The sequence below is a fragment of the Schistocerca piceifrons genome, chromosome 5 (genome assembly GCF_021461385.2).
Source record: "Schistocerca piceifrons isolate TAMUIC-IGC-003096 chromosome 5, iqSchPice1.1, whole genome shotgun sequence".
NCBI lineage: Eukaryota > Metazoa > Arthropoda > Insecta > Orthoptera > Acrididae > Schistocerca > Schistocerca piceifrons.
Genome location: NC_060142.1, coordinates 388,389,828 through 388,598,327, shown reverse-complemented (window position 1 = coordinate 388,598,327; position 208,500 = coordinate 388,389,828). Strand labels below are relative to the sequence as shown.

Genomic DNA, 208,500 nt, shown 5'->3' with positions numbered 1-208,500 from the left:
CTTGATGACAGCTTCTACTCTCGCAGGCATACGTTTAAACAGGTGCTGGAGGGTTTCTTGGGGAATGGCAGCTCATTCTTCACAGAATGCTGCACTGTGGAGAGGTATCGATGTCGGTCGGTGAACCCTAGCACTAAGTCGGCGTTCCAAACCATCCCAAAGGTGTTCCGTAGGATTCAGATCAGGACTCTGCGCAGGCCAGTCCATTACAGGGATGTTGTTGTCTTGTAACCACTCCGCCACAGGCCGTGAATTATGAACAGGTGCTCGATCGTTTTGAAAGATGCAATCGCCATCCCCAAATGACTCTTCATCATTGGGAAGCAAGAAAGCATTTAAAACATCGATGTGGACCTGTGCTGTGATAGTGCCACGCAAAACAACAAGGGGTGCAAGCCCCCTCCATGAGAAACACGACCACACCATAACACCATCGCCTCCGAATTTTACTGTTGGCACTACACACGCTGGCAGTTGACGTTCACCGGGCACTCGCCAAACCCACACCCTGCCATCGGATTGCCACATTGTGTACCGTGATTCGTCACTGCACACAACATTTTTCCACTGTTCAGTCGTCCAATGTTTACTCTCCTTACACCGAGCGAGGTGTCGTTTGGCATTTAACGGCGTTATGTACGGCTTATGAGCAGCAGCCACTCGACCATGAAATCCATGTTTTCTCACCTTCGCCTAACTGTCAAAGTACTTGCAGTGAATACTGATGCAGTTTGGAATTAGTGTGTGATGGTCTGGATAGATGTCTGCCTATTACACATTACGACCCTTTTCAACTGTCGGCGGTCTCCGACAGTCAAAAGACGAGGTCGGTCTGTATGCTTTTGTGCTGCACGTGTCCCTTCACGTTTCCACTTCAATATCACATCGGAAACAGTGGACCTAGGGATGTTTAGGGCTGTGGAAAGCTCGTGTACAGACGTATGACACAAGTGGCATCCGATCGCCTGACCACTTTCGAAGTCTGTGAGTTTCGCGGAGCGCCCCATTCTGCTCTCTCATGATGTCTAATGACTACTGAGGTCGCTGATATGGAGTATCTGGCAGTAGGTGGCAGCACAATATACCTAATATGAAAAATATATGTATTTGGGGGTGTCCAGATACTTTTGATCGCATAGTGTACTTCTGCCCTCTTCCAGTCCACCTCTCTGCCCATCTGCTCTTCCCCTATCTGTCCATCTGCTCCTTCACTCTGTCCATCTCCTCCTCTCCCCTCTCTTTATGTCTGCTTCTCTTCACTTCTCTGTGCATTTTCTCCTCCCCATCATTTCATCTTTTCCCCCCTCTCTCTGCCTATTTCCTTCTCCCCCTGTCTGTGTTATTGATTAAAAAACACAACTATGCATGTCATATTAAATTGTTTGCTTCCAGTTAAAGAGCTAAGGGCTTGAAATGAATATTTACGTTTTTATGACATAAATGACACCTTATAAAACAACTAAAGCCAATAGCATCTCTACTGAGTAACTGCAGTGGGAGTGCAGTGAACATTATTGTGGGTAGTGGGAGCCGTCTTCGTGTGTAACAGGAGGCGCTTGACTCACGCTGAGGCCTTCTGGGTTCGTATGACGGCAAGCGAGGCAGCAATGACTCCGGAGTGTAGCGTAGCAGAAAGGCGAGGGAGACAGGCTACAGACAGATGTGAGTGTAAACAAACACTCTTTATTTTTCTCTTAGGCTTAAAATTATTTGAGCGCGTCCTCTCCCTGGGTGCGGCCTGGCTTTGTAACGTAAAGGCGTAATTTCCCCAAAGCAACACTAGTATTGCCTCCCCAATTTTTTTTTTTTTTACGTAATCTCCCCTGTTTTCGGACAGTAATTTTTGTTCCGCTTTATTTTTCTTTTTGCCGTAAAAGTAGATGAACTCAAGAATTACATAAAAGATAACATTTAAACTGTTGATACTGTCAACCAGCAAATTACAATATTCTGTTTAATACTATTGCGGATTTTATAGCTGAATATCTAAGCTTCTGGAACACAAGAAAATCGTCTCATTTGCAGTATTTGTGATTAAACAGCAGTCGAAAACTGTTAAAATGTGTGATTCTGACGAAAATGAGAATGTTTCAGTTTCACCGTAAATGAAGAAGAAGTGCAAACGAATGATTTTTTTATCAGATATCTTGGGAGGCATCTTAATACTTGGGTGAAGTCGATGCATGGCAGTAAGTTCAAAGCAAAATGTACGGGATACAATACAAATACCGTATATTAGTCTCTAATGGAAGCGAATCAGATTTGAAGCAACATGCTCGGAGTGAACATGCATTGTCAACTCCAATCTAAAGAAATAGTCCTCTTTTTCGCAAACTAAATCGTCTGAAAGTAATCTTATTTCTTGCTTATTCGAGACTTGCTACCACAGCATGGTGCACTATGTGTTCCAAACTATCCGGACACCTCCACATACATACATTTTTCATATTATGTGCATTGTGCTGCCACCTTCTGCCAGGTACTCCATATCAGCGACGTCAGTAGTCATTAGACATCGTGAGAGAGCAGAATGGGGCGCTCCGCGGAACTCACGGACTTCGAAAGTGGTCGGGCCATTGGATGTCACTTGTGTCATATGTCTGTAAGCGAGATTTCCACAGTCCTAAACATCCGTTGGTCCATTGTTTCCGATGTGATATTGAAGTGAAAACGTGAAGGGATACGTACAGCACAAAAGCGTACAGGCTGAGGATCATAATGTGTAATAGGCAGACATCTATCCAGGCCATCACACACGAATTCCAAACTGCATCAGGACCCACTTCAAGTACTTTGACAGTTAGGCGAGAGGTGAGAAAACTTGGATTTCATGGTCGAGCGGCTGCTGCTCATAAGCCACACATCACGCCGGTAAATGCCAAACGACGCCTCGCTTGGTGTAAGGAGCGTAAACATTAGACGACTGAACAGTGGAAAAACGTTGTGTGGATTGACTAATCACGGTACACAATGTGGCGATCCGATGGCGGGGTGTGGGTATGGCGAATGCCCGGGGAATTTCATCTGCCTGCATGTGTAGTGCTAACAGTAAAATTCAAGCTGTGATGTTATGGTGTGGTCGAGTTTCTCATGGAGGGGGCTTGCACCCCTTGTTGTTTTGCGTGGCACTATCACAGCACAGGCCTACACTAATGTTTTAAGCATCTTCTGTCTTCCCACTGTTGAAGAGCAATCTGGGCATGGCTATTGCATCTTTCAACACGATCGAGCACCTGTTCATGATCTGTGGTGGGCAGCACCACATTGAATTTCAGCATTATCGATGGGGGGGGGGGGGGGGGGGGGCACCACTAACTTGTAAGTCACTTGTAAGTCATCTTCAGCCAGGTGTCGGATACTTTTGATCACGTAGTGTAGGTGCGCAGCTGTTCAGTATTGAGGAAATTGGATAATTTTTTTTTATGTCGTGCGTCTCACCTGCACTGATATAAAATTCAACTGTATTGATTACCTGTTTCGGGCTGACACGCCCATTCTCAAACCGCACACCTTGCTATTAACCATTATAATTTATACAGTTCTCTACAGCCAAGTATTTAGCGGGCATCAAGTACCCTCGCTGATCTTAGCCTATGTGGCCGTTGCAACTGACTGACACAACCAAACTGCCTCAGAATTAGCCTTTGTGGTTCACACTGTCGAACAAAATCTGAATTATTTAACAGTGGACTGTAACAATATGTTAATGGATTCTGTCTCTGACGATTCGAAAATTGCAAAATAAGTTTCATGTGGCAGAACGAAAGCAGAAGTCCTGATTATGAATGTGCTAGCCCCAGATACAGTGTGGTTGCAATTAGAATTTCACTACTGAGGTCCACATGAAACACGAGTGATCGTAAGACCATGAAACTTTCTGAGAACATTTTTAAATATATATGGAAGAGAAATAACGAATAAATCATTGAAAGAAACGTACGTATTTTAGTTTCCACATGAGAGAGTTCCATTCTGGTGATCTTGGTGGCCATACAGTTTCATAACAAGAGCGTCGACATCAACATCTAGACAGTCATCAGCACATTCCACTGTATTACGCGTAATATGTGCACAACAGTTATCTGCCAAAATTTTTCTATTTTTAGTGTTAAGAAGCTAAAAGGCAGATGTATGACGGCCTTAATTTACATTAATATTGTCAGTAGAATACGAAGATATATTAGACGTGCTTAAATAAAAAAAAAATGGCTCTGAGCACTATGGGACTTAACTTCTGAGGTCATCAGTCCCCTAGAACTTAGAACTACTTAAACCTAACTAACCTAAGTACATCACACACATCCATGCCCGAGGCAGGATTCGAACCTGCGACCGTAGCGGTCGCGCGGTTCCAGACTGTAGCGCCTAGAACCGCTCGGCCACCCCGACCGGCCGTGCTTAAATTACTCTGGTTCTTATATTATCGGTATTTTCATGATGTAATCAGAAGATTCATTTGTATTTTTGTAAAATTCAGATAATTTGCTTCTTGTCCAATTTTCCATTGAGAAATCTGGTAAACAAAACGGAAATATTTTACGATTACCCTTACCACTGGCATCACTTGCATTCGAAAAGTACAGGTCTTCGTGGTTGAGTACTTCGACAGTACCTTCAATCCAGCGTGATTATAATTAAAATTTCGCTACTTGAGACCCACATGAAAAATGAGTGATCGTGTTACAATAAAACATAGTGGAAACATTTGTAAGGACTTGCAGAAGAGAAATAACTAATAAACCATTGACATAACCACATTTTAATTTCCGCATGAGAGGGTTGCGAATGGTGATCATGGTAGTTCCGCAGTTTGGGACGAAAGGCCAATGATTTGGTTTTCTCCAAATGTATTACGGAGTAACCGAGTGACCTCACGAGCAATATGAGGTGCAACTCCAACTTGCATCAAATCAGCCGACTCCAAAGCACCTCTCACGAATAGAGCAGAGATCACATGTTGGCGAAGCAGATTGCAGTTTCGTATGCTGTTCATGTCGCATGTCCTTGTTCCTTAGGGTTCGAGTGCCTTAAAGAAAAATTGACCAAGCATGAACTCTACCGTGAACCCACACCACGTATGAAACTACCACTAACATAAATAATCAGAGTGATTTAAGCATGTCTACGGTATCTTCGTATTCTGCTGTCACTACTAATGTAAATTATGGTAGTCATACACCTGTCTTTAACCTTTTTAAATCTAAAAATAGAGACATTTTGGCTTCTAAATATTTTTCACACAGTCCGAATAATACAGCGAAACTTGGAAATGGCTGTCTAGATGTTGATGTGGACTCTCTTGTTATGAAAGTGTATGGCCAATTTTTTTTGTATTTGGTAGAGTGAAGAGCTTCGAACTTATGGATGCTGAAAAGAGACAGATTCAAAGGCATGTACCGACTCACTGGCTTTCTTTGGATGCTGCAGTTGACTACTTCATAAACGGCTTTCCATTGCAAATTATTTCAAGTCACTCGTGGAGGATTGCCCTGCAATGATGCAGGAATATTTTGATCTCGAAGATGATACAAAGGATGCGGCACTAGAGGTCTATTTGTTGTTCTTCAGCAATGTTTCAAAAATATATGTAAAATATGACATGAATTTGGAAACAGATTTCACCCCGGTTGTTGAAGCCTATAAGTGCATGTCAGATTATAGCTAAACAGAGAAGACAAATTTTTTGCATTTTCAGTTAGAAATAATTTATAACATTTCATAGAGGCTAATATAAATAGAGGTGAAAAAAGGTTCTTGCAATTTTATGCTAAAGCCATTCTGTGCCTCTTACATGCTTATGATGTTTCTGAAACTAATATTGTCAAACGTCTAAAAATAATGAACCTGGAGAGAAAAATACAATTTGAGTTGGAACAAGTAGTGGAGCAGCTTCATCTCACAAATGACCTGAGTATGGAAGAATTATACGAAGTATTTACCTCTGTAAAAGTAATTTACATGATATTTCTGCATGTGAACAAAGTATAGTAGAAAAATGGACTTATTTTAGAGGAACATGGTACAGCTAACGTAAAACAAGTAAGATATTAGTGTCCTTTATTTTGAGTGTACTGGGTTCCAATGCATTTGCTGAAAGTTTATTTTCTCTCATACTAAATCAGTGGACAAATACAAGAAACAGACGTTCAATTTCTCTGATGAAGAGTGAGCTTCTGATTAGCATAAATAATAAAGTGTGCTGCAACGAATTCTATAACATAGTAAAAAATGACTTTGCGCTCTTGAAAGCAGCTAACTCTGCAGCTAACTCTGACTTCTGGAAATATTTATAAACTGGCGGCTTTCAACTTGAGGAAGGAAACAGACACTTTAAGGTTAATTTTCCACTATTATTTTCTTACTTTATTATTATTAATTATGTAAAACTTCTAACTCTATTGCTGAACATCTAACCTTTATATACTCGGATACATTGTTGACAGCTTTTTAAAATTTAGGAGCATGTTCCTCACTTTTGTTAAATGTGTCTTATTTACAAGCTTGGGTCCTTTATTTCATTGTTGTGAAGGTGGCAACCCTAGGCAACAACAGGCGACATGTTGCCACGAGTCACGTGCTTCATGTTCTCCTGACGTTGCTAATTTTTACTGTGGTTATTAGACCGTGCTAGTGAGCTGCTGTTCTCACAAAATGTGTTGCCTGTTGTGCATGCTACACGCTTCCAGCATTAGTAGCATGCTCCTCAATCAATTAATTCCACAGAGGCAACATCAGAACAATGTACCGTGTCTTTGGAGAAGAAGCAGCAGCTTGCCGTAACCCTGAATAGGAAAGACAAGTCTAATATTTAATTCTGTATTAAAACTGAAATCATACGGAGAGGTACAAACACTCAATACGACTGAATCACCATATGGTTCAGTAATATGAAGTTACCTCAGAGTCCTCCCCTTCGCTCGTTGGTGATATGTTTCCCTTTGGCTCATCAGCGTCTTATAAGAAACTCAGCAGACCATATGCAATCAGTTTTCCTCGTCGTTTTGGTGATATACCACTTTTGCTTGTTGCAGTTTTTTACGTTCATAATGGAATGCGATCTGTAAATTCTTAGTTTCCTCGTTTGCTACGGAAACATCACTACCATATTTATAGCAAGCTTCTCTGGTTTATAGTTTCTTAATCTATTGCCCTTTTACTCACTACTTTTGGTCTTTTTTTTGTAGGTATTTTACTTCTTTAAATAACGTTACTACGAATTTGGTTGTATTTTAAAATAAAACGTTTATGTTTTCTTCTTTGCTGCCAAACTGTGCCTCTTAGTTGGCTAATTAACTAAGTTCATTCTGAATCATGCAATCACGACTAACAAAATATAGAAAACACTTCGCTGCACTTGTGATAATATGAATTTTGCTGCTTGAACTGACCAACAAGGCATTAGTTAAACAAAAAGACATTGATACGTCGTGCGGCTGGCACCGGTACTTCTGTCCCACCAGTGTCATCTTTGCTTTCGATTTTCCTTGGGCTGGCCGCGAGTCAGTCGTTCTTTGCGGGTCTGGCTATTTAAGTCTCCAGCGTCGAGGCACCAACTGACAGTGTGGTCTGTTGGTCGCGAGGTACTACAAAGTTGGGAGGTTGGCCATTACTTGGTGCGCACGCTCATTGCGCGTGTTACAAGTGGGGTGACGTGGCCGGAGACGGCGGGGAAGTTGGGTTCTGGCACGACGCACAGTGTTTGGTTTTGTGCTCACCACGCAGTCAACGTTGAGAAGAAGAGGTTGCCGAAGTGTCACCTGAATTAACCGTCCGCCTGCTCATCTGTGTCAGTTTGGTCCCGAGTGTGCCACGGCAAGTTAAGTCACACATGCTAGGATAACGGGGCTTAGGCATTCAACCTTGGTTTCTTACTACTTGATAAAGGATCTGCAGGTATATGTAAGGAAGACCGGTGAGCTGCTCATAATTGTGTGACTGTACGATTATGGTAGTGCTAACCGTGCTCTCGTACAAGTATCTACACATTAGTGACAAGTGGCGAAATACGATGCTGCCTCGTAAAATCACATCATGTTTAATGAAAATAGTTCTTCTCGGTATTGTCTTTAAAATAAACTCTGCTGTTGCACATGGTGTAAGGTGTTTAAATGAATGCAACTTGCATAGTTAAAAAAGTTTTTAGGCATGCTTTCCTGTTTTCAATGTTATGGTTTTAAGTCTTGTATAGTATGAATGCGTAAATGCAAGTGTGTTGTTGTAGTTGATTTATGTTTGAGTTACGTGGAGCGCAGTGTCATTCTGTCCCGTTCGGTGGGGGGGTGGCATCGGGGCTGTAAAACTTGGCCGTTGCCAGTGGAACTGTGATTTGTTTGACCGGCTCCATGTGGAGGTCCTCTTCCTCGGTCACGTCTTTGAGTATTGTGTCGCTATTTGTTTTTAGCTCTGTCAGGTCGTTATCCTTGGTAGCCCGTTCCTCCACCCCTCTGGCGAATGTGCTTTGGGCTTGAAGTATGACTTTGATCCTGTAAGGTTGAGTGGCACTCTGTCATTAGTGCCCGATCAGATTCATTAAGGCTCTGCTTGGTTAATTGTCCTTTTTTATCATTAAGGATGTTATTTGTACTTTGTGTGTGAGTTGTAAAGGCTTAAATTTTTATAAAGCAAGGTTTTATGTGTGTATGTTACCAACCAATCTTCAAATGCCAAGGGTCTCTTTTATTAATTGTTATTTTAATTAGTGGTTATCTGTACTGCCACCCACTTTTTGGGCAGCGGCAGCGGCTGCCTTCAGTAGGGAGCATTAAGATTTGAGAAGTTGCCTTTTTATTCCTTGGGGTTTGTAATACTTATTTATGTTGTTCCTTTGGTATGAAATGTCATTGTAAAGGAAAGTTATTGTATACCCTAGTCTTTCCGGTTGGAGTTTGACAAGTTGGTTTAATTAATTGTTTGTGCCAGGACCAACTTTAATGTTTTACACATTAGTAAATGTTCATAGGGGTTTGAAAAAAGTTTCATTGTAATTATGGTGAGGTTGTTAAACTTCAAGCTGTCTTGTATTAAATTGTGTAAGGTAAATATAATTGTTTAACACAAGCTGTGTGAGTTTGATATTATGGCCCTGCTGCTTTTTGTGTAATGCTAAGATGCAAATGCGTGTCCCAGATGTGGAAGACTTGCACTATAATTTTGTGAACTCCTGACTACAACAGCAAGGATGACCTGCTGTAGCCCAAGGTACAACACACATCGTAAACAACCCACAATCGATATAAAACGAGCGCTTAGAATGAAAAAAACCTCACTGATCGTTGTGAAACATATTTGGAAGCAAAAAGTGTCCGCTGTATGTAGGCGTGGCTCATTACACAGCTTTACTGCAATGATTCCCAACTTTTCTTAAAGCATTACCCCTGAGCGCAATCAGACATTAGCTAATACCCCCCCCCCCCCCCCCGCTCACCCACATTATCACGGACTTTAGCAGCCGGCTTTGGTAGCCGAGCGGTTCTAGGCGCTTTAGTCCGGAACCGCGCGACTGATACGGTCGCAGGTTCGAATCCTGCCTCGGGCATGGATGTGTGTGGTCTCCTTAGGTTAGTTAGGTTTAAGTAGTTCTAGGGGACTGACGACCTCAGATGTTAAGTCCCATAGTGCTCAGAGCCATTTAAACCATTTTTGATTTTAGCACCTAACTAAACTGTAGAATGAAAGACTTCCTTGGAACAACTTTATTTTTAAAACGAATATGCGCATGTGTGCCTTAGAGTTAATGAAGGAGGAATTCGTCATGCATCACAAGTGCTACACACACCTTCCCAGAAAATAAAGCAAATTATCCACAGTGAGGCTACACACTTGTTACAAAACATACTTCCCCTGAGTTACTCCCCTCCACTGCGGCACTTACTTGACCTGCACAACCCCATTTAAAATCAGATTCAGATGTGTGTACTGTACTCAGTGCACTTCTTAACACCGAGCGAGGTGGCGCAGTGGTTAGCACACTGGACTCGCATTCGGGAGGACGACGGTTCAATCCCGTCTCCAGCCATCCTGATTTAGGTTTTCCGTGATTTCCCTAAATCGTTTCAGGTAAATGCCGGGATGGTTCCGTTGAAAGGGCACGGCCGATTTCCTTCCTAATCCTTGCTTGCGCTCCGTCTCTAATGACCTCGTTGTCGACGGGACGTTAAACACTAACCACCACCACCGCACTTCTTAACTGGCAGAAATTGGACGACTTCAGGCTGTTAATGCTTTGTGTCTAACCACTGTAATAATAATGTACAGTGCTATAGTAGCACTTATGTAGTTACCGCTGTGTCGTGCTAAAATTAGTTTAAAGATCTGTCTCGAAACGATTGATAAAGCAATTTCTGGACTACTGCAATTAACATCTAAATTCTACAACTTGGAGTAGACATTTACTTGAGATATTTAGCATTTGTTACATATATGTATCACTTACGTCATCAGCGATATACAGGACAAAGCACAACGTATGTGTGTAGTGAGTGGACTATTTGAGGAACCTGTAACCTCCACTGCATTAATGCTGCTAATTGAGAAATAGTAATTATTGCAAACTTATATAACCAACACTAGTCTTACAAAATTGTGACAATAGTAATGATTTTTTGAAAATCTCGTTTCGTGACTGACACAGAATCGAATCGTTCGTTTTTACCCCTCACAAAATTTCATTTGACGCCTCAGGGAGTAAGTACCCCGAGGTTGGGAACCACTGCACTACAGGAACACGTTATGAAACCATTTTCAGGCCACCACGAAAGAGGTTCTTGTAGAAGACAGCACAACTAAAGACACTAACGCGCTAGCAGAGCAGTGGAGAACAGTTTTGGATTGTTGGCTTCAGCGTTTCTTGTATTTAAAAAACCACTGTTGCTACCTGTGGAAAATGCAGAAACTGTTACCACAACGTTCTTTTACCTTCATATTTATTTGAGAAAAAGCTCCACTTCACAACCACTGTACTCACCTCAAGGAACATTTGACACTGACACAAAAAAGGGAATCATTATTCGTGGATCATGGAAGTTCGTAACCGAGAATGATATTGCCTTGGAGAATTTACAACACAAACTACAGATGTCAGCTTTAGAAGCAAAATAGCACGGGATTAGTTTATGAGGTCCTTTACGTCACATTAAGGATGTGTGTCTTGGCAAGATCACTACTAACGTGTGCACAGAAACAGGAAATACGGATTATTGCAATGAAACGAAATGAAAACTTAAAGGGAACCACACACACTTACACGTGTGTATCTATCAATTAAAAACATCCTATTCCTGTGAATCATTGAGACTGACATGATCAAGCTGTTATTAAATAAATTCACTAAATTTTGTAGTTTACTTCTAATGTCCCACAACTCAGCCGAATTATGATAGATTGCAAAAAAATAAGTCATTTTGTCGATCATCTAGTCCGTGTCGCATCCAGCAAGCCGTACGGATTCGCGGACTGTCGGATAACTGCGACAGGGGACAAAACGTCGTTTCTTGTTGACAGGCGGCGCATGCGTCTGGCATAAATTTGTCTAGTGAGGCATGTGGCGTGTTGCCATGTGTCGCCCTGGTCGATTTGCTAATTGTAGCATGCGTCATAGCTGCATGCCACCTGTTGCCCAAATGTTGCACCTGTGGAACTGCGCCTTTATATTCCAGAGGACAGTCCTGCAGTGCAAACACGCGACCGGGGGGTGGCATCGTTACTCGGCGTTGCTGACACGCCGGGCGCTGATTCGACGGTGACTTGACAGAATGTATGAGCTCCAATGACGCAGAAAATGTTTCTCCCTCTCACGCACACCTTTTGTCTGTTGTAAAATGAGACAGGTCGTCAGAACGCTACTAACCAGATGATCTCTATTTTCTACCGAGATTTCATACACCAATGACGACATGCGTGCTATAAAAAAATTCCATTGTGGACGAGGCACTAACGACAGCGCACTTCATTGCAAGGTAGCGCCACCAACGTAAGGTAGTCGTTTCTTTTGAAAGGTAAGCTGTTTAGAAGCACAGTCTCACATGCACTGCTTGTACGTAACTGCGTACTGCCTGAAGATTTATGTCACTCAGACCATTGGTTTGTTTTCTCAAAAGACTCAGTTTGGGTTTTTTACTGTGAGTTTAACTTTTAACCTAATGGTTTGAAAATACGCAGCCTGAGAAAAAAAGGGAAGAACCCAGAAGACTTGCTCGAATATCAACGTAACTTCGTTCAAGTACACGCCACTGGCGGAGATGGTAAATGACTAGAGTTGTAATTACCTGTGACAGCTAGAACGTCCAATGGAGTGTATGAATGTTCTTCGTGTTTAGTGTTGTTACAAGAGCTGATAGAGCGTACAGAATGTAACAAAAAGGTATCGCCAAACTTCCACAAAACATTCTTCACATATAGGGGAAGAAAATATGTTTTACGGATGTGTGTCCGTAAACGCGCTATTTCCATGTTACAGCTCAGTTTCTACAATTCTTCAATACATTACTTATGGGAAACACAATCACGAAAAGAACATATCAACACAGAATGAAACACTTTCCTAAACGAAATGTTCAAAATGCTCTCCATTAGCATGGATACACGCCTCAACTCGCCGTCGCAATAGAAAATTTACAATCTGATCACGTTGAAACGAAGCCTCATCCGTGAACAGCACGTTTGCATTGAAGTGAGGATTGACACATTGTTGAATGAACTAATTGCAGAACTGTACACGTGCAGGAAAATCAGCTGCTCATAGCGTCTGCACGCGCTGTACATGGTACGTATAAAGGAAATTCTCACGTAGCACTCTCTGGACAGTCATGTGGTCAACGTTACTTGGTGCAGCTAATTGTCTTACGCCGATACTATGGTTGTCGTCAACTAAACGAAAAATTTCCTCCTCCATTTGAGGTGTTCTCGTCCTTTTAGTCCATCTAGTCCTCCCCCAGTCGGGAGTAGTAGGTTTCAACGTTGCATGCTTCCTAAGACACCGATAACTTGCTTCAGACGTACTGCTACCGTTGTAAAGTCGTTCTGGAAATCTCTCCAGATACCGACGTTGAGCGCCATGGTTATTACCACCTTCTAATCCGTACAGCAATGGGTGTCTGCTAGCTTCGCATTCGAGTACACTTCCATTACACTGTACCGGAACCCGCGTCTGTGATGAACACCAAACAGCTGATTCTTCGTGTTTGCACAGTCCATGATGAACACTGAACAGTTTATGCTAGTAGAGTAACGAGGTTAACCGCATATCAACACGAGCAACGTCACATATTAACATTACCTTCGTTCCCATGGCGTAACAAATACTGCTGGTGGACCTAAGAATGACAACTGACTGTACATTCCAACTGAACGTAATCAAGAGGGTATTTCGAACATTCCATGCAAAAAAAATGTTCTTTTCTGCGTGTTTCCCCCGATTAATGTGATTATTAGGAGAAGTAGAAAATGAGCACCAACATGGAAATAAAGCACTTCCGGACCGATGCACATTTGACACTTTTTATTCCACTAGGCGTGAGAACGTTTCCTGAAAGTTTGGCCAGATCTTTCTGCTGCACCCTGCATAAGGGACGTGAAGTGTCAGATTCTGAGCGATGTAAAGGACACTGAGCCGCCGCATATTCGTGTGAGACAGCTTTATCAGCACCCGAATTAGTTTGGAACGGACCTTACTGTTGGTCTCCATTTGGCCAGCTGCTTGTACCGTGCAATATCCAGATATTTGGGGCTTTCGGATGTGAAAGTGGCGCGATGTTGTACTGCATGAGAATGTGAGAGCATCTCTCATCGTCAAGGTTCCGATCGACCACGACTGACCACAACAAGAGAGGATCGCGGTATTGTGCACCAAGTGCACTGCAGCCCCTTCACATCTGCCCCAACCATTGGATAACAAGTAATGGATCCCGCGCAAACACTCTGTGACAACTCGCACCATCGGTCGGAGACTTGCAGCAGGCGGAGTAGGGAATTACCATCCCGTGCATAGCCTGCCGTTAACACCACAACAAGAAGGCTGCGTTCAGAGTGGTGGCAACACTGGCAATCATGAACTCATGAACGGCGTCGCATTTTCAGTGATAAACGTAGTCCTGCACTGCCCCCGATAGCAATCGTCGGCGCGTATGGCGACGAGATGCGAAGAAATCCCAGTCTTCCAATTTTTTTTAGAGAGGCACAGCGATGTTACTAGCATTACGGTGTGGATAGCCATCGTATATGACTTTAGGTCACGGCTGGTAGTGAATGATGGAACTAAATGGTTCAAGTGGCTCTGAGTACTATAGGACTTAACTTCTGAGGTCATCAGTCCCCTAGAACTTAGAACTACTTAAACCTAACTAACCTAAGGACACCACACACATCCATGCCCGAGGCAGGATTCGAACCTGAGACCGTAGCGGTCGCGCGGTCCCAGACTAACGCGCCTAGAACCGCTCGGCCACACCGGCCGGCGATGGAACTCTGATGGCACAACAGTGCATCACGGATATTTTGCGTCCTCATGTGTTACCTCTCAGGTGACAGTATCGTAGTATAACTTTTCAGTAGGACAACGCTCATGAATACATAACACTCGTTTCTATCACCTGTCTACGTGATATTGAGGTACTTCCGTGTCCAGACACATCACCAAACTGCACTGATAGAACACGTATGGGACCAACATATCCGTCAATTCCGACCATGTCAGTATCCAGGATATAAGATCCTTTTACAGAAGTAGTGGGTCAGGAGGGGAGACAACGGTTTTGTGACACCCTTCCCATACGAATCAGAGCATGCATCCAGGCCACAGGCGACATACCGTCATACTGAAATTTCCAAGTTATTTATAAATCTGACTCGATTTTCTAATCACTAAAATAGTATCACATACTCTCTCGACCTGTGAACTTTCATTTCGTTTCCTCTTCCCCTGTTGGCTGCTCCACGTTTACGTCAGGCAGTGTACAGTACGGATGGACTCTAGGTGTCTTCGTGAACGAATTTTCGTTTATTTGCCTGATTACACTAAGTCCTATACAGGACCCACTGTGGGATAAATGCCATACCCTGTTCAGGGCATACAAAACTACCCGGGCCGTCGACAGCTCCCAGACCAACATCAGTAAATATGCATGTCTTGATACCCGTGGGTATGGCGAAATCTGCTGATCCTCGTTGACATATAAATAAAGTATGTGGAAAGGTGAAAATCAAGCCCATAATGCGGTTATATACAAGTTCAGTGGTCAGCTTGTTCAAATGGTTCAAATGGCTCAAATGGTTCTAAGCACTATGGGACTTAACTTGAACATCAGTCCCCTACACTTAGAACTACTTAAACCTAACTAACCTAAGGACATCACACACATCCATGCCCGAGGCAGGATTTGAACCTGCGATCATAGCAGCTGCGCGGTTCCTGGCTGAAGCGCCTAGAACCACACGGCCACAGCGGCCGGCTGGTCAGCCTGTAAGACGTGTTTGAACTATTGCATCAACTTCGAAAAAGTGCTGCTAGGGTAGTAAAGAATCATACAGCAATTGGGGGGGGGGGGGGGCAGTATGGATTAATCTTTATGTCTGGGAGCGGGGGAGATGGTAATGCACTGGGAAATATTTTATCAGTTAGTGGTTGCTGGGACATGGAAAAGCAAATACGCTGATCTTTAACCTGGTTAGAGCATTGGACCCTTGAGCTAGGGAGGTGATATGGGGATTATGTCTACAGATGGTAATGTAGGTTAAGTAGTAGCATGACGTGCTGAGACTGAAAGGCTTTTGAAGTTCCCTTGGGACAGGATAGGGATGGTAGGGAGCTGGGGGGAGGAGAGACATGTTAATGTTGGGATGGATGCAGCGTAGGAATGAAGTGGGTTGGGCAGACAATGGCATTTTGATCTTAAATTTCGTGTGATGTACAAATGTTGGGAAGATATCAGTGAAAATTAGAACAGGGAGAGATGGTAAAAGGTACATATAGGAGAGGAAGGACAAATACGGTAGGTGAGATGGAGTGCCCGTGAGAGCTTTTAATGAGAGGTAAGCTTTTGGGTATGCATAGATCCAAGCTACGATTGTAAAACGTAAGGGTGAATTGATAAGGCTTCTGTAGTTTTGGGGGATGGCGGTAGCATAAACGCTGGTGAGAACGACACAGAAATGTTGATTCTTACCAGGGAAACTCCCCTTCGCATGCCCCTTCCCCCCCCCCCCCCCCAATATGTAGTTGTAAGATAGCACAGTGGATAGGCCGTCAAAAACTGCACACAGATCTTGCACTTCTGTTGTTTATTAAAAAATAAGTAGTACAGTACTGAATCCACTTGCTATTATTTATGTAGCTAATTAACCTCTATCACTCTCTAATTATTGTTTGATTAGGACCGTTAGTCATATTCATAAATGACGGCCATGTTCCTTCTAACAATTCCGTTGTGTAAATCTTTTTTCATGTACTCGATGTGCATGATTAAATTTCCGGTTTCAGAAGTCTGCAGAAAGAGAACCGTTGCTCAGAATGACGTCAGATTTGAAGAGCGTATTGTTGCCGCAGCGAGAAATGTCAGCCGGCCGTGGTGGCCGAGTGGTTCTAGGCGCTTCAGTCTGGAGCCGCGCGACCGCTACGGTCGCAGGTTCGAATCCTGCCTCGGGCATGGATATGTGTGATGTCCTTAGGTTAGTTAGGTTTAAGTAGTTCTAAGTTCTAGGGCACTGATGACCTTAGAAGTTAAGTCCCATAGTGCTCAGAGTAATTTGAAAAATTTTTGAGAAATGTCATGGAACAAAAAAAATTAACGATAATTTTATCAATAGATGGCACTGAAACCGTCTTAACGTAAATGGGGCGCGTACAGATGACAGGTGAATCGCAGTACAACGGCTATGGTTTGACATGCACATTACACCGGCCGTACTGTTCAGTGTGCATGACAGCACATGTTCGGCAGTCAACAGTTGTGGCCTTGTCAGTTATGCAAGCCCATGGCATGGTCGTACCACATTGGATGGGAAAAATCGGTGTTCAATTGTCCTGAGACCAAACACCGCATAAAAAGCACAATGACATCGGTGTCTAACTGTCGTGAGATTGATGCAAGACATCTTCACTATGCCGCCCACCGTTTTCTGCCGCAATATGTAATCGAGAAACAGCCTGTTCCACGACAGATCGGAGTGTCTCGGGGCTCACGCTCAGAATGCCTTGCGCAATGCGTGCCTTCAGTTCAGCTACGTTCGTAACTAGAGCACTGAACATAACATCTTTCAGATAACCCCACAGCCAGAAGGCACACGGATTAAGATCAGGTGATATGGACGGCCAGGCTGCAGGCTAAATGACGGCTGACAATTGCAGTATTTCTAAAACGTCTGTGCAGCAGCCGCTGGAACGGCTGTGCAACGTGCGGAGGAGCGCCATCTTCCATAAAAATGATGTTATTCTACGTTGGTGCGCAAAAGACACATAGCGTTTACCAGTGATGGAACAGGTAAAGCACCCGCAGGACTTATCTCCTCGAAAAAATACGGCCTTACGGTAATCGATGCCGTCAACATCTACTACAGTCACCTTTGAAGAATTAAGCGGTACCGGTTGATGCGCGTACGGATTTTCCGTTGCACATTTGCTGCAATTCTGCATATTGACATGTCGTAGGAGATGGAAATGGGCTTCGTTTGTCCACAGAATGTTCCACGGCCATTCATTGTCCTCATACATGTAAGCAAGAAACTCGAGAGTGAACGTTTGTCTTGTTGTCAGGTCAGCAGGAAGCAACTACTGAACATGGATGAGTTTGTATGGATAACAGTGCAGGGTGTTTCGTAGGATTTAATGCAACGTGATCCCAGGCATATCCAAAGTGCAGGCAGTTCCCCGCACATTGCATGTTTGCACATCACCGCTCCAGCCATCTTGTAATGCAGAGGCCACATATTCGACAGACGTCGGATCAACTGTTTTCCTTCCTCTGCCACGTTGTCCTTCAAAACAACCTGTCTCTTCAAATTTCCTAATTATTTTCTCCAGACCCTTACCAGACATTGGACCAACGCCTTTTTCATACCCTTTGACGTCGGACCCTCTGCAGGACTACTGTCGCACGTTCTTGTAAAAGAGGTTTATGTTATGTTAACCGGGGACCTAGAAAGGACGGAGAGGCTCCGTCCCCGCCGCAGCCGCAGTGATCCGCAACTCCACGACGACTACCGCAGTTCAGTTCACCCCTCCGCCGCCCCACACCGAACTCAGGGTTATTGTGCGGTTTGGCCCCCGGTTTACCCCCCCCCCCCCCTCCCCCCGGGAACATCGCACACCAGACGAGTGTAACCCCTATGTTTGCGTGGTGGAGTAATGGTGGTGTATGCGTGCGTGGAGAACTTGTTTGCGCAGCAATCGCCGACATAGTGCAGCTGAGGCGGAATAAGGGGAACCAGCCCGCATTCGCCGAGGCAGATGGAAAACCGCCTAAAAACCATCCAGAGACTGGCCGGTTCACCGGACCTCTACACAAATCCGCCGGGCGGATTCGTTCCGGGGACCAGGCGCTCCTTCCCGCCCGGAAAGCCGTGCGTTAGACCGCACAGCCAACCGGGCGGGCTAAAAGAGGTTTACCAGCAGCGAGCGATTCTTCGGAGACACTCAAGCTGGCGTCTCGGACGCAAATTGAGGAATATCCGTGTGCCGCGCGTCTGTTGGTGTGCATATTCTGACGCTTACAGCGCTATTATTGGTCACATTTTCGCTAATTTTTCTTGTTCCATGTCGTTTTCCCCTATGTCAATAATATACTGTTCAAATCTGAAGTCTTTCTGAGCTGTGGTTCTCTTTCTGCAGCGTTTTGAAACTGGAACTTTTATTATACATACCTTCTGTATGAGTAATGGGGAGTACCCTGTCTTCAGGAAAATAGGAACAGCAGGATGATGGGACATGTTTGCATTTGACACCCACTATTTACAGAGAATATATCTTCCGATTGTCGACTCTGCCAGGCTACTTTCCTTTCATACAGCCTTCCAAGCAATAGCACACTTTCAATTGGCTACCCTTTCCCACGACTGCGCAGTTCCCAAGTAGCAGAAAACTTCCAACAGAACATGAATAGATGGCTATCATATATTTAAAAAGTAGCGTTTATTCATTGAATAAAGTAATTCTTTACACACATTACATAATTAACTCACAAATGACAAGAGCATGATACGGCATGACAGGCCTATCATATACAAATAAGAAAAACAAATGAAATGGGTTTCCTACCCACCGACTCATTCAAAGAATCATTTCGCTTGCAGTTGTAACAGAAAGCCCATGAAGTCGTGTTATGCGAGAGTACCTGTCAACCCGTTAATATAGGCAGGACCAAGTGGAGAGGCACCGAATCGTGATTGCACGGACACCTGCGTGTAAGCAAATACTGCAGCTAATAATTTATTTTCGGAGAAGTATTTTTCAGATGATTAGGTCTTAAGAATGCTTCTGTTGTCATTTATTCTGTTTAGCTCTTGCGGTGTAACGCAGCTGAATCCCAGACACCGGGTTCAAGATGAACGAACGTGGATTCATAGTGAGCTCCTTAACCGTGCCGGCTCGAGGCTCGATGTTCAGCTGACTAAGCAAGCTAACCAGGCCGATTTTTGTCTGCATGATGCCGAACCGCATACCTGTAAAATACGGAGATACAGTTAAAAACTTAAAAATACACCAGCTTGCTGGAGTCAGACTAACACACTCTCTCTCTCTCTCTCTCTCTCTCTCTCTCACGCACACACACACACACACACACACACACACACACACACAGGTACTTTTTTTACAAGAACTTTTTATTTTCATTCAGGCTTAGCATTTTCGTAACGCCAGAAAGCATAGAGTAAACTACGTGCAATAAACTTGAGGAAATTAAACACTATCCTAGCTTAAATTGGCTGGCGGTGACATTAGTTTGATACAGCATTGCTCTTTGACCCTTCCACACTTCAACTAACACATTTTTATACTAATATCATTTTTATTTCTTTTTTTAACTAGTTTGTCTATTCTGTCGTAGTGACGTCCTTGCACAGAAGGTTCTCGGAATTCTGAGCATTTGTGAATTAGTATTGGAGGTTTGAAATTATGCTTAATTGGGTTTATATACCAGTGAACGCAGTCACACATCATGTTAACTATTAACTGAACGTTGTCATAGTCATAACACAAATACCTTTAAAAATGGCTGTTTCATGAAGGAAAAGTTCTCGGATGAATGGCCGGCTCGTCATGTTAGACCAATTTCTAATTCAAATGAGCTATCATCTGGTACGCTGATGGATCACCTGATGATTGCTCTGCTATCGATATTTGAGAAACGTCTCACACGACGAACTGCCTGTTCAATCTATAATTTTTCCTTCGTAATATGTGCCGAAAAGACTGAAGAAATTTACGTTCAGTTTGTCCTTGCGCTTCCAAAGCTCTCCGTAGCTTTGAAACGTCCCCTTAGAAAAATTTATGAATGACTGTGCTGATAAACCTCTTACATTATTTGCTTTTCAAACAGCTGAGCAAAACTGAACATACTCAGACATTACTCTCTTTACTTATTCTGATCAATATTAAACTGACACAAAATATTTTTAGAGCAATGCAATCTGACTTTCAATAATCCCTACAAAAGAATGGCCCTGACTAACAATAACCTATACCTTTCATGAATCACTTACCTCACAAAAATCTTCGTTACTCGAACTACTGCAATACAGCGAGCGCTACTACTGCCAGTAAATAAAAGATTCTAACTACTGAAGGCACTAACTACTGATAGGCATAGTTAGCAAATGAAAGATTTTGATAGAGAACAAACAATGTATTTACCTTAATAGTGTTCAAAAGTCATAATATATATATAGCAGTTCATGCCATCCAGTCTTACAAATGTATTGTCTCTGATGGACACACGTCCAGATCATCGGCTCTCAGATTTCCGCCATCTCTCTCCCCACATCCACCACTGCTGGCGGCTCACCTCCAACTGCGCAACGCTACGTGCTGTTAACATCCAGCTGCCCAACACTACAATGGCAGACAACAATGCAAACTAGCCACAGACTGCACACAGCACAGCCAGTGATTTTCATACAGAGCGCTACGTGGCGTCGTTGTTGTTGTGGTCTTCAGTCCTGAGACTGGTTTGATGCAGCTCTCCATGCTACCCTATCCTGTGCAAGCTTCTTCATCTCCCAGTACTTACTGCAACCCACATCCTTCTGAATCTGATAAGTGTATTCATCTCTTGGTCTCCTTCTACGATTTTTACCCTCCACGCTGCCCTCCAATGCTAAATTTGCGATCCCTTGATGCCTCAGAACATGTCCTACAAACCGGTCCCTTCTTTTTGTCAAGTTGTGCCACATACTCCTCTTCTCCCCAATTCTATTCAATACTTCATTAGTTATGTGATCTTCCCATCTAATCTTCAGCATTCTTCTGTAGCACCACATTTCAAAAGCTTCTATTCTCTTCTTTACGTGGCGTTACCAATATAAAAACCTAAACAGCCTACTCACAGCTTCTGAAGAAACTGAATTGCTCTGTTACTGACGTGCCGATAAAGTAGACTTATTCCAAAACGAAATCTCTCCAGCAAATAAATGCAGAACCATTTCAACAAGCGGCTGACGCATCGTAGATATAGAATAACGGCCAAAAACGAATGAAAATATGCTTTCCAGTGACTATAAAAAAGGGAATGAAATGACAGGCATTAGCCTGTCCATCATTAACAGCTTTCTCTAGCAGTGGTGGTCGGTAATGTCCGCACGTGCGTTGGTGCGTGACTCAAAGGTAGACTATTGAAATGCTGCTAGTGAAAGATTTTTTCATCGTTAATGTTAGGCCAATGATGGTAGGAGAGGTGGTGACGTAGAGTTCCTGGTGGCCAGACTCTACGCCAGCGACCTGGGCAGCCTCTCACAGGGTGCTGAATATGTGCCACTGTTGACAGTGATCCGTCCCACGTACGGGACGCCAAGCTTAGTGGGTCCCTTGTTACTGTCAAAGGCAAGTAGCCCCTATTCCGCATCGATTTCCAACCTCTACCTTCCTTTTGTCCATAAAAACTCAAACACCGCTTTGACTTTGCAGTATCAGTAATCAATGTTGCTTCTAAATAAATTCTATCCCATATAATGCGCAATAAAACTATTTGGAAAATAGGACGATTTCTGTAGTGCTTATCAAGCAAATAAGAGAATTTGGGAGTTTTCCCTCCAACAAATACAAGATTCAGACACATCTTTGACTAGAAAGTGCCAGGTACTGCTTTGAGCCGTCACGCTCAGTTGCCCACAAGATGACTGTGTTACACTGCGGTTCTCTCGATAATGAATATAGGTGAACTTATATAATTGTTAAGGTATTGTGCTGGAACTAAGTATCGTTGGAATATGACAATACGTTACAAAACAGAGTCTTATTGGATGTTCATCAGACTTGAAAACCGGCTCAACCAGTCCGTTAAGTTTTCATCCATTAGGGAGTGATCAACACTAAGGAATGGAATACCCGAACCACTGCACAAATTCAGTTTGTCACATACAAAACGCATTGCCAAAGCGAAGTGAGCTGCTAGGAAAAAATCCTAGCGTCAGTCGGTTCTAAGCACGGACCTCGGGCTTTATAATCGACACTGCTCGACAACGGCCCGTTTAAAGGAACTATGACTTGATAAAATACAAGACATGGGACTTGAAAGGGGAAACTTATAGTACGTACGCATACAAAGCAAAATTGTCACATATCTCACTTTCACTGCAAGATTAATTCATGTTAGGCAAATTAAAATTGTGCATAAGCTCCCCAGATAAAATGTTACTCGCCGCACTAAAATAGCATACCTGTTTTGGAGCGCTGCAGATGATGTAGAACTGGTAATATTCTGCCACTGCTACCTTCTATTATACGCACAAACAAAGTTGACACTCGGCGCGGTAGCTGATGGGAGCGACTGTAAAGGCATTTCCCATTTACTGTCGCTCCCATCATCCAGTGCGCCGTGTCAACTTTATTTGCGCGACTAATACCGCTGACGTAAGTTGTGTCAATGATGTAATGCGTGTTTGTCGGGGGAAGCGAGATTGTGAGACTCGGATATGTGGAACCAGCGTAAGAAGATGCATCGACGTGAAAACGCTACATAACGGAATATACGAAGCGTGTGAGAAAAGCAATGAGACTGAAAACACTGTGAGCGATCTGGCACTGCTGTGTTATTCTGCATGTGTAGACCTGTGTTCATCTCTTCCAGATACACAGTTCGAGTTTCAGTTCCGTACAGCTATCACGTGATTTTTGAGACCTCCATCAAAGAACTTGTGTTTTCGTTGTGTGTTACGAAGATGAAACTGCGGAATTTAGAGCAACGTTAGGCCATCAAATTTTGTGTTACACTTGGGGAATCCGCGAGAGTCACCTTCTAAAAGTTGAAATAGGCCTATGGGGACCGTTCCTTAAGAAGATCACAAGTTTTTCGTTGGCACAAATCATTTCTGGAAGGCCGAATACACGTTGAAGATGAACTTCACTCAGGGAGACCTTCAACTTAACATCGAACGTGTGTGTGCTCTTGCAAGATCGGACAGACGTTTAACAATAAGGATGATATGTGACATCTTGAACTTAAACACTTTCACCTTACATCAAATTTTGGCCGACGTTTCGCACATTCGAAAGGTTTATGTCAAAATGGTGCCGAGAGACCTCATAACTGAGCAAAAGGACAATCGAAGAAACATGTGCATTCTTGAGAGGATTGCCAATGACCTCGAAAGGTTCAGGCGCGTGTTCACAAGTGATTAATCCTGGATTTTTGAGTACGATCCTGAGGCAAGCGGCAATGTGAGGGTCGGGACGCTGAGACGTCTCCTCGATCGAAAAAAGCTGGAATAAGCAAATGAAATATCAGAACAATGCTGATTTGTTTTTTTGACAGTATTGGTATCGTGCATAAAGAATTTGTTCCTCCACGATAAACTGTCAACCAAGTCTTTTACGTAGATGTCCTTGAAAGGGTCAGGAAAAGAGTGAATCGCGTGAGACCAGACATTGCAGACAAGTAGATAATGCCATGGCAACGCCCGATTTCACACGGTCACTTCCGTCACGGAATTTTTGACCTCAAAAGACATTGCTGGTCTTCCACATCCCGCTGTTTACCTGAACTGAGTCTTCGTGACTTTCGTATTTTCCTAAAATTGAAAGATGTCTTAAAAGGACGACATTTTGGAACTCTGGAAAACACTGAAAAGAATGTGACCGACATGTAGGCCCTATCAGTTGAAGCCTTTCAGCTGCCAAGACTGTAAAAAACGATTCCTCCGGTGTATAGCTGCCGAAGCTATTGAAGGGGACGATGTTGTTGTTTGAAAAAAAAAAGGGATAAAAACTTTGGAAGATAAACAATCAGTCTCATCACTTCACACACCTCGCAAAACTGCTATCGTGTTTGGACTTGCCGTTGACCACACCAAGAATGAAGCTACCTGATGTGTTAGCGTATTATCGCGGGCTATCTATCGTGTATACAAGGAATAGCGTATCAGTCGCAAGCACGGAACTCAGCGTAGGAACAGAGGTCAGAAATATATGCTAACCGACAGGAAAACGTGTGTCACGCTCTTCCGATGACAATCGATTTCAAACTCATTAGAAATTGCTCCTTTCAGCGAATGCAGGCCTCTCTCAACCAGTTTCCGAGCAATCACTGCGAAGGGAACGGCATGCAGTGAACATTTGGAGACGGGTAACTGACTAAAGCCCATTGCTCATAGCGCCAAATAAAGCTGCACGTCCTCAGTGGGCTAACTGTAGGTGACTGAAGGCGTGTAGTGAGGTTCGAGGGTTCACTATTTTGCCTGTTTTGAAATGACGCAAGGCATCAAACGCAGCGAAGGCCCAGTGAGACGTTTCAACACGCGGTGCGTGTGTGGTGCAATTCAGGTCTGAGGTGGTTTCGTGACGTTTTGAAAATGTTTTTCGTACCATGACTCGTTCACGTTATCGCGAACATGAACCAGGGTGCTTATTTCAACACTCTCAGTCAACAAATGTTACCTTTTTTCCACGTTTTCATGAACAGTGTTCTATGGACACACTCACCTTCCAAGACGACAATAGCCCAGTTCACAGAGCTGCACGCATATGTTCATGGTTTGTAAGACACTCAAGCATCCTACCGCAGCTCGAGTGATTTGCTAAATCACCCAATTTTCGTCGCATAGCAAATGTCTAGGACGGTCTGAAACAGCCGATCAGAAGTATCAGTCAACTGCCTTGCAGTTTGATGACTCTAATGGGATGGGAAAATCCGGACGGTTAAAACCGATACTGGTATTTTAGTTCTGAAAAACTGGTATTTTCGGTATTTGCTTCGTCTCGCTTATAAAATGTGTTCTTTTTGTATTTTTGCTAATAACAGAGTAAAAAAAACCGAAATATCATTTAGCTATAGCAGCATTGCTAATTTTTTTGTTTTTAAAACGAATAACTTGTATTAGTAATATTTGCATTGGTTTAAAATGTTCCATTATTATAGAAAATGGGAAAAGCAATCAGTGCTATTTTAATAACAATGCCGACAGAAACGAGCAACAAACGCAGGGCATGAGAATTGGAACGGCAATGCTGAGACAATAATGTCGCTATTGCCGCGTGGTCTGGCTTAAGGCACGCGTGTACGTGCAGTGATTTCTTCCTGTAAGAGCTCTCCGTTGTTTTGTAGAATGCCACCATCACTATCCTGGAAGTATTTTTACGAAGTGGCGTGGCGATGAAGTACAACGCTTCATTTCCTTGTAAGAGTCTGTCATTTCTATGAAATAATAAAAGAGGAAGGAAACAACGGTGATAGTTGTACATTAAAAACTTAACAGCAGTTCATTTATAGTACACAATAAAAATAGAAAGTAGCTCATTTGCTGCCTGTGTCTACACAATATACCTTTATCAGCTTGTAGCTCTTCAAAACGGAGAAATAAACAAAACAAAACAGAATTCTTCAACCTCATTTTAACCCTTTGGCACTGACTATTCGTAATGGGCAAATGGTGGTATGACACCTGATTAGTACGTGATTTTGGAGCAGAGTTTCGAAATATTACAATCAACAGGAGAACACTTGTGATTTTTTTAATAGTATTCAACCGCTTACCACTTTTCGAGAAAAGCAGCAAATGGTGGACGGAGTAAGTTATCTTTTATTCTCCTATTAAATTTAATATTTTGATTCTATGTATCTTGAAATTCAGAAAGTCAACATTTTTCAATCTCTGTTCGATTTCCACATTTATTGTAGAAAATAAATTATAAAAAACCGATATTTTGAGCGGTTTTAACAATCAGGTTAAACTGGCTGGGAAAAAAACGATACAACCGAAAACCGGTTCTATCAGCGGTAATAGCCTTCCCTGAGCTCTACAGGGTTAAATCACCAGGCGTGAGTGACTTATGCTGAAAGAATATCTATAGAAACTCGTGGACTTCCTCTCTCGCCGAATTGATGCCATTATCAAAGGTAATTGTGCACGATATTAACGTGGCGTCTTCTGATAGTGACTAACTTTTCCGGTGTATTTATTCTACAGACAGTAGACGTTAGGTTGAGAAAATCAGTGAAAAACAGTATATTTCGCTAAAATTATGAACTTACCGATACAAGCTCGTGGTCCATCGCCGAACGGCAGATACACGCAGCTGGGCCTCTTGCTCTTCTCTTCTTCCGAGAAGCGCTCTGGATCAAAGCGTTCCGGGTGCGGGAAGTACTGCGGGTCGTACTGCATTGCCATCACGGGGAAGAAGACGGCGACGCCCTTCTCCAGCGTCCAGTCGGTGCCCGGCACGCTGTACGGCTGCGTCACCTCGCGGTTCAGCAGCGGCACCGGAGGATACTTCCGCAGCGTCTCTGAAAGCCACAGCGGTTGCTTCAGATAACCCAGCGAAGTAGCTCGAATTTGATGTTTTAGTACTACATTGTGCAAGGAGTGTTCAATAAGTATTGCGACACAGTTTTTTCTCGACCAGTTTCGGTTAAAAAAATGCCGAATTTCTGGGACATCGTGGAATATTCCCGTTACAGCCCGCATAATTTCATCAAGTTCCGATAGTTGGCGGCGCTATACGTAGCACTTGGAATGAAGGTACTTTGCAAATAGAGAGCTATCATTGAGTTTCCTTTGGAAGAAAATCATAATAACGCAGATATTCACAGGCGCTTGCAGGTTGTCTACGGAGACCTGGCAGCGAACAAAAGCACGGTGAGTCGTCGGGCGAGGCATCTGTCAGCATCGCAGCAAGATCGCGTAAACCTGTCCGATCTCCTGCATGCCGGCCGTCCGGACAATGTTGTGACTCCTGCGGATACTCTCATTCGAGGTACTCGACGGGTCACAACCAAACACCTCGCCGCTCAACTCGACTACTCCGTTGATAGTGCCGACACGCTCGTCTACCAGTTTGGGTACTCAAAAAGGTTTTGTGACCTCCCCTTCTGTCTTTGCTCCGTTTCTTTCGCCGATCTTTCCCCTTCTTTCTTCCTTCTTCGTACCGCGGCTATCAGAGTTTTCAATGCAGAAATGTAGTGAGAAGGGGGCACACGTGCGTGGTGTTTCAAGATATCGTAGTGCTGTCAGGGAGCGTCAATCGTGCCTCTGGTTTGAGAAGACTGATGACTGGAGTACAATCATTTCTCAAAAGGAAAAAAAGGTATGTGTCCTCTTTTATTTTAAAACTATAAATAGTAGCGTAGCTAGTACTATCTATCGTTCTACTAAACTGAATGAGCGCGACACCACTGATGACGTTTCAACCACGAAATAAGTTTATTAATACCAATTAGCTGAAATAAAAAAACACTGATCTAATCCAGAAGTCAATCACAGTTAGAGTAATTAGTTTCTGATGTGTGTGTAGTGGTCATTGATGTTTAAAAGATCGTTTCAGTAATTCTATCACTGCCCGTTTATGAGTTGCTAAGCAACGTATCAAATGGTTCAAATGGCTCTGAGAACTATGGGACATAACATCTGAGGTCATGAGTCCCCTAGAACTTAGAACTACTTAAACCTAAGTAACCTAGGGACATCACACACATCCATGCCCGAGGCAGGATTCGAACCTGCGACCGTAGCAGTCGCGCGGTTCCGGACTGAAGCGCCTAGAACCGCTCGGCCACCGTGTCGGCCAAGCAACGTATCAACAAGCTGACTATGCAATGTTTGTCGTATCCCGACAGTAAATCGCTTCTCACTTGCTTTAAGCATTAAGACGATTATTATGCCACTCACATAAGTCTTTGACAGTTATTATCAAGCTAATGTCCGTAAATTGCGGTTAATGTTAATGAATCACACACGCGACGATAACGCCCGATATCCAGCCGCGTATTTTAAACTCCGCACCGATATTTGAGAATTCGCGCCCGATTTGTTTGCACCAAAGTCGGGCCGTGGTTCCCTAGAATAACATCTGAGGCCATGAGTCCCCTAGAACTTAGAACTACTTAAACCTAACTAACCTAGGGACATCACACACATCCATGCCCGAGGCAGGATTCGAACCTGCGACCGTAGCAGTCGCGCGGTTCCGGACTGAAGCGCCTAGAACCGCTCGGCCACCGTGGTCGGCCAAGCAACGTATCAACAAGCTGACTATGCAATGTTTGTCGTATCCCGACAGTAAATCGCTTCTCACTTGCTTTAAGCATTAAGGGGATACGGAATCACCTATCCCCGCAATGTTAATATATGCCTACTATAGGGAACATTTTCTCACAAACTACTGGAGACAGAGAGGTAAAAATTTTACTGTATGTGCATTCATATGTTACAACAATACTGAAACAACAGTTTATTGTCAAAGTATTTTCTTACAGAGATATTGTACATTTATTTTTAAGTAAATTTTTTCCATCGCTTTTTACTAGACTATCACCCCTAAGTCTTTTGTAAATCAAGTAATTAAAAAATCGTTGTTTCAGTATGTAATAGGGACCTATGTCACTACGTCATAAAAATTTCAGACTTCTAGGTTGACCAGTACCTGAGATAATGTTCCTAGATGAAGTAAAAAGTAAACTTACGGGAAACGGAGAAAGAAGATTAAAACATTCCTGATCCGTAGCTAATACCCCCTTCACAGTCTTCATAATCATCTTCAAGTCTTCTTTTGGCACCCCTCTGCACCTGTCTTGCTTTTTTCACTAATGTCTTGATTATATTATCAGCATGCCTTAGTCTGTGCTGATCTAAAAAGAACATAGCACGTACCGTACGGGAACCAACACACATACCCAACTTTTGAAGGACCTGGCATTTAGTTATATTTCCAAGATTGAAGGTTGCCACAGCATCATACACACCAAAATGTAGTGTATTAATTCCGACAAACACTGTTTTTGGGAGACGATGCCATATCACACTATTCAAGCACTCGTTGGGGTTCTGCGTTTTTCCGTGAAGACATTTCATCAGAAGACTTCTGTCAGCCAGATCTCTGAAAATGGGCTTTATTTCTGCCATGATGGCTGATGGTAGACTGTGGTGGTGAATGTATTTCTCTCCTGTTGTTAGTCCCCTATTGTATTTACACCAGCTGTTTTCACCTTTGGGGCACAAACCATGTTGTGGATGCTCATCCGTGGATGCGGTGTGGAAATATAAAGCCCATATAGCTCTCCTCATTTCTTCAAGATTGCCTGTATTTTGCCTGATTGCAAGGCCATAGCAGTTCTGAATGTGGTCTATTATGGAATCAGTCAATCTTCCTCTGCCATCCAAGGTTTTCCCATCATCTAGTTTTTTCCCTTTCATAACTGATTTTAACCTTCTCAGCCTGGCACCCATTCTCTTCTGCACATGTCCTATACATTCAAGTTTGCTTATATTTACACTGTTCCCATATGGTTTGCTTTCCAAAACTTCTTTGAATGCTTTAGAGTCACCATCTCCCAGATATTTGACATAGCGAACATTATACCACTGTGAAGAGCGATGAAAAATTTTCTTCACCCCAGCAACCTCCATGCCACCACTACTACCATAATAATTAGCAATACAGTCATCACTGTGTTCATTTTTCAGCCTGCCTGTGCACCTACAGTATTTAGACATTATTGCAACATCAATAACCTTGCCAGTATCAACACTAGTTGCTGTTACAACACCATTGTTGGAGGTGTGGCCCCTTTTCTGCCACGTGCCATCAAACGCCACTGTGAGGTCACGACTGCCGTCATTTTCTTCCACTGCTCTTCCACAGCAACCTGCATTGACTTCTGTGCTACATCTTCAACTGCAGATCCTAGTACATAATTGTAAGCTTCAAACTTTGAAGGTGCACTTGGAAGATTTAGAACACCACATAGCATATCACCAGCTGCTTTGCCCTTACCAATTGCTCGCAATCCATAAACTAACCTAATATTTACACTATAAAGTTCAGTTTTCTTGTATCCATTATTTACAGTTACTGAAACCGAACTTGGAAACTTACAGCTGTATTTACAAACACTGCATATTAAATTAAACTGGGCAGCCAGGCCAACATGGGATTCTACTTTCAGAGAAACGTTTCCATGACATTTTTTGCAGCACAAACTGTTTTCAAGAGCTTCACACAATATATTCGTATCAATGAGTTCAAAAACTTCATTCCCTCTATCAAGTAAATTATATTTCTCTTCCAAATCTCTTAGTTTTTTATGAGAAGCACTGTTTTCATTTGGTGTAAGTTCGTTCGGCAAATCAGTAATAAGTGGATTCACATTTTCCAACAGTGATGATGATGAACTGCTTTGCTTTGCTAATGAATCATTATTTCTTTTCTTTTGCCAGTTCACACGCTTTTTAAATACTTTTGCTTTAGCTCTAGGCATTTTCACTGCGAAAAATGAAGCACTAAATACGAAATAACTCAACAACAACTACTTTCTTATATCACACTGTTTACAAAACAGTCCCGCCACAAAGTCAAAGAGTAACTTGAGGAAACCAGAGAGAAACATTTTCGGGCAACTAGTGTATAAATAGTCGCTGGAAACCGGGATATTTGAATTCATGTCACTTTAAAGGTACTGCCAAAAAGTTCATGGTCAGCCACGAGAGACGTGTATGACTAAAGCGCAATACCCGATCTCACAAATATATAAAAATAAAATAGTTATAATTGTAGTAGAGCTATGTATGATACGTCATTTTAAAGAGGAAACATGGCAGAATATAATACGCCAATAAAAAAAAAATTCGATTTTTTAACCCAAAATCCGATTCCGTATCCCCTTAAGACGATTATTATGCCACTCACATAAGTCTTTGACAGTTATTATCAAGCTAATGTCCGTAAATTGCGGTTAATGTTAATGAATCACACACGCGACGATAACGCCCGATATCCAGCCGCGTATTTTAAACTCCGCACCGATATTTGAGAATTCGCGCCCGATTTGTTTGCACCAAAGTCGGGCCGTGGTTCCCTAGAATAACTTTTAAATCAACTCCGGGTTATGAATTGACAATTCTATGCCCATTCATGAAAGTTACAGCAGATCCGCACTCGACGACTACTTGATCGCGCACTTGAGCAACACGGAAGTTTTTGTTCTTACAAAGAGAAAACATATGCATAATGCAACAAGGTGATTTGCTATGTCAAAACATATTTATATCTGTCTCATTAAAACTCATTACCTATTAAATGTTGTACATAATTAAATTCATTACTCTGTAAATAATCAATAAAATTTAGAAATGAATGACATGTATAAAATAAATCTCAAGTTGATATGACGTCATGGGTCACTACTGGTTTCGACTCCCCTACATGCACGTGACGCAAAGTAGATCCGACTATATAGGACATACTCGCGTAATGTTACAGTGTGTGCCAACTGGGCTGTTCGCCGCCTAACAGATAGACCATAAAGAGCAACGAGGGACCAGCCGCAAGGAACTGCTTGAATAACACCGTCACAGGCTACGAAACATGATTTCATCACTTCGAACCGGAAACAAAATGGCAATCCATGGTGTGGCGCCACACCACCTCTCCACTGAAGCAAAAGTTCAGTGCTGCACCCCCACTCGGTAAAGTCGTGGCGACGGTCTGCTGGGAGTCTGGAGGGCTCATTCTGTTTGTCCTCCCTCCTTGGAGCAACAGTCAGCTCTGAAGCGTATTGTGCTAACCTCAGGAAATTGAAGAACCGACTTCAGCGTGTAAATGGTCCCAAAAATGCAAACGAACTTCTCCTTCTCCATGACAATGCAACGACGCACACAAGTCTGTGCGCCCGAGAGGAGGTCACAAAAGTTCATTGGACTACTCTTCCTCATCCATCATATGGCCCTGATCTCGCACCTTCCGACTTCCATCTGTTTGGCCCTATCAAAAAAAGCACTCTGAGAAAAGCAGTACGTGGATAATGAGGAGATTATTGATCCTTCAAGACGTTCGCTCCGACGTCAACCAGAAAGGTGGCGTAAGGCTGCCGCATTGAACGGAGATTATGTTGAGAAATATGGTTTTGTAGCCATAAGAGTAGGGAATAATATGGTGTATCTGAATGCTGAACAAAACCAACCTGATTTCAGAAAAAATGCGTTGCTTTATTAATGGAACGCCCCTCATAATAGCCACTCTACGCCATTCTGTTTTTCCGTATCACCTCTACCAATACCCCGCACCACCTCCTTCCCCCCTCCTACCAGGCATACAAAGTCAGCTGATATGTGCTCTGCAGATCATACTATTGGCATTCCGCCCTGTGTACAAGTAAGCACCAACAATGTGCATGTGATACGCAACACGAAGTCAGGAAAAATATGAAAAACAGCTTGGGTAATTCATAAACGATACCTTTCAGTCAGTTAATTTCCGAATGATGTTCGACACCTTGCCAAATTGTCGAGTAATAAACATGGTGCTCCAGTTCACTGCCCTCTTTGGCGCAGAGCTAAAACATTGGTGCAGACAGAACATGCCCATTTGAAGGTGTGTTGTTAAGCATGATTTCAGTCACAGAAACGTAAACTGTCAAAAAACTTTCATCTTCAAGCTTGTATATCTCCAGTGGAACGCATTTCTCGCCATATGTCCATATCACCTCCTTAGCATTTTATGTTATCAGGGGTGTTTTCCTACAGTTTGTTCCCATTTAGCAAAATCTCTCTGGATACTCCGCAAGCCACTTTTCATTGAGTGGTGAAGGGTAATTTCCACCAATATTAGCGATTCTCTGTCTTTCCGGTTCTCTAAATGTACCCTACAGGTTGTTGCGAGAATAACGTCACCTCTTTTCCAGACTTTCCCTTCCCTGTATCTCTCAGTTGTCGCCGTTTCTCGCTTCCAGTTTTTCATTGCTTCTTGTCCATCCAGTCTCCATATTGCAGATTTTACCTTGCATTGTTTCATCTACAAAGTATGTCCATGTTCTTGCTGCACTACCACTTTTTCTTCCACCAGAATTATCCACTGCCATACGCGTTTCGGCTATCTTCTGCCATCCATCCTTTCTAGACGCCCATACGAAAGTTGCCTTTTTGTTTCAATTGTGTCTATAATAGTCTTGTCAACTTCCGTTTTCCTTCGCATTTCTACTTTTCTTACGTGATCGAATCTTGATACTCCGCTACTCCTCTTCCAGTCGTCCATTTCTATCGCAAGAGCCCTCTGCTTATCTCTTTCATTCATACGTCACAATACTTGCTGCAACTGTATGATATATTACTTTTTTGGTTTTGATTGTTACTTTTTTCCATAAGGCAGAATTTAACTGTGGGATTGTCTTCTTGCCTTGTCCATCTTAACTTTTTTTAATTTTTTCTGTACTTTTTTCACTAACAGACAATGATACCCCAAGGTATTCAAAAACTTTACACTCTTTTATCTTTAAATCTCTTTCCAAATTCTCTGTCTTATACTCTACCACTGCAAGATATTCAGTTTAGAGCTTTGGGAACGTATGTTCCAAATCTTCAACATCTGTTGCAACAACCACCTGGTCGTCCGCAGAAAGTGATGTACACAACGTTTCTGTTCCACCTGAAATTCTCATGCCGAAGCACTTACGTTTCCATTCTTGTAATGCCTGTTCCATATGGATTTTGAACAGAGTAGGGGCTAAAGTACATTCTTGTTGGAGTCCTTTGAAATTGTAAATTCAGCGGATACCTGGTTATCCATCTTTATACAACTGATGCATTCTGTATAAAACTCTTTCACAGGTAACACATTAGTCTTACAGATACCACTAACATTCTCTCCCACAAGTTACTTAGCGGGATCATGTTGTATGCCTGGTGTAGATCCACTAATACCAAGTGGATATTCTGATTTCCAGCCAATCTCTTCTCTATTAAATTTAGTAAAGGAAGTATTCCATCAGTGCAGGAGAGTTCAGATCGAAACCCCAGTTTGCTCTTCTGTTTCTACTACTTGCCCCTCTACCCGTTTCTTTAAGTATCTGCCATGCAGTGTGCTTACTAAAGGCACCACACTAATACGTTTAATTTTTAGATTCTCTTCGATCATTTTTTCATATATTTGAAGTAAAATGAGTTTCTTTTTTTTTAATTCATGACTAATGTGATCGCCTTTTAAACATTTATCAAAGCCCCTTGCCAGAATCTAACAAAAAACTGTAAGTGCAACTTTTATAATTTAGTATATGCACTGCCTGCCCCCGGGGCTTTACCAATCTGAAGTTTGACTGCATGGCCTGCCACTCATGTTTATTTTGTTTACTTTTCGATGGACGCTATTTTTTCTTTTTCTGGTAGGTTTGTGACAGGTCAAAAAGTATTGGTAAAGTTTTAATTGTCGTCACGAATGATAATTCGGCTTATCTTGTTGTATTAGCAACTTGGTCAGTTCATAGAGATACGTTGGAGAACTGAAATACATGTCAGTATAAGGTTTTCTTACATGTGTTTGTTTTTAAAAAATGTTTTAGCCTGGGTGCTGAGATTTTCCGCCAGTACCAGCAGGCGAGCGACCAAAGACGGTGCGATTCAGCTCGTCGCCAGCAGTAACAGTCTGTGGCAAAGATTACATCTAACAGGCGATGGCCACAGAAGCAAGAGCCGACGGCTGTAGAATTTAATGAACTGATTGTTGAAAGTAATGGTAGCGCTGTACGTTTTTTTGCTGAATGATTCCCAGTTGGTTTTAAGATGGAGCTATGGCCAGTGGGGCACTGGATCTTGAGCGGTTCGGTTGAATATAAGAGCTTGTACAAGGTGGCGTTACGGCTGAAGGACTACCGGGTGAGCTGTCGTATCGATAGTCACAGATTAAGTACTCGATTCATAAGAATAGCTTTTGAGTAAGTTTACAGTTGTGTTTCGAGGATTTTAGTATGTCGAACGTTAATACTATCAGTGGTTGTTCTACGGTGCACTGAATTCTGATCGTTGTTATTAAGTCAAGATCAACGGAAAGTCTCTGTAAGTGAATGTAAGTTTAATGGGTTGTAGGAAGTGATTGACAGTTTACTACGATGTGCAGTAAATGCTCTATCTAGACCAGACATTGATAATTGGTGTTTAAGTTGCTCTACAATAAGTCGTCCTACTGGCTGGTTCTCTGCACGTTAACTAGTGCCTGTTTGTGCACTCCAAAGAATTTGGGTTTTCCTGACATGCGGATATATATGTAATTCGGTGATCAGCACACTCCGAAGGTGAGTGATTGCGATTTTGTCGGATTTATTGGCATACAATGAGGTAACAGTGTTATTGCCGTAATTGTGAATAGACAGATTATTGAATTCTCACTGAGCAGAGGGCTCAAACTCACTGAATTAATTTACAGACACTAGTATTTTTATAGTGAATTCCAGAATGGTGTTATTACAGCGGAAGCTGCCCGTTAATTGTTGTGACTTTCCCAGTAATCCGAAAGCCGTACCAAACTGGGACCATTGGAGTAAACACGTGACAACGCTACTATTACCGCTAACTTTAAATGACGAGTTGCAATTAAAATAGGACATAATAGTGGGCCCACACAGAGCCAACAACTAAAGAGGCTAAATTTCGTTTTCCTTATATAATATAAGGCCAAAAATGTCGGTGGCACATAGGCTTTTTGTACTCTTTTTTTTATTACTATCGTTTCATATAGGGTTTACTTTTGCTGGCTCTCGTTCACACGAATCGTCGTTGTGCTGCTGAAATAGAGAACTCAATAAAGCCTAGATGATCAAAAATAAATTTGGAGTCCACGCTCTTTGATTGGAATCAGTGTAACTTCCCCTTAACGTTAACTGAAGCACCCAAGAGAAGAAAAGACATAGCTTAAAATTTGAAAGAAACAGAAAGAGAATAGCAGAAATTGTAAAATAATAAAACATAAGGAAATAATATTTTATTAAATACACTAGTAGTTATCGAATGTTACGATTTTTGCGAAAAATATCATGTATATTCTTTGTTCGAGAAATTTCAATTATCACGAATTAATTGTATTACACTCCTGGAAATGGAAAAAAGAACACATTGACACCGGTGTGTCAGACCCACCATACTTGCTCCGGACACTGCGAGAGAGCTGTACAAGCAATGATCACACGCACGGCACAGCGGACACACCAGGAACCGCGGTGTTGGCCGTCGAATGGCGCTAGCTGCGCAGCATTTGTGCACCGCCGCCGTCAGTGTCAGCCAGTTTGCCGTGGCATACGGAGCTCCATCGCAGTCTTTAACACTGGTAGCATGCCGCTACAGCGTGAACGTGAACCGTATGTGCAGTGGACGGACTTTGAGCGAGGGCGTATAGTGGGCATGCGGGGGGCCGGGTGGACGTACCGCCGAATTGCTCAACACGTGGGGCGTGAGGTCTCCACAGTACATCGATGTTGTCGCCAGTGGTCGGCGGAAGGTGCACGTGCCCGTCGACCTGGGACCGGACCGCAGCGACGCACGGATGCACGCCAAGACCGTAGGATCCAACGCAGTGCCGTAGGGGACCGCACCGCCACTTCCCAGCAAATTAGGGACACTGTTGCTCCTGGGGTATCGGCGAGGACCATTCGCAACCGTCTCCATGAAGCTGGGCTACGGTCCCGCACACCGTTAGGCCGTCTTCCGCTCACGCCCCAACATCGTGCAGCCCGCCTCCAGTGGTGTCGCGACAGGCGTGAATGGAGGGACGAATGGAGACGTGTCGTCTTCAGCGATGAGAGTCGCTTCTGCCTTGGTGCCAATGATGGTCGCATGCGTGTTGGGCGCCGTGCAGGTGAGCGCCACAATCAGGACTGCATACGACCGAGGCACACAGGGCCAACACCCGGCATCATGGTGTGGGGAGCGATCTCCTACACTGGCCGTACACCACTGGTGATCGTCGAGGGGACACTGAATAGTGCACGGTACATCCAAACCGTCATCGAACCCATCGTTCTACCATTCCTAGACCGGCAAGGGAACTTGCTGTTCCAACAGGACAATGCACGTCCGCATGTATCCCGTGCCACCCAACGTGCTCTAGAAGGTGTAAGTCAACTACCCTGGCCAGCAAGATCTCCGGATCTGTCCCCCATTGAGCATGTTTGGGACTGGATGAAGCGTCGTCTCACGCGGTCTGCACGTCCAGCACGAACGCTGGTCCAACTGAGGCGCCAGGTGGAAATGGCATGGCAAGCCGTTCCACAGGACTACATCCAGCATCTCTACGATCGTCTCCATGGGAGAATAGCAGCCTGCATTGCTGCGAAAGGTGGATATACACTGTACTAGTGCCGACATTGTGCATGCTCTGTTGCCTGTGTCTATGTGCCTGTGGTTCTGTCAGTGTGATCATGTGATGTATCTGACCCCAGGAATGTGTCAATAAAGTTTCCCCTTCCTGGGACAATGAATTCACGGTGTTCTTATTTCAATTTCCAGGAGTGTATTTTACATCTACCATTAATAAAAGGAAGTTATGATATTATTGTTATAGGTAAAGCGACTGATGATAGTAATCTTTATAACACTTCTGCTTTATAAAGGAAAGTGAATAGGAATTTACGTAAATTAATAACAAACAAATACAGAAATAAAGTCAGTCTATGGGCATATCACAGCAAAATATATCTCTGAGTATTGACGCCGTCGGTCACCGAGGAACGGGAGAACCTTTACCTTACGTGCATCGTAAGTAAAAATAAATACATAATCGATACGTTGTTATTTGCTGATTAGCGGCTTGTGTGCGTTTTGGGAACAGAAATCCAAGGACAGAGAATTTCCAGCTATTAGCAGAATTGTTTCGCCTAGTCATTGACGTGTACAGTCTCTTGTGGCTTCGGAATGTGTTAGTAAAACAAACTTATGATTTAACAGTCTAAGAAAGATGAGTTAGTGGTGAACATTAGGATTTTGATAATATAACCAGTTTGAATTAATCTGTGTTACGTGGTAAGCTGAAGTCTATACCTTATAGTATAGAGACAGAAAGAGATAGATTAATATGTTATTTTCTGGTTTACTTCGCTGAATGGTTTAGTACGTTTAATAAAACATTAGTCTGTTAGAGATAAGTCAACCTAACGCCAAACATTGCTTACATTTTATCGCTCCCTACATACTGACAACGTAATACGTTATCTGAGAATCTTTTAGAGTTATCTAATAATCTTTCGATGGTCAGGTACGTTGGCGCGTTATGATTGTTAGCGTGTTATTTGATTAGAAAATTGTACTGGAAAGGCATAATATCGTGTCGTATCTACAGAGCACACCATCAGCAACTACGTACTCGTTTCATAAGCAAGGTGATTTTGATAACTTTGCCCGAAGAACACGTAGTGACTGTCTCTGATTTCAGAAAACATTAGTAACATAACAACAATCGTATATTATCCCTGCACAGTACATGTTCTAAGGGCCTCATTCAATTTCGTGCTCAGGCATTTCGATATGCTCGCATTGTTTCCTCCACGATTTACTGGATCGTATCGTCCCACCAGAGTTCAACTTTGTCTCGTACATTGTTGCTGTTTTTCTCCTAAGGCCTCCTTAGCGGCCTAGTGAATTGCTTCTTTACTTTGCCCATACTTACTACATGCAGAGTCGTCCTGTTTATTGCACAACTTACTTGCGAGTCTGATTTGATAAAGGAACCTGATACATCATCTCGTAGGCGGTCCAAAGTATATTGTGTTTGACTTAACTACTATTCTGTAGATAGTGATCCGATCCGCATTCTGCACCTATCTTAACTCTTACATCACTTACTTTTTGTCAAGTATTTTGTTTTATGATAATATTATCAATTACTGATTTTAATCCACATATTGGTTGCGTCCATGTATCTTTAAGGATGCTTTTATGTTTAAATCATCCGTTTCCTATTCTGAATCTGTGTCTCTGGCATAACCCAGTTAACATAACCCCATTGTCAGTAATTACGTGTTCACAGAATCGTCCAATGAAATCGTTTGTTTTGGAACCTATACGAGGATTTAGGTCACCAGTCATTGTAATTTTCTTACGATTATGGATAGTTTCTACAGTCTTTGTAAACTCATCAGCTGGGAGTTTACCCTGTCTATATATTAAATATTTATCTGCGATGTTCAGTGACTTGCTCAATAGCAATCACAGTGTAAACAACGCAAAACAAGAATCTGCATGCACATGCATACAAACGCGCGTGAGACTTATGATGAAAGGGAACAAATCTTATCGAGTTGTGAAATCCTCGCAAAACTCATCTTGGAGTAATAAAATACTATAAAAAATGTATTGCTTTCTGTGTTTATTGCGCTGTTGTCATCGAGCAAGAGGAATTCCAGAATGCGCTTTAGCATCTCATTAAAACGTTGGCGAAGTAATTATACGTTGCTTTATTGCTTTGATAATCACTTAAGAAAATTCTTAGCTCTTACCTTCGCAAATGGTAGACTACATGTAAATATTTATACCTGATGGTCCGAAACGTATAATTCGTAATATGAGCTAAAGGCAGTCAAGGTTCAATTTAAAGGACGATCCATTGAAACTATTTGACTTAGTAACATGGTATACAGCCATTCCTGGGTGCAGTAATATATTTTATGGGTGTATCAAGCATCGAAGAAACAAACAGCTATAATGTCACAGTAAAAGTAGCTATAAATGTGATGAGTAATTATTGTTCAAGAAAAAGCACTAATTCAGTTGTTCTTACATAGTGAATGGAGTATGTTTTTACTGCCACTCAAGAAAATACAGTTTTGCTGCGAGGAATTCAAGGACGGCTGTAACTTGAAAAAAGAAGACTGGTTAATTGCTCAAGAGAATGACTAAAATAGCTAGACGGAGTAACGCGAAGTTACGAGACTGTCGACCATCAACTTCTGGAAGGTCGGCCGTAAAACTTCAGTAATGGTTCAAATGGCTCTGAGCACTATGGGACTCAACTTCCGTGGTCATGAGTCCCCTAGAACTTAGAACTACTTAAACCTAACCAACCTAAGGACATCACACACCTTCTTGCCCGAGGCAGGATTCGAACCTGCGACCGTAGCGGTCGTGCTGTTCCAGACTGTAGCGCCTTTAACCGCTCGGCCACTCCGGCCGGCAAACTTAAGTAATAATTCATATTCTTGTAGATGAATTCTTCCACCACTATTATCTGAATTACACGATCCATAGACGAACATTAACAGTATGAAAGTTTTTGCGCAAGTAGTACAAGTCAGCAACAGATGAGCATATCTTTAATAGCAAAAATGTATACTTGTAACATTGGTTAACAGACACACACTTCTTCGTTTGCTTGTATCGTTTACTGCATAATGTTCCCCGCTATGTTCTCTAACGGACTTGAGCATATTTGCCCACCTGCACCAATTTATTGTCACAGTTTCGTGATCACAATCAATACAGTGACACACAGTTCGCATATCCATCGCAGCTTCAACGTTCTCGAAAAAAAAGTGTAAGAGTTCGAACACAGGATTCTTGTCCAAGAAAAGCTAGTTTCAGTGCCAAGCGATTTATGTTTGACTTCGCATTGTTCGTATACGTAGGCAAAGAACGATTTATTTTATCATACAGAGCTGGTGGCCCGTCTCTTACGTCAGCTTTACGATTACGTCCTATAATCCCAGTTAATGTTTATGGAGCACAATTCAGAGAAGCGTTCACATTTCAGTTTTTCTCATTACATGTTGTTCCAAAGTCTGAAAAATGGACAAATGAACTACCAAAGTGGCCAGAGTGAGGTGCAGTTTCGCAAAAAAAGTTTTAAATGGTTGAAAGTAACCAAGATAATTAACGTATTACTGATCTACGGGAAAAAAAAATTTCCGAGCTCTCATAGCCGAATGAAGAGTGGAATGTGGACAAATGGAGTATTAGGCTGACCAGCGTGAGACTAGCTTCGCTTGCAAAAAAAAATGGTTCAAATGGCTCTGAGCACTATAGGACTTAACATCTGTGGTCATCAGTCCCCTAGAACTTAGAACTACTTAAACCTAACTAACCTAAGGACATCACACACATCCATGCCCGAGGCAGGATTCGAACCTGCGACCGTAGCGATCACGCGGTTCCAGACTGTAGCGCCTAGAACCGCACGATCACACCGGCCGGCCTTCGCTTACACACACACACACACACACACACACACACACACACACACAAACAAGAAAATAAAATCTTGCAAGTAATCAGAGTGATTAAGGAAACCTTAATTGAGAGAAAACTGAAATATTTCATAAAAAGCTGCTGTGTAAATGAAGTGTCAAAAAGTTCATCTCTTCAAGACTTAACTATTTTGTACATAAAAAGTTATGTTGATGGGATATTTAGCTGTCAATAACCAAAATTTCAAAAAAAAAAATTATGAAAAAGTCGACCAGATGTTTAGTGTAATGCTTTGTACAAAAGTAAGACGTGGCTTTGAATGAAGCTCGAAATCATGCACAGCGAATGAAGTGGAGATTGAGAATTTAAAACTCAATGTTTAATTTACAATCATATAATTTTACAGAGAACTAGAAGATATTTGTCTGGTGGATTATGTAAACCATGCAGTCTCACTTTCGACACAAGATTTCGAACATCGTTCAAAGGTGCATCAAATGCTTTTCTGATCTATTTTATTTCTTACTTTTAGGTAATTGATTTGACCTATCTTTTGTCAATTTTTTTTTATTCGTGATAAATGGTTACTGATGACGTATAGCGGCAACCCTCTTTCTCAAGTTGCCCTGTCATGAGGCTGCTTTGCGGGAGGACTGTATTTCAAGTACTACGATTACGTACAGAAACCTGTGTCTTCGAGTAGTCCCTAAAGACAGTGGTTGTTTTTGTAACTTCCGTTTAACGAAGACCGCTCGCTCTCAGGCCGTTGACTCGGTTCTGCTTGCTGCTACTACATTTGAATAATCAATTTGGCGAAGGTGATAGTCTTTCCTCAGTTCATAATGAATTTCAGTTTTCTGCTAAATCCTTCAAATCTGAGCAGTTACTCCGAACGCTTTCCTAGATTCTGGCCTGTGTACTGATGCTACTAATTTTATTATTTAATCAGTTCCTTTGGCACCTTAATATAATCAGTTATAAACGATCACTACGTTATTTTTATTTTTCATACTAGCTGACGAACACGGCATTTTCCAGATATTCATTTCGCCAATTTTATATTAGATAAGAAAACAAAAAATGAACTGTGTTTGTAGTGTAATAGCAAAAAATTTTTCGTTTCCATTTATTCGCGAAAAGATCTTTGAAATTATGACACAGTCGTACAAATGAATGTGCATAATATACGGATGTATGAGTACAGTGTCCTGGACAGTCTCTGTACACTAGACGCAGCTGTTTCGCGTGTCTACAACGTGGTTTTGTAGACGTCTCTACGGTGACGGCTCTTCATAGCTGTAGAGACGGCTATTGTTTTCGCCTGCAGCCGTTTGTACTTCGCAGCTGAACGCTGTTAAAACGCTGCCAGGTGTTAGGTATTCACTCGACTCTAGGAGTGTCTTTAATAGTAAAGACTAAATGTATTAAAACTCCATGCATGATACGGCATTTTTTTACGTATCTCATTGTTTATGACGCCATATCTCCTGAACTATGACAGGCATGTGGTTCTTACCAATACAAAATTGTAGCTGACAGTAAGGGATATGTGTACCAAGTTTGACTGCAATCGGTCCAGTTATTTAGGAGGAGATGTGGAATATTTTTATAATTTGTTTGGATATCACAACTCTCTTCGAGCATAGACTTATCTCCCGACGTTCATTCCGAAACGTTCACTAAACACCGCCGTGCAAATAGTTGTTGTTGTTGTTGTTGTTGTTGTGGTCTTCAGTCCTGAGACTGGTTTGATGCAGCTCTCCATGCTACTCTATCCTGTGCAAGCTTCTTCATCTCCCAGTACCTACTGCAGCCTAAAGCCTTCTGAATCTGCTTAGTGTATTCATCTCTAGGTCTCCCTCTACGATTTTTCCCCTCCACGCTGCCCTCCAATACTAAATTGGTGATCCCTCGATGTCTCAGAACATGTCCTACCAACCGATCCCTTCTTCTAGTCAAGTTGTGCCACAAGCTCCTCTTCTCCCCAATTCTATTAATACCTCCTCGTCCACGTTTCATTTCCATACATGGCTACACTCCATACAAATACTTTCAGAAACGACTTCCTGACATTTAAATCTATACTCGATGTTAACAAATTTTTCTTCTTCAGAAACACTCTCCTCGCCATTGCCATTCTACATTTTATATCCTCTCTACTTCGACCATCATCAGTTATTTTGCTCCCCAAATAGCAAAACTCCTTTACTACGTTAAGCGTCTCATTTCCTAATCGAACTCCCTCAGCATCACCCGACTTCATTCGACTACATTCCATTATCCTCATTTTGCTTTTGTTGATGTTCATCTTATACCCTCCTTTCAAGACTCTGTCATTTCCTTTCAACTGCTCTTCGAAGTCCTTTGCTGTCTCTGAGAGAATTACAATGTCATCGGCAAACCTCAAAGTTTTTATTTCTTCTCCGTGGATTTTAATACCTACTCCGAACTTTTATTTTGTTTCCTTTATTGCTTGCTCAATAAACAGACTGAATCATCGGGGATAGGCTACAACCCTGTCTCACTCCCTTCCCAACCACTGCCTCCCTTTCATACCCCTCGACTCTTGTAACTGCCATCTGCTTTCTGTTCAAATTATAAATAGCCTTTCGCTCCCTGTATTTTACCGTGCCACCTTCAGAATTTGAAAGAGAGTATTCCAATCAACATTGTCAAAAGCTTTCTCTAAGTCTACAAATGCTAGAAACGTAGGTTTGCCTTTCCTTAATCTTTGTTCTAAGATAAGTAGTAGGGTCAGTATTGCCTCACGTGTTCCAACATTTCTACGGAATCCAAACTGATCTTCCCTGAGGGCGGCTTCTATCAGTTTTTCCCTTCGTCTGTAAATAATTCGCGTTAGTATTTTGCAGCTGTGACTTATTAAATTGATAGTTCGGTAATTTTCACATCTGTCAACACCTGCTTTCTTTGGGATTGGAATTATTATATTCTTCTTGAAGTCTGAGGGTATTTCGCCTGTCTCATACATCTTGCTCAACAGATGGTAGAGTTTTGTCAGGACTGGCTCTCCCAAGGCTGTCAGTAGTTCTAATGGAATGTTGTCTACTCCGGGGGCCTTGTTTCGACTCAGGTCTTTCAGTGCAAATAGTAAGAGGATTTAAAGTAAGTCACCCAAACCTTAAAATTAAGAACTATACTTAAGAAGAACTGACGAATCTCTGCTATCTGAGACGCCATTTTATACAGAGAAAAGGAAAAAAAACGTTGTTACATAAGTCTTGTGGATATCTTTATGTATGGCGCCTTCCTAGTGGAAATTTTCCCTGTACAGAAATTTATTTCTGTTTAATGGCTTGCGGTCTCAGAGTACAATGAGAAATCTGCACACCAACTTTTGATGTTACTTTATTCTCTTTTGGTATATTTTCAAACTCAGTAGCGCCATTTGAAACCTTATATCTATTTTATACACAGCTTGTTTTGAGCGGACACAAGGAGAGTTGGCTGCTGTCCATAAACAACTGGAAGCTGCGTTGACTGCCGTCGACAAGCTTCTAGCTAATGCTCGAAGTTGCGGTGACGTCGGGGCGTCAGTGACGAGATCTGCGACTCCTTTGGTGCCACTGGAGTCCCCTGGTGACCGGAACTTCGCTGCGGCTTCCCATACCCAACATCTGACAGGTCCGTCCTCACTTCAGAGTGGATGGCAGACAGTGGTGGGTTAGCGTGTCACTGGGCGGAAGGCGAAAGAGGGAGCAGGCCGTGCTGCTGGCCCCCTTGTCTTAGCAACAGGTACGAGGTGCTACCCGGTGTTGATGATAACTCTGAGCCAGCACGGGATGCCTCTCCTGTTAGGCTAGAGGTCGATTTTCCTGCCCAGTCCGGACAAATACAGAGTGTGGGTATGCTAGTCATTGGGAGTTCCAATGTTATGCGGGTGATGGAGCCCCTCAGGGAGATAGCAGGCAAGAATATGCTGGAGATGGTATACTACTAAAAAATCTAAGTACCGAATGGATAGCTAAGATAGGAAAGGAAAATACTTTCGGCAAAACAGGCACAAAAGTGGCGCTACTACTTACTCGAGGAATTCTATCAGTGTAGATCTCAGTGTCTTATCCAGTTGTTTATGCACACAATCTTCATGTGTCACATTAGGGGTCACAGTATGGGTGGGGTGTTCATAAATACTTCCTGCAGAGAATGTAGTGTTATCCTCTATACCATAGTTAATGCAGATAACATAGAAACTACCTGACTGTCAATTGACTGTATTGATTTGAGTTCCCTCCTGTCAAGTGATCGGCCTGCGAGTTGAAAAATTTGACCCTGAGCTCTGATATTTTTGATCACTGAGACTGCTCTGAACATAGCTCAGCTCAGATTTAGCAATGATCACGGGTCGACGAACTTTTGGGCCCCAGTAAGATAGTGAAACGATAGGTAGTTTCGTCGATAGCTCTCCAAACACGTGACCCCCTAGAACGTGTGTAATCTGGCCACAGTTCAAGCGGACCAAGAGGACTCCACGATAACTCCAGGCTACGTAAACTAACCCTGAGCTAGCACTTAGCTACACGGAGAGTGATTAAGTAAACTATAGCTTGAACCACTTCTAGTACTTTTCGTTCAGTGGTAGTAATTGTAGAACTTCACAACCCAAAGATTGGTTAGTGAAGTTACAAATCAGCCTTACAGGAGAAAAAATTAAATACTTAAATACGGTGAAAAAACGAAGAACAAATAAAATAAAATTCATGGCATGAATTTTACTTGTTTACGTTGTGTAATTTAAATGTGATATATGTTAACTGATAGTCTTACGAGGAATCACTCTCTATATGAATAGTCAGTCACGAAATCTTTGCTTACTCTGCATGACCTGGGTTTGAATCCATATGCAGAACGAGACGGTTCGTCGTGTCATTTGAAGTTCATACATATTCTCAAGTAGCTGCTCATGAATAACTTAAATTTTTTATGTCATTTTGTGTTAAATAATAAGTACGGTATGTTACTTTGAAGAGGAAATCATGAATACGACGAACTTACTACGTGCATTGCCTATCTGACGTAATAATGAGAGTGGTAACATTTCAGGTATGTCATTTATTGTAATAAATGTGAGCTTACAAGCCTTAAGGACAGTCTTATCTGTGACCTTGCACCACAGCACAATCTGGGCAGGAAAACCAATTTCGAATTTGATTTACATAACACAAAGGTAAAATTTCGCATGCTTACTTACATTATTCATTGACAAGGCTCCGTACATAATTGAAAACCGTCACCTCACATGTAAGTGGAATCTCGAGAGGCAGAAAGTGGGCTGTTTAGAAACATATCGTCTTACCTGAAATAACTTTGTCAAGATACGTCATGCTCATGACGCCGTCGTACGTCAGCTGTCCGCCAGACTCCTTCAGTGTGTCGTCCACCTCCTGCTGCAATTTCCTCTGGATGTCCTGGTTCCAGGCCAGTTCGTGCAGCGCAAATCCCATGGTTGTTGCCGATGTCTCAAAGCCCGCCACGAAAAACACGACGCATTGCGCTGCAAGCTGTCCCAGGCCCAGTTTCACGTCCTCTGCAAATACGAACAGATAAAGTGGCATAACATGAGAAAAGATACTCACTGACAGAGTGAAAGTATATTAGGCGAAAGCACAAACCACTTAGCATTGAATATTAAAGACTGTTAGCGTTATTAACTCGTTATCATTAGCTTCTTATTCATCGATGCAGCTTAAATGCTGTAATTTTCTGCACTTTTTTCAGCCCAGTACTTCACATAACAGGACTTCTTAACTTCTTGAAAACCTGTACGTACAAGCTTAAAAAGAAGTAGGAACAACGCAGATGATATTTAGCCCGTAATGACTGTCACAATAAATCAACTTCTCTACTTTGCGTTCCATAGCAGCCATGTATTTATTAAACGCAGAATCCATGGTTGCTGCAAGACTGTTGCAGCACCGCCGGAACTAAGGCTTTAACTTACACAGTATCATCACTGGCAAAACAGACGAGTCCCATAGGATCTGCACAAAAACTGAAACTATTTTGTCACTTCAATAGATTATTAATGAATAGAAAATGCGTTTTCCTTTCGTTTATATGTGATTGCTCAAGGTAGTTCGTTTCGGTGTAGTAATACTGAACAAGCGCTGATTTGGACGCTCTTGTGAAACCTAACTCCTTGATCTCTACCTTTCCTCCTTTCACACGTATTTCCTATACACATGCTTGAACCACCGATTTGAACTTAGACTTCAGGCAACGGTACCACCTACATATGGACGGCTACTATGACTAAATCTCACCGATGCATTCGAGAAATCTTATAAAGCCCGATTAAGTAAGAGTTTTCTAAGAGTGGGAATGCCAACGATGTGATAGAGTATGGCACAAAGTTAGTTACAAATATACATATTTCTGTCAGTGGATATCGAGCAATGGGTCATCGAATGTGTAAGACTACGATAAATTCCAGGAACCTAAGTATTGCACTTATTACGTATGATCTTGGTGGGCATCTAGCCACAGAACTAAATGCAGTCTTTATTATTTTTCTTTTATAATATCTTATTATTTATATATTGCCTACATGTTCATACGTTTGTCCTTTTTCATTTAATAAATGATATCCGTTGTTGTTACGTAGAACCGCCACTTCGACGTAAAAATAACCCAGCGTTGTTTCGACCTCCGTTATGATTCGTATTGTTGCATATGAGTGAAGCTCCTTAAGTCATGATCTGTCATCAAGACATACATTGTAATATGTTTTTAAAAATGCCGTTCTTTCATTGTGTCCATTGCACAATTTTATATCAGTCTAGTAACTGTATGACCTGTTATCTCCACAATGATGAAAAAAACTGCTTATCATTAGTTCGACCTCAATTTTGGCCCATAGAGTTGCGAGTTGGTGATGTTCCTTATAATTTCGTTCGTTGTGCAGACACGTATTAAAAATAAAAATATTTTGAGACAATGGCTAAGGCCAGCAACCCCGTAAACGTATTAACCCGATAAAGTACTGCACAAAACGGCATCACTTGGTTTTTATAACGTCAGCAGATTCCTATCATGCCAGTTATTATAGGTCTGTTGGTTTTACTATAAGACGAGCTGTATTGATGTCAACTACTTAATTTTCATTACATTTAAATCCTGTACCTTAAATTATTAAAACATGTAGATTTTATGTAAGTTGTATAGCCAGCTGCTAACACCATCTGTCGATCTTCGCTTCAAGCAACCTGTCAAAACCTAGTGGCTGTCAGTCCTCATTTCGCCACAGTACTAAATGGCTCAAATGGCTCTGAGCACTATGGGACTCAACTGCTGAGGTCATTAGTCCCCTAGAACTGAGAACTAGTTAAACCTAACTAACCTAAGGACATCACAAACATCCATGCCCGAGGCAGGATTCGAACCTGCGCCCGGAGCGGTCTTGCGGTTCCAGACTGCAGCACCTTTAACCGCACGGGCCACAGTACTGACCACACATATGTATACTATGTATATGCCTAATGTTGGGTTTCTTGAACGTTGTAATGATCGTCAAATGCCATAGTATTCACATGTACCACGTTACAGAAACACATATATGATGATCTATGTTACGAAATGATGTAAATACTGATTGTGGCGGGTACGAAGTTGTAACGGCATAACGCCTTCCATAAAACGATGTCTTTTACATTTAGTAATTTTAATGGATAGAACCTTATGCAAATATTGTTTTATTTTCTATATTAATGTATATTTTCAATTTTATGACCATCGTACAATTACACTGACCCCGAGGAAAAGCTATTTTTAATTATGTCATGTATGGATGTTGTCGTTTTTAAAAAAAGTTATAACGATGTGTGAAGCCGTAAAGGCACCAATAATAATCAAGACTGGTTCATGGTATGTATTCTTAAACTAATTCGTGTTTATATCTTGAACGCTGCGACAATATTATATGCTTTTCTGTAAGCTGTTGAACGTTGCTAACGTAAGAGAAAATCTGTTTTACATCTTAGATCTGAAAATGGCTAGATTGTTAGCCGAAACTAGTAACCAATCCAAATAAAGAACATTTCATGGGTGATCTTGACTTCATGGGTTTTCAATCCGTAACATAAAAAAGTTCCTCTTTTTCAGAAATCCTTTCTTGTATAGACAGTCCGCATTTTCTATCCTCTCTACTTCGACCATAATCAGTTATCTTGCTGCCCAAATAGTAAAACTGTGCTCCTGTTTTTAATGTCATTTCAATCATCTATTTCCCCCAGCACTGCCTGATTTAATTCGACTATATTCCAGTCTCTTATCAAGACGCTGTCCATTCCCTTCAACTTGCATTCAAAGTTCTTTACTGTCTCTGATAAAGTTACAACGTCGTCGGAAAACCTGAAGTTTTTATTTCTTCTCTCTGAGTTTTAATTTCTTTCCAAATTTCGCCTTCGTTTCCTTTACTGCTTGCTCAATGTACAGACTGCCTTGTCAACTATGGCTTAATTTCCATGTACATCGACTCTTCGTTACCATCTCAGTATGTTCGTTGGATTGACGATTTTCTCTTTGCTATGATTGCGTCCCATTTTCGTCACGAGCTAGACAGCATTATTTTTTAAACCTTGAACGCCACACCCATTTTCCTTTTGCTATCCTATCTATAACATTATTTGACCGATAGACTTTGTAGAGAACAATTTCTGTTGTTATGGGGCAATTTCCTTGCAACCCGTCTATGAGCTATGAGCATGAGTCGTCCACAAGATCAAGAAAGACTAAAAGTAACTGCTCAGAAATTGCACTCATGTTCAGAAAAAAACGTAATACCTTGAACGACTAGAGATAGGACATTCATATTCACAGGACATGAACATTAGAATGTTCTGCAAAAATGATTAGCATTTCAGTCACCTCGGTTCAGCATGTGTCCTGTTGCCCAGTAGACACAGGGTCTGCCATGGACCCTAATAATTTGTTCCATGCGTGAAGGCATCGATGCCTAAAAAGGCGCGAATGGTGTCCAATGGTATAGCTATACATGCCGCATTCACCTGGTTTCAAAGTTCATCTGTGGTAGTTGGATCTGGGTCACAGTGTTGAGCCCGTTCTTTCACCATATCCCACACATTTTCGTTTGGCAACAAGTATTGTGATCTGGCGGGAGAGGGCAAAAGGCTGACATCCTGTGATACCAAGAAGGTACGTGTTCGTGTATCAAGACGTTGTGGTGCATTGTCTTGCTGAAAAAAGGCGTCTCGGGTGTTCTGCGTAAAGGGTATGGCTATGGGTCGCAGGATGTTGTTCACGTAGGTCACATTGGTCACAATACCCTACACACGCACTGGCTGTGATTTTTGGTTGTACCCAATAGCACGCCGCATCATAAGGCCTTGAGCTCGCGCTGTATGTCCCGTGAAACTGTAGTCACTGTGATGTCGCTAACCCTTTCCTTGGTGAACCAAGATGCGGCTACCATTTTCAAACAAACAGGACCTGGATTCGTTTGAAAACACCATCTTATACCATTCTTGTCCCCAGTGACGTCGTTCCATACACAACTGCCGTCTAGCATGTTTCTGCTCATTCGTCAAAGGTAGGCGGAAAAGTGGACGACGCGCACGTAACCCATGCCGTAATAAATGGCAGCAGACTGTCGTCTCTGAGAGTGTACGTGTGTTACACTGCTCCACTGTTGCGCCAGAGACGAGGAGGACGCATGTCTGTCCTGCAATCTGCAATACCATTCGGATGAGGTGTCGATCTTCTCCAGGAGTGGTCTGGGTGGTGCGACCTGACCCATCTCGACGTGTTCTACGGCCTTCCGTGAACCATTCTGCACACACTCTTTGCACTGCCGAAACACTTTGTCCCACACGAGCAGCTATTTCCAGGATGGATGCATCACATTCTCTCATGCAAATAATGCGCCCTCTCTCAAACTCACTGATTTGACGGTAAGGTTCGCGCATACGTCTACGAGGCGTCGAGCACGTCTGCTCAAGTCACTCTGATCCATTACCTTCGATTTATAGTGACGCAACATCGATGTTGATCTTGAACCCGAGGGCTGACATTGTTCAAATACCAATAATTTCTGCAGATCATACTAATGTACATGTCCTGTGATCATAAAGGTCTTATCTCTAGTCGTTCAAGGTGTTCTATTTTCTTTTCTGAACATGAGTCTGCATTTTCTGAAAGGTGTATCGCAAAAAATTTACAATAAGTATCTAGCATACCCTGAACCTCATGATAAACTTAATACTATCGCAGCAATGGTCATCCACCACCGTCAAGAAACGCATGCTTGTTACACTCGTAAAGTACATGTTGATTCGGGCAATGAATTCACCTGCGATGGCAATTCGACTAATGTACACCACATTCTTAAGACCTACCTCATAAGAACACAAAATCGAGGGGCGTTTAATCAGGCGAAGGCATTAAGCCTGCATAATAATAGCAGGAACTGCTGTCAAAGCCAAATGTTGAAAGAACGCTTTGATCGCAAACCACAGGAACACTAACTACGACTAGACTGGTTAACCGCAATGATCTCATCGACAGGGATGCGAGGGGCACAGATTTTGACGTCCGCGTGTTGCGCTACAATGATGGCATTGACATGTGAGCCATGAAACTTCTTCTCGGGTGAATCACATATAAAAGCGATCAACTATCAGCTTATAATTTGGAGAAATGATTCTGAGGCCATTATTGATTCCGGACCTGAAACTAATCTCAACCGCCCTGTCCAGACATATTTCTGAGTGTAACGAGGTGCCAACGTTGCCCGTTAATGCATGCAGAGTCCCCGGTGCCGAAAGTATGCATAATAAAGCTGTTCAGCTCATGCCCATTTTGAAGCGGAACTGGAGGAACAGGTTGTGTTTTATGAGTTCCTTACTGTCGATAGTCTTATGAACGATTGCGTCATTGGCGTCGACGTCCTTGTGAAGAATCGACCTCTCTGTCGGAAGTATCGTTTTACAAAACATAAATTTGCTAGCTTCACCCGTAGGCCGTGGCCGGTTCTGTCCGCGGGTACACGCGCAGTCCGTCGGAACCAAATGTGGGTCCACATTGTACCACCTTAAGCCCCTGCAGTTCCAGAGACGCAATGACAGCCACTGAACTGAACCACATTGTTGTCCATCAACGGGCCAATCTGCAACGTGCCATGACTGAATACAGTGGTAGTTTGGAGGAAAAGCCTGGAATAATCAACTGTTACAGGTGCAAGCTTAATGTCATGCCTCATGCAACTTTTCATCACTCGTCCTACTCCATCATCTAGGCATAACGACCAGCCGTCTCCAAAGAGATAAAGCAGATGTTACACTGTAGAATTATTGACCCATCAAGTATGCAAACCGTTCTACAAATGAACAGACAAGCAGGACGCGAGTCTCATCTTACATAGTTTTCTAACAAACTTATGTGGCTCATTTTTTAGCATAGCTTTACTATTTACGTGCGTCTTAGGAAGTGACAATCATGTTAGATTAAGAGTGTTTCATGCGTGTAGATAGGAATCACACTCGTTATTTAGGTATAATATGCACTTCATGGGTAATCTGTGCTGTAGAATTAGGATGTAGGGGGGTAAAGTACTTCCATTACGTAGATTTATTACGTGCATGCAATGCTGATCAGCTGCATTTGTGGTCTCTTTGTCCCGATGGGATGTGATTGTGCTCTGTACTTCTTCGAATTTTTTTGAGAGTTAACTCACTGCAGTGTTTGGTTTGGCGGTGAAGGAGCCATAGCGTTACCGCTAAGATAGCCATGATTTTCCAGGTCCAACATGCAAACTTGTTACAAAATAGTCGGCGTAGTGCGTATTTTTATCCACAAAAAATGCTCCGTGTGCCAAGAGGTACCCTATAAGTTATAGTTTAGTTTTGTATTATTCATCATTTCAGGTTAATGTGGGTTGCTGTGTCCAGGTTTAGTTAGGTAAATGCGTAACTCGTTATGCTTGCGCTAAGACCGGGACGTTTTTATCGACAAACGTTATGCCGCGGACCGTGACTTTACAAGTATTCGTTCCGTCTCGAGTCAAGCGGGCGTGCATCTGTTAATTGTACTGCCAGTTTAAAGCGAATGAAGCTTACCTTATTTGGAGGACTTGGATCGTCGTGCGAAGTTCGTGTATTGAAGACTTTCTGGCAAAACACTTGGCCGTGAACTAGCAAACGCTCTTAATGGCAACGTTTTGAACCAATTGTATTTGGTAGATTGGGTGGGTTTAATCTTATTCTCTGTGTTATAATCTATTTTTTAATTATTATTAGTTGGTTGGTTTTGGGGAATATGCACAACCCTGACATTTGTCTTATGGCTGAGGGAAACCTCATAAAACCTCAGCCAAGGTTGGGTGTCTTTCCTGTTTGCGCATTGGTCGCACTGTGTTTACCCAGCAGCTGTTTAAATTAGCGGAAAATGACTACGAGAGTCAAGCGGTTAACACACGTCCATATGACGTCAAAGGAAGTGAAATGGAAGACTTTTCAACTGTATGTGTTCCTCGCAGCAGTCACACCTCCACATAACATTCATGTTTAAGAAGCAATCTACCAATAATTTTGTTAATAAAATAGACACGCCTTGTCGAAACGTATCCATCCCACAGACTCATATTCACGTTTGCAATATAAACTGCACCTTTAAGCTACTCATGTTTCCTGCAGCTATTTTACTTGCATTGCCACCGCCTGTGCCTTTGTTTTTCATGCAGCTACAGTAGACAAATGTGGGTCCGGTAGAGGATTTTGAAATTAGTGCAACTGTAATTACTGAAGTGCTGATGTTTGGTGTGGACCTCAAAGTTCTTCTTAAATTGTGATGGGTTATTTACGATGAATTTCATTAGAGAATATATGTATTGTGATAGTGGAGTTAAACTACCTATTGTAATATTAGTAATTTTCGCCTCACAAACATTAATATACGCTCAATAGTAAACGCCTGATGGCCTAAATTTATCGAACAATTGTAAAGTAAAAGAAATGAACCATCGCATAGCAGCGACAGAATCTATTATTCTTTATCTTTGCCGTTCTTGCGCGGTGCCAGTAAAATCTCTATGTACATGTATCGATTAATTGTGTAAAAAAGAATTCTGTTGTTTCAAGACAAATGAGGCTTTTGGCGCCTCACCCTTTTACTGTTTGTATTCCATGAGAGGCGGACGCGGACTTGCTGCGTTCCACAACTGTATATTATATTTGATGTGAAAATATTGAGTGAATATGCTAATTGTTATTTTTTTCCAATCAGAAAAGATGTAGTTTCTTGTAACTGATATCGAACAGACAGCATCCAGAGGACATTTTGACTGTTATGTATAAAATATTTAACCACAATGGTCATCTATTGTAATTTAATATGAAAAGGTACGTAGCATTAAAAAAAAAACGTGTGTTAAAGATAAGTGTGCTTATTTTCGTAAGTTAACCTTGATGATTCCATCTCCTGATTTAACTGAATGATAATTATTTTTGTGTTACTTCATCAGAAATTACGATCACGCTGATGGGCCGAACGCAGCATGAGGCAGAAGGAACATTATCGTTTTCCTATTATTTCTGAACCAATTTTTTCGTGTAGTGTTGCATTTCTTTTAAAGTCTATAAATCTTCTGGTCCCTTAGTGTTGATCCGGGTATGACTACATCGCGACTATAAAAATGCACAGAAATGATAATGTTTCTTCCGAGCAATCTCAAATATATATATATATATATATATATATATCAATATGCTGCTCTTATTCAGGTATTTAATTGGTCAACGTATGTTACTATAATAGCGTAATAAATCCCTGATTCTGTTGCCAAGTGGCCCACCAAAATATTCACTTTTTCGACATTAAAAAACAAAGTAACAGTTCTTTTTATTTTTTGTCCCCCAAGAGCAACGCTACACTTGGCGCCCGAACAGGGACTTGATCAAAAAATCATTTCATGTATTGTGTTTAAAAAATTTTCAGTTCTTGTTCTAATAATTGTTTCATTTTTTCATGTGGATGCAATTCAACCGAGAAAGAGAAGTGGGAAAACCTTTTAATTAATTCAGAAGAACGATTGATGAAATTACCAAAAAACGCGAGTATCCAGCTGTATCAAGACAGCCATAGTAAGTCAAATTTTTATACGCAGTAGCCAAGCTTTCGTAGTGACGTAGCATCTTTCGAGTTGATCAGAACTTAAACCTGTCTTTCCTTGCCTTGAAACAGCTTTATTTCAATTTGTCCATAGTCCATTCTTATGTAGTTAAATTCAGTGAAAGTGTACCATTGTTGTCAGTGCATAAAAAAAATTACGATATGGCGGATAACTACGCTCAAAACTGGTAAAACGTGTGATATTTCATTTGTTTGTAATTAGTAGGAACCATCTTGTCTTCTTGGCGTAAATGAACGTCAGTTGCTACCGAGAGTTAAAATTTTATCTTAGGTCCCAGTAAGCCATAGCACTACGTCACAGACAAACGACTGACGGCAGTGACAAACAATATCTGTAGCATTTTGACGTTTGACAAATAATTCATGAACATGGCTGACGGTAAACAGCGGACACAAACAAAACCAGACGACAGCGGTGATGCGAATGGACCTCACTATCCATTACGATCACGCGCGATAGGTACACGAGCGGAGGCAGAAGCAGCCTCGACCGAAGTTTTAGAAGCTGGTCCTAGTGTGCAAACTATTCCCGCTTTTGAAAAAAAATGACTTGGCTGCAATGATCGAAGCAATAATGGAACGCAAGTTCGAAAGCCAAAAACAGGAAAGATTAGATGAAAAGGCCCGCGAGGAAAAAGAGAAGGCCGAAAGACGGCATAATAAAAATCAGGTCCTTACAAATTTGTGCAATTCAGTAAAAGCAGACATAAATTCAGTAAAAACAGATCTGCAAACGGAGATAAATGACCTAAATACACGGTTAAATTCGGTAAAGGCCGAACTAAAGGCAGACATAACAGCTGATTTAAATACCATGTTGGGTAATGTCCAAAGCCAAATCAGTAGTCAGATCACGACCATGAGGCTAGAAATTAACACACAAGTAGAGTCAAAAATAGAGGATATTTCAAAACGGTTAGATGAAAAAATCGAAGCAGCCAAGGGAGAAATAAATTCAAAAGTGATGGAATATCAAAAACAAGCTGCGACCTTAAAAGAAGATTATACTGCAATCTCTGATGAGGTCAAAGGAGTTAAAACCGCAGTAGACACGATCGAGAATGTTGTTGATGATCTTTCCAAACAGATTGAGACTCTTAATGTAGAGGATCAAATAAAGAATACTGTTAAGGCACATGCTGAAGCATTGTCCGACCACTACCAACAGTGGATTAGAAACAAAGACGGATTCATAGAAGACAAGGTCAAGAACGAACTCAGGGAAACTGTCAAAAACGTGACCTTTGAAATATTGGCAGCCCCTGGAAAAACAGGAGACACGGTGATGTCAGAATTAGGCCAGATAAGACGAACGTTAGCTCAAGATTTACCTGAATGGCGTCAACAGATAGTTGATGAAGTTCGTACACTAAAATGTCAAGTTGAAAATTCCCTGCCACCCGTGTCAGGAGACTGGAATAATTCACCACGAAGTAATGAACAACAGCAGGTACATTACCGTTCACCATTTGTTAACGCTCAAACTCATAGTTCTATAGAAGCACAAGTTAACCAGAGTACCAGCCCACCCACTTTTGTCAGTTTGATGCAGGAGGAAAGCGTGATCAAACATCGTATTTTTCCGACCTTTCACCCACAGAAAAGAGAAATTCATCCTATCGTGTTCCTCCGAAATTTTTCAGGAATTTTCCCGAATAGCTGGAGTGACCGCCAGCGAATTCAGTTCGTTAGTGGATTTATCGTAGGCGATGCTGCCTTATGGGGAACCGAAATGGTCGACTCTTGTAAGAGTTACAAAGAGTTTGAACAGATGTTTTTAGCTAAATTCTGGAGTTCTGGTGTGCAGCAGCGCCTGAGAAAAGAGGTTTACAACGCCGAAGTGTTTAACAGTAAGCGCGGTAGTTTGAGAAAATATTTTGAAAAGTATTTAGCGAAAATCAAGTTCTGGGATTCGCCGATCACCGCCAAAGACGTTATTATGATTCTAAAAACTAAGCTCCCGATTGCGATCAGAGAAAAGTTAGTAAACGTGTCTGAGGACGATACAGACACTTTCCTATCTGTGTTAGACTCGTTAGATCTGATTTACGAGGACGCTAGAGTTGATGTTGGCAACGCCCACTTCAGTGCAGGCGGCCAGCACAATACAGAATACGCAGGCAACAATGGTGGCCGAGCGAAAGCGCGTCACAGCGACAGCCAGTACCAACCCCACAACGGTTTCAAAAATAAACACACTACGTACTCCAACAGCAAATACAAAAATAAGTACAATAACGGCCAGAGATACAATCCAATATATAATTCGTCACCACCTCAGTACGAAAATGCACATTATAGCACACAGCCCCAGCAATATGGAAACACGCAACCGATCAACGGTAATTATCAAAACGATCAGTCTTACGATTCAAATCGTCAGTGGAAAAGAAATAAATGGCATAATCAAGGTGGAGACCAATGTACACCTTTCAGTAACGGTTACAATCAACACAAGCCACAGCAAAATACCTTTCAGCCACAAAATATACACTTCACGCAACAAGCGAACGGACCTTCGGGAACTCTGAAGCCTAAACGCCCGCATAATACGCAAATTTATTATGCGCAAGCGAATACGCCAGGACAACAAGATCCGTTTGCAACCGAGTTCGTACCACAAAACCAACACCATTTCCAGACGGAAGAAACATTAAGAAATATAAATCAGCAGGAAAGTAAGCGTCGAGCGGAAAATTAAAAGCAGCACCTTTGAGCCTCCTAGAGGATGCTGCAGGTTTGAATGGGGGCACCCTGTCCCTTAGTCCACACGAAATTAAAGCAATTAGGTATGACAAAGAGACAAACTTACGGGATGATCTAGTAGCAGACACTGAGACGAAAGACAATGATGACGTATGGGACGAACAAGTTCAAGCTTCCATAAGAGTATCAATTGCCAATATAGCAGTAACAGCCATTGTAGATACAGGAGCTAATATAAATGTCTTATCTTTATGTTTATTTAAGCAAATATCCTCTGTATGCAAAGTTTTATCACTTCCAATTCAAGGTTGCACCGTATCGGGAGCAATTGGTCCACTAACACAACGTGTAAATCTTCAGACTCAGCTTCAAATCCAGATAGACTCTATTTCAGTAACGTGCATTTTTCTTATTGTTAAAAACCTATCAGTGTCATGTATCCTGAGTATGGAATTCTTGAGGCAGACGAAAGCTAAAATTGACATCGAGTGTGGAATCTGTACTCTAGTAGCGAGCCAGCAACAAGTATCTACATCTACGTCCATACTCCGCAAGCCACCTGACGGTGTGTGGCGGAGGGTATCTTCAGTACCTCTATCGGTTCTCCCTTCTATTCCAGTCTCGTATTGTTCGTGGAAAGAAGGACTGTCGGTATGCCTCTGTGTGGGCTCTAATCTCTCTGGTTTTATCCTCATGGTCTCTTCGCGAGATATACGTAGGAGGGAGCAATATACTGCTTGACTCTTCGGTGAAGGTATGTTCTCGAAACTTCAATAAAAGCCCGTACCGAGCTACTGAGCGTCTCTCCTGCAGAGTCTTCCACTGGAGTTTATCTATCATCTCCGTAACGCTTTCGCGATTACTAAATGATCCTGTAACGAAGCGCGCTGCTCTCCGTTGGATCTTCTCTATCTCTTCTATCAACCCTATCTGGTACGGATCCCACACTGCTGAGCAGTATTCAAGCAGTGGGCGAACAAGCGTACTGTAACCTACTTCCTTTGTTTTCGGATTGCATTTCCTTAGGATTCTTCCAATGAATCTCAGTCTGGCATCTGCTTTACCGACGATCAACATTATATGATCATTCCATTTTAAATCACTCCTAATGCGTACTCCCAGATAATTTATGGTATTAACTGCTTCCAGTTGCTGACCTGCTATTTTGTAGCTAAATGATAAAGGATCTATCTTTCTGTATATTCGCAGCACATTACACTTGTCTACATTGAGATTCAATTGCCATTCCCTGCACCATGCGTCAATTCGCTGCAGATCCTCCTGCATTTCAATACAATTTTCCATTGTTACAACCTCTCGGTACACCACAGCATCATCTGCAAAAAGCCTCAGTGAACTTCCGATGTCATCCACCAGGTCATTTATGTATATTGTGAATAGCAACGGTCCTATGACACTCCCCTGCGGCACACCTGAAATCACTCTTACTTCGGAAGACTTCTCTCCATTGAGAATAACATGCTGCGTCCTGTTATCTAGGAACTCCTCAATCCAATCACACAATTGGTCTGATAGTCCATATGCTCTTACTTTGTTCATTAAACGACTGTGGGGAACTGTATCGAACGCCTTGCGGAAGTCGATAAACACGGCATCTACCTGTGAACCCGTGTCTATGGCCCTCTGAGTCTCGTGGACGAATAGCGCGAGCTGGGTTTCACATGACCGTCTTTTTCGAAACCCATGCTGATTCCTACAGAGTAGATTTCTAGTCTCCAGAAAAGTCATTATACTCGAACACAATACGTGTTCCAAAATTCTGCAACTGATCGACGTTAGAGATATAGGTCTATAGTAACTGTAAATTTGTTAAGAAGTAAGGTGAAGACAAACTTTGGGGTGCTTCAAATAGCAGTACGGCCATGGACTAAAAGACAACAGTACAGTCAGACAGAAGACATGACAGATCTTGAAAGTGTTAATGACGATGAGTATAAAGACCTAATTCCCGGTCAGAATGAATTATACGGTAAAGCTAGTGAGTCCATTGAATTATCCAAACAACAGAAGAATGAGCTTTACAATTTGTTAACAGATTACGTTCAAGTATTTTCTAAGAAACCTGGACTAATAAAAGGCTTTGAATATCGAATGGATGTCCTGCCCCATTCAACCTACTGTAGAACAAGCTATTCCATTCCATATGCGAGACGCGAAGCTGTCAAGTGCGAGATCAAGAAAATGTTACGCTGGAATGTGATAGAAGTATCTCATTCACCTTATTCGAGTCCTTTATTGTCTGTGCTAAAATCAGATGGTAGCGTAAGGCTAGTCCTAGATGCAAGATTAATCAATAGAATTATAGTACCCATAAGAACGAGACCAGAGGCTCTTGAAGAGCATCTGCAGAAGTTTCATGGAGTTAAGTATTTGAGTACCCTTGATTTGAAAAGCAGTTACTGGCAAGTAAAACTTGCGCAGGAGTCAAGGAAGTACACTGCGTTTATATTTGCAGGTAGATCTTACCATTTCAAAGTTGTACCGTTTGGACTAAATGTGAGTTCCGGAATTTTTATTTCTGCCCTTGACTATGTACTAGGTCCTGAACTTTTAGATGAGGTAACAGTCTATGTGGATGACGTTCTTGTAGCATCGAAAAATTGGGAAGATCATGTGGCCCTTCTGCAAAAGATATTTCAACGATTCAGAGAGTATGGTGTTACAGCAAATCTTAAGAAATCCAAGTTTGGAAAAAGTGAAATTAAATTTTTAGGACACATCATCACCCCTGAAGGAATTAAACCCGACCCGGAAAAATTGTCTGCTATAAAAAACTTCCCAACCCCTGTTACAAAAAGGCAACTGAGAGGATTTATCAGTCTTACGTCATTTTTCAGACGTTTTGTTCCCAATCAGGTATTGAACAATCCCGCTCTTCACAACCTTTTAAAAAAGAATTCACATTGGAATTGGACGCCGGAATGCCAAGACGGATTTAAGAAAATTAAAGACAGTCTGGTTAACAGTAACATTCTCCATCATCCTCAGATGGATAAGGAATTTTGTATTACTGCAGACGCTTCCTTTGTGGGTATCGACGCTTGTCTTTTCCAGATTCAATTAGTAAATGGACACGAGCAAATCCAAGTGATTAGCTTTGCGAGTCGAGTGTTATCAGAGTGTGAGAAGTCTTATTCGGTTACGGAGTTGGAGGCACTTGCCGTAATATGGGCTTTTAGGCGATTTAACTATTATATCTATGGAAGAAAAATTAAAGTCTATTCAGACCATCAAGCCTTATCATTCCTCCTTACATGCAAGTTGCAACACCCTCGTCTTACTCGATGGTGCTTATTCCTGCAGGAATATGACTTTGACATTGTATATATAAAAGGTAAAGATAATGTTATAGCAGACGCACTTTCTCGCTCACTTGAGGGCTTACTAGAAACCAGCGAACTGGTGGAACAAATGTCTAATTATAAAGTTTTGTTAATGAAAGATCCAATTCACAGAAAGTATTTTCTTCAGTTATGTAGGCAGATTCAGATTTTTCAAAATACAGATCCAAAATGGAAAAAGGTTAGACAAATTCTTCACGAAAATCCAGCCCACAAGTTGTCCAAGTTTTATAAAGTTCATAACCAAGTGCTATTTCATAAGATGTCTGAGTCATCTGAGAGGTGGTGTGTTTGCATCCCTCGAAATTTCATTGAACATCTTCTGTGGTACACTCACATTTCATGGGGTCACTACGGACCAGAAAAATGTAAAAGGAAAATCTCGACTTACTGTTATGTTCCGAATCTACACCAGAGAATTCATAAATTATTGAGAAACTGTGTCATCTGTCAAAAGGCAAAGTCCTTAAACATTTCCACTTCAATTCCACTAAATCCAATAGTTGCTGAAAGGCCGAACCAGCTTCTTAGTATTGATTTAGCAGGTCCACTACCCACCGGTAGGGGAGGCGCTAAATACTTAGTAGCAATCCTGGACAATTTTTCTAAGCACATAAGACTGTACGCAGTAAAATCTTCTTGTGCAAATCCAATAATTCGTCGCATTGAAAATGATTATTTCCCACGATTTGGGGTTCCCGAATCAATCTTGTCTGATAATTCTTCAAATTTCACATCACGCCCGTGGCGTGCATTTCTTGCTCGCCATGGAATCAAACAAATTTTGATATCCCTGTTTCGACCGCAATCGAATCCGACAGAAAGAATCTTCAAAGAATTTAACAGATTTATAAGGACGTACATTCCGAATAAGCAATCTAAGTGGGTAGACTTCGTAACACCATTCGAACAGATTGTAAACCACCTTCCTCATCTGTCGACCGGATTCACGCCACATGAGTTAATGTCAAGATCAAAAGAGAGGAATGAATGGATAGACCCCCTTCCAAAGTTACAAGACAACGAATTGGACCTAGACGCAAAAATCAGGCAAGCTCTCATATCATTGACAACGTATGCTAACCTCCGAAAAAAGGCATTTGATAAGAAGGTAAACAGAGTTATAGATTTCAAAGAAGGAGAAAAGGTATTAGTCAGGACTCACTTTAAACCATCCCTGTTGTTAAAGAAGAATCGTAAGTGGCAACACATTTATGAAGGTCCCTTTGTGATAATGAGGAAACCACACATTGGTAGCTATTTGTTATCTGACCCTGCCACGAATAAAATCAAAGGATTGTTCCACCATCAGGATTTAAGAAAATTTTATAACGCCAGGAATTAAGTTAATTTAAGCTGTAAGAAAATTCTAAGGTATTGGAGATCAGGATTAACCAATGAGTAACAAGAACGGAACTGAACTGACTACGGACGTTAGCCGGTGCTAAAAGGAAACCTTATGTATCAAAACAACGTGTCTGGAAAATAAAATACAGAATAAGTTGTAGACAAGTATTTACATGAATAATATTTATGTAAACAGGAGGACATGTCCTAGAGGCGATTTTCAATTTTAGTTATAAGTTAGTATGTAAGGAAAATGATGTACTCGAGAGGTATTAATTAGCCCCGAGGTACTAAAATGAGGAAAGAGGAAGGAGCGAATAATGCACTTCTCTCGCTAAATAGTAATTTGAGAATGAGCAGGAAGGAGCGAATAATGCACTTCTCTCACTAAATAGTAATATGAAAATTATGATTATATGTGCTTAGTATTAGTAAGTGAAATTTAATCTAGGACAAATTAATGACCTGTTTTAAAAGGAAATACTTAAACGTCCAGACAAAAGAGGTTATTCCCTATTTTCAAAGGTGACGTAAATAAGGCACCACCTGTTAGCGTAAAACAGTCGGTAGATTTAACTTGTAAATTCCAGCACAGTGCTGTGCCAGCGATAAAATAACATCTCTTTGAAGTGAACAGATACCTAGGATTAAGCAGGAACAGATTGATAACGCAGTGCAATTGTTCTAAAAAGGCCTGACGTTAACCTTAAGTAAAAGCGTGATGGAATAAAAAGGAAGTTTATTATATAACGCAAAGTAAGATGAGTCCAGACTATAAACAAGCTGAGTAAAAAAACATATGAGTAACATGGTTTATTATGCCAACTTCACGGTACTATTGAGCATTAGCGATACTGCAAATTCACAAGCTAGCAGCACATAGAATAAGGATCTCGCCCAAGCTTCACAGGTAGCGACAGCAGCAAACAACAACACTCTAGTGAGAGGCTTATATATACAAATGATAATTAATACCCAAATGCGTAATGCATAAACTTGACTTAGTCTAAGAAATGAGCAAAGAGTAGTAAGCAAGCTGCAGCAAGATACATATTAGATATACATGCTTGAAGTGATAGATTTCATTTTAAGTGTGCACTGCAATATTTATTGTTTTCTCTGTGATTATGTGCTTATTGAATCCCTTTCCTAAGTGCAAATCTTTTAAGATCCTTGATCCTATCCACTCCTCAGGATCAACTTGTAAAGATGCACGTGTGCTTAGGAAGTGAGGCACTACACATAAAAATGAGTAGGTTCGCGACGCGCATATTGCTTTTGTAATGCGCAAGGTAAATTAAATTTTCGACCTGGTTGAGGAGTAATTTAAATTCTGTCGACGATCAGCGAGTAGGCCCGCTTTTCCCATTTTTTTTCGACTGTTTGTATTTCTACACGAAACTCAGAGGCGGAATTGCTATTTTCAAATCTGTCCTCGAACTTTCTTTAAGTACAACCACATACGAGAAAAACTTTTGACATAAATGAAGTTCCCCTCACAAGTCACTAAATAAGACGAGCACTAAAAAAAAATGTATTGGTCCTACAAAATGAATAAGCAAGCGTGATAAAGATTACTATGAATGAAATTAATTTGTAAAGGAGATTGGAATGAATTTGGTCAAAGAAAAAGGACTCATAATAGCCTACCTGTGACCGTAGGCTTAAATAAAAAAAAAGACTAATTGAGAAACAATTGTTTTGATTCAAAGTGGTCAATTAGATTATTTCTCGATTTAAATGAACTCTTGTAAATATTAGTACGTAAATCAACTTGTAAACACCGTGTGATGTTATGACGCGAGAATTTCTTTTAATACACCGTTCACGCAGACGCTCACCGCAGTGCAAGTGAAGTTTTAAAGTTCGACGATTGTCAGTGGCAGTATTCTACTGCACCATATGTGTGAAAATTTCGTTGATGTGTGCAGTGTGTAATAATCAGTGTCATTCCACACGTGCAGTTGCAGCGGTAGCTACCACTTACCTGTGAATCCGTAACTGAATAGTGGACAGGAAGTGATGTGAGGCAGTTTCGGTGGCAGAAGCTCCCTCCAGCAATCTAAAAAGCACAAAGCCACGATCCGCCGAACAAAAGCGACGCACGGCACCTCAAGCGCGAAATCAACGCTCTGCAAGAAAGCTCCGGTCACGTGCGCGCGCACAGACTGAATTTCAAGATTGCTCGCAACAGTGGAGGCGGACAGCCACCACGTGACGAAATAATGTAAACGTTCAACCGACAACACAGTTGCTGTGCGCTACATTCTGTAGCAAAAACATTCACACCCAGTACTGAAAACATTTTGTATGTATCATAAACCTTCCGAGAGACTCTAAGATAGAGAAGTTAACGTAATTATTATAATGACTGATTGTACACAGAGACAAGTCACAAGGTCACCTCTGAACACTGTTGAAATGTAAACTTTGACGAGAGGTCACGATACGAATGAAAATAAGCACACGAAAATACGTCAAAGGATCCGATCCTTCCTATATCCCATCCCACATGTATATAAAATTAGTTTTGTAAGCTATTCTAATATAAGATATTTTATCTGTTTCATATGGGAAATAATTCGGAGAGCCACACTCGAGCCCTGAAAGTGAAAGATATGGACTTCCTTGTCGAAGCCATCACCAGTGGCCGCTCTACAATCAAAGTCTATCATAAATAGTGTATGTGCGACGAAAATAAATGTATAATTAAGTGCGACGACGGACAAGGCAATCAATCGACAAGACGATGACAATGCAATGAATACTGTCAAAACAGAAAGTTGTGTACCAGTTGTGATAGCCAAATTACTTTTGCAACGATGAAAAATGAAGTGTGACTCTATTTCCTTATAAATTTAGTAAATATGTGTACTTATAGCCTTAATTTTAAGAATCATCAAGATAGACTGAATCCATACAAACACTGGTAGAAACACAGAACAAATTCACAATGATCCACCGTCAGTAATTACAAATTGAAACGTTAATTCTTTTGTTATGGAATGAATATGAAATGAAACTTCTAATAACCTGTAGGTTACATCCGAAAATTACAAATATTCCAATGGGCATGAGGATGAAAGTAATACCTTCGGTATTCCTTCCCTCCTCATGGGAGGCAGTGTAATATTAGTAATTTTCGCCTCACAAACATTAATATACGCTCAATAGTAAACGCCTGATGGCCTAAAGTTATCGAACAATTGTAAAGTAAAAGAAATGAACCATCGCATAGCAGCGACAGAATCTATTATTCTTTATCTTTGCCGTTCTTGCGCGGTGCCAGTAAAATCTCTATGTACATATATCGATTAATTGTGTAAAAAAGAATTCTGTTGTTTCAAGACAAATGAGGCTTTTGGCGCCTCACCCTTTTACTGTTTGTATTCCATGAGAGGCGGACGCGGACTTGCTGCGTTCCACAACTGTATATTATATTTGATGTGAAAATATTGAGTGAATATGCTAATTGTTATTTTTTTCCAATCAGAAAAGATGTAGTTTCTTGTAACTGATATCGAACAGACAGCATCCAGAGGACATTTTGACTGTTATGTATAAAATATTTAACCACAATGGTCATCTATTGTAATTTAATATGAAAAGGTACGTAGCATTAAAAAAAACATGTGTTAAAGATAAGTGTGCTTATTTTCGTAAGTTAACCTTGATGATTCCATCTCCTGATTTAACTGAATGATAATTATTTTTGTGTTACTTCATCAGAAATTACGATCACGCTGATGGGCCGAACGCAGCATGAGGCAGAAGGAACATTATCGTTTTCCTATTATTTCTGAACCAATTTTTTCGTGTAGTGTTGCATTTCTTTTAAAGTCTATAAATCTTCTGGTCCCTTAGTGTTGATCCGGGTATGACTACATCGCGACTATAAAAATGCACAGAAACGATAATGTTTCTTCCGAGCAATCTCAAATATATATATATATATATATATATATCAATATGCTGCTCTTATTCAGGTATTTAATTGGTCAACGTATGTTACTATAATAGCGTAATAAATCCCTGATTCTGTTGCCAAGTGGCCCACCAAAATATTCACTTTTTCGACATTAAAAAACAAAGTAACAGTTCTTTTTATTTTTTGTCCCCCAAGAGCAACGCTACACTATCTTCTTTAAGAGGTGCCTACGGTGATGTCCGTGGATGGACCCCACATATTATTCTTACTGCTCGCTTTTGTGCAGTCAGTACTTTCTTTCTAAGTAATGAATTACCCCAGAAAATTATTCCATAAGATACTATTGAGTGGAAATATGATAAATACGTCATACGGTTAATTCGTCTGTTTTTGAGATTAGCAATTATACGAAGGGTAAGAGTAGCTGAACTTAATTCTTTGAGAAGCTTAGTAATATGTTTCTTCCAGTTCAAGTTTTCCTCAATATGTACGCCCAAAAATTTTGAGCATTCTGCCCTATTTACTCACTCCTGTTGATGTGCTACATCAGTTATTCGTACGATTCTATTTGTTGTTCAGAACTGAATATAGTGTGGTTTCTCAAAATTTAGGGAGAGTCTATTCTCAGAAAATCTTCAATAATTTTTGAAAAAATTCCCTAACAATATCTTATGTTTCTTTCTCTCTAATGAGATTTATTATAACACTAGTATAGTCTGCAAAAAATACCAATTTTGTTTTTTTCGATATTAAGTAATTGTCATTCATTGATAGGACCCAAAATTGAACTATGTGGGACTCCCTTTGTAATTTCTACCTAACCAGTAAAATTTTCCACCCCTCCAACATCGTCTGAATTATTCGGCAGAACTATTTGATGTCTGTTTGTTAAGCATGATTTCAGCCAGTTAAGTGTTCAGTCATAAGTTCCACAAAACTTAAGTTTTTCTAATAGTGTCACATGATCTACACAACACCTTGGAAAAAATCATAAAATTACCAAATGGAGATATTTAATTATTTAAGGATTGTAATATTTGGTGAGTGAATGTATAAATAGCGTTATCAGTCAAGCAACCCTTATGGAATCCGAACAGTGATACGTTAAGTAAATTGTTTCTATTAAATGTGAAACTGCTCTTGAGTATTTTACTTTTTGGAATATTTTGGACAAATGTGTCGGTAAGAAAACTGGACAATAATCATTGAAGTCTTTTTTCTCACCTTTCTTATGAAGTGGATGAGTTACGCATCTGAATTGCATATTTCAACTCATCCAGAATAAATTCCCTATGCCAGGACTAAGGACGTTACTTATTAAGTTGGAACAACTTTTCAGAATCCTATTTAAAATTTGATCAACACCACATGAGCTTCTGTTTTTTTTTTAAATTTTCATAATTCTATTAACTTCAGAGAAGGTTGTTCATGCTACCTCTAGCTGCTTAGAGTTGTGTAGAATGACATTTTTCATATATTCTCTACCCTCTTCAACTGAACCACTTAATCTTCTTTCTGCCGCTACATCTAGAAACAGATTTTTACAAGCACTCGCAGCGTGTGAATTATCAGTCACAGCAAAGTCGTATAGTTTAATTGTTACAGTGTTTTGTACACTAACTGGCTGTTCTGTCTCCTGTTTGACAGAATCCTATATAGTGTTAATATTAGTATCTGCATTATTAATTTCTGTCAGGACATATATATTTCTTGACATTTTAATGATTTTTCTTAAAATAATACAGTATTTTTTGTAGTATGCGGTACAAGTAGTGTCAGATCTTGACTGATTTTGGCCTTTATACAGAGTGTTCGGAAATTCCCGTTATAAACTTCTAGGACTTGTAGCGGGGAGTGAGTACATAATATTTTGAATTTCCGGAAACGAACCGTTTTCGTTCTACGGCGGTTTCAATTCAGATGCATATCGCGTCTACGTCTGGTGAGGGAAAAAGTGAAGTCTCAGAGTTGTTAGCCCTAGTATGCAACAGGCAGCATGACATGTGCTACGTCAGACGGTCATCTGATATCAGTTTACGTCTACCTCGCTGCTTTAGTACTATTCTGTACACACAGTATGCTCGGTTCTTTTTTGTTTTGGAGCAATGCAAATTCATAATGTTTCCCTTTTAATACAAACAAATGCCCTTAAATGCTGAATGGATGTTTCGTCATGTTTCCTTTCGAACTATTACATAATAATTGTACTGCGCCGCAGCTAATTCAGTCCCTTAAAGAAAACTGAATCAGTTAAACATCTGATTTGAAACCGTCTTAGAACGGTAACGGTACGTTTCTGGACGTGAGTTTCTGTTCAAAATATTATTTACTCACTCCCCTTTACAAGTCCTGGAAGTTTGTAATGGGAATTTCCGAATACCCTGTATAGACTTGCCTCTTCCTCTTACATGAGAGTTTAATTCCCTTAGTTATCAACAACTTACTTGTTTTTTTTTCTACTAACTTTCTACGAAAAGCAGCTTTCAAATACTGACACAAATATACTGTGGAATAAATCGAATTTGACATTAGCATCTCTTTCCGTATGTACCACATCTCAGACCACCTCTTTTAACTTACTCTCAAAAAACTGTGCCCTGTTCTCATTAACAAGCCTCACTTGTTTGTAGGAAACTGCCTCAGGGGGGTAAAGTGCCATATTCCGTATTTCCATTAATTGTGCATCATGATCAGACACTCCATTGACAGTTGGGTATCCATTAATTATAAGCGTCGTAAGTATCTGCATGGAAAAAATGGAATTCGGTAACTGCATAATACTGCGAAAAAGGACTCCGAAGTCAAACTTATTTAGTATTGCGGACGAATGCATGGCTGGGACTCTTAACCTGTTGTTGTTGTTGTTGTGGTCCCCAGTCCAGAGACTGGTTTGATGCAGCTCTCCATGCTACTCTATCCTGTGCAAGCTTGTTCATCTCCAAGCACCTACTGCAACCTACATCCTTCTGAATCTGCTTAGTGTACTCATCTCCTGGTCTCCCTCTACGATTTTTACCCTCCACGCTGCCCTCCAATACTAAATTGTGATCCCTTGATGCCTCAGAACATGTCCTACCAACCGATCCCTTCTTCTAGTCAAGTTGTGCCACAAATTTCTCTTCTCCCCAAATCTCTTCAATATCTCCTCATTAGATATGTGATCTACCCATCTAATCTTCAACATTCTTCTGTAGCACCACATTTCGAAAGCTTCTATTCTCTTCTTGTCCAAACTATTTATCGTCCATGTTTCACTTCCATACATGGATACACTCCATACAAATACTTTCAGTAACGACTTCCTGACACTTAAATCAATACTCGATGTTAACAAATTTCTCTTCTTCAGAAACGCTTTCCTTGCCATTGCCAGTCAACATTTTATATCCTCTCTACTTTGATCAACATCAGTCATTTTGCTACCCAAATAACAAAACTCATCTACTACTTTGTGTCTCATTCCCTAATCTAATTCCATCAGCATCACCCGACGTAATTCAGCTACAATCCATTATCCTCGTTTTGCTTTTGTTGATGTCCATCTTACATCCTCCTTTCAAGACACTGTCCATTCCGTTCAGCTTCTCTTCCAAGTCCTTTGCTGTCTCTGACAGAATTACAGTGTCATCGGCGAACCTCAATGTTTTTATTTCTTCTCCATGGATTTTAGTTCCTACTCTGAATTTTTCTTTTGTTTCCTTCACTGTTTGTTCAATATACAGATTGAACAACATCGGGGATAGGTTACAATTCGGCTCCCCCCGTCGGAAGTTAGAGTCCTCCCTCGGGAATGGGTGTGTGTGTGTCGTCTTTAGCGCAAGTTATTTTAAGTTAGATTAAGTTGTGTGTAAGCTTAGGGACCGATGACCTCAGCAGTTTGGTCCCATAAGACCTTACCAACAATTTTAATTTCAATAGGCTACGATTCCATTAACTTAGGTGCTCAAAATAAAACACGAGGTAAACGAAATTCTTCTTTCATTGTTTCTCTGGGTGAATTATTCAACCGAGAGTTTTACGTTGCCAGATTAATCTACTTGAGAGGGTCCCCATGACAAACGAGTGATCGTAAGTCAATGGAAATTTGTGGAACACTTGTAGGGATATGCGGAAGAGAAATAACGAATAAACCATTGAAAGAAACACATTTCAATTTCCATTTAAGGTGGTAACATTTGTTAATTGCGCACTATGTTTATGTTCCAGGTTACAAACTTTGCCAAATGCAATGACTATTTGCTTTCACGACAGCTTGGAACTGCACTAGAGATTCAGTTTCACAATTTTTACAACATTTTTCGAACGGTGGACTCTTGCACTGCTTGAAGATCGCATGTTAGATACATCATTGTCAGCCATGGCAACAGTAACTTCAACAATTGGAGGCACAATTGGCCATCGGCCTCTCCCAGGAACAATACCCAAACTGACAATTAATACGGACTACGAATCATGTTCTTCAACCCCGTTGCGGAAACAGGACCTCTCTGTATTCCCTTAATGCGTCGATACTCTGAAAGAGGAGCAGCACTATTACTGTTGTTTTGATAAAACAACTTCAGTAGCAAACAATTGCTCACCTTATCCAGATCAGTGTTGTCTGTCTGCAACTATAAGTCAAGCTGATGCTTGTGTTTCGACCCTATGTCGCCGTACCAATAACAGCGCCTAAAGGCAACTCATGACAAACATAATTAACAACGCAAATCCTGCAGCGCACATCTGAACATTATTCCTACAAAGGTGAGTAAATAGTTTTCCTTCTAGACTGGCTCAAGAAGCGAAAGTTTAATTATAACCACCTTGTACTACTCAACAACTGAAGCAAGGAATTATTGTTCTCGTATTTCATATTTCTCTCCATAAACGGGGCTGTACAATAAATAATAAGTAACTACCCAGGAGAGGTGTTTTGTTTCTTTCTTTTTTTTACTTAAATGTACGCCAGTGTAAGTTGAATAACTTTCTGAACTCCACTGATCGGACGCTTCAGACATCCAAATCTGACATTCTTACATTAATGGGATATTTAGTATATAATATGGCTTCAGTCCAGCACTGACAAAGACTTGAACTTAAAAAATTCTTCCTTCACTATTATCCAGAATGGTACGCACTTTCTGGGGATTTCGACTTCAATGGGCTTTCAGCAGAACTAAAAAAGTTGAATGATAAACATCACATTTTCAAATCAAACGTTAAAGCTTTCTTCCTACATTTTCCCTTTATGAAATTTTCGCAGTAGCTTAGAGCCTTTCTTTGGAGTGTGTATACAACATCACAAATCCTTTGCTCTCGTAGACATTAGGGTTAGTGGTAAAGTATTATCACCTCAAAAAACGAAGCTGTGACCATGAAATGTGGTGATGGTGATTCTCCTCTTCTGCATATTGACCCTTCAATATGACAATTTTTTCCAATGATGGATGACTTTGTTGGAGACCTCGGCAGTAGCAGTATGCATTTTGAATGGTCAGGAATGCCCACTCTGCAAATACTTGCCGAGCAATGGTTTCTTCATCCAAGAAAATAGCAGTTTACTGTGGGCCATGTTTACTGAACACAGGAGGTGAGATAAAATCTGACAGTGCATAGAATCAGCAGGTGTGATTGCCCTGTGCAGAATGAGCTGTCGCATTGTCGTGGACAGCTTCCTGCGCCTGTGACGATTCGTCTTGATAGACTCCCACGACCTCGTCAAGAGATTCGGTAGTATACTCCTGTGACAGTTAGCCCGTTATGTGTATAATGTTATCACCACACCATGGTTCTCCCAAAAAACATGCAGTATCACGTCGTCCGATGATGTTTGGGTCTTCGCCTACTACAGTGGTGGTGAATCTGTATGTTTCCTGTCCTCCCTTTGTTTCTAGATCATAGCGGTATACTCAGCACTCATCCATGGTGATAAGGCGGTTAAAGAAGTCATCTTGATTGGACTGACAGAGCTGCAACATTTCTGCTGTTGCTACGGTTCGGCGTTCTTTTTGATTCTGTAAGCAGTCGTGGAACCTTGCGTACAGCGACCTTTGTCATTTTCAAAATGTCGTGCGTGATAATGTCAACATCATGGCTTAGCTACTAAGGTTTGCCATGAAGGCACCCATGAGGGAGGCGACCATGATGAATAAGTTACGTTGTTTGAAGTGTGCTCAACTGGTCGTACATGAAGGAACTGTACACCAGAGAAAACTAGAAACCAGTACTTCCTCATTTATTAACCCATTTATTTTGCGTTTCGGTGTTATCCATCATCAGAATCTGTACATAAAAAACAGATACGTATTTAATACAATGTATGGAGAAACTTAAGACTAGCATATAGCAAACAGTATGTGCGTCAATTAATTACAGATAAGGCACATGTAGCAAAGTGTATCCACACAACACATGAAGACTGCAAATACCCATCATTTTTCAAAATAATACCTACTCTGGCTCAGATAAAAACCAGAGGAGCACATAATTACATGACTGACTTGCAACGGACATGAACAGAGTGACAGAATGCTGATTGCGAGTACGGAACACAACCTGCGACGAGCTTAGAGACAGAAGTGGACCTGATCATCATTTTGCAAGGCAATGCTCAAGCACGTACAGTGCAAGCTGTTACTGATTTGCTTGACTGATGGGGCTGCTAAGTGCTATGCCACCTACTGCACTCCCCTGACTTAAGCCCTCGTGAGTTCAATTCGATTTCTAAACTGAAGGAAACCCTTCACGGTATTCGCTTCAGAACTGTTACAAATTCGTCGGGCAGTAGACCGCGCCGCTCGAACTGTCAACACAACTGGCACTGCTAAGAGTATCCTACGACTTCCACATCGCTGGCAACGGGTTATACGCTATGCTGGTGACTACTTTGGAGCTCAGTAAAGCTTTGGAACACGTACCTATTTTGTACGAACTGTAGATAAATAGTTGCCACTATTAAAGTTCCTACCGTTGTAGTTATAAATAGTTCAATGTGTTACTCTTGTTGTTCTCGGGCGCGGCCGGTTGTCAGCATGAATGTATTGTGGCACCACATAGTGACCATGCAACTGTACCTCCAACTGTACCTCCCTGTACTCACAATCAGCATTCTGTCAGTCTGTTCATGTCCGTTGCAAGTCAGTCATGTAACAATGTACTCCTCTGGTTTTTATCTGAAACACGGTTCGTATTCTTTTGTAACTTATGGATGTTTCTAGGCTTCATATGTTGTGTAGATACATTTTGCTACATGTGTCTTGAAGCACATTCTGTTTGCTATATGCTAGTCTTTAGTGCCTCCATACATTTGTAATACATATGTATCCATTTATATATACATATTTTGATGATGGCTAACGTCGCAACGCGAAAAAATGAATTAATAAATGAAGGAATACTGGTTTCTAGTTTTCTCTGCATCACATTTCTTTCAATTTAACAAATTGCAAACCACGGAAATAATTTTTTTAAGTTAGGTTTTCTATGCTTTTCCTAAGTCTCTTGCGGTAAATGGCGAAATGGTTCCCTTCCCTGTGCTCCCCAATCCGAGATACATTTGCATAAACAACTTCTACACTGATTTTTAGTGTGTGTTCAGGATGGATCACGCTAGACTGTGTCACTTGAGTGATTCTGATTAGGAATTACTTGCAATTCGTTTCCACTTTGAGTACAGCAGATCAGTGCTACAACTATGAAAACTATAGACGTTGAACATTAATATAACCGACAAACTCCAGGGAAGGATTCCTGACTGCAAACAGAGGAAAAAATCAATATAACTACAAGTCTCAAATACACACTGTTCTTGTTTGCACGATTCTAATTATTTTGTGTATGTAACTGTATCATGAAATGGTTTGTACAATCATAATCACCTCCTATTGTAGACAAATGAAAGCATAATATTTCAAGATTATGTGCTGCAACGTAACCATATAACACATAGGGAAATTCAGAGACACATACTTGTATCAGATTGCTTCTGGCTGCAGTTTTCGTTGGCAGATTCGTTGCCTCGCAGTTGCATGAGTAAATGTATGAAATCCGCCCTCGACGTCCCGTGAGTATCTCGATCGTGCATCGTGTTCTTCACTAAACTCGTGAAGTAATTGTCCACATCAGCAGGCACCGAACGGATCTGCAATTAAAAATAAGATCTATATGGTTGTTTGAGACAATTTCAACTTTCATAGCAACTACAAAAACTACTACAAAATGCAGGAACAGAAACTGTTATCTAAATCACCATTGTCAGACAGTGGCAAATATCTGAGCAGCATAATTTCGTATTACACCAGGAATGATAAACAACGAACAGAATCTAGACGATATATTAGATCTGTAGAATAATGGTACGCTTGGAACGAATCATGAAAGTACTTTCAATGCAAACCAGCCATAAATCATACTTCACAGACTGAAGTCATCAAATCAGTCACAAGGACTTACGTCTGGGGAGTATGGTGGATGGTACAGTACTGCCCAGTCCCATCGACCGAACAGAGCAGCCACAGCTTGCACTGTATGCGCCCGCGCATTGAGCAAAATGATGGGTGGGTTGCGCAGAAACTGTCGCCGCTTCTTTTGCAAAGCTGATCGCAGGTGATGCTCCAAAAACGATCAGTAATACTGTGCACTGACGGTGGCATTAGCCTCAGAACTGTTCCAGAGATTCGACAGGAAGTAGACCGCTCCATTCGCACCATCAACAGAACAGGCTCTGCCAACGGTATACTACGCCTTCCAGACCGCCGGCAACGGGTTCTACACAACGCTGTTGTTACAGATTTCATCCTCACCACAGCCGGAGTAACCTTCAGCGTCACGAAACCAGGAAAGCGGCCGTGGGCGGAATATGTGGGGAAAAATACAAGAGATTAAGCTACATTTTAAAAAATGGCGAGCTAATATCATACAGGAAAATCCTTAGACTTATGTGGTTACCAGAATAGAGCAAAGAGAGCATAAATTGCTTCATTTCATTGTGTTTCGAGTCATTAATGACTTATTTAAAGAAACACAGTTGCAAGAAGTCTCACACTGACAGATCATTCAGGGATACCAGCAGATGTAAGAAATAGTATAACAGTAAAATGTGTTGCAATGTGTTGCAATGTGTGCAAAAGATGTGAGAATTTTTAATGCTGTCCCTGGTGACTGTTTTAAAAAACTAGGCCAAGAAGGTCTAGGAGCACATTATGGACAAGTCAGCGTTTCAGATGTCATGCTGCATCCCTCTACTATAAGCAGACATGTCAAAGAACAGGTTGTGCAATTTGAATCAGAGTAACTCCTTCCGTTATTACGGCAGTTAGTATAAAACATAGCAGTGAGAGATGACATACGGGCTGATTCACATAATCAAATGCAGTATTTGACGCTTACAGCTTATTACATAAACACAGATTGGTCTCTAGTGAATAATGTTTTGTTTACAACTAAATTCCTGGACATCAAAAAGATCGAGGCAAATATTAAAAATGAAACACAAGTGAGTATGATTGACTGGAAGATTCTGTTCACCACGTTGCATAATATTGTGCCAATATAATAAAAGCTTTGAAAAACAGCGAAAGCTTATTTGTGCTGCACATTGTATCAACACAGAGGGTAGCCACACTTTCAATGAAGGTAGATTGTTGTTAAATAATGCCGAACATCGCCGCAACAATAAATACTCCCAAATTCATTCTACAGCACATGAGGAAAAGTGATCTTCTTTGAAAAAACAGGTCAGCACACATTGGAATAGCTTGTACACTGTGCTTGAATCGTTACACACTCAGTACAACGAAGTTGTTACTTTAGTGACGGAAAAGAATTCCGCTCACAGATTACAGGGACATAATAATGAACTTCCAGGAAGAACTGCGGGTTTCCTGGAACCATTTATAGAAACCACAGGTAAATAAGTAGGCGGGAAAGAACGTAACAATCGTTAATACTTCTTTGGTTTGGCAGCGTCAATGAAAAGGATTGTGAAGAGATTTAAATTACCGCAGTTACAGTAAGATACTAGGCAAGGATGGATTTGTAACTAACTAGCCTAACTGATGTATTCAGGCACTTGTATTTTTTAACAGGAATCACAAGAGATTAAAAACCAAAGCCAGACTTTTACGCCTGAGACATTTGTAATTACTTCCAAACATAAAACTGTCATGTTCCTTTTTGCCGTCTTTCCGAGATATCAATATGCTTGACAAAAATGTAAAGCAGGAAATTCTTAGCAGTGTGCGATAAAAGTGCGCTACCTTTGCAGGTACTATATGCAGTCATTAATGTAATCATTTACTTATAATTGGGGCATAGTGTCTTATAGCCAAACGAAAGTATTATAGTTAGTGTATTATTTTATCGAAGCAAAACACATTTTTTTCGGGTACACCATCATACAGTTCTGTCACTTCTCTCTTTGTTGTTCCTTAACATAGAACCTTCAAGGACAGTGTCATCGCCGCACACACACACACACACACACACACACACACACAGAGAGAGAGAGAGAGGGAGGGAGAGAGAGAGAGGGAGGGAGAGAGAGAGAGGGAGGGAGAGAGAGAGAGGGAGGGAGAGAGAGAGAGGGAGGGAGAGAGGGAGAGAGAGAGAGGGAGGGAGAGAGAGAGAGAGGGGGGGGAAGGGGAAGGGGGAGGGGGAGATCGTTTCAAAGATTGGAAGAATAACACAATTTCTGCTGCAAATGAAGTAGATATCCATATTTTAATGGACACTGGAAATGATGATTACGTGTTAAAATGGTTCTGCGGACATGAAAGGGAACTACCAGTGATGGCTGCAGTTACATGCCATACTACACTACTGTCCATTTAAATTGCTACACCACGAAGATGACGTGTTACAGATGCGGAATTTAACCGACAGGAAGAAGATGCTGTGATATACAAATGATTAGCTTTTCAGAGCATTCACACAAGACTGGCGCCGGTGGCAACACCTACAACGTGCTGCCATGAGGAAAGTTTCCAACCGATTTCTCATACACAAACAGCAGTTGACCGGCGTTGCCTAGTGAAACGTTGTTGTGATGCCTCGTGTAAGGAGGAGAATGCGTGCCATCACGTTTCCGACATTGATAAAGGTCGGATTGTAGCCTATAGCGACTGCGGTTCATCGTATCGCGACATTGCTGTTCGCGTTGGTCGAGATCCAATGACTGTTAGCAGAATATGGAATCGGTGGGTTCAGGAGGGTAATACGGAACGCCGTGCTGGATCCCAACGACCTCGTATCACTAGCAGTTGAGATGACAGGCATCTTACCTGCATGGCTGTAATGGATCGTGCAGCCACGTCTCGATCCCTGAGTCAACAGATGGGGGGACGTTAACAAGACAACAGCCATCTGCACGAACAGTTCGACGACGTTTGCAGCAGCATGGACTATCAGCTCGGAGACCATGGCTGCGGTTACCCTTAACGCTGCATCACAGACAGGAGCGCTTGTGATGGTGTACTCGATGACGAACCTGGGTGCACGAATGGCAAAACCTCATTTTTTCGGATGAGTCCAAGTTCTGTTTACAGCATCATGATGGTCGCATCCGTATTTGGCGACATCGCGGTGAACGCACATTGGAAGCGTGTATTCGTCATCGCCATACTGGCGTATCACCCTACGTGATGATATGGGGTACCATTGGTTACACGTCTCTGTCACCTCTTGTTCGCATTGACTGCACTTTGAACAGTGGACGCTACGTTTCAGATGTGTTACGACCCGTGGCTCTACCCTTCGTTCGAACCCTGCGAAACCCTACATTTCAGCAGGATAATGCACGACCGCATGTTGCAGGTCCTGTACAGGCCTTTCTGGATACAGAAAATGTTCGACTGCTGCCCTGGTCAGCACATTCTCCAGATCTCTCACCAACCGAAAACGTCTGCTGACTGGTGGCTGAGCAACTGGCTCGTCACAATACGCCAGTCATCATTCTTGATGATCTGTGGTATCGTGTTGAAGCTGCATGGGCAGCTGTACCTGTACACGCCATCCAAGCTCTGTTTGACTCAATGCCCAGGCGTATCAAGGCCGTTATTACGGCCAGAGGTGGTTGTTCTGGGTACTGATTTCTCAGGATCTATGCACCCAGATTGCATGAAAATGTAATCACTGTCAGTTCTAGTATAATATATTTGTCCAATGAATACCCGTTTATCATCTGCATTTCTTCTTGGTGTAGCAATTTTAATGGCCAGTAGTGTATCGTATCCCTGCAGCAAGTGCATCTAGTGAACAGATCTATAGATTTTAGAAAAGCTGGCATGTTATTGAATCGGCGCAACCACTGCGTCATTTATCTACTGCTCATCAACAGTAACTATAAACTTTCTTGAAGTGAAAAGTGTGAAAAGTCACAGCTGTGAATCTATAATGTTCTTCGTGTGCTTTCTTAATAAAAATAGTCGTCTCCTTGGCATCAGGAATAATGTTTATTTAAAGTGTATATAGTTTCTTGTTACTGACAAGCAGAATACATTTTCTCTTTGGAATGAGTCTTTTCTGTGCTTGTGCTGAATATCAAATTATTTTCCACGAACTGTATGAAATTAACTGTGTCACGTAAGCATTCATGGAAACATTACTTTTGCACCAAAAAAGGGAGACAAAGAAAGAAACGAAGAGAGAAAAGAAAAAAAGAAAGAATGAAGAGAGACAGAGGGAGAGGAACAGAGGTAGGGAGGCAGGGAGAAAGAGAGCAGTTGTGTTCGTGCAGTGCGCCGAGATGAGGCGACGTGTCAGCGAAGACCATTCGTACTCAGTTATTCACATATCTTGAATTCGGACATCAAATATGGTGCGAGGTGACTGAGCCGAATCTTGTGGGACGGACACGAGCGGCTCGGTCTCCCTTCAGCAGGCGAGCTGTAACCGTTCGAAAACACATTGATCAGCCAAAACAATAATACTACCACTGCCCACGGCGACACTGGGTCCCGCCTGGTTGTCACAGCGGGCACGTGACGCGGTAAGAAAAGCACGTAAGCGTATCAGACACGGACGGGGGATCACCCTATCTAAGATACGAGCTGCAAATGGGAAAATTCATTGAGATAAGCGACTTTGGCAAAAGGCAAGCTATTATTACGCAGACCCTGTGAACGAGCATCTCTAAAACGACGAAGCTGGTCGAATATCACGTGCTACTGTCGTGAGCATCTACGGAAAGAGGTAGAAGAACGATGAAACTACCGTTAGGCGCTAAATGGTTGGATGTCCAAGACTTTTCGCACAACGTGGGATCCGAAGGCTTGTCTGCTCTTTAAAGTAGAATAGATGGTCATATGTGGCATCTCTGCCGAAAGAGCACAATGCTGAAACACGCATAAGTGTTTCGGAGCACACCGTTCATCGTTCATTGTTGAACATGGAGCTTCGCAGCAGACCACATCTAAGTGTTCACATATCTACCCAACGACATTGCCAATTACGATTGCAGTAGACACGGGACCACCGGGATTTGACCGTCGAATAACGAAAACGTGTCGGCTCTTCGGATGAATCATATTTTTGCTACATTAGGTCGATGGTCGTCTCCACAAACGCCGTCATCGAGGTGAACGGCGGTTCGAAACGTGCAGTGCGAGGCCGACACAGGCTGGTGGGAGAAGTATTTTGCTATGGGAGACGTTCTTTTGCGTTTGGATGGGACTTGTGGTAATAATCGAAGACACGCTGACAGCTGCGAACCATCTTCATCCCCGACGGCGATGTCATCTTTTAGCAAAATAATTTTCTGTGTCTCGGAGAAAGGACTGTGCTATAGTGACTCAAGGAGAATTATAGTGAACTCACACTGATGACTCGGCGACCGAATTCGTCTAATGTAAATCCCATTAGAATCCATGTGAGTCGCTATCGGGCGCCACCACGTGTAAGCAAATCAGCGGCCCTTTATTTACGTGAATTACATGGCCTCTGCGTAGACATCTAACGCCACCTATCTCCATAAACCTACCAATGGACTGTCGGATTGTTGATACGCAGAATCAGAATGTATTTCGTTTCAAAGAGCCTTGTAGCACTCTGCTGTCGACACCACACCCATGACGGAAATGGAGAAGAAGCGGCCTTACTGGGTCACCGATGATGTTGAAACACACATCCTGGTTCATGTTTCTGACTGAATGTGCCAAAGTCATGGTACGAAGAACACCCCTAAAACAGCACAATATATTCTCTGGCCTGAACTACATTATCCACACATCTACACCTACATCCATACTCCGCAATCCACCTGACGGTGTGTGGTTGAGAGTACCTTGAGTGCCTCTATCGGTTCGCCCTTCTGTTACAGTCTCGTATTGTTCGTGGAAAGAAAGACTGTCGGTATGCCTCTGCGTGGACTCTAATCTCTCTGATTTAATCCTCATGGTCTCTTCGCGAGATATACGTAGGAGGAAGCAATATACTGCTTGACTCCTCGGTGAAGGTATGTTCTCGAAACTCCAACAAAAGCCCTTACGAGCTACTGAGCGTCTCTCCTGCAGAGTCTTCCACTGGAGTTTATCTATCATCTCCGTAACGCTTTTGCGATTACTAAATGATCCTGTAACGAAGCGCGCCGCTCTCCGTTGGATCTTCTCTATCTCTTCTATCAACCCTATCTCGTACGGATCCCACACTAGTGAGCAATATTCAAGCAGTGGGCAAAAAAGTGTACTGTAACCTACTTCCTTTATTTTCGGATTGCATTTCCTTAGGATTCTTCCAATGAATCTCAGTCTGGCATCTGCTTTACCGACGATCAACTTTATATGATCATTCCATTTTAAATCACTCCTAATGCGTACTCCCAGATAATTTATGGAATTAACTGCTTCCAGTTGCTGACCCGCTATATTGTAGCTAAATGATAAAGGATCTTTCTTTCTATGTATTCTCAGCACATTACACTTGTCTACATTGAGATTCAATTGCCATTCCCTGCACCATGCGTCAATTCGTTGCAGATCCTCCTGCATTTCCGTACAATTTTACATTGTTACAACCTCTCGATATACCACAGCATCATCCGCAAAAAGCCTCAGTGAACTTCCGATGTTATCCGCAAGGTCATTTTTGTATATTGTGAATAGCAGCGGTCCTACGACACTCCCCTGCGGCACACCTGAAATCACTCTTACTTCGGAAGACTTCTCTCCATTGAGAATGACATGCAGGTTGAAAGCCACATTCGGATGTCGGTGCACTCAACGACTTGCCTCAGTTAAAAAGAGGCAGAACAGAAACAGCCATATCACACTACACGCGTATAATCAGCTACTGACCTGTTTCTGTGCTGTTCGGTCCGCTGAGGGCTCGTACTGTGAGCAATGGCCATTTGCGAGGCACCCAGCTCCAGCTGTCCACTGCGGGCAATTGCCTTCGCAACGTTCGTTCGGAAACTGGTTGAGATGAACCTACATCCACTGAAAGCAGAAACTTCTGTCGCATTTGAAACCGATTATAATAGACCAGGCGTGGCGGTTAGGATATCTCTATCACCACTGTTCTTACGTCATAGTATATGCCTAAAACTGGTGTGCAGTAGACTCGATGGCCAGTCCGCGTTTATAGGCCATCAAATATGGCAGCTTCATTCACGATGAGGTCAGGGGCATGTTCCAACAGGATAGCGTCTTCCTACATTTCTGTCCCGCATTCACATCGACCCATCTTAGTGCACTCATTCCATACCACAGACCGGCGAATGCACGCTACTTCACTGCTTCGGTTGGTTGGTTTGTGGGGCGCTCAACATCGATTTCATCAGCGTTCGCTGCTTCATCAGTGGAGGGTCACGTGACTGCTTTATACCAGTTCTGCATCATATAAGGCTCTCGAAAGCAATGTGATTCCTCTTTTAATGTGATGACTAATATTTTATACGATGAAGTAGAGGTTACAAGAGACAAATAGAACCTTTAGAGGGATACAAGACGAACTGATAATAAAAAATGAATTTAATAAGGTCTTACCAGAAATAAGCAACGTGAGGATTTACCGTCCTGTGACTGGATGGCGCTTACGTAGCTGGACGTGCTTCCTGCTAGCTGTTATCACTTCTCGTCGAGGCTGACAAGTACTCACTTCTCGTTGAGACATGGCAAAACCCATTTCTAGCCAAGACCCAGTGGCATTCATTTCCCTTGGAGGCTTGATGGACAGTGGTAAGCCGTTTTGTCAAGTGGTAACAATGTTGGAACTCGATTCTCCCCGCGAGGAGTGATAACCTTCCTATTTCAGCAGCAATTGTAAAATGTTTATGTGTAGGCGCACAAAGACATATCTATTGTTACAGTATTGTATTAAACGTGCTGAAGTAAGAGATATTGTTCTAATATTATGTTATTTTAATATACGTAGATATTTAAGGAAAATAATAAACGCCTGTACATTTAAGTAATCAAGTTCTTCGTCGAAGAGTCCAAATTTCTAGCAACCTGTTTGTAATCTGGATTAATACTGTTTCTAATCGTATTTTCAGGCAACTCCCATGTCAACTGTTGCGAACAGAGGCTAACTAAGATACGTCTTTATGCCGTCGGCACACGAACCGTGCATTCGATCGTTGAGCGTGCCGAGTTTCTGACGTCATAGCGTGGAAAGCACACATTAGAGAGTCGTTCCGAACGTGCAGAGCAACATCCAGCACGTCATATATTCTGGACATGTATTTGAACGTCGACCAAAGAGATTGAAGAACGCCACCTACGTCATTGACATGCCATCTCTCTCCAGTGCCGAGCCGCGAGACGTGATATTAGCTTGCAGTTGAAGCCCATACGTGTTCATGCCGTTTCTAAGCATCCGTCGATAATTGCAAGACTGGTTTTAATAAAATGACGGGAGACATCGTATTGACAGTTACAAAATTAGTGTTAGTTCCGTCTTATGAAACTTTGTCTTTTTAAGGCCACAACACATCGAGTATCCTTAAAAAACGCGTTTTTCTTGGTACAATTTGTAATAATTAAATGTCAGTTAATAACATATCTACGATTAAAGCTTGGTATGATGCGGAGTATGGTCGCACATCAATGCGTGATAAGTAGAGGTGTAGAATTATAAGGTGTCACGTAATGTGTTTTTACTTTGCACTGAATACCAACATTTTGTTGTTAACCTTTGCGTTTTCGAAAAGATGCTGATACTTTCATATCAGTTTCATGAAAGTATATTCTATAACATCCGATGTTTCTCAGGAGTGAGTTTGTTCCACTAGCTTAACCTACAAGACAGCTTGCACCAAATGTAGTAAGACATTTCGCACATTCGTATTTTAAGTTTTGTATTTCATTTGTTGTAAAGATTCTGCTATGAATAATAACAGTGATCAAGTAAGAATGGTGTTAGAATTTTACTAAAAAGTGGGGGCGATGAAGTAATTCTTATGTTATGTGGATAACTATTGTAAATTTGTCCCGGGTTCGAATCCCGGCCGGGTTGGGAATTTTCTCTGCCCGGGGACTGGGCGTTTGTGTTGTCTAAAGACCGATGGCCTCAGCAGTTTGGTCCCATAGAAGCATTTTTTTTAAAGAAAAGAAAAAAAGAAAAAAGAAACCATGACTAGCATATGAACAAGGGAGGAAATGTGCGTTTTCGAGCAATGTAGGAATTTTACGCCAATGTAGGGATTTGCGTGCCAGCTGGAGCACGTTGCAACCGCGTATACCACGTTGAGGTACACGTACCGTATGCAAAAGTCGCATCGTTTCTGAGCGTTCAGTAGCATGCTGAGCTAGCTACGCTCAACGTTGACTTTCGAAAGCGGGGTCCGTGTGCCAACGGCTTTACGCTCAGAAAGCAGATCTACACGTCAAGAGTGTTACGTTAACAGGTTATTTAATAGCTATTACGTAGAACAGTTTCTTAATTACGACTAGAAAATGAAGTTTCTGCGATACTTTTACTAACAACCGGTTTCCGTCTAATGCTCACGTCCTCACACAAAATTATCACCGTTCAAAGTGAATATCCACTGGGGGACTGTGCGAAAGCACTCTGACGCACAATATTAGAAAGCAAAAAGAGTTTGCAGAGTGGTTCACACGCACGATAATATTGTCTCACGTCGGCCTTGTAAACCAAAAACCGGTTAACTGGGTAGATAAATGCTGTGTAAGACTTGTTTTCCTTTTTTTACAGGACTTCCCTGTCGTAGTTTAGAGCCTTTCGACGTATGTTACTTAAGCGTTTGAGTTATCGCAAGTCTCTTGTTTCCGTATCTTTTTTAAGTATTCTGTTAACTGTGTATAGAGTGACTTGTTCCATATTCAGGTAGGTTTTCCTCATACTGAACCTGACAAAATATCTGAATTCCCATGAGTTGCTGAGAAGCACCCACGAACTCATATGAATGCTAATGCAAGGTGTTTACGAAAGGTAAATGCAAGGATTGTCAACGGCCTTGCCGCAGTGGTAACATCTGTTCCCGATCACCGAAGTTAGCGCTGTCGGGCTGGGCTAGCACTTGGTCTGTCGAGCGCTGTTGGCAAGCGGCTTGCACTCAGCCCGTGGCAAACTGAGGAGTGCTTGATTGAGAAGTAGCGGCTCCGGTCTCGTAAACTGACATGCGGTGGGTGGCGGAGGGGGGGAGGGGGGGGAAGAGGTGTGCTGACCACATGACCCTCCACAGCCGCATCCGGTGACGGGCTAAAGCCGTCGGCACACGGACCGTGCTGTCGAACGTCAACGTTCAGCGTGCTAAGTTCTAAGTTCAACGTGCTGCTGAACGCTCAGAAACGATGCGACTTGTGCATACGATACGTGGGCCCCAACGTGGTACAGGCGATCGCAACGCACTCCGGCGGCAGTTGCGGGAAGTTTCTAGTTCGTAAATCACACTGTTTACTAAACAGGCGCGCGTAAAATTCCCATGTTAGCTCTATTAAAACGCACATTTCCTCCATTATCCACGAAAAGGAAAGTACCATGTCCAACCAATAAGGACACAGGCTTATAAAAGTTCCATTACAAACAGTGCGATACAAATTTGCAATACTTCTTCACATAAGATAAACATTATTTCATCATTCCCACATTTCAGTAAAACTCTTAAGGTCAGTCTTACTTGATCACTGTCCCTACCCAGTAGCAGAATCTTTACAACAAGTGAATTACGAAGCGTAAAAAAAAGTAGCAAAATAGCTTTACACAAGTAACGCAAGGTGTCCTGTAGATCAAGCCAATCGAACACCCAAAGGTGAACTTATATATACATATCATCAAAAATTATAGTATATACTTATATTAAACTAATAATAAAGTAACAGAACCTAATAAAAACGCAAATGTTAGAAAAAAAATTACCTACTGGTGAGTCGCGAACCACCGCCCAAACATAAAAACTTCTGTGGTTTGTGACGCTACTCACCACGCTAAACGTTTTGTATATCTCTGCTATTCCTATCTTACCAATCTCAGCACTTGCTGAACGCCTTAATCGTAATTATGTTACTAACTGAAATTTAATTATAACAAATTGTACCAAGAACAATGCGTTTTGGATGCATCCTCAGTGCATTGCTGCCTTCAAATAGCATACTCCCGTAATACGCAAGTTACAATAATTCTTTTCCCACGAATATGATGTTTCTCATTATTTTATTGCAACGCATCACACAGTTAACAACGGGTTTTCCAGTGATTCCCGACTTGCTGGTGCTCAGAAACGACATATATACGTGAGGGCTTGAAATGAATGCCAATATGGCGCCTCACAACTTTGTGCTGAAGGGAGATGGCGTCCATGTGCCGTAGGTTGTGCCATCTCATTGGTCAACGCTCAGACGCACGCTCAGAATATCTGACATGCTAGATATTGCTCTGCACGTTCGGAAAGATTCCCGAACGTACTATTCCACGCTATGAGGTCAGAAACTCGGCACGTACAACGCTCAACATTCGGATGCACGGTCCGTGTGCCGACGGCTTAAGACAGAGAGTGACACAGCAGCCGGTCGCTGCCTTTGGGTCTTCGTGGACTGTTCGGACGGAGTTTAGTTAAATGTAAGTAATGGCAAATACGGTAGCGAAATATCTTCGTGCAACAAAATTACATGTAGATATAAATTGCTGTGGTAACTCATCAACCGAATTTACATCTATCTATCTTCTATCTATCCTCTCAGTGATCGCAGGCAATGTAGACCACGCGCTGCATCAACGATCGGCTTCCACCGCCTTCTATCTCTCGCTGCCTCTCTTCACCCTGCAGAAATTCCTAATGCTGCGATGTCCTTCTCTTTGTCATCTTTCCACCTTGTTCGAGGTCGGCCCAATGGTCTTGTTGCCTGGAGAGTTCCTTCAAATGCTTTCTTGGTGATCCTGTTGTTTCCCATTCTGGCCACATGTCCAGCCCATTGCAGTCTCCTACTTTTTAATTTCTGGATGATAGTGGATTGCTTCATTAACTGATAAATTTCTTTGTTCTTTCGAATTCTCCATGCACCATTCATCAACACAGGTCCCCAGATTTTTCTCATTACTTTTCTTTCGAAAACATTCAGTTTTTCTCTTTCATTCTTTGTAAGCGTCCAGCTATCTGAGCTGTATAGTATTATGGGGCAGATAATAGTGTTGTGGTGACTGACAAAGCTTTGCTTTTGAGTGGGTTGCTTAGTGAGTACAGACATCTTGACCCTGAGGCTATTCTTTCATTTATATCCATTGTTATGATATTTTTACTGTTGAAACGTGATCCAAGGTATTTAAACTGAAGAACTTTTCTGAATTTAGAATACTGGTCAATTTCAAAGTAAGGATTTGGGTTTATGACTCGACCTGTTTCCATATATTCGGTTTTCTCTTGGTTAATCAAAAGCCGGATTTTGCTGGTGCTGTGCCTGAGAGATCTGTACATGTCTTTCAGTTCTTCTTCAGTTTCACTCAGGAACACTATATCATCTGCATAAGCCAGGAGTTTTACTTCACTGTGTTCGAATCGGAGACCATTGTATAGATGTAAATTACTCTCCCGAACCCCTTTCTCTAATGCAACGTTGAAGAGGACACATGAAAGAGCGTCTCCCTGTCGTAAGCCTGTTTTAATTGGAAAGGTGGGGGATATGGATCCTCTGAACTTCACTGCTGCCTGGGAACCATCCATGCACAGTTGTACCATCCTAATGATTTTACTGGGTATACTAAATTCTCGTAATGTGTTGTAGAGGTTACTTCTGTGGATGCTGTCGTAGGCTCGCTGGAAGTCAATGAAGGGACAGTGGATGTTTTTGTTAAATTCCCAGTATTTCTCAAAGATTTGTCGTATAGTAAACAAATTATCAGTTATGGAACGGTTTGTTCGAAATCCAGCCTGGTAATCTTGAATAATGGCTGGTTCAAATGGCTCTGAGCACTATGGGACTTAACAGCTATGGTCAGCAGTCCCCTAGAACTTAGAACTACTTAAACCTAACTAATCTAAGGACATCACACAACACCCAGTCATCACGTGGCAGAGAAAATCCCTGACCCCGCCGGGAATCGAACCTGGGCGCGGGAAGCGAGAACGCTACCGCACGACCACGAGCTACGGACTCTTGAATAATGTTTCCTGCGTAAGGTTTAAGTTTTTCCAGAATGGTCATTGACAAGATTTTGTATGTTATGTTCAGCAAACTGATTCCTTTGTAGTTACCATATTCCATTCTGTTTCCTTTCTTGTGTATGGGACAAATTTACATCAACATAATTGAGTTGCAGATGATAAGCTACCAGTTTTCCATAATGTACAGGCCTTCATAGCCTCGTAATGTAAAATTAAGGTAATGACAACAACAAACAAAACATATTTAGACCTAATTTTCGCAGATTAATTATCATTTGAAACATGTTCACGTTTCACAGACTGGAATAAAGAAAACCCACTGACGACGGCACAAGGACGCTGAAACATGTCTGGGTCTACATAGAAAAACAGTGTTTTGTATAGCAGGCGGACCTTACATCCAGTAATTTTATCTGCAAACACAGCTAATGCAAGATCAGCGGATACAGCTGAGGAATGAACTATGTACATAGCTCCGCAGAAAGAGTACTGTGTATTAAGATTACCTGTCTAAATAAATATTGCTTTCACTTCCTATTTTCTAAGCTACAGAAGTAAACACCTTATCTGAAACTACCTGTATACAGGATCAGCATTAATAAAACCGCCACCATGGGATTGAAGGTAATAGGGATAGTAGCGGCTGCCATGCAGGATAAATATAATCATACTTTGACTTAGCCGGCCGGAGTGGCTGAGCGGTTCTAGGCGCTACAGTCTGGAACCGCGCGACCGCTACGGTCGCAGGTTCGAATCGTGCCTCAGGCATGGATGTGTGTGCTATCCTTAGGTTAGTTAGGTTTAAGTAGTTCTAAGTTCTAGGGGACTGAAGACCACAGCTGTTAAGTCCCATAGTGCTCAGAGCCATTTGAACCATACTTTGGCTTACACTATGTTGGCGGGACACTTTCCTGGAGCTTGTTCTAGGGTTCGTCTCAATATCCTGCAGGACCCGGTCTTCAAATCCGGTGTACGTGCAGTTCGCCGCCTCCCTGCACGTTCGTCTGTCTAAAAGAACGCATGATCACACAAATGCCCAAAAACGACTTGAAACGTTGTGTGACGTGGTTGGTGTCTGTGAGGGTACTTGTTTTGGCATGGCCATGCTGCGTCTCGACCGTTTCCATCTGCTAGGCCTCACACAAACACCATCTCGGCTTGTTCCTGGCATGAATACCGGAGCATTCTGCTGCTTACAGTACGCTACGTCAATCACACGGCCAGCAACACAGAAGGAACACACGGAACGGGGTCAGAGGATCTGTCATTCGTCAGTGCCATCTGCCGTGGCAACGATGCACTTCCGGACACATGTTCATAGGACCTTTTTTCCTCCATTTCCAGTCAGGACCCAGTACCTGCAGTTTATCGGGTTTATTAATGTTCACGCTGTATATTCGTTAAAACTTATGAAGGTAAAGCTACAGAGAGTGAGACTAACATGAGGAATTGCCAGAAATCGTTCTTCAAGCGCAGTATCTACATCTACATCTACATTTATACTCCGCAAGCCACCCAACGGTGTGTGGTGGAGGGCACTTTACGTGCCACTGTCATTACCTCCCTTTCCTGTTCCAGTCGCGTATGGTTCGCGGGAAGAACAATTGCCGGAAAGCCTCCGTGCGCGCTCTAATCTCTCTAATTCTACATTCGTGATCTCCTCGGGAGGTGTAAGTAGGGGGAAGCAATATATTCGATACCTCTTCCAGAAACGCACCCTCTCGAAACCTGGACAGCAAGCTACACCGCGATGCAGAGCGCCTCTCTTGCAGAGTCTGCCCCTTGAGTTTGCTAAACATCTCCGTAACGCTATCACGCTTACCAAATAACCCTGTGACGAAACGTGCCGCTTTCTTTGGATCTTCTCTATCTCCTCTGTCAATCCGACCTGGTAGGGATCCCACACTGTATAGGTCGAACGAGTGTTTCGTAAGTCACCTCCTTTGTTGATGAACTACATTTTCTAAAGACTCTCACAATGAATCTCAACCTGGCACCCGCCTTACCAACAGTTAATTTTATATGATCATTCCACTTAAAATCGTTCCGTACGCATACTCCCAGATATTTTACAGAAGTAACTGCTACCAGTGTTTGTTCCGCTATCATATAATCATACAATAAAGGATCCTTCTTTCTATGTACTCACAATACATTACATTTGTCTATGTTAAGGGTCAGTTGCCACAACCTGCACTAAGTGCCTATCCGCTGCAGATCTCCCTGCATTTCGCTGTAATTTTCTAATGCTGCAACTTCTCTGTATACTACAGCATCATCCGCGAAAAGCCGCATGGAACTTCCGACACTGAAACAGGAAAAGTGAGGAGGCGGCTCGCCGCACGGAATTAGCCGAGCGGTCTAAGGCGCTGCAGTCACGGACGGTGCGGCTGGTCCCGGCGGAGGTTCGAGTCCTCCCTTGGGCATGGGTGTGTGTGTTTGTCTCTAGGATAATTTAGGTTAAGTAGTGTGTAAGCTTAGGGACTGATGACCTTAGCAGTTAAGTCCCATAAGATTTCACACACATTTGAACATTGTTCAGGAGGCGGCTCGGAGGGTGACTCCGCCAAGCACTGTAATGCAGCTTACGGGGTAGAAATGTAGATGGAGTCGGTCACTTACCCGAAAGATGTTGGCAATGGCAGGGAACATGTCGCAAAACGTTTTGGTGAGCATTTCGCCGGTGGTGGGGTTGAGCAGGCGCTTCCCCCAGTAGCGGAACTCGCCGTCGGGATGTTGCAGGCAGTGCGCCTCCACTCCGAAGGCGCAGCTGGCGATGACGTCGGTGGAGTAGCGAGCCAGCACGTCGCGGAACTCCACCTCCCCGGCGCTGCCCAGCACTTCCAACAACTCACGGCCGCATTTCTCCATAGTCTGCGCAAGCACAGGCACCAACTGCAAAAGTCTCCTCTCTCGCGCTAGAAATAAAACGCCTTGCAGCACCACAACACAGTAGAATAATAATGTTCCCTGCAGTGGGGGACAAAAATACGGAAATACCAAAAACAAAACATACATTGAAGCTCCAAAGAAACTAGTATAGGCATGCGTATTCAAATACAGATATATGTAAATAGGCAGAATACGGTGCTGCGGTCGGCAACGCCTATATAAGACAACAAGTGTCTGGCGCAGTTGTCACCCTTGACCGTCGCCTCTCCTGGACCCCCCATCTCCGGACAATCCAAGCCAAGGCACGCTCCCGACTCAAAGCTTCTTTCTGGCCGCACATAGGGTCTAGACCCCTCCACCATCCTCCACACCTATAAATCCCATGTCCGCCCTATCCTCTGCTAGGCTCATCCCGCCTGGATCTCCGCCCCCCCCTCCCCCCTACCTTTTACAAATCCCTTCAAATCCTAGAACGCCATGCGCTCCGCCTCGCCCATCGCATCCGTCTCCCGCCCCCCACGCGGATTCTATATGACCTTATTCCATTCCCGCAGCTCCTTCTCTTCCTCGAACGGATAGGGATCCTCTACACCTCCCGCAAACTTGATACCCCTCACCCGCTTGTCTCTCCCATCCTCTCCCACCCCTGTCCTCTGCTGCGCCTGCATTCTCACATCCCACCTGCTCTCCATCTCTCCACTCTCCATACCCTCGCCCAAGGTAGCTCCTACCAACTCCCCCTCCCTGATGATGCCCTCATCCCCTCCATGTACCCCTCCTACCAACTTTGATCCTCCTCTACCGCACCCTGTGTTTTTTTTCCCGAGGGCACCCTCTCTCCCTTCTCCCTCCTCCCTTCCTCCCTGCCTCCTCCCCCCAGGTTTCCCCTATCCCCCCTACCTTCTTCCCTCCCCCTCCCATCTTCTCTGCCACTGGCATCTACACACTCCCCTGTCCCTCCTCCCCCTCCTTTTTCCTCCTTTTGGCAGGTCCCCGGACTCGTACACGTATGGTGAACTTTCGAGCGCCTGAGATCATCGCCTAGTGTTTGTGTGTTCCGTCGTGATCGTGCTCAAGTGTTCCAGTGTTTAATCGTTTGTGCTCCACCGTTCGCGTGTGTCATCTGTCATCTCTGTGTGTGTCCACGTGTCTGAACATTTTTATTTTTTGGACTCTGCGCCCGTGAACGGTTCCGTGTGTTTTAATTTTGTATGTCTATGTTTGTATATCCATCATGTCTGTTCTGTGATTGCCTTCTTTGTATCATTAGTTTTATCTGTGGCCGAAGAGCGGCGTATTATGTCGCTGCTGGCCTACCTGTATCAGGTGTGAAACAAACAATAAAGAAAAAAAATGGAGCAGTTGTTAGATAAGTTACTACTGCTACAATGGCGGGTTATGAAGATTTAAGTGAGCTTGAACGTGGTGTTATAGTCGGCGAACCAGAGATGCGACATAACATGTCGAGGTAGCGATCAAGTGGGGATTTTCCCGTACGACCATTTCACGAGTGTAGCCGTGAATATCAGGAAACCGGTAAAACGTCAAATCTCCGACATCGCTGCGGTCGGAAAAAGATTCTGCAAGAACAGGGCCAACGACAACTGAAGAGAATCGTTCAACGTGACAGAAGTGCAACCCTTCCGCAGATTGCTGCAGATTTCAATACTGGACCATCAGAAAGTGTCAGCGTGTGAACCATTCAACGAAACATCATCGATATGGGCTTTCGAGGTCGAAGGCCCACTCGCGTACCCTTGATGACTGCACTACACAAAGCTTTACGCTTCGCCTGGGCCAGTCAACACCGAAACTGGACTGTTGATGATTGAAAACATGTTGCCTGGACGGACGAGTCTCGTTCCAAATTGTATCGAGCAGATAGACCGGTACAGGTATGGAGATAACCACATGAATTGATGGATCCTGCATGTCAGCAGCGCACTATTCAAACTGGTGGAGGCTCTGTATGGTGTGGGATGTCTGAAATTGGAGTGATATCGGACCCCTGACACATACGTCTCTGACAGGTGACACGTACCTAAGCACCCTGTCTGATCACCTGCATCCATTCATGTCCATTGTGCATTCCGCCGGACTTGTGCAATTCCAGCAGGACAATACGACACTCCACACGTCCAGAATTGCTACAGAGTGGCTCCAGGAACACTGTTCTGAGTTTAAACACTCCCACTGGTCATCAAACTCCCCTGACATGAACATTATTGCGCGTATCTGGGATGCCTTGCAACGTGATGTTGAGAACAGATCTCCACCCCCTCGTACTCTTACGGATTTAGGGACAGCCCGCAGGATTCATGGAGTCAATTCCCTCCAGCACTACTTCAGACATTAGTCAAGTCCATGCCAAGTCTTGTTGCGGCACTTCTGCTTGTACGCGGGAGCCCTACACGTTATAAGGCAGGTGTACCAGTTTCTTTGGTTCAAATGGCTCTGAGCACTACGGGACTTAACATCTGAGGTCATCAGACTCCTAGAACTTAGAACTACTTAAATCTAACTAACCTAAGGACATCACACATATCCATGCCCGAGGCAGGATTCGAACCTGCGACGGTAGCAGTCGCGCGGTTCCGGACTGAAGAGGCTAGAACCGCTCGGCCACCGCTGCCGGCACCAGTTTCTTTGGTTCTTCAGTGTATTTCCATGTCCAATAAGACGCGGGAAAACCGTTGGCAAGAAAAACAGCTTCCATTCGTCTCGTAATGAATAAACACAGATGCTGTATGGTTTTCAAAGTTTTACACTGTTTCTTTCAGTGCAATCTACGAAAACCGCTGTGTTATTCTCTAACCAAAATGAGTATAATAGATCTTATACCATTCTTCGTGCAAAACAGTGAAAACTTCAGATGACGACAAAGGAGATGGACAGCAATCACGAACCCTTCCCTCCAAAGCACACCACGAAGTCTCAATTATATTGTGGGCTGATCAAATTGCAGGTGCGACAAATAATCCTCGAGCTCACAACAAATAAACAAATACTGTATCGAGAGGTAGAAATGATCAGCCAAAGTGGTTACATAATCCTTGGCAGTAATAAGACCTTGGGCCGGCCGGTGTGGCTGAGCGGTTCTAGGCACTTCAGTCTGGAACCGCGTGACCGCTACGGTCGCAGGTTCGAATCCTGCCTCGGGTATGGATGTGTATGATGTTCTTAGGTTAGTTAGGTTTAAGTAGTTCTAAGACCTACGGGACTGATGACCCCATATGTTAAGTCCCGTAGATGCTAGCCAAGCCTGCAGCATGCGCTGTTGTATTTAATCATGAACGGCATCTGTGCAATGTCCTCAATTACCAGTTGTGATCAGAACAGTGTTGTGTCTGGTTGTGAGAGCATCATGTCCAAGCTATGGTCGTATGTTGGGTACTTTTGTAACCAAGCTAAATCGAAGTGTCTGATATTTGGGGATATCACGGAGAACCTAAATCTGAATGGCGCACACGGGTTTGAGGCGAGTCCAGTGTGTTAACCACTGCGCCACCTCACTCTCTCAGACACTTCGATTTAGCTTGGTTACAGAAGTACCCAACATACGACCATAGCTGCGACATAATGCTCTCACAGCCAGACACAACACTGTTCTGATCACAACTGGCAATTGCGGACATTGCACAGGTGCCGTTCATGGTTAAATACAACAGCGCATGCTGCAGGCTTGGCTAGCATCTGCAGCCGGCCGGTGCGGCCGAGCGGCTCCAGGCGCTTCAGTTTGAAACCGCGCGACCATTACGGTCGCAGGTTGAAATCCTGCCTCGAGCATGGATGTGTGTGATGTCCTTAGGTTAGTTCTAAGTTCTAGGGGACTGATGACCTCAGATGTTAAATCACATAGTGCTCAGAGTCATTTCAGCTAGCATCTGCGTTTATGTTCAAACGCGCGTGTCTCTCGGTGTTACAATATTTTCGTCCAGCCTCTCTACATTTCCTGCTACAGTGTTGCATTCCACAAAGTGGAAGTTATGCAGGGGGATTTAACTGTGCTTGTGTAACATACCGCAGTCATCGGGCAAAAACTACCTCATTTACGACATCGACAACGACGCTGTAGCCGTTACCGAAATATTTGTATACTTTATTTTTCTTTGCTTTGTGTTGTGCATTGCTCGTTTTTTTTTCCTTTCTATTATTAAAGCCGGTGAAGAGAATAATCTTGGTCAACCGCAGGGTCCCAGTACGACTCCCACGGCACCACAATAGAGATGAGCTATCTGCTCCTGAACTGATTGAAGCAGCTAGATGCCTGTATTGGGTGAGCGATCTGAGGCTCGGAAAAAAGGAGCATCAAAAATGTCTCTCCAGTGATGTTCGAGAGCGGAGCGAAAATTCCAGAGCAGACTGCTGCAACAGCAGGCCAAGTGACCTGCTGAGTTATTCACTATGGCACATACCACTACAGAAAGAAACGTCACGTAACTTGCAGAAAAATACTCGATAGACTATGTGCCTAGAAGACCTTCAAGCGATAAATGTTAACATTTTACTAAACTAAACAAAAAATAAAACTGTCGCTACTGTCAGCAGATGACTTTCTGCTCTTTGACTCCTAATCAAACTTGAAAAGACATCCAACAGTACTGCTGGAATGGTGAGTGAGGGAGTTGATCAAGATCACAATCAACCTATCTTTTTTCTGCAGACATTTCAATAATCATTTCTCAGAAATCGTTCTCACCAATGCCAGGTTCAACTACAGATAAAGTTCTTCTTCCAAGAAGTCAAAATTAGTCTCAATTGGTATCCATCTCACCACTGTCGCTTGGTTCCTGACCAGATGCTTATTTATTTTCTTTTGTGGTGCGCTCACTTCCAACCGATTTTCGTTTGCAGCGACTCATAAGTAGTTTTGTCAGCGTTATAAATGTGATCATATTAAATAGAGCCGGCCGGAGTGGCCGAGCGGTTCTAGGCCCTACAGTCTGGAACCGCGCGACCGCTACGGTCGCAGGTTCGAATCCTGCCTCGGGCAAGGATGTGAGTGATGTCCTTAGGTTAGTTAGGCTTAAGTAGTTCTAAGTTCTAGGGGACTGATGACCTCAGATGTTAAGTCACATAGTGCTCAGAGCCATTTTATTAAATAGAATTATAGCATTATGTACACAACACTTCAAATCAGTCCACGTGGATGACCCATTACCCTGTAAACAATACATACGATATGTAATATATCTAGTAGGCAGTCATCAGTCAGAAAAGTCCGCAGCTGGTGGTCTAGTGGTTAGCGTTGCTGACTCTGAGTCACGGGGTCCCGGATTCGATTCCCAGCCGGGTTGAGGATTTTCTCTGCTCGGGTGCTGCATGTTTATGTTGTCCTCATCATTTCATCATCATCATCATTCGTGACAGTGGTTAGATTGGACTGTGTAAAAATTGGACTGTCTAAAATATTAAGACTTTGTACCGCGCAATTAAGCGACTCACAAACCAAACATCATCATCATCAGTCAGAAAACTTTGAGGATATGTCTGTTCACTAGTATGTGTTAATGCCTTACCGGAAACATCATCTTCATGTTTCCTGAGGTGAACGTAGGGGAGAGTTTGTTCCTGAGCAGGCGCCAGCGCTCCCCCGGCAGCAGGAACAGGTGGCCAGTCAGCGGGTCGACGTCCTCGTTGATATAGAGGCCACGGTCGTGGAAGTGCTGGAAGTCCTTGACGAGCATTTTCTTGATAAGATCCGGATCCCTCACGACGGCGGCGGGTTTCGTGAAGAAGTAGGCGCCGGCTAGAGGCTTCGAGGTTGGCACTCCCGAATAGAGGTCGCAGCAGACCTGGCCGAAGGAACGCTGGAACGTTATGGCCCGCCACACGTGGCCCAAGGGGAATCGTGCATTCGGAAGCTGCGGGATGCCGCGTCGAGTCCAGTAAGTGTAGGAGAAGTAGGCGTACAGGAGCAAGGTGGCACACGCCAGCACGAGGGCGGCCAGTAACTGCAGCAACATCGTCTGTCCTGCAACAAATCCAGACGTCCCTCACGTGACTTAAAGCGTCACTACTAAAACGTAGCTGTTATTGTCACCAAAGTTAGCGTCCAGAAAGTCGTGGTTTACACACTGGAATCAATACTGCAGGTAGAAAACAAAAAGCATAAATGCTGATATCCGTTTTCAATATTCGTATTCAAATGTCCATATTGAAACTGGTATTCACGTCCATGACGCAACTGTAGCAACAAAGATTACTAAAGCACAAAGGGCAGCCAGAAAAAGTAGGAAGATTTACATGTACAGAAAGCTATATTAAAAGGCAGTTGCATCATACGTCAAAACAGAACTCCAAACATTTACCTCTGGGCAGTAGCATCAATATGAGCAATGGATTACTTTTAAGAGAATAGTTGGACATGCGCTGGATTTGTATGCACCTAGTAGAATAGTTCACGATGAGAGGAACCTCTGCAGTATCCAGTAACAGTGAATAAACTCCAAGGTAACAGTGACTACTGCATAATAGATATAATAGGAAGAATAGGCCTATAAATATAAAGGTCAAGAGGGCAATGGACTCCTTCACCGACTGCCGTAGCAGATCTTAGCGAAATATCTTCTACACAACCCAAAAATATACGATTTATTTGATGGCTCTCAGAGGCACCAAAGTTAGTGTCCAGAAACTTACGGATCACACAGAAACAGAAACTGAAAGAAGCGAAGCAAAAACAGTAATGCTGAACTCAGTTTCCAAATTTTCTTTTATAAAGGAAGATACAGAAGTACTGATCCATTTTAATTGACGCCTCACTGAAAAGATATTGGTGTCACCGACGTTGAGAAACAGCTGAAATCGTTAACAGTAAACCATACCACAGACCCGGAGGGAATCCCTGCCCTGTAGCTCCCATCGTTCTATAATTAAAAATGATCCACAAAACCGCTGTCCAATCTGATATACAACCGAACAACACATTCCGGGTCAAATATAACATAGTATCTGGAGCAGAATGACTCGCTCCATCAAAACTACTATGCACTTCTAAAAAAACGATCGAGCGAAATCAAACTCTCCACTTTCACAACGTACTCAAAATGATTGTCTAATATCTTTGACAGACATGTGCGAAACTCAACATGCGCTTTTCTCTCAGGACATAGCGTAAAATATGGATTACGACAGTCAGCTGGATGCATCATTTCTTGATTCTTAGTCTTCGGAATGCATATGTATCGGTACAACACGCGCCCTTATCAAGAAAAGTACAATAATATAACGTATCAAACAAAATTTGAGACTGGACTGAGGATATCGAGGTAGGGAGGATGCAGCATGTTATAACTTGGTTGGAGAGTCATGGTGGACCTGTAAGCGTACTCGAGATGAATGTGTTGGGACACTTCTTGTTGAAGTTGTGTGTTAATGACCGTTCACACAATAACAGTAATACCCGCAGCCTTTTTACAGATGTAGTTATCTATGCTGAAGTGGTATCTGAAAAAAGACTGCGCAAATGTCCTGTAAGATCTTTCTCAAAATTTCGAAGTTGTGCGAAGATTGGATGCTAGCTTTAAGAGTATAGACATTTAAAATTGTGTACTTCACAAAACGTAGAAAAGTAGTTTCCTATGATTGTATTGTATTGTTTGGCATGGAACCGGGGACCTAGAAACGACGAAGACGCTTCGTCCCCGCCGTAGCTCTCAGTGGTTCACAACCCCACAACAGACTACTGTCCACTCACCCCACCGCCGCACCACACCAAACCCAGGGTTATTGTGCGGTTCGGCCCCCAATGGACCCCCCGGGAACGTCTCACACCAGACGAGTGTAACCCCAATGTTTGCGCGGTAGAGTAATTATGGTGTATGCGTACGTGGAGAAAGTGTTTGCGCAGCAATCGCCGACATAGTGTAACTGAGGCAGAATAAGGGGAACCAGCCCACATTCGCCGAGGCAGATGGATAACCGCCTTAAAAACCATCCACAGACTGGCCGACACACCGGATCTCGACATTAATCCGTCGGGCGGTTTCATGCCGGGGACCGGCACGCCTTCCCGCCCGGAACGCGTTGCGTTAAATCGAACGGCTAACCGGGCGGGCGTCCTATGTTTACGATATCTATAATTGCAATCGTGCAAAAACCTCTGTCTGTACGTTCGTGGGAATGTGAAGAGGAATTATCAGATAGGCCCAATTTTAGGTAAAGAAACTGGTAGACTTCGGCTAATTACTGGATACTGGGATAACGCTGTCAGTTTACAAAGGAGACTGCTTACAAACCAATTGTGCAACCCATAATAGAATATTGCTCAAGTGAGTGGGACACATATCATTAGGACTAAAAGGAGATAAACACAGTTGTCCGAAAAACATTCACGAAAGAAGAGAAGTTAATATTCCAGAATTCGAATCAAGAACAGCTGCCAACATGAGTAACTTAGAAGTAGATATTCTCGGTGTAGGTAAGCAGCTTAAAGCAATAAAAGCATGTCTTCTGGTCCAGGTAGCATACCAATAAGGTTCTTTTCAGAATATTGTGATGCAATCCCTCCATACTTAGCAATCACATACAACCACTCGCTTATCACAGTACATAATAATCGACGAAAAGTCATCGAGTAAAACAGAAATGAAATCAGGCTTTCCCCAAGAATGTTTTCGAGGCCCTATGCTGCTCCTAATCTATGTAAACTATTTAGTAGACAATCTGAGCAAACATTTTAGATTGTTCGCAGATGATTCCGTCATTTACTGTCTAGTAAAGTCATCTGAAAATCAAAGCTACTTACAAAATGACTTAGACACGATATCTGTATTGTGCGAAAAATCGTAAAAGACTCTCAGGAAGGGAAAGGAGACGAGGTACTGGCAAAATTGAAGCTTTGAGGACGGGTTGTGAGTCGTGCTTGGGTAGCTCAGATGGTAGAGCACTTGCCCGCGAAAGGTAGTTCCGAGTTCGAGTCTCGGTCCGGCACACAGTTTTAATCTGCCAGGAAGTTTCAGTGACAAAACTGCTCCAGATGTGAAAAGTATGTCACTGGTGAGCCCTGCACTTGGTGTAAGTGATAAGGGAAGTAACAACTGTCATGGGGAATGTTCCACACGGTCTTCGGCTTACACTTTTCTGGCGGGCCAAGTGCCTGGTACTGACACGGCTGTCGCCTTCCACAATGTTAATCACATTTTCCTCCAGGTCTGGTGTTTTTAGGATGGTGGATGTTAAAGGCATGGTGAGCGGTGGCCAACGTCTTGAGGGTCATTCCAAGACCCGGGCCGCCGCCCACAACCAGGTGACGGGCAATATTATACCCATCTCTCCTCTATTCAATTCTCTTCCTTCCTTCTTTCTAAATATTTAATTCCGTTTTGTTTATTAATATCTCACTTGATTTTGTATTAGTTATAAGTTCTTCTAATGCTGCACAAAAAAAAGATATCAAATGGATTTAAACAAATAGAGCCCACCGGGCAACGGTGTGATTGGGGACAGGAGCCGGGGTGGTGTCACTTTCAGTGACACCGGACCCCGGACCCAGTCACAGCGGCTAAGTGGCAACATACGACCCACCATAAGAAATTAGACGGTGGGTCATAAAAAATAAGCAGCTAGTGAAAAAAAATGTCCGAACATTTCCTGTTTCGTGAAACGACACTGACTCAGACAAACCACGAAACGCTGTTTGCTAACATCGAATGCTGTGGTTGTTGTCGTCGGGGATGCGTCTCTTGGTACATTCTTGCTGCCCGCCGCCCTTTGCCATTTGCCTTTCCGTAAGTAAACACCCTGTCGGCAAGCTCTCGATTCAAATGCGGAACTATTGTGTACAATGCTGTATCACATTCACTACAAGGTGAGTCAGCAAGAGAATTGGATCGGGCACAACATCACTAATTATGAGTACTATGGCAGGAGAGGGGATTAGGGCATGACGTATGAGGAACAGTACCACCCTCTAGGAGGAAACCACGCATGGTGTAACTGTGGGTGCATGGTACAGCGCATATTAGGCGGCAGTGTCTGTAACAAAATATGATTGAATAAATGGTCTCTAGTGTGGAAACGACGCGTTTCTGGACATAATTTCATTAGACCTCTTTTGTTCCGTATCCCCTCATCGTCCAACCCCTAGCGTTTGTACACGATGGAAGAAATCAGCCTTTATATTACGAAGCAACTATCCTGGCCCCCAGTACGAGTTGTAGGTTGCCTAGCAAACTGTTTCCAGGGGCAACAAAGCTTTGATTTTTAATATTTCTCGTAATTTTCTATAGTATTTAAAATTTAGGATGCTGTCAGAATCTATTCATTAAGAGGTATAATCTTATGTTACGAGAGTACTTAGCGACTTCCAACCAATTTTGCACATAATTTCATACTTTTACGATTTTTTAAGTTTATGGATCTGCATTTCCGAATCACTGCTTAAACAAATTGCAGTCAGCATTTTAATTTGGCAAAATAAATTGAGATGCATGGGCATTGTCAGTTGATATTTGAAAAGTGGCATATAAAAAGTTACAATATTTGTGTCAGAATATAAGAAAACTATAATTAATCCGTACGAAGTAGAATCTCGATAAATGATAAAAATAATAATAACTTGAAGAAGAGCAGATCGGGCATTAGGCTGCATAACTTTGAACTAAAACCGGCCTTTCAACAGTCTTTGAAACTGTCCTCTTCAGATCGATTAAGCTGCTGGTTTCCGGCAATGATCGTTCCTATTTTCATATTTTTTTATTTGTATGTGGCAAGGAATTAATCAACCAATGTCTGTTCTATGAGCCTCTTCCATTTTTTTCATTCGAGGCCACTGTTGGTCACTTGGTGTTGTTCACGGGAACTGTGTCCTCCCTGTAGTTCTGGCTCTTCCTTTCGTTCCATTTATCGTCCTAAAGAATGCTATTCTAGGTAGTCTATTCTTCGTTAATCTTGCTATACAGCCAGCCCTTCAATCTTCTCTTCTTTGGCGCTTCGACGATGTTACGGTGTTCGTTCAGCTGTCTTAATTCTTCATTTTTTTGTTATCCTCTAGTCCATGTTTTAAATTTTACTATATACACGTTTAAAAAATTTTCTGGGTATTGTTCTTTCGAATGTTGACAGTATTTCTTCACCTTTCTTTTTAAATATTAATGCTTCACACCCGTGTAATGTTACCAGTATAACAGTCTATTTAACAATCGGATTTTGAAGTTAGTACTAAGTGATCTTTTCTTTAGAATTTTAAACTACAACGAGCTTTGTTCGTGTTGCTATACTGGTGTCTGTTTATATATCCGTTGTACTTTGTTAACAAAAAGACTCCGTAAGTACTTCAAACGGTCAACTGTCTTAAAAGTGAATCTATCAACCGCCAATGGGTACATCACTTCTGATTTTCTTATTTATGACCGGTATTCTGTCTTTTCTTCATTAATACGGAACCCTGTTTTGTCAGCGATTGTTTAATAATCTTGTAGTATTCTGTTTTGGGACTGGTTATTAATGGTACATTATTTGCGTAGGCAATACTAGTAATGTTTACCTTCTGCATTTGTATGCTTTGTGGATTACTTTTAGTAAATTCTCTATCGATCTTCTCTAAGAGGAGATTAAATAAAGTAGGTGGAATGGCGCCCCTTTGTCTCAGTCCAGAGCACAACATAAAATTTTTAAACTTCCTGGCAGATTAAAGCTGTGTGCCGGACCGAGACTCGAACTCGGGACCTCTGCCTTTCGCGGACAAGTGCTTTCTTTCAGGAGTGCTAGTCCTGCATGGTTCGCAGGAGAGCTTCTGTAAAGTTTGGAAGATAGGAGACGAGATACTGGCGGAAGTAAAGCTATGAGGACAGGCAGTGAGTCGTGTTTGGGTAGCTCAGTTGGTAGAGCACTTGCCCGCGAAAGGCAAAGGTCCCGAGTTCGAGTCTCGGTCCGACGCACAGTTTTAATCTGCGAGGAAGTTTCATACCAGCGCACACTCCGCTGCAGAGTGCAAATCTCATTTTATAAAATTTTCAGTTTCTCCTGTTGGCGTCTTCATATGACACAAGGTTCGTCTATGCACATTTTACTAATCTGACGAAGTTTAAGGTTAAAACGTCCTATTTCGGTAGTCACGTAGCAACCATCACTTCCCTGAAAAACATTGGACAATTCAAAGTCAACGTGCCTGTGGAGAGGAGGCTTTACAATAGGCTGTAGCCTGTGCTATTCTAGTAGGCAGCAGCGAATCAGCAGGTTGTACCCAGGCCGTTCTCTTGTGACCGGTTTTTAATGTTGATGTTTTTATGAATCTAGAGGAACTGCTGACGGGCGAACGCGTGCGGCTCGTTAGGCTGGGATCTCTGGCAGCCAGCCCGTCGGCAACCTTCTGTTCAGGTTGTTAGGGCGTTTAATATTATAAACAGCAGCTGATGCATCAAGGACTCCGGGCGAGTTCACAGATTCACAGCCCAGCTGGTGAATGGCTACCGCTAATTTCTGTATTATCCCAGCCGCGCGTAATGTTCACTCTCCGACACGCGAGTGCTGATCGAACTCCCGATCGCGTGAGATGTTGCAGTGGTTAGCAACCTGAACTCTCATTCGGGAGGACGACAGTTGAAAGCATTGTCCGGGCACTCAGTTTTAGGTTTTCCGTGATTTCCCTCAATCGCTCCGGGCATATTCCAAGAGGGTTCCTTTGAGATGCCACGGACGATTTCCTTCCCCTACCCTGAAATAAGCCGCGCTTGAGATCCGTCTGTAATTACCTCGACGTCGATGGGATTTTAAATTCTAATCTTCCTTATTTCTAACTCCCGGTTTCATCGACATAAAAGTCACTACAGTCACATCGGAGTTCGTAAACACCTGCACATGGACAGCATCTACGAAATCCTTCGTGGAAGTGCAGAGATCTCGGACCTTGCTAGCGCTCTGGAATACTAGCGGCGCAGCAACTTCCCTACGCGGTCGCTGACACTTCTTACGCAATGTAAGCGAGCTACAGGAAGCTGTTGTTCTGTTCCTTTATCTCCTTTACGTTCTCTGTACCTCATATCTTGTTGTATGTTTTATTAGTATATGCATTCGCAAAGAATGTTGTCCGGAGTTCGTTTAACTCATGCTGGAAGTTATCAGCATCGCTTATACGGCGAGTTCCTACTGTCAGGTTACGGAACACGGCACACATTTGTGGCGAATGGTGGTGCATCTCTGCATACACATATCTCTTCGTGCGCAACGGTTTTGTATAAACTTTATTGTCTGCTTTGCCGCTAGGTATACTTCTACATCCAGCAAAAGAATCACACCGTTATTCTATATTTCAAGGATGATGTGTACGTTTTTGTGTAGGCTGTTAAAACTAGCCGTGGAATCCTTCCCACTTATAACAAGATTAACTTTCGTGTGCGCAAAACGACATAAGGTTCAGAAAAAGTGCGAATTTCAACCTCTAATGATGTGCTTAAAATTAAATGATGAGGACTGAAGATTCTTTTTAAAGAAATTTTGAACTTAGCAGCCAAAAACTTTTAAGTACAGTACATATCAAAATCTGTTTACGAGGAGCCTGAAGGATTTATGATGGCCAATCCTTCTACTCGTCTTGGAGTTGAAGCTCTCGTGTTCACGGTCAGTTAAAAACAAATTTATTTTTGGGTGGGATCCGCCTTGAGCAAAACACAGCTTTTTCCCCTTTTACCCAGACTTCTTTCGCCAAAGTTACAGTATCATCAGTGGATTTTTATTTTCGTTCTTATCATATGCTGTGGTTTTTTATGTTTTTCATTACAGTTGTTTCCCTTTCACAGTTTGTCATTTCTTCTGCTTTCTCCGTCATCTTCAGTTTTTATACTTTCGCTAAGACTGGTTATAAATCTAAGAGAACAACTGATGATGCTGTAACTGCAGTGAAACATGTCCTGGTAAAAAAAGAAAAAATTGTGTTTTACTCAAGGCAGATCTCATCCAAAAACAAATTTCCTTCTGATTCATTAAGAATTTCTCAGGAAAGCCATCTGATGACCACATGCTACTAGTAATATCAAACAATGCGAGTATGTGTACAATGTGACTTCTGCACAAATTTAGTAGAGTAACACGATCAGTGTAAATAAATGTTCTAAAATAATTTTTGTATTTGATGATGCATGGCTACAATAGCCTGACAATTATCTTCTGTATCTTTCAGTACTGAACATTTACATGCTTTGTGACAAGTTTGTTTCTACCGCTTAAATGAAAATATGTTTAAGAGTTTTTTTTTTACTTATTCTATAACCATGAGGACCATGTCACTTGATATCTGTGGAAGTTACATTAGCATATCTGTTTTTCTTCGTAAATATTTATTGCGTATTCTTGTTTTCAGACAAGTTCTACATCCTGGAGGATCTTCTCACTACGGAACTATTGGAACGAGAAGTTCATCTAATCTAATCCAATTACTGTATTGCAACATGGGAGGTTAATAGTTTCTTCTTGGAGAAAGAAGCGTATACTGGATTCGATGACTTCGGCACCTAAAGTAGTTCATTATATGAAAAGTATGATGGATTCGTTGCCCTGGAACTACAACGAGAAATTTCCTGAGAACTATCTGATCTTTCGTAAGCACCACTTCTTATGGCTCACTAAGGTCACTAAAGCATATAAAATAAAACACTGTAATATTTCCTTCTTTTCTAAATTGTGCTCTTACTATCATGGCAAGATGCATTCGTGCAAATACATGATAATCTATGAAATTAAGTAATCCTTGACAACTGTTTCAATATCCAACTAGGCACGATCAATTGTCAAAAAACAGTAGAAAGTTTTGGGGAAGAATCTCCTTCACGTTTTATTCACTCTCGCTTCTCATATAGGAGGAGATTGACGCAGTTATGTGCGTGGCTGCCCGGAGACTGACGCAGGTATGTGTGTGACTGTCTAGTAGTAGCATTTGCACTGAATAATTAACTAATGGATTACAAATCTGTCTAGAATTATTGTGATATCATGTAGATTTACCGCGTATGTTTTTTATCTTGTGTTTTTCTGTTCTGGCAAAGGTATCTCAGGAAGGGTATCGTACATTGTTCGAAAACTACAGATCAGTTGCGTATCGTGTCTTGCTGTTTAAGCATTTTATTTTAATTACAACATCTATCTTTTATCACGAAGTCTGAATTAATGTTAATACCACTGAAGTGGTAACTAATTTATGGTCAACACGTTTCTCGAACAATGGTACGTCCTGCGTTCCCAAGGCCTGATACAATATCCTTCAGTAATGAATTTAGCTCCATATAGGTCATTTAGCGATTAAATGATGGGTTTAAGCTCAGTCAATCTTGCTATCGTTTTCGTCATGTGTCCTTTCGACCGTAGACCTTTACTTATGCAATGTCTACCATTGAGCAAATTTAATTCTGTCCATCATTTGTACTTGCTCTTTACTGCCAAACAAAGGATACTTTGCACCAGTGATTGCTCTCAGTCATGATGACATCCTGGCCCTTCAGAGACTGAATTTCCGTCGCTGCAGCGTCACTCTTCGAGTTTCACAGGTCGATGACCTAAGTTGCTCCGTCGACGTGGCAGCACAGCCAAATCGTTCCCTGGCCGACTGCCCACAACGGGTACCATTCCAGGTTTGCGTCCTCTACACAGTTACTACCCGCTGCCAAAGGAATTTTCGTGACAACGTAAAATGTTACACGAAGTTTAGCGCAGACTTCAATGCGAGATGCCTATAACAGTTTCCACAACGAAACTTTGTCTCGAAACCTGGCACAAAATCCAAAGAGATTCTGGCCTTATGTGAAGTATGTTAGCGGCAAGAAACAATCAATGCCTTCTCTGCGCGATAGCAATGGAGATACTATCGAAGACAGTGCTACCATAGCAGAGTTACTAAACACAGTCTTTCGAAATGCCTTCAAAAAAGAAGACGAAGTAAATATTCCAGAATTCGAATCGAGAACAGCTGCCAACATGAGTAACGTAGGAGTAAATATCCTCAGAGTAGTGAAGCAACTTAAATCCCTTAATAAAAGCAAGTCTTCTGGTCCAGACTGTATACCAATTAGGTTCCTTTCGGAGTATGCTGATGTATTAGCTCCATACTAAACAATCATATACAACCGTTCGCTCGACGAAAGATCCGTACCCAAAGACTGGAAAGTTGCACAGGTCACACCAATATTCAAGAAAGGTAGAAGGAGTAAGCCACTAAATTACAGGCCCATATCATTAACGTTGATATGCAGCAGGATTTTGGAGCATATATTGTATTCGAACTTTATGAATTACCTCGAAGAAAACGGTCTATTGACACACAGTCAACATGGGTTTAGAAAACATCGTTCCTGTGAAACACAACTAGCTCTTTATTCACATTAAGTGTTGAGTGCTTTTGACAAGAGGTTTCAGATTGATTCCGTATTTCTGGATTTCCGGAAGGCTTTTGACACTGTACCACACAAGCGGCTCGTAGTGAAATTGCGTGCTTATGGAATATCGTCTCAGTTATGTGACTAGATTTGTGATTTCCTGTCAGAGAGGTCACAGTTCGTAGTAATTGACGGAAATTCATAGAGTAAAACAGAAGTGATTTTTGGCGTTATCCAAGGTAGTGCTACAGGCCCTTTGCTGTTCCTTATCCATAAATAAACGATTTTGGAGACAATCTAACCAGCCGTCTTCGGTTGTTTGCAGATGATGCTGTCGTTTACCGACTAATAAAGTCATGAGAAGATCAAAACAAACTGCAAAACGATTTAGAAAAGATATCTGAATGGTGTGAAAAGTGACAGTTGACCCTAAATAACGAAAAGTGTGAAGTCATCCATATGAGTGCTAAAAGGAACTCGTTAAACTTTCGTTACACGATAAATCAGTCTATTCTAAAAGCCGTAAATTCAACTAAACACCTAGGAATTACAATTACGAACAACTTAAATTGGAAGGAACACATAGAAAATGTTGTGGGGAAGGCTAACCAAAGACTGCGTTTTATTGGCAGGACACTTAGAAAATGTAACAGACCTTCTAAGGAGCCACCCTACAGTACGCTTGTCCGTCCTCTTTTAGAATATTGCTGCGCGGTGTGGGATACTTACCAGATAGGACTGACGGAGTACATCGAAAAAGTTCAAAGAAAGGCAGCACGTTTTGTATAATCGAGAAATATTGGAGTGTCACAGAAATGATACAGGATTTGGGCTGGACATCATTAAAAGCAAGGCGTTTTTCGTTGCGACGGAATCTTCTCACGAAATTCCAATCACCAACTTTCTCCTCCGAATGCGAAAGTATTTTGTTGACACCGACCCACAAAGGGAGGAACGATCACCACGATAAAATAAGGGAAATCAGAGCTCATACGGAAAGATATAGGCGTTTGTTCTTTCCACGCGCTATACGAGATTGGAATAATATAGAACTGTGAAGGTGGATCGATGAACCCTCTCCCAGGCACTTGAATGTGATTTGCACAGTATCGATGTAGATGTAGACATTCAGAGTTCACACTGGACAAGTCTCTGCTCTGCTTACCCAGCGCCCGTCATAAGAACAGATATTTGTGTTAAGAACAGGTGTAATACGTATTGTCGATAGCGTCATTACCATGACTAGAGCCAAGATTTGGAAGGAAGAATGGAGATCAGGGTTTAATGTCCAGTCAATGAAGATGTTATTAGCGACAGAGCACAAACTCCGATTGCTAACGAGTAGGGAAGGAAACTGACCGTGGTCTTTCGAAGCGATTTAGAGAAATCAGGGAAAATCCAAATATGGATGGCCGGACGGGCTCTTGAGCCATGGCCCTCCTGAATGCGAGTCGTCTTACGCCACCTTTTTCGGACCAAAATTTTGAGGAGCTCGTTCTGCCTCGGTCACGGCGAAAGGTTCGATGAGTTATCTTGGTATCAACACATCATTAAATCTTTGTGGATGATCGTAGTAAACGTTCCGTGCTCGTGCAAATAAGAATCAGTCAGGTGAGAGGATCGACACCCGGGAGATGGTCACGAACTCCGATGTACGAGGGTGAGTCAAATGAAAACCTTAAATTTTTTTTAAAATTATTTATTGTGCATAAGTGGCACACAGCTGTATCACTTTTCAACATAATCTACCCCACGCTCAATGCAAGCCCTCCAGCGCCTACACAGTGCATAAATTCCTTTAGAAAAGAATTCTTTTGGTAGTCCGCGCAAGCACTCATGCACCGCGTGACGTACCTCTTCATCAGAACGGAACTTCTTTCCTCCCATTGCGTCTTTGAGTGCTCCAAACATATGGAAATCACTTGGGGCAAGGTCTGGTGAGTATGGCGGATGAGGAAGACACTCAAAATGCAGGTCTGTGATTGTTTCAACTGTTGTACGGCCAGTGTGGGACTTTGCATTGTCATGTTGCAAAAGGACACCCTGTTGACAGAAATCCACGTCGTTTTGATTTGATTGCAGGCCGCAGATGATTTTTTAGGAGCTCTGTGTATGATGCACTGGTGACAGTGGTCTCTCTAGATAGTCAGTATAACCTTCCTGCTCATGGTTCTGTTCGAAAATTCTTTGGTTTTGGTGATGAGGAATGGCGCCATTCCTTCTCGCTCTCTTCGTTTCGGTTGGTGGAAGTGAACCCAGGTTTCGTCCCCAGTAACGATTCTTGCAAGGAAGCCATCACCTTCACGTTCAAAGCGCCGAAGAAGTTCTTCACAAGCATCAACACGTCGTTCTCTCATTTCAGGAGTCAGCTGCCGTGGCACCCATCTTGCAGACACTTTTTGAAACTGGAGCACATCATGCACAATGTGGTGTGCTGACCCATAACTAATTTGTAAACATGCTGCAATGTCATTCAGTGTCACTCGGCGGTTTTCCTTCACTATGGCTTCAACTGCTGCAATGTTCTGTAGAGTCACAACTCGTTGTGCCTGACCTGGACGAGGAACTTCTTCCACTGAAGTCACACCATTTGCGAACTTCCTACTCCATTCGTAGACTTGCTGCTGTGACAAACATGCGTCACCGTACTGAACCTTCATTCGTCGATGAATTTAAATAGGTTTCCCACCTTCACTGCGCAAAAACCGAATAACAGAACGCTGTTCTTCCCTGGTGCAAGTTGCAAGTGGAGCAGCAATCTTTATATTGACACTGCGACGGTATGTGTGCATCTGCACTATGCTGCCACCTACAAGCCATTTTGCACGCTGTTTGTAGCACGATTACCATCTTACAGGATAACGGCGCGAAATTTCGATTTGTTATTACAAATTTAAAGTTTTCATTTGACTCAAACTCGTACTAGCTGAACTTAATGTTACTCAGGTTTATGTCTTAGAGTACTGTCCATTATACGCAATGCATCCATAATCGAGAGCAGTCCGTTGGGCTTCTTACGTATGTCTTCTTATAGACTTTACTCACTTCTTAAATCCTACTATATGTCTAGAAAGCACAATTCTTCCGATGAATACAGTTGAGGTGTGTTTCAAGGTCTGGCAACCGGGAAGACACGCCGTCGTTCCAAGGCCGTCCAGTGAGCTTGAGGCAGTCTGCACGCACTGCAATAAGCTGCACTCGGCGCTTAGTGTGCTGCAGGCTTAAAGTAACGCCGTGGAACACGAGCCATTAACAGTTATGTTCTAGTTATAGAGAAAAGAGACATGTCAGGACAAACGGACTACTAGGGGACACCTTAGCTATAATATTGATTTGCACATTCTACCCTCGACTTATCGTTTAATGGCATTCGCGTATGAATGAATACCTTAGCTACATTAAAAGATATTTATTTTTCGCCATTGATTTCGGCACTATAATGTACCATCTTCAGGCACCTTCTGAAGTCTACTGCTTGTTAAAGTTGATTGCCACTGTCACCTACATAAACTTAAGCTGTTTATGTAAATTCGCGAGTTTGTTCCATTGTCCGGTAAGGCACGAAAATCTTCGCGTATCGATACCATAACATCTGCACCAACAAAACAATCATGTTCAACAATTCTGGACGTACACTCATATGGAGAGAAGCGGGGGCAAGTACCGCACCTAGGAACATCGTCGAACGTGATCGTTTTGGTGGTCCAGATGATAAACTATCAAGAGGTATAATGCTGCATGGGCGTGCTGACCAACGATACACTGAGCGGTCAATGTTGTTGTGACGATGCACTCCTCCCTCATGTGCGTCTCTTTACGGGTGCATTCGGCCCTCATTTGATTTTTACGGACAAGAATGCGCGAAAGCATCCAACTGCGGAGGTGGAGGAGTTCTTGCAACGAGAGGGTATTCGGCGAATGGATTGGAGTGCCCGTTGATCCGACTTGAATCTCATCGATCATGGGTGGGAGGATTAAGTGTCATCGAGCCAGTTCTCTACTATTCCAATCTCGTAAAGCGCGCGGAAAGAATGAACACCTATATCTTTCCGTACGAGCTCTGATTTCCCTTATTTTATCGTGGTGATCGTTCCTCCCTATGTAGGGCGGTGTCAACAAAATATTTTCGCATTCGGAGGAGAAAATTGATGATTGGAATTTCGTGAGAAGATTCCGTCGCAACGAAAAACGCCTTTCTTTTAATGATGTCCAGCCCAAATTCTGCATCATTTCCGTGACTCTCTCCCATATTTCACGATAATACAAAACGTGCTGCCCTTCTTTGAACTTTTTCGATGTACTCCGTCAGTCCTATCTGGTAAGGATCCCACCCCACACCGCGCAGCAGTGTTCTAAAAGAGGACGGACAAGCGTAGTGTAGGCAGTCTCCTTAGTAGATCTGTTAAATTTTCTAAGTGTCCTGCCAATAAAACGCAGTCTTTGGTTAGCCTTCCCCACAACATTTTCTATGTGTTCCTTCCAATTTAAGTTGTTCGTAATTGTAATACCTAGGTATTTAGTTGAATTTACGGCTTCTAGATTACACTTATTTATCGTGTAACGCAAGTTTAACGAGTTCCTTTTAGCACTCATATGGATGACCTCACACTTTTCGCTATTTAGGGTCAACTGCCACTTTTTACACCATTCAGATATCTTTTCTAAGTCGTTTTGCAGTTTGGTTTGATCATCTGATGGCTTTATTAGTCGACAAACGACAGCGTCATCTGCAAACAAGCGGAGACGGCTGCCCAGATTGTCTCCCAAATCGTTTATATAGATAAGGAACAGCAAAGGGCCTATAACACTACCTTGGGGAACGCCAGAAATCACTTCTGTTTTACTCGATGAATTTCCGTCAATTACTACGAACTGTGTCCTCTCTGACAGGAAATCACAAATCCAGTCGCATAACTGAGACGATATTCCATAAGCACGCAATTTCACTACGAGCCGCTTGTGTGGTACAGTGCCAAAAGCCTTCCGGAAATCCAGAAATACGGAATCAATCTGAAATCCCTTGTCAATAGCACTCAACACTTCATGTGAATAAAGAGCTAGTTGTGTTTCACAGGAACGATGTTTTCTAAATCCATGTTGACTGTGTGTCAATAGACCGTTTTCTTCGTGGTAATTCATAATGTTCGAACACAATTTATGTTCCAAATGCAATGTGCAATGTGCACCAACGAACATCGAGCAATTGTTTACCGTAATGGTGGAGGAATGGAAGGCCCTATCAGTAGAAAGCGTTACCAGCCTTGTGGCCAGCAAGGGGACACGTTGCAGAGCATGATGTGGTGATCACACACACACTATTAAGAATGAAGTCCCGCCCTCTGTATTGTTGCTATGTATGTCGGCGACTTCAGTGTAATCATTATCTTTGAATAGAAACATTATTTCAGTCCGTCTCACTGCATATTTTTCTCAAGCTGAAGGCTAATTTTTCTGTACAGTTCAATAAATCCCAACAGAGTGCCGGTTCTGCATGCATGCCAATACGCGTATAATCCGTTGGCTGAACCGGGTTGACATGAGGATATAAGTGCTAAAAATATAAAAAATACCATAATACCGCCAAAACTGAAAATTGAAAAAAAAATTCACACGCATGCATGGAAACCGCCAGAATTATACCCAGGAAATGTGAATCAGGCATCAGTTTTTCTATAGTCAAGGTGTTTGAAAAGTAATATTCTTATTGTAACGGTGATGGAAGTGGATAGCGATCACACGTCTTTCTCTCGAAAGTATTCCATAAAGATTCAATTATATTCTTATCTGGCGGCTGTCGTATCCAGGGAAGATGCGGCAATTCATCCATGTGCTGATAAAACCAGTCGGGGATGACGCGAGCTGTGTGACCAACGGATCTGTCCTCTTGGAATACAGCATCGCCATTGGGAACGAGCATTGTTCCATGGAACGGACCCGACCGCCTAAAATGTGCACATAGTCCTAGCCAGTAGTGCCACCTTACAGCCTTGCAATGTATACCACGATATGGCTGCCAAAATCATCATCCAATCCTCGCCACGTTTCACTCTTGGGACGTGAACTCAACCAGAAGTTGGAAACAGTGCGAAACAAGACTCAAAATGGCATTCTTCCGTTGCTGGTGCTTCGGCATTAGGTTTTGGTTTTACGGGCATTTGCTTTCCTGATTAAGGAGCCCCTTCGTGTTGGTGCTGACAAGTTCAGTTCTAAAGTGACCTTTGCGGCTGTCTTCCTCTTATTTTTCGGCAGAATCCTCGTCAATGACCGTCTGTCACGACCACTCGAAACACACTTTCGTCCGCGCTGTGACTCAGCGGATGATGTTTTCCCACTTTCCCTGTATGCGGTAGAAATCTTCGATACCGTGCTCTTGAAACATCAAACACTTTGGCTTCCCTGGTAACTGAAACACCCACTAAACGAGGTCCAACAATTTGTCCACGTTCGAGTTCACTTAGGTCCGATATCATGCACCCACAACTACACAGAACGACTGACACTTGCGATATACTGAGGGCATTGCACAGGTGCAGCTCGTGGTCAAATACAAAAGCCCAACCTGCAGGCTTTGCTAGCATCTGGATTTACGTTCAAACATCTATTTCTCGCGTGTTTCCATATTTTCGTCCAACCCCTGTATGAAACTTTTGGTGAGAAAGTAGGTTCATTTTAGTGTATATTGTGCATGGTACTTCAGTTTTAGTTCTAAAGATAGCTGAAACAGTAACAAAAGCTTAATAAAAAGTAAAATAATAGAACAACGTCACGGGCATCTCCTGCGACATAATGCCGCCATTCAGTTTCTTTGTATTTTTTTTAACATAGAATCACGGAGACACTTGGTGTTGACCAAAAAATATTCATGCATATCTCGATGTTGTTTTACTGCGTGCATACTCTGAAAGACGGTACAGTCATTGATGTGGTCGCGAAATGCGAAAGCAAAGATTCGTAAAAAGTTTCGTGTCGATTATTTTAAAGCTATAATATCAAACAACATCGTCTTACCATGGTAATGAGCTCTTAAGATCAGACTGATTGACGGTTTAGTAAACGAGATAATGAACGTGAACATTTACAATATATCGACAACGATATTAAGACGTACACGTTCATTACCTCGTTTACCAAACCGTCTATCAGTAAATTTGGAAATTTGTGGTAAGTTCCTATGTGACCAAACTTCCGAAGTCATCGGTCCCTAGGCTTACACACTACTTAATCTAAGTTAAACTAACTTACGCTAAGGACTACACACACATCCACGTCCGAGGGAGGACTCGAACCTCCAACGGGGGGAGCCGCGCCGTCGATCAGTCTCATCATAAGAGCTCATTACAATATTAAGATGTTGTTTGATACTATAGGTTTAATATACAGGGTGTTACAAAAAGGTACGACCAAACTTTCAGGAAACATTCCTCACACACAAAGAACGAAAATATGTTATGTGGACATGTGTCCGGAAACGCTTACTTTCCACGTTAGAGCTCATTTCATTACTTCTTTTCAAATCACATTAATCATGGAATGGAAACACACAGCAACAGAACGTGCCAGCGTGACTTCAAACACTTTGTTACAGGAAATGTTCAAAATGTCCTCCGTTAGCGAGGATACATGCATCCACCCTCCGTCGCATGGAATCCCTGATGCGCTGATGCAGCCCTGGAGAATGGAGTATTGTATCACAGCCGTTCACAATACGAGCACGAAGAGTCTCTACATTTGGTACCGGGGTTGCGTAGACAAGAGCTTTCGAATCCCCCATAAATGAAAGTCAAGAGGGTTGAGGTCAGGAGAGCGTGGAGGCCATGGAATTGGTCCGCCTCTACCAATGCATAGGTCACCGAATCTGTTGTTGAGAAGCGTACGAACACTTCGACTGAAATGTGCAGGAGCTCCATTGTGCATGAACCACATGTTGTGTCGTACTTGTAAAGGCACATGTTCTAGCAGCACAGGTAGAGTATCCCGTATGAAATCATGACAACGTGCTCCATTGAGCGTAGGTGGAAGAACATGGGGACCAATCAAGACATCACCAACAATGCCTGCCCAAACGTTCACAGAAAATCTGTGTTGATGACGTGATTGCACAATTGCGTGAGGATTCTCGTCAGCCCACACGTGTTGATTGTGAAAATTTACAATTTGATCACGTTGGAATGAAGCCTCATCCGTAAAGAGAACATTTGCACTGATATGAGGATTGACACATTGTTGGATGAACCATTCGCAGACGTGTACCCGTGGAGGCCAATCAGCTGCTGATAGTGCCTGCACACGTTGTACATGGTACAGGAACAACTGGTTCTCCCGTAGTGACGTTGTACAGCAGCAACTTCTCTGACGCTGACATTAGGGTTATCGTCAACTGCACGAAGAATTGCCTCGTCCATTGCAGGTGTCCTCGTCGTTCTAGGTCTTCCCCAGTCGCGAGTCATAGGCTGGAAAGTTCCGTGCTTCCTAAGACGCCGATCAATTGCTTCGAACGTCTTCCTGTTGGGACACCTTCGTTCTGGAAATCTGTCTCGATAGAAACGTACCGCGCCATGGCTATTGCCCCGTGCTAATCCGTGCATCAAATGGGCATCTGCCAACTCCGCATTTGTAAACATGGGACTGACTGCAAAACCACGTTCGTGATGAACACTAACCTGTTGATGCTACGTACTGATGTGCTTGATGCTAGTACTGTAGAGCAATGAGTCGCATGTCAACACAAGCACCGAAGTCGACATTACCTTCCTTCAATTGGGCCAACTGGCGGTGAATCGAGGAAGTACAGTACATACTGACGAAACTAAAATGAGCTCTAACATGGAAATTAAGCGTTTTTCGGACACATGTCCACATAACATCTTTTCTTTATTTGTGTGTGAGGCATGTTTCCTGAAAGTTTGGCCGTACGTTTTTGTAACATCCTGAATACAGTATTTTGCCAATTCATGGCTTACAGAAGCTCTCAGATACTAACGATTCAAATGGAATGAAAGAAACCAGTACGGTGTAACTATAACTTTTATTCTATGACAAGTCGTTCTTTAGTATATAATTATCTGATAATTTTAGATATATAAATATTCTGCAGCCGGCCGCGGTGGCCGAGCGATTCTAGGCGCTTCAGTCCGGAACCGCGCGACTACTCCGGTCGCAGGTTCGAATCTTGCCTAGGGCATGGATGTGTGTGATGTTCTTAGTTTAGTCAGATTTAACTAGTTCTAAGCTCTATGGGACTGATGACCTCTGAAGTTAAGTCCCATAGTGCTCAGAGCCATTTTTTGAAATATTCTGAGCAGCTGTGCGTGTAGCAGCATTACGTAACCCTTGTGTCAGGTATTGCAGACCGTCGAGTGTCGAAAATGAAACTGGGACGTTGTCCAACATGCTGTCCTTGTGGCAGCCGGTTCAGAGTCTGCTCGTGGCCTAGAGGTACAACCTTACCTTTTCTTGACGGCTTTTCTGCCTTTACGGGTAACAACTGAGAGCGGGATAGCAGCTATCGCTTCCCTGCGTACAATATTACGCGGATGTGGGCGTCTGCTTGTAACTATAATTGCCCTGTACAAATAAATCAACATTGTAGGCATGTTTTTTAGCGACTCTCCATTCGCTCCAGATGAAACCAGCTAGCCTCAAAACATTACCGTATGGTCTAAGGAAATGCCGCTCATCCATCACATAGACATACACAGACAAGACTTAAGGTATCGGTGATCAACTGCCGAATCATTCGCAATAAAGCGCCAGTTCTTGAAGCACTCTCAAAAGGAAACGGAACTAAAATAACAATAGGTACAGAAACCTGGATAAAGCCCGAAATCCATAGCAGTGAGATATTTTGATGTAAATCCAAGCACACGTTGAAGAGATAGGCTAACTGAAAATGGAGGCTTAGTGTTTTTAGTAGTAGACAAGCAACCCAGATCCACTGAAACAGAAACTGAAGCTACAGAGATTGTATGGGAAAGACATTGTCAAGCGTGCGCATAAACTTATAAATAAATCTGTCCATCTACCACTAAGCACCTCACCCTTCCCCTCCACCCTTCCCTAACCGCCAAATATAACTAAAATGGTTAGATAATATCTCGGCTCCCTAGCACTTACATGTTCCCTAATCATACCGTCATAGCTGGAGGAGCCTTTAATTATCCAAAAATCAGTTGGGGTACTCTGTTTTGTTTGTGGTGGACGTGTCAAAGCAAACTGCGAAATAAAAATACCTTCTCTGAAAACTGCCTAGAACAGATACTTTTTAAGTCCACTCGCGATGGAAATGTATTAGTTTTAATTGCCACAAATAGACGTGACGTCTACGTTCAAAAGGATATTAATGACCATGAGTGGTTGTAACAACGAGCAGCAAGTACAAAGGACAGATAAAACAGTAGAAAGATTTACATGTTCAGTATACTGGGTAATGGGAGGGTAGTGTCACACCTCAAGGAGGAACATGAAACAGTTAACTGTGGTCATAAGGGTGTCGAAGAACTGTGGCAGAGGTCTAGAAGAATAGTCCATCAAGCATTGGATACATACGCAACTAGCGGAGCAATTCGTGGTAGGAACCCTCAATGGAAAAAATACTCTGTAATGGAATTTTCAAGGAAACTGCAACTACTGCAGTACAGGTGTATATAAATCATAAGGCAATTGATAAATAAATGCTAAGTTAAATACGTTTGCTATCAAAAGAGTAATGCGTAAAGCCTTTAACAACGGCCGTAGTAGATTTTTATCCAAATGTCTCTCAGAAAAAATCAGTTCTGGTCGTATGAACAAGCTGTGAAAGTTAGCTTCAGGCACTCATGGATGACACAGGAAATGAAACAGAGAGCAGTAAAGCAAAATCAGGAATTCTAATCTGCTTTTTCCAATGTTTCTGTACAAGGAAAATCCACGAGTATTATCCCAACACAATTCTCACACCAAAACGGAGATGCATGATACGGATACTAGTGTCCCTTGCGTTGCGATACAGGTGAAATCGCTAATACTGAACTAACATCCAAGGGCCGATAGAATTCCTGTCAGAATCTACAAGATATTTTGCAACTGAACTATTCCCTCTTTTAACCATAATATGCCGTAGCTCCGTCTAAAACAAAATCTGTGCTCAGAAGTTGGAAGAAAGCAAAGGTCGTATCAGTTGGCAATAAGGGTGGCAGAGAAGATGCATGAAATTACTTCCAATATCTTTGTCATCCATATGCGAAACGCAACACGCGCTTTTCTAAATGAAATCGTGAAAGTAATTGATCAAGGGAGTCAGAAACACAGAGTACTTCTTGACTTCCGAAAAGAATGTGACTTATAATTTATTAAGTAAGAATTAATTAAGTAAGACCATATGGAGTCTCAAGCGAAATTTGTGACTGGATTGGAGAGTTCTTGCTGGTGTTAATGTAGATGTTATCTTGTATGGATAACTATTGTCTGATATGGAAGTAACTTTAGGCATGCACCAGGGCAGCGTCTTGGGACCCTTGTTTTTCATGCGGTATGTTAACGGCTTGCACACAATAGTAACTTTAGACTTTTTTTGCAGGCGACGCATTTATCTACGCTGAAGATTGTCTGAAAATAATTGTGCTAGTATTCAAGTCTCGATAAGATTTCGAATTCCTTCAGAGACTGGAAACTTATTTTAAGTATTCTGAATTGTAAAACTGTGCACTTCATAAAACGAAACAAACCTAGAACCGATGACTATAGTACCAATGAGTCACAACAGAAATCAGTCCACTCATACGAATACCTGGATGTAACAGTTTGTAGGCATATGAAATGGAATTATCGAATCGGTTCAGTCAGGTCAATCAGGCGCCACACTTCGGTTCTTGGAAATGATAATGGGCAAATGCGATGGAGGATATCATTTACAAAACACTCATTCCTCAATTTTGTGGGACCCATGCCACATAGGACTCACAGTGAACACTGAACGTCTACAAAGAAGAGACGCACGAATCGTCACAGATTGTTTTGGCGCATAAGTAGAGTCACGGACATAGTGATTAACTGGACCTGGCATACATTTGAAGTTAGACGCCAATTATCCCACGAAAGGCTGTTTACAAAACATCAAGAAACGGCTTCAAGTGACGAATATTCCTCATCCTCCTGCGTATCACTCCCGCAAGTGCAGCTATGACAAGGTCACATTAATTACAACGCTCACAGAGGAGTTTAGACAATCGTTTTTCGTGCGTTCCATACTCTAATGGTACGTGAAGAAGTCCTAACAAATGATACAATGGCAAGTACTCTTTCCCATGTAATTCATAGTGGTTTGCAGAGGATATATGTAAATACAGGTGTAGATCATTGCACTATGTGCAGCAATACAGCCATCTCCTTTGTAGTTTGAACCCAATGCCATCGAAAGGTATATCTGCAGTGTTTGTGACCAGTTAAAAATATAGTTCTGTCTTCGTCCGCCCTGTTTAGTTATAGAATGAGTAGTGGCTCCTTACATTGTGTCCATATTTTTCAATCCCAGAAACTGGCTTATTAGAAAAAACTGTGAGGAAAGCCATTATTGTCACGAATAATAAATTATCTTTCCTGTTGTTGGCACAATTGTCCCAAAAACAATCCAAAGTATAACACCAAGAGTGCGATGTCATTCTCTTGGATTCACCGCTCTGAACATTCGGATATTAACAGTACGCACAGGATCGATTACTTCTGACTGGAAGCTCTTTATTTCCTTAAGCCAAATCTCCACATATTAAAAGTTTGTTGTAAATAGAATACACACTTACGGTTACAAAATAAAAGTTGCTCGCATTTTGCTGTCTCTTTCCATAGCTGTCATTTACTCAGTTGGCGACCTATGAGCATAGCTTTCGCTTTTGCTTTCCTTTGTAGATAGTTTGCCTAACGTCTGCGCAGGGAGATAACAGGTTTGTGAGAGACAACTTCGTTGAGCTAATGAGGGGGAATCACAATTTTTATTATCTCCTCGAAAAACTCACGCTTTAACAGTGAAAGTTAGTGATGGTTCTAGTGCCCTACATAGTCAACCCTTAATGGAACCCAGTGTCCCAATGATGGACGACTGCCATTCGAACATTCAGTCGCTATCGTGACATACTAGACATTGAAGACCTGCCTTGTAGCTGAGTACTATAGCAAGTGATTATCAAACATTTTTGCTCATGAACTACAACTGAAATTGTGGGGCGGCACTTCAGGCCACATACGTACCGATCTTATTGTTAAATGGATACCTATATAAATCAGTGTATTATGAGCCACCAACAGACTAGGTATACAAAGGGCGCAATAAACTGGATGCTGATCCCAAAGTACTGATCGTTAAAATTCGGTACCTTTCGGAACACTTCGTGTCGACTGCTGCCACCCTCTAGCACGTCCCCTCACTCCGCAACGACAGATCTATCTGCCCCAGCACACAGCTAGGCCTCTCATGTAATCGTCCAACTTTTGGCTCGCCTACTATAATTCCTCCAGAATATTTTTTATTCGAGAACAATCGGCATAAACAGAAACGTTTCAGAAAAAAGAAGATATTTTCGATTCGACGAATGAGCCAGGTACAGCCAACAGTTCCAAATGGTAGGGATTTACTCTTTGCTGATTTGCAAGTTATTCTCGTAAGAAAGCTGTAGTTTATGGTGAAAATCGTAAAGTATATTCGATATCGGTAAAGAATAAATACTTAATATTTGCAACTGTTGTCTATACTTGACACCTTCATCGAATGAAATTATTGTACAGTTGCTGACAATGATCAGCCATGTTTATGATTTGAAAATCCTGCAATACAGGGAATAAGAATTTTATATTGTTGTGTGTTGTTTTGATAACGATTGGGTTTTGTGGGATGCAGTCACAGGAGTCGTGTATTGACCGCGCCGTTTTTGTAACAACTAGATTTTGATGATGTGTAACTTCTAAACTCTGTTTGAGAAATGACTGTGAAAATAGTGTTATTATCTCTGTAAGTATTTTTGTTTATTACCAAGCAGGAAAATTATATTCTTAAGAAGCTTTTACTCTTAGTTGCCGTTTTTGGATTCGGCTGTTAGTTGCGGGGGAGAACCGCGGGCCACAAGGATACTTGATTAGGCCGCCGTTTGACAACTACTGCCGTAGCAGCTGACAAACGCTACCCCCAAATTATCGAGCGTGTGAGCTACCCCGAGGAGAACGCAACTTCGCGCTGTCTAAATGAAGGCAACTGGGAAGTTTCGCCGATCCAGACAGTCCGCAAACGTCTCCGCAAGATCAGTTTGGCTTCTACGTATCAATTACTAACTACAGTACAAACCCTCTTATCGACAACGTGGAGTACGAGGAAAATGGAGAAGGGAACACACAGAAAGGAATCTGGATTAATGGTGTCAAATTCTCTTCCCTGATGAACCTAGGATTTATTTTACATGACGAGTGCTGATGCGTCCAGATAGCAATGCAGGTCTCAGGCAAGCACTCCCAAGAGCTCAGCACGAAAATGTGTTAGGTTCCTCCATCTCACTTTCCAGCCCAACAGCCAACTTTTTGTGATGCGTTCGGTATTAAAGATGCACGAGAAAACTGTGCCCGCCACATCAATACCTTCCTTGAGGAAGCAGGACTCAATCGAATGAAATGACCTGCGATATCTGCTAACGTGAACCCGAATGAGCATGCTTGGAACAAGACGTAACTCGCAGTGCGTCGGTATGGGAACCTTCTCAAACACTGGACGGCCTTAGAAAGGCCGCCATCGAAGAGTGGGAAAGAGTGGGAGGGGCTTGAACACAAAACTCTTGACCACCTTATGGATATCATGCCAAGGACCACGATCCAGATACATCAGAGGACATGTCATGGAGCAACGAAGTACTGAATGAATGTCACCCGGTAGCAGATTTAGATTTTACAGGCGTACACTTTCCATCAAACTGGTTTCTTGCTTTATTTCACGGTTACGTTTTCGTCTATAAGGGTGATACTTTCATTCACAGCATACCTTGAATCTGGCCAACATACGTCTGAAATGAAACAAAACTTTGGTTGAGCAGTTTGTATACTTCATGGCAAAAAGTTCGCTTTCAAATTTTCATTATTTAGAAAAGCAAAAATATATACTTTATTTCAAGTGAGATGACTGTCACATGGGCTACTTCCTCCCTACATATCCGAATGGCTCTAACATTCCGCCACATACGCTGTGCAGAAAAACTTATCTCCTTTGTTAGTGAAATGTTGCCAGAATTATTGGAACATGTCCCGTTGCCATTTATAGAATGATAATAGTTCCAACAAGACTTGGATCGACTGCATATTAATGTTGGCGCTATCCGTCTTTCAATGTTTTTCACTCTTGTAGGAATAGATGTAGTGGGTCAGTGCCTCGACTGTTTTACTAGTACTTAAACGACATACTTACGTCAAAAGATGATTTGAACAAGCCACTAACAGTTACGTTTCTAGCGCCACTACGAAACAATTATAAGATTATTTTCAGAATGAAATTTTCGCTCTGCAGCGGAGTGTGCGGTGGTATGAAACTTCCTAGCGGATTAAAACTGTGTTCGGGGCCGGGCATTATTCCGCCAGGAAGTTTCATATGAGATTATTGTCATGTATGATATTATCATTCCCCTAAAGTCCTGAATGATTGTAAATAAAAGTTCTTGACTTTCCATATGTGGTGCACTAGTCCCACATATTGGGTAATGTGAATGTTCTTTTTTTCATTAATTTATGACACAGGCCATTTTTGTTACAGACCGTAGTTCAGGTTTACTGGGAAATTTTTGAATACAGCGAGTTTCTTCTATTGTTAAAGGCAGTTTATATGCTCTGAGCTGAGCGTCTGTGGTAAAAAAGGAGGTGGCATACGACAATATACTAGAGAGGAGGAAATCATCGTGTTTATCACATGCAGTTTCCGAATTTTGTGAACCTTACATTGCTCTGCGAAAAGACTCGCTGTAGTATCTTTCAGCTCAGAACGAATGCCATTTTCTTCCATAACTTGTGTTTCCGACATTTGCAAATATCCACGACTTGAAAAAAAATGATTCAAATGGCTCTGAGCACTATGGGACTTAACTGCTGAGGTCATCAGTCCCCCAGAACCTAGAACTACTTAAACCTAACTAACCTAAGGACATCACACACATCCATGCCAGAGGCAGGATTCGAACCTGCGACCGTAGCGCACGACTTGAAGGCACAAAGAATCAGAATAATATTGTGCTAGTCCTGAAGGCTACATTTACATACATTTTCAACTGTTTCCTAGAAGAGTGAAAAGACATAGCTTCTAAAAATTCTTAAACATTAAATTCAGTACTCCATTCATAAACAGTCATGATATCTTGACTGAGTTACCCTATACCTTCCAATCAAAAGGTTCATCTTAGACGCAATCAGAATTTTCAAATATTACAACGGTGTTATAAACATTTAGATGCACGATGACAATGAAAGATAGCAGAACGAGACTTTCCAATTAAATATTCGTCATTGATTTTCAGCAACACATGGACTATGCACTTCAAACGTCATCGACGTAATGAAAATGAGCCGCATGCAAACGTTTTCTACAAAAACGAACTTCCTTAAACACAGAACACACAGAGACAGCGTGACAGCAGTTGACTCTTAAGCTTTTTAAATGGCCACGTAAAATAAAAAATGTATAAATTAATGAAATGATGACAGCTGTATTGCAATAAAATGCCACAGATGTTAACTGCTAACCTTGTTTTCACGTCTGCACACGAAGTGAGGTAGCGCTAGCGCGTCTGCACAAGTGTCACTGCCAGCCGCCAGGTAAGTTCTGCGATCAGCAGGCGAATCCTCCAGCAACTGCCGCTGCCGGCAGTAACCCGTCCGTCTAGCCGCGCGCTTCAAAGGCCGACTCCAAATAACCAGTCTGCGATGTAAGCGCCGCCTCGTGGAGAAAAGCAGTATCTTGCGAAAACCTTGCGTTCTGCCTCGACCGTGGGTAAGCATTTAATCTGCCTGGCGTAACAGTTCTTATTTCAGGACTCCTGTTTGTTCTTTTCTTCGCGTGGATCGTACTTCGGCGTTAGTTTCTCGAGTCCCACTTGAGTGATAAGTGTACGTAAGTAAGACAATTACTTTTTTTTAACATTGCTCCTTGCAGACGAAAGCTGCACTTGCGAACAGCTGAAAGATCCTATCTAGAGACGAGACCAACTTTCGCATCAGTAGTTGCCAGTTAAATGAGTTTACAGATGAGTTTGATGGCCATTGATCGTGACCGGGCCAAATATCTCACGAAATAAGTGTCAAACGAAAAAACTACAAAGAACGAAACATGTCTAGCTTGAAGGGGGAAACCAGATGACGCTATGGTTGGCCCGCTACATGGCGCTGCCATAGGTCAAATGGATATCAAGTGCATTTTTTTAAATAGGAACCCCCATTTTTCATTACATATTCGTGTAGTACGTAAAGAAATTTGAATGTTTTAGTTGGACCGCTTTTTTCGCTTTGTAACAGTCACAAACGTATAAGTACGTGGTATCACGTAACATTCCGCCAGTGCGGACGGTATTTGCTTCGTGATACATTACCCGTGTTAAAACGGACGGTCACGCAGACGATAGATAGCACTGGCGCACACCGTAATTCTATTGTACCTTGCTGCTACCAACAAAAAGGGAAGCTCTAACAATTTGTGACGACAAAATGTAGCTATATTTTCAGGTTTTTTTAACCCTCGGTATGAGTTAATTCAGCTATAATGAAACTACCTAATATAATTTTTTGGCTGTACGTCCGTTCATTAGGTGTACTGAAATGTTACTTTGAAGTCTTGCTACACAAAGACCGATTTGCTGTTTATTGCGCTACATTTGACTCTGTTGACCTCTGTATATGAGAAGGGGAAAAAGAACGGGGCCGCAGAATTACAAAGGAATGTCCTTAACATCAGTCTGCTGCAGAATTCTACAACACATTCTGAGTTCGTACATAATAAATTTCCGAGAAACCGAAAAGCTCATGTCCACAAATCGGCACTGTTTAAGAAAGCATCGCTCGTGTGAAATTCAGTTTGCCCTTTTCTTACATGATATACTGCGAATTATGGATGAAGGGCAAGAAGATGATTCCAGAAATGTTTTTGTTTCGGTGCCCCGTTGCAGACTTTGAACGTTGGTAAGACGGAATGGAATAGGTTCCCAGATATGTGAGTAGCTCGGAGACCTCTTAAGGAATAGAACCCTGTATGTTGTTCCCGACGGCGAGTGTTCATCAGAGACAAGAGTATGGTCAGGAGCGCCCCAGGAAAGTTTGATAGGACAGATGTACATAAATAGTATGGCGGAAAATGCGGGCAGCAATCTGCGGTTGTTTGCTAATGATTCTGTGGTGTAACGGTAAGGTGCCGAAGTTGAGTGACTGTAGGAGGATACAAAATGACTTAGACCGAATTTATAGTTGGTGTGATGAACGATAGCTACCTTCAAATGTAGAAAAATGTAAGTTAATACAAATGAGTAGGAAAAATAAACCGGTAATGGTCGAAAGCAGCATTAGTAGTGTTCTGCTTGACACCGTCACGTCGTTAAAACATCTGAGCATAACGTCACAAAGCGATATCAATTGGAACGAGGATGTGAGGACTGGACAGGGAAGACCAACTGTCGAGTTCGGTTTACTGGGAGAAGAGTGGTTCATCTGTAAAGGAGACTGCACATATGACGCTAGTGCGATCTATTCTTGAACACTGCTGGAGTGTTTGGGATCAGCAGTACGAACCTGTCCCACCATGCAATCACGCAAAGCTAATACTTTTCAATCTTCAGAGTAAATTCGAGGCAGTCCACTTTGTCCCTGGTCGGGTGGAGACTTCATTCTCTGGCAGTACATCCCATTTGATAAGTACAGGGTGTTTCAAAAATGACCGGTATATTTGAAACGGCAATAAAAACTAAACGAGCAGCGATAGAAATACACCGTTTGTTGCAATATGCTTGGGACAACAGTACATTTTCAGGCGGACAAACTTTCTAAATTACAGTAGTTACAATTTTCAACAACAGATGGCGCTGCAAGTGATGTGAAAGATATAGAAGACAACGCAGTCTGTGGGTGCGCCATTCTGCACGTCGTCTTTCTGCTGTAAGCGTGTGCTGTTCACAACGTGCAAGTGTGCTGTAGACAACATGGTTTATTCCTTAGAACAGAGGATTTTTCTGGTGTTGGAATTCCACCGCCTAGAACACAGTGTTGTTGCAACAAGACGAAGTTTTCAACGGAGGTTTAATGTAACCAAAGGACCGAAAAGCGATACAATAAAGGATCTGTTTGAAAAATTTCAACGGACTGGGAACGTGACGGATGAATGTGCTGGAAAGGTAGGGCGACCGCGTACGGCAACCACAGAGGGCAACGCGCAGCTAGTGCAGCAGGTGATCCAACAGCGGCCTCGGGTTTCCGTTCGCTGTGTTGCAGCTGCGATCCAAATGACGCCAACGTCCACGTATCGTCTCATGCGCCAGAGTTTACACCTCTATCCATACAAAATTCAAACGCGGCAACCCCTCAGCGCCGCTACCATTGCTGCACGAGAGACATTCGCTAACGATATAGTGCACAGGATTGATGACGGCGATATGCATGTGGGCAGCATTTGGTTTACTGACGAAGCTTACTTTTACCTGGACGGCTTCGTCAATAAACAGAACTGGCGCATATGGGGAACCGAAGAGCCCCATGTTGCAGTCCCATCGTCCCTGCATCCTCAAAAAGTACTGGTCTGGGCCGCCATTTCTTCCAAAGGAATCATTGGCCCATTTTTCAGATCCGAAACGATTACTGCATCACGCTATCTGGACATTCTTCGTGAAATTGTGGCGGTACAAACTGCCTTAGACCTCGTGGTTTATGCAAGATGGTGCCCGGCCACATCGCACGGCCGACGTCTTTAATTTCCTGAATGAATATTTCGATGATCGTGTGATTGCTTTGGGCTATCCGAAACATACAGGAGGCGGCGTGGATTGGCCTCCCTATTCGCCAGACATGAACCCCTGTGACTTCTTTCTGTGGGGACACTTGAAAGACCAGGTGTACCGCCAGAATCCAGAAACAATTGAACAGCTGAAGCAGTACATCTCATCTGCATGTGAAGCCATTTCGCCAGACACGTTGTCAAAGGTTTCGGGTAATTTCATTCAGAGACTACGCCATATTATTGCTACGCATGGTGGATATGTGGAAAATATCGTACGATAGAGTTTCCCAGACCGCCGCGCCATCTGTTGTTGAAAATTGTAACTACTGTAATTTCGAAAGTTTGTCTGCCTGAAAATGTATTGTTGTCCCAAGCATATTGTAACAAACGGTGTATTTCTATCGCTGCTCGTTTAGTTTTTATTGCCGTTTCAAATATACCGGTCATTTTTGAAACACCCTGTATTTGCCTGTATTAGTTTCTGTCGAAAACCTCTGAAGAAACGTGTATGAGCCTTTTCTAAATCCTTTTTGTCCTGCTAGGTCTAGGGTATGGTTTTGAGTTGTTCTATGTACCTCGTAATTTTGTAAGTCTATTTGTTGGGAATCCGAGGATATGCGGTTAAAATTTCTGTCTTCATTTTCTTATGTCTGCAGTGAGATTCGATAGCTTTTCGTTTGTTTTTCAGGATTGTAGTCTGTATATATCATTTCTTCTTTCGGATCCAAGTACCTTTCTTAGAGTTTTGCGCTCTTCCTTTAAAATTTCTTCCAGATCACCTTTTCTGTGGAGTGTGCGCTTTTCGCTGGCGTACAAGGCTTCAGCTTGATAAGCATGTCAGAATGTCTGATTTTTGTGTTTATGTGTATACATTCTTTGTCGTAGATGTTGATTTTACGAATAGCTCTTCTAAGTTTTTGCTTCCAAACTGTTAGTGACATTTTCTCTCCCCCTGCAGGACCAAGGATACGCCTAAGTACTTGTACACAAATCTCCGATTTGTCCTTATTTTGTAATCACATAGAAATGTTGCTGACCTCCTATGGATTTCTTGTTGTGGGCGGGGGGGGGTGTGAAGCTTTTATTTAGACACTCTAGAGGAGTTGCAGCCATTACTCATGAAATTAGTATGCAGATGCCAGTTCAACTTTAATGTTAACAGACGACTTTGTTGCAACATCTCCAAAACAATACTGAACACAGAGCAGTTTGAGCTCAATCTCTGAACATCAATAGTGGCAAAACATTCGTGTATCCCAAGCGGGGAAACTGTGCACCTGTGCCATTTTCGTCACATGATAAGTGTTTGTTTCTATCTTCTCTAAACACTCCAAAATTTTGTGTAAAATTTTGTATATGTAGTGTGGTATCACATGTCAACACCACCCCAAGGGCATCACAGCAATGGAATTGCAGGTTTCCATAAGACGCTGATGGCAGTCGCGCGGGATTTGGTGGACTCAATGGTGCGCGCCCACTGAGCCACACTTCAACCTGCTCTCTGCCGCCGCAACATAGGATGACCGGCGGCTGCCCATAGCCCACTTGTGCTTGGAGCCTCTAAGCTATGACACCATCATTCCTGCTTACTTTAGGGAGCCTCTTCCATGTTGACAGTGAGATATTGACTTCATTTCTTGCTACAATATTTTTAATGAGTCTTCGTTCACTTGGAGAGATACAAGTTACATAAATCTTCTGTTTACTGCATTTTGCTTGTTCGCTAATCATTTCTGCTCCTGTCCAGCTTTACTACAACGACAGTTGCTGCACCACTATGTAGCCCGTCTCTCCTTACCACTGTGTATGAAGTCATACATAACACACAGTTTTTTTTTTTACACCCTGCGTTACACAGGCTGAAAAGAATGTAAGGGTGTTGCAGGGTAGGTCGAGCTGAAAAATAATTGTTATGAAGAAAATCGACAATTTGTGCCGTTCGCGAGTTAATTTATATTGAAGTTACCCAAACAGTTCATTACGCGAGCCCGCCAGATATCGATTAATGACGGGTGTTCCCATAGCGTGGATGACAGCGCACAAAACTACTCAGACTTTGGCTCGGGTTCAATCCTTAGTACCCTCCTGTGTACGATTTTTGTATCGCTTTCTTGTTCCGTTTTAGGAAACCAAACAAAGAATACGTTTGGTGACACTGTTTCTGGCGCGCCCTTTATTTGCTGTCCCAACGGCCTGGTGGGCTAACTTTAACACTAATCAACACGAAAACGGCGCACTGTATCGAGTGTTATCTTAAAAATTATTTCGCAGCGCAACGTACTCAGCAACACCCTTACAACCTTTTCAGACTGTTTCTGACCACACTGTATATGTGTGCGGGCGCGTGTGCGTGTGTGCACATGTGTAATTTTTTAGTGCCCAGTGCTAGTTATTGAGAGATACTCGTTGGCAGTGCTATAATTTCAGCATTGCACTGGTGCACTGCGTAAGTTGCATTTTCGTCACAAGTATTGTAACTTGAAAATAAGCTTGTATTCCCTATCTCGCCGTGTGCTGAGGGCTTCATTTGCATTGCTTATCGTCTCAGAACGTTACTTTTAAGTGCTGATACTTGTCACGTAACTCCTGCCACACTTCGACAACGCCTTGTGCCACAGACTGCTGTGTGTTGGTTACTTTACCTTCATAGTCCGAACGTTTCCATCTGATAGGACCAAATGAGAGTTCCTTCTGTGAGCTTCCAAATGAAAAATTTTTCAGCAAGTTTCTTGTGCTGGAAATTTTCACAGCAGCTGTTTATAAATTAGAGCAGTTCAAAACAAAAACGCTTTTTGCATGCTGCACATTAAGCTTTTTAGTTGTCTTGTGCACACGAAGAATGAAAGAGAAAAACTGAATGCTTTCGAAAGAAAAGTAATGAGAAAAATCTGTGGACCTGTGTTGGAGAATGGTGTATGGAGAATTCGAAAGAACAATGAAATTTATCAGTTAATGAAGCAACCCACTATCATCCAGAAATTAAGAAGTAGGAGACTGCAATGAGCTGGACATGTGGCTAGAATAGAAAACAGCAGAATCACCAAGAAAATATTTCAAGGAACTCTCCAGGCAACAAGACCATTGCGCCGACCTCGTACAAGGTGGAAAGATGATATAGAGAAGGACATCGCAGCATTAGGAATTTCCGCAGGGTGGAGAGAGGCTGTGAGAGATACACTACTGGCCATTAAAACTGCTACACCAAGAAGAAATGCAGATGATAAACGGGTATTCATTGGACAAATATATTATACTAGAACTGACATGTGATTACATTTTCACGCAATTTGGGTGCATAGATCCTGAGAAATCAGTACCCAGAACAACCACCTCTGGCCGTAATAACGGCCTTGATACGCCTGGGCATTGAGTCAAACAGAGCTTGGATCGCGTGTACAGGTACAGCTGCCCATGCAGCTTCAACATGATACCACAGTTCATCAAGAGTAGTGACTGGTGTGTTGTGACGGGCCAGTTGCTCGGCCACCGTTGACCAGACGTTTTCAATTGGTGAGAGATCTGGAGAATGTGCTGGCCAGCGCAGCAGACGAACATTTTCTGTATCCAGAAAGGCTCTTACAGTACCTGCAACATGCGGTCGTGCATTATCCTGCTGAAATGTAGGGTTTCGCAGGGATCGAATGAAGGGTAGAGACACGGGTCGTTACACATCTGAAATGTAACGTCCACTGTTCAAAGTTCCGTGAATGCGAACAAGAGGTGACCGAGACGTGTAACCAATGGCACCCCATACCATCTCGCCGGGTGTTAAGCCAGTATGGCGATGACGAATACACGCTTCCAATGTGCGTTCACCGCGATGTCGCCAAACACGGATGCGACCATCATGATTCTGTAAACAGAACTTGGACTCATCCGAAAAAATGAGGTTTTGCTATTCGTGCACCCAGGTTCGTCATCGAGTACACCATCACAAGCGCTCCTGTCTGTGATGCAGCGTCAAGGGTAACCGCAGCCATGGTCTCCGAGCTGGTAGTCCATGCTGCTGCAAACGTCGTCGAACTGTTCGTGCAAATGGTTGTTGTCTTGCAAACGTCCCCATCTGTTGACTCAGGGATCGAGCCTCCTGAACCCACCGATTACATATTCTGCTAACAGTCATTGGATCTCGACCAACGCGTTCAGCAATGTCGCGATACTATAAACCGCAATCGCTATAGGCTACAATCCGACCTTTATCAAAGTCGGAAATGTGATGGTAAGCATTTCTCCTCCTTACACGAGGCATCACAACAACATTTCACCAGGCAACGCCGGTCAACTGCTGTTTGTGTATGAGAAATCGATTGGAAACTTTCCTTATGTCAGCACGTTGTAGGTGTCGCCACTGGCGTAAACCTTGTGTGAATGCTCTGAAAAGCTAATCGTTTGCATATCACAGCATCTTCTTCCTGTCGGTTAAATTTCGCGCCTCTAGCACGCCATCGTCGTGGTGTAGCGATTTTAATGGCCAGTAGTGTAGAAGGCGGTGGAAGCAGATCGTTGATACAGCGCGTGATCTACAGTACCTGTGATCGCTGAGAAGAGAGAGAGAGAGAGAGAGAGAGAGTTGTCTTGTGCACACAGAAGCGTTTCGCCTCGGTTTCAAGGCATCTTAATTGGGTGTCAGGTCAGCATCTAATTCATTATTCGGAAGTCAAAAATCATTATTTCATGAGGTAAACTGGCTGAGTCTGCAGTTTCCCTTTTGGTCCCTATTTTCAAAATACGGCACTCTTTGCACTATTTCGCCTTATGAGGACAGACTTTGTATAATGAAACAATCCACACAGGTATCATTGCTACAAGTATGAAAGTGAATAACCTTGAATTCGGACTGTACTAGTAATTCATCTGCTATAGCTAGAACACAGGTATTGCTTTGCATTTTTGCAGCGCCCTAATCTCATCCGTGTTGCATTGTCACAGTCGTCCCCCTGTAGTCACATCCTTTACTGGTTTATCAGGTTCTGCACTGTGCCTTAAGCAGATAATGGAAGTTAGAGTTACTCATTTTACTAAGGTTTGAAGCTCCTCTTGGTGTTCTTCCGTGTTTGCGATTGAAAATTGGTATGTTTAGAAAATCAGCCTTATGCAAACACAATTTGTTTACTTTCGTATTTTCCCAAACACGTTTCGACACCTTTGTGTCATCTTCTGTGGGTCAAATTTTTATTTCTGTAAAGTACAATATGAAATGTATAATAGTTCGGCTGTTGTAGGTCTAAGAATTACAATATGTGGAATTTGCTTTGTTTTGTTTAAACGCTCACCTTAAAATTACATCGTTAAATGAATTGCAGTATTGTACACCAGTTTTTTAACAGTTCTTGAGAAATACGTATTAATTTTCTTCATGGCTAGTTTTCAGATAACTTGCTGTCAAAAAAACGACGAAAAAGAGCACAAAAAATCGGTGTGTAATAATTTAGTTCATTTAGCGGTGTAAATTTAAGGTGAGCGTCTAAACAAAACAAAGCAAATTGCACATATTGTAATTCTTAGGTCTACTTGTACTTTACAGAAATAAAAATTTGACCCACAGAAGATGACACATAGGTGTCGAAACATGTCTGGGTAAATTCAAAAATAAACAAATTGTGTTTGCATAAGGCTGATTTTCAAAACAACCCAACAAGTTAGAGTGTGATGTCACGTCGAAAACGATGCATCAGTAGCTCATCTGAAGACGTAAGAGAAAATTGGCGGTGGTCTTTGTAAGCCTACCAAGGGCTGGATATCACGTACAACGATGAGTATGATCGTTGTAATAACGATTAGTTATAAAAATCTGATTCTTCCATTTTTGTTTTCACATTTCAGACATTTGGATACCATCGTTATCAAAAGATGTTCGCCGTGTATCTTTATTTCTCCAGAGAAAACATTTTATGAGTTGCTCCTATGCTCTCTGCACCTCATTGCAGCCATCCGGTAGGTGCTGTTACCTCACTCACAAAAACTATGACTTCAAAGACTATCTTTTTTCTCTACCTATAATGTCCATACGATACTGCAGGTTGTTTAATCATCAGTATAATTTTTTAAAGAGTTATTGACTTTTAATGCAACTGCATCCATCGCATACAGTGTTTGAGGAACGTTTCTGGAATGCTCACTGCAGTACCACTGCCAATATCGTCACCGGTACTCTCAGAAAAATCTTGTTAAACACGAAAACGAACAGCATAATCAGTTCTATTATGTTATCAATTCTTTGTGAGGTTTACAGTTACAATAATTATTTTTATGACACTAGACACTTTACCTGCACAAAATCGTAAATTACTAAACAATTACAACAAATCTACACACCCCAATGAACGCATCAGTTAACCATTATTAAGTAACACGTACCTTCTACAACCGACACAACAGCAGAGCACATCGCACTCAACGCTGCACGCTTTGACATGCGGGGCGTAAATTCTTCCGCTGAATCTGATAAAGGGAAGCGGCTCACGTTCTGTAAGTCTCCTGCGCTCCTGCGCTCTTGTTACTGATAAACAAAGAACGGTCATTCACCCGCATGAGTTCAGTGCTGAGCTTACTAGAACACAAAGGAACTGAGTCAGTCAACCTTATCACATAAATGGTCTTTCTCCCTTCAGGTACTTTCTTCTATTTTTGTTCCACTTTCTGTCTACTTGAATTAACTCGACGCCACACATTGAAACATGATAATGACCCATCACTTCCTCATTGTGATTTATTTGTTCTGGATTACTTACGAGACCTTGCGGTTGCCTGTACGGTAGCTATGGTAATGAGTAGTTGGCTGTAAGTCTGCACTGTTGATTTTTACCAGTTCCTGGCCTCATCCCGTGTTTCCACGGGTCGGCACATTAATCTCGATTTGACAATGTGTATGCCCCGTCTGCTTGCGTCTAGTGTTACCCCATGCGAAAGCGTGAGAACGTTTCGAACTGGTCGCCAATCGTGTAGGTGAGGCGGAACCTGGGTACCAGTCCCGTATTCAACTGCTCGGATTTGGGAAACCGCCTAAAAACCACACCCAGCTGGACGGCACAATAGACCTCGTCGTTAATCCGCCGGGCGATTCGATCCGGGACCGGCGCTTCTCCCCAGGTCGCGGAAGCGGCGTGCTAACGCGCGTGGCTATCGGGGCGAGTGGTGATTATCATTTCATAACTAAGAAATACCATATTTGTTCTGTCACTGGGTATACAAGGCACCGTATCTACGCTTAAATACTTGGATATGGATCTGCATATGCTTTAGTGAATGGCTAAGTAATGTTACTGAAATTGTTCGTTCTCCAGTGTTAATTTAACTACATGTTACTTTACTCCAGACCACTACTCAGTCAGTTAAGGAGGATTGGAAATATTCTAAATGTGCCAAATGGCGCTGTCCTTTCTTTCTTTCTTTCTTTCTTTTTCTTGGAAATAGCGAAGACCAAAATTCCTCTTCTGAAATAAAGGAGAAGATCAAGACCTTAATCAAAGGAAATTTCAAAAATATTTTCAAAACTAACAAGGCGTTTTCAGTTCTAATCCATACCAATGCAAGTCGTGAAAAGTTTATAGTCCCTTTTCTTTTCCCTCTATCCGACACTAATTTCGAGTGTGATTGACTTTCGAAATTACTCACACTGTTGGTTTTTCTAGGATGAACTCTAAATGGGCTGATTGTGGAGTTTGGGGTCTTGAGTGGGGGAGGGGGGAGGGGGCGGGGGGAGTTGGGGTGTTAAGGTGGGCAGGCGACTACGTGCCCACGAGTATTACCCAACCTTTTCGGATGACATTAATAAACTACCCCATCCAAATTAGGAAAAATGGCGCAAATAATTTACAAAATTTTGAAACTTTGGGAAACACTCATAGGGGATGTAGCAGAAAGAAACAGAGAAGTTCCTTCCTAGCAGGTAAGTGCCTCCCTCCTCCAACCCATAATTCAATTCTTACGAAAAACACTTCATCTGTGGAATTGATCTATCACAACAAAAAACGTTTCTATCGAAATTCTACTCAAAAGGTCACTTGAATGTTTTATGCAAGATAAACAGTTTTCGTTACATTCTGTCTGCAAGATTAAAAATCCAGTCGTCTATGAGTTTGGCATATTATTTAACTTCGATTTAATGCATTTTAATCTTTCTTCAGTTTCTCCACAACTATATATGTCTGACTATAAATGTTACTACTCAAATCTTAAGGTAAAAAAAATGAATGAACTTCTTTTTAAAACTCTTTATTGATTCAGAATAATTTTGCCTTACAGTTTTTTGTTCAGTGATATGCAGCTTAATTTTTGCATTGGAATCAAAATAATTTGTCATGATAATTAAGAATTACTGTACACTTAATCAAATATTACTTTTTTTATAAAACAATCACCATATGTGCTACACCTACATATCTAAAATATCATAGTATCTGATGAACAAATAAAAACAAGACTCCATCACCGTGAAGTTCAGACAATTTGTTTTTTTAAAGTTTTTAGTCATTGTATCTCTTCTGGAAGGCATTCATTCACTTTCTGCAGTATATCGTGCAGTGTAAATCGACATTATCTGATAAATATTCGAAGTTGCATGCTTCTTGGAAAGCAGTATCAAAGTCATTATCACTAAGGCGGCCTCTTTTTCGAATAGAGAAGGGGTTCGACAGATGCTTAGTACAACAATCTTGATGATAACGGGCTTCTGCAGCTACTAAACACAAAATACTGTTGATACTTTCAGCAATATTTCAACTGAAATCATCGCATTTCTATGCTTTCTCAAGCAGTGTCTGTTTCAGAGATCAAGAATGAACTTCAAATAATCCACGGTGTTTTTGGGGTGGCTTTTTTTTCTTTCAGCCTCTAAATTATACTTTTCACCACATATGAAACAGTATTTTTTCAAACTTAATGGAAGACGATCTTACACTTCTACCATCTACATGTGCAAATTTTATGTTACTTGGTTTCTTTACGTTACATTGTTTAGTATAATCACTTCGATATACATTATGCGCTTTAATCACTCCAACGTTTTGTACTGACACACAGGGTCTGACAGTATTTTTTCACACAATCGACTTGTCACTTGGCGTCCCCCGCCCCACCCCCCCACCCCCCTCCGTTTTCCCTCGTCCCTGCCGGCCGGGGTGGCCGAGCGGTTCTAGGCATTACAGTCTGGAACCGCGCGACCGCTACGGTCGCAGGTTCGAATCCTGCCTCGGGCATGGGTGTGTGTGATGTCCTTAGGTTAGTTAGGTTTAAGTAGTTCTAAGTTCTAGGGGACTGATGACCTCAGAAGGTAAGTCCCATAGTGCTCAGAGCCATTTTTAGCCCTCGTCCCTCGTATACTTTCTCCCGTGGACGCTATTAACTGACGTTATTATTACATTTTTATCAATAACCTAGTTAGGACTTACACCCATCTGCCTCCAAGGCTGTCACTTAAATCAGTATGTCTCTCAATAATATCAAGTTTGGTATGAACCACAACAATGTAACATAATATTTTGTCCTGTTTTCATGTATTACATTAATCCATACATTTTATTGATTATATACAGGGAGTTGGGGAAATAAGTGCAGGAATTTTTATTGGTAACTACGTGAACTGAACGACATTACATCAGTTTTTATTGCAAACTAATTATTATAGCTATTAAAAGTTGTATGTTTTTAAGTTGGTTAGTACCTCGAAGTACATGTGGTAAGAACAAATCACCAATGGTTATTTGAAGTTGAAGTGCGGACACGTGGGCGCAAAATGGTTATGTTATACTGACAAGTGTAGTCCTCTTAGTGACACTGGTATGACCGGCAAAAATCATCAGGTAGTAAATTATCTGACGTGTTTGCGGTAAGACTGTTAGACGCAGAGAAAAAACAACTAATGCAGTGAAGTGGGTGCATATTAAGGTACTAATGATCACAATATCTGCACTTATACCCCCAACATTTTTCATATAAAGAAGTCGATAAGACAAATGAATAAACAGTGCTACATACAGAAACATAAATTTCCAAGCGAACTCTTCGCTCATACACATACTCCCATTGGGCTTTGTTACAGTAAATATTCCAATTTGCACATATCATCAGAAGGTACCAGGTCTTAACATATTGTGTGCTTGGCTCTCTACTTGCTGGTGATCTTTTATATGGTTTGGAAGCAGATGTTTTTGGTTTGTGCTCAAGATTTGTATAGAATGGATGGTATAAACTGGAGACACGAGTAGAAGTAAATGCTGCAGATTCTCATATTTCTCTGTTATTATGGCAAGTGTTGAGAGCACTTTCTACTGCGTTATAGCTGAATTTCAGCCTCCTGGTTTTGATTGTTTTAAATCAATAGAATCGAAATTCATATCACCATTGAGAACAGTCCTATTAACGCATGTAAGAATGGCCCTGATTTCAGGATTTTTTGGTCAGTTTTTTTAATGAGGTATGCATTATGATCTACAACTAGAACTTACCGATATTTTTGTTCTTCCTCTGTCCCCCTGCATTGTCTCTAAAAGGAATGAGCGTCATTACAGACTTAGAGAATTGTTGGACATGCTTCAGCAAACCATCACCATTAGTATTTTCACTGCCTGCCTGTTCATTACCTTCTTCCACCCTTGGTTTTTAATTTTTTGTATGAAAAAGCACCTTCTAATCTGCCAAATTCTAATGCACCTATCACCTGATCACAACAGTTTACAAAATGTTTAGGCGCTACAGTCTGGAACCGAGCGACCGCTACGGTCGCAGGTTCGAATCCTGCCTCGGGCATGGATGTGTGTGATGTCCTTAGGTTAATTAGGTTTAATTAGTTCTAAGTTCTAGGCAACTGATGACCTCAGAAGTTAAGTCGCATAGTGCTCAGAGCCATTTTTTTACAAAATGTTTGGAGCCCAGAGATTATTGTGCAGTTGTATTTCTTTGCAGCCAAAGAGAAAACACGTTTTGTATAGTAGTTCTTCAAATAGCTGCTACGAGGCAGTTCAGATCTCCCAATACACCTGTATCTGTCGGCCACCAGATAGATTGGTTCTTCCACTACAATGTGGTGCACGTATCTCCAAATATTCGGTTATGTCACTTACAACTCTTTCCTTCTAGCCGCATCAGTTGTGACACGTTCTGCACTAGTGATGGGTCGTTCGCGAAGTAACAGGTCCAAAGGAACGGCTTATCAAGATGAACGGAATGAGCGATGCACGAATTCTAAGGAACGGTCTTTCATAGTCAGCCTCGGTCCCGTTCCCGTCGGTCTCGGTCGCGGTTTTCTACTTATAGTTCCTGGGAACGGGAAACGGTCGGTCTCGTTCCCACAACGGCACGTCGGCCGGTCTCGTTCCAGCCTCGGTCCCGCTCCCATCTGTCTCGGTCTCGCTCGGCCGGACTCGTCCTTCTTCGCGTGGCCACTCGTCGCATTCCACTGCCGACTGCTCATAGTTCATTATAGCGTTGTTCGTTTCGCTCGCTGCGTACGCCTATTCTAGATCTGTTTCAAACCTTTTTTGAACTCAGAACTTCTGGTTCTTTTCGTATTCTATTCAGCGTCCATGACCGGTAGTTAAAATGTATTTTATAATTACGTAAATTACATAAAACTACGTGGTATGTAATACATACATATTTTCAGGTAACAAAACGGCATATCAGCTTACTTCACTATTATGTTAAATAGCCGAAGAAATACTTGTAAAAAGGCAAGATTTTATGTTATTACCCACGCAAAGGAGGTCGGCACGGCACACACAAGTGGACGTTTTCCGTCTTTTTTTGATCCAAGGTAAAAGAGCAATTTTATTGTTATGGAAGGTTTTGTGGCGGTGTTCGTAGCGACAAACACTTGGCTGTAGAAATGGCTTACGAAGTCACCGCCACACTTTTAATAGCGGGCCGACCGGTCCGCTGGAACAGTGAACAGAAAGATGAAAACCCAAACACTCATATTAAATAAAGGTCGGTACTTATCTTTTATTAATGAAGATACAGTAACACAGTAGTGAACTCGGTGTCTACAGAAATCTGTCTAGTTCGAGTCGGAGCGGCTAGGTCAGCGTCGGCTGACGACAAACAACAACTCTGCTGCGATGAACACACAACTGACTAGCCAGTACACAATTCGGTGGCGAGTATACAACTGAGCGGCGAATACAGAACTGTCCTAGCGCTCGCGACTCCAGCGCTTAAGAAGCCAGAAGCCAGCGGTGGCGCGCGCAGACTTGCGGCGATTTCCTCTCTCGCTGGCGCTGCTTATGCGGACGGCGTCCGAACTTTGATGCTGCCAACCTTTTGGCAGCGGGCTCGGGTGGCATTACTGGCTAGGACATAACAGAAGGCAGACCGACTTTCAACCAAATGAAGTCCGCGTTCCATAATCGAGTTTCTGGTATCGCATTTTGTAAGGAGAATATGATAACTTCTACAGTATTTCTGTGGTACAGGGTGGCGCACGAAAAATCGGCCATGAGTACTGGACTCATTCTCGCCTACCAGTCGTCATCTGTTGTTTCGAAGTTATTGTTTGCATTAGCTTATTTATTTCTTCATTGCCTAATTATTACATGTTTATCTACTCCGCTCGTAGCGGTCAACAAATCCTGCGTAATTGGCGAGCAATCTGTACTCGGGGCCGGTTTTTTGTGCGCCTCCTTATATTATTTCACTGCGATCAGCCACATAACGCTACAGTTGGCTAAACAAGAGGTTTTGCAGAATCACGAAAATTACAGGCACGTGAGAATTCTGTTATGAATAAAAACTCTGTACTCCAGAAGGAGGCAAGTGCTCCCTCTTGGCGCCTTCCATCTTCTGTCACCTATGCTACTAATTTTCAATGTTTCTTAAGAACCATAAACCAAGCACAAATGAACGGCGAACGAGTAAAAATGAACGTTCCCCAAAAAAGAGCGATCACCATTGAACTAGTTCCCAAGGATGAACGAGTTCTCTCATCTCTAGAACTGTCCCTGGACATAAGATTGGAAACTGTGACTCGCGTCTCTTTTCCACTATCATTCTCAATCTATATTTCGTGTTCGTGAATGCCAAATGCTGAAAAACCTACCTCTTGTAAGTGAGGTTGTTGCAAAAGGTATCAAAACTCGTAAAGAGGTGCGAATACTCCCGCTTCGTCAAGTTCGACAACTCAAGCAGTGATGGGGAAACGAACTTCGATTTCAGTCTAGAGTCTGAAGAAACCTCAACAAATTGCTTTCGTTTAGTGGTAAGTGTCGTTAGAAGTTCTGTACTGGAAGGAGCTTTGATCCAGTTTTGTTAATCAACTTCTTCTGGAAAGTACTTCAGAAAGTAATCATTGAATTATACTAAAATGTAAACTCTCACGGCCGGAAATATCATGTCCATTATAATTATCCGGGCTGTTATGCCGTGGTCGGTTGATGAATTCTGTGGTGATTCCCAACGTTTCGTCTCCGACTGCGGGAGACATCTTCAAGGGGGTCCGTAGCTTGATGGAAGGTCCAACACACACACTGGCTCGCTACTGACTGCCGCTAAATTCCGTGTCCGCGCGACCCCGCGCCGCGGCGTGACGTCACGTGTTTTGAAAACGTCAGTGCAATTGGCCGCTGTCCGTCGCCGTCGATCGCCGTTGCCATCACCCAGTAGTGGACGAGTGGTACACATCTTCTTTAACACCGGCATCCATATACCGTTTAATTTGACGCCCTCCTCCTTTCGGTTGAAATTATTTGGGTGTTTAGCGATTTCGATTGCCTCCCTGTAGAGCCTTTCGTAGTATCCGCTCGTGGCCGCTAGTACTTGCGTCTCCTCGAAACGAATATTGTGGTTCCCTGGCTAGAAAACATGCTCCTCAACAGCTGATCGTTCCGTTTCTCCTCTTCTACAATTTCCCTTGTGCTCTTCCAAACGTTTAGAAACAGTTCTTTTAGTGGTACCCACATAAACATCACCACAGCTGCATGGGATCCTATACACTCCAGATTTTTCCAATGGTTTGCGAGCGTCCTTGGCAGGCCTAAGGTATTCCTGTATCTTCCTGGTGGGCTTGTAAATTACGGTAATATTCCGCTTCGTCAAGATCCTCCCTATTCTTTCCGTTACATTTTTAACAAACGGCAGGATTTTCCATTGGAAAAATCTGGAGTGTATAGGATCCCATGCAGCTGTGGTGATGTTTATGTGGGTACCACCAAAAGAACTGTTTCTAAACGTTTGGAAGAGCACAAGGGAAATTGTAGAAGAGGAGAAACGGAACGATCAGCTGTTGAGGAGCATGCTTTCCAGCCAGGGAACCACAATATTCGTTTCGAGGAGACGCAAGTACTAGCGGCCACGAGCGGATACTACGAAAGGCTCTACAGGGAGGCAATCGAAATCGCTAAACACCCAAATAATTTCAACCGAAAGGAGGAGGGCGTCAAATTAAACGGTATATGGATGCCGGTGTTAAAGAAGATGTGTACCACTCGTCCACTACTGGGTGATGGCAACGGCGATCGACGGCGACGGACAGCGGCCAATTGCACTGACGTTTTCAAAACACGTGACGTCACGCCGCGGCGCGGGGGCGCGCGGACACGGATTTTAGCGGCAGTCAGTAGCGAGCCAGTGTGTGTGTTGGACCTTCCATCCAGCTACGGACCCCCTTGAAGATGTCTCCCGCAGTCGGAGACGAAACGTTGGGAATCACCACAGAATTCATCAACCGACCACGGCATAACAGCCCGGATAATTGTAATGGACATAATCATTGAATTAAGATAATACCATTCACAAACGCAGGCTTCAATTCGTCACTCAAGTGAAAGTAATTGTGTTTTAAAATCGTGTGAAGTGCAAGAAAAATGTAATTTATATTTTTATCATACAAAGTTTTCTTCCACTATAGTAGTTTCTTTCTGAAGGCCGAAATTTTATCTGACATTTGCAGAATTGTGGCCTCACTACCTTGAAGAGATAAATTTCGGGATTTGAGATTTTCAAAGATGCCACAAAGAACAAGGTAAGAGTAATATATTCCTGGATTCGTAAACTCTTTTCAAGACTTTCCTACGAGAAGGCAAGCGCGAGTTACTGTAAAAATTAGGGAAACATATTCAGCTCCTATATCAAAGTATATTTGCTGAAAACATCTCGACCTAAGTGGACAACCTTTAATGGAGTTTACCACCTCTATCGCTGATTGAAGAACCTCATGAAGTACAGGGCTCATGCTTCCTGATTGAGAGTTTATTGGTGAATAAAACAGTATGTCCCAATAACTTGAGGAACCTCTTTACGAATCAGAGTTTGCGATCCGGCATAACAGCCAGCCGCACTACGGCCTCCATCGATTACACGGCTAGCCCAAATTCCCAATTTCCATCCACAAAAGACTGTAGTATATCAGATAGGTTCAAATGGTTCAAATGGCTCCAAGCACTATGGGACTTAACAACTGAGGCCATCAGTCCCCTAACTAACCTAAGGATATCACACACATCCATGTTCGAGGCAGGATTCGAACCTGCGACCGTAGCAGCCGCGTGGTTCCAGACTGAAGAGCCTAGAACCGCGCCACCACAGCGGCCGGCATTTCAGATAGGTCTGCTGCTTTTGTACGAAGAGCTATTTTCCGGCAGGAAGGAAGAGCTTCACGAAATTCATTATCATAGATAAATCTCTTACGCATCATAATCGTTGTCTGTAGATTCATCCAACAGAGTAGCAAAATCTTCATTATCATTGAGTTTTTGCACCAACTGACAATTCATGTCGTCAGCCATATCAATTATTTTGCGAGTAATAGTGTTGTCTGACAAAGACATATTTACCAGTTGCTTGGCAGCTGACTCACCTACCATAAGGATGCCATGTGCAGATTAGCTCGTAAAATATGGTCTTCCGCTATGGTGAGAGGTTTCCTGTTCTTTTCTAGGTGATAGGCAAGTTTATAAGTTGGGAAAAGAGCCTTTGCAGGCGTCGTAGTTCGTTTAGTGGGAGCTTTTTCGTCATTTCTTTTAACTTTCAGGAAAACTATTCTAGTGATTTTATAACACATCTTGTTACGAGCCCTCCCAATAACGCCACGTGCCGTGACGAGCGTGTGGGCGGCTGCGCAAGGCCGGAAACAAAGGAAGAGTCGAGAATGCTTTAATGAGTATGAAATCAGTTGGAAAAACTCGGGACCTTTTGATGAGAAAAAAACAGCTGCTCTGTCAATAATTTGCATATCAGTTTTACTTCGAAGTATCTAAAGATTCAAACGTGAATCAAAGCACGTAAATAATTACACAAACGAAATAAACCTGAAGTAACGACCCGTTAAACTTTCCGTAGCATGGCGGGGCGGACCAGTCGACAAGGGGCGGTCGCGGGCGAGACTGCATTTGGTGGACCTCCTAAGATGCAGTATGTTCCGAGGCGGCGGTCGGTGTTCAAGGGTTTTGTTAGCTAGTCGGCACCTGACACTAGGGTTCCTACGACTGAAAATAGTTGTCGTGGTGTCAAATTATTCTTGGTCTTGAGGCGCGCACGAACACAGAGAAGCCCGCCGTCCCAACGGCCGAGACTGTGCCAGGTTAGGACACCTCTGGTGCAAAAAAGCAAGTAGAAATTTTTGGAAATTTTCGGTAAGTTCCTGTGGGACCAAACTACTGAGGTCATCGGTCCCTAGGCTCACACACTCCTGAATCTAACTTAAACTAACGCTAAGAACAACACACACACACACACCCATGCCCGAGGGAGGACTCGAACATCCTACATGGGGAGCCCCTTAAAGGAATTAGCGAGTTCTGTGGCCCAGCAGCCGACAGCTAGCCGCTTGACCACCCAGCAATTTGGCACCAAAACAATTCAGCGGAAGGAACCCTAGTGTGAGGTGCCGCCTAGCTATCAAAACCCCTAAGCACCGCCGCTCCGGAACATACTGAAACATCTTCTTGAAAGGTCCACCAGCTGTTGTCTCGCACTCGACCGTCTCTTGTCGACTGGTTCGCCCGCCATGCTACGGAAAGTTAATGGGTTGTTACTTCAGGCACAGCCTAGTAACGATGCTCGGTTTCGACGTAGTCATGAGTGAATGTTATATCTATATGGCGTGGTGTGGAAGTGTCTATGTCAGTGGAGGCTGCCCTCGGTTAAGAATACGATAATGTGTGCTACTTTCAGAACATGTCTCTTTGTGTTACTTTCTAAATAATTTATTTACCACTTTTCGCTCCCCATCACCACCCTCAGTATCCATTCAAATCGGTGGCTCCTTGCAAGTATGGTCGCAATCCACGCCTTTCCACGGTCTGATACTGGGCATACAAATAACATGAGATCACTCTGGTCTACCAATACTTAAGTCGCCCCCTAAATTTATGTGTCCCGCTAACTGGGCCAAGCTCCTTTCATTCAGACTACCTGGGATACGAAAACTGTGGTGAGGCAGCACAGTTTGTTTGCCAAAAGTACGGCGATTTGACTCAAAATCTCCTTTCATATTATTAGCAAGTATGGTTTCAGTAACTAGAGCTTTGAAACAAATGACACTGTGGTCGTTCATATCTAACGTGGTACACGTAAAACCGAAATTCGAGTATCTGTCGTCATACTTTCTGTTTTTTCGTCTATTTATGTCTTTAGAAGTGCAAGATACATTTGGGGGTGTCATGATTTGTACTTACATTTAAAAATTTGTCAATGCTGACGGATAAACACAAAACGCGCAGAAAACAATTAAAAACGATCAACATTCGACAGAATTAATCTTAAAACTGAGAGTTACTGAATAAAACAACTGTGTTGCGTAATACGATTCGACTGCCCTCTACAACCCTGCTATATTGACAACACTAAGTTGCCGGCCCGCTAGACATCACCTGTAGTTCACCCATTCATATACTGAGGTAGCAGATAAACCAATGGTTTATAGGAAACCACCGCGACTCCTTACTGTTCAGTCATGACTCCCTTATGAGCCACGCCGGAGAGTTCGAAAACCCCTTCTCTGGTTCATTTTATAACTCACTGTGCATATGTCTTACATATTTTTACGTCATTTTATAGATATTTCATTTAATCTTAGTGATAATTTTCCTGATATTTTAGATGATTAAAATACATTGTGATTATGTGTCCTTTTTCATACTCGCAATGAATTGTTGCTAGAGGCAGCTACCCCCACTATTACTGGCAGCCACAAACGGATCACACGAAGGCTGTACAGAGAGGCCATAGAGAGTGTGAAATTTCATAGGAAGGAGGAGAGCGTGAAACTGAATGAATTTTGGATTCCGGTGCTGAGGAATATGAGTACCATTCTTCCACCATAGGATGATAGTAATAGCGGACGACGACAATCGACAGCAGCCAGTTACGCTCGCGTATTCAAAACATGTGACGTCACGCCACTGCGCGGAAGCTCACGGAAGAGAAATTTTGCTGTAGTCAGCAGCGAGCCAGAGTCTGAATTGGACGTTCTACAAACCTACGATCCCCCTTGAATATGTCCTCCGCAGATGGGGACGAAACGTCGGGTTTTGAAGTGAAATCTCTTAGACTATGGCATAGTACCCCGGAATATGTTATTAATTATGACAATTCCGGTCGTGAAAGTTTACATTTTACAGCTACACCCACTGCCGACCTCCTCCCGCCCCCTCCTGATTTCGATTCTTATATCTCTAAACCTACTCGTCTAATTTAAAATATGCACAAGACCATTTTTACGTGGAATTTAGGAGGAATATTTTTTTGTCATTACAGACTCTTCTAAAAATGAACTATTTTCTGCAAAAATTTTAAAAAAATGGATGAAATTGACTTTTTGGGGTACACCCAAAACGAGTATTTTCCCGAAGTTTCAAAACTTTATAAATTATTTCCCCCATTTGCTGCTTTTTTTAATAATTTCCCGGGGGTATATAATCACATCACAACGCGGACTCGACGACCGACTTCCGTACGGACGCAGATGAAAACGCTGTAGAGTCTCCCCCTTACCCTGTGCTCGGTTTGCACTGAGCTAGCGTTATAGTGAGCGACCGCATCAGCTGAGCCCGGAACGTGCTGCTGCGTGCCCGCAAGCGAGACAAAGACACACGCACGTGCACCTCGGACGTCAGCGTCTCAGGTGGAGAAGTCGATTCTTATTACACAGCATTCTGCCAGGTGTACTTCATATGTCAGTCTATTTGTACTGAAGTTCTTGGTAGACAACAGTTCATAATGATTGTTATCACCTACTGTTATAGCCATAGTAAGGTCTGCAAATTGCATTACCGAGAGAGGTGCCGCACTGGTTAGCACACTGGACTCGCATTCGGTAGACCGATGATTCAGATCGACGTCGGTCCATCCAGATACGAGTTTTCCGTGATTTCCTTAAAGAGCTAATGCCTGGATGGTGCCTCTGAAATGGCACAGAGGGTTTCCTTCCCAACCTTCTCTGTATTCCGAGAACGTGTTCCGTCTCTAATGATCTCGTTGTCAACCAGCCGTTCAGCTCTAATCTTCCTTCCTTCCTTTTTTCAAACAACATTATCTTGGCCGCATCGTTACGCGAGATTTATCTGTAATTCATGTATAGTAGACAAAACCAAACTGTTCGCATGAAAAATGTCGAAGTACAGACACGCACAAATTGCGGCAACACTGTCCACTTTCACCCCGTTAATGCCCATGCTGGGTCATACCGGCAACCATTATCACTCCAGCGAGACGTACTATACACAACCCTGGTAAATAATTACATATCAACTAAACATTATAAACGGATGTGTAAAATCTCGACAGCTATCGCACAATATGTAGGGATGTCTGCCTATTAAACATTACGACTCTCTTCAACTGTCGGCAGTCTCTGTCAGTCAACAGATGAGATTGGCCTGTACGCTTTTGTGCTGTTCGTGTCCCTTCACGTTTCCACTTCACTATGACATCGGAAACAGTGGACCTAGGGATGTTTAGGAGTGTGGAAATCTCGCGTATAGACGTATAATACAAGTGACACCCAATCACCTGATTACGTTCGACGTCCGTTGTAAGTAGGCTGTTTACGTGTTTGTATGTTGTTAGCGCTTTAGACTGTATTAAAATCTGTGACAGCGCTGTGCGCACTCTATAGGAGACTCTCTGTGGCTGGTTTTACTGGCTGTTGCAGGTGAACAGGCAGCAGTGATGGAAGTTCGGAGTGAGCAGTCAGCAGTGATGGATGTTAGAGGTTATTAAATAGCAGTGTTGAAGGTTTGCAGTATTAGCGCGAACGGACGGTCTGGATGTGTATCCGTCTTTGAGATTTATTACTAATGATTATTTATTTTTTTGAACTGGTTATTACTTGATTAAGGTAAAATCCGGTAAATATATTGTTTGCTCAGCAACAAAATCTTTCCTTTGCTAACTATATTCGTATTAGTAGTTAGAGTCTACTGTAGTTAGAATCTTTTATTTAGCTGGCTTTATTGGTGTTTGCTGCATTGCTGTAGTTCGTCATGAAGATTCTCTGTGAGGTACGTGACTTATGATTTTGGATTTCTTCTAATTCTGGGCCATTCTTTGTATTAATTATTTGAAGTCAGGTTATCATTTTTGAGCAGTCAGATTGCGTTGCGCCAGGATATTGTGGGTCAGTGTTGAAATATTAAATAGCAAAGAGATAGTATTGTCAATTTCACTCAGAAGTAAAAAACAATTTAATTAAGAAGTTTCACCGTGAATTCCGCGGAGTGCCCCATTCTGTTCTCTCGCGATCTCTAATGACTACTGAGGTCGCTCATATGGAGTACCTGTCACTAGGTGGCAGCACAATGCTCCTAATATGAAAAACTCTTGTTTTTGGATATGTCCGGATACTTTTATTCACATAGTATATGTACAGATGCCAAACTTTCACTCTCGGTAAAAGTACCTTAACGTGCGTTACAGACGTTATTTTACAGTACAGGCACAACTGTACGTTACACTTTCGTGTAAGATTTTTTTGGTGTGTTGACGTTTTCTTTTCGTTTTGTTACTGTTTCAACATGGAACAATACCTCAGACGGTACTTTCAGTTGAAAATTAATATTGTACCGTACTGTATAGTGATGCTACCGCTCAGTAAAGTGTTCCTCTGATAATCCGACTTGTTTTGCCTTCCGACTATGCTCCCGGACCCATAGGAGACATCTACATTTATTCTCCGCAAGCCGCCCAACGGTGTGTGGCGGAGGGCACTTTACGTGCCACTGTCATTACCTCCCTTTCCTGTACCAGTCGCGTATGATTCGCGGGAAGAACGACTGCCGGAAAGCCTCCGTGCGCGCTCGAATCTCTCTAATTTTACATTCGTGATCTCCTCGGGAGGTGTAAGTAGGGGGAAGCAATATATTCGATACCTCATCCAGAAACGCACCCTCTCGAAACCTGGACAGCAAGCTACACCGCGATGCAGAGCGCCTCTCTTGCAGAATTTGCCACTTAAATTTGCTAAACATCTCCGTAACGCTATCACTCTTACCAAATAACCCTGTGACGAAACGCGCCGCTCTTCTTTGGATCTTCTCTATCTCCTCTGTCAACCCTACTTGGTATGGATCCCATACTGATGAGCAATACTCAAGTATATGTCGAACGGGTGTTTTGAACGAGTGTTTTGTAAGCCACCTCCTTTGTTGATAGACTACATTTTCTAAGGACTCTCCCAACGAACCTCAACCTGGCACCCACCTTACCAAGAATTAATTTTATGTGATCATTCCACTTCAAATCGATCCGTACGCATACTCCCAGATATTTTTCAGAAGTAACTACTACCAGTATTTGTTCCGCTATCATATAATCATACGATGAAGGATCCTTCTTTCTATGTTTTCGCAATACATTACATTTGTCTATGATAAGGGTCAGTTGCCACTCCCTGCACCAAGTGCCTATCCGCTGCAGATCTTCCTGCATTTCGCTGCAGTTTTCTAATGCTGCAACTTCTCTGTATACTACAGCATCATCCCCGAAAAGCCGCATGGAACATCCGACACTATCTACTAGGTCATTTATATATATTGTGAAAAGCAATGGTCCAGTAACACTCCCCTGTGGCACGCCAGACGTTACTTTAACGTCTGTAGACGTCTCTCCATTAAGAACAACATACTGTGTTCTGTTTGCCAAAAACTCTTCAATTCAGACACACAGCTGGTCTGATATTCCGTAGGCTCTTACTTTGTTTATCAGGCGACAGTGCGGAACTGTATCGAACGCCTTCCGGAAGTCAAGGGAAATGGCATCTACCTGGGAGCCTGTATCTAATATTTTCTGGGTCTCATGAACAAATAAAGCGAGTTGAGTCTCACATGATCGCTGTTTTCGGGATCCATGTTGATTCCTACAGAGTAGATTCTGGGTTTCCAGGAATTACATGATACGCGAGCAAAAAACATGTTCTAAAATTCCACAACAGATCGATGTCAGAGATATAGGCCTATAGTTTTGCGCATCTGCTCGACGACCCTTCTTGAAGACTGGGACTACCTGTGCTCTTTTCCAATCATTTGGAACCTTCCGTTCCTCTAGAGACTTGCGGTACACGGCTGTTAGAAGTGGCGCAAGTTCTTTCGTGTACTCTGTGTAAAATCGAATTGGTATCCCGTCAGGTCCAGTGGACTTTCCTCTGTTGAGTGATTTCACTTGCTTTTCTATTCCTTGGACACTTATTTCGATGTCAGCCATTTTTTCGTTTGTGCGAGGATTTAGAGAAGGAACTGAAGTGCGGTCTTCCTCTGTGAAACAGCTTTGGAAAAAGGTGTTTAGTATTTCAGCTTTACGCGTGTCATCCTCTGTTTCAATGCCATCATCATCCCGTAGTGTCTGGATATGCTGTTTCGAGCCACTTACTGATTTAACGTAAGACCAGAACTTCCGAGGATTTTCTGTCAAGTCGGTACATAGAATTTTACTTTCGAATTCACTGAATGCTTCACGCATAGCCCTCCTTACGCTAACTTTGACATCGTTTAGCTTCTGTTTGTCTGAGAGGTTTTGGCTGCGTTTACACTTGGAGTGAAGCTCTCTTTGCTTTCCTAGTAGTTTCCTAACTTTGTTGTTGAACCACGGTGGGTTTTTCCCGTCCCTCACAGTTTTACTCGGCACGTACTTGTCTAAGACGCATTGTCAGTGTCTGAACAGAAATTTTCGTTTTAATCTGTTAGGTAGTCTGAAATCTGCCTCCTATTACTCTTGCTAAACAGATAAACCTTCCTCCCTTTTTTTATATTCCTATTTACTTGCATATTCACGGATGCTGCAACGGCCTTATGATCACTGATTCCCTGTTCTGCGCCTACAGAGTCGAAAAGTTCGGGTCTGTTTGTTATCGGTAGGTCCAAGATGTTATCTCCACGAGTCGGTTCTCTGTTTAATTGCCCGAGGTAATTTTCGGATAGTGCACTTAGTATAATGTCACTCGATGCTCTGTCCCTACCACACGTCCTAAACATCTGAGTGTCCCAGTCTATATCTGGTAAATTGAAATCTCTACCTAAGACTATAACATGCTGAGGAAATTAATGTGAAATGCATTCCAGATTTTCTCTCAGTTGTTCTGCCACTAATGCTGCTGAGTCGGGAGGTCGGTAAAAGGAGCCAATTATTAACCTAGCTCGGTTGTTGAGTATAACTTCCACCCATAATAATTCACAGGAACTATTCACTTCTATTTCACTACAGGATAAATTACTACTAACAGCGAAAAGCACGCCGCCACCGGTTGCATGCAATCTATCCTTTCTAAACACCGTCTGTGCCTTTGTAAAAATTTCGGCAGAATTTATCTCTGGCTTCAGCTAGCTTTCCGTACCTATAACGATTTCAGCTTCGGTGCTTTCTATGAGCGCTTGAAGTTCCGGTACTTTACCAACGCAGCTTCGACAGTTTTCAGTTACAATAGCGATTGCAGCTTGGTCCCCGCATGTCCTGACTTTACCCCGCACCCTTTGAGGCTGTTGCGCTTTCTGTACTTGCCCAAGGCCATCTAACCTAAAAAATCGCTCAGTCCACGCCACACAACCCCTGCTACCCGTGTAGCCGCTTGCTGCGTGTAATGGGCTCCTGACCTATCCAGCGGAACCCGAAACCCCACCACCCTATGGCGCATGTCGAGGAATCTGCAGCCCACTCGGTCACAGAACCGTCTCAGCCTCTGATTCATACCCTCCACTCGGCTCTGTACCAAAGGTCCGCAGTCAGTCCTGTCGACGATGCTGCTGTACTACCTGTACTAGTAGCTGCTGTACTAGTGTCGCTGAGAAAGTAGCCCACCGGCCGGAGGGAGGGCTGCTCGTCCCTCGTTGAATCGGAGTTCGTTTCCACAATCTGGTCAATATTTTTTTGTCCTCACCATGGTAGATGCTAACAGCCTTTCTGTGCTATCTTCTCTTCTTGATGATTACAACACTGCTGTATATTATGTGTAGTCTTTAAGACAACGAATGTAGTATGAGCAAAGAAAAACTTTGTCACAAAACTCACAAAATGTTAAACAAGATCAGTCCAAGTTATTTTAAGGACATTCGTTTCACAGGATTGAAAGAATATTATTAATTTTGAGAAGTAAGTGATTTCAGCTCAACCAAACTTCTAACGAAATTGTACTTTTTGCGAAGTTCCAGAGACTAACTCATCGAATAATTATTCAGTTTTTTGGCACGAATGAAACTGGTAATGATCTACTTTTTTTCAAATCATGCACTAAAATTTAAGCTCCAATTCAGCAGTAAATCTTTTTGCCTTTTTATTCGGGAACATGAAAATTCACTATCACTCTCAGTTTCGAAAACAATCAGGTCCAAATTAAGGTGCTGGAAGAAACTAAAAACTTTAGTTATGACAGCGAACCGATAGTTCTGTAATGACAAGTTACTCTGTAACTGCAATATATGCTCTGAAGATGAGTATCCAGCCTGAAACCGGTCATTGAAAATAAAAAATAGCGATCAAAGACTGAAATGCCATATTTTTATTTTTATTTTTGTCTAACATCGTCCATACAGGGAATATTTGAGCGATTCAAAGAGAAGAAAGCTATTGCGGAATTAAAGAAGACAGAAGCGAAAGTTTTGTTCTTGAAAAAAGGAAAAAATACAGGAAACACAATTTTCCAGCCATTTACAGTCTGAAACAAATTTAATCGAGGACGATGCTTCAGAAGTGCAATCTGAAGAACAAGACACGGAATGCATGTTCTCCAGTAGTCGTTTCTCTGAAGACTAACATAGAGAAATGGGCACAATGCATGGAATGAAATCCTTGGGCTCCAGAAGAATGCTAACTTGAGAAGGAGCTGCACTTTTTTTACACAATAAACGATGCAAGTGTTAGATAGGCAGTAAAGAAGAGAACTTATTATTTTAGGGTTTACCTATTCTTATACTGGTAGATATTAAGTTGATATAATTAATTATTATTATTATTATATGTTATTATTATTATTATTATTATTATTATTTTCGATTACTCCCATTTAAGAGAGCGTTTGAACTTGAATTCCTTTATGATGATTGTTTATGTTTTTTCTGAGCCCAAATTTTCTTCATGTGTTCACTGTGTTGTTTCTTTCGCTCCGCTGTCCATTTGCATCCTGGTCTCTTCTGTGTTGTGGTGTCAAATCTATGTTTTTTGATGATGTTCCTGAATTCAGTTCTATTTTCTGCATCGTTTACTGTTATGTGTGCTTGTCTGAGGCCGTATTCAACTTCTTTTATCCATTTTGTTTTTCCCCTGCCTGAGTTGATGACTAAGAATTCGCTTTGAAATTCTGTTTTCATTCATCCTGTGGATATGTCCGTAGAACTGCATTCTTCTTTTCCTTATTGTATCCGTAATCTCGTCTGTGTATTTATATAATTCTGATGTTGGCCTCTTCTTCCAGATTCCTTGCTCTTGTATCGGGCCAAAAATTTTCCTGAGAATTTTCCTTTCTTGTTTCTCTATTGCTTTGATTTTAGTTTGCCCACCTATTTGTGTTGTTTCAGATGCATATAGTGCCTCCGGAAGTACGACAGTGTTGTAGTGCCTCAATTTTGCGTTAATTGATATGGACTTTTTGTTATAATAGTTCCACGTGAGTTTATATGCTTTCTGTAGTTTTTTTATTCTTTCCTCATTGTCCTTTAGGTTGATCCCTGATGGCTGGATGATTTCTCCCAGGTACATAAAATGTGGTACTTGTACGATTTTCCCATGGGTTGTCACAATAGGCAATTTGTCTTGTGGCACTCTTTCTATGTGCTGGGTTTTCTCAGATGAGATTTGCAGGCCAGTTCTTTGTGCAATTTCGTGTAACTTCTCTATGGCGTTAGTGGCTTCTTTTCTATTATTTGTGAGGATTGCAAGGTCATCCGCAAAAGCTAAACACTTCACATTGAATGTATTATCTTTTCTAATGCCAATTTGGATTCCTTTGACTTCTTTTTCCCATGTCCTGATAATTTTTTCAAGAATGATATTAAAGAGTAATGGTGAAAGTCCGTCACCCTGTCGCACTCCAGTTTGGATTTCAAATGGTTCCGAGATATCCCCCATAAATTTAACCTTGGAGACTGTGTCAGTTAATGTTTCCCGAATAATTGCTCTTGTCTTTCTGTCAATGCTGAATTCTTCCAGCGTCTTGCAGAGCGCTACTCTGTCTATTGAGTCGTAGGCCTTTTTAAAATCTACAAAAGTAACCACTGTGTTTCGGGTGTTTCTCATCTGGAGAATCATTTTCAGATTACAGATCTGCTCTATGCATGATCGTCCCTTGCGAAAACCAGCCTGGTATTCTTCTATTTGTGGGTCAGCTTGTTCTAATCTATTCATGAGAACTTTTGATAGGATTTTATATGTGACCGGTACGAGTGACATACCCCTGTAATTATTTGGTTCAGTTTTGTCCCCTTTTTTGTGGAGTGGATGCATGAGTGCGCATTTCCATTCAGAAGGGATCTGTTCTGTTTCCCAAATGTTTAATACGATTTTGTGAATTTTTCCTGTTAATCTTTCATCATTTAGTTTCCATAGTTCTGCAATAATTCCATCTTCTCCTGGAGCTCTATTGTTTTTCAGTGTCTTGATAATTTCTACTATTTCGTTGGTGGTTGGCGGTTTAGCGTCAGGATTTGGTGTAGACGTCTCGTAGTGAATATCCTCCGTGGGTCTTTCGCAGTTGAGAAGTTTGTTGAAATAGTCTGCGAGGATTTGGCAGTTATTCTTCGTGTTAGTTTCTAGTGAACCATCCGGTTTCTTGAAACAAAGATTGGGTGGCTGGTATCCTGCAATATGTTCTTTAAACGTCTTATAAAAATTCCTGGTGTTGTTCTTCTTAAAATCTTGTTCCATCTCATCCAGTCGCCGTTTGTCATAATTTCTTTTTTCCCTCCGAAGAGTTTTCGATGTTTGTTTTCGGATTACTAGAAATTGTTGCCATTTTTCTGATTTTTGTGACTATTGAAGTTTTTCCAGGCATTGGTCCTTTCTTCTATTGCTTGGTCACATATTATATTCCACCACCTGTGTTTTCTCCTTCTCGGGGGGTGACCCATTTTCATCGTGGATTTGAGGACGTCCACAAGTTCTGTGCAGTTTGTGGTGTTTGTCTGACTAATTTCCTGTAAGATGTTTTCCTTGTTGCGTTTTATGTATTCGGGGTCTGGTCTCAGCACTTTGTTTAGTTTTGGCTTTTTTCTATTGGGTTGTAATCTGGTCTTTATCTGTAGAAGATGGTGGTCTGAGTCAAAGAATCCTCTTCTCGTTTTCATATTCAGAATTTCTGCTGTGTTACTCTTGGAGATGGTCACATGGTCTATCTGGAATTCACCCAACATTGTGTTGGGCGACTTCCAAGTATACCGTTTCTTTTTGGGTTTTTTGAATTGTGTTGACATAATTACGAGGCCGAAATTTTCACAAAAGCTTATCAATCTTTCCCCATTCTTGTTAGTTCTCTTGTGAGCTGTATGGATTCCGGTGGTTTTCCTGTATTTTTTCTCTTTACCTAATTGTGCGTTAAAGTCGCCTAACAAGATTATTACATGGTGTTTGGCAATTTTGTTTGTCGTCTCTTCAAGGTCATTCCAGAAGTCATCCACTTTCTCGCGGTTATTCTTGTTATAGTTACTTGTAGGTGCGTGTGCGTTGATCAAGGTATATGCTTTGTTGGCCGATTTGACGGAGAGCGTTGATAAACGTTCTGAGGCAGACTAGAAGTCAATGACAGAGTCGCTGATAGATTTGTGGACTGCAAATGCTGTGCCAAACTGTTTGAATCCTTTCTCATTAGTTTTAACTGCTGGTTTTCCTTTGTAGATCCTGTAGTTGTCTGTATCAAAATGGTTTTCGTCCGTAAATCGTGTTTGCTGGATTGCAAGGATTTTGATCGGGAATTTTTGCAGCACGTCTGTAAGTTATTTGATCTTGCCCAGTTTGAAAAGAGTATTAGTATTAAGTGTACCAATGAAGTGTCTTTGTTTTGTGTGTAATAATTTGGACGTCGTCTGGTTCTCAACCTTAGGCGTAACATGATGCTCCTGGTCCCCCGGAATCCGATGACCAGGTAAAGCCAGCCTTGCGACTGGTGCCCGGGGTAGTGGATGCATTCCTTGTGATATCATCATGTTTGGGTTTCAAGTTGAAAACAAACTTGGTGGTGGTCCTTCCGAGGGAAGATCACGAGGAATACGACTTGATTGTTGAGATCTAGAAGGTTGCTGCAGCCGCACCATCTAGGCGAACAGACGCTGACCCCTAACCGCTGGATACCAGGCAGACGTTAGTGGATTTCGGTTGATAGTTTTGATCCACCCCGGGTATTTTATTTCCCCGGTACCCTCCATATCTGGAGAGCATTCCCCTATCCGCCACCTGGGGAGGCGCCCGATGGGAGACTATCAACTCCACACGGGTATTATACACTCCTGGAAATTGAAATAAGAACACCGTGAATTCATTGTCCCAGGAAGGGGAAACTTTATTGACACATTCCTGGGGTCAGATACATCACATGATCACACTGACGGAACCACAGGCACATAGACACAGGCAACAGAGCATGCACAATGTCGGCACTAGTACAGTGTATATCCACCTTTCGCAGCAATGCAGGCTGCTATTCTCCCATGGAGACGATCGTACAGATGCTGGATGTAGTCCTGTGGAACGGCTTGCCATGCCATTTCCACCTGGCGCCTCAGTTGGACCAGCGTTCGTGCTGGACGTGCAGACCGCGTGAGACGACGCTTCATCCAGTCCCAAACATGCTCAATGGGGGACAGATCCGGAGATCTTGCTGGCCAGGGTAGTTGACTTACACCTTCTAGAGCACGTTGGGTGGCACGGGATACATGCGGACGTGCATTGTCCTGTTGGAACAGTAAGTTCCCTTGCCGGTCTAGGAATGGTAGAACGATGGGTTCGATGACGGTTTGGGTGTACCGTGCACTATTCAGTGTCCCCTCGACGATCACTAGTGGTGTACGGCCAGTGTAGGAGATCGCTCCCCACACCATGATGCTGGGTGTTGGCCCTGTGTGCCTCGGTCGTATGCAGTCCTGATTGTGGCGCTCACCTGCACGGCGCCAAACACGCATACGACCATCATTGGCACCAAGGCAGAAGCGACTCTCATCGCTGAAGACGACACGTCTCCATTCGTCCCTCCATTCACGCCTGTCGCGACACCACTGGAGGCGGGCTGCACGATGTTGGGGCGTGAGCGGAAGACGGCCTAACGGTGTGCGGGACCGTAGCCCAGCTTCATGGAGACGGTTGCGAATGGTCCTCGCCGATACCCCAGGAGCAACAGTGTCCCTAATTTGCTGGGAAGTGGCGGTGCGGTCCCCTACGGCACTGCGTAGGATCCTACGGTCTTGGCGTGCATCCGTGCGTCGCTGCGGTCCGGTCCCAGGTCGACGGGCACGTGCACCTTCCGCCGATCACTGGCGACAACATCGATGTACTGTGGAGACCTCACGCCCCACGTGTTGAGCAATTCGGCGGTACGTCCACCCGGCCTCCCGCATGCCCACTATACGCCCTCGCTCAAAGTCCGTCAACTGCACATACGGTTCACGTCCACGCTGTCGCGGCATGCTACCAGTGTTAAAGACTGCGATGGAGCTCCGTATGCCACGGCAAACAGGCTGACACTGACGGCGGCGGTGCACAAATGCTGCGCAGCTAGCGCCATTCGACGGCCAACACCGCGGTTGCTGGTGTGTCCGCTGTGCCGTGCGTGTGATCATTGCTTATACAGCCCTCTCGCAGTGTCCGGAGCAAGTATGGTGGGTCTGACACACCGGTGTCAATGTGTTCTTTTTTCCATTTCCAGGAGTGTATGTTATATTATATATAATTATACATAATTATATATTATAATTATTATTAATTTTAATACATAAGTGATATAATTAAGTTAATATAATATTTCTCTGACTGTCTCATTTTCGGACACGATTTCTGTTTCGATTCAAACTAATTTGTTTGTGATTTTTAAATTTAAGTATTAAGTGGCAAGAATACAATAAATAAAGTTTAAATTACACTGATTTTACACAGATTTCCAATTAAATCACATACAGTTACATCAAATGTTGTTTTATGAAGTGGAGTAATGTGAGAGGGGGAAAGTCTCACCTCAGGCATAAGGATGGTATGAAGTCCACGCGACATTGACTTAAGTTACCAGCCTCATGCGACAAGTCATGGAGGCGATCATTCTCTGGAAATATGACTCATCGTCTGGGAGACTCTCCCATGCAACCAACACTAGGCCCTATAGCGTGTCAGGTATGCATGGTGTTGATGTCAGCCAGTGCAAGTTCATATGACATTTCACTTTGGCCCCTAAATTTTCGGTCGGTTTCAGATCCGGTGCTTGAATAGACCAGTCGATCAGATCGAAGTCAGCCTTTTGCAAAACAAACATCGCTAGTAGATTCGACTCACTTGAAGCGATGAGTGGTCGAGTTGGAAATGGATCACTCCATTGGGAAAGCGCATCCTCACACTCGGCACCATACTGTGTTTCACGATGTTCACATACTGATCCGCGGGGAGGTGACAATACATCTACGTCTGTATCTGTACACTGCAAGCAACCTTGCGGTGTGTGGTTGAGGGTACTTTGTGTACCACTGTCACTTCACCCCTTTCCTGTTCGAGCCGCGAATAGTTCGCGAGAAGCCTCAGTGTGCTCTGGAATCTCTCTAATTTTATCTTCATGGTCTTTTTGCGAGATATACGTAGGAGGAAGCAATGTATTTGCTGATTCTTCTAGGAACATATGCTTTCGGAAGTATAACAGTAAACCACTCCGTGATGCAGAAAGCCTGTTTTGTAGCGTCTGCCACGGGAATGCGCTTATCACGTCTGCGATGCTTTCGTTCTTACTGAATGAACCTGTAGCGAAATGCGCTGCTCTTCTTTGGATCTTCTCTATTTCATCTATCAGTCCTATCTGGTATGGAACTGACAAGTAATATTCAAGTGTTGGTCGAACGACTGTTTTGTAAGCTACTTCCTTTTTTGATGGACTACATTTCCTGAGGATTCTACCAATAAATCTAAGTCTGGCATGTGCCTTTTCTGCTGTTAAATTTATGTGATCATTCCACTTCAAATCGCTCCGTAGCCATACACCTAGATATATTATGGAAGTAACTGCTTCAAGTGATCGTTCTGCAATCGTGTAATAATGCAATAACTAGTCTTCCTGTCTGTGTATTCGCAATACGTTACCTTTGTTCATGTTGAGGGTTCAGTTGCCACTCCCTGCACCAAGTGACAACGTCCTGCCGGTCTTCCCGCATTTCGCTCCAAGTTTCTGGCGTCGCGATTTCTCTGTATACAGCACCATCATCTTTTAAAAGCCTCTTGAACTTCCGACGTATCTGCCATGTCATTTATATACAGGGTGATTCTAATTAACTTTTAAAAAGCCCCGAAGCAACATAGATGATGCTGATACAAGTAATTTAATAAAAGACAAACGGGGCCGCAAACGTCGGGAAAGAGAATGAGAAGTGTTGAACATGTGACGTCACCAGATGACGTACCTCGTCGCACGTGCAGCGGTGAAGCCTCTCGGCCTGTTGCATCTGACCATCACAACCCAAGTACTGTCGTCGGTGTCAGTGTGGTTAGGGCCCACGTGCGTGATTTCGGCGAGTAAGGCTCAGAGTTCGAGTCTTTCGTCTGACAGGCAGTATTTTTTTTTTTTTTTTCCTTGCGTTGGACAGTTACGTGTTTACATTGAGATAATATTCACTATTTTATTTACTGTTATCGCGTTCTCTGCTCTGGTTAACTGCAAAGTACAATACAACAAAAACCCACCATACTGCGCCACAAGTAAATAAGTACAAGCTTCCGAATTACATCGCAATCAGTAAACGACCTATGTGTTCTTTACTACGCAAAATTTGTAAACAAAAAAGACGGGACAAAAGGAAAGTAACACAGAATAAGAAAAGCTTTTGCTTGGTCACAGCGAGGACAGTAATTTTGTAACTTCTACGTTTACAACAGATTACATTACAAAAAATGATCGAAAACAGAGTAGCCTAGAGGAACAATGTGTAGTACTGTCCCCTACTGACGAGCATACGATGACAGGCTCAATCGCTGAACGTGCGGCGAGGTACGTCATCTGGCACCGTCACTTGTTCAACACTTGTCATTAACTTTTGAGGTTTTCCCGGCATTTGGGGCCTCATGTGTCTTACATTAAATTACTTGTTGCAGCGTCACCTAGGTCTCTTCAGGGCTTTTTAAACGTTGGTAAGAATCACCTTGTATATTGTGTAAAATATTGGTCCTGTAACACTCCCCTGGGGCACGCCCGAAGTTTCTTTTGTGACTGAAGACTCCTCTCCTTTCGAAATGACATGCTGTGTTCCGTTAGCTACAAACTCTTCAGTCCAGTCACACAGTGGGTCTGATACTCCCTACGCTCGTATTTTGTTCATTAGACTGCACTATGGAACTGCATAGAATGAGTTCTGGAAGTCAAGAACCACGGCATCTGCCTGGATGCCCACAGCTACTGCTTTCTTGGTCTCGTGTACGAACAGAGCGCACTGGGTTTCACACGATCCTTGTTTTCGGAACCCATGTTGGTTCCTACGGAGGAGATTATCGCTCTAGAAATGTCATAACACGTGAGCCTAAAACATGTCCCATTCTACAAATGACTGACGTCAGAGGTCGGCTATAAGCCTTTCGTTTTGTGCGTCTTTTCGACCATCTTTCTTGAAAAATCGAGAGACCTGTGCTTTTCTCCAATCGTCGGGAGCACTTCGCTTCCCCAAACATCTACGAGCCACTGATACTAGAAGAGGAGCAAGTTCTTTCGCACACTTTGTGTAGAATCGTATTGGTACCCCGTCGGGTCCAGTGGTCGTCTGTCTGTTGAGCGGTTTCAACTGCTTTCCTGTCCCATGGCCACTTACTTCGATATCAGCCATTTTGTGGTTCTTGTGAAGATTTAAAATAGGCACTACAGTGCGATCTTCTTCTGTGAAACAATTTTGGAAAACGAAGTTTAGTGTTTCTTTTGTGTGTCCCACATTTTAATCCTATTACGGTCACAGAGTGTCTGGAGAGATCCATTTGCTGGTTTATCATAAGACAAAACTTGTAGGACTTTTTGTTAATAAATTCAGTGAAGTATCCTTGCACCATCTGATGACATCTACCTCCAGCACGAGACTGTGCTGCGGCCAAGACGCAAATGTTACGCCGCGTACTGTCAGTCGTAACGTGCTCGCCGTGACCTGTATATCACCACTAGACCCTTATTCACTGTGCTAAATATTGGCGTGATGTCAGTGACGGTCCATCTACACTTCAGCGAAGCCAAGCCTATTACGTTTACGATAATCAGAGAAGAACTCTTTATTACCAGCCCCATGGGCTCGCGAGCATCCAAGGAAATTTGTCTCATTCTTGAGTTGGAGTGCATTTATCAACGGACGCTCCATACAGATGTGACGTACCACTTTGTATTGACGAGAATTCGACACCTTTCCTAAGCCCAATACTCTGAGGCAGACAATCAACCCTGTCTCGCACCACCACTTTGTCCACTTCTGGGCACACTGAGGTTAAACACCCCATCTGGCTGCCGTTTCACGCACACTGAAACCGTCATACGCTGTCTGTCGTGGCCAGAGTAAGCTGAAACATCCTGGCAGTAAATTACTGTTCATCACATACCCGTCTGAAGCGTAGTTTAGCAAATCGACTCGGCATGGACTCAACAAGTCGTTGGAACTCCCCTGCAAAAACATTGAGCCATGCTTCCTCTATAGCCCTCCACAATCGCGAAAGTATTACCGGTCCAGGATTTTGTGCACGAACTGACATCTCAGTTACGTCCTGCAAATATTCGATAGGATTCCTGTGCGGCGATCTGGGTGGCCAACTCATTATCTCCAATTTTCCAGAATGTTCTTCAAACCAATCGCAAACAGTTGTCGCCTGGTCACGAGTCCATCCTTGTTTGGGAAGTCCGTGAATGGCTGCAAATTGTCTCCAAGAGCCGGCCGGTGTGACCGAGCGGTTCTAGGCGCTTCAGTCTGGAATCGCGCGACCGCTATGATCGCAGGTTCGAATCCTGCCTCAGGCATGGATGTGTGTGATGTCCATAGGTTAGGTTTAAGTAGTTCTAAGTTCTAGGGGACTGATGACCTCCGATGTTAAGTCCCATAGTGTTCAGAGCCATTTGAACCATTTTTTGTCTCCAAGTAGCCGAACATAATCATTTCCAGTCAATTATGGGTTCAGTTGGATCAGAGGACCCAGTCACTCTATGTAAACACAGCCCACCAGCTTGCACAGTGCCTTGTTCACAACTTCGTTCCATGGTATAGCGGGATCTGCGCCACAGACATCCTACTGTCAGCATTTACCAACTGAAATCGGGACTCATCTGACCAGATCACGGATTTCCAATCGTCTAGGGTCCAACCGATATGGTCATTAGCCCAGGAGAGGTGCTGCAAGCTATGTCGTGCTGTTAGTAAAGAAACTCGCGTCGGTCTTCTACTGCCATAGGCCACTAACAAAAAATTTCGCCGCACTGTCGTCGTACGTCCACATTGACTTCTGCGGTTATTTCACGCAGCGTTGCTTGTCTGTTAGGGCTGACAACTCTACGCAAACGCCGCTGCTCTCGATCGTTAAGTGAAGGTCGTCGACCACTGCTTGTCAACGGTGAGAGGTAATGCCTGGAATTTGGTATTCTGAGCATCCTCCTGACACTGTAAATCTCGGGATACTGAAATCCATATAGATTTCCGATATGTAATGTCCCATGCGTCTAGCTCCAACTCCGCGTTCAAAATCTGTTAATTCCCGTCGTGCGGCCATAATCACTTCGGAAACCTTTTCACATGAACCACCCGAGTACAACTGACAGATTCCTCAATGCACTGCCCTTTTATACCTTGTGTACTCGATACTACCGCCACATGTATAGGTGCATATCTCTATATCATGAGTTTTGTAACCTCAGTATACATACGTGTTACGCTCGCAACACGTCAACAAACAATACAATGTAAAAAAAATTAATAATTATGGGATTGAGCAGACGCGAGTTTCTGCTTTTATTTGTTAATTCAAGGCAGGAGCATCTCGGCGGTTCAAGGTGTGTGTGTGTGCGTGTGTGTGTGTGTGTGTGTGTGTGTGTGTGTGTGTGTGTGTGTGTGTGTGTGTGTGTGTGCGTGTATGTGTGTGTGTGTGTTCTCCGGTTCCTTTGCGTCGAATATCAAATAACAGAGTGGCACGTGACTTCCACAATGTGTGTTCTGTTTTGTACATGATTTCAGAAGAACCTTTTTTTTTTACTTGAACGCCTGTCGCCATCAGCTCATCAATGAACATTTCAAAGTTAATGTTTTCAGATGGTTAATTATTACTTCACAGTATCGTTTCTGTTCGAAAGTTGCGTAAATTTCTACTTCACAGTTTATCGCTGTTCGACTGTTAAGAGTTTGTTCTTTGTATATGTTACCACTTTTGAAAAATACTGCTTTTGAAACTTCCACAGTCGCGAATATTCATTAAGTAAATGCGAAATATGCTATGAGTCCCAAAGGTTTTGTATTTTAGTTGTCATTCTGGTTATGAGTAACACGTGTTCTTCATCAACCACAGCTAACATTTATCTTTCGGTTTGTTAACTAGCTTCAACACTTCGAATTCATTTGTTAGACTAGCAGCGAAGCAAGGATAGACTCCGATCAATTTTCAGTGATATCTGCGTCTTCCAGTTGTTGCACTATTTGCAGGCTTGAAAGAATACAACATAATAACTCATTGAACGAAGGTTGCAATTTCGAGTGTTTCACTCTTTGATGCATAACGCATGCTCACTCGCCTGCTGTTCATAAAGTGGCCACCTAAGGACTGAATGCCCTGAATTTACAGCTTTGTAACGGATGATACCTTAAGAGTCATAACGTTGACTGCGTTCCTTTTGGACATGCTCACGTGATATGGTCATAACTAATGGTTTAATTTACACATACTAACGGATGTAACTAGGTGGTGTGTTGCTGTCGTTAAACAAAATCTCCTGAGTCAATACCAACTACGGCAACCTCCCGTTTATCCTGCTTGCGGGTCACCTGCGCACAGTTTGACGATGTTTCAAAAAGTCGGAGATGACAAGCCTGACGTATGTGAGTCAACAAGCATTTCGCTCTCATTTAAATATATGGCCGAAAGAGTCAACGCCGCGCGGAGTGGCCGTGCGGTTTGAGGCGGCATATCACGCATTGCGCGGCCCCTCCCGCCGGAGGTTCGAGTCCTCCCTCGGGCATGGGTGTGCGTGTGTTGTTCTTAAAATAACTTAGTTTCAGCAGTGTGTAAGTCTAGGGACCGATGACCTTAGCAGTTTGGTCCCTTAGGAACTCACACACGTTTGAACATTTGAATTTGAAAGAATCAGCCTACACGAATTGGGAAACACACCCTGTCGTCCAGGGCCGTTAGTCACTTAGGGCGCAGATCCACCACGAGATGGGGAAACTCACAGAATTCTATTGTCTATTGAGGCGAGTGAGACAGACGAGAACTTACTTCATAGGGAGACCAAGAAAAGCATAGCAGTGCCAAATATAGCGGACCTAAGATCGGCCATAAAGGGAAACATTTAAAAAAATATTTAATTCTGTAGTAAATCAGGGAATGAAGCCACAGAAATTTTAATCTACCGTCTTTCTTAAATTTTCATGGTGATCCCAATAAGTGATCCAATAAATGATCCAATTGGTCATATCTATAATAGTTCAGGATTGACTGTTAAACTTAAATTAACAAGTTTTGTAACAAAGACCTGAATGCTTAAATCTGAACGCTTTGGTCTAACTTAACGATCAACATTTCATTTAAAAGCGCATCATTAGAATGACAAACGTTGTACATATCAACTCTGTAACTTCATTTGTTTAAATGATGTAGGGTCGTGTGGTGGCGTTCTCGCTTCCCACGCCCGGGTTCCCGGGTTCGATTCCCGGCGGGTGAGGGATTTTCTCTACCTCGTGATGACTGGGTGTTGTGCGATGTCCTTAGGTTAGTTAGGTTTAAGTAGTTCTAAGTTCTAGGGGACTGATGACCGTAGATGTTAAGTCCCATAGTGCTCAGAGCCATTTGAACCATTTTAAATGATGTAGTAAATTTAAATTATCAGTATTTTCAGTTAAGCATCATATCATCATTTCCTCCACACAAAACACATTGAACGATGATAGCATGACACCTTATTGAATCATTAGGTAATAGAATATTTGTTGCAAAGTTTATTTATTTATTTATCAGATAGCACATTGGTGTAAGGCTACTGGCCGTGACATTCAAAGTTAAGGAGGAAATTGTATTGGTTTTATGCAAAAGAATTTAACATTTATTATGTAATGGATCTTATTGTTACTTTATTTAGAACGTGAAAGTGGTCAGGCTTTGATTATTTAAATATTTTAAAATGTAAAATAAGCTGCAGTCAATCAGATGGACTGCTTAAGGGAAGGGAACTGCACTACTCAGTTGAGCGACGTTGTTCGGCACGCGGGAGACGCGGACGGAGATGGGCAGAGGGACAGTGATGGAGGAGACGCGAAAGCGGATGGTCGGTCTTTAGACAGCTAGGAAGTGAAACGACTTAGAAAATTCCGCGTTATGTGGTATCGTAGGGCTTAGTCTCTGGGCGGTGAACAGCCGCGCGCCTTGTGTGAACTCAACTTTTCGTGTAGTTAAGGAGGCGTAGTATTGGACTTGTGTTTCGCGATGAGATTGAAAATGATCGAACTGTTTCAAATAGATATGCGCTCGAGTGTAACAGTAACTCTAAATACGACCACTTTCGCTATTATGTTATGTTATGTTACGTTAACCGGGGACCTAGAAACGACGGAGACGCTCCGTCCCCGCCGCAGCCGCAGTGGTCCACAACCCCACGACGACTACCGCAGTCCACTTCACCCCTCCGCCGCTCCACACCGAACCACTCTTCAAGGGTTATTGTGCAGTTCTGCCCCCGGTGCACCCCCCAGGAAACGTCTCACACCAGACGAGTCTAACCCCTGTGTTTGCGTGGTAGAGTAATGGTGGTGTATGCGTACGTGGAGAACTTGTTTGCGCAGCAGTCGCCGACATAGTGTAGCTGAGGCAGAACAAGGGGAGCCAGCCCGCATTCGCCGAGGCAGATGGAAAACTGCCTAAAAACCATCCACAGACTGTCCGGCTCACCGGACCTCGACGCAAATCCACCGGGCGGATTCGTGCCGGGGACCGGCGCTCCTTCCCGGCCGGAAAACCCTGCTTTAGACCGCACGGCCAACCGGGCGGGCTACTTTAGCTATTAGTTTGCTTTCTGGATAAACATTATTCTAACCAAATCGCAACTGTGTGGTCTACATCGTTTATGGGTCGTTAATTTAGTTCCCGATATTATTATTACTGTTATCATATGTTATACTAACTTTGTTTTTCGCAAACTTGCTAACAGCCAGACAATTTAACGAAAGGGTCGCAAGTGTCTAATTTAGGGCGTGTAATGCCACACGTGGGGTTCAACCCCTAGACGAGTTCGAGCCAAGACATTTCGTCGGAGAGGAACCGCATGTGAGCCCGAACGTCTGTAGGATCTTAGCTCGCACGTATTCAGTTACAAATCAGAACGAATGTTTTCATTTAGGACACAAATTTATGGTTATGAAATCGTAGATGACGAAATATCCGTCAAAACTAAAACAGCGATGTCTATAACTGGGATTTGAGAAGTGACGTATATATAGTGAATAAATAGATTAGTTTCTTGATGTAGAGTACCAAGCCGTGAATTTCTCAGAGGACAGTGTCATGGTTCCAACTCGGCTGTTGTCTCATTAACAAGTATGCACTTTCTTACGTTTCGCACTATTTGCCAGTATCGGCCCTACAGGCAATTTTCGTGTTCTGTAGATACTGACAATGTGTCGTAATAAATTCTATTATAAGATCCGAAAGCGAGAGTGTATGTGTGCAATAGTCAGCACTGAAACAGAGTATTTATTGAATCTATTGGAACTTTCCTAGACACTGTATGTGCTTACTTCCGTAGTGGCAGACAGTTTGTGCCCACTTCCAGACGGAGACTTGGCTGAGTTTTATGGTGGAAACTCTTTTGACCCTTTTTTGGTCCCTGTAATCGTTGATCTTCCTGAGTACTTTTCAGTACTTGGTCTCAGAAGACGCTTTGTTGCCAGATTTCTAGAGAGCTGCAGCCTTGATACATCCTGTTCTTTTCTTTAACTACAGCACGCAGCTCAGATGGCAGAAGGCTAGTATGTATGTGCTTTTTTGCCTCTTCCGGCGACGAGCCCTCTTGGACTGTGTCCAAGACACTGATTGAAAAATGTTGAAGCACAGTATCAGTTCCTTTCTTTGTTGGGAATTTGCAAGGCAGATGGGAGACGTTCTTGAAATTCCTCCCAGTTGGTGTTCTTGCTGTTAATGCCCCTCCTAGCATGAAGGTTACTTCGGCATGGAGACGAAAATTTACTGGTAGATGGTCCACAGTGATGGCGTTTTTTACAGTCACAGTGGTGACGTGCAGAATCCTTACGATTAGGAAACACATCGAGCACGTCTGTTTCTCTGCGAGATGGGTAAAATGTTGGTTCAGGGGACCAATAATAATACACTACTGGCCATTAAAATTGCTACACCACGAACATGACGTGTTACAGACGCAAAATTTAACCGACAAGAAGAAGATGCTGTGATATGCAAATGATTAGCTTTTCAGAGCATTCACTCAAGGCTGGCGCCGGTGTCGACACCTACAACGTGCTGACATGAGGAAAGTTTCCAACCGATTTCTCATACACAAACAGCAGTTGACCGGCTTTGCCTGGTGAAACGTTGTTGTGATGCCTCGTGTAAGGAGGAGAAATGCGTACCATCACATTTCCGACTTTGATAAAGGTCGGATTGTAGCCTGTCGCGATTGCAGTTTATCGTATCGCGACATTGCTGCTCGCAATGACTGTTAGCAGAATATGGAATCGGTGGGTTCAGGAGGGTAATACGGAACGCCGTGCTGGATCCCAACGGCCTCGTATCCCTAGCAGTCGAGATGACAAGAATCTTATCCGCATGGCTGTTATGGATCGTGCAGCCACGTCTTGATCCCTGAGGCAACAGATGGGGACGTTTTCAAGACAACAACCATCTGCACGAACAGTTCGACGACGTTTGCAGCAGCATAGACTATCAGCTCGGAGATCGTGGCTGCTGTTACCCTTGACGGTGCATCACAGACAGGAGCGCCTGCGATGATGTACTCAACGACGAACCTGGGTGCACGAACGGCAAAACGTCATTTTTTCGGACGAATCCAGGTTCTGTTTACAGCATCATGATGGTCGCATCCGTGTTTGGCGACATCGGGGTGAACACACGTTGGAAGCGTGTATTCGTCATCGCCATACTGGCCCTTCATTCGATCCCTGCGAAACCCTAAATTTCAGCAGGATAATGCACGACCGCATGCTGCAGGTCCTGTACGGGCCTTTCTGGATATAGAAAATGTTCGACTGCTGCCACGGCCAGCACATGCTAAGGATCTCTCACCAATTGAAAACGTCTGGTCAATGGTGGCCGAGCAACCGGCTCGTAACAATACGCCAGTCACTACTCTTGATGAACTGTGGTATCGTGTTGAAGCTGCAGGGGCAGCTGTACCTGTACACGCCATCGAAGCTGTGTTTGGCTCAATGCCCAGGCGTATCAAGGCCGTTATTATGGCCAGAGGTGGTTGTTCTGGGTACTGATTTCTCGGGCTGCATGCACCCAAATTGCTTGAAAATGTAATCACATGTCAGTTCTAGTACAATATATTTGTCCAATGAATACCCGTTTATCATCTGCATTTCTTCTGGGTGTAGCAATTTTAATGGCCAGTAGTGTAGATACATGTCCTTCACAACACGTAGTAATCTCATGGCATTAGCGTTCTCTTTCCTTTGAGTTCCATGCAGCTTTTCTTCCGTTGAAATCCCCTCCGATAAAAATCATACCTGAAAGGGATAAAAATGTTGCGAAATTTTTATAGAGTACGTCCCGAGCCGACGGGTATCCCGTTATGATTGTTATTCACTCTCGTGTCGGCGGCGATAGCTGTTGCCTTAACAGTCGTCAGATAGGACTGACGGAGTGTATCGAAAAAGTTCAAAGAAAGACAGCACATTTTGTATTATCGCGAAATATGGGAGAGAGTGTCACAGAAATGATACAGGATGTGGGCTGGACATCATTAAATGAAAGGCGTTTTTCGTTGCGACGGAATCTTCTCACTAAATTCCAATCACCAACTTTCTCCTCCGAATGCGAAAATATTTTGTTGACGCCGACCTACATAGGGAGGAACGATCACCACGATAAAATAAGGGAAACCAGAACGCGTACGGAAAGACACAAGTGTTCATTCTTTCCGCGTGCTATACGAGATTGAAAAAATAGAGAATTGTGAAGATGGTTCGATGAACCCTCTGCCAGGCACTTAAATGTGATTTGCAGAGTATCCATGTAGATGTAGATGTCAGGGCTACAGTGCGACTCACGAACGAGGGCAGTTCGCGCAGGTCGAGGCACAGGCGATTATTGCAGTGTCGCCCGTTCCAAACGATAGTTTGAAGCGTACCGATGTATGATCGTTATGAAAAGTATGAGACGAAGTGCCGACCTGATGTGTCAGGCTGCCACATTTACAAGATTATATAATTTTTTTAACATTGTTATTTCATTCATCTCATCATTTTAAAGCTCAAGTTATTATACTGTCATTAATTTCATTACACCTCTGCTCTGGTTCGACTGTTATAAAACCAAAACAGATTTTTATTTTGTAATCTCAAAGTATTTTTTACAACAAAAGGGACTAGAATTTCGTTTGTAATTATGCAAAGAACGTATGCACATATTAAGAACGTTTTCCAACTAATAATCTTCAAGATACAAGTAACTTTATAAAAAGCATTGTTATCGAACATATTTTACGAATTTCAATACTAAAACATTATGTTGCAATGTGAGAGAAACTAACTGATATCTAATTCTATGATGTCAGTCTATACACCGAGCGAGGTGGCGCAGTGGTTAGCACACTGGACACGCATTCGGGAGGACGACGGTTCAATCCCGTCTCCGGCCATCCTCATTTAGGTTTTCCGTGATTTCCCTAAATCGCTTCAGGCAAATGCCGGGATGGTTCCTTTGAAAGGGCACGGCCGATTTCCTTCCCCATCCTTCACTCACCCGAGCTTGCGCTCCGTCTCTAATGACCTCGTTGTCGACGGGACGTTGAACACTAATCTCCTTCTCCTCCTCAGTCTATACATACCAGGAAGTTTCTGACTGTAATCTATGAATTTTCTATTTGTAATAATGGATGACGTAACCAGTGACTGTTAAAACAATATATGAGCAGTGGCGAACCACTATCATGGTCTCGGTTTTCCTACAGTTTTGTGAGCCCTTTTTGTTAGACTTTCGTAATTGTATTACGCAATAAACATTTAATTCTAAAGGGAAACACCATGTCAATTTGAATTATTTGAAGTTCTCTTTTCACTTCCACATCATTAACTACACTGTCACTAATTCAGCAAGTTGTAACAAATGCACTGGTGGAGCAGATATTCGCAAATTGTTTTGCATCCAGTGCAGCATCGGAGATCGTCGGAAAACGACAATTAGTAATTATTTTTAATTCTTGCGGCATGACGCATTTCAATTGTGCTGGAGTATCCAGGGATTACAGCTGCCCTGCTAATGACGTTTTTCTAAAAGAATGTTGAGGTTCAGGTTCATTTATGCAGTAATAGATGCTGATACAACAGAAAATTTAAAAGCTTTGGCAAAATATATGTATAAGCATGGGTCAATGGGGGCCATAATATTATGTTGGTTTTTTGTTGCTAGGTGGGGTCGCGTCAAAGATATGAAGGTAAACTTTCTTTTTCTTTTTTTTTCTTTTTTTTTTTTTTTAAGTGGGGTGCTATAGTTTGGTGCTTATTTCCTGATAGCGGCTATCGAGACGAATCCAATGATGTGTAACGGTAGGGTCTTTGAAGGTCAACGAAGGTCACAAAGGTGCCATGAACGTCCATTTACAGGTGTTCGAACTGATGACCATTGGTATCAGTGCAGTGCTGCAATCTTCTTATCATGGATTGAGTGGTATTCCTTATCACATCGGCACTTAGCGAAGCACATGCTCTGACAATTCTCTCACACATATCGTCTGGTGTAATTGGAACGTCTTTATAAACAATGTCTTTTATGAATCCCCACAAGAAAAAATCCAGAGGTGTCAAGTCTGGCGAACGAGCCGTCCACGACACATCTCCTCCGCATCCAATCCAACGATTTGTGAACTGTGTCTGCAACACATGTCTAGTCATCTCCGCGGCTCGTGGTCTTGCGGTAGCGTTCTCACTTCCCGCGCATGGGGTCCCGGGTTCGATTCCCGGCGGGCACAGGGATTTTTCTCTGCCTCGAGATGACTGGGTGTTGTGTGTCTTTCATCATCATTTCATCCTCATTCACTCGCAAGTCACCCTAGTGGCGTTAAAGAACTTGTGGAGCGGGGGCCGAACAGCCCCGCGAGGGGTCTCCCGGCCACAAATGCCATACGCTCATTATTATTATTATTTCTATCCATCAGCGAAAAATGTGCTGGGTCCCTCGAGTTGATACCTCATATTGTTCCTTGTTCCTAAAGGTATTTCTTCCAGTAACAGACCTAATGTTTCTTGCAGAAATGTGGTGTATTTTCAACCATTAAGATGTCCTTCGATGTAATACAGGCCTATAATTCTGTCCTCCAGAATCCCACACCATACATTCACCGACCACGGTTTTTGGTGTGCACCTTGCCGCAGCCAACATGGATTTTCAGTTGTCCAATAATGCATGTCATGCAAATTTACATTTCCATGGTTCGTGAATGTAGCCTTGTCAGTAAATAAAATCAAATTAATAAATGCGTCAGCTCTCTGAATCTGAAGTTGAGCCCATCTGCAGAATTAAATTCGACGCTTACAATTCGTACCAATTAATTCTTGGTGGAGACTGATATGGTAAGGATGATATTTATAGCGATGCAGAACACGAGTAACACTACTCTGGCTCATGCCAGATTCCCTTGCAATTTCATGCGAACTAAACCAAGGATCTCGAACCACAGTGGCAAGACTACCAATTCCGTCTCCTCGTTAGTAACTTTCCTTTGCCGGATATGTTTCCGATGCGTTAAAGATCTAGTTGTTCTCAGTTCATCGTACACATATTTAAATGTGCGATGTGTAGGGTGAATACGTTGAAGACATGTTTGCCGGCCGTAGTGACCGAGCGGCTCTAGGCGCTACAGTCTGGAACCGCGCGACCGCTACAGTCGCAGGTTCGAATCTTGCCTCGGGCATGGATGTGCGTTATGTCCTTAGGTTAGTTAGGTTTAAGTAGTTCTAAGTTCTAGGGGACTGATGAACTCGGAAGTTGAGTCCCATAGTGCTCAGAGCCATTTGAAGACATCTTTCAGTGTATAAGTCTCTAGCTCTCACTGAATTTCGTTGGCATTCTCCGTAAATGAGAAGCACAACGACTTGTTCTTCGTAGGAATACATCATTCATATTCGCTAGGTTCGACGATACTAGTCTTACCGTTCCTATTAGTGTTGTATTGCGAAACCGTCGAATGGTGTTTACATGTGAATGGCACGTTAGATGGATACGCCGTATTCGGCGAATACTTACTATTTGCACGATATACAAGGGAGAATTGTCAGAGCATGTGCTTAGATAAGTGCCGAAGTGATAAGGAATACCACTCAGACCCTGATAATAAGATAGCAGCACTGCAATGATACCAATGGTCATCAACTCGAACACCTGTAAATGGACGTTCATGACACCTTTTTTACCTTCGTTGATCTTCAAAGACCTTACTGTTACGCATCATTGAATTCGTCTCGATAGCCGCTATCAGAAAATAAGTACCAAACTGTAGCATCCCATTAAAAAAAAAAGAAAAAAAAGTTAGCCTTCATATCTTTGACGCGACCCCACCTAGCAACAAAAAAACCAAAGTCATATTATGGCCCCCGTCGTCCCATGCAACATTTGTCCCACAAACTTTTCAGCTACTATTGTAACCTCCCCGTGAAAATATGAAAGTGAAAAGAATTGAATAGAATTGCAAATAGTGCCAAATGTTAGCTTCCCACAGTAATAAAACTCAATGATAATAAAAATGTGCAAAAATGTTAAGTCCCCACAAAATTAACGTTAAGGTGAACCTGATAAATTTTATAAGGACAGCTGCGCTGACCTTAGGCCCTGTGCAATAATTAATCTGATAAATTGATTCTGGGAGGAAAAGCATAGGAAATATTGTTTCAATTGGAATGATTCTTTTTTTTAAAAACGATTGCTTTGAAAACAAAATTATTATTGGGGCACTTCTTGAACAAATTAATTACAATTAACATACATTACATTATCAGATGTGCGCAATGCTGCTTCATTACCTTATTTAACAATATAACTCGTCCTGAACCGTGACCAGAGACCCATGTCGACGCCGGCCGACTCCTCACACACAAGTTCCGACTGAGTCCAACTCGCAACTGACAACTCGCAACTGCACTCTCGCGCGGTCAAGCGCAGACTAGCAACGATAAACAACTCTCTGGTCAGAGGTTCTGTCACGCCTCGCCATCGCTGGTACTGAATACATATGAAACGTACGTACGCGTTTCATAACCCTCCACTGGGGGGGCAAAAACTTGGCAGCGATGGTGAGTCACTAGGACTTGCCATGAGCAACAATTTTTTTCCTAATTAATTAACTTTACAATTATAGCATATATACAGATATAGAACATGAAGTAAATATGGTGCACATGCACCAAGTTCAAAACATATTAGACAATGACAAAATGTGAGTACAAAACATAATAACAAATGACATAAGTGCACATGCACTGAAAAATTCTTTAGCATTTTCACAACAAATAAACATAATGGTCAAAAAAAATCGTGTTGACAAGTGACATAAGTGCACATGTACTATACTTCAGAACATATCAGCAAATCACAAAATGAATATACGATAAGTAGAAATAATGTTACAAAAATGACAAAAGTGCACACGCACTGAAATTCAGAATATATCAGCAGATCACAAAATGTATATACAATAAGTAGAAATCATGTTAGAAAAATGACAAAAGTGCACACGCACTGTAGTTCAGAATATATCAGCAAATCGAAAAAAAGTGTATAGGCCATGAATACAAATGATGTTAGCAAAAAAAAATGATTTTCACTATGTTACAAGAATTAGGATAGGAAAGGGAAGGATTGCATCATGGTTGCAGCACTCTAGGTTGCATGCAGCTGCACTGATGGTGTACTCTTTGTACAAGGCTGTCTCATTCTTGAGCTTAGCGAGGACTTAACTTTGTGGATTAAATGGATTGTTAAAGCAAAGATATGTTTTAATTGGGGAACAGAGGAACACATTTTTATAGAGCCAAAGAGTGGAATTACTTAGAAAACGAAATTTTTAATATTAAACTGCAGTAGTGAATCCAATCAGATAAAAAGGATTGTTTGTAATGAGGAACAAGGTGACGACAGGTATTATGAATTGGTAAATTCAAAAGGTGATGGGGCTAGTAAGTTTGACCAAGAACAAAAAAGAGAATTAAAGGAAGTTTTATTTGAATATCAAGGCATGTTTAATGTGAAACCTGTAAGAGTGAGAACCATCAGTGAAAAATAAAGCTGATACCTCGTGAGCCATTTTTCATAAAAACTTGCTGAGTTTCAATTTCAAGAAGAGGAGTTGTTGAAGGTGAGCTGCAGAAAATGAATAGTTGTGGGGTCAAGAAAATGACTGTAATGAATACGGTAAACCATAGGTTTTTGTGGGAGTGAGAATTGTACTTTATTCCAGACAGATAAATAAATATTTGCAGGGAGAAACACGCGAGCTTCTAAACAGATGAGCTTCTAAATAAACTTGAAAACATGTCCTCTATGTCAAGTTTTGACCTTACTTCTGGTTTTTCATCAGATTTCACTTGACTCAGATTGTAAGAAATAGACAACTTTTTTCATATGGTGGGAGATGTTTTCAATATTGTGAAATTACCTTTTCGGTTAAGTGTGTCTGTGGCTGAATTCATTAGGGCTTTGGATTATTGCTGGGGAGGTAACTGTTCAATGAGATGACTGTATATTTAGATGACATACTTGTAGCTAGGACAAGTTGGAAGGCATATTTCAATATTTTAGGAGACTTGGGTTGGAAGTTAAGAAAAGGAGGAATGACCATAAAATTAGGAAAGTGTAAGTCTGCAGTGACTAAATTGAAATTTTTGGGACACTGCATAATGGGCATGGGGATTTAGCCTGATGCAGAGATAATCTTGGCCACAACAAAATTTCATGGAGAATGTGTACGCACTTGCTCAACATTCCTCTTCTCCAGTTCTCAATTGCCCGTTTAAGTTTTTTCAGGGTCTCACAGTACCTGTCAGCGTTAATTTTGGTCCCAGTGGGCATGAAGTAGACCAACAATACTCCTTTTCGATCCCAAAAAACGGTTGTCATAACTTTACCAGCAGACTGTATTTGTTTGAATTTCCGCGGCTTTGGTGAAGAAGGATGCCGCCGCTGGCGTGATTGTTGCTTGGTCTCAGGTGTAAATTGGTATGACCAGGTTTTGTCACCCGTGACAATTGAGTCTAGAAAGTTGTCCTGTTCGGCTGCAGGGTGGTGAAAAAATGCACAGGAAGCATTAACTCGTTGCCGCATGTGGTCCTCAGTCAGCATGCATGGCACCCATCTTGCGCACACCTTCCGGTAGTTCAATGATTCCTTTAAAATTCTGTGAGCGGTGCTTCGGGAAACCTCAGGAACCAACGTGCAGAGATCATCCATGGTGATCCGCCGATCTTCACGCATGCTTTGCTCAACCTTCAACACTGTCTCCTCAGAAATTGACGGTCTCCCGCTCCTTTGTTCGTCGTGAATTTCGGTCCGACCGGCTGCAAACTCTCTACACCACTTACGAACATTTTTGACATCCATGCACGACTCACCATACACTTCTGTCAATTGCCGATGGATTTCAATCGGCTCAGTGCCCTTTGCGTCCAAAATCCGAATAACTGCGCGCAATTCGCACTTGGCAGTAGCATCCAACGGGACCTCCATTCTCAATGGCTGCTAAGCCAAGACTGAGCGCCTCAGCATGGCGTGCTCATGTTTACACACAGCGCGTGAAGCACTCTTCATAACAGTGTGACCAACTGCCACACAAACCGAGTTCTGTACTTATAAAACATTAGGAGACCTCACTTTTGGGATCACCCTCGTACTAGTGTCTACAACAAAACGGACCTTACTTAAAAAAACACGCCTCATATGTGGTCGGTTTTCTAGGATGGTTTTTTCTATGCGTGCTTGGCGTGCAGCGCCGGTGACCTGCGGTTGGAATGATTCAAATTTCTGGCTAACGGCCGGAGCTGTCCTAATGGAGAGGCCTGTTGGGATGCAGGAATGTAGCTGACTTAACCGAGTCGTCATCTAGACGGCTGAATAGCGAACTAATACTTAGTACTGTTCGACAGCTTTCGTGATCGTTTGGAAATTTGAGAAGTTGCAATATGGACGTGTGTTTGTGCTGGACTATTATTCCCTTCCATGTAAATTGTCCGGTTGACTGCCTCAGCACATTTCTCACCTTCATTTAGTTGAGGGAACATCGATTGTGGTGTGTGCTTCAAGCAGGTGAAAGACAGGTGGAAGACACTTTGCTGGTTCTCTAGACATGAGAAACATCTTAATTGACTTTGTAAATTATAGGGATGATTTGGAATTTGTTACATCACTGACATCGGTATTTGAGAGTAGAAATATCAGTTTCGTGTATTTTTTTTCGAGTTTTCAAGTAAAGGTCTTCGCAAACGGGATAAGTTTCTAGTTACTGGCTGGTTTACAGCATGATCCACCTCGCTAAAGTTTAGGATTTCTAGAGAAATAATTGCCAGTCTACATCTTTGGAATTATGTTGCACGAGTGATACTGCTATGCAAGCGATATTGCTATGTGCTTGATATTGAGAAGTATCATGTAAGTGGTATAATATTGTGCCAAACCATGTGAAAATACATGTGTTCTCGTAATCCCAGAGTCTGGAGATGGGTGTACAAAACAAGCAAGCAGTTAGGTCAGGACCAGAAACAGTGATGCCTTTGTGCCGAGGGGAAATGAGCCCATCTTTGTAAAGCAGTTTGGAGAGTGACTTCAGTCCAGTGAGGGCGCTCTGGTCACTCGTCAGGAGCAGATGACTTGTGACCGTCAGCTGCAGTGGATGACCACCCGACATCACGGGAAAATACCTACTGCTGCGAGGAGTATATCTACGGCGCATTTGCATATGCTGTCTGTTTTCGCAGAATATGTATGTATGATTACGTAGGCTTTCCCGGCGTAATAAGTCTTGAAAGTCTCTTCGGGTTTGCTGCCGGATCCTAAAATCAACTTGACTCGATATTTCGGCGATCCAACTGTTCGCCATCTTCAGGAAAATGTTCCTTATGTTGATGAGTCCCGCTGAGAACTGACACCAGGTTTCAAATCGACGTCCTATATAGGCCACCGTTCAGTACACGGCGCATGCGCCGTCCACCAAAACAGGGAGGTGGCGGTGCCCTTAGTGAAACACTGCTGGCAACGATATATCACAATCAAGGCCGCACCGAAGACAGTTCGGTTTTGATGCGGGATAATAAAGGATTCCACGTTTTGCTAAGAGGAAACCCATTGTCTCTGTTGATTAAATTGTCAGTCAACCTAATTTCAATCGCCTCTTTATACACACTGTTCCAAAAACCGGAAATGTTGGCAACCACAACAGTTTCCTCAAATTTCATTTTGTGTCCCTCATTTAGGCAGTGTTCTGCTAACGCCGATTTTTCCGGCTGTTGTAGCCTCGTATGTCGGCGATGTTCCACACACCTGTCTTGCACTGTGCGAATAGAACGGCCAACGTAAGCTTTCCCACATTGACACGGAATTTTGTACAGCCCGGGTTTCCTAAGCCCCATATCATCCTTCACAGAGCCGAGCAGAGCCCTAATCTTAGAAGGTGGACGGAAAACACTCTTAATGTTAAAATTCCTTAAAATTCGTCTAATCTTGAACGATAAGCCTCCAGCATAAGGAAGAAAGACCACAGATCTATGTGTATCCATTTTCCTTAAAAACAGTTTTCAAATGCTCAAGTTCTTGGGTTAAGCTGTCTTCGTCGGAAATGGCATATGCTCTTCGTACCAAAGTCCTAAGGACGCCACTACGTTGGTGTGGATGACAACTCTTAGGATGCAGATACCAATCTGTGTGTGTCGGCTTTCGGTGAACACTGTGTCCCAAAGTTCCATCTGGTTTTTTATAAACAATTACGTCTAAAAATGAAATTTGAGGAAACTGTTGTGGTTGCCAAAATTTCCGGTTTTTGGAACAGTGTCTATAAAGAGGCGATTGAAATTAGGTTGACTGACAATTTAATCTATAGAGACAATGGGTTTCCTCTTAGCAAAACGTGGAATCCTTTATTATCTCGCATCAAAACTGAATGGTCTTCGGTGGGCCTTGATTGCCATATATCGTTGCCAGCAGTGTTTCGCTAAGGGTGGCGCCGCCTCCCTGTTTTGCAAGGCAGAAACTGTGATGGGCGGCGCATGCACCGTGCACTGAACGGTGGCCTATATAGGACATCGATTTGCAACCTGGTGTCAGTTTTCAGCGGGACTCATCAGCATAAGCAGCATTTTCCTGAAGATGGCGAACAGTTGGATCGCCGTAATATTGAGTCAAGTTGATTTTAGGGCAGGATACGAATTCTATATTTACTACATCGACACAGTACATTGTGATATATTATTGGGTCAGAGATCGGTTTCAGGCTCTAATATTCAATCTTCTGTCCTCAGTGGCAAAGCAGTGTAATTGAATAAGAGTCTTTCCATATTTTACGATCTGTAGGACACTTTTGCAGGGTTTAATTGTCAGTACAATACAGTGATCTGTATAAAATAGTTTTGCCACTGAAAGTCTCGTCTGCAGAAAGAAAAAGAAAAGGTGGACAGTGCTTCCACACCATCGACATCAGTAATTTGGCAGGTAAATTCATTAAGAGCTAATCATAATGCTCCATTCATTCACAAGTCGTCCTTTGTGCCAGGATGTAGGAACCTCTACATAGTGATGTAGCGTTTGCGTTTCAGAGATGTTTGTTGAAAGCAGGTCTTAATGATTTCCAGGAAGGGTAACACGTGATGGACAAGGTGCCACGTTAGGACCATCAGAAGGAATGCATTCAGCGTTATTATGGGATATTTTCGTAAACAGTTTCTAATAGGACAAGAACTTCCATGCAGACAAGCTGAGACATCACTAAAGCTTCTACAAAAGAGACCATTAACTATTTCTGCGACTCTTTACAATTTCTGAGAGGTCGAGATGCCTCTTATTTACATAGTCATGTGACATCAGTATAACACTGAGAATCTTTTAGATGTGCCTGCAATGGTGAGATGCTGTGCAGACACCTCTCGCTTGATGCTGGACTTGCAGGTAGACGTCAGTCACAAAAACACATGCGTGGCCGGAGGTGTCTCCCATGTCCCATTAGCATCGCTAGGAACAATGCACCCTGTGCTATTCTAGGAATCATTTGCTACAGATTACTATAGCGAGACCTGTGACATCAGTGACTAGGTTTTTATTTACATAGACATGTGACGTTAGTATAGCACTCGAAACAATCTAACTGTATAACCGAAAATAGACATGGCTTTCACCTGCTGGCTGTTGGCGATAGCGGCCTGAGAGCAATGGGATGACCTCCTGTGCTGCTGTGTCCAGTGCCGGCCGGAGTGGCCGTGCGGTTCTAGGCGCTACAGTCTGGAACCGAGCGACCGCTATGGTCGCAGGTTCGAATTCTGCCTTGGGCATGGATGTGTGTGATGTCCTTAGGTTAGTTAGGTTTAATTAGTTCTAAGTTCTAGGCGACTGATGACCTCAGAAGTTAAGTCGCATAGTGCTCAGAGCCATTTTGCTGTGTCCAGTGGAGGTTCGTCGCAGCATCGGAATGTGCGTGTGTTGGAGCCTCTGTACATTGCGGGTGACGATAGTTCGAAAGGTTTTTTTTACTGGCACTGAGTGTTTGTGGACTACATTATTTACGGCTGTTTAAGCGTTGTGAGTGTATTGGCATAGCGTTGTATATGCATTATTGCGGTGATTTACGAGTAGTTTTCTGGTCTGTAGGCCATGTACTGCATTTTTTGGACAGTTTAGAATTAGTGAGCGTGTCTGTAGAGCGTTTTACATGCGTTATTTTGATAATTTACGAGTTGTTTTAGTGTCTGCACGTCAGTGTGCTGCATTATTTGAGTAGTTTGCAGCTCTGTATGCTGTGTACTCCATTATTTCGGTAATTTAAGAGTTGTTTTCGTGTCAGTACATCTGTGTACTGCATTATTTCTGTGATTTACGAGTAGTTTGCGTGTCTAGATGCTGTGTACTGCATTATTTCGGTAATTTACGAGTTGTTTGCGTGTCACTACATCAGTGTACTGCATTATTTAGATAATTTACGAATAGTTTGCAGGTCTGTAGGCTGTGTATTGTGGCCCCAAGCATGTCAGAGCGAGTGTTTTGTATTAGTGTAATAAATAAACTACGTGAAATCCATCTCTAAATAAATTGTTCCAAAATAAATAAAGTACAGTCCTTCCTCTCTCCAGCAGCTCAGAACATGTTGAGTCCTTTTCCCACCACTTTTCCCCCAGATCGCCATCTTGGATTACATCTTGGAAGCGACAACAGCGCCCTCTGGTGGCGGTACTTTGTACAAGGTCAGTTGGACTCTGGACCTGATGGTGAACGCACTGGATGAAACTGCTGCCTAAAATTGTTTAAATAAACACTACATGCAAAATAAAGACTTGGGTCCATCCTATCCAGCAGCCCAGCACAGGCTGAGTCATTTCGCCGCCAATTCCTAGGAAGAGGTGGCGGTGTGATGACTTAGGTCTCTGAAGGTAGCCCAAGTGGCCTATTTTCCCGCCATTATCTTAGGTTAGTGGAAGTAGCCATGGTTTGTTGCATTGTCCTGCTGGAATTTGAACTTGTTGCCATTTGCTGGTGGAGGGGAGGCGGTGAAGTTAGTGGAGGTAGCCCAATTGACCTATTTTCCTGCCAAAATTTGAACTTCCCACCATGATGTCCAGCCCAATTGACCTATTTTCCTGCCAAAATTTGAACTTCCCGCCATGACGTCATTGCTATGTTGCCATATCTATTGCCGCCATTTTTACATTTGGCCACAGTGCAGAGTTGCCTTACTATTAGCAGTTGCTTGAGGTGCTTGGATTTGGCTCCACCCAGAATTGTCTTCTGCATTCACTACAGCAACTTACTAGATCCTACAACTTCAAGCCCAGCTTGTAGTTACTGACTCCTTGCCCCAGGCGACGTGCCACAACCAGTCCGCCCCTGCTATCGCAGCGACGGCGGTGGTCTCGAAAGAGTTCCTATGTGGTATTAGGTGATCCGTGATTGAAGTGGACGTGGGATTGCAGCTGGTCATAAACTCACAGAAATAAGGAATACCTATGGCCATACTTTTTATAAAATATATTAATTGCATGACCAGTTTCGACACTACATTTGTGTCATCGTCCGGTCCCTATGCAAACTGGTGATATCCAACCAGCGGTGCATTAGGAGCCATAAAAGGACGTCTGTGGCATACTGTTGTGCTCTCAGGGTTGCCTCAATCGCTGCCAATTGTGACCTGACGCCATACCTGATGGCTCCCAAGATAATGGCGCCAGAGTAGCACCTTTATGCCACCCCAAACCGTTGGAAGAATGGAACGCTAGGTAGCTGCCATACTCGCCAATGGTTGTCATTTTGAGTAGTGCAGAACCGCGATTCATCCCTGAACACAATACAACGCCACTCATCATAATTTCTATTTAGATGATGTGTGCACTCCAGCCATCTGACAACAATACACTGGCGGTTGAACATCTCCATTCAGTTTGTTGGGGCCTGAATATGACACTAGAAAGGTCTAAACTGGAGATGTTATTGACATAATTTATAAAAATGTACAGCCGTTGGTATTCCTTATTTCTACATGTTCTTATCACTCCAGCTGAATGACTAGTGCCGTCCGTATCTGTACCTATCTTGGCTACAGTAGCGCTCTTATAAATCATATGCCGAAATTGTTTGGCCTCTCACACTCGACTCAAAAACAGTCTCTGGTGGTAGGTAATTCGACTGCGCCGTTCGACACGGCACAAAAACAGGTGTCATATGTGGACGAACATTGTCCTGTTGAAGAATGGCACCACGACAGTGTCGCATGAGAGGTAACACAGGAGAATGCAGGATGTCTGTGAATACTGTTGTGCTGTCAGAGTTCCCTCAGTCACTACCAACTGTGACCTGATGACATATTTGATGGCTCCCCGGACAACGACGCCATGGGAAGTTCTCAGTGGGTCTGTAGAACGTTGGAAGAATGGGACCCTAGGTCGCTGACATACATGCCAGTGACGATCATCCTGAGTAGTCCAGAACCGCGATTCATCTCTGAACACAATGCAGTCCCATTCATCAGCACAGAACTACTCCAGACACAGCTATTTGTTATGGTGTTAAACGCAGCCTGTGCGTGGGACAATAATTCACTAGTCCAGCTGCTTATAACCAACCAGTGGTGCAGCATGACACGGAATGTTCCAGGGTTGTCCATTACTTGTTCTCGGACTGCAGGCGCAGATGTGAAGGTGTTACGATGTATTTGGTGCACTATGCGATGATACTTCCTCGTGGTGGTCAGCAGTGGTCGACGATTAGTGTGCCTGCCCTCACGATGCCATGCTGTCCTGCTCAGGACACTGTCACTTACAAATGCCCCACAAATCTGGATATGGCACGTTTCGACCAGCTGGCCAAATGATGACACACAATGAGGTCCCTTTCATATCCATAGGTGCTGATAACGATGTCTCACACGAGTACGTGACATCTCGAGCCCTCCATCGTGATCACTCAACGGCTGACACTGTACACGCCCCTTATATACCCTATCAGGCCTGGAAACAACACTAATCACGAACAACGCCAAACCACTCTCGTAGCCATTCTACTGATCACAAACAGTTGCAACTCTAATCATTTACACACCCGCCGATTGGTTGTACATCTATGAAGTTAGACATCCGGTCATATCTTCCGGGATCTTCTCTTTTTTTTCACGCAGTTTATTCTGAAATTGCCTAACAGATTGCAACAGCTTCCCAGAATGAGACTCGAAGCTGGTACGAGTACATTGTATCCCACAAGCAATGCTTTTACTGCTGGAGATATCCAAGCACTGCTCATAACTGACCTTCAAAGTTTCACTTCTGCCAAGTACCTCTCCCTAACATTCTGAACTTCTAGAATGCTGTCTTGCATATCCTGCTGGACTAACCACTCTTCCAAGAAAGAATGTCGATGAGAAACAACACAGCTGCAGCCTTGACACAGTTTACAGAGTAAATACTTTACTTAGAATATCTTGCCAAGTAATTTCATTTCGATAAAGTTTGTTCCAGGAGTGCTGTTCCTATGGTATGCACGGACCTTCTGTGAAGTTTGAAAGAAGAGAGGGTGTAACAAAACTGAAGATGTGAGGCCTGGTCGACACATGGTCCTAAGCATACTCTGTTTATCATAAGCATAAACCTGATGTAAACATTACACCATTTATTCTTCTGTGTTTGCTGGAATTTCATTGGATTTCGTTTCACGAAGCCAAGCTGCGTTCAGTTCAGTCAAGTACGATCACAAGGATACGTCTTATGCTGTGTTACACGCACATAGACTGAGCGATAATGCAGGACAATAACTTTACCGGCGCGTTTAACTTGAACAGCACTGGCCAACCAGCTGACAGCCAACCTGCATTATTGTGAGCAGTTGCAGATCAGACGTAAAAAGAGACGAGCAAAGAAACAACATAGCCTCGAATGTCATTTAACTTTTAAAGAGAATGAAATAATATTCGACAAGACTCCAGCACTACCGCACGCTTCTTAGGTAACCAAACGGAAATCATAAAATGCTCTCGTTCTCACATAACATAGTATCCTGATTAAAAACAAGAGTGACGAAAAATCCTAACTTAAACACATGGTAATTCTTCAGACCGAGATATGTGTGATGCAAAAGCGTATTGCAGAGATTTCACCGTATTGTTGGCTACTGAAGCCACTGCAGGAATTAATCACAGTCAGTCGTCTGGTAATCTCTTAGTTCCTTCCTTATCCGAATCCGAGAAATATATTTCATTTCAGGAACTGTCATCTGCTACGTTGATAACGAGCCGATCAACAACAGAATCCACGAAGCCACCCTGGCTGCGTACTTTCTTCTATTCCTTATGGCGTGCCGTTCTACGCGGGAGAGCCAAAGAAATTGGTACACCTGCCTAATATCGTGTAGAGCCGCCGCGAGCACGCTGAAGTGCCGCAACACGACGTGGCATGGACTCGACTAATGTCTGAAGTAGTGCTGGAAGGAACTAACAACACGAATCGTGCAGGGCTGTCTATAAACCTGTAAGAGTACGAGGGGGTGGAGATCTCTTCTCAACAGCACGTTGCAAGGCATCCCAGATATGCTCAACAATGCTCATGTCTGGGGAGTTTAGTGGCCAGCGGAAGTGTTTTAACGTAGAAGAGTGTTGCTGGAGCCACTCTGTAGCAATTCTGGACGTGTGGGGTGTCGCATTGTCCTGCTCGAATTGCCCGAGTCCGTCGGAATGAACAATGGACATGAATGGATGCAGGCGATCAGACAGATTTCTTACGTTCGTGTCACCTGTCAGAGTCGTATCTAGACCTATCAGGGGTCCCATATCACACCTACTGCACACGCCCCACACCATTACAGAGCCTCCATCAGCTTAAACAGTCCTCTGCTAACATGCAGGGTCCATGGATTCATGAGGTTGTCTCCATACTCGTACACGTCCATCCGCTCGATACAATTTGAAAGGAGATCAGGTGACATGTTTCCAGTTACCAATCGTCCAAGTCGGTGTTGCCGCGCCCAGGTGAGGCATAAAGCTTTGTGTCGTGCAGTCATCAAAGGCACATGAGTGGGCCTTCCGCTCCGAAAGCCCATATCAGTGATGTTTCGTTGAATGGTTCGTACGCTGACGTTCATGGCCCAGTATTGAAATCTGCAGCAATCTGCAGAAGGGTTACTCTTCTGTCACGTTGAACGATTCTCTTCAGTCATCGTTGGTCCCGTTCTTGCAGGATGTCGGAGATTTGATGTTTTACCGGATTCCTGACATTCACGACTTGAACCAGTGATCCACAAACAGCACCGAATTATCACTATACTACGCTGCCGGTTCCGCTATACTTCCAACACGACTCCAGATCTCAACTGTATCACATACAGTCCCTCGAAAAACTTCGAAGCCAATTTTTTTCTGTAAATTTATGAAAAACATTAAAACAGCCTATTTTCTGGCACTTTCAAACCGTGTTCCACACGCGTGTTTCACTATGGAACGGAAAGCAGCCTCGGCCATTTTCATACTGCGTATTAAACGATTGCTGGCCGGGAGGCCCCATCCGGGGAAGTTCGGCCGCCGAGTGCGAGTTTTATTTCAACCGACGTCATATTGAGCGACTCGCGTCCAGTGATGAGAATGAAATTATGATGAGGACATCACAACACCCAGTCCACCAGCGGAGAAAACCTCCAACCCAGCCGGGAATCGAACCTGGGTTCGCTGCATGGGAGGCAAGCACGTTACACTCAGCTAAGCAGGCGAACAACAGCGCAACAATCAGAGCACAACAGTACAGCGACTGTGACTGTACACGATTTTTGAAATAAAAAACTACCTAAAGTGTGGTTAAGAAAATCGTTAATGACTGTTAATACATTAGAATGTCTTAAAGTTTCATTTAACGTAACTTAGTAGTAAGATATCGAATACATAAGTGGGACCTATTACTAAGAGCGTAAGGAAACCAGTGTACGTGTGCTACGGCTTCTAACCAATCATCGCTTTTGTGTTTGTTTGCATCTGGTTTATTCTTATGATGTAAAGAGTATAGTTCAGTGAGTTAGAGCTCTACCGATAAATGCGAGGTTCTGTATTGTAGCTGTGGCCTAACACATAGATTTAGCCTGTCAAGAAAATTTCTAAGAGTATATTACTATTTCCAAGCGTATGTTATGCATGGCAGCAGCAATTATGTTGTTAGTGAGCCAGATTATGATCTACCCTGCACATTATCGCCGGTCAACGTTGCAGCACTCGCCAAGGTGCCACGGCGGTGGCGCTATAAAAATGTAGATTCCGTGTCATCGACGGAATGGCAGCCTTGCAGTCTCGGTCGGCAGTGCTTAAGCCCCACTGACTTACGACTCGTAATCCGTGTGTCAGCGTGTGTTTAGTGTTGCTGCAATCAGACTGCATGTTTACAAGTTGCGTAGCGACGATTTTGATCGGTGTTGCCACGAGTCTGTCAGAGTTAGTGGAAAAGTTCTCCAAATAACTGCTTCAAGAGGGTTAATCGACAGTATATATCCATGTATACGGTCCCGTTTCAAGATTTAGCTAGTACGACAGAGGTCTAAGGGAGCGAAGCAAGTTCCAGTCGGCGCAGGGTGTACCCGGCTCTATGTGCAGCGATTTGAAGCCATTTACAATCTCCAGCATGCTGGCCGTAGATGACTGGCACAGATTTTGAAGCTAACCTAACTACCTTGGAGAGGTCACTCGCCTTCGCTCATTAAGGTGAGAACCCCATGTTTTCGAAGCATCGGAGTGTTAATAACATAACTAAAGGTTTATGCTTTAGCCGAGTCAGGATATGCTAGGCACAACTATTCGTTTTAAATAATGGTTATGTTGTTTTCTATATAAAAACACCAATCATATTATCACGATTTCTCTTGCATGTGGTTGTAAGGACCTATATTACTTTTTCCCAAATATCTCGAAAAGTATTTAACAAATTTACTGCACACTTTAACACGATACCCCGACGTATATATTATTTTAACTATGTTTTTAAGTATGTTATGGCACAGATATGGAACACATGAGGCAATACTGACCCTACGACTTATCTTAGAACATAGATTAAGGAAAGGCAAACCTACATTTGTAGCATTTGTAGATTTAGAGGAAGCTTTTGACAATGCTGACTCGAATACTCTCTTTCTAATTCTAAAGGTGCCACGGGTAAAATACAGGGAGCGAAAGGCTATTTACAATTTGTACAGAAACCAGATGGCAGTTATAAGAGTCGAGGGACATGAAAGGGAAGCAGCGGTTGGAAAGGGAGTGAGACAGGAATGTAGCCTATCCTCAATGTTATTCAATCTGTATATTGAGCAAGCAGTAAAGGAAACAAAAGAAAAATTCGGAGTAGATATTAAAATCCATGGAGAAGAAATAAAAACTTTGAGGTTCGTCGATGACATTGTAATTCTGTCAGAGACAGCAAAGGACCTGGAAGAACAGTTCAAGGGAAAGGGCAGTGTCTTGAAAGGAGGATGTAAGATGAACATCAATAAAAGCAAAATGAGGATAATGGAATGTAGCCGAATTAAATCGGATGATGCTGAGGAAATTAGATTAGGTAATAAGACTCTTAAAGTAGTAAATGAGTTTTGCTATTTGGGGAGCGAAATAGCTGATGATGGTCGAAGTAGAGATGATATAAAATGTAGACTGACAATGACAAGGAACGTGTTGCTGAAGAAGATAAATTTTTTAACATCGAGTATAGATTTAAGTGTCAGGAAGACGTTTCTGAAAGTGTTTGTATGGAGTGTAGCCATGTATGGAAATGAAACGTGAATGATAAATAGCTTAGACAAGAAGAGAATAGAAGTTTTCGAAATGTGGTGCTACAGAAGAATGCTGAAGATTGGATGGGTAGATCACATAACTAATGAGGAGGTACTGAATAGAATTGGGGAGAAGAGAAATTTGTGGCACGACTTGACTAGAAGAAGGGATCAGTTGGTAGGGCATGTTCTGAGGTATCAAGGGATCACCAATTTAGTATTAGAGGGCAGGGTGGAGGGTAAAAGTCGTACAGGGAGACCAAGAGATGAATACACTAAACAGATTCAGAAGGATGCAGGTTGCAGTAGGTACTGGGAGATGAAGAAGCTTGCACAGGATAGAGTAGCATGGAGAGCTGCATCGAATCAGTCTCTGGACTGAAGACCGCAACAACAACATGTTACGGAAATGAAATGAGCGTGTGGCATCGTTGGCCGGGAGGCCCCATGCGGGGAAGATCGGCCGCCAAGTGCAAGTCTTATTTCATTCGACGCCACGTTGGGAGACTTGCGTGCCTGTGATGAGGATGAAATAATGATGAGGACACCACAACATCCAGTCCACGAACGGAGAAAATCTCCAACCCGGCCAGGAATCGAACCCTGGCCCACTTGCATGGGAGGCTAGCACGTTACCCCCCAGCTAAGCAGGCGGACGAAGAACTTCTTATATACGAATACTTACTTCATAAAGAAAGGGACTACATACTTTTTTAACGGCTACGTATAGGGTTTGAGTTAAACGCGACTGCAAGAAAAAATTCTGTGATGTATTGTTAAAATGTACGGTTTCCGTTTCTTTCTCGCAGTCAGTTTTAATTAGGAGAGGAGGCTGTGTAAAACACGACACAAATCGTATACATACTCCTCCTCTTATTCACAATTTCGAAAAAAACAAATATGTACACAGCAATGTGCAATTTTCTTTTCGTCTTTAATGTTGTTTTTACAGCAAACAGGAAAGTTATATTTATGGCTTGCCGCTCATACGGTTAGAATACTGCTATGGAATCTGAAGCGTCCGAAACTTTTGTGATCATGTCCATCGCAGATTAAAACAGTGCGAAATACTGCCATTGCAGCTGCTAGCCTCGCAGATCGAGCACCAGGAGAGGTCTCTCTTATTACGTATACCACGTATACCAATGACCCCAACTGATTTACCTATTTAGATTAAGCGATATCGATCCTCAATCAATGTTTCGTTTGCAATAACAATAAATTAGGCCAAGGTCAGAGAGATGGGTACGAGGAAACAAGGTGGTGCGGGTGAAGGAGGGAATGGACATAAAGAAGGGATAGGAGGAGATGGAGAGAGAGGGGGAAGAGGAGGTGATGTGCAGAGAGAGGAGGGAAGAAGAGGAGACGCACAATGAGACAGGGAGGAGAATATGGGCAGAGAGAAGGAAGAAAACAGTTCAGATGTATATTCAATTCCCATGCGTATTTAATAGTTGCGAAGCATTGCCATGTTTGCTGGTAATTATATGCAAACAGTAAAGATTTATAAAACAGTGATGTATGTTGAGCTATCAGTTAATTTTACTAGTTTTACTGTAAAGGCTTTTAAAATTTCTGTTGCAAGGCCAGAATGTTTTTAATACTTCAGCGTTTTAAGCCATTGGTTTAAAGGCTTATTGTTCAGTCACATGCTGTTCAGACGAGTACATGAAGGTGAAATCACTTTTCTGTTGGGTAATTACTCTGTTTCCGATTGACTGATCTAGGGACAGAATTGTTTTGCTCCGTGTTTGGTTGCATCAGTAAGTTGCATCTTGTGACTGTTTTAGAGTGTCATCTTTTCTCTGTTTGAGTTGTATTATCGAACCGTATCTTTGCGTCATTGAGCAGAGTCGAAGACGGAACTGGCTTCCGAGATGTTTTGGTTGAAGTCTTTTATAACTGCTAGCTTCATTATTACGCAAGAATTCAAATTAACGTCTTTCCTGTTACGTGTTTTGATTTCAACTTTTCAAGACAACTTGGTCAAGTTGGTTCAACTTCAGTAAATGATTTAAGTTCACAGACCTTTGCTATTACTTGCGAAGTGTACTAAATTTGTAAGGTGTCAGGCAAATCCAACACCTTCCATGAAAACCCTGACATGATAAGCAAATCCAGTAGTATGTCACATAGCTCCGAATAAATCGTGACATTAAATTAACCAAAGTAATACGAGTAACGAGTGAGCAAATGGAATACCACAGACTAACACAAGAGTGCCTAAATGCATGTCATACCTTCCCACCGTGAGACAGATGCAGTTCCGAGGGGAGAAACGAGAACAGAAGCCGAGAGCAGAACCGTGTTAAGCTAGAAGGCCCTACGATAAGGGACGGACACCCACGTCGCTAGACAACCACCAGGACCACCCCCCAGCCCATGTTAAAAGCTAGAGCCCTCCAGAAGATCAGTATAGATCTTACGATAACACTAAAAGGGCCACACCAGCCGCAAGTTTTAGCGTGAGACTTTTTCGCGTCTCTGTTACGTTGCAAACGTTAAAAACATTGCCCCACCACGAAAAGTAACCACCAGGACCACCCCCCAGCCCATGTTAAAAGATAGAGCCCTCCAGAAGATCAGTATAGATCTTACGATAACACTAAAACGGCCACACCAGCTGCAAGTTTTAGTGTGAGACTTTTTCGCGTATCAGTACGTTGCAAACGTTAAAAACATTGCCCCATCACAAAAAGTATAACGTTTCTCATTGGATAGACAGCATTTTTGTAGGCGGAGCTGAAGGTTAACATTGAGACCCTGATTGTTCAGATGAAAACACACCAGATAGTTTTTTTTTAAACCAACTTCGGTAAATTGTAGTAAGGAGAAGTTGGAAGAGAGTTGCTTCGGAGATGGCGAGCTGGATGGAGCTGCGCCGGACGCCGCCCCCTGACGAACACCGACAAGGAAATGAACGCACGCAATGCCGCATTTTTGAGCGCATAAGGCTTCACTCACAACTTCAGAAGTCTCATCTGTTACATCCCCTTTTTACGTAATACTAGTGTCGATCGTCAACTGAAGCTCATGCTATTCACATTTGCTACGTAAGTTAAAATTTGAAACGCGATGATTTTTCTGTTATATAATTATTGAGAAGCCACATCAGCCACTGTAATTTACGACAAGTTAGATAAGTAATTAAAGATAACTGAGGGTCACTGTAGACCATTTTGATAGTTTTCTCTTTTGTGAAACTTAATTTAAACCTAGATTATAGATGTGATATGGCATAGTTCATCCTTCGATCCATTGTAGAACTTGGAAACCCATTCAGGGAATATTCGTTCACATTTTTGTTGAACGCAGTTGGTTTTTATCATCCTGTATTAAAACATTTCCTTTTACCAATAGTGCAATTTATAAACAACGTTTTGTGAGTAGAATAAAATTTCCAATGGTAAACTTAACTGCTTTTTCAACGTTATTTTACCAGATAACTAAAAATAGGAAAGCCTTGAACCCCTTCCACTAAATTTAGTTAGTATTAAGATTCTTCTACAGGGAGTGCAGTGGAGCTGACGCTGAAATCGTTAAGTATTTGGTTATATCATCGCTAGTCTCACTGAACTCTTCTGAACTCTACATGTCTTGTGTGGTCTGGCGTCTCCTTACCAGCAACAGGTCCCAGGTTCAAACTAGTCAATTCCCTAAAAAACACGCTCAGAGCGTCGTTGCGCGAAAGTGGTAGGGAGACACGACTTAGAACAGACAGACACCACGCAGAATGTTAGAGAATGGCGACCCTGCCAGGATGGTAAAATACCATGATTGAAGGTCGACCACATGCCTAACTAGGTCAGAAAAATATCCTGTTGAAAAATTTTCGTAAAAAAAAATCCTTGAAGTTATACATAGTCGAAAACAGTAGCTGGAGCGATAGTTAGTAAGAAAATATTCAATAGAAAGTGAGACATTCTAGCAGAGACAATAGCATAATTAAGTTATGAATTTGAATTTTAATATTGTTAGAATTAAGTTTTCTCTCCAATGCAAGCGCACAGGTGGCGGATACATCGTTGAGAAGTTGGTTCTGACCCAACAAGTAAGTGAATGGTTTGTCAAGTCGTGTGTGCAAAAAGTTTATGAAACGCGTGAGATCGTACGAGCGCATATTGACGCGAAGTAGGGCGCGTGAATTGCTTTTAAAACAGAAAATAGGGGAATTGGAAAAATTAGCAATGGCAGATCGAGACATTGACCGAATTGAGGTAGAGAACCAACATGAAGATGGACAAAGAACAGTACAACAGACGATGCAATATCGAATATCGCGAGAAATAGGACAGATAACGCACCATAACGAGGATAATGTACACCAAGGCACAGAAAACCTAGGTCAGCATACGACAGAGGAGCAGGAAAGCAGAGACACAGCCGATGAGGATTCTAACTTGCGTCTTGAATACGTAGAACCCATAGTACAAGTAATCAGAGCTCCCTCGCCACAGAGTACAAGGAATTCGAGCAGAAACGTGTCACCGCACAGTTCAATGCAATCGGTTGCGAACCAACTCTTGGGCGAAAACACAGAGCGTAGGACGTCGGAAGAAAACGCAATAGGACACACCAATCTGGCAGAATTATTACAATTAATGACGGAAACCATGACAAGACAAAATAAAGAAATTGCGAACCAAATTAAAATTCAGAATGCAGAAACGACGAAACAAACTGCAGAAACCACGAGACAAATGTGTGAGATTAAAGAACAAAACAAAAAAAATCGATTACACCTGAGTCATATTGAAGACGAGGCAAAAGAATCTCGAGAAGTGATAGGAAACTTAATAACAGGTCACAATCAATTGAGAACAGACATTGACAAGGTACAAGCGGACGTACAAACATTGCGTAATGACACTCAGGACGAGATCAAAACATTACGTAACAACACCCAGGGAGAAGTCAAGAAACTAGAGAAACAGATAAACGTAATTACTAGACAAGCAGCAGGTACAGCGCGTGAAATTGTTGAAAACAGTGTTTTACACAAACGTATCACAAAAGTAGTGCTGAAAAGATATGATAACCGCATAGTCAAAATAGAAGCGCAAACAAAGCGACAATTTCAGAAATTGCGAACAGAGTTGTTGCAAACCATTGAAGAGCGCAGTGAACAGGACCGAACAAGCACAGAGTCTGCAACCACATCCGTATCTGTAACAGCACGGGAAAAACAAGCAATTAACGAAGATATCATGCATTTGCGATTCCAATCACAGGCGGAAAGTAACATACGTGACAATGGAAAGCCAGGTCGCGAAGAGTACAGTGCAATGCGTTCAGCTACACGTTCACAACCGATGGAAGAAAATTATTGCGTACCACTCCAACGATACTACGCAATGGTAGGCGAAAGTTACAGTGGACAATATCCAATGGATCTAGCACAACCGGAAAGAACGACGGGAGAAATGATCAGAAACAAAAGTGGCGAAGAATCGCGAATTTCATATGGAACTACGACGAAGTACGACAACGATCATTTCCTCACAGTCAGAAAATTTCAACACTTTCGAGAAGGAAACTCATTACATCCACGAACTTTTATTGATCAATTCCGAGTAGGATTACCAGAACTCTGGACGCTGGCACACAAATTAGACTTTATATGTGCACACATGTCAGGAACAGTCGCAGAAACCATGCAGTGTTGCAGCGACATGCCGATCGTACGAAGATTTTAGAGAGAAGTTTCTCTCACGATATTGGTCCAGCGAAGCACAGAACAGAGTGAAGTACGAATTATTACAGAACCCATATTTTGAAAATTCAGGAGAGAAGAGTCCCATGAAATTTTTCGAATTAATGGCAAAGAAAAATCAATGCTTAGATGTACCATACAGTGACGGAGAGTTGATTAAATTATGCGCGATGAAGTTACCATTGAAATACCAGCAATCATTAGTAGGGCGCGGAGGCAATGACGTCGAAGCATTTAAAGGTATTCTAAGGGAACTAGAGTTCATATTTTCGGAAGATGACGCAAGAAAAAGACGAAGCGCACGTGAAAACGAAAGCAAAAAGCTGTGGAATCCACAAGACACAGTACGAAGAAACAATAATTACGAACCACGTGATAACTTCGCACCAAGAAACGACAATAGATTTCAACAAAGAACCGGTTATGGATTTAGAAGAGAATATGGCAATAACTATAATTCACCCAGGAACGGCAACAACTATTACAGAGGGAATAACGACAACCGGAACGGGTATTGGAGCGCCAATAGACCGACAAATTATCAACAAAGAAATCAATATCAACAAGCGGAGCAAGAAAAGAGAATACGGATAGAAGAGGTGGAGGTAAGACCACCAAACCCCGATAAACGCTCGAATTGACAGCTAAGCGCCCATGCCAAAGAGAATGACGCACCGACCCAGGACAATTGCAGCACCTTGAACAGAGAAGTAAATACCTTTATCACGAGAAGAGAAGAAGGAAGAAACAAATCCGCAGGAACCAGATGAAAACGAAGACAGGAAAATAACAATATCGTGTTGGGACGAAATTAATTGGGAGAATACTGACGAGGAAGATGAATTACCAGAGGCATGCACAACGAATGTAGGAGGAAAGGACGAAGTAATGAGTATTGCAGAGCTATTTGAGATGGAAACCAGGGAAAGCGAATTCAATGAGGATAATGCGCAGTCGACAGAAGTTGAACATAAGTTACGAGTGGGCACACAACCCAACGTATATAATGAAGGGAGTTATGAAACGATAATTAGAGCATTTAGATGCGATTATGTGGAAGTAGCGACGAAGAAGGAGAAGATAGACGAGGATGAGGAAAAAGTAGAGGATGTTGAAGAAAGCGTAAATGAAGGAAGAAATAGAGAAGAGGAAATAAAAGAGAGAGAAGTAGCAGTCGAAGCTTGTCCTACAGAAAATTCGAATTCACAAGGGAAATTCCTGAAAAGACTCATGTATGATTCAGTCGAGGATTCGTTGATGCAAGAAGAAGAAGAACAGAACCAACCCTTTCAAATTCAACCAATTGTAAAGGCCATGGTAAAGCATATCCCCGTCAATATTGTAACTGATAGCGGAAGTGAACTGAGTGCGATCTCAGAAAATTTATTCATGCAGTGTAATGCCAATGAGGAATTGCCAGTTCTGAAAACACGTAAGATTAAAGTAAGAGGTCCTATTAGAAACAATGCTGCGGAGGTTACGAGACAAAAAAGGTTAACTCTTTCGTGTCAAGATCAAAAGATCGAAGCCAACTTCGTGATTATTTCTAAACTAACTGTAGATTTGATTATAGGTGCAGATTTTTTAAATGAGAAACGAGCGATAATAGATATGGGGAAAGGTAGCGTAACATTCGGGAATGTCACACTTCTCTTTGAGCAGAAGCTAAAATTAGAAGAAATACCAGTTATAAACAAACAATTAAGAATGACGCGAGATAAAGAGGATGAAGAATTAGAATGGTATGCACAAAAGGGGGAATCGCCTCAACTCATGTTAGAAGTCCATAAAGAAAGCGACGAAAAATTGCAAGAAGTTCAAGGTATTTCGGAACACAGTAAAAGAGAATTAGAGGGTATTTTACGAGATAAAGCAGAGGTATTTTTACCTAAGACTGGCAGTATTAAACACTTTCAGTACAAGTTTGAAGTTAAACAGCACAAACCATTTAGAGTGCCATCCTATACAATCCAATTAAGCTACAGGAATAAAGTATTCCAGGAGATATCTAAAATGTTAGATGATGATATTATTGAACCAGCTACCTCCACATATAACAGCCCGCTCCATATTGTACAAAGACGAGATGGGAGCATCAGGTTAGTGCTTGATTCCAGACAGATCAACACAATCATAATCACTGAGGCAGATCGCCCAGAAAAATTAGAGGAATTGATACAAAACTTCCACAGTGCTAAGATATTTTCATCAATTGATTTACGGAGTAGATTCTGGCAAATAGAATTGGCCCCAGAATGTGGAAAATTTACAGCATTTATCGTATTCGGTAGATGTTACCAGTTTAAACCATTGCCATTTGGTTTAAACATATCATCAGCAGCGTTTATTAGGGGATTTAATACTGTACTCAGTCCTGAAATTTTACAAAAAATTACTTGTTATGTTGATGATGTGATTATAGCAGAACCCTCTTGGGAACATCACAACGACACATTAAATCAGTATTTACAGATCATGAAAGGGCATGGGGTCACAGCAAATATAACAAAATCCAAATTTGGAAGGCAAGAGGTCAAATTTCTAGGACACATAATTTCAGAGAAAGGTTTAATGCCCGACCCAGAAAAACTAACAGTAAACAAAGAATTCTGTACTCTATATAATAAGAAAACTCTCAGAGGATTTCTAGGTCTCACCGGATTCTATAAAAAATTTATTTGGATCGACTCTCTCGCAACACCACGTCTATGTGCATTGACTGGAAAAAACACGGTATGGGATCAACAAGCCAATGAAGAATTTTTAAAAGTGAAAAACGCACTAACAACAGCACCGATTTTAGCACATCCTGATCTAATAGGTCGTGCGGTAGCGTTCTCGCTTCCCACGCCCGGGTTTCCCGGGTTCGATTCCCGGCGGGCTCAGGGATTTTCTCTGTCTCGTGATGGCTGGGTGTTGTGTGCTGTTCTTAGGTTAGTTAGGTTTAAGTAGTTCTAAGTTCTAGGGGACTGATGACCATAGATGTTAAGTCCCATAGTGCTCAGAGCCATTTGAACCATTTGAACCTGATCTAATACAAAATTTTTGTATGGCCACTGATAGCGCGAAAACAGGTTTAGGAGTTGTTTTATTCCAAGAATACGAACAGGCAGGGCTAAGATCATATAGAACAATTGCATTTGCCAGTCGTGTATTCACAAAAAGCGAGAAAAACTATTCAGTCACGGAGCTGGAAGCATTGGCCATTGTATGGGGCTTCCAACGTTTTCGATACTTCCTATTCGGAAGAAAAACAAAAGTATACACTGACCACAAAGCATTAGAATTTCTGATATCCGCCAAACTAACTCATGGGAGGTTAGCCAGATGGATGTTAATACTACAAGAATTTGACTTCACTATTACACACATACCAGGACCAGGGAATGTATTAGCTGATGCTTTATCACGATGTCCACAGGGTGCATCCAATAACATAGGTTTGGAAGCAGCAGAAGACCAGTTTACAATGTACTATATGAAACAAGTACCTTTCGAAAACTACATTACGACAGCATTGAAAAACATAGGCAAAGAACAGGACAAGGATCCCGAAATACTAGGAATCAAACACAAGTGGAGAAGCAAGAATTTTCCAGACATTTGACAGCACTATCTTGTAAAAAACAATGTTTTATTTTTTAGATGAAATGTTGCAACGAATGAATGGTTAATTTATATCCCAGATGAACTAATTAATAAGTACATATGGTATACACATTTAAGTAATTTGGGCGCTGATGACCCCGCTGTTTAGCGCCCGTAAACCTCAGACACACACACCTTTAAGTAATTGCTACTTTGGACCAAAGAAATGCTTTTTAGAAATAAAACAAACAAGCCATTTTCCTAATATGGAAAGACGAATTAGAACAGTATTAGTCAAATGCAAAAAATGTATGAGGGCTAAACACGTCACTTTCCAAACCAAACCACCTATATTTCCAATAATCCCTAAAAAATTAAAACAAATACTTGCAACTGATTTATGGGGCCTCTCCCACGCCCAAAAAATGGATATATTTTCATATTTGTCGTTTTGGAACTTACTTCTAAATATGTTACCTTGACACCATTAAAACGGGCAACAGGTCTTACTATAAGTAAAGCATTTAGACAAGATTTTCTCAGACAAGTAGGTCGAGTGGAACGAATAATTTCGGATAATGGCCCACAATACAAATCAGTGCAATGGCAGAACACGTTAAAACAACACAAAATAAAACCCATCTACATACCTAAGTACAAACGTAACGTAAATCCAGCAGAACGATCTATGAAAGACATAGGCACTTTATGCCGATTATATGCAGGCAAAAGACACAACACTTGGGATATATAAATTAAAGATTTTCAAGAAGTAATAAATGAAATGCCACATAGCACTACACTACTACCTCCAGTTACTGAACTTAAAAATATTGAACCCCCAAACATAACCAGAGAAAATGTTAGATTTCCTGTTGTACCACGTAGACAGCACAAACAAGTCATAGCAACAACACTCTCCAACATCAGAAAGGCAGCCATTAAAAGAAAAGAAAGAGGAGATAGAACAGCAATTAAAAGAACATTCTCAGTAGGCCAGAAAGTATTCGTAAAAACACATCATCTCTCCAGCAAACAGAAACACAAAATACATAAGTTTTACGCTGCATACAAAGGACCTGTCATAATTAGCCGAATTGCTCATGATAATACTGTGGAACTAATGAACCCAAAAACAGGCAAAACCATAGGACTTCACCATGTGAGCCATACCAAAAAGTTTGAAGATTAATTTTATTACTGGTAAATAATCAGCCCAATATTTCAAGATTATGTTGCAGATAAGATCGTCAGGAGAAAGAAGAATGAAAAGAGAGGAAGGTGGGAAAAAGAAAGTAGTTTCAATAAAAACAAAAACAAAATAACACCAATAGCATCACAGATTAAGGTGAAGGGATAAAACGTAGATAATCTAACAGCATGAAGTACTAAAATGCTATACACCACGACACTACACGAAAATAAAAAACTAATTTGAGGATTCTTGCAGAAGTTAAGACTCAAAATATCTTAGAATTGTAACATGGAAAGGGCGCCGAAATTTGTAAAGCTTTTTAAGAAGGCGTAAAACAATGTAGGTACTAGACATATGTTAGATGATTATAAGTAAAACCTTTTGTAAGAACCATTGTAAAAACTCCAGCAAAGGCCAGGTGCAACGACCCACAAGTTGCAACGCGAGAGGTATCAAGAAAGAAAAGGACATAATTAGCAAGACATGATTCCTACAAGCCAGAAGCGTCGAGAGAAGGGAAAGGACAGTGAGACCAACAGAGGGTAGCCGAAGTGGGCAGTAAATCTGCTGAACCACAGAGTAGCATAACCCTGCTGGGACAGAACACAGAACCACAGAGTGGCGGAACACAGAAGGACAAGAGGGTCTTGGAACGCCCTGACTCAGCGGAGCGAGCAAAAAACAGCCCGACGAGAAGACCACTTGGGCAAGCCACCACTAGCAAATATATATATATATATATATATATATATATATATATATATATATATGTGTGTGTGTGTGTGTGTGTGTGTGTGTGTGTGTGTGTAAAAGTCACAATACTGCTATTAAACAGCACGCTGATGCACGAAACTGAAGAAAACTTCCACAAAGTAAAAATGACACGCCCAAACAATTTATCAAACTGTTACTAAGAGGAGAACTTCAAAGCGACTAGTTATCAATAAAAGTTTCCATATCCTGGACAGAGAAGAACAAAGAAGCAAGTAAGAAGCAGAGAATAAGCAGGAAGAACGGAAGTTGAAGATTTGCAAGATTGAGACCAAGAAAGAAGATGGGTGAAGAATAGACGACAAACCTTCCCAAATCCCTATCCTATTGTAAACTAGTCGACTGCAAAGTATTACAACGAAAAACGACTGATTTCAGCGACACATAACGATGACTTTCATGCATACAAAGCCAGTAAACCACGAGATTCTGCACTCACAGCTCCATTCTATTATGGGACCTCCACAACAGCAACACACACTTGCAAAGCCAACAAGGAAAGACGAACGAAGCTGTACATCAAATACTTGCCCACATCCATCTCGCTCAAGTCCACCCCCTTTGTGCAAAAACATTCACCAACCTCATGCTTCAACATTCATAGGATTGTGTGAATATGTGAAATCAAATTATGTGATGTAGGAATTGTGCAAAAGAAGTGTGTGAAAAACTAAATAAGTTAAGCACACCAGACAGCTAATGAACTACAAAATAAGTCATTGACTGTGGACATAAGTAAAAAATAGACTATCGATAAAAATAAGTCATTAGTTCTGAAATGGTCAGTATATAAAGAACAAAAGTAAGGCATAATAAACACTAAAACTATATGCCACTTATTTTCTCCTCATAAAAATAAAAGAATAACTATATTTTACTTATCTTCTCGTTATAAAAACGAAGAATAAAAAATTTTCTTGTTGGATGTTTTCCCTTTTTTTAACATTTGTACCATTTGTTAGGATAATATCTCAATACTTGTGTATGTATACTTCTTTTTCAAAGCAATTCTTGGAAATAATTCTTATTTGTTAGTATAACAATGTTGAAATGAGTGTCTAGAAACATAAACATTTTACTTGTACATGATATTTAGAAAATGTGTTAGGAATAGATTTTACTTAATTACTACATTTATAAAAAAATATTTCTAAGAAAATCGACGTGAAAGACTCCTCACTTTCGATAACAAACTTCTTAAAAAACAAACTTCACACTTAAATAAAGAAACAAAATAATTAAAAATAAATAATAATAATAATAGCATAAAAATATTCATCTCTTGTCAATATAAACATATTTTTGACAATAATGTGGAAGAATATAAAAATATAAATTAGTAATACAAAATAGCATAGAACGAGAATAACGTGGCTGAACAGTAGGCAACAAAATTTAGATAAAGGAATAATTTTTGACTGACTTAGACATCGATTCAATCATTGCCTAAATTCAGTGCAAAAATTAAGTTCGAAGGGTGGTGATATGTAAGGTGTCTGGCAAATTCAACACCTTCCATGAAAACCCTGACATGATAAGCAAATCTAATAGTACGTCACATAGCTCCGAATAAATCGTGACATTAAATTAACCAAAGTAATACGAGTAACGACTGAGCAAATGGAATACCACAGACTAACACAAGAATGCCTAAATGCATGTCATACCTTCCCACCGTGTGACAGACGCAGTTCCGAGGGGAGAAACGAGAACGGAAGCCGAGAGCAGAACCGTGTTAAGCTAGAAGACCCTACGATAAGGGACGGACACCCACGTCCCCAGACAACCACCAGGACCACCCCCCAGCCCATGTTAAAAGATAGAGCCCTCCAGAAGATCAGTATAGATCTTACGATAACACCAAAAGGGCCACACCAGCCGCAAGTTTTAGCGTGAGACTTTTTCGCGTATCTGGTTGCAAACGTTAAAAACATTGCCCCACCACGAAAAGTATAACGTTTCTCATTGGATAGACAGCATTTTTGTAGGCGGAGCTGAAGGTTAACATTGAGACCCTGATTGTTCAGATGAAAACACATCAGATAGTTTTTTTTAAAACCAACTTCGGTAAATTGTAGTAAGGAGAAATTGGAAGAGAGTTGCTTCGGAGACGGCGAGCTGGATGGAGCTGCGCCGGACGCCGCCCCCTGACGAACACCGACAAGGAAATGAACGCACGCAATGCCGCATTTTTGAGCGCATAAGGCTTCACTCACAACTTCAGAAGTCTCATCTGTTACATCCCCTTTTTACGTAATACTAGTGTCGATCGTCAATTGAAGCTCATGCTATTCACATTTGCTACGTAAGTTAAAATCTGAAACGCGATGATTTTTCTGTTATATAATTATTGAGAAGCCACATCAGCCACTGTAATTTACGACAAGTTAGATAAGTAATTAAAGATAATTGAGGGTCACTGTTGACCATTTTGATAGTTTTCTCTTTTGTGAAACTTAATTTAAACCTAGATTATAGATGTGATATGGCATAGGTCATCCTTCGATCCATTGTAGAACTTGGATACCCATTCAGGGAATATTCGTTCACATTTTTGTTGAACGCAGTTGGTTTTTATCATCCTGTATTAAAACATTTCCTTTTACCAATAGTGCAATTTATAAACAATGTTTTGTGAGTAGAATAAAATATCCAATGGTAAACTTAACTGCTTTTTCGACGTTATTTTACCAGATAACTAAAAGTAGGGAAGCCTTGAACCCCTTCCACTGAATTTAGTTAGTATTAAGATTCTTTTACAGGGAGTGCAGTAGAGCTGACGCTGAAATCGTTAAGTATTTGGTTATATCATCGCTAGTCTCACTGAACTCTTCTGAGCTCTACACGTCATGTGTGGTCTGGCGTCTCCTTACCAGCAACAGGTCCCAGGTTCAAACTAGTCAATTCCCTAAAAAAAACACGCTCAAAGCGTCGTTGCGTGAAAGTGGTAGGGAGACATGACTTAGAACAACAGACACCACGCAGAATGTTAGAAATTGAAAGTAGAATAAAGATGTGTGAAAATTGTTTTATAAAAAAGTTTTGTGGCCTGGTACCTTCCGCTCCCGCAAATCCTCGCTAGCAGTTTTATTTAGTATGCAGCATACCTAACAACAGTTTTCTTCCCAATTACGGTAAACTCTCGCTTATCTTTGCAGCTTGAAATTGGATTATGCTGTATTCTTTGAAGTACTGAATTATCACTTTTTTTTTTTTCATCGGTCTTCTGACCGGTTTGATGCGGCACACCACGAATTCCTCCCTCGTGTCATCCTTTTCATCTCAGAAAAGTACTTGCAACCTACGTCCTAAATTCATTACTGGATATACCCAAATATCTGTCTTCCTCTTCAGTTTTTACCCTATACAGCTCTCTCTGGTACCGTACCATTGAAGTTTCCCTATAGCTTGCTCCTATTTTTCTGAGGATTTCGAATGTCATTCACCATTCACATATACTATGATGATTAAAATAGAGTGTATTATAAACATTAGTTAGGTGTTTTTAATAATGCCACTGTAATTAATTTTTGTTATTGAAAAATCTTAATACGTTACTGTGTACATTAACTGTGAGTTATTCGCAGATTTCCATTATCTGTGATTTTAAAGTCCCCAATTATCACGGATAATCGATAATTTACGCCCTGCCTGATACAAAGCGAAACACCCAGAAGACATGGTCGAATGTCGATATAACTTAGTACTCCTACATTCCACCGGTGGGTATGTAAATGATTATAATTGCAGTTATCTGCGACAGGCAGAATGACCATCAGATTGTATTAGCTCGTTCGTGCTCAGAATTGTTACCAGGCCTGATAGGGTATCAAGGGCTTGAATATCGTTAAATCTTGAGTGATCACTGCGAAGGGCACGGAGAGGCCACATACTCGTGTGAGACAGTGTTATCATCACCTGACAGAGTCTGAAAGGGGCCCCTTGTAGGTCGCCATTTGACCGATTGGTCGGATCGTGCAGTACCCAGATTTCTGACGCATTCGGATATGGCAGTGGCCCAGTGGTTCAGTGCATGGCCATACGTGGGGACGGGTATACTCACTACCAAGCTTCCAGTCGACCACGTCTGACCACCACAAGAGTGGATAACCGAATTGTATACAAAGCACATAGTAACCCCTTCGCATCGGCGCTTGTCATCCGAGAACAGGTAAAGGACTCTCTGTAATGTCTTACTAGCAGCAACCGGACTAACAAATTACCTTCCAATGTGTAGGCTGTCATTAACACCAGAATACAAAAAGTTGCATAAGGAGGGACGCCGCAACCAGGAGGCATGGACTGATGATCAATGACGTCGCATTGCGATGAACTGCCGTTGCCGGCCAGTGTGGCAGAGCGATTCTAGGCGCTTCAGTCTGGAACCGCGCTGCTGCTACAATCGCAGGTTCGAATCCTGCCTCGGGCATGGATGTGTGTGATATCCTTAGGTTAGTTAGGTTTAAGTAGTTCTAAGTTCTAGGGGACTGATGACCTCAGATGTTAAGTCCCATAGTGCTCAGAGCTATTTGAACCATTTGAACTGCCGTTCTGCACTGCCTTGGCAGCGACCAGGCCAGAGGTCCCATTCTTCCAACGTTTCGGAGAGACACAGTAGTGTTACACTTGGCGCCAAAGGTACGAGTTCAGTTCACGGCCGGTAGTGGTTGAGGGAACTATTACTGCACAATGGTACGTGACGCACATCCTGCATACCAATGTGTTACCTCTCATGAGACAGTATCGTGGCGCCATTTTTCAACAGGACAATGCTCCTCCACACATGGTACGTGAGTCTATTACTTGTCTGCATGATGTTTAAGTACTCTCGCGACCAGCCAGGTTCCCAGACTGTCCCCGATAGAATATGTGTGGAAGTAGCTGAGATGTGAACTCTGCCTCAATACCAGTAGCCTGGATATCAAGGACCAGATACAACTGTTGTGGGCCAGCTGGCCTCAGGACAGGATAGAGTAGCTTTACGACCCCCTTCCCAGCCGAATCAATGCATCCAGGCCACACGGGGTGCAATGTTATACTGTTAAGAAAGCTCAGACTGCCAAGTTCTTTATAAGTTTGATTCAACTTTGTAATCACTGAAATAACATTACATATCCCTCAAACCGTGATTTTAATTTAGTTTCCTTCCGTTTTCGTGTGTTTCACTTTCTTTGTCAGGCAATGTAAGCCAATACGCTGTGCTCATTGTTTTTCTTTTGACCATGATGACACTGATCTAGGGTCTCAGTGGTAAAGTTCCAGATTTTGCTTCCGGACACCTTGGGTTCGATCCACAGTCAGTCCTAGGATAATCATCTCTCACTTTTCATTCGTTTTTCCCCTGGCAATATTTGTTAATGCGAAAACAATCTACCCCCACTGTGGTTCGGAATCCACCTGAAACTGTAGTTCCCGTTATAGCTGTCCAGTAAGTCTTTTCAAAGGTCGAAGGAAGACAACGACATACTATCTCTGATACGATTGCTCCTAGTAAAGCACTAGCGTGTAACCAACCATCACAGTTTTATCTTTAACAGTGAGACGATGATGAAAACCGGAGGCCACTATTGTTACGAATAATGTTATACCGAACTACAGTCCGCCCCCGGTAGCTGAGTGGTCAGCGTGACAGACTGTCAATCCTAAGGGCCCGGGTTCGATTCCCGGCTGGGTCGGAGATTTTCTCCGCTCAGGGACTGGGTGTTGTGTTGTCCTAATCATCATCATCATTTCATCCCCATCGACGCGCAGGTCGCCGAAGTGGCGTCAAATCGAAAGACCTGCACCAGGCGAACGGTCTACCCGACGGGAGGCCCTAGCCACACGACATTTCGTTTTTCACCGAACTACAAACGTTTTCTCACATTCAGCGGCAGAGATAATATTTAACGTATCATTTAGAAATTCTTTGTTACAACGTTTGACGTCTTTCAGCCAGAAAAGTTTAACAGCTGATTTCCGATTACGTCACTACCCAAAATGACATTCGTTTTCAAGATACCTTAACTCCGTTTCATGTCGATAAAACGGCAAGAATGATTTCCTGTACTTTCCAAGTAGATATACGTTAACCGGGCCGCAAATGTTCTCTAAAAGTAAAATCTATTACGTGAGCACAGAAAGTTAAATTTTTGGACGCAAATTGGTCATTAGGCGGCCTTCAAACGCGATAGGAATGATAATAAATTAGTGATATCTCCCTTGTCTTTCATAGGCTGGGTATAAGCGTATTTTACAAGCCGACATGCGCTTTCAGATAAAGACGTGAAAGGAAAACACTAACGAAATGAAAAGCTTTTTTGTTTTTCTTCGGTGTTTATTCTTGTTTTACATTTTATTGTAATGATTTATTTACGGTGTGTTACGGGTTCTTCGATTCTACTAGATTCCATAAAACTAATACATAACTTCTTGAAGTGTAGTTTTGCTATTTTTCCGCGAATTAAAAATTCAGAGCACGTTAATTAACTTACAATGAATAGTAGTATTCAATTCAATGGCAAGGTACTAAAAAACTTTTCATTTTTTGTGTGTAATTACCTCAGAATAGTGAAAACCGATCTTACATTAGCACACAAAATGCTTTCGTCTAGACACTGCACAGTTATCAAATATGGACAGAGCCATACATATCATCCTGTCCCCTACCATAATCCATCTACTCTGTCTCCTCCTATCACCATCTCTTTCTCCCTGTATCACCATCTCCTTCTCTACTCCCCCCTCTCTCTGTGTGCGTTCATCTCACCCTCCGCCAACGTATGTCTGTCAATTTCCTCCTTCTCCTCCCTCTCTCTGTCTATTTCCACCTCATCCCCCATCTCTCTGTCCATCCCATCGCCCCCCCCCCCCCATTTCTCTGTCCATTTCTTCCTTCCCCTCTCTCACTGTCCTCTGTCTTCTGTCCATCTCCTACTCTCCCTCTCTCTCTCCAACTCCTCCTCCACCTCTGACTGTCTCCTCCTCCACATCTTTCTGCACATCTCCTTCCCCCGTTTCTCTGTGCATCTCCTTATCCCCCTTTCTATTTACATCTGCTCCTCCCCTCTCCCTGCCCATCCTCTGCTACCCTCTCTTTCCAATCACCTGCTCCTCCACCTCTCTCAGTACATTTCCTTCTCTCCCATGTCTGTCTGTCCATCTCCATCTCCATCTCCTCCTCCTCCCTCTATCTATCTCCTCCTCCCTCTCTGTCCATCTCCTCCTCTTACCTCTGTCTTTCTTCTCCTCCCCTGTCTATACATCTCCTCCTCCTCCTCTGTCTGTCTGTATGTCTTATCCTCCCAATCCTATCTGTTCGTCACCTACTTCTATCTCTTTCCACCCATCTGTCTATCCAGCTCCTTCTCTCGCCTTTCTCTGCCCATTTCAACCTCCCTCCTCTCACTCTCCATCCCCTCCTCCCCCTCTCAGCATTGCCCTGTCCATCTGCAAATATATCCCATGGGACATATTATAATACTATCCATAAAATAGTCAGTTATGCAGGACAGCCTAAATGTCAGGAGATACCTACCTTTTGTCCCTCATACCCACTCATACAAGAGCTAGGTGATTCTTACCCCCACAATACTTCTTACCAGATAATACACTGAAGAGCCAAAGAAACTGGTACACCCACCTACTATCGTATAGGGCAGCTGTGAGCTTGCAGAAGTGCTGCAACACAACATGGCATGGACTCGACTAATGTCTAAAGTAGTGATGGAGGGAACTGACACCATGAATCCCGCAAGGCTGTCTATAAATCCGTAAGAGTACAAAGGGTGGAGATCTCTTTAGAACAGCACGTTGCAAGGCATCCAAGATATGCTCAATAATATTCATGTCTGCGGAATTTTGTGGCCAGTGGAAGTGTTCAAAATCAGAAGAGTGTTCCTGGAGCCACTGTGTAGCAATTTTGGACGTGTGGGTACTGCATTGTTCTGATGGAATTGCCTAAGTCTGGCGGAATGGACAATGGACATGAATGGATGCAGGTGATCAGATAGGATGCTTACGTACATCACCTGTCAGAGTCGTATCTAGACGTATCAGGGGTCCCATGTCACTCCAACTGCACACGCCCAACACCATTACAGAGCCTCCACCAGCTTGATCAGTCCCCTGCTGACATGCAGTGTCCATGGATTCATGAAGTTGTCTCCATAACTGTACGCGTCCATACGCTCGGTACAATTTGAAACGAGACTCTTCTGATTAGGCAACACGTTTCCAGTCATCAGTAGTCCATTGTCGGTGTTGACGGGCCCCAGGGAGGAGATAAACTGCGTGTCATGCAGTCATCAAAGGTACACTAGTGGGTCTTCGACTCCAGAAACCCATATCTGTGATGTTTCATTGAACGGTTCGCACGCTGAGGGCCCAGCATTGAAATCTGCAGCAATCTGAAGAAGGTTTGCACTTCTGTCAAGTTGAGCGATTCTCTCCAGTCGTCGTTGGTCCCATTTTTGCAGGATCTTTTTTTCGGTCCCAGTGATGTTGGGGATGTGATATTTTACCGGATTCCTGATATTCACGGTCCACTCGTGAAATGGTCGTACGGAAAAATCCCCACTTCATCGTTACCTCGAAGGTGCCGTGTCCTATCGCTAGTGCACCGACTGTAACACCACGTTCAATCTCACTTAAATCATGATAACATGCCATTGTAGCAGCAGTAACCGACCTAACAACTGCGCCAGACACTGGTTGTCTTATATAGGCGTTGTCGATCGCAGCACTGTATTCTGGCAGTATATGTACCTCTTCATTTGAATACGCATGCCTATACCAGTTTGTTTGGCACTTCAGTGTAATTGGTAACTGTACCGAATTACGAGGGGGAGTTTGAAAATAACTTTCTCCTGTCGACTGTGGGCAGAGTTGTGTGATATGGGCGAAGGACGACACTGCAAGTGAACGCGCACGTGCAAGACACCGACACACCATTTGGTAGAGGTCGACCGCGATCAAGCAGATGGCGCTGTCGCAGTGCCTGCGCAAAGCGGAGCCCAGCCATTCGGTCTTTTTCCGGAGCTACGGAGAGAAGGTGCG

The 208,500-nt window shown here is 42.4% G+C and overlaps 1 protein-coding gene and 1 non-coding gene across 2 annotated transcripts; one reads left to right on the top strand and one right to left on the bottom strand.

Annotated features, from left to right (window-relative positions):
- Window positions 1-19,098: 19,098 nt before the first annotated feature.
- LOC124798265 (probable cytochrome P450 6a14) lies at window positions 19,099-124,682 on the bottom strand. Its single transcript, XM_047261589.1, has 7 exons — window positions 124,525-124,682; window positions 97,009-97,463; window positions 91,220-91,471; window positions 75,016-75,187; window positions 46,880-47,110; window positions 26,670-26,921; window positions 19,099-19,647 (listed from the first exon to the last, which is right to left on the bottom strand). Exons 2-7 carry the CDS (start codon window positions 97,453-97,455, stop codon window positions 19,469-19,471), a joined length of 1,533 nt encoding a protein of 510 aa, XP_047117545.1. The 5' UTR covers window positions 97,456-97,463; window positions 124,525-124,682; the 3' UTR covers window positions 19,099-19,468.
- Window positions 103,297-103,373, top strand: Trnas-cga. The gene has a single exon. It is a non-coding gene; the product is annotated as a tRNA-Ser (tRNA).
- Window positions 124,683-208,500: the final 83,818 nt, after the last annotated feature.

Excerpts from the sequence above, each read along its gene's own strand:
- LOC124798265 (XM_047261589.1), bottom strand. The coding sequence starts at position 97,455 with ATGTTGCTGCAGTTACTGGCCGCCCTCGTGCTGGCGTGTGCCACCTTG. Across the intron at positions 91,472-97,008 it reads ACATGAAGATGATGTTTCCG|ACTATGGAGAAATGCGGCCG; the intron begins GTAAGGCATTAA and ends GTGCTTGCGCAG. Across the intron at positions 75,188-91,219 it reads CCATTGCCAACATCTTTCGG|ATCCGTTCGGTGCCTGCTGA; the intron begins GTAAGTGACCGA and ends TTTTAATTGCAG.